The 239,207-nt window shown below is 40.3% G+C and overlaps 5 protein-coding genes, 1 long non-coding RNA gene and 1 other non-coding gene across 13 annotated transcripts; 5 read left to right on the forward strand and 2 right to left on the reverse strand.

The window, feature by feature from the left end:
- The first annotated feature begins 6,233 nt into the window (after positions 1 to 6,233).
- Positions 6,234 to 12,803, forward strand: GDF3 (growth differentiation factor 3). Its single transcript, XM_044226613.1, has 2 exons — positions 6,234 to 6,583; positions 11,907 to 12,803. Exons 1-2 carry the CDS (start codon positions 6,316 to 6,318, stop codon positions 12,734 to 12,736), a joined length of 1,098 nt encoding a protein of 365 aa, XP_044082548.1. The 5' UTR covers positions 6,234 to 6,315; the 3' UTR covers positions 12,737 to 12,803.
- A 10,087-nt stretch (positions 12,804 to 22,890) lies between these two features.
- APOBEC1 (apolipoprotein B mRNA editing enzyme catalytic subunit 1) lies at positions 22,891 to 31,541 on the forward strand. Its single transcript, XM_044226824.1, has 5 exons — positions 22,891 to 22,986; positions 28,039 to 28,066; positions 29,706 to 30,103; positions 30,498 to 30,616; positions 31,278 to 31,541. Exons 1-5 carry the CDS (start codon positions 22,971 to 22,973, stop codon positions 31,425 to 31,427), a joined length of 711 nt encoding a protein of 236 aa, XP_044082759.1. The 5' UTR covers positions 22,891 to 22,970; the 3' UTR covers positions 31,428 to 31,541.
- Positions 31,542 to 42,089: 10,548 nt separating this feature from the next.
- On the forward strand, positions 42,090 to 198,091 carry RIMKLB (ribosomal modification protein rimK like family member B). 5 transcript variants are annotated; one of them, XM_044227381.1, is made up of 6 exons: positions 42,090 to 42,264; positions 150,184 to 150,415; positions 180,986 to 181,216; positions 184,249 to 184,335; positions 186,317 to 186,520; positions 195,316 to 198,091. In XM_044227381.1, exons 2-6 carry the CDS (start codon positions 150,241 to 150,243, stop codon positions 195,777 to 195,779), a joined length of 1,161 nt encoding a protein of 386 aa, XP_044083316.1. In that variant the 5' UTR covers positions 42,090 to 42,264; positions 150,184 to 150,240; the 3' UTR covers positions 195,780 to 198,091. The 5 variants fall into 5 exon arrangements, with proteins under 5 accessions (XP_044083316.1, XP_044083317.1, XP_044083314.1 ...); XM_044227382.1 differs by lacking the exon at positions 42,090 to 42,264 and adding an exon at positions 55,936 to 56,052; XM_044227379.1 differs by lacking the exon at positions 42,090 to 42,264 and adding an exon at positions 115,485 to 115,620.
- AICDA (activation induced cytidine deaminase) lies at positions 64,853 to 80,966 on the reverse strand. 2 transcript variants are annotated; one of them, XM_044227385.1, is made up of 5 exons: positions 80,545 to 80,966; positions 67,472 to 67,619; positions 65,736 to 66,006; positions 65,395 to 65,510; positions 64,853 to 65,001 (listed from the first exon to the last, which is right to left on the reverse strand). In XM_044227385.1, the coding sequence occupies exons 1-5, from the start codon at positions 80,577 to 80,579 to the stop codon at positions 64,948 to 64,950; spliced, it is 624 nt and encodes a 207-aa protein (XP_044083320.1). In that variant the 5' UTR covers positions 80,580 to 80,966; the 3' UTR covers positions 64,853 to 64,947. The 2 variants fall into 2 exon arrangements, with proteins under 2 accessions (XP_044083320.1, XP_044083318.1); XM_044227383.1 differs by lacking the exon at positions 80,545 to 80,966 and adding an exon at positions 72,536 to 72,900.
- Positions 70,449 to 70,551, forward strand: LOC122892807. The gene has a single exon (XR_006381489.1). It is a non-coding gene; the product is annotated as a U6 spliceosomal RNA (small nuclear RNA).
- On the reverse strand, positions 93,895 to 108,274 carry MFAP5 (microfibril associated protein 5). 2 transcript variants are annotated; one of them, XM_044227387.1, is made up of 10 exons: positions 108,056 to 108,274; positions 107,469 to 107,528; positions 106,475 to 106,510; positions 101,911 to 101,955; positions 101,379 to 101,411; positions 100,741 to 100,776; positions 98,835 to 98,864; positions 98,032 to 98,119; positions 97,214 to 97,287; positions 93,895 to 95,802 (listed from the first exon to the last, which is right to left on the reverse strand). In XM_044227387.1, exons 2-10 carry the CDS (start codon positions 107,524 to 107,526, stop codon positions 95,690 to 95,692), a joined length of 513 nt encoding a protein of 170 aa, XP_044083322.1. In that variant the 5' UTR covers positions 107,527 to 107,528; positions 108,056 to 108,274; the 3' UTR covers positions 93,895 to 95,689. The 2 variants fall into 2 exon arrangements, with proteins under 2 accessions (XP_044083322.1, XP_044083323.1); XM_044227388.1 differs by lacking the exon at positions 100,741 to 100,776.
- Positions 198,092 to 199,924: 1,833 nt separating the features above from the next.
- LOC122891605 lies at positions 199,925 to 206,417 on the forward strand. The gene is made up of 3 exons (XR_006381298.1): positions 199,925 to 202,170; positions 202,615 to 202,774; positions 206,242 to 206,417. It is a non-coding gene; the product is annotated as an uncharacterized LOC122891605 (long non-coding RNA).
- The last annotated feature ends 32,790 nt before the right edge of the window (positions 206,418 to 239,207 follow it).

Below are 239,207 nucleotides of genomic sequence, written 5' to 3' on the forward strand. Positions count from 1 at the left end.
CCCAGCACCCTGGGATCATGACCTGAGTGAAAAGCAGATACTTAACCAACTGAGCCAACCGGGTTAGAATAATTTTCGAGACAATCAGTCAATATTTGTTCACTAAATGACAGAAGCATCCAAATCACTTTGTGCTTTGGTGGTTATAACTATGTTGTTGTAAGTAAGTTCTTCTGGTGGTAAAACTAATAAATATTTGGGTACCTTTGTGATTCAGTCACTTAAGCGTTTATTTGCCTTTGGCGCTGGTCATGATCCTGGGGTTCTGGGACAGAGCCCCATGTCCACCTCCTTGATCAGCGGGAAGCCTGCATCTGCTGGTCACTCTACCTACTTGTGTTTTCTCTCTCTGTCAAATAAATAAATAAAATCTTTAAATAATATAGCATTTATGTTTAAGTTTCTATAGCATTCATGTTTAAGTTTCTATGCTATTAAAACTTTTTTAAAGATTTTATTTTTTTATTTGACAGATAGATCACAAGTAGGCAGAGAGGCAGCAGAGAGAGAGAGGGAGTAGCAGGCTCCCCGCTGAGCAAAGAGCCCAATGTGGGGCTCCCAGGATCCTGAGATCATGACCTGAGCCGAGGGCAGAGGCTTAACCCACTGAGCCACCCAGGTGCCCCTGCCATTAAATACTTTTTACAACATTATTTACGGTTGAATAATACCTAGTTTATAGATGCTCTATAATATATTGACTATTATACAGTTAGGTTATTTTAAAATTTTCTTGATAATAAAAAATACTAAAATCAATAAATTTGTAATTTTTTGTCCACTCTTGTTAGTTAATTTACTCAACCAGTATTCATTAAGTGCCCGTGATTTGTCCCTACCCTTGTGTAGCTTTTATTCTAGTGGCTTAGAATGATAGTCCAGAATTGAAATTGCTGATAAGAAGACATGAGTATTTTTTAAAATTGTGGTAAAATGTACATAACACAAAATTTATAATCTTTATCAATCTTTTTTTAAGTTATTCATTTATTGGGGCACCTGAGTGGCTCAGTCATTAGCATCTGCCTTCGGGTCATGGTCCTGGGGTCCTGGGGTCCTGGGATCTATCTAGCCCTGCATCCTGAGCCCTGCTCAGCAGGAGACCTGCTTCTCCCTCTCCCACTCCCCCTGCTTGTGTTTCTGCTCTTGCTGTGTCTCTCTCTGTCAAATAAATAAAAATCTTTTAAAAAATGTTATTCATTTATTACTTTTTTAAAAAGATTTTACTTACTTACTTGAGAGAGACAGTGCAAGAGAGAGAGAGCACAAGTAGGAGGATCAGCAGAGAGAGGGAGATGCACACTCCTCGCTGAGCAGGGAGTCCCATGAGGGGCTCCATCCCAGCATCTTGGGACCATGACCTGAGCCAAAGGCAGACACTTAACTGACTGGGCCACCCAGATGTCCCCAACTTCTTAAAATTTAAGTTATTTCTACACTCCACAGGAGGCTGGAACTCAGGACCCCAAGGTCAAGTCGCACACTCCTCCCACTGAGTCCTCCTGGCACTCTGCTATTGTCTTTTCTCTTCTTGCCAATTGATAGACATTTCATTGCTTTAATCGGCTTGTTTTTTCTTTGTGAGGTTGAGTATATTTTATACCTATGATCACAATATTTCTGTTGGACTGATACCTTTAGTATTCTATTGATTAGAAAACCAAAGCCCAGAGAAACAATTTATCCAGGACTCCCCAGACAGTGAATAATAGAGCCGGGGTTTTAATCTAAGTGCTTAACTACAGAACCAATTCTATGCTATTTAGCCATATTGCCTCACTTTTGAATTTCTGATTTGGGCTGAAAATCCAGAATCACATGTTTTTGTAAAATCCTTAAAGACAACTGGATTCAATCTGGTGATTTTATAGGTAAAGGAAATGAGGCCCAGATAGGTTAACTTTCATGACGTCTCAGACCATTTAAATCTTCCTATTTAAAAAATTTCCATGCTTGGGTGTGTATCATAAACCAGACACTGAGTGAAAAGACCAGGATTACATGGTCATTGGAGGAGCTGTGATTACCTTAGATCTTCTAAAGATTTATTTATTTATTTATTTATTTGACAGACAGAGATCACAAGTAGGCAAAGAGGCAGGCAGAGAGAAAGGAGGAAGCAGGCTTCCCGCTGAACAGAGAGCCAGATTCGGGGACTCAATTCCAGGACCTTGGGATCATGACCTGAGCCACTGAGCCAGCCAGGTGCCCCAATTAAACTTCCCTTTAATAAACAAAAATGATAACAGTAGTTAATAAGAGCTAACTTTTTTCAAGTATGTCAAATGATATAACTAAAACAATTTAATAACAAGTTTGATATCTTTTTTTTTTAATGTCCTTTATTTAAGAGAAAACAACCACATATTGGGAGAGTACAGAGCTTCACAGCAAAGGGACACTGTTCCCAAGGGATCTGATGCACATTTTATAGAGCTTTAGAAGAGCCAACATGAGAACAGAGAGTGATGGGCTAGGTTGGGGATTTCCTTAGAAGGCTCGCAAGTCCTGTTGTCCAGGGAAAGGTGAGCTAGATAAAGGTGGATTGGAGGGTTGTGGTTGATGTATGTGAAATTTTCCCCATAGGTATTTCCATAAATGCAGGCTAACTTAGGTTTAGGTTTGTGACATGGGCCCCGGGCCATTCAGGTGGCCTCCATTTTGTGGGTCCTAATATACTAATGAGCTTCATCAAATGCTTCCATGGCTGAGGTCGTCCTGAACACTGGGCACACGTCACCCCATCAGATTTCCTCAGCACTGCAGCGAAGGATGTTTTATTCTTACTTTACAGTTGAGTGATTTGGTCATGATCACACAACTTGTAAGTCGTGGAACCTGATTTTAAACCAGTTTGTCTGAGTCCGACTCTTTAAAAAAAAAAAAGAAGATTTTACTTATCTATTTATTTATTTGAGAGAGAGAGCGAGAGAGCAGAACTTTGGGGAGGGGCAGAGGGAGAGGGAGAAGCAGGCTCCCCGCGGATCAGGGAGCCCCAGGTGGGGCTCGATCTTGGGACCCTGAGATCATGACTTGAGCCGAAGGCAGTTGCTTAACTGAATGAGCCACCCAGGCGCCCCTGATTCTGACACTAAGTGAGAAAAGTTGAATAAAGAAAAACAAAATGCAACCCACACTTACTGTTGAAAACAGTGGAAGATTATAGATGAATTTAATAGTGTTACCTTTTAGCTTTTTAGGAGGCAAGCAGGAGGAGGGAGACAGGAGAAATAGGAATGGAGGAAACTTGGCTCTCTAGAAGAATGAGACCTCTGGAAATAGCACCAGTCCGTTTTGTTCATTAATTTGTTGTACGGGTGTCTACTGGATGTCTACTGCCTGCCAGACACTTTCTTGGGCCACGGAGAGATACTGAAGAGGAAAATACACAGTGGAGATACTTAGATGGAAACACATGATCCCGATTCTGCAGTTTATCGTCTGGGAGCAATAGAGACAAAAGACACAGTGAAATGCAGTGTAGCAAGTGCTGTTATGGGTGCCACGCGAGGCTCCGTGGGAGAAAGAAGGAACCTTTTAAGCTAGGTTGGTGAGCCAAGAAGTTTTTGCAGTGGAAGTGAACTTTGAACTTGGTCTGTGTCAAGGCTCTCAGATGAAGTGAGCTTACAGGGGAAGACATGTAGGTCCGTATCATTACAGTATTAGCATTGCTGATGGCGGGTGGGAGGCAAGGAGTCAGGCTGGTGGTACTGATGTGGGAAAGAAAGGCAAAAGAAATATAACTTAAAATCTCCATACAGCTTGCAGCCCAGTGATAGGTACCTGAAATGTGCAGACCGTGACCTTCCTCAAGGAACTCGCGGCTGCCTAAGTGCCTTAATGCTGAAAAGTAACCTTGCCTTGGCAGCAGTCACTCCTCACGGTCCAGAAAGCCTTGCTTCCAGATTCCTTGGAGATTTGTGCTATACCTAACCATCACTAATTAAAAAGTACACAGTCACTCCTCACAATCTCACTGTAGCTCCTTCTGCCCACAGTCCTGTCCCATGAATAGGGGAAGGGTTAAGGTATAGGCAGGAGAGAGAGGAAACTCTGACTCCCCTTGCTGGGCCCTAAAACTACTCCTGGCAGATGGAGACGCTGAGACAGAGCGCAACAAGAGAACAGGCAATAAACCAAGACAGCACAAGACTCTCAACGCCACAAGCTTCCCAGTCAGTTCTCAGTAAAAGACTGTCACTAAAAGCCCTCAGTGGCAACTGGTCCCATTCGGGACCCCTCTCACCCTAGAGAGCTTTTCTTTCCTTTCTGTTCTCTCCCTCATTTAATAAACGTTCACTTCACTTTACCCTTTTGTGTCCGCAAGATTCATTCTTCCATTCAATCTTCAACTCCGGGAGACAAGATGCCTGCAATCCTGCAACAATATGGGTGCCAGACCAATACAGTCTTCAGACACCAAAGAAACAGGACGCCTGGGTGGGTCAATCGGTTAAACATCTGCCTTTGGTTCAGGTCATGATCCCAGGGTCCTGGAATCAAGCCCTGTGTTGGACTCCCAGTAAGCTAAGGAGACTGCTTCTCTTTCTGCCCTTCCCTGCTGCTCATGCTCTTTCTCAAATAAATAAATAAAATCTTTCAAAAAAGAAAAAAAAAAAAAACCAAGCTAAAGAGTCTTGACTTTATCCTGTAAATGATGGGAAACTATTATATATTAGGTACAACCTTTTGTTGTTCCTTTAGGGGAAACAAGGTCTTAGAATAGGTGGTATATTAAAAAAAAAAATAGGTGGTATAAAAAAATGTAAAATGAAAAAGTCCTTGTTCTCAAACAGCACGAAAATTAGTTTGGCAAGAAACCGCTAATTCTCCTATTGCATTTGGAAATCTTCTAGGAGTCTGGTAAAACCACAAAAATGCAAAACCAGAAATTGATATACACTGGGATGCCTGGGTGGCTCAGTCAGTTACGTGTCTGCTCAAGTCATGATCCCAGGGTCCTGGGATAGAGTCCCGCATCTGACTCCTTGCCCAATGGGGATTCTGCTTCTCCCTCTGTCCCTCCTCTCACTCATTCACTCTCTCTATGTCAAATAAATAAATTAAATCTTTTAAAAAAAAATTGAGGGGCGCCTGGGTGGCTCAGTGGGTTAAGCCGCTGCCTTCGGCTCAGGTCATGATCCCGGGGTCCTGGGATCGAGTCCCACATGGGGCTCTCTGCTCAGCGGGGGCCCTGCTTCCCTCTCTCTCTCTGCCTGCCTCTCTGTCTACTTGTGATCTCTGTCTGTCAAATAAACAAAATCTTTAAAAAAAAAAAAAATTGAAAAAAAGAAATTGATATATGCTGCCAAAAAGTTCTCAATAACCTCCAGGCTTTTTCACATTAGTTCCTTCAGCCTTGAATGGGGATTGTCTCACTGAAAAATGTCTACTTATTTCAACGTTGAAGCTTTCTCCTCTGGGAACACTTTGTGCTTACCATTTGGCAGGCATTGTACAGAACACTTTAAATACATCCTCTTATCAGATCCCTGTAACAAATTAAAAGGTCAGTTTTTCATTTCAGTTGAGAAAGCAAAAACTTCAGAAGGTTAAGTGACATGCCTGTTTTCGTATGACTAAAACGTAGTAGAATCATAACGAACCCAGTGAGTCTGATGTTTGACTTTAATCAGGAAGGGCAAAGTTAAGGGCGCCAGGATGGCTTAGTTGGAGAACATGCAACTCTTGGTCTTAGCGGTCGTGAGTTCAAGCCCCAGGTTGGGTGTAGAGATTACTTAAATAAATAAATCTTTAAATATAAAGGAAGGGCAAAGTTAGATGAATAACATTCAGTCCCTCTTTGAGCTGAAAACAGTGTTGATCGCATTCCTTGGGTGGAGTTTTCTCTTCCTGGCTTGGCTTCTCACATTGCTGTGGATACAGTCTAATAGAAATAAACCTATGTATTTGTCTAAATAGACTGTCAGTGACAAGACTTGGCATTTTTCATGACTGTTCTAGAACCTTTCTCAAAGCCTTGCACATAATAGATGCTTAATAAGCATTTGTTCCACGAATAATGCCTGTCTCCTTTCCACTCTGTCTATTGCAGACAAACCTCAGATTTTTGTGGCTAAGTCTATGCATTGATAATCTTCGTTTTGTGAACTTTTATGGGGGAAGAGTAGAGCAAGAGAAGAGAAAAAAATTCTCTGTCCTTTCCCATCCAATTACCTTTGAGGAGCTGGGAAGAGAGCAATTCACACTTGATTATCTTCCATCAGATAAATTAGCAGCACCTGAATTGCCAGGCAGTCAGGCGATTGAGCTCTCTCCAGCCCCACTGGCCAGCAGCGTCTCTGCTCCGAGGCCATGATTTCTTGCCTGACCATCTTGGCTCTCCGTGTCCTGGTAACTGTGTCTTTGGGCCAGACTTTCCAATTCCAAGAACATGTCTTTCTCCAATTGCTGGGCTTAGACAAAGTGCCCTCACCCCAGAAGTTCCAACCTGTGCCTTCTATCTTGAAGAGAATTTTCTGGGATGGAGAGGCAGCAGCAACCAATGGGGGCTCCCGAGATTTATGCTACCTAAAGGAGCTTGGTACGCGTGGGAACATACTCCGACAACTCCTGGATCAAGGTAAGGAAATGAGCGTGCATTCTAGAGAAAAGTCTGGCAGTTGATGGCATGAAGAAAGAAAAGAAGGGGAAGGTAACAATTACCGAGGGGTTTGTAGAAGGCCCAGTGCTGGTGTTTTACATATCTTATCTCATTTAATCCGACCACATCCCAAGATTCCAAAGGCAGGGATTCTTATTAGCTTTTTAACAATAAGGAAAGTCAGTCTTAGATGGGAAATTAACCTGTAAACTATTCCAGAGCTGTTCAAGACCATATAGCCAGCATGTGAGTAAAGTTAGGATTCAAAATAGGTTTTTTTCTGAATCAACACTTTTGTGCTACAGTTAAGGTGAAAGCAGTGAAGGTGGAATTACGGCTCAGGCTTCATTCTTCAGCCCACGGTTGGTTTATGCGCTGTGGTGCCTTTGGTATGGCAAGTGGGGCGGGGAACATTGTGAGTCCAGTTGGCCCCGGACATCAGGTTCCCATCTCCACACCTCGTCACTATTTTAGTTGGGTGGAAATGGCTCCTGATTTGTGAGTACAGAACAATGGTATACGCCATTGTCACACCCATTATATGATGATCTGAATAAATGCCGTTCAATAATTTGTCAAACTGATACCATCCACCTAAATTACGTAGGTCAGTTGTTAAAAGTGGATTCTCCAAATAGATAGGTAGATAGATAGACAGACAGACAGACAGGTGCTTCTCCTGTCCAGTTCCTGCCCCTCACTCTACCACCCAATTCTTATTCCAAGCCAGAGATGGGTGATGTAATCTGCATTTCTATATAGCTTCCCAGAAGTGGGGGTGGGGGCGTGGGGAATCACAAGAGGAATTGAGGGCCCTGATTGGTTAGTTTTACAGTATCTGGAGATAAAATTTGAATACTTATTTGTCTGGGAAGCATTTCTTTGATACCTGCTATGTGCTGGGAACTGGGTATGGCCATGGGAATATAGAAATTAAAGATAAAGTCTGCCCTTGAAGAGTCTATAAAAGGTTTATAGAAGGGAGATAGACCAACGTTAAGACTTCCATACTTTATGCTAAGTATTAGTATGTTAAAGACTCAAGACTTGGGAGTGGGGGTTCAGGGAAAATTCCTGGTGGAAGGTTAAAAGGTATGGGAAGCTCCTCTGAAAACAGCTAAGGATTCTTCCCTTCCTCCCCCATGGAAAAAACTTTGATTTTTGTGGTGACCATAATCCTATCAAATAATACAGGAAAAGGGTATATAGTCTCACCATCACCCCTCCCTAACCTTCCTCTAGAGAAAACCATCATTAATAGTTTATATGTATGTTCTTTCAGACTTTTCTTTTTTGCATATATTTATAATAGAAACTTGTATTTTTTAATAAATGGGTCATACTACATGTTACTCAGGTATTATGAATATCTCATATAAATCAGAACTAAAAGTCACAGCTATCTCATTTTAATGGCTGTACAATATGCCATTGTATAAACATGCTGTAATTTACATAACTGATGCTCTGTTGATGGGTATGAACATAATACAACAATACAATACAGCTTTACATCTGTTTTTGTTTTGTTTCGTGTGTGTGTGTGTGTGTGTGTTATGCTTTTTCTATTTCCCTAGGATAAATTCTTAGAAGGAGATTCTTAGATCAGAGAAGGCTCATTTATACTTCTTATATGTAAGTGTCTTCCAAAATTTATACCCCACCATGAATGTATAAGAATTCTCACTTTCTGGGGCACCTGGGTAGCTCAGTGGGTTAAAGCCTCTGCTTTCGGCTGGGGTCATGATCTCAGGGTCCTGGATTGAGTCCCGCATAGGGCTCTCTGCTCAGCAGGGAGCCTGCTTCCCCCTCTCTCTCTGCCTGCCTCTCTGCCTACTTGTGATCTGTCTGCCAAATAAATAAATAAAATCTTTAACAACAAATCTTTAACAACAATAAATAAAATCTTTAACAACAAAAAACTTTCCCACAGTTTGAAAGCAGTCCTTATAGAAATATTAAAGAAACGTGGAATGATAGCATAAATCACAAATCCTAGAGAAGAGCTCAGTGAATTTTCACAGAATAATCAGCGCCTAGAACCAGAAACAAAACAGAGCAACAACCCTCAGAGGAACCTTTGTGCCCCCTTCTGGTTAATCACTATTCCTCTGGAAGAGTAACTTTTATCCTGTAACATTACTTACCAGTTTTGCCTGTTTCTGAACTTCACATAAATGGAAATGTGAAATGTATCTTTTTTTCTGTCTGGCTTCTTTCACTCATCATTGTATTTGTGAGATTTATCCATAGTGTGTGTGATTGTAGCTCATTCTCACTGCTTACAGTATTTCATTCATTCTGTGAAGGTATTACAAGGTACTTACTTATCCCTGCTACGCTGGAAGGCCATTGAGTAACAATACTCTTTTAGCTTTTAAATTTTGTTATTCTGGTAGCAAAGCATGATCTCATTGTTTTGCTTTTTATTACTTTAATAAGGTGGAATGCATTTTATTTATTTATTTATTTTTAAAGATTTTATTTATTTATTTGACAGAGAGAAATCACAAGTAGACAGAGAGGCAGGCAGAGAGAGAGAGGGAAACAGGCTCCCTGCTGAGCAGAGAGCCCATTGCGGAACTTGATCCCAGGACCCTGAGATCATGACCTGAGCCAAAGGCAGCGGCTTAACCCACTGAGCCACCCAGGCAACCCTATTTATTTATTTTTAATGATTTTATTTATTCGACACGGAGAGAGATAGGAAGAGAGGGAATAGAAGCATAGGGAGTGGAGGGCTTCCTGCAGAGCAGGGAGTCCATGGTGGGGCTCCAGCCCAGGTTCTGGGATCATGACCTGAACTGAAGGCAGACACTTAACAACTGAGCCACCCAGGCACCCCTGGAATGCATTTTTAAATGGATAATGAACCCTTCTTTCATTCCTGCCTTGTTCCTTTCTTCCCTCCTTCTTTCTTTCTTCCTCTCCTCTCCCCTCTCCCCTCTCCTCTCCTCTCCTCTCCTCTCTCCCTTCTCCCCTCCTCTCCTCTCCTCTTTTCTTTTCTTTTTTCCTTCCAAACAATTGCCTGTTTATAAACGCTGGCCATTTTCTATTGAGGAGTCTTCTTTTCCTTAATGATTTATAAGCCCTCTTGGTCATTTTTAAAAGCTCTTTCTTTCTTTTTTTTTTTTTGTAAAAAAACTTTTTTTTCGTAAAAAATTTTTTTTTGGTAAAAGTTCTTTCTAATTATGAATTTAAACGCATGCATAGAAGGAAACTTATCAGTTTCCTTCATTGTTCTTTGTGGTTTTAATTTTGTTAATGACATCATTTTGAATATAGAAGTTCTTTTATCTTCATGCTCTCAAATCTTTCCATCCTTTCCATTCTGGCTTTCTGATTTTCCTTTATGCTTAAGGAATCTGATTTAGTGCTAGGAGGAGGAAAGAAGACTGGTAGGTTAGAATTCTAGCCTTGAACAGGAGAGGTCAACTTTTCAGGAAGTGGAGAAGGTAACTACTGTGAAGATATCTCTGCCCTTGACAGTTAGCCAGCCTGTAAGAAAGATGTTTCCATGGAATAGTGAGGGATAGAGAGTTGGAAAATAACAAAAGAATATGAAGAGCTAGAGACAGCAAATATAGACCTACCTTTCCAAAAGATGGTCAATGAAAAGAAAGAGAAAGATGATAAGGTAGGCTTGAAGAGAACTGTGTAATTTCAAATGCTTCTTTATTTTATTGTTTTTAAAAATGAGACTTGAGGGGCGCCTGGGTGGCTCAGCGCGTTAAAGTCTCTGCCTTCGGCCCAGGTCATGATCCCAGGACCCTGGGATCGAGCCCCGCATCGGGCTTTCTGCTCAGTGCAGAGCCTGCTTCTCTCTCTCTCTCTCTCTGCCTGCCTGTCTGCTACTTGTGTTCTCTGTCAAATAAATAAATAAATAAATAAAATATTTAAATAAATAAATAAAAATGAGACTTGAGAATGAAGAGACTTAAGAATGAAGGGGGAATGGTTAGAATATTAGGGTTTCTTGCTGGGGGCGGGGTTCTTTCTCTTTTGTGTTTTTTAATGTAATCTCCATGGATCCAATGTATGTGTTACTGACTGAGCCAGCCAGGCACTGCTGGAATGTTTGGGTTTCTGGTGTAACTTCTCCATAAGCTGAATGGCCTTAGAAAATCCTTACTTAGGGTTGGGGCACCTGGATTGTTCATTCGGTTGAGCATCTGACTCTTGATTTCCTCTCAGGTAATGATCTCAGAGTGGTGAGATGGAGCCTGCCTAAAATAAAATATTTAAGATTTCCAAGGAAATCAGGTCCCTGGGTGGCTCAGACGGTTAAGTGTCTGCTTTCAACTCAGGTCATGATCCCAGGGTCCTGAGATCAAGTACTGCATTGGGCTCCTGCTCAAGTGGGAGTCTGCTTCTCCCTTGCCCCTCCCTCTGCTGCTCCCTTTACCCCTCCCTCTGCTCAGGTTCTCTTTCTCTCTCTCTCTCTCTCTCAAATAAATAAATAAATAATCTTTTTAAAAATTCCAAGAAAATCAATTAAATTTTGAAATACTTTTATGAAAATATTTTATTTTTATTTATTTATTTATTTATTTTTATTTTTTTAAAGATTTTATTCATTTATTTGACAGACAGAGATCACAAGTAGGCAGAGAGGCTGGCAGAGAGAGAGGAGGAAGCAGGCTCCCCGCTGAGCAGAGAGCCGGACTCGGGGCTTGATCCCAGGACCCTGGGATCACGACCCGAGCCGAAGGCAGAGGCTTTAACCCACTGAGCCACCCAGGTGCCCCTTATGAAAATATTTTAAACCAAATGTGTGTACAGAAACATAAACTGATACATTTATTAAAACAATACATAATAATATCCAGGGAGGGGACTGTATTTATGATAAATTCAAAGCAGTGTGAGCATTAAAGTGATTTTAAGACATTCGCCAAAACTTAATCTATGAACATACCTATGATTTTTATTGGTAACAGTGTCATAGGCCCTGATAATATTATTGGGATTTGTTGCCTATATTCATAGCTAAAAGAAATGCTAAATCTCATTTAGAGTTCTGAGAAAATAAAGATGTCATTCTTTTTCTCATTCAAGTTCATGGACTTTCTAAATTCTATCCAGGACACCCTGGGGACCTGCAGATGTGAAGATAAGAACCTCTGGTCTTGAATGAAGAGGGAGAGAAACAAATCCTATGGGAGGGTTTGAGTATGACCGATAATTTTCCGCCCTGATTTTTCATATGTAGATATCATATAGCATTTGGCATTGATATCATATAGGTGCATATGAAGTGAAATATGTTTTGGTGACTCTCACCATCTCTGTTCCCATCTAGGTCTCTTTCTTTACTCAGAGAAACTTCCTCAAGCCTCCCCTTGCCTGCAGAAGCTGCTCTACTTTAACCTGTCTGCCGTTCAAGATACGGAGCAGCTAACGATGGCCCAGCTGGGCCTAGATTTGGGGCCCAACACTTACTATAAGCTGGGACCGGAACTGGAGTTGGCTCTGTCCCTGGTTCAGGAGCCTCACGTGGGGGGCCAGTCCATCCCCAAACCAGGGAAAAGGCTCGTATTACAGTCAGTCCCATGGCCTCAAGGAGTTGTGCGCTTCAACCTGCTGGACGTGGCGAAGGTTTGGAATAACAACCCCCGGGAGAACTTAGGTTTGTTGCTAGAGATACTGGTCAAGAGGACCAGAGACCTGGGGGTGAATTTTCAGCTTCAGGACACCTGTGCCAGACTGAGACAGTCCCTTCAGGCTTCCCTGCTGGTGGTGAGTCTCAACCCAGAGCATTGCCACCCTTCATCCCGAAGAAGGAGGGAAGCCATCCCTGCCCCTAAAGCTTCTTGCAAGAACCTCTGCCATCGTCACCAGCTGTTCATCAACTTCCGGGACTTAGGCTGGCACAAGTGGATTATTGCTCCCAAAGGGTTCATGGCCAACTATTGCCATGGAGACTGTCCTTTCTCCCTGACCACCTCCCTCAACAGTTCCAATTATGCTTTCATGCAAGCCCTGATGCATGCGGTTGACCCAGCGGTCCCCTGGGCTGTCTGTATCCCTACCAAGCTGTCCCCCATTTCCATGCTCTATCAGGACAACGATGACAATGTCATTTTACGACATTATGAAGACATGGTGGTTGACGAATGTGGATGTGGGTAGGCTGTGAGAAATAGAAGGGGTATTCTTAGAGTAAATCTTCCAATAAAACTAGTCATGTGCTGTATGACTTCTTGGGTCTGAAATACCAGTATATTTGTATTTACGGCTTATCTTCCTGGAAAATCCATCATGATTAATCATCTCCCTAATCTCACACACACATCATCCCTAATGATTTAACAGTCATGATGCACTTGACAGTCTATTAGACTTTAGATAGAAGAAGACTGATATTTATTGGTGGTCTCTTATGGGCAGGTATTATTCTATGTGTTACTTAGAAACATAATGTCAGGTTGTTTCTTGAGGTAGGCCTTATTTTTTGTACTTCATAGAGAAGGTAAATATCAAATTTCCCTAAAGTCATCAACTTTCTCTGGCAGCTCTCACAGGCTAACAATGGCCCTTAAAAATAAATTATTTTGGAGTGCCAGAGTGGCTCAGTCGTTAAGTGTCTGCCTTCATCTCAGGTCATGATCTCAGGGTCCTGGGATTGAGCCCCACATCAGGCTCCCTGCTCGGTGGGAAGCCTGCTCCTGCTTCTCCTTCTCCCACTCCCCCTGCTTCTGTTCTCTCTCTCACTGTCTCTCTCTCTCTGTGTCAAATAAATAAATAAAATCTTTAATAAATAAATAAATAAATAAGTTATGGGCACCTGTGTGGTTCAGTTGGTTAAGTAGCAGACTTTTGGTTTCAGCTCAGATCATGATCCCCAGTATCTGGGATCAAGCCCCAAGTCGGGCTCCACGCTAAATGGGGAGTCTACTTGAGGATTCTCTCCCTCTCTCTCAAATAAATGCTTCCCCCATTCACACACACTTTCTTAAATAAATAAGTAAATAAATCTTTAAAAACAATATAAAATAATATGAATAATAATATTAAAATAGTACCGGATACCTGCATTTCTTTCTAGTCTTTTATTGTTGTCATATATGATTTTTATAGCTGAGATCACATTGTTTATATAATTTTGTATCTCTCTGTACTCAATGTGACCATAGGAATTTTTTTTCAAATCACCAGTATCTACATAGTTCATTTAGTGGCTGTGTTATATATGATTATTTAGATACATATATTACTTAAGGGAGTGTTTATCATTGGGATTTATATTGTTTACAGTTTTCATGGTGAAATAGTATTATGACTTTTTGTTCATATGTCATTGTCGATATTTTGTCCCCACTTAGAATAATTTTAAACCTGGAATTAATGCCTCCATCAGAAAGGATGAATACCCAACTTTTGTAGCAATATGGACGGGACTGGAAGAGATTATGCTGAGTGAAAGAAGTCAAGCAGAGAGAGTCAATTATCATATGGTTTCACTTATTTGTGGAGCATAACAAATAGCATGGAGGACAAGGGGTGTTAGAGAGGAGAAGGGAGTTGAGGGAAATTGGAAGGGGAGGTGAACCATGAGAGACTATGGACTCTGAAAAACAATCTGAGGGGTTTGAAGTGGCGGGGGCGGGTGGGAGGTTGGGGTACCAGGTGGTGGGTATTATAGAGGGCACGGATTGCATGGAGCACTGGGTGTGGTGAAAAAATAATGAATACTGTCTTTCTGAAAATAAATAAATTGGAAAAAAAAACCTGGAATTACAGTCAAAGGTTTAAATTGACTCCTGGGGTAAAATGCAAAATTCACAGACTTCAAATACAAAACTCTAGACTTGGTTGGATACTTTGGATTGCACCAGGAAGTATGAGTTCACTCATTTCCCTGTTGGGAGAACTAAAGCGCAAGTTTGTCAATCACTGCTTTATTTACTCCCTTCTTTAATGCCTTTGTCACTATCTTCTGTCAACTTCACCACTCTCACCTGGATTACTGCCACAACTTTTAATTTTTGTTTTATTTTTAGGTTTTTAAAAAATGATGATCATTATAATTTAACTACATTACAAACACACATAAAGATGCCTATCTAACCCTCCCAGTCTCTTCCCATTCTCCTAATGAAACCACCATCCTGGGGTACATCCTGGGTAGCCTAGTTGGTTAAGTATCTGCCTTCGGCTCAGGTCATGATTCCAGCCAGGGTCCTGGGATCGAGCCCCGCATCAGGCTTTCTGCTCAGTAGGGAGTCTGCTTCCCTCTCTGTCCCTCTGCCCCTCTCCACTTCTCATTCTCTCTCAAATAAATACATTTTTTAAAATCCTAAGGGAAAAAAAAAAGAAACCACCATCCTGAAGTTGATGTCTTTCCCATTCCCATTCTGTAATTTTACTACATAGGTTTAGAACCAAAGATAATGTAAAGCATTGCTGCTTAAATATGTGAACTTTATAGAAGCAGTATTGGAGTATATTCTTCTACCACTTGTTTTTCCTCTTTTGTTTCAGAGATTCTTACAGGTTAATATAGTTAGGGATATAATCTATCCCCCCGCAACTGCCACCCAGGCACCCCCAACTGCTGAGGAGTAATCCATGACGTGTTTATTTCACAATAGATTAATCTGTTACTGAACACTGAAGGTATTCAAACAAACTGCAACCATCATTTGAATAGAATGGACACAATTTTTTTTTTTTTTCAATCTCCTCCTCTAGCCAGGACTTCAGTGTAGAACAGCAGTGAATGGGTAATTTATAAGGACAATGGAGATGAGGCTACAGAACTTGTAGCAACTCTGAATGCCTATCCTTGAGCACAAACAAAAGGACGTATAAAAAGCACTTTGTCAAATGCATCATTTGAACTGAAAACACTGTTCTGACTGATAGCAGGGGGAGATTGGCTTTAGATCTATCATTTAGAACAATTCAGTGAAACAATCACGATGTTGCAAACAATAACCACCTGCGTCAATATGTTTACAGAAGGACTTTCGAATTGTACTTGTTGAAGAAAGAGCTGAGCAATCAATGTGACAGAAGAAAGATAGGTGGTTGTTTTGGTAAATATAGCAATACTTTGGTGGGGGGCTAATGTGGTCCCAGCATTCCTGGTAGTGCATTCAGCCTTGAACAAGTGAGTCTGATTAGCATAAACAAAATACATAAAATTTCACCTGCAAATCAGTCATTAATATATGGGCTTACCATAAGATGCCAAGGGAAGAGGGTTAGCTAGCATAGTGTGTTTGATGGAAAAGTGCACATGGAAAACAAGTTAGCATAGAACATGTATTGGGAAATCAGAGGAAGGGAATTAGTTAAATGATCCAAATGGCAAGATCGATTAACCTCCAGGTCCAGATACTAGAGGAATTATAGTCATTTCAGATCATACCCTTCTATTAATATTCTTTAATTGGGCAACAACATGCTTGCTTGGATAATGGCTTTCTTATTTATAATATGACATGCTAAGCTTGCTTTATTGAGTAAATAAGCTGCTCATATTGATTGGAATGATCCCAATCATGCTGGACAAATATTACAAATCATCTTGTTCTGGCAACCCTTTCGGATCCCCTCCCTCTTCTGGAGCTTTGTACCATTTTTACTATCTATCACTCAATAAACCTTGCTTTTCTGCCAAAAACAAAAACAAAAACAAAATCATCCTGTGGTGCAGATTATTTCTGAACTAAATTATCTTTACAGTTTTATTTCATTGAACTGATCTTTATTTTTTATACACTATCATTTTAAAAATATACTTTATATATTTTTAAATATACTTTTAAAATATACTTTTTAAACATAAAATATACTTACTCAATTTTTATTTCAGCATAACAATAATTTATTTTATAGTATTATGGGAGAAATCTGGTTATTCAATCTTATCCTTGCTTGTGTTCTATGTAGATAGATATTTACAATAAGGACTACTTTTTGGTATAAAAGGTAATCTGATCCAAGTGTTTAGGAGATAATTTGGGATTTTAGAAGAGAGTTGCACAAAATCAAAATACATTCTTTAAATCATCTGTCATTAAAATATTAGAACAGAAATAGTAGTAATTAGGGGCACTCAGTCTAATAAAATAGTAGAGCCAGTAAATGGGTGGTTCAGTCAGTTAAGTGTCTGTCTTTGGCTCAGGTCATGATCTCTGGGTGCTGGGATTGAGCCCCGCATGGGGGCTTAGCTGCTTGACAAGGAGTTGGCTTCTCTCTTTCTCTCTCTCCTTCTGCTCTTCCTCACCACTCGTTTTCTCTCTCTAATAAATTAAAAAGTAAATCTTTAAAAAAATAAAATATAAAATATAATAAAAGAAACAATAGTAATTATAAAATGCCATTATTCCATGGTTAGTGGATTAACCAAAGTATTAGAGTAGTGAAAATATTAAAGAAATTGTAGACTAGAATGGGGGAAAAAATGGAGGTTTGAATAAAAAAGTACTCTTGAAAATTAAGAAAGAGTTGGTCTAGGTTATAGTAATTCTTGGTTATGGAGCACATAACTAAGTAGACTAAGTAGAGTCTTCTTTTTTTTTTTTTTTTTAAGGTTTTATTTATTTATTTGGCAGACAGATCACAAGTAGGCAGAAAGACAGGCAGAGAGAGAGGAGGAAGCAGGCTTCCCGCTGAGCAGAGAGCCCAGTGCGGGGCTCGATTCCAGGACTCTGGGATCATGACCTGAGCTGAAGGGAGAGGCTTTAACCCAGTGAGCCACCCAGGCACCCCTAAGTAGTCTTCTATCTAGCAGACAGTCCTCCGCATTTAAGGGAAAAATTTCAATCACTTTCAGGACTGCTGGAGTCCCCATTTCTCTGGGGTCTTTCCATTGGTTGGGCCTTCTTTATATGTAGGAAGAGTGAGCGCTGACTTCAGTGTGCCATTGTCCTCCGCTGGGAAGAGCAAAGGAGAATGGGCTATAGAAAACTAGAGTTCAGAGATGCCTGCCTGGCTCAGTTGGTTAAGCGTCTGCTTTCAACCCAGGTCAAGATCTCAGGATTCCTGGATCAAGTCCCACATTGGGCTCCCTGCTCAGCGGGGAGCCGGCTTCTTCCTCTGCCTGCCCCTCCCCCGCTCGCAAGTGTGCTCTCTCTCTCTCTCTGACGAACAGATGACTAAAATCTTAAAAAAAAAAATTTTAAATAAAGACTTTGCAGGGCCTGACTTGGCTTCTGCTTACCGAATACAACACCGACTTAGTGCTCCTTCTCTCCTGCCACCAGCCTATGAAGGATCTGTCTTCCTTTCCTGACCTTTCTCACCTCACACCTTGAGTTCTTTCTGCCTTACACCACGATTCCTGAGGCTGCATTGCTAAATTTACTTCTGAATTGAATGGAGTTGTTGCTGCTAGATTTCCTGAGTTTACTAAGGATTTTGATTTACGTTCTGTGCTTAATACATTTATATTATATTATATTATATTATATTATATATTTTAAAGATTTATTTATTTTGGAGCGGGAGGGGAATAGGGAAAGCCAGAATTTCAGACTCTCTGCTGAAAGCAGAGCCTGACACGGGGCTCCATCCCATGACCCTGAGATCGTACCTGACTCGACCGAGCCACCCAGGCACCCCTATATTATATATATATATATATATATTTTTTTTTTTTTTAAAGATTTTATTTATTTCTTTGACAGAGCGAGATCACAGGCAGGCAGAGAGGCAGGCAGAGAGAGAGGAGGAAGCAGGCTCCCCGCTGAGCAGAGAGCCCGATGCGGGCCTCGATCCCAGGACCCTGAGATCATGACCTGAGCCGAAGGCAGCGGCCTAACCCACTGAGCCACCCAGGCGCCCCCCTATATTATATTTTTAAAAGTTATTTAAAATTAATAAAAGGGTAGCCATTTCCTTCTTCTTCAGTTCTGTTGTTGTTGGCAGGTTGGTTCACTCCTGAGTTAATGAAGTTTTCTCCTGGGGGCCATTATGCCCAGGGCTAGAGAAGAGCATGCCATTTCTGACTTCATGGCTATGGGACACACATTACCTTCTTTCTCAGCTAGAACATTAAATATCTGATAAACTGATCTACAACTAGGTGTGTGCCCTGTAAGCAAAGTTATGTGTTCTGATTTGGGTGGGATAGCACAGAGTAGGACTTCTTATTCCAAAATATAAATAAATGGGATGCCTGGATGGCTCAATCAGTTAAGCATCTGCCGTCAACTTGGGTCATGATCCCAAGGTCCTAGATTAAGCCCCACATGGGGCTCCCTGCTCAGCAAGGAGTCTACTTCTCCCTCTCCCTCCTCCTGCTCCTTTCTCTCTCAAACAAATAAATAAAATCTTTAAAAAAATCATCATTTTTGATAAAGAAGATGTGGTCTATATATACTATGGAATATTATGCCTCCATCAGAAAGGATGAATACCCAACTTTTGTATCAACATGGACGGGACTGGAGGAGATTATGCTGAGTGAAATAAGTCAAGCAGAGAGAGTCAATTATCATATGGTTTCACTTATTTGTGGAGCATAAGGAATAAAACAGAGGACATGGGGATATTGAGAGGAGAAGGGAGTTGGGGGAAATTGAAGGAGGAGATGAACCATGAGAGACTGTGGGCTCTCAGAAACAAACTGAAGGTTTTGGAGGGGATGGGGGTGGGAGGTTTGGTGAGCCTGGTGATGGGTATTATGGAGGGCATATGGAGCACTGGGAGAAATTCTGGAACACTGAAAAGAAAATTTTAAAAAATTAAAATTAAAAAAATTTCATCATTTTAAAGTAAATTCAGTGGTTTTAATAACTATATTCACAAGTGTAAAACCATTACCACCATCTAACTCCAGAACATTTTTATTAACCCCTAAAATAAATCCCATTCCCATTAGCAGATAGTTCCCAAGTCCTTTCACCCCTTGCCCCCATCCTCTAAAAACCACTAATGTACTTTTTATCTCTATGGATTTGCCTCTTCTGGAAGTCTCATTCAAACAGACTCATTCAACTATGACCTTTTGTGACTGGGTTCTTTCACTGAGGATAATGTTTTCAAGCTTTATCTGTGTTGTAGCATGTATCACTACTTCTTTCCTTTTTATTTATTTATTTTTTTAAAAAAGATTTTTATTTATTTATTTGATAGACAGAGAGAGATCACAAGTAGGCAGAGAAGCAGGCAGAGAGAGAGGGGGAAGCAGGCTTCCCGCCGAGCAGAGAGCCCGATGTGGGGCTCGATCCCAGGACCCTGAGACCATGACCCGAGCCGAAGGCAGAGCCTTAAACCACTGAGCCACCCAGGCGCCCCTTTCCTTTTTATAGCTGAATAATATTTCACTGTATGGTTATCCCCCAACTTATTTATCCATTCATCAGTTGACGGACACTTGAATTGTTTCTACCTTTTAGCTAGTATGAGTTTTTTTTTTTTAAGGTTTAATTTTAATTTTATTTACTTACTTTTTTTTAGAGAGAGGGAGAGGGAGGGAGCACATATATAAGGGTTGGAGGAAGGGTAGAGGTTAAAGAGAGAAAGAGATTTTTTTTTTAAGATTTTATTTATTTATTTATTTGACAGAGAGAGAGAGAGAGATCTCAAGTAGGCAGAGAGGCAGGCAGAGAGAGAGGGAGAAGCAAGCTCCCCGCTGAGCAGGGAGCCTGGCGTGGGGCTTGATCCCAGGATCCTGGGACCATGACCTGAGCCAAAATCAGAGGCTTAATTCTCTGAGCCACCCAGGTGCCCCAAGAAAAAGAATATTAAGCAGGTTCTGTGCTGGGCTTGATCTCATGACACTGAGATCATGATCTGAACTGAAATCAAGAGTCAGATGCTTAACTGACCAAGCCACCCAATGCCCTTAAAAGATTTTATTTTTAAGTAAATTTCTACACCCAAGATGGGACTCCAACTCACAACCCTGAGGTCAAGAGTCACACACTCCATCAACTGAGCCAGCCCAGGGCCCTGGTTATTATGATTAATACTGCAATTCAAGTTCATGTACAAGTTTTTGTGTGGAGATATATTTTTAATTCTTTTGGAATTGTCAGATCATTTGGTTACTTTATGTTTAATATTTTGAGGGACTGTCAAGCTATTTTCCAGAGTGGCTGTACACACCATTTAACATTACTAACAGCAATTCACAAGAGTTCTAGTTTTTCCATATCTTCACCAATATTTGCTACTGTCGTGTTTTTTTATTAAAGCCATCCTAGAGGTTATGAAGTGGTATTTCCTTGTGTGTGTGTTTTAAGATTTTATTTATTTATTTGACACAGAGAGCACAAGTAGGCAGAGTGGCACAGAGAGGGAGAAGTAGGCTCCCTACCAAGAAGAGACCCCTACATGGGGCTCAATCCCTAAGCCCAAAGCAGACCCTTAACCAACTGAGCCACCCAGATGTTCCCTGAGTTTTCTTTTCTTCTTTCTTTTTTGGAATATTTATTTACTTATTTTAGAAAGAGAGAGACAGAGATAGCAAGTAGAGGAGAGGCAGAGGGAGAGGGAGAGAAGCAGACTCCGTGCTGAGCACAGAGCCCCTTTTGGACCTTAATCCCATGACTCTGAGATTATGACCTAAGCCAAAACCAAGAGTCAGAGGCTCAACATACTGAGCTACCTAAGGAGCCCCAGCTCTAAGTTTTCCAACACTTAGGGTACTCAAGGGTACAGAAATACCCTTGATGACAAGCACTCAATAAAAAAATCTAATAGGAACAAACTCAAATTACACTCCATCTTAACTATTGCATATGTGCCTTCCATGAGTGTGGTCATATTAGTTTCTTCTTGCTGCTGTAACAAATACCATGAACTTAGTGGTATTAAACAACATAAATTATCATATGGGCCTGGAGGTCAGAAATATGCAATAGGATCTCACTGGCTAAAATCAAGGTGTCATCAGGGTAACATTTCTTAAGGAGGCTCTAGGGAAAAATCCATTTACATGCCTTTCCATGTAGGCTGTCCTCATTCTCTATCCTGGCCCCTTCCAAACATATCTCTGCTTTCATAGTCACAGGGCTTTCTCTGACCCCGATTCTTTTGCATCATTCTTACAAGGTACTTTTGATAGGATAATAGGATAAGGGTACTCATGATAGGATAATCTTCTTACCCCAAGGTCCTTAACTTAATCACACCTGCAAAGTCTCATATGCCATTGTGAAGTACCACACTTACAGGTTCCAGATATAGGAGGCAGACATGGCGTGGAGGGGGCTGTTCTTCTACTTACCACAAATACAAATTTGAAACACCTGGCTTCTGAAGGGCCTTCATTTATGATGTGACACTTCTGTCTCTTCTTCAAAACTCTCACCTGCCACTTGGACAACTGCTTTGCCTACAGAAACTCTAGTTTGACTTTCATGATTAAGAACTGTCTTATATTTAGGGCTCAGGTACAGGGTTCATGGTTCTTGAGATTCCATTTCAGAAGCTCTAGATCTGAGATGCTAGAGGGAGGGAGACTTAGATCTTGAAAGTGACCTCAATTCTGGGAGTCTGTGCTGAAACACAGAGATGCCTGAGCCAGAGGTCAGGCAACAGGGGGACAATGGTAATCTGGAGCACAGTATTCACTTTCTTGAAGGATGAAAAAGCAGAAATGGACTTGGCCATACACTTAACCTTTGCTTCAAAAAGGAAGAGGGATCACCTAAGACTTGTACAATAATTACCCAACTCAGAGGCCAAAGTTCTTCTGATTTTGCATCTAACAGTGCCCTTCCCCATTCCAACAGGATTGGGCCAAAGAGCAAAATAGGAGGAAGTTGGAAATAAGTAAATAATAGCTAAAAAGCAGTCCACTGAAAGTCTTCAGTTTATACAAACAGGTTAATTCTTTCTCCCGTTTGTTCTTCCTTTGTGCTCTCTAATAAAAGAATGATGGGTCAGACTTAATTTAAGGAAAGGGAAAAGTTACTAAATTCAGATGTTATCAGGGAAGAACTTAGAAATTCAGGCGTGCCTGGGTGGCTCAGTTGGTTAAGTGTCTGCCTTTGGCTCTGATTATCCTAGGATTGAGCTCCGAGTGGGGCCCCCTGCTTGGAGAAAGCTTGCTTCTCCCTCTCCCTCTGCTGCTCCCCCTGTTTGGGGTCTCTCTCTCAAGTAAATAAAATCTTTATTAGCACCATGCCTCTAACCAGCTGAGCTAACTGGCCAATCCAATACATAAAATCTTTTAAAAAAAGGATTAATGATTTGAAGCATAAGTTTTCTTATCAACATATTGATGCAAATCCCCATATCTTGTACAATCTAGATACCCAGTAATTGGCTGAGACTCAGGACTGAGTCATCCTCTGCCCAAGCCAGGTAGCGGTGGTCACACCTACCATGTTCAGGCATGTTGTTGGTAAGAGCAATCAGCACGATATACAGTTCCAGGGGAAAAGTCCAGTGACAGAGCACCATGGCTTCTGACAAAGGTAAACTGGACCTGGGGCCCTGGCAAACTCCTTGTTCTTGAAAAAGGCAAAAATCTGTGTGTGTGTGTTTGTGTGTGTGTGTGTGTGTCCTGCCTGTGCTTGTGTCCTTAGGCATTTTTCAATTTTCCTATTAACTACTATATTGATATTATTCTTAAACAGGATTTATTATTGTTACTGATACTAACTATTCACATCCACAAATGATTTTGATCAAATGATACCAAACCAATGCTTATTTCACCATAATAAAAAATTAAGTAAAAAAAAATGCAACTGTTAATAGTTTAAAATAGCAACAAAAGTGAAAGCACAAGGGCGTGTTAATTGATAATTTAAGATTCAGTTACTTAACGTTGTAGAAATTCATGGGAGAGGGAAAAAACTTCAAGATGTGGAAGGAAATGATTTTCAGCTGACGTGGAATTTGAGCTGGATCTTGAAAGAGTAGAATTTGGATAGGCAAAGAGAAAGAGAGTTTTGGTTGACACAAAAATTTTGAGAGAATTTACAAATATAAATATATTTGGAACTATATAGAGAGTAAACGGAGTATAAATATATATGGAAATACATTTGGAAATACAAAGAGTAAACCGATTAGGCTCTAGGAGAGTCTGGGGAAACACTCTGCAGTGAGATTAGAAAGCAAAGCTGGAGGGGCACCTGGGTGGCACAGTTGGTCATGCAACCGACTCTTGGTTTTGCTCAGGTCACAATCTCAGGGTCTGGATCTCAAGGTCATGAGATGGCGCCCCACGGTGGGCTCTGGCTCAGTCAGGAGTCTGCTTGAGGATTCTCTCTCTGCTCCTCCCCACCACTCTCTCTCTCTCAAATAAATAAATAAACTTAAAATTTAAAAAAAAAAAAAAAAGGAAAGTAAACCTGGAATGATCCTGGAGTGATATTACAGAGGGCTTTGAATACTAGGCTAAGGAAATTGAAGTCGATTTTGGTCAGAGAAGATCTTTGGAGAATTTGTGAATCTCATAGTGATGACTAAAATAGTGCTTTCATTTTATTTTATTAGAGAGAGAGCAAGTGAGCAGGGGAAGGAGCAGAAGGAAAGAATATCCAAGCAGACTCTCACTGAGCACGGAGCCTGATGTGAGGCGTAATCTCACAAACCATGAGATCAGGGTTTGTGCTGAATCCAAGAGTCAGATGCTTAACCAACTAAGCCACCCAGGTGCCTGTTATTTTAATTTTTTTAGAGCAGGAGAGAGGCAGAGAGAGAAAGAGAATCTTAAGCAGGCTCCACACCCAGGGTGGCTCGACACCGGGCTTGATCTCACAACCCTGAGATTGTGACCTAAGCTGAAATCAAGAGTCAGATGCTTAACCAACTGAGCCACCCAGGTGTGCCTAAAATAGTGCTTTAGACATACTTAGCTGGCACTTGGTGGCTTTGTCACTGGTAGCAGAGAAGACTTGGAAGCAAAGAGATCAGTGAGGAGACTTTGCATAAATGTGGGCATGATGATAGGAGAGGATACACAAATCAGTCTTGGGTTTTAAGAAACAATATATATATTTTTTTCCATTATCCTTTTCCTCTACAAAAATTCTCTTCTGAGTGGCATGTTGGGGGAAAGACTAAAGGCATTATTTAGCTGAAGTATCCAAATAATTTTCCTAGACTTTCCTCTGAAGGTGGGGCATTTTACCCCCTCAGACTATCCCAATTCCTATAGCTCATTGTGCATCATTGCCTTGCATGAAAGGGGTAGATGCTAAGAATATATCTCACTTTCTCTGTAGTTCTCACTGCTGCTTCATCCACCATGAATTCGACCTTCTTCTATAGGTATGGCCTCTGTTTCTACAGGGTTCCCTCTGTGTGGACCTGCTGGTTCAAAGGCCCCAGTTTGGATTGTCTGAGAAGCACCCATTTCAAGGTGTTAGCCACCCTTTTCCTCCACCAGCTCAGTGTTTAAATTCCCTGTATATCCTCTTAAGGATAAGAGATTTATTCTTCAGGTCTCACTTAGGATAGTGTTTCTTGACTCCTGACTCTGTCCTTTTTTTTTTTTTTTAAGATTTTATTTATTTATTTGACAGAGAGAGAGAGAGAGAGATCACAAGTAAGCAGAGAGGCAGGCAGAGAGAGAGAGGGGAAGCAGGCTCCCTGCTAGGCAGAGAGCCCAACGTGGGGCTCAATCTCAGGACCCTGATATCATGACCTGAGCCAAAGGCAGACGTCAATCCATTGAGCCACCCAAGCACCCAGTCCTGTTTTGTTTTCTTTTTTAAACATCTGGCTAATTTTTTTTTTAAAGGTCCCATACTCCAGGGGTACCTGGGTGGCTCAGTTGGTTAAGTGACCAACTCTTGATTTTGGCTTAGGTCATGATCTCAGGGTGTCAACCACCACCCCCACCCCTCCAGCATTCCATGCTGGGCTTAAATCCTGTTAAAATCCTCTCTCTCCCTCTGCCCCTCCCCACTGCTCCTGCACATGCTTTCTCTCTCTCAAAAAAAGGTCCCACCCTCTAACTAGGATCATCTTCCATCTATAGGAAACTGCACCATGGATCTTCTCTGGACTATCCCTCTACCATCTAGTACAAATGCACAGACAGTTGCAGCCAGCACAAACATACACAGAGCTGGGGAGGAAAAATTTTCCTCTACCCTCATAGATTCTGTTTTTGGGTGCCTTCATATTTAAACTAACAAAAGACAGATTAGCGAAAGAAAAGACAAACATGCATACAAGAGTTCACAAAAATGTGATTCAAAGAGGTGTTTAGAGTTTGGGGCTTAAATACCACCTTAAGAGGAAAAGCAGAGATGCACAAGAGCACTTATAGAAAAAACAAATAAACTTTTAGGAAATCTAGATGGGCCCTTGGGAGACTAGCTGGACATATGCTTTTGTGACCATGTGTGTGGGTGTATCTTGAGTGCTAAGAGTCAGTCTCTCCTGGTTTGTTCCAGGGGATGGGACTTACGACAACTGATTTCTTTTGAGTTCTTTTGGAAGGCTCTGTTTGTAGGAAAATAAGAGATTTCAGGGGAAGACAGTCTATTTTTTTAATGTCTTCAGATCCAAATAATTTTTATGCCAGTGGCATACTCTGGACCCCTCAACTCTCTCTCTCTCTCTCTCTCTCTCTCTCACACACACACACACACACACACACACATACACACACACACAGCCTTGGGCAAAATTCCTCCCATTTTGGAGGAAGTGTCTTCCAAGTCTTGTGACTCTTCTTGGCTTAAAAACACCATCTCAGAGTGAAGGTCTGCCAGCAGGATAGGCTGAAGGTCCTGCCCGCATCGCTGCACAGCCACTTCACCCTCAGAGGTGGCAGTGACTTGTGCATCTCTCTGGCCCCCTGAGAAAGGGTATCATGTTAGGAGAGCCTTTTGCTCTGTGTCTTCTCTTTCTTGGAAAAGAGAGACTGGTAATGGAAACAATTGCATCTTTTGATTTATGACCCTTTTCTCCTGCTTCCCCAAATTTTAGATTTCAAATAACCAGGAAGCAAACCCTTAACAGGAATGCTTGTTTCCAAAATAAATGTCCACGTTTCTCCAAATAAAACAAATGACTTGCATTTCTGCCCTCAGAGCTTTAGAATTCTGTTCTGTGAATATTTTGAATTCAGGTCAAGCCAGTGTCCATTTCATCTTCAAAGCTCTGAGTCTTGAGAAGTATGGGCCTCTAAAATCTAGTACTTGTACTTGGATAGTCCTTACATGTGCTAATGGCTTCCCAGGACACTTCAAATAAAATCCGTGGCTTAGTATATAAACTCCATGAGCGTAAAGATAGAGATTTTTTTTTTTTTTGGTTCCCTGTTCCTGTATTTCAAAGAGTGCTTATCATTTAGTAAACCCCTCATTAACAGCTCTACCAGCTGAGCCAGCCAGACACCCCCGTGTTGTTGTTTTTATTTTTTTTTAATTTTTTTATTTATTTTTTAAGAGGTGGCTTTATTTATTTAATTAAAAAAATTTTAAAAGATTTTATTTATTTATTTATTTATTTGACAGACAGAGATCACAAGTAGGCAGAGAGGCAGGCAGAGAGAGAGTGGAGGAAGCAGGCTCCCTGTGGAGCAGAGAGCCCGATGTGGGGCTTGATTCCAGGACCCTGAGATCATGACCTGAGCCGAAGGCAGAGGCTTTAACCCACTGAGCCACCCAGGCGCCCCTGTGTTGTTGTTTCTAATTAAGGAACACCCAAACTATTTCCAAGAGAGACTGTACCAATTTACATTCCCATCAGCAATATATGAGAAATCCACTTTCTCTGCACAATGTTGTTATCTATCTATCTATCTATCTATCAATAGCTATCCTATAATGGATAGTAGTGAGATTCATTCAGGTATTTTCTCAACAAATATCTATTGCTAACCAACATGTTTCAGGCAGTGTGATAGGGTCTGGAATAAGATATACTAATCCATATCTCACATAATCTACAATCAGTGTTATTATAGACATATAAATAACAATCAAAATACAGCATGATTGGGGCACCTGGGTGGCTCAGTCTTCAAGTGTCTGCCTTTGGCTCGGGTCATGATCCCAGGGTCCTGGGATCAAGCCCCGCATCAGGCTCCCTGCTCAGTGGGGAGCCTGCTTCCCGCTCCCACCCCTCCACCTCCACTCGCTCGTATTCCCTCTCTCACTATCAACAAATCTATTTATTTAGATTTTATTTATTTCCATCAAATAAATAAATAAAATATTTAAAAAAATACAGCATGATGGCTATGATGAAGGAGATACAAGACGCTATGGAAACACAGAGAAATTACCATAGGAGCCTCTGAGGAATGACTTTCTCATTGCACTTAATCATTCTTGTAGGAGCCTTAAGGAGGATTACTTGGTTTGGGATTGCACAAACAGGTTTTGGCAAAGCCCTTAGAAACTTGCTTTTCTTAATGGTCCAATCCAGTTAATACAGGAGAGAATTTTTCACTTCATTTTCTGATATGGTTTGCAGGTTTGGAAGAACAGAGTATTTTTTTCTTAGCTAAATTTGTATGTGGGTGTTATCTGACATAATCATCTCTTGGTCAACAGGTCCTTCAGCAGGAGATGCCACCTTGAGGTAAGAATAAAACTATCAGAGTGAGCATTTAATACAAGAGCTATAGGACTATAGCTTTCCATATTTTTCCTTTCTTCTTTTATCATGCTCCTACTCTTTTCTTTTTGCCTTTTTTAAAAAGATTTATTTATCTACTTATTTATTTGACAGAGAGAATGATCACAAGTAGGCAGAGAGTCAGGCAGAGAGAGATAGGGAAGCAGGCTTTCCGCTGAGCAGAGAGCCCAATGTGGGGCTCGATCCCAGGACCCTGAGATCACGACCCGAGCCAAAAGCAGAGGCTTAACCCACCGAGTCACCCAGGTGCCACTCTTTTTACCTTTTCTAACTTCATTCTCTACCATCACTGCTTTCTGTATATTTGTTTGTATATCTTTTGGTTTTTGGTCAAGTAAATTACCTTCCAGCTTTGTTCCATTTTTGCCTTGCCTCTGTTTCTTCTCTGTTTAAATCACATGATTGTATAGCCATTAGTGAAAAGTCTGGAGAATTCATTTGTCACTTTGATTTCATCCTTTTGTTTTATACTATACGCCCATTTTTCAGATGTAGCATGATAGCAGAGGGAATATATTATCTCATGATGGGTGGAAGGACTGATCTATGTAATAAATAAATGTAATACTTTAGGGATGAGTGGAAATATTAGGGTGTAGTAAGCTGATGACTCAACAGTATTGCAAAGAAGAATCCTCAGCACAATCCTGAGTCTCCCCTGAGTTCCAGCTTTGACGCATGGAAAATATTAAATCTAAAGATGTCATTGGGAGGGGTGCCTGGCTGGCTCAGTCAGTAGAGCCTGTGACTCTTGATCTCAGTGTCGTAAGTTTGAGCCCCACGTTGGGTGTAGAGATTACTTAAAAATAAAATCTTAAAAAAATAAATGAATAAAGATGTTATTGGGACCAGTTTGAATTTTTTTCTTGTGAGTAATTAGTATACAGAATTTAATGTGGAAGAATCCTGAGGCTGACTCTTTCTCTTCTCAGACTTGGCAATAGACTCTTGTTGGCAATTTGAGGCTTCTACACCTAAAATCTAGTTAGAGTATATTGAGGCATGGTGAAGATTAACGATCAGGACCTGGCAACTCCATGATGAGATAGAAAGATTAGAAAATAAAGAGAAGCCTTTATTTCATTTTTTAATAAGTATTTTATTTATTTGATAGAGAGAAAGCAAGAGAGGGAACACAGCCAGAGGGAGTGGGAGAGGGAGAAACAGGCTTCCTGCCGAGCAGGATCAGGGAGCCGAATACAGGGCTCAGTCCCAGGACCGTGATCATGACCCCAGCCAAAGGCAGACGCTTAGCAACGGAGTCACCCAGGTGCCCCAAAGAGAAGCCTTTAAAAGAGAAACAAGGACACATTTACATCTGATTCAAAATTAGTTGATGACAGTATAGAGAGAATGGTAACCAAATAAGATGGGTTGGGAAAAATCTCTTCACTATGCTTGTGAGAGAAACTCTGATAATTAAAATGGACCTTCCTAGATAACTTGGAGAAATAGAATAGGAAACAAGGTTTCCTGAGATGTCATGTTATATATCTGCCTGACAGAAGAGGGGAGTAGGAAGTGATTTTCAAGGTCCCTCCAAAGATAGCGTGACAACATGCGAATGCTGCTTGTGTTTCAGGAGGAGAATTGAACCCTGGGAATTTGAAGTCTTCTTTGATCCCAGAGAACTCCGTAAAGAGGCCTGCCTGCTCTATGAAATCCAGTGGGGCACAAGCAGTAAGATGTGGCGAAACACGGGCAAAAATACTGCCAACCACGTGGAACTCAATTTTATAGAAAAATTTACTTCAGAAAGACGGTATTGCCCATCCACCCACTGTTCTATCACCTGGTTCCTGTCCTGGAGTCCGTGTTGGGAATGCTCCAAGGCTATTAGAGGATTTTTGAGTCAACGCCCTAGTGTCACTCTGGTTATTTATGTAACACGGCTCTTCTGGCACATGGATCCACAAAACCGGCAAGGACTCCGGGACCTCCTCAAAAGTGGTGTGACTGTCCGGGTCATGAGAGCCCCAGGTAAAAACAACAAAGAATCTCACGGTTTATGAGAGACCATGGTGCTGGTATGTTTCAAGGCCAGGATACTGGTTATCCCATTATTATTATTATTATTATTATTAATTATTATTATCTGAAAGTCTCAGAAGTGAAAGTCCAAAATCATGTAAGAAAGGACAGGGTCTGAACTTCATACGAAGGAAGTATCAAAAAGAGGACCCCTTTCTCCATTCCTGCCACTATGACCTCTCAGCCATCTTCATCTTTGTTCTTTTTTAGGGATTCTGGGGGAAAGTGGCCCTTCTCCAGTGCTAAAAAGGCTAATGGGTTTTCTAGACAGTATGTAAGTTGGGCTCCCTGAAGTAAATTTCTTCTGTATTTGTGGAATGAACCAAGATTTGTGTTTCCTCAGAGTATGATCATTGCTGGAAGAATTTTGTCAACTACCCACCTGGGAAAGAAGATCACTGGCCAAGATACCCCGAGCTGTGGATGAAGCTGTATGAGCTGGAACTCTACTGCATAATTCTAGTAAGTTACTCTAAGGGGCAGAGATTCTCATGCCAAAAGAAGCATCCTTCTTCAAACTCCTTTTCTGATGAATTGACATGTACTTTCCTCACCATCTTTTTGCCATTTATATTATATTTAACTACTTGATCCATCTGAAGAAAATGCGAGAACAAAACAATCCCTCTGTAGGAAGAAAGTGGGAGAAGGGAGTGGATAAACTGATCTAAGATATACGTAGATTCCACGTTAACTTGAAATTATTATCACTACACTCACGGACTCTGCAGAATTGCAGATATTCTCCTTTCCCATGTTGGTATGTGCCATCCTACTGAAGAAAGGGAGGTGTCCCATTTGTATTCTCTTCAAAGTTGTTCAGTAGTCTTCCGACTAATGTTTTAAAATGCTGTGGTAAGGGCATCTGGGTGGCTTAGTGGGTTAAGTGGCCAGCTCTTGATTTGGGCTCAGGTCATGATCTTGGGGTCCTGGGATCAAGCCCCGCATCAGGCTCCATGCTCAGCAAGGAGTCTGCTTGAGAATTCCTTCTCCCTCTGCCCCTCCCCCCTTCCTGCTCACACTTCTCTCTCTCAAATAAATAAATAAATCTTAAAATAAAATAAAATGTTTCCGGTAATAATAGTATGAAGAAAAATATTATTCTAACTTTTTTTTCTTCCAGAGTCTCCCTCCCTGTTTAAGGATTTCAAGAAGAAATCAAAAGCAGCTTACATTGTTCAGACTTACTCTTCAAAACTGCCATTACCAAATTATTCCACCCCATATCCTTTTAGATACAGGGTTGATCCAACTTCCTGTGATTTGGAGATGAACAGAGTGGTTCCTTGTGTACACTGTTTCTATAGCAGACACTGAAGACCCACGGAAGAGTGAGTGCCACCAAAATGTAGAAAATTTCAGTTTGTGTTTTTATACACCAACAACAAATGATCTGAAAAAATAAATTTTGAAAAATCTCGTTTGCAATTGTATTAAAAATAATAAAATACTTAGGAATAAATTTGACTAAGGAAGTGAAAAGTTTGTACACTGTGAAACCTAGGTTACTGATTAAAGACAAAGGAAAAAACATAAATAAATGAAAAGATATCTCATGTTCATGGGTTGATAGAATTAATAATGTTAAAATGTCCATACTACCCAAAGTGATCCATAAATTCAATGTAATCCCTAACAAGATTCTAATGACTTTTTACAGAAATATAAAAAATTTCTAAATTTCATATGAAACCACAAAAGACCCTGAAAACCCAAAATAATTCTGAGGAACAAGATCAAAGCTGGAGGCATCATACTTTGTAATTTCAAACTATATTCCAAAGCTTCGTAATCAAAACAGTATGGTACTGGCATCAAAAACGGACATATAGATCAATAAAACAGAATCCTGAGCCCAGAGGTAAACCTATGCATATATGGTCATCTGATATTGGCAAGGAAGCAAAGAATATTCAATGAGGAAAAGATAATCTCTTCAATAAATGGTGGTGGGAAAACCGATTTTGCACGCAAAAAAACAAAAAAAAAAAGAAAGAAAAGAAAAGAAATGCTAAAATATTTAAAAAGGAAAAAATGAAAGGGGACCCCTATCTTATACCACTCACAGAAATGATTTCAAAATGGGTTAAAGACTTAAACGCAAGACCTGAATCCATAAAATTTCTAGAAGGAAACATAGAGAAAAATCTCCTTGACATTAGTCTTGGTAATGATTTTATTGTTATGACACTAAAAGCACAAGCAACTGAAACAAAAATAGAAAAACGGGACTATATCAAATTAAAAAGTTTCTGCACAACAAAAGAAATAGCCAACAAAATGAAAAGGCAACCTATGGGATAGGAGAAAATATTTGCAAACTACACATCTGATAAGGGGCAAATATCCAAACTATATAAACTTATACAAGTGTAGAGCAAAAGAACTAAACAATCCAATTTTTAAATGGGCAAAGGACCTGAATAGACCTATTTCCAAAGAAGATATTCAAATGGCCAACACCTACATGAAGAGTTGTTTAACATTACTAATCATTAGGGAAATGCAAAACTATAATGAGATACCACCTCACACATCTTAGAATTTCTATCATCAAAAATGTAAGTGATAACAAATATTGGAGAGGTTGTAGAGAAAGGGAACAATTGTACACTGTTGGTGGGAATCTTCCTTTGGCTCAGGTCATGATCCCAGGGTCCTGGGATCGAACCCTACATTGGACTCCCTGCTCAAAAGAGAGTCTGCTGGGGCGCCTGGGTGGCTCAATAAGTTAAAACTTCTGCCTTCTGCTCAGGTCGTGATCCCAGGGTCCTGGGATCGAGCCCCGCACTGGGCTGTCTGCTTGGCGGGAAGTCTGCTTCCCTTCCTCTCTCTCTCTCTCTCTCTCTCTCTGCCTACTTGTGACCTCTCTCTCTGTGTCAAGTGGATAAATAAAATATTTAAAAAAAAAAAAAAAGAGAGAGAGAGAGAGCGTCTGCTTCTTCTCCTCCTGCACCTCCCCTTTGCTTGTGCTCTCTTAGTTGTTCTCTCTCACAGATAAATAAACAAACACTTCAAAAATATAAATAAAGTGATTCTAGCACATTTAAAAAATTAAAAATAAAATTACCAGAAGGGTTCCTGAGTGGCTCAGTTGGTGGTTAAACATCCAAAATCCTGATCTCAGGGTCATGAGTTCAAGCCCCATGCTGGGCATGGAGCATACTTTAAAAAAAAAAAAAAAAAAGACTACCATATGATTCAACAACGTTTTTTCTGGGTATATATCTGAGGGAAATTGAAATCAATATCTCAAGATATATGTACCCCTTGTTCATTGCAACATTTTTTATAATAGTCAAGACAAGTAAACAACCTTTGTGTTCATCAACAGGAATGAATAAAGAAGATGTGATATATATTATACACACAGACACACACACAGAAACACACGAATATTATATATCCATAGAAAAGGAGGAAATCCTGTTATTTGTGTCCACATGGATGAAACTTGAGAGCATTATGCTATTTGAAATAAAGACAAATATTATATGACCTCACTTATATGCAGATTCTAAAAAATCCAAACTTATAGAAACAAAGAGAAAATTAGTGGTTGCCCAGGAGCAGGAATGAAGGTAGTCAAAGGTTATAAACTTCCAGTTTTAAGAAGAATAACTTCTAGGATTGTAATGTACCACTTGGTGATTATATTTAACAATATTGTATTTTATCTTAAGATTTTATTCATTTATTTGAGAGAGAGAATGAGAGAGAGAGCGAGAGCACACATGAGCAGTGGCAAAAAGAGAGGGAGAAGCAGACTCCCCTGCTGAGCAGGGAGCCCAATGCAGGGCTCCATCCCAGGACTCCAGGATCATGACCTGACCTGAAGGCAGACGCTTAACTGACTGAGCCACCCAGATGCCCCAATAATGCTGTACTGTATACTTTAAGTTTACTAAGAGAGTGGATTTTAAACATTCTTAACACACACACACACACACACAAACACACACACGCACAATTGTAACTATGTGAGGTGATGAATGTGTTTATTCACCTTATTGTAGTAATCATTTTGCAGTATATATTATATCAAACTGTTATTTTGCACCCCTTAAACTTATACAATGTTATATGTTAGCTAATCTCAATAATGCTGCAGGGGAAAAAAAGAAATCTAAGAAGAATCTAGAAATTTTACCAAACAGTAGTATCATGGATTGTGTCATTACTGTCCTGTCGCCAATTATTCCAATACCTTGTGGGTTAGAACGACAATAAATATTTATTATGTCAACTTCATTAGGAATTCAGGAGCTTCTTATCAGGGTTTGTGACTCAGGGTCTCTAACTAGGTTTCATTCAAGCTGTCAGCCAGGGATGCAGTCATCTCCAGACTTGACTGAGGCTAGAGAATACGCTTTTAGGTGGCACATTCATGGCTGGAAAGTAGGTGCTAATGGTTGATGCAAAGTCTGTTTCTCCACAGGCTGCTTTAACGTCCTCAAGACATGGCAGCTGGCTGTCTACCGAGCAAGTGGTCTAAGAAAGATCAAGATAGATATTGCCATGTCTTTAATGACTCGGTCTTGGGATCACACACTATTTCTTCTGCAGTATTCTGTTGGTAACACCAGGCAGCCGTGATTCAGGGTGAGAGGGGACTACACAAAGACTTGAATCCCAGGAGAGGAGAATAATTGGAGGCCATCTTGGATTTTGCTGTGTGTTTAGGACAAATAATTTCATGGAACTAATTTTTAATATGCTAAAAGGAAACAAGGAACAAGTTTTTATTTATTTCTGACTCAGAATATCATAAGATTTAATAGTTTGTTAGGATTTATAGGATGATTTACTATGGTAAAGCATCTTAAACCTTGAGAAGCTACACACACAAAAAAGTATTGGGTTTTTTTTAAGATTTTATTTATTTATTTGACAGAGAAAGAGAGAGCACAAGCAGGAGGAGCAGCAGGTGAAGAGAGAGGGAGAAGAAGGCTTCTCGCTGAACAAGAAGTCCCATGTGGGGCTTGACCCAGAACACTGGGATCATGACCAGAGCCGAAGGCAGACACTTAACTAAGTAAGCCACTCAGGTGCCCCCAGAGGGTTATTTCTCGCTCACATTGCAGCCTAATGTAAACTGGGTGAGAATGTTGTTGCTCTGTGCATTTTTTCAGGGACCCAAATTCCTTCCTGGGGACTCCACCATCTTCTATGGCCTTCTGAATTCTCCACATTCTGCCAGCTCATGGGAGAGAGAGTACACACAAGAGAGGAGAGAGATGGAGACAGAAAGCATTAATTTGTGTGAAAGAGTGTTTTTTTTTTCTTTTATTTATTCTTTTATTTTATTTTTTTTAAGTAGGCTCCACACCCAGCATGGAACCCAGTGTGGGGCTTGAACTCATGACCCTGAGATCAAGTGCTGAGGTGAGATCCAGAGTCAGACACTGAACTGACTGAGCCATGCAGGTGCCCGGAAAGTATACTTAGAATCAAGGGCTGGAAATGGCAAACATCATCTCTGACCCAATTCCACTAATTAAAAATCAGTAATGTGGCCCCACCCAAACTCTAAGAAAGACAGAACAGATTCCAGGAAGAGAAGAAAATGGAGTTTGGTGAATATATAAAGTGCCTGCCCCATGAGGAAACTAAGAAACTGAAAGATTATGCAGTTTAGCCAGAGTCAGACAAGGAATGCCATGGAACTAAAAGTCAGTGTGCTTTTTAAAAAAAATTACTTAATTAAAAAAATCTGTTTGAGCATTCAGGATACGTCAGTAACCAATATCTCACCAATTTTTGTAATGGAGGCAGACTGGTTCGGTCACTTGCTTCACTTGCCTTCCTGGGTTGGCATGGGGATATACAGTGGTTTTGGGGGCTGAATAGGGGCTGAGAACTTATTAAAGATTGTATGCATTTTTAATTTTTTTTATTTTAAAAAAGATATATATATTTACTTAAGAGAGAAACAGAGAGAGAAAGTGTGTGTAAGCTCGGGAGAGGGGGAGAGAGAGAGAGGGAAAGAGAGAGACTCTACAGTGGACTCCCCTCTCAGCCCAGAGACCAATGTGGGCCTTGATCCCACGACCCTGAGATCATGACCTGAGCTGAAATCAAGAGTCAGATGCTTAACTAACCGAGCCACCCAGGAACCCTGACTATATGCATTTTTTAACTACTATGAAAGATATCATTTATTAATTGTTCTTATAAAAAGATATATATATATATTTAAAGATTTAATTTATTTATTTGACAGGGAAACAGATCACAAGTAGGCAGAGAGAGAGGGGGAAGCAGGTTCCCCGCTGAGCAGAGAGCCTGATGTGGGGCTCCATCCCAGAACCCTGAGATCATGACCTGAGCCGAAGGCAGAAGCTTAACCCAGTGAGCTACCTAGGTACCCCAAAAGATTTATATTTTTTAAAAAAAGATCTCTCGGGACAGCTGGGTGGCTCAGTCAGTTAAGCCACTGCCTTCGGCTCAGGTCATGATCCCAGGGTTCTGGGATCAAGTCCCACATAGGTCTCCTTGCTTGGCAGGGAGTCTGCTTCTCTCTCCACCTCTGTCTGCCATTCTGCCTGCTTGTGCACTCTCTCTCTCTCTCTCTGACAAACAAACAAACAAATAAATAAATAAATAAAATCTTGAAGAAAAAAAAAAGACCTCTCAAAGGTAAGAGACAGTTTCTCACATGAACTGATATATTTCCTTTTATTATACAAGAAGAATACTGAAAATTATTAATTTTTTAAAGTCTCATTTGTTTTGATTTTTAGGGAACTAAGAGCTAAGTTTTTCTTGTTGGTGGTGGTTTTCCTTTTTTTTTCTTTCTTTTTTTTAGAGGGGAAAAGGGAAAGGGAAAGAGAATCTCACGCAGGCTCCATGCCCAACATGGGGCTCAATCTCACAACCTTGAGATCATGACCTAAGTCAAAATCAAGAGTTGGATGCTTAGGCGCTGAGCCACTCAGGCGCCCTGAGAACTAAGTTTAAATGTATCTGTTTAATGTTAAATGTTGTTCTGTTACATATATATATATATGTGTGTGTGTGTGTGTGTATAACAGAATACACACACACACACACACACTTTTAAAGAGTTTATTTTTAAGTAATCTCTACACCCAATGTGGGGCTTGAATTTATAGCTCCAAGATAAAGAGTCACATGTTCTACTGACTGAGCCAGCTAGCCTTCCTGCCTTGTCTTACATATTAAACATTTTTCCACACCCTGAATCACTTACCTTTTGTCATTTTATTCTTGCTTTCAGTGTTTTTGCTAACTATGGGGTTCCTGGTCGGCTCAGCCGTTAAGAGTCTGACTTGTCTGGCACCTGGGTGGCTCAGTGGGTTAAAGCCTCTGCCTTCGGCTCAGGTCATGATCCCAGAGTCCTGGGATCAAGCCCCAAGTCAGGCTCTCTGCTCAGCGGGGAGCCTGCTTCCCCCCCTCTCTCTGCCTGCCTCTCTGCCTACTTGTGATCTCTGTCTGTCAAATAAATAAATAAAAATCTTAAAAAAAAAAAAAATAGAGTCTGACTCGTGATTTCAGCTCAGGTTATTTTTCAGAGTTGTGAGATCCAGCCCTGAGTTGGGGCTCCATGCTCAGCCTGGAGTCTGCTTAAGAGTCTTTCCCTCTGCAACCCTCATGTTGGGTGTAGAGATTACTTAAAAATAAAGTATTAAAAAAAAATAAGAGTTTTGCTAACTTGAATATTAAATTTATGATTTGGGAAGTTGGCATGGTTAAGTCATTAAAGTGTGAATGATGAGCAATATAAGAATTATGTGATAAAGTTATGGAACAATATAAAAAAGACCTAAAACTCTAAATAAATACATAACATATTAAATAAAAATATGCCTGTGATTACCAAAATTCTCGAAGAAAAATAAGTCTAGCTTGATCCTTGACTAATCTCTGAGGTCAATATAAATTTTTTCAATCTTGAAATTTCTGTCTTGCTCAAATACTCACTCGGATTCCTTTTTTTCTGACATTTTGCATCTGGGCTTTTTCATATCCACTACTCTCATGAGATTTATCCCTGTACTAGTCCTTCATCTCACAGTTCGACTTTATCCAAAAGCCACTGGACCTGCCTCACCCATCTTTTTATCCCCAGGGCCTAGGGGAGTGGTTAATAGAGGACCTTCCTGTCTTTAGTCATCATTTCATTAGGGAAAAAAAAAATCAATAATTCAAAACTATTAAAGTCAACATGAGAGGATACAAGGAACACCGTCTGTCTGTCAGAAAACCTGAAAATGTTCATAGCTCATCACTTAAACATTGTAAACTTGAATAAGTACATTAACTTATCTGGGCCTTAATTTACTCTATAAAATTTTGATGATCATGGCTTAAGGAAAAGGAAATGATTAAGATAATATGTAGCTTAAGGAAAGGGAAGACTGAAGTTGGAAATTTCTATTAGTATTAGTAGTGTTAGTATTAACTAATACTACTGTATTAGTTATCTATTGCTATATAACAAATTACCCCAAAACCTAGTGGCTTAGTCAAGACAAACTTTCTCTCAGTTTCTGTGGCAGGAATTTGGGAATTGATTAACCTGATGGTTCTTGCTTGGGATTTAGAATTTTTTTTTTTTAAGATTTTTATTTGTTTATTTAACAGAGATCACAAGTAGGCAGAGAGGCAGGCAGAGAGAGAGAGAGGAAGCAGGCTCCACGCTGAGCAGAGAGCCTGATGTGGGGCTTGATCCCAGGACCCTGAGATCATGACCTGAGCTGAAGGCAGAGGCTTTAACCCACTGAGCCACCCAGGAGCACCGGGGATTTAGAATTTGACCACAGCACTTTAGCACCTATAATAGACCTGCTATTCATCAAACTTTTTGCTAGTATTTTAAATCCTCAGGGCACCTGGGTGACTGAGTTGGTTAAACCTCCCAACTCTTTCTTTTTTTTCTTTTTTTAAAAAGATTTTATTTATTTGACAGACTGAGATCACAAGTGGACAGAGAGGCGGGGGATGGGGGGGTGGGGGAGGTAAGGTGTGGGGGTGGTTGGGGAGCAGGGTCCCCGCTGAGCGGGGCTTTATCCCAGGACCCTGGGATCATGACCTGAGCCGAAGGCAGAGGCTTGAACCCACTGAGCCACCCAGGTGCCCCAACTTCCAACTCTTTCTTAAGACAGTATTGATGTTGTCTGCTCAGAAAAGTTTAAAGCACAGAAGAAAGGAGAAAAAATTTTCCTGGGTGATAGTGAAGGGAGATCCCAGGATAACAGTAGACTCAGTAAGTAATTACATAGTTTGGGGCAAGAAGGCAAAGAGGTCCAGAAAGAACATATCTAAGACAAAAAGTGAACTTCCAGTTTTCCCACATTCTTGCCAACACTGGGTAATGGAAAAACAGCCCCTCTGGGAATTGTCTGTTTTTATCCTTTGCCCATTTATCTGTTAGTTTTGTCATCTCTCCTCCATTAATATTTGTAAACAAGCTTTGTACATTAGAGAAAACATCCATTTCTGTCATATGTATTTTTCCGTCTTTTGATGTTTTTGTTTTTCCCCTTTGGAGAAATGTTAAAATTTTCTGCAGTCAAATATATAAATCTCTAGTTTCTGTATCACGCTGATAAAGGTAATTTGTATATCTGGACTGTGATACTGTGAATTAAAATTTGAATTGCAATAAATATTTATTTGGTCTTCATCCATGTTTATAGCTCAGGGCTTTCTAAAATCCTTGGAATTTCCTAAGGGGCTGGAGGGATGAATGATAAAAGTGTCTTTTGTATGTTAATGAAGTAACTTTTGGAATGCCTTGGGTCACTTAACAAAGAGGGATGCTTGCCCAGGGAACTGACCAAGTGATTAAAGGGTTGGAACTTTCAGTTCCAAGTTCCAAGAGGGAGACGGGCTGGAGGTTAAACGGATCTTCAACGGCCAATGATTTAATCCATCATTGCGTAAGCACTGGAGACATCATTTTTTAAAAAAAGATTTTATTTTTTTGACAGTGAGAGAGAGACAGTAAGAGAGGAAACACAAGCAGGGGGAGTGTGAGAGGGAGAAGCAGAACTCCACTGAGCAGGGAGCCTGATGTGGGATCCCATCCCAGTACCCTGAGATCAGGACTTGAGCCCAAGGAGTTGCTTAATGATTGAGCCACCCAGGTGCCCCAAGGAGACATCGTTTTGTTGTTGTTGTTTTAAGATTTTATTTATTTATTTGATAAGAGGCAGGCAGCAAGAGGGGGGAAACAGGCTTCCTGCTGAGCAGGGAGCCTGATGCGGGCCTCATCCCAGGACCCTGAGACTATGACCCGAGCTGAAGGCAGAGGCCCAACCTACTGAGCCACCTACGTGCCCTGAGACATCGTTTTGTTTTTGTTTTTGTTTTTGTTTTCCTAAAGATTTTATTTATTTATTTGACAGACTGAGACCACAAGTAGGCAGAGAAGCAGGCGGGGGCGGGGGCAGACTCCCCACCGAGCAGAGAGCCCAACTCAGGCTCCATCCCAGGATCCCGGGATCATGATCCGAGCCAAAGGCAGAGGCTTTAACCCACTTAGCCACCAAGACGCCCCGAGACATCGTTTTTTGAAAAGCCAAAAGGACAGGGTTTGAAGAGCTTCAGGGATGGTGAACAGGTGGAGATTTGGGGACAGCATTGCACTTGGAGAAAGCGTGGAATCTCCCCTCATTTCCCCACACCTTGCTTATTGTACCTCTTCCATCTGGTTGTCTCTGAGTTACATCCTTTTATAAGAAGCTGGCACTCTAGTAAGTAAAATGTTTCTCTGAGTTCTGCGAGCCCCTCTAGCAAGTTAATCAAATCCTAGGAGAGGGTTGAGGGAGACCCTGATTTATAGCCAGCTGGTCAGGAGCACAGGTGACAGCCTGGACTTATGATTGGTATCCTTTTGCAGGGAGTTGTTGGAAACTCCCCGCTTGTAGCCGATCAGTCAATACAAAGGTAATCAACCTGCCATTGGGGTATGAAGTCAGGGATGGGGGGGGCATTGCACAACAATCTTGTGGGACTGAGCCTTCATTCTGTGTAAACTGATGCTATCTCCCAGTAGATAGTGTCAGAATCGAGTGGACACCAGTTGGTGTCCTGAGCTTTGGGGGTAACCTCCCTCCCATATTGGAATTGAGTCCAGAACCTCATTTAGGGACCCACAAAATGGTGGCCAGTCCACAGCACAAAACTAGTTGAAACCTAAGTCAGTCCGTACTTATGAGAAATGCTTCATGGTTAAATAAGCATCTCACTAATCACAACCCTTCTTCACATACACACACACACACACACACACACACACACACACACACTCGGCTTTAGCTCCCCTTACCCTAGAAAACAGGGTCTGCTAGCCTTATAAGGAAATCCCTACATCCTAGCGAATCATGCCAAGTTTCCAAGCTGAGGCTTCTAATGACTTATAATACTCAATTTTGGCCAAACATCCCTGGGGAAGAGCCCTCCATTGTTCGTGAAGCATTGGACTCCCCCAGTCCTTGGATGAATTTCCCTTGAGTGAAGAGTATCAGACTTGGTACTCAATTATTTTACTTTCTTTGACAATGTTTCTTAAGACTTTTACCTCTACCAGAGTATAAGTATATTTCTCTCATCTTCACCTCCTCCTACCCGAGGTGAGAAGAGAGAGTCCCCAGGAAAAGCTGAGTAGACTCACTATGCTCTGCAGTCATAAGGGCCCGTCTGGAATGGTGGTCTTCAATTTACAGTCTTTAATCTCCCTTTTGTGTGGCATTCTCCAGTCACACTGAGCTAAGGGGCAGGCATGGAGACGGCAGATGGGGTTTTAGCAGATGAAAGCAATAGAGTGAGGGGCAAAAAAGCTTCAGATGAGTCCGAGTTTGAGCTGAATAAGAAAGAAAATAAGGAAGAGGACTGGTAGGTTGGGCAAAGTCAGAAAAGTCAACCAGCTGGAAATCTTGATTAGATCATGAAACAGGTCTCGTGGGTGTATTTCAACAATGGAGCTTGAAGAATAGTTTGTTATGGTCAGAAACAGGATGGGTTAGCTATTCTGAAAGCCAAATGGCTACACTGGATAATATTGCTGAGGGTGTGACCAAGAAAGTCTGTGCTTGAGTTTGAGAAGGAAGGTAGAAAGGAGGAGGAGGTCAAGTAACTAAGAGGTAAGCCCCGTTATTATCTTGCTATTTTCTTGGTATTCTTAACAATTTTCAGAATTTTTCTTGGTGTTCTCACATGTTTCTTTTATTTTCATTTTTTTATTTTCCATGTTTCTTTTAGTAGATGAACTCTGGAATAATTTTGTGGAATTCTTAAGGGTTTGTTAGACTTTTCAGAATGTCATTAATGAGGCCGTAAATGCCCAGTAGAAAAGGCAACCTTTCCTCTCTTCTCCAATAATGTGGTACTGTCCTGTGTCCATTTCTTCCCAGCCACATTTCTTGAAATAATAGTGTATACACATTGTTTTATTTACTTATCTTTTGCTCTTCAACTCCTTTGGAAAACCTATGCTAAGGACAGATAGACTCTCTTCGATCTTTATCTTCCTTTACATATTTGCAGAGACTGGGTAAAATCAATTTTGGAAAATTAGCAGTGACTAAAACGGATCCCACCTTTGCTTTCATGGTGCTCAGATACTAGTTTTCTTTTATTGTAAAAACACACTTCTCAAAAGATCTCCTCCGTCTTCAAGGCTTCAACAACCATCTGTAATCGGAAGTGATAGTCATAATAGAGTAATAGTTGATATCACCCAAGCACCAACTAAGTCAGAACAGGGCTCCAGCCAATCAGACAACTAGTCTGGTTGCACTGTGTTTGTTGGCTGAGTATCGGCCCACCTACAATATATAAATATTATATGACAATATGATGTCTGAGAGTTAAGAGAACAAACTGGAATCTCCAGTTCTAACTCTTTTGCTTCCTGCTGTGTGATTTGGGACAAGTTACTTTACCTGTTTGCTCCAGTTTCATCCTCTAAATGAGGGATAGTAGAGTTCTTATAACGTAGGGTTGTTAGGAGAATCAAATGAGATGAACATGGAAAGCACATTTAGAACAGCCGGGAATACAATGAGCACTCAATAAATGAAAGCTGTTCTTATTCATTATTCTACAACTGTGTCTCTAATCCTGACTTTTGCCTCCCTGAGTTTCAAAGTTACAGATTAAGTGCCTTCCCCCCACCCTCAATGAGACCATGGGTGCTTGGGAAACCTATAGGTTCAGTATGATGAGTAGAAGCAGCCTTGTAAACAAATCAGGGAAACAAATTTTGTATGGCTTGATCACAAGCACTGGGTTGAAAAGTAATAAAAACAGCAGTTATGTGAGATACTCGTCGTGTATGGGGCACCTGGGTGGCTCAGTCAGTTAAGCGCCTGCTTTTGGCTCAGGTCATGATCCCGGGGTCCTAGGATCGAGTCCCTCCTCAGGCTTCTTGCTCAGCAGGGCACCTGCGGTTCCCTCAGCCTGCCACTCCCCCTGCTTGTGCACTGTGCTCTCTCTTTGACAAAAAAATAAATAAAATCTTAAAAAAACACAAAAAGGTACTCATCCTGTAGCAGGTACTGGTATAAATTGCTCATATATGTGGGCCCACTTAATCTCAGCAACTATCCCATCAAGTAAGTACTGTTCTTATTCTTACTTTATAATTAAGAAAACAAGCACAGAAGGGTCAAATGATTTGACCAAGGTCACATAGCTTCTAAGTTTTAAGTGATTCTGCCTCCACATTTTAAGGTCTTTGCACACCACTCTACTGCCTCACCAAAGAGGAAGCAGTTATTTGTGACAAAAAGAGCATTTCTTACAACTCTCTTTACATGTCACATCTATTTCCCTCCAGATTTTACAATTCTAAGATATCCCCCAGAGGAAGTAAGCTGTGGACCCTTGTTCTGCTAGTTAATACAACAGTATATCCTTTCTTGGTACCTGGGATCAGTGCCCTGATGGTGACTGACTTTTTGATCTCATATTTTTAAACATTTGATCCTTTTTTTAAAAGTTTTTATTTATTTATTTGATAGACAGAGATCACAAGCAGGCAGAGAGGCAGCCAGAGAGACCATGACCTGAGCCGAAAGCAGAGGCTTTAACCCACTGAGCCACCCAGGTGCCCCTAAACATTTGATCCTTTATCATGAAAGATATATTCTTCACTTTAATGTATAAAGTTAGTTTTCTGAGACAGAACCATTTCTGTCTGCTCAGACAGCCCTGCTCATTGGATAATTTTTTTAAAATAAGATTTTGTTATTTATTTGACAGAGACAGAGGGAGAAAGGGAACACAAGCAGGGGGAGTGGGAGAGGGAGAAGCATGCTTCCTGTGGAGTAGGGAGCCCAATGCGGGGCTCCAACCCTGAAATCTGGGATCATGACCTGAGCCGAAAACAGACACTTAATCGACTGAGCCACCCAAGCACCCCTCATCGCCTAAATATTAAAGAGGAAATGGACACTGTTGGAACAAATGCCAAAGCTGGAGTCAAAGGAACCAACAAACTTGAATTATATTATGAGTAACTACCTTCTTGTCCCAGAACTCAGAGCAAGTGAACACACAGATGTGTGTACCTGTGTACACAACGGTATAATAAATATTGACCTTCCCACAAAGAAGTAAAAAAGTTCATAATTTTTGCTCTATATAATGAGAAATCTGCTATTAATGTTTCTAGCATTGATGACAGATCCAGTATTTGCTAAGAACTGGCACCTTTGAAACTGCCAAGGCAGTGTCTCCCAAACTTAAATCATCAGACACAAATTACAAATTTTCAAATGAGAGTATACTGGGGGCCCCTTGGGGGCTCAGTCGGTTAAGGGTAGGCTCAGGTCATGGTCTCAGGGTCCTGGGATCGGGCCCCACATGGGGCTTCCTGCTCAGCGAGGAGTCCTTCTCCCTCTTTCTCTGCCCCTCTCTCTGGCTCATTCTCTCTCCCTCTCTCAAATAAATAAAATCTTGAAAAAAAAAAAAGAAGAAGAAGAAGAGTACATTGGATGATCTGGAATAACTGTTTTATAATAGAATTGTCAATGTCAAGAGAAGTCTAAAGGACAGCACCGGGTATTGTACCAAAGAAAGATTAATAGTATCTTGAATAAATTAAAATAATGGAACAGATGAGCCATCCTGATGCACAGGGTGGAATTCAGAGCTTACATTGCTATTGCCATATATGTGATTGCCAGAGTTGTTTTGTAGTATATACTTATGAAATCTCATTTTTGTGTGAACCCATGTGAAAACACTTCATTAAAATAGTGTCATAGTTAGGATTAAAAAAGTAAAAGTTTATACTCCCAAGTAGATGATTGCCCCAGGTTCCTTCTAATTTTTATCATTCTATCATTGACTGATTTTGTGTTTTTAAGACTCTAGTTCAACTTCACCAATCTTTATGAAGGCCTTTGCCAACTTCTGTAGCTCACTGGTTTCAGTATTCTTTATCCCTCCTGGCTTAATTTTGGGCTTGGATCTCATCTCTGATAAAGGGTACATGACATCCCTGTGGGATTTAAATCAGGAGGAAAAAGAAACCAGATTTCATGGACCATGACAGCTTTAAAACCCTAGGGGCAGGTTTTATTTGATTAACATTCAGAGGTGGTTATTTGTGCTGTGCACATTTCACGGTCCAAAGATTAGAACAGCTCGCTCTGCCTCAACCTAGCCAGGCTTTGTGCCTATCTCTCCAGTGGTGTGTGACTTCAGACAGGTTCTCTCCTGAGCAGCCCTCTTCCCGGCTAACCCGTGCAGATCCCGACAATCACATCTTTCCCTTGCCTCTCAGCCATGATGTGGGACCCCCCCTCCCAGCTGTATATGTGCTGCCGAAGCGAGCACCCCCCCCTCCCAGCTGTAACTAGCCCCAGGACGCTTCACGATCTCTTTTTGGCTCCCTGAAGCCCTCTTCTCATCTTGTAAATAAAGTGTGCCATCTGTGGCTGCCAGAATTCTGACCATTTTTATGAAATTAATAGGAAATGCATTCTTGCTTTTCCTAGGCTTGTAGGCACTGACAATATTTGGTGACTGTCTTTGTGAACCAGCATGTGGATGCATGTAGTAGTTTGCTGTTATGGCTTACGGGGCCAGGAATAAAGGAGACACCAGCCCCCAGCTTGGACACCTGTATGGAGTGGGACCTAAGTTCGCCTCTTGTATACCCAGCAGTGCAAGCAACCAGATTCTGTCTTTGGGTCACATGGTCTTCCTACTGCTCTAAGTGTTAGAGATGGCCCAGGACTCAGAGGAAGGCTGGCAGTTTCTCAAGCACCTGCTCTTTTTCACTCTTATGGGAGCTGGATACTGGTTTGTGAGCTAGAAGTTTCAACAAGGGTATATCTGAATCGAGAAAGGTTGTTGGGGGGCACCTGGGTGGCTCAGTAGATTAAGCCTCTGCCTTCGGCTTGGGTCATGATCTCAGGGTCTTGGGATTGAGCCCCACATTGGGCTCTCTGCTCAGCGGGGAGTCTGCTTCCTTCTCTCTCTCTCTGCCTGTTGTGCTCTCTCTGTGTCAAATAGATAAAATTTAAAAAAAAAAAGAGAGAGAAAGGTTGTTGGAAATGAGATACTAAAGGGTTTATTAACTCTATTACCATAGTAGCTTGAAAAGAAGGGGGCAGTCTTCCAGCTTGGACTGGAGGTAGGGAAGACATATTAAGAAGCAAACCAGTCAACTTCTGTAGCTTGGATTTTCTGTTAGTACTTTATCAAATATCTTATTTTTAAAATGATTTTACTTATTTATTTGACAGAAAGAAAGAGATCACAAGTAGGCAGAGAGGCAGGCCAGGGTTGGGGGGTGGGAAAGCAGGCTCCCTGCTGAGCAGAGAGCCCCATGCGGGGCAGGATCCCAGAACCCTGAGATCATGACCTGAATCAAAGGCAGAGGCTTAAACCACTGAGCCACCCAGGCACCCCACAACTTATCAAATATCCTAGAAAAGCTGGTGAATGTGTAAATCTTCTGGGCTAGGGATAGGGTAGAGAGGTTTGAGAAAGTTCCTAGGATAAGCCCATCGCTGCTGAAGAATGGTACACTCTTGATGGAGGGATAAATTCTGTGGGATTTCTGCAAAGGTAACGTGGGTGAGTAAATCCCATTCTCTCTCTCTCTCTCTCTTTTTTAAAATCCCATTCTCTTAGAGAGAAAGGGAAGAGACATTCTTCTGGGGTCTGACTAGTCATTAAGTAGAAGACTGTGCAGTGTTTTGTGCAATAGTTATCTATAATGAGAGCTGTACGAGGGATTATATAGTCAGGTAAGCAATTAAAGTAGAATAATCTAGAGTCTAAAATAATAAGGAAAATAACCCTATGTCTTTCTGAGCACCCAAATCCCTGAAAAGGGAAATGCTTGTATGGGTTTGTTAGCTGCATCCCAAATCACATTTCCATGGAGAATCAATGCTTCCTAAGAACATCCTTATACCACAATGTAATAAACTTCTCTGACTTCAGTAAAATTGTATATTACTTCAAGCCATTTGTTTCCCTACAAAGAAACAACATATATCCCCTGTACGATAAAGCATAATAAAACCATGCTGAAATATAGATTCTAGGCTGCCAACTTCCTTTATACCAGTCTTAAAGTTGATGCACAAACAAATTAAAAAGGTATTGCAGGGACACCTGGATAGCTCAGTCGGTTAAGCAGCTGCCTTCAGCTCAGATCATGATCTCGGGGTCCTGGGATCAAGCCCCACATTGGGCTCTCTGCTCAGTGGGGAGTCTGCTTCTCTTCTCTCTCTCTCTCTCTCTTTCTAATAAATAAATAAAATCTTTAAAAAAAAAGGAATTTTTAAAAAGTACTTTATTCCATATCCTAGAAACTTCTTCTAAAGAAATAATAAAACTATGTAGGGTTGGAAAAATATTCCATTCTTCTACATTTTTTGGCCTACATAATTACATTGACAGGGGTACCTCGGTGGCTCAGTGGGTTAAAGCCTCTGCCTTCTGCTCAGGTCATGATCTCAGGGTCCTGGGATTGAGCCCTACATCGGGCTCTCTGCTCAGCGAGAGCCTGCTTCCTCCTCCCCCCTCTCTCTGCCTGCCTCTCTGCCTACTTTTGATCTCTGTCTATCAAATAGATAAATAAAATATTTTTTAAAAATAAAATAAAATAATAATTACATTGACATAAGACAGATTAACAAGAAGAAAACACATTTAATTTTATATGTACTGCAGCCCCATAAAAATATGAGACTCAGAGAAGTGACCAAAGCAGGAAACTTTTAGACAAACACAAATTTGTGTGGAATTGGCAAAACAACAGAGTTTGAGCTTCAAAGAGCTAAATGGTGAAGAAGTAAAAGACTTGTTTGTACGAACTTCTCAGTCCAAAATTCACCGTCTCTGATGAGAAGGATGCCTTCCCCCACCCTGCTACGGGGAAGGTACCTTTCACATGGGATTATCACCTGCTTCCAGGAGGACAAGGAAGGGTAGGAGTGTCCTTCTTGCACAGCTGTTTCTCAAAAGGCTTTAATTCACAATAATCAATACGCCAAAGGAGCATATTTGGCGGTGGCATATTCTGTTCCCCTTCAACCAGAAAAGGTTAAACCTGAGAATGACAAGAACCTGCCGTCTATGTTTGATAAAACAAGAGACGTGGTGAGGGGTTGAAGGGAATACCCAGTACAGTGTGTGACCCGGGTGGGGCGGGAGGGCATTTCCGGGTTCAACCAGATACACTCATGGCCTTGGGGAAGAGGCACATGTAAGATACAATCATCAGTGATGGGTCAAGGAGATCACCAGGAGCTATTTTAAGAACTCTTTTAAGACCTGTAGTCCTGAGGCAGGCCTATGTTGGGGCACGCTTTGTATTCTTTTATGAGATTGTCAGTCAAGTGCAGCCACGTAAGAGGAGACCGAGACAATCAGGGAAAATGTACTCTATCCGTAGGTTCTAGAGAGAGGAGGCACAGTGTGTCAAACAGAGCCCCAGGGAAGACCATCAGAGTGGTCAAGAAGCAGAAGACTTGGAGGGAGTGGAAGGTCTAGGGCAGAGTTTCCATTGGAGTTTCCAGGGAGCGAGGCAAGGCAGGATAGGTCAACAGTTCGGGATTACCTAGTGTGGATAATTTGGTTGGGCTCTAACCTATAGAGATGGTCCCTCCTTGCCTAGTACCTGGCCTTGGGATGACTACGGAAGAGGAATTTTGCCTCCTGGGGCGATTGGGCCAACTAGGGGAGGTGTGGCTGTGGATTTGGTGTTTGCACATCAAGGACATGCTGGGTCCTTGGTCTCTCTAAGAACTGGCTAGACCCCAGGAGGGGCAGCAGCTTCCCAGCCGGAAGGTTATTTTTCATTTTTTAGTTTTAGTTTTAGGTGCTTTTTTGTTGTTGTTGTTGTTGTTGTTGTTTTTTAAGTAATCTCTAGGCTCAACATGTGGCTCAGACTCAGGACCTTGAGATCAAGAGTCACATGCTCCCACTGGGCCTGCCAGATGACCTTCTTAAGGTGTCAAGATATAATACAGAGAAAAAGTTTAAAAATATGTACAACAGGGCATCTGGGTGGTTCAGGTCAGTTAAGCGTCTGCCTTCAGCTCAGGGCTCAAGTCATGATCCCAGTGTTCTGGGATCAAGCCCCATGTTAGGCTGTCTGCTCGTCGGAGAGACTGCTTCTCCCTTCCCTCCACCTGCCATTCCCCCTGCTTGTGCTCTGTCTCTGTCTAAGTAAATAAAGAAATAAATAATCCTTTTTTTTTTTTTTTTTTAAAGAGTACCTTTAAAAAATACGCATGGGGCACCTGCGTGGCTCAGCTCAGTCATGATCCCAACATCCTGGGATTGAGCCCCACATGGGGCTCCCTGCCAGTGGGAAGCCTGCTTCTCCCCTCGCACTCCCCTCTGCTTGTGTTCCCTCTCTCACTCTCTCTCTCAAATACATAAATAAAATCTTTAAAAAAATCTATGTACAACACAGGGGACCCTACTATATATAAGTTCTTTATATGTAACATTAAATTTATTTGTGAGTTAAGAAACTATTGGCCAGTTGGCATATAATGTTTTGTTGCTATTTAATTAAACATTTATTTACTTTGCTTCTCAGGAGTTTGGCAATGGGTAAGCTGTATCTTAGAGGTGTTTGCTTCTAGGTCTCAAATAAATCGTTTTTAGATCTCTGAGAAGTTTGCAAGGTCTAGGGTTGCTCAGACTCCAGGCCATAACCGAGTTTACCAAATCTCCTGATGTCCTTTAATCTACCTTCACATTTTTTAGGAGGGATTGGTTGAGGTAATCTCAACTGTTGATGGATATGGTATCAGCCCTCCTCTCAGTAAGACCTGACAGATTCATCATTGACTAACGTATTTGCAGTCCTTGGCTTGCTGTGATGTCCGGCGTCACCTGCTCTGATCCACCACAGAAAAGATAACGCTGTCTGCTCTCCAGCACAGCAGGAGATACGTATTATTTGTGCCTTCCAGGCAAGAGAAGTTGTAGCCTGGTTGCAGGCAGTCTCGGTAGAATTAAGAATCTACTGATGAGGGGCGCCTGGTTGGCTCAGCCAGTTAAGCCTTTGCCTTTGGCTCAGTTCATGATCCCAGGATCCTGGGATTGAGCCCCACATTGGGCTCTCTGATCAGTGGGGAGTCTGCTTATCCCTCTCCGTCTGCCCCTCTTCTCTGCTTGTGCTCTCTCTGACTCACTCTCAAATAAATAGAGTATTTAAAAAACAAACAAAAATTCTCTCTCCCCCACTCCTTTTGCCCCTCCCCAGCCCACAAGCCCACTCTCTCTTTCAAAAAAAAAAAAAAATGAAGGGGAGCCTGGGTGGCTCAGTTGTTAAGGGTCTGTCTTTAGCTCAGGTCCTGATCCCAGGACTGAGTCCTGCATCGGGCTCCTTGCTCAGAGGGAAGCCTGCTTCACCCTCTCCCACTCTCCCTGCTTGTGTTCTCTCTCTCACTATCTCTATCAAGCAAATAAATAAAATCTTAAAAAAATGAAGATGCAGTCAATCAGAACAACATATGTATCAAGGGTCTATCGTGTTTCAGATAATCTTCTTCTAAGACAGCAGTGGGCATAAGAATACCAACCCTCTAACTCTCCCTCATACAGTCAAGCTTTATGAAAGAATGACTCTTCCTGGCCATCGTTTCCTCAACCCACCGCCTCCACCACTCCACTGAAGTCCCTGTGCTCCTCCACATCATTAAATCCAATCGGTACTTACTATCTTACTTGCCTCTAAATATTCCTTTCTGAAAACTCCCTACTGCTTTGCCTCCATAGATGCTGCTGCCTTGGTTTGCCTTTTTTTCCTCTGGATTTTTCTTCTGAGACTCATTTTTAGATTACTCTTTCCTTTTCTTCATCTTACATAGCTGTACTCCCCAGTTCTCTCTCATTTGTTTGCATTTTATTTGCTTTCTTCTTGGGGACTTCCTACACATGCATGGATTCATTTAAGAAAGTATAAAGCTGATAACTACCAAATTATTTTTTCCAACCCACATCTCTTATTTAAAACCATTTTCCTGCTTTAACATGTCTCAACATAAACCCGTTGTCCTCAAGAAATGACAGATGTTGGTGAGGATGTGAAGAAAGGGGAACCCTCTTACACTGTAGTTGGGAATGCAAATTGGTACAGTCACTCTGGAAAGCAGTATGGAGGTTCCTCAAAAAGTTAAAAATAGAGCTACCTCATGACCCAGCATTGCACTACTATGTATTTATCCAAAGGATACAAACATAGTGATCTGAAGGGGCACGTGCACCCCAATGTTTATAGCAGCAGCGTCCACAATAGCCAGACTATGGAAAGAGCCCAGATGTCCATTGACAGATGAGTGGATAAAGAAGATGTGATGTGTTCTCACACACACACACACATACACACACACACGTGCAGGAATATTACTTGGCCATCAAAAAGAATGAAATCTTGTCACTTGCAACAATGTTGATGGAATTAGAGGATAGTATGCTAAGCAAAATAAGTCAGTCAGAGAAAGACAAATGATTTCACTTGTATGTGGAATTTAAGAAACAAAACAGATGAACATGGGAAGGGAAGGGAAATAAAATAAGATGAAAATAGAGATGGAGAAAACCATAAGAGACTCTTAACTCTAGGAAACACGTGAGGGTTGCTAGAGGAAGGTGGATGGGCAGATGGGGGTAATTGGGTGATGGGTATTAAGGAGGGCACGTGATACAATGAGCGCTGTGTTGTATACAACTGATGAATCACTGAACTCTACCTTGGAAACTAATAATACACTTCGTTAACTAACTTGAATTTAAACAAAGAAGTTAAAAAAAAACCATAAACCCATTGTCTTCATCACCCTTTTCTTTTTTCTTCGTTTGTTTTCTTTCCTGGCGATGAGATCACCATCAAGTTGTTTTCTTTCTTTTTTTTTAAAGATTTTATTTATTTATTTGACAGAGAGAGAGATCACAAGTAGGCAGAGGGGGAGGGGGAAGCAGGCTCCCCGAAAAGCAGAGAGCCAGATGCTCCCACACCCATTGTATGTCCCTCTCCCTGGGCCTGTCTCCCCCGCTTGTGCATTCTCTTTCTCTCTCTCTCTCTCTCTGGAATAAATAAAATCTTAAAAAAAAAAACAAAAACAAAAAGACAGGTTTTCATGATCAGGCTTCTGCTTATACAGGAGATAGCTCTTCTCCAACCACCCCCTTCCTTCCACTACCTAAGTCACAGAAATGTCTACCTTCTGTGCTACTTTAAACCTCTCAGTGTTTATTTGGGTTTTTTTTTTTATGTTTTAAGATTTTATTTATTTGTCAGAGATAGAGACAGAGATAATGCTCAAGTAGGGGTAGTGACAGGTAGAGCAGGGAGCTCTGATGTGGGACTTGATCCTAGGATTATGACCTGAGCCGAAGGCAGATGCTTAACTCACTGAGCCACCCACGCATCCCTAAACCTCTCAATCTATGCCATTCTTTCTGCCAAGTATATCCTTACCACTTTTCTTTTCCTTTTTTTTTTTTTTAAGATTTTATTTATTTGATAGATAGATCACAAATATGCAGAGAGGCAGGCAGAGAGATGGGGAGAAGCAGGCTCCCTGCTGAGCAGAGAGCCTGATGCTGGGCTGGATCCCAGGACCCTGAGACCATGACCTGAGCCAAAGGCAGAGGCTTAACCCACTGAGCCACCCAGGCACCCCTCCTTACCACTTTTCACTCCTAATTTCTGTTAATGTAAGCAAGAGGACTGAGAGGAGGCTGAAGTGGAGCTTCGAAATGCTAGTAATGTTCTATTACTTTTTCTTTTTTTTTAAGAAACACTTTTTTTTTTCCCCCAAAGATTTTATTTATTTATTTGAGAGGGAGACAGTGAGAGAGACCATGAGAGGGGAGAAGGTCAGAGGGAAAAGCAGACTCCCCATGGAGCTGGGAGCCTGATGTGGTGAGAGACTTGATCCCTCCTGGGACTTCGGGATCATGACCTGAGCTGAAGGCAATTGCTTAACTAACTGAGCCATTCGGGTGCCCTCTATTTTTTGATCTTGGTGATTGTCATACAGTCTTGAAAATTCTCAAAGTGTCATTTGTGATTCATGCACTTCTCTCTATGTGCATAATATTTAAATATTTTAATACTAAAAAATTATTTAAAACAATATTAAGCTCCTGGGTATTCTGCTCTGGAAAGCCTTCTTTGGAACTTCAAGGCTAATTAAAACAACTTCCTCCACACGTATGTCTGTGTACTTATGACGAGTTGTGTGTAATTGTGGATTGTTAGCCTCTCTCTTTTCTAAGAGCTTTTTAAGGGGCACCTGGGTGGCTCAGATGGTTAAGGCCTCTGTGTTCGGCTCAGGTCATGATCTCAGGGTCCTGGGATTGAGCCCCGCATTAGGCTCTCTGCTCAGCGGGAAGCCTGCTTCCTCCTCTCTATCTCTACCTGCCTCTCTGCCTACCTGTGATCTGTCAAATAAATAAATAAAATCTTTAAAAAAAAAAAAGAGCTTTTTAAGGTGTTTCTCATTAACTTTGTAGCATGAGTACCCACCAAAGTGTTTGATAAAATGGTAGGTGCTCAAAAGATAGATGATACAGAAACAGAAGTCTCCTTTCCCTCTGCTTTGAAGGAAACATGGCCAGCTTGACTAGTCACTGTCATTGGAAAATGGAATTCGATTCCCGAGTTTTGAGATAGAGCTCTGATCCCACCAAAGTCAACAACTTTTACTGGAAGCTGAAGAGTTCAGCTAAAGTTGAGTGGAGACTCATGATGGAAATGTCAGGAATAGACACAGATGCAAAGCCTAGAACAACAGAGATAAGAATTGAGGTGATTCAATGACACTGAGTTTAGAGGACAAACAGTACAGACATAAGCCAAGGGGGTATTGACACACCTTCGACTTTGAGTTTAGAGTTTAGAATTGAAGTGCTGGTAGGTTCCTGCATGAGTCACACTGGCTTATGAGATCTGGGGATGGAGGGACAGGTGATTAGGGGAGGATGATAGCCACTAGGTAAGACCTAGGGGCTCAGATGCAATGTATTTCTCTCAGATAGAGCTGTCTTTGTCTAATTTGCTTTTAATTCACTCTGCCTTTGCAACATTCATGTCTAAGCACTCATCTCTTCAAAGTCCATAAACTGGTTCATGCCTCTCATTTCTAATTCCTACTGATGCCACCTTAGTAGGATCATGCTTTGAACAGCCCCAAAGATGGTTGAGGCAATTAAATTGTCCCTCTTTGGGGAATTCAAAAAAATTGCCAAATAGCCATAATGTTCACGAATAAAAAAATAGAGAGGACGGGAACATTCATGAGGGATTATATGCAAATTTAAGTATTATGGAAGAGAAACTTGGAGTAAGCTGAAGAAGTCAGCTAGAAGGGAGGGGAACAGGGACACCTGGCTGGCTCAGTCACTGGAGTGTGAATCCTGATCTTGGGGTTCTGAGTTCAAGCCCCACCTTGGGTGTAGAATTTAAAAAATATTCATTTAAAAAATAAAACCTTAAAAAAAAAAGAAAAAACAAGAGAGGTGAACAGAGGGAGCCCTTAGGAGAAAAAAAAAAGAGTCAAAGAGAGACAGAGGCCATGTGGTCCCTGATTCTCGAGAATCCTATCAGCTCCTAGTAAAACCATCTCACTTTTCCAGTTAGTTTACCTGTGGTTAGGAAAGAAATCTCCTTTTTATTTGTAAATTGAGCCGGTCTCAGCAACTAAAGGAGCTACATTAAAGAAAACTTCAGAGTCACAGGTACCTAAATTTTAATCTACTTTGGTAGCTGACCCTGGAATTATACCGTAGTGACCAAGTAAGGTAACATGTAAAACAGCCCCACGACAGGCCAAGGTCTGGACTCGAATACGGTGACTGTGGGGGAGCCTGAGTCACTCAGTCGGTTAAGCCTCTGTCTTTGGCTCAGGTCATGATCTCAGAGTCCTGGGGTTGAGCCCACATAGGGCTCCACGCTCAGTGGGGAGTCTGCTTCTCTCTCTCCCTCTGCTTCTTCCCCTGCTCATGGGTGCACCCTCTCTCTCTCTCTCAGATAAATAAATTTTTTAAAATCTTCTCTAAAAAAGAAAAGTGGTGATTCTGATATGTGTCTTTTTGTCTGTTTTTGTTCTTTACATAGACATACTGTGACATGTGTTTTTGAGTCTATTTGCCTTGATTTGCCTCGGCCCTGGTTATTCAATCAGAGCTAACCCAAGTCTTACTCTGGAGTAGTCTGTTGGTAAGACTTCAGTCCATAATCAGTTCACAGTAAGATTCCTAGATAATCTGGGTGGGCCTGATTGAATTAGTTTAAAGGATAGGAGAACAGAACCCGGGCTTCCACAGAGAAATTGCACCTGAGCACGAAAGCATTGGCTCCTGCCCTAAAGTTCCAGCCTGTTTTCCTCGTGGCCAGCACACGACTTCAGACTTGTTCTGCAAACGCCTACAATCATGTAAGCCAACCCTTGACTATGTATGTCCATTTCTCTTTCTCTTGGCGAATTCTGCCTAACAGATGCTTTCGTGATTGCTCAACCCTCAAAAAGTGTTTCATAAATTACTGCTAGGAGGAGGAGGAAAGCTTTTAGACATTTAAAGAAGGACCCATGCTTCTACTAGACTTATTTTCCTGGAATTTTCTCAATTTCTTAAAGTAGTAGAATATTCTATAGGTCAGTAAATAAACAGTGGTGAACGTGAAGTGATAAATAAAAGGTCTAAGTCCTAAGTTTCAAATGGTATTTTCTTTGTTTCAATTTGGATCTTCAAAGTTTACAGTTATACTCTTGTTGAAATTATATGGAGGGAAAAGTGAAAGTTACCTCTCTCCTGCCTTCTTCCTCCCATCCAGTTTTTCTCTCTGGATATAACCGCAGCTTATAGTTTGGATTTTATCTCTTCAGCATTTTTCCTGAACATACATCTATATGAATTTGTATATGTATATGTAAACGTTTTGTTTACATATATACATACTTATGAAAGCCTAAATGAGATCAGGCTATACCCAGTGTGTGTGTGTGTGTGTGTGTGTGTGTGTGTTATTATTTTTGCTGGGCTCGATCCCAGGACTCTGGAATCATGACCTGAGCCAAAGGCAGATGCTTAACCAACTGAGCCAGTTAGGCACCCCTATACAAAGTGTTTTTTTGTTTGTTTGTTTGTTTTATTTGACAGAGAGAGATTACAAGTAGGCAGAAAGGCAAGGGGTGGGGAGCAGGCTCCCTGCTGAGCAGAAAACCCTATGTGGGGTTCAACCCAGGACCCTGAGATCATGACCTGAGCTGAAGGCAGAGGCTTAACCCACTGAGCCATCCAGGTGCCTCTACAAAGTCTTTTAAAACAATTTTTCTTCATTTAGTAATATGTTTTGGATTTTTTTTATGTCTTTCTTTTTTACTGGCTGCTTGGAGTTTATTTTCTACTTGGTGCAAGGCACGTAATTACAGGATGTCAGGAAGGCTTGTGTGTGACTTGGTAGTAAGGAGTCGGGTTCTCTCAACTCCCTTTTTGGTGTTTTGCTGTTTTGATATAAAAGAACCTGCCAGCTTCTGCGGGCTTCAGCCTTGCCTAGTCTACTGGGAGGGAGGCCCCTTAGTACCTCCTGTAGCCTAGTGGCTGGTGGTGGCCTCTCAGGACTGGGGCTCGGTATTGGCTTTGTCAGGCTGGCAGCCACCAGGCTGCTTCCTCGTGGCTTCCAGAGCCACGTCGCAGGTGATTGAGTCGCTGGAGGCCTGGGAGAGTCAGCGATCTGGGGACTCCCAACACTATAGCCACAAACCGGAGAGTGGACTTCCGGAAAAAGCAGCTTGCCCACTAGGGACCCTGGTCGGTGTTAGGGAGATGGGGGTGGTGAGAGGTGGCTTCTCCCAGATGCCCTGCGCTTCCACAGGGGCAGTTACTGGAAGCAGAACCTCCACGGCTCTGGTAATAGTTATGGGAGGCCACGAGTGAGCCCCTGGAGGGGATGGATGGCAAGCTGTCACTTGTGCACTGCTGGAAATCTTGGGCGACCCCTTGAGGCCTCGGTGCAGGATCAGGGGTGGTGGGGACCAGGACCAGTGCTAGCACACAGCCCATTTGGAGAGGAGACCCCCGTGGGCCTCTCTACCATGGAGTCTCAGGAGGGTCCTCTGTCTTTTCTATATGCATTTATGTATCTTGACAGTATTTTTAAAAATATTTTATTTACTTATTAGAGAGAGAGAGAGAGAGTAGGAGTAGGTAGAGCAGCAGGCAGAGGGAGAGAGAGAAGCCAACTCTCCTCTAAGAAGGGATCCCAATGCGGGGCTGGATCCCAGAACCCTGGGATCATGACCTGAGCCGAAGGCAGCAGCTTACCTGACTGAACCACCCAGGAGCCCCATTGACAGTATTTTTTAAAGAATTTGTTTGTTTGTTTCATTCTTTCTTTTTTTAAAACGTAAGTGTGGGGAGGAGGAGAGAGAGACTTTTAAGCCCACTCCAGGCAGAGCTGAGGCTGGGAGGGGCTCAGTCTTATCACCCTGAGACCATGACCTGATCTGAAACCAAGAGTGGGACACCCAGCAGACTGAGCCACATAGGATGCCCCACAGCATTCTCCCCCCAACCTTTTAAAAATTTCCACAGTATTCTTTTTAAATTGCTGTAGGCCCTTATTAAGTATGGATGTTCTGTGTTTAACCATTCCACTATTGGCTTTGTTACTTGAAGTTTCTCCCTACTGCAGGGTTGTTTATGTACAGTATATCCTTGTATATGTAAGCTTGGGTTACATATATGACAGATTCTTCAAATTAGTTTCCTAGAAATGAAACTGTTAGGTTAAAGGTAATACATATTTAAAACATTAGTTTCTTCTCCCACCAAAAGGAAATAGGGTTGACTATTTCAACACAGTGGTGTCATCAGTGTTTTTCTTAAAATACTTTTTTTTAAAAAGATTTTATTTATTTATTTGACAGACAGAGATCACAAGTGGGCAGAGAGGCAGACAGAGAAAGAAGAGGAAGCAGGCTCCCCGCCGAGCAGAGAGCCCGATGTGGGGCTCGATCCCAGGACCCCAAGGCCATGACCTGGGCCGAAGGCAGAGGCTTAACCCACTGAGCCACCCAAGGGCCCCTCTTAAAATACTTTTAACAGAATTTATAAAGGTCACTTTTGAGCCATTCATTACTTATTCATAGAGATTTTTGGAAACATACTAAAGTATTTAACATTTCCCCCAAGGTGCAGGTAAAGTTCAACGCCCTCTATCAATGTTTTCTTGATTTAGTCAAACCACAGTTATCTCTTCCTTCTAGAAATCCAAAGCATCACATTAACACGTATTTGTCATTAAGTCATCTAGTGACTGGCAATTACTCAATGGCATTGTAGTTGCATTGTTTTTAACTTCCAAATGTTAGAAGGACTATTGCATTGTTTTTAACTTCCAAATGTTAGAAGGACTACAGAATTGTGGCCAAGGAGGTGCGTGGGTGGTTCAGTCGGCTAGGCGTCCAACTCGATTCTGGTTCAGGTCATGATCTTGGGGTTGTGAGAGCAAGCCCCACATCATGCTTGCCATTCAGTGGGGAGTCAGAGTTTCTCCCTTTCCCTCTGTCTCTCCCCGCCCCCCAATCAAATAAATAAAATCTTAAAAAAAAAAAAATTGTGGCCAAAACTATGGAAAGAATTCAGTCAGATTAGTGAGACTAGTTAAATCCAGACAAGTAGTGAAGGAAGTTAGCTGCAATATGGTGTAGGGGGGGTCAGATTCCATCTACCCAAATTGGGTAACTGCCATTTAGATGCTGAGAGTACTTGGGGAATCTGTTGACAAATCAACCCTATAAAGAGCCCATGGGTCCATGCCTCCTCTCTAACAGAATAAACCTAGAATTTTGTAGTTCTCAGATTCCGTGGCTGGTCTGGAATCTCAAACCCTGTAATGGATAAGCAACTATATTATTGTCTGGGATTTCCAGCCCATCTTTGATACTAGAGTCTGTCATCTCAAATAGATTAAATTCTTTGCAATCCTAAAAAAGTCTGGACTTGAATATATAGATAATAAAGCAGATGAAACCAATTATATTAATACCTTTGGTTTTAGCTGAGGATAATATGTGTATAAATGTGATTTAAAGAATCTTCACATATTAGATCTTAGCATTTTAAGCTGAAAAGTTTAAGAGAATTTGGTCAAGCCTGTAACGAGTATTGATTGAGATGTTTGGAATATTTAACAAAATTTGTTTTGACATGTTGTAGGGTATTTTTTGTTTGTTTGTTTGTTAGATTTGCTTATAAATCTGCCTACCCTGTCAAGCATTTAAGGTGGTTAAAGAATAGCCACATGAATATACATAACATAACTTAAAATAGTTAAAGTAGTGTAATCAAATTTGTGAATAGGATTTTTTTAAAGATTTTATTTATTTATTTGACACAGACAGAGAGATCACAAGTAGGCAGAGAAGCAGGCAGAGAGAGTGGGGGGAAGCAGGCTCCCCACTGAGCAGGGAGCCTGACTCAGGGCTTGATCCCAGGGCCCTGGGACCATGACCCAAGCCAAAGGCAGAGGCTTAACCCACTGAGCCACCCAGGTTAAGTTAAATTGCTGTTTTGGATTACTCTAACATTAAAAAGCAAGTGAAAGTGGTTGCTCTTATTTAATACAAAATTAGACTTATAAATCTTAAAATAATTTTGAAGTTTGAAACAAAGGCTTAAAAGTTCACTGCTTAAATTTGATCTTTAATAAATTGAAAAATTTAAAATCTAAAATACTATAAATAGCAGTTAATAACAAAAAGTACCCCAACCCCATTTAAAAACCTATGTAGTATTTTCTTGTACATGGATTGTCTTTCTGGCAGAATGTAAGCTTTTTGAACAAAGGTATATAGATACGTATGTAAATACATAATCTCCATTATGTTGGTCACAATGCTATGCATCTAATAGTTGATCAGTAAATATTAGGGAGAATGAATGATTAATTAGCAGATTCAGTATTTATTTCTCGTGAAATTTTCTTAAAACCAGCCATATCATCACCACCACAGGCCACTTCTTGTGGGGCATCCTGACTGAGAGGGGGCCACTGCGAAAGAATTCACCTGGGGCAGAACAAAAGAGAAGTTTATTGAATACATTGCAAGGGAGACTGTCTACCACAAAATGGTGGTGAGGTACCACAGTTACAGGGCAGAGTGAGAGGGTATGGAATGTATGGAACTTTCCCCTTTTGGTAACTGCCCGGTTGTAACTAGCCAATTGGTTAGTTAGGACCTACAGCGATTTCGAGGTGAGTGTCTTAATGAGCCTGTGTGTCACCAGGGAAGATGTTTGGGGGTTATAATCACCCAGGGTGGTCGCTGTGGGTCATTTTGCCTTGTTGCTGTTTCAGTTGCTCAAGCCTGTTGCCTCATAGTGGCCTCTGCACTTCTCAGTAAAATATAGTAAGAATTAGTAAATGTCATAACTATGACAATAGACTAAGAGATATCTGTAGTTCCAACTGAGATGTGTCAATGGCCTCCATTCAAAGACAATAATAAATAACACACCTTCTGCAGTTGAACAAGTAGGATTTATACTCTTGCAGTGAGGGAGAACCCACATTATGGGGAGTCGTGAGCATGAAGTGTCTCACTATGAGGGTGTTTCTCTTACAGAGACACTTCATGACTATGCATTTAATTTCAGAATTTGGGCTTTGGTTTGTTTGGGGGGAGGGGCTAAGAAAATGGGAATTTGTGTTAGATTAGATATGGTGAGGGAATTCGGTCAGTTGTGTAATTGGGTGTGTCACATCTTTGGGAGGACTGACTAGAATGTGGATAAAGCTGTAATTGGTAAAGAAGTAGCAGTCATTCCTTCCAGTCAAGAGAGGTGGTGTTTGTGGGGTGGTTCAGACAAACGAAGAAATGGTTTTGCTTTCTCATTTTATCAGTCTGAGTAATCTTGTCTGAGGTTAGTAGTCTATGAGATTGTTTATGTCCAGCAGGAGATTAATAATGGCCTGGCTAGAAGTATCAGGCCTGTTTTCAATGATCAGGCAATTTTTGTTGTTGCTTTTTCCCCCCTTTCTTAGGTACTAGTAGAGGAGTGAGAGAAAAGTAAGTGAATTCAAGAAGTATTTAGTATGCAAAGTGGATAGGACCGGAAATGGGGGCAGAAGGTGATGTGTCAAGGGTGATTTCTAGGTTTCTGCCCTGCAAACAGAAAGGGTTGCTGTGCTAATCACTAAGATAGTACCAGCTTTGTGTTATCTTCTAATTTAAAATTTACTAAAAATATGTGAAAAGTTTGTATTATCATACCCATGAAGAGATCGGAAATGAAGGCTGTAGAGAGGTTAATTATATCTTGCACACTGTTGTGGAGAAATAGAATTCAAATTCAGGGTTGCTTGACTCAAGTCATATTGACTTGTCTTAAAAATCAAGATAGGGGCGCCTGGGTGGCTCAGTGGGTTAAAGCCTCTGCCTTCGGCTCGGGTCATGATCCCAGGGTTCTGGGATCAAGCCCCGCATCAGGCTCTCTGCTCAGCAGGGAGCCTGCTTCCTTCTCTCTCTCTCTCTGCCTGCCTCTCTGCCTACTTGTGATTTCTGTCTGTCAAATAAATGAATAAAATCTTAAAAAAAAAAATCAAGATAAAATTCGCATAACATAAAATTTATATTTATAAATCCATTTATACATTCAGACACAGTTCTAAAATATACAAGTTTGTGGGTTTTAGTACATTCGGAATGTTTTGTAACCATCACCATTATTGAATTGTTGGCCATTTTCATTACCCCTAAAAGAAACTCCATATGCATTCATTCCCATGCCCTTTTCCCTCTTACCCCTTGCAACCACTAATCTTTTTGTCTCTGTGGGGTTACATATTCTGGAGATTTCATGAGTGGAATAAAAAAAATATATGGCATTTTGTGTCTGGCTTTCTTTCCATTGGCGCAATGTTTCCAAGATCTATCCACATTGTAGCGTGTCCCTACTTCATTCCTTTTTATGACTGAATAAAATACTGTTGTATGGATATCACACAATTATTTATCCACCCATCACTTGATGGACATTGAATGTTTCCTTTTTTTTTTTGCCTATTACGAATACTCCTGCTATAAATACTCATAGATGAGTTTTTATTTCAATGCATGCTTTTAATCTCTTGGATTTATAACTAGAAGTGGAATTGCTGGGTGATAACAGTAATTCTGTGGTTCAGCGTTTGAGGAACCGCCAAGCTGTTTTCCATAGTAGCCGCACAATTTTACATGTCCACCGTTTAATAATATGGATGGTTTCAGTTTCTCCATCCTTAGCAACATTGTAATGGTTTTTAATGTTGTTGATAGCCATGCTGTAGTAGCATGAATGGTATCTCACTGTGGCTTTGATTTGCATTTCCCTAAAGACTAAGGATGTTGAGTACCTTTCATGTGCTTATTAGCCATGCCTGTATCTTCTTTGGAGGAAGGTCTATTCAGGTCTTTTTGCCATTTTTAAATTAGTTTGTTTTTTGTATTGAGTTGTAAGAGTTCTTGGTATATTCTGTCTACTTAAGTCTTACCAGGGGGTGCCTGGGTGGCTCAGTTGTTAAGCTTCTGCTTTTAGGCTCAGGTCAAGATCCCAGGGTTCTGGGACAGAGCCCCAAGTCGGGTTCCCTGTGGGAAGCCTGCTTCTCCCTCTCCCACTCCGCTTGCTTGTGGTCCCTCTTTTACTGTGTCTGTCGCTGTCAAATAAATAAATAAAATCCTTAAAAAAAAAATAATTAAAAAAAGTCTTACCAGGTATATTATTTGCAAATATTTTCTCCCATTTTGCAAGTTTTCCTTTTGCTTCCTTGCCTGTCTTTTGATGCACAAAAGCTTTCAATTTTAAAGAAGTCCAATTTCTCTATTCCTTCTGTTGCTTGTGCTTTGGTGTCATTTAAGGGACTTGGCCATATCCAAGGTCATGAAGATTTCCACCTATGTTTTCTTCTAAAGTTTTATAATTTTAGTTCTTACATGAAGGTATTTGATAAATTTGAGTTAACTTTTGTATATGGTATATGGTAAGAGATCCAAATTCATTCTTTCACATATAGATATCAAGTTGTCCCAGCACAGTTTGTTGCAAAGGGTTATTCTTTCTCCTATTGATTGGTCCTGACACCCATTTGTATTTGTAAAACAACACAGTTGTGCATTCAACTTGTCTTGCAGATCTATTTATCTGCATTGCAAGGGTTGCTAGGTCATAATTGCTCAGTGATATAGTTATTTTGAATATTTTTCTCATAGTCAAGGAGAGTTGTTACAATGACATTCTCTGCCATGTTGCTTCCTATGTTTTGCAGGAAAAAACACTTTGTAATGAATGCTCTGTTATCCTTCGTTTCCAAATGTTATTCTCTTTTTACTACACTCTCCTACATAATGAGCATTTTTTGAGAGGAGCACTGGATACATACAAAAAGTCAGAAACGTTGGCCTGGTTGACTTTGTTCAAGAGACCCACTGAGAGGACAGGTTTTTCTCAACATTGAATGAAGCAACTCCTTTCCACGTGTTACCTAATTAAATGTGAAATTTGTGGTTGTGGTTTCTGACGTATGGACTTCTTTAGAAGGATCTATGTTTCCAGATGTGTTACTTGGTATAGGCTAACTTTTACAGTGTGTTCTTCACAGTCCTCATTCACTTTAAGATCTTTATTATAAAATAGCCTGAAGGCAATCATGCATATTTCATACCAAGAAAAAGAACTGTTCTATGTACAAACATAAAAACGTACCTGAGACAATGAAAACATACAGTACATGATTAGATATTAATGCCCTGGGAAGATGTTTGGGGGTTATAATCACCCAGATCCTTTCATTAGGAGGTTCTATATAGATCATGGACTGGTGTGAGTCTGTTCACTTGAAAGTGAACCCCAAAGGAAAAGAGTAGAAAAATATATCACCAATATCATTGAAAATTCTGTATGAATCAGATAATAAAGGATACATATTATAAACATTTGATCTTCTCACCATGCTTTTACAGGCTTACCTTTTGTTTCCTCCCTGCCAGAGTCAAAGAACATACTTTAGGTGCTCCCTGCAATTCTGTCATTTCCCAGTAGGGGACGTTATTGCATTAGAGGCTGCGCCCGTTGCAGCATTACCCAGGTGGGCCTGTGTTCCTTCTGTACTTTCAAGACGGGGTTTTGTTTTGTTTTGGTTTGTTTTTAACAAAGTCCTGTATATGAATCTTTTCTCTCTAAACTCTTAAGGAAATGAGAGTTGAAGAAAAACAGAATGCTTGCAAGATTGTCTTTTTACCCACTGTCTTCAGAGATGGTTCATCCTATGTGACATTTCTTGGAGGATGATATCAAAGTCCCAAAGTACGAAATGCATCTCGTAAGTCATCAACCTCATACAGGGGCTGTAAAGAAAGAAATGAACCGAGTGGATGCATTTGTAACATTGTGGAAGGAAGGAAGTTGGGGGGAGTAGGAAGAGAACAGGAAGGAATTGTACCAAAAGGAAAACAGAATCCTGAGGAGAGTCCAACAGAGAGACTTGTGGGTGATGAAAAGAGGGAAAGGGAAGGGCATCTCGGTAGAGGGCTCTGAATTGTGAAACAGAAGCGCAAACTCAAATGTAGGAGAACTAACTAAACATAAAGTAAGGTTTTCATCAGAGGAGAAATGGAGAGTGATACCCGCACACACATGCACAGGCAATGCAAAAAACATAAGAAAGGGAAATCTAAGGAGCTCCAGGAAAAGATGACTTCGGAGGGAGAAAGAAAACGAGAAGCGAAGAAGCCCCTTACCAACAGAATGCGTCGAAGCTGTCTGGATAGTCGGACGGAATTTTCGTGCAACCCCTCCCAGGCTTTGAAAGTTTTTTCACGATTTTCCACAAAAGTATTCCAGCAATAAAAATAATCTTTAAAAAAGGAGGGGAATGGGGCAGATAGTTCAGATCCCAAATGGAGAGGAAAGAAAGAAAACCCTGCCCCCCCCCCTTAGATCTCATTTCCCACAAAGTCGAGTGTCCATACCCTTAATTTTCTTCCTCCTATTCTAGTCAGTTTTTGGCTGAATCCCACCCCCCACCCCACCCCTCTGATTTTTCTCCTGAATTGCAGTCCCGGCCAGGTCCCCTTCGCACCTTTGAAGGTCATGATGGCGATCTGGACCCCCGCGCGGTGCAGCCGCCGCAGCCCCTCGGGCTCAGCCTTGCGGTCCTCGCAGAAGTAGAGGCGCGCGGTGAAGATCCTCAGGCTGAGGTTGGGGTACCCTCTCAGAAAGTCGGCCACGTGCCGGGCACAGTCGTAACAGGGGCTCCAGGAGGTGAACCAGGTGACGCGGTAGCACCGGCCAGGGTCCAGGTCCCAGTCGGAGATGTAGCGGAGGAAGAGCAGCTCCACGTGGCAGCCCGACTGCGGACAGAGCGGGGGACTTGAGTGAGTGACGTTTAGTGACCTTTCCTGCAGCACTGGCAGCTTAACGGCCACAAATTCATCTGCCTGCCACAGTCAGCTTTTTTAGGGTGTCTGCATTTGGGCCTTAGGGTTACAATAAGGCTGTGGGTTTTCTGTCGAACAGAAAAGCAGGAGGATGCGCTGGGTCGGCTGAAGTAGCATCACGGTACCCCAGAGTTCTGAGTTGTTTCTGTTGCTGTAACATTTAGGAAACACACCAGACCACTAGGGGGCGGTAGGAAGCGTGGTTGAGGACTGGAAGGGGTAGAGGCCAACAGGGGTGTTGAAAGAGAGGTCACAGGACTGCTGTGGGTTCAGAACAATGAAATAATGTGTTTGCTCATCGTATGATCCCTGTGATTGTAATAAGCTCACAGTAGTGAATAGCAAGTCGGCCTACTATGGCAGAGAAGTCATTAGTCCCAGATCTGAAGATCTAGGTTCCATTTCCTGGTGCCATCACTGAGGTGACTGGGACAACTCACCCAACTCTTGGATCTTTAAATCCTCACCAGTAAAATGGGCTTGTATCGATTGCGAGGATTAAATGAGAAGGAAATGAAGGGTCGGTAACTGCAAAGCCTTCTCTACTTAGATGTATCTCATCACCAAACAGGAAAGAGATTAGAATGTAAAACAATTGCAGTGAGATAATTTACGCAAGACAAATGGAGGCAAAGGAAATTGAATAGTAAAATAAACACTTAACAGTGAGACAGACAATGTCGGTCCACCTATGGATTATGGATTCTTCCCTGGGATCCCACCAAAATCAGATGTTGCTGCCTGTTTTGAGACAGGGAGTACTCATTGGCAGAAGTTTATGTAAGCCCATCTGGATATGGTGAAGTCACTTGAAAATGTAATTCTCTGATCTTCCAGATGCAATCTAGAGATTGATTGAATCAGTCAACCAATTGAGGCTTCCCCGAGTATTCTGGGTCTCACCATACTGAATGTACTCATCGGCCTGTGATATATGTGAGCAGGAGGGACTAGACATCATTTGGAAAACAGAATTGAGTCAGTATTTTTTGCTACTTTTTCCTTAACTTTCAAAAATTCTAAAAATTTGTTTTTTGTTTAAATTTAGCTTGAATGAGCTGATAATATTCTTCCAAATCAAAGTTTGGATTTCTTCCTTAATCTCAAAGGCAGTTAGGATGCTGAGGAAAGCGAAGGAACATTTGGGGGCAGTTACTCTTGGCATTGAAGCAAGGGGTGGCAGTAATGTGCTCAGCATGATCGGGGAGGACGTGAAGTTGCGTACTGTGGGGGCATACTTATTGGGGTTTCCTGGACAGAAAGAAGAAGATTTCTGAAATCTGGTGGAGACCTAACTGTGAAACTGGCTGAAAGTGGTGCTCTCTGTAGATGGTTCTAAAAGTGCCTGCACTCTGTCTTGGAAGCAGTTAACTGATACCTTGTTTCGAAGGTGACCGAAGTCCAGTGAAAAGGAGGTGGCGCTATCCCGCCGCTTCACCACGTAGCACAAGTAGGTCTCATGGCGACCCTTAGCCCAGCGGACATTCTTGAAATGGTAAAGAAATTTCCTCTGCTTCATCAGGAGGCTGTGGGTGAGGAGAGAGGAACTTTCAGGAGCACCACTCACTCTCCGCTCACTCCTGGCTTTCCTCCAGCTTTCTAAAAAATCTCGAATGATTTGAGCCACACCAGAGAAGATCCTCTTCCTTACCTTGCTGGATGCCTGAGATCTGCTGAACTTGGAACCCCTTATAAACCCCTCTTCATGCTTATATTTAAGACCAGTTGAGGGCGCCTAGGTGGCTCAGTTGGTTAAGTGTTTGCCTTCCGTTCAGGTCATGATCCCAGTATCCTGGGATCGAGTCCCACATCGGGTCTTTGTTCAGTCAGGAATCTGCTTCTCCTTCTGTCTTCCACTCCCCCTGCTTGTGCTCTCTCCTCTATGACAACTAAATACAATCTTAAAAAAAAATTGAGACGTAGCCAGAACCCCCCAGCTATGGACAGCTCCCATAGCAGTCTGTTACATGCTGACAACTTGGACTTAAAAATTTGTTCCTTGGTTCCATAATTTTTTCAAAGTTCCCCTCCAAACTCTACCTAAATGTCCAGTATGTACTTCAAACCCAGCATGGTCAAAACAGTAATTCCTAAACTGTCCTCTGTCCTGGCTATCCTGTCTCTTTACTTTTTCATCTCAAATAAAAGCTTAGGCTTAGGCTTATTTGAAAAGCTTGGGCTTATCTTTGATTCTTCTCCTCCATATTTAATGGTCTAAATTTATTTATTCAAACCTCAATTTTTTTTTAGTATTTTTATTTTCTAAACCTCCAAATATTTCTGGTTCATATCTGCATTATTCCCTTGGTTCACTGCTTCAGTCTAAGCCCTCAAACTTCTTTAGGTTTATCTCTTGTCCTGGCTTTCTAAGCTGGTCTGGTTCCCCCCAAGTCCCTCCAAAAGAACATTCTTTGTGTACTGTGCCAGAGTGATCTCACAAAGACCCAGGTGTGACCATGTCATTCCTATGCCGAAAAATCCCCAGTGGATCTCTTGTGCCTACAGGATAAATCCCAAACTCTAAGGTGGTATTTAGCCCAGTTTTTACATTTGATCATCAAATCGACATTTCTTGCTTCCTTTCCTGCTACTTTTCCCCTTCCTTTCCCTATCTTCAATTGCCTATGCAGCTGATCCCTTGGCACTAGTCTGATCCTGTGGTTTTTTTTTTCTTTCCAGTCACCTAGCTGATGCACTTCCTCTCAGTGAATGCTTTCCTACCTTTTTCATTGGACAAAACTTATATATCCTTCAAATCCAGTTCACAATTCAACTGCTCCTTCTCACCCTGCTATAGAAAAATTTCTAGGCAAAAAACTGAACACTGACAGCAACAAAAACCCCTCCTGTAGCTTCATTCTCCATTTACCTAGTTTATCCCTGTCAAAGCTCTCATCGTCTGTTACCAATTGATCACTGACATCTCTGTTTTCTCAATTGGATTTTCTGTGTTTTGAGGCAGAAAGTATCACTTTATGAGAAAAAAAGATAAAATAATTTTTTTAAAAAAATTTAATTTTAAAAATGTAATGATTTACAGTGTCTAATGATAATTCAATGTAGTGTCTAATGACAATTATGTTAAGATTTTTTCTAGTCTTTTTATAAGCATGTTTACACGATTTTGATTATACTGATCTCATGCAGTTTTGCATCCTGCTGCTTTTTTAACTCGGCAACATAATCCATTGCTTGTGTCACCCACATGTGGGGACTGGTTGCTCTAATTTCCTTATGCCTAGCAGTGTTTTGCATGTCGTAAGCACTAAATTGAATTGAATTTGTGGAAATACTCTCAGCAAGCCAAAGTTTCTTTGCTGCTTTGGACGTAACACAAGCTATACAATGTGGTTGATACCAAAGCACTAGTGATGTCTCTCTGGTTTTTGTCCCTGGTCTTTTCCAGAAATATATTTACCAAGTTGTGGAGATAATGTTGCCACCTAATGGCATTGAGCAGAAGTGCAGTAAACTCTTGAAAAAGTAGACCTAGGCGAGGATTTGAATACGGTTTGCTGGCAAGAGAATCGAAACTTTTTCGCCTTCATTTTTTTTTTTTAATACACTGAGGTATAATTTACATACTTCACCCATTTAAAATGTGCAGTTTTATGAGTCCTGGTGAATGTAAACACCCAAAAGTGGAACCACAATTGGGACACAGAACATTTCCAGGGGACCCCTCCCCCAAATTTGCTTATTTCACCTTTTCAGTCAGTTCCACCCCCCCACAACCACTAATCTTTCTGTAACTACATTACTCTCCACTTCCTAGAATTCCATATAAATCTTACATTATCTCTTCCTTGGTGTCCAGCTTCTGGCACCTAGCATAATGAATTTGAAATTCATTTGTTATGTTGCATGTATCAGTAATTTGATCCTTTTTACTGACAAGTAATATTCTATTGCATGGCCATAGCTCATTTACCCATCTGCCTGTAGATGGACATTTAGATTGTTTCCACTCTGGGGCTATTGTGAAGAAAGCTTCTACAAAACACGTACCAGTCTTTGGGGGAGGACAGACGTTGAGAATTAATTTTAAAGCAATACATGTGATAGACCGTGAAGTTAAAAGTTAAATACCCAAGTGTCAGCCTGATGAGTTAAGTAAGCAGGAACACACTTTTTATAGCTGTCTCAATTTAAATGTCGCGCTTCACACACAGGACGCTTACTGCAATACACTTTAAATCCTGAGGCAGAGAACTAGATTAATCACCAGTATACGCATTATACCAAACAATATGAAAATTGTTTAATCATATTGTTTTGGAATTCAGTTGGCAGGAATCTGACATGAATGCTAACAAAGATCTAGTAATCGTTGTCTTTATTTTAAAATGATAATGTTGCTTTTGGGCAGCACATGTGCTAAAATTGGAATGATACAGAGAAGATTCGCACAGCCCCTGTGAAAATCGCATGCAGATTCATGAAGAGTTCCATATTTTTTTACCAAGATCATGAGTTTTGATGGGGAAAACATGCCAAGTTCTCATATACCAAAAAATAAAATAAAATAATTGTATATTAATCATCATAGCACTTACCACCATTACTGTTACTGTCAGGACATAATTTGCATATAATCATTAGCATAAATTGAATACATCATAAGTGCTTAATCAGTACTGAAGTAAAAGGGGAAAAAAATCTCTTGGGGCTCGGTTTTAAACAGATTAAGCATCATTCCTCACTGATAAATTTCTTTAAACAGTTAATGTACCCTTCTGGGCTGTATGTCTGAGAAAAGGGTGGAGGGTACTGTGTCAGGCAAAGCAGGTGTTTTGGGGGCGTCTGCTGTTGGGAGAAAGCAAAGGTGTTCTGGGAATATAGGAAAGGACATGGCACAGCTAAGGGAATTCAGATGGCCTTTAGCTTTCCACTCACACAAAGATCCGTCGTTACTGTTTCTTTCAGAAGTGACCAGTCACAGTGAAGCAAATTGCCTACGACCTGTTAATTAACTTTCTTGGTCCCTCACTTTCCTTCAGCTGTAGCTAGGAGCCTGTTTCAAGGACCTTGCTCTCTTAGTTTCTCTTCTGGGTACAAAGGACTTTGTAGGGGCAGTTTTTCGAGCTCACAGTTTGACAGCTGCTCTAGACAGCTGTGCTCCCTGAGGCAGAACCTGCTGCATCCCCAGCAATGCAAACTGGAGACAAATGGGTTAAAAATAATCATGACCAAGTCCTCTCCTGTCCTGTGCCATCACTGATGCCCTCTGCAGATATCCTTTTCCCTAATGAAAATTACATATTTCCCTTTTACTCCTGTTGAATTTCGTCTTTTCTCCTTGTTGCCTTTGAATTCCAACTATTAGTTATCGCCTAGCATTTCATGTACAAATATTTTCACTGAACCCTTTACCTCTGACTTACACCTCAGATTAATTTTCGATCTCATTGCAAGCTGAGCAGACAGTTGACATTTTCGCCCTCAAGAAAATTTTCTGAAGAACATTAGTTTTCCATTAAAAATCTTAATTCTGGGGACACCTGGCTGACTCAGTCAGTGGAGCGTGCAACCCTTGATCTCGGGTTTGTGAGTTCAAGCCCCACGCTGGGTGTACCGATAGATTACATAAAAATACAATCTTTAAAAAAATTTAAAGAAATAAAAATCTTAATTCTGTAGTGTAAATTCTTTGTAAAAATTAAATTGAGGTAAAGTTTATGGATTAAGTATTCTCATATTTTTAGTAATCATAAAAGTAAGAATAAAATAAATTGTGGTAATAACTTGTCATAAACTGCATGTGAAAACATTGTGTAAATCTTATTAAATACATTTTAAGAAACAAGTTAAGCGGGGTCTGAAGAAATTGAAAGACTAGGTAGATAGTAAAAATGCCATTAACAGCCCAGTTAATTGGAACTATAACATTAAATAACTTGACTGATTTTTTTCTTCCCGGAATAGACATATACCATCATAGTGAATTACAAGCAATTTTTAATATTGGCACTAAAAAATAATTTCCTTACTATGTAGCTGAATTATTCAGTATGTAGCTAAATTATTCAATAAAATCTCCCCAGGAAGGTTTACAAAGTCCTTTTGCAGTTCAATATTTACAAAATTATTATTACAGTTTCTGCTACTGTTCTTAGTATACTGTATTCTTGTTATTACCTTTCCATGATTTGGATGTTTAAACAGTTGCTATGTTAATATTACCATAAACTAGTTCTAACTGCTGTATGTGGCCATATGTGGTGCATGACAGTTGAGTGTGGAAGAGAGACAGAACAGAGAATTACGCAGAGAGCAAGTAAGCTCTGAACAGATGAGACAGTACCTGAAAAAATAAATGCACATATTGACCAAGCAGTGAGTCAGATAGTGAGAGGAGAGAAAGGGATAGCTACCGATCTGAAAACTCAGATTTACTCTGAGAGAAAAGCCAGGGCAACCACCCATGAAGAGACTGCTTTACCTGTCCATAGTGGATTCCATAGTGTCTTTCTTAGTCTTAGGCATGGAAAGGCTTGCCTCAAGTCCTGCTGCTTCACTGACTCTGTCTGGTGAGGCATTGGCCCCACACATTCAAATCTGAGCTTATCCTCGTAGGCTCCTCCTCCCAGGCATCATCACTACCAGGTACCCAACAGCCTTCCTCCTGTTTGGGTCCAAAAATGGTAGGTGGGGCTGTCAGAGGCAGAGTCACGTGGGTCCATGATCGAGGGCTTCTCTGCTTAGTGTATAGGTTCCTATAGGGCTACAGCTCTAAAAATCCAGTATAGACTCCACAGGTCACAAAGATCAGGAGCTAGTAGCTGTAGACACTTCAGAAATTGTACACCTAGTGACAAATAGTATCTCTAATTCTTCTTTTTTTTTTTTTTGAGATTTTTTTGTCAAAAAGAGAGTACAAGTAGGTACAGTGGCAGGCAGAGGGAGAAACAGACTCCCTGCCCAGCAGAGAGCTCTATTCGGGACTCAATCCCAAGACTCTGGGATCATGACCTGAGCAGAAGGCAGGCACTTAACTGACTGAGCCACCCAAGCACCCTGCATCTTTAATTTTAAAAGCATAATAATAATAATGTTCATTTAAATGGCATCGTACACTCTGTTAGCTGGAAGTATCTATTCCCTTCCTTACGTGCACACTGTCTCTCAGTCCCAAAGACCAGCACTAAGAGCTCCTGCTTTGCAGCCAAGCAGGTAAAGTCAAATGAATTATATAGGACTTCGGAATAGAAATTTTGCCTCCTAAACTAATGATTTTTTTCTCTTTCTGATTACACTACAAGAATGACTAGAAGACTAGATGATTGATTGCACAAGAGTAATTTTTGTAAAAGCTGTCTTTTCCACGAAAGCCATATATTTTGAATTGAGAAGCAGCAGCCTCCCCAACCATTAAAAATGTTTATTTCATCAGACAGAACCAGCATCTAAATGACTGCATTAAACTTGGAACACAGGTTGGGCTTTTCGAATAAAAGGCTTTAAATTTCTGCCCTTACCCGATTTGGTCTATTAAAGATTTTGCTTCTCCCTCCTACTTCAGTCTGTATGCATTCTATTTCTTCACTCAGTAGAAACTTAAAACCTAACTACATGGTAGAAGCTGGGTGCTCGGGATGCAGTGGTGAGGGATGCATCGAAGATCTCAGCTCCCTTCTTGCCTCAAGGCTTTAAGTACCATCTGCACATTGATTCCCGAATATCTAGCTCCAGCTGGGACCACGTCCTTGCGCTCAGGACAGTTGCAAACTGCTTCTGCCTCAGCATCTCCATTTGAATATCTGATGGACATCTCGACCAAATTAAGCACCTGTGTTCTCTCCACACACTTGTTCCTTTTGCCATCTTTCCTATCTTGGTGGTAACATCATCCCTCCCATGGCTCAGACCAACCTGGCAGTCTTCCTTGATGGCTCTCTTCCTTTTAAGTCCAATCCATTAGCAAATCCTGTTAACTCTACTTGCAGAATAAATCCATATCTGACCACTTTTCAGCACCTCAGGTCCGAGCAACCTGGATCGCTACATTTAGCCTCCCAATTGGTCTTCCTGCTTCACTCTCCTTAAATTACAGTCTGTTCTCCACACAGGAGTCAGAGTAATCCTTTTGAAAGCTTTTTGTTGTTGTTGTTTTAAAGATTTTATTTATTTGAGAGAGGAGGGAGGGAGGGAGGAAGGGGCAGAGTGTTAGAAGGAAAGCAGACTTCCTACTGAGCAGGGAGCCAGATGTGGGACTTGATCCCAGAACCCCAGGAATGTGACCTGAGCCGAAGACAGATGCTCAATGGACTGAGCCACCTAGGCGTGCCATTGAAATCCTTTAGATCATGTCAGTCCTCTGTCAATACTCTCCAGATCTCCCCATTCTCTCAGTAATAGCCAACAGCCTTATATGATTCACAAGACCCTCTACCATCTGCCCCTGCTTTACCTCTAAATTTTACCTTGAGGGGCACCTGGCTGGCTCAGTTGGTAGAGCTTGCCATTCTTCATCTAGGGGTTATAAGTTTGAGCCCCACGTTGGATATAGAGATTACTTTAAAAACTAAAATCTTAAAAAAATTATCACCTAAGTCTAAAAAAACGATCAGGTAAGCCTAAACCATAGAAGTTTAGCCTTTCCAATTTGACCTACTCCTCCCTTCTTTACTCTATCAAATCCTGGACACTAAGGGAAATTTCTGAAGTGGGGTAAGGCATAGAACAGCTAGTACTTCTGAGTGCTTATTATGGTTAGACATTGTACTAAGCACGTTAAAGACAAAGTAAATGTATTTAGGAAACCTGTGGTGGGGACAAATCTCTTGCATGCTCCTGACTTGTGCTCCTGGTCACTGATTTGATGGATTGCAAATTCTACTTTGCTTCCCCGGTGGGTACCCAGACAAGGATGGCCTGATGCCAGTTCACGCTCAAGGACTCTCTAAGGTGGGCAGGGATTTAATGTGGGGAAGCCTCACTTCGCTTCACAAGGCTCTCTCTCACTCGCCTCCGACAAACCACACCAAATACGAAGTACAGCAGATATCAGTGAAGTGTTGGCGAAATCCAAAGGAGTAATACATGTGAAAGAAGTATTGAATTAATAGGCTAATTTTGGCTCTTTATAGTTTCGGAAAGAATTTCCAGAGAATTATGCTGTTCACAGGACTCTGCTCAAGACCCCATTCCTGCCCTCCAGGCTACTCCTTTCTGTCAAAAAGCCTTTTTTTCTCACTTCCACAGGGAAACTTGACCTTGGATTCTTCTGGATTATTCTCACCCCTGGATCCTTTTCCTGTGTAGACATTTATTTCTCCAAGTCTTTATTTCTGAAAAAGATTCTGAGGGCACCAGAAAGAGGATAGCCAGTTACCTTTGGCACTCTGAATTCCATGGAACGGATGGGAAAGGGGAGAAGGACACTTCACAGATTCCTCAGTGGAGACCAGAGGGGGGCAGGGCCACAGGCATTCTGATCCCTTTAAATTGTCTCCTCAGATAAGAGCTGGGCCTTTACCATATTTTCATCCTATTGTCCAGAAAATTGCATACCCACCCACACACATATACGCATCCTCCTAAAAGATAAATATTAATTTTAGAGATGGTAGTATCTCCAAATCCAAAAATTAGAAATTCCCCAGTGGCCCAAATGATATTGCTGCTGTACTTTTCATGATTATGCCAAGCTGTATTAGTTCCCTTTATGTATTCTCTCATCAAATTATTCCCCTTTATTCCAGCCAGAAATAAGAAAACTGGCTCATTGATGACCCACATGCCTCTTTGTTTGGTTTTGGTTTCACCTGTTTTCATTTTGCACAATTGTGATCATTTCTAAGTGTATAATTCAGTGGCATTAATTATATTCACAAGGCTGTGCCATCACCACTGTTTCCAAAATGTTCTCATCACCCCATAAAGAAACTTCATAACCACTAAGCAATAACTCACCATTCCCTCCTTGTACCTCCTGGTAATCTCTGATCTGCTTTATTTATTTATTTTTTAAAGATTTTATTTATTTTACTATTTATTTGACAGAGAGAGATCACAAATAGAGTGGCAGGCAGAGAGAGGGGGGAAGCAGGCTCCCTGCTGAGCAAAGAGCCCGAGGCAGGCCTCGATCCCAGGACCCTGAGATCATGACCTGAGCTGAAGGCAGAGGCTTTAACCCACTGAGCCACCCAGGCTCCCCTCTGATCTGCTTTATTAATTTGCTTTCTCTAGATAGTCCATATAAGTGAAAAACATACAATGCTTATCCATTTGCATTTGGTTTCTTTCACTTTGTATGTTTTCAAGATTCATGGTTTAGCATATATCAGAACTTCATACCTTTTTATGGTTTATACATTTATAATGTCCCATTGTATGTACATAGCACATTTTACTTATCCATGCATCTGGACACTTGGGATGTTTCCACCTTTTGTTATCCTGTGTAGTGTCCCAGTGAAGATATGCATATGGCATGAGACCTTATTTTCAAAGTAGAAGTGGATGGGGGCGCCTGGGTGGCTCAGTCCATTAAGCGTTTGCTTAAGGCTCAGATCATGATCCCCGGATCCTGGGATGGAGCCCCGCATCGGGCTCCTTGCTCAGTGGGGAGCCTACTTCTCCCTCTTCTTCTGCTGCTCCCCCTGCTTGTGCTTGTGTGTGCTCTCTCTCAAATAAATAAATAAAATCTTTTTTAAAGAAAGATTACAAGCAGTCAGAGAGGCAGGCAGAGAGAGAGAGGAGGAAGCAGGCACCCTGCTGAGCAGAGAGCCTGATGTGGGGCTCCATCCCAGGACCCTGGAATCATGACCTGAGCCGAAGGCAGAGGCTTTAACCCACTGAGCCACCCAGGTGCCCCTAAATAAATAAAATCTTTAAAAAGAAGATTTATCAAACTAGAAGTGGAGTCACCTTCTGAATAACATAGACATAGGAACACACACACATACATAAAAGTTCTGGAGGCACCTGTGTGGCTCAGTTGGTTGGGTTTCAGCACGGGTCGTGGTCCCAGGGTCCTGGGATCGAGCCCCGCATTGAGCCCTGCTCAGCAGGGAGTCTACTTCTCCATCTGCTCCTCCCACTCTCTCTCCCTCTCTCAAATAAAAAATAAAATCTTTAAAAATGTTCTGGCCGAGGGTTGCCTTGCTGGCTGAGTCGATACAGTGTGCACAACCCTTGAGTTCAGGATTGTGAGTTGGAGTACCATGCTGGGTGTAGACATTAGGAAAAAAATAAGATCTTAAGAAAATAATTCTGGCGGAAACTGTGATCACTTAAAAAGATCCAGAGGATCCTCACATAAGGGCCCTCCTTTCTGCTCAGCCTCTGGCTGGGGAGAGATTTTCATTCCACTTTTCACAAGCTCAGTCAATACCTGAGAAGTAGAAAAGCTACACATGACATCTGAACCCAAGTCAGCCATTCTTCCATACTGTCGATGCAATACTGTCAGGCTGGTAAGACCAGCCCAACAGAATCATGATCAGGTTGGCTGTATCAGCTCGGGAATCTTTATCAGAGCTACAGAGGATTTTCCTCCCTGTATTCCTATATCACTTAGAACTGGGCTTGGCTAGATATGTCAGGCAAACTCAGTGAATGAATTATGGAAGTTATACTTTCTCTCCCACGTAAAACATGTAGGTGCTGGTAGGGCATTTATTTATTTTCTTTTTTAAAGATTTTATTTATTTATTTAACAGAGAGAGATCACAAGTAGGCAGAGAGGCAGGCAGAGAGAGAGACGGGGGAAGCAGGCTCCCCGCTGAGCAGAGAGCCCCATGTAGGGCTTGATCCCAGGACCCTGGGATCATGACCTGAGCCAAAGGCAGAGGCTTTAACCCACTGAGCCACTCAGGCTCCCTCTGGCAGGGAATTTAATCTCAATCTAATTGAAACATGCATTTTGGAGCTCTTCATTTTGTCAACAGTATCTGTGGGTCACGATTTTGAGCCGGAATGTTTTTCTCATCTCTCAGTTCTATGATGGGGTGTGAGTCTCAGCCAGGCACCGCTGGGAAATGAAATGTTGCATATCGGGAACCATACAAAAATAGGGGGTGTGGGAGAGGATATAGGAAGGTGGCTATGGGGTTGCCTGGCTAAAGTCAGTCAGTTGGTGGAGCATATGACTCTTGATATCCAATCTGGGATATAAATTTGAGCCATGCATATTGTGTGGAGATTAAAGTAAAAGTGACTATGGGAAAAAAAAAAAAGATCACTATGGAGTCAGTTCCTCCAAACTGGTTTCTGGAGCAGAATTGTCTGTGAATACTTACTTGATTTGTAAAGTAGATTTGTTACGGTGTTGGAAAAATCTATGAACACAACGGAAGTACATTCTTGGATATCTCCTGCTTGAAAATCTCTTCAGTGTAGAGACTATGAAAAGATTTCCTCCAAAAGATGTAAAAGTTTTAAATGTTTATTACTTGAAAATGAAGGTTCTGGAGAGACAAAAATATGTTTTCATGTTCTGTTTGAAGGCGGTATTTGAAAAGCTCTTGTAAGTTACGAGCACGATACTTAATTGAACTGAAGTACGTTCAATTAATATTTATCGAAGGCCTACTATGAGAGATCATAAGGCTGAGCTTTGAAGGGGAACATGACACCCATTGTAGTTCTTCAAGGGGTTCGTAGTTTTGTTTAAACTTTCCAAAGTAGACAAAATACTTAAAGACAACACAAGAGAATTAAATATCAGTGAAAGACAGATCTAAAAATTACAGAATCAGGGACACCTGGATGACTTGGTTGGGTGTCCAGCTCTTGGTCAGCTCTGGTGGTCTCAGGGTCATGGGATCTGGCCCCATGTTTGCTTGGCATCCAGCGTGGAACCTTCTTGTCCCTCTCCCTCTGCTCCTCCCCACACTCTTTCTCAAATAAATAAATAATGAAAAATAAAAATTATAGAATCATAATACCTCAGAGTTGAGGAACCTTGGTGTATATCTGGCCCTATGCTTCTCAAAATGACATGCATATTTAGAGATACACTTAAATATGAGGTCATGACAGTATATTAGATCCTAACTACAGGATAAATATGTCATGCTATCCTGGAACATACAAGTTTTCCAGAGAGTAGGGAAACAGCATTTTTAAAAATTTTATTTATGGCCCCACTCAGGAAAGACTGCACTAAATACCTTTTGTATTTTTTTAAAAGATTTTATTAACTTATTTGATGGAGAGAGGGAGAGAACGAGAGCAGGAACACAAGCAGGAGGAGTGGGAGAGGGAAAGCAGGCTTCCCGCCAAGCAGGGATCCTGATGTGGGGCTCAATGCGGGGCTCGATTTGGGGCTGGATGTGGGGCTCGATTCCAGCACCCTGGGATCATGACCTGAGCCAAAGGCAGATGCTTAACGACTGAGCCTCCCAGGTGCCACTGTATTTTTTAAGCAAATAGCAAAGACGTAGATTACCAGCTTTACTTTTTTAAACCTAAGCTTAACATTACATATTTAAACAATTGTTAGAACTTACTAAGTTGCCAGTGGTCATAAACAACTAGAAAAAGATCCTCAATTTACATTAAATGAGAAATGTACTACCATTAACGCATTAATATCTCTCACTACTAAATACCGAAAGAAAAATATTTTTGTGGGAGATTCTTTCTGGCAATGTTAACTTCACAGCGTATGAAAAAATCCGGGCCACCTTGGATTACGTTTAATAAAAAAAAGCAAACATTATTTAAAGTAGAATATAATATGCACATTCATTTTCCTTACATGTATGGCTTTTCCCAGTATCCTGTCCCACCCTCATGTAAAAAGTAAAGGTTCTCAAAACATGAAAGATTTCAAAGATGATCCACCCTTGTATGTAGAGGAAGCCCACAACTGCCAGGCTCACAAATGTAGTTGCTAATAGAGCATAATGTAAATGTTAAGAATGAACATTCCAGGGAAATTTCAGCCTAACATGGGTTGTTTGGGATTATATCCTCAAATCGTCAGTATTTATTACTTTTTTTTTTCTTTTGAGATTTTATTTATTTATTTGAAAGGGGGAGAGAGAGCATGCTAGCACACAGAGGGAGAGGGAGAAGCAGACTCCCTGCTGAGCAGGGACCCTGACTTGGGACTCCATCCCAGGACCCCAAGACCATGACCTGAGCCAAAAGCAGGCGCTTAACCGACTGAGCCACCCAGGTGCCCCCATTTTACTCTTATGGGGGAAATTTGAGGAACAGCGGCTTTCTCCATAGAAAGCATGAATCCTGGGGTGCCTGGGTGACTCAGTGGGTTAAAGCCTCTGCCTTCGGCTCAGGTCATGGTCCCAGGGTCCTGGGATCTAGCCCCACGCCGGCCTCTCTGCTCACCGGGGAACCTGCTTCCTCCTCTCTCTCTGCCTGCCTCTCTGCCTACCTGTGATCTCTCTCTCTCTGTCAAATAAATAAATAAAATCTTTATTTAAAAAAAAATAAAAGAAATCATGAATCCTAAAGCATCCCAAACAGTTGTCTACTAACCTCTTGTATAATTGCAATAACCTGACATGCGTCATCCACTGAATGCCATGAGCTCAGGTGGCTGCTGATGTGAATGTGAAAGCATGGTACTTGGAGTATGTGGAGGACGCCTGGTCAAAACTTCAGTATCCTCTGTCCAGGTCACAGAAGCTCCATGAGCAAAGGCTGGGACTTCGTGGATGTGCTTCATTTGGTTTAGCAGCAATGAGTAGCTTCGTTTGGTTTGAGTGATGGCTCATAACAAAACAAGGATGACAGATAAAATTGAGATGTTATTCATATTTTATGTAAGCTTTTTAAAAAGTTTTATTTATTTGCAAGAGAGGGAGGCAGAGAGAGAACACTTACTTGTTGAGTGCCTGCACACAGGAGCAGAGGGAGGACAGAGGCAGAGGCAGAGGGAAAGGGAGAGGCAGAGGCAGAGGCAGACTGCTCATTGAGCAGGAGCCCTACGTGGGGCTCGATCCTTGGATCCTGGGATCATGACCCAAGCCGAAGACAGAAACTTAACCAACTGAGCCACCCAGGTGCCTCTCATGAAAGCTTCTTAAGAAAAGCTTCTTTTTTTTTTTTTTTTAAAAGATTTTATTTACTAATTTGACAGAGCGAGAGAGAGAGTGATCACAAGTAAACAGATAGGCAGGCAGAGAGAGGGGGAAGCAGGCTCCCCGCTGAGCAGAGAGTCCATCACAGGGCTTGATCCCAGGATTCTGAGATCATGACCCGAGCAGAAGGTAGAGACTTAATCCACTGAGCCACCCAGGTGCCCCTAAGAAAAGCTTTTGAACAAAGTTCTATACCTTGCACAATGGTTATAAATAAAAAGCTACTGAACAGGCATGATTTGCCCAGCATAAGAAAAAAATGTTCCCCCCAGAAGCTTCATTCCCTGTTTCCCTTTCTTTTAAAGGAAGGAAAATTCCATCTCTTATAATTACAATAACATTTTTCATTCCTGGGCATTTGGAGTTGGTGCAATTAAAAAGACCATTTTGTGAGGGGACATTTTGCTATTTTTAAAACTTATCTTCCTTACTAATTACCTTCTCCCCTCACCAACTTCTCTTGAAAAACCACAGGACAACCTGGTTAGTTTATTTTTAACAAAAACAACATGACTTGGAAATTATGCCTCTGGTGGCTGAGTGAAGTTTTGGACATCTGGACTTCACCACTGCTGATTTTCACCATGGGAAGCCCGAGGTGAGGTTTCACTCTGGCCAGCGTATGAGGCCAAAAGGCCCCCTGGGAATCCTCGAGGGCACACATTCCTGGGTCTGTGAGCCAAGATGCTCAGATAATGACTCCCCAGACCACTATTTTTGGACACCAGGTAGATTGTTCAATATGATACTTTCTTGTTTTTGAAAAAGCCCAAAATGGGATCCGTGTGGGTGAAATGTGGTTTTGGGAGTGCTCTAACTTCTGCATTTCCTGATTTTTGTTTTTCTCAGTTGGCTGCCAGACACATTACTGAATTTCTCTGGGGTATGAACAAGCTGAGGGACAGACCTTTAAACATATACAGGAATTACTCACTCAACTCCTGTGCAGCTGCCCAGGTCTCATTGAGGTTGCAAGAACAAACAAGTATTCATCAAAAGCCCAGGGATGGCCAAAGGGCTGAAGAAAAAGTTATTCTCGATGGGAAAAGTCACAAAAGAAGCTTCACTGATCATGCACATAATGAAAAACAGTCCAGAGCAGTGGGACGAGTTAGGTTTTGAAATGAAGCACGTTGAGTTCAGTTGTCGCTGCCACTTCCTAGCAGAGTGTTTGAGTGTGTCTGTTTCAGTTTCCCCACATGAAAAGTATGAAAAAAAATTAGTATTAAGAGCTATTCTTTATTATGCACATACCCTATGCCAGCTTCTGTGCCAAGCACATTGCATATATTAAGTACAAGAGGTGGGGACTATCATCTCCATTTTCAGACATGAACACTGAAGCTCAGATATGAAACAACTATCTTGCAGGATTCTTAAACATAATGTAAGCAAGGGACTCTACGTACTGCCTAGTGCATGGCAGATATTCTATAAAGAACTGGTTTTATAAAATATTTTATAGAACTGATCTATTTAGAAGGCCAGATATTTTAAAAATATCAATGGTAAGCGTCACGTTATGGGAGCGCATCGTTTTCTGATGAGTAATAAAATGGGAGTGAGGAGTTTTGCGGTTCTCACACTACAGTCTGAGTGAGTGTCTAAAATTGCAGATTCCAGGATTTAATCCCCAAAGAGTTTATTCAGCAAGTCTGGAATGTAGCCCAGGTTGTCTGCCTTTCTGACAAGTAGCCATTCATTCCAAAGCAGGTGGTCCATTTGGAACCTAATTTGTAAAATATTGGCCTAGTGGAGCTCAAGTCTCTCCAAGCTCTAAAAGTCTGTGTTTGTATGACTTCACTCTACAATTTTGTGTTTGTATGACTTCATACAGTTTTGAAAAATTGGCAAAGTGTTTGCTTCATGGCTCTTTAGCCAGTTGAAATGCCAGGGAAAATTAGAGACGCTCCAGATAGCATGGAGATCTTTTCTCTTTTTGTGGGAAGGTGCATTCCAAAGACCAAATCCCATGTTCTTTGTTTGCTCAGTGATGTAATACAAAGAATGATGATTCCAGTCTTGACAAAACAGCTCTGAACTGGATAAGGGACAGTTCCTGAAGAACGTATAGCATATTAAAAACAGTATGTTACCTATGAAATCGCCGTTCTCTCTCTTTCTCTCTAAATGGTCCTGAACAGTTGAAATCAAATCACCCTCTGCTCAGAGGAAGTCCTGGCACATTACTGGCAAATCCTTCCTCTGTTTTTATAGAGTCTGTGCTCATTATTGCTTTTCTTCTCAATAATTGTTCTGTCACTAATCATTAAATCAAACCCTCTTGGTTTTATTATATTCAGTATTCTTTCTTTTTTTTTTTAAATTTTATTTATTTATTTGATAGAAAGAAAGACAGTGAGAGAGGGAACACAAGCAGGGGGAGTGGGAGAGGGAGAAGCAGGCTTCCTGCTAAGCAGGGAGCCCGATGCTGTACTGGATCCCAGGACCCTGGGATCATGACCTCAGCCGAAGTGAGCCATCCAGGCGCCCCTATATTCAGTATTCTTGATGAGATTTGAGAAACAGCTACTTGATACCAGCAGTTCCAAATTGTGGTTGGCCTGGTTACTCCTCCCCCCAAACTCTCACATCTTTCCTCCTCCTCACCCGTACATTGGCTGAAAGTACCAACAAAGATTTCTTTCCTTTACCAAAGGGAGACTGGAAGAGCCAACTATATCAGAACAGTAGGAGAAAAACACTAACTTATCCAGTACACTCCGTGTTTTGGTTAATTTATTAATAATTTATTTTGGTTAATTTACTCTGCAGGGTCCTGTCTCCCACATATCCTGGGTACTTTAGATCCCCCTCCACAGGTTCCATAGAGGAGGTGTGGTTACAGCGTATGAAGAAGTGAAGTCAAAGTTCTCCCTGATGCGATAGTTACTGTGGATAGGCTCTATAGCTAGTTGTTTATGCTCCAAAGAAATAACCTATTTTTAAAAAAAAAATTTTTTATTTATTCATTTATTTATTTGTTTATTTATTTATGTATTTAAGAGAGAGAGAGAGTGAGAGAGAGAAAGAGAGTGCCTGCATGAAAGCAGGCAGAGGAGGGGCGCCTGGGTGGTTCAGTGGGTTAGGGCCTCTGCCTTCAGCTCGGGTCATGATCCCAGGGTCCTGGGATCGAGCCCCGCATCGGGCTCTCCACTTCTCGGGGAGCCTGCTTCCTCCTCTCTCTCTGCCTTCCTCTCTCTCTGCCTACTTGTGATCTCTGTCTGTCAAATAAATGAATAAAATCTTTAAAAAAAAAAAAAAGCAGGCAGAGGAGCCAAGGGGAGGGAGAGGGACAAGCTGATGGTGCTGAACTCGGAACCTGACGTGGGGCTTGAACTCTTGAACTTGGGACCCTAAGATCATGACCTGAGCCAAAACCAAGAGTTGGACACTTCATCAACTGAACCACCCAGGTGCCCCTTCATACGTATCATCGTAACAAACATGGTTATGGCAGGCACAAAAGATCAGAGTATACAATTCCATTTATATTAAATATCCAGAATAAGTGACACCCGAGAGGCAGAAAGCAGATTGGTGGTTTCCCAGGTGCTGGAGGGAGGAGGAATAGGGAGTAACTGCATAATGGATGTGGAATTTTCTTTTGGGGTGATAACGTTTTGGAAGTAGGGGGGATCCCGGTTGGCTGATTCAAAAGAACTTGAGAGTCTTGACCTTGGGTTCATGAGTTGGAGTCTCATGTAGGGTGTAGAGATGATTTAGATGAGTAAACTTAAAAAAAAAAAAGTTTGGGAAGTAGTAAGTACAATGTACATACTGAATATCGTTGAACTGTACTCATTAAGATAGTTTTATGTTAAGTGAATCTCAAAAATTCTTGATTAATTCAGACTTCAAGGACTGAACAGCCAGAAAAAGGAGGAGAGTGACTAGTAATGGGAATGGGAAGGAAGAACTCAAGTTATAAATGGCGGGGCGCTTGGGTGGCTCAGTGGGTTAAGCCTCTGCCTTCACCTCAGGTCATGATCTCAGGGTCCTGGGATCGAGCCCAGCATAGGGGCTCTCTGTTCAGCAGGGAGCCTGCTTCCCCCTCTACCTCTGCCTGCCTCTCTGCCTACCTGTGATTTCTTTCTCTGTCAAATAAACAAATAAAATCTTTTTTTTTTTTTAAGATTTGTTTTTAAAGATTTTTTTTTTTTTTGACAGACAGAGATCACAAGCAGGCATAGAGGCAGGCAGAGAGAGGAGGAAGCAGGCTCCCCACTGAGCAGAGAGCCTGATGCAGGGCTCAATCCCAGGACTCTGGGATCATGACCTGAGCCGAAGGCAGAGGCTTTAACCCACTGAGCCACCCAGGCGCCTCAACAAATAAAATCTTAAAAAACAGCAACATATAAATGGCAACTTCGCTTGACCAGCACTTAGGAAGTAGGTGCTCATGGGAACTGAAGGCTGTGGGTACAGCTGTACAAAATTAATGGCCTCTTTATTTCTGACCAGGAGAAGCATAATGAATTTATAGTATAAACTAAAGCACTGTTTTATCTCTAATCAAAAATCAAACCTGGAAAGAAAACAAGAAAATGTATGCCATTACAGGAAACCCAAGGTGTTTTCACAGCAGAAAGAAAGAAGCTGAGTAACAAAGAAGTGATTCTAATTAATCTCCTTGAGGGAAGGCACCACGTCCTCAACTTTGTATCCCCAGCACTGTCCCAAGCATAGATAGTCAAACACTGCTGGTGGTCTATCAGCTCCTGTTCTCACCATCTAACTCGGTTAATCTTACAAAGATCCTAAGCATTTGGTATCATTGAGTTATGTGAGGCATGGAAAGATTAGGATCATAATGGCAGAGTTAGGATTTGTACCCAGGTAGTTTAGCTCCAGAGTTTATGCTCTGAAACACTTGCTGTATTTCCTGAAGGAATCAAAGAAACAATAATTAAAAGACTAACTAGTCAGCAAACATATGGATTTTCTTTATCCTTCTGAGGAGAGGAAAATATATATGAACCTCTTTGGCATTTCCCATGCTCTTTCTTCCAGCCAGATCATAGCTCTCAATCACTGGGTGTCTGCAAAAAATTCTCGAGTAACCTAGTTCTTGGGTAGTCTATGGTGGCGTGTGAAGGCAAGCAACACCTGCTTTCAGCTTTAACTTTGAATATGGGAGTGCACACATATCCCTCACCAGGCAAAAAAGTGTTGGGCGCCCTGGGATAAACAAGGAAGCAAATAAGTAGGATTGTACCAGCTAGCTCTAGTCTCAAAGCCAACCTTCAGTCTCTCCTATAAAATTGCTGACCTTTAGCAAAAATGATTGTACACCTATCTTTGACAGTGGTGATGTCTGAAGTTAGCCTTTGAGGGTATGCTAATCATGTGGGAAAAATTCCTGTTTTTCCACCAAGAACGGACTAATAAAATTTGGTTGTCTTAAGAATATATATTTTTTTTAAGTATACTGGATTTTTTGTTCCAATTTTTGGAAAACTCTAGACTCCCTCAGAAACCTTTTGCAACTCATTTCCGAATTTTTTTTTAAAAAATTCTATTTATTTATTTGACAGACACAGAGAGAGAGGAAATACAAGCAAGGGGAGTAGGAGAGGGAGAAATAGGCTTCCTGCTCAGCAGGGAGACTAATGCAGGGCTCCATCCCATAATCCCGCCCCACAATCATGACCTGAGCCAAAGGCAGACACTTAAGACTGAGCCACCCATATGCCCCACTCATTTCTGACTTTAAACACCTTTGTCTTTGAATCTTCTTTCTGCAATGGAACGAACATTAACCTAACTCGTGAGTTCAGCCGTGTTTCCACCACGCTAAATTTTATGAAGTCATTAGCACCTCTCCACTTCTCAAAACCTTGCTCCCTGTCAGAAAAATAGGAGCCATAATCCCTTCAACCGCTCACCTCCTGGGGTTGCTCTCAGAATGAAATATGAGGCTCATAACAAACAAACAGCCTGATTAAAAAATTTGAAAGTTGGGGCGCCTGGGTGGCTCAGTGGGTTAAGCCGCTGCCTTAGGCTCAGGTCATGATCTCAGGGTCCTGGGACTGAGTCACGCATCAGTCTCTCTGCTTAGCAGGGAGCCTGCTTCCCTCTCTCTCTCTCTCTGCCTGCCTCTCCATCTACTTGTGATCTCTCTCTGTCAAATAAATAAATAAAATCTTAAAAAAAAAAAATTTGAAAGTTAAATTTAGTCTGGGCTAGTTGGAGTAGGAGGTGGTATCATGCAAATCGCCCTCCACCGCCACAAGGACCCCAAGAGCTAGGGCATCTGCCAAAGAATGGACAGGCTTACCGGGTTTCTGGGCAGATGAACCAATGACACCTTCCACCAATTTGTGCCTTCCACCAAGTTGTGCCAAAAAAGTTTGCATTTCCCCAACCAGCCGCCTTGGTCCCTTCCCTGGACCATTGGAAGATGAAGCTTCCTGGCAGAGAGGACAAAACAGCTGTGGTTGTAGGGACAGTAACAGGTGACCTTGCATGTCCCCAAGGTGCCAAACAGTATCTGCGTGCATTGCGCAGGCACGGCCACGCCCAGAGAGGCATCCCCAAGGGCAGAGGCCAAATCTTGACCTTAGACCAGCTGGCCATGGACTCTCCCAAGCGCTGTGGCGCTGGCCTGACCTGCGCTCCAGTCCTCGAAAGGGCCGAGAGGTGTATAGGCATTTGGACAAGGTCTCACGAAAAGGGCACACCCACACCAGACCCTAAGCGGGGTGACTGCGGGGGTGGGGGGGCGCTACAAAAACTAACCCCAGATTCTGCTCGCTCTCGCGTGCTCTCTCTCTCTTTTTTTAAGATTTACTTATTTATTTGATGGGGGGGGGACACAAGCGGGGAGTCGTAAAGGGATAAGCAGACTTCCCGCAGACCAGGGAGCCTGATGCGGGGCTCGTCCCAGGCTCCTGAGATCAAGACCTGAGCCAAAGGCAGCCACTTAACGACTGAGATACCCAGGCACCCCCAGATCCTGCTCTCTTATTAAGATTTTGAATGGTGGGGAAAAAAATTAAATTTAAATGAGAAACCTTAAATTAGAGAGAAACTAGTATTTGTGATATGGTACATCCTTTGCAGGTCTGCACACCTGTCTGCTCGGTGGCTAATCAGCAAGGGTCAGCTCATTTTGGTGCAAGGGAAGGAAGAGTAAACCTACTCCAGAACAGTTAGGGAGAAACCAATCCACTAAAGTAGAAAAAAATCTTTCTGTTTTATTAAATATATAATGTTGCAGGTGATAACCCTTTTGAATCTTCCTTGTTCTCAGAACAACTGAAATAGATGTGCTCCCATAAATTTACAGGTGAGCAGCTGTTTGCTTAGGAACACAATAGTGAGTGCTAGGTTAGGATTGGCCCTGAAAGAAACATGAATTCTTTTATATTAAAATGAACAGGATATGGGGCACCTGGGTGGCTCAGTGGCTCTGCCTTTGGCTCAGGTCATGGTCTCAGGGTCTTGGGATTGAGCCCCGCATTGGGCTCTCTGCTCCGTGGGGAGCCTGCTTCCCATTCTCCCTCTGCCTGCCTCTCTGCCTACTTGTGATCTCTCTTTCTCTGTCAAATAAATAAATAAAGCCTTAAAAAAAAATGAACAGGATGATGTAAATATGTATTTTATTATACCTAGAGCCGTGTTGATTTGAGTGTAGGTGCCCCATGCACAGATGATCTATTTGGCTGCAATGTGAAAGGAAAAATTATTACTGCCCTATGTCACTAGAACATGCTGTGATTCTTAGGAATTGTACCTACACGTACAGTTTATAATTTATGAATTATTTTACTTTCCTACTTATTATACTGTGCCTGATCTTTTCATCCTAGTTTCTGTGAGATAATGGTAACATAAGAGCGTAGTTTAACATTACCAAGTTATAGATTACCTTCCAGCAAAGTGGTTTCTCTGAATAACGAGTTGAGGAGCTCTCATTCATGATTTTATATGAACTTTTTCGAAGTACTTTTGTTTTCAAACCTGTTGATTTTGAGGTTAACATTGCACATTTTCATAAGCTTTTTATATTAATACTTTTTTGGGGCGCCTGGCTGGCTCAGTCAATGGAGCATGCCACTGTTATTCTCAGGGTTGTGAGTTTGAGTCCCGGGTTGGGTATAGAGATTACTTAAATAAATCAACTCTTGAAAAAAAACAAAACAAACAAACAAACAAACAAACAAAACCAACATTGTTTCCCTTTCTCCGAAAATCTCATACCTTTTGGAAATGGATGGATAGGTATATGAATGTAACTTTACACAAATGGAGGAAAACTTTTTCTGGGCAGTCCTTATTATCCTTCAATGTACCTCCTTGTGTTTGACCCTTGGGGACAGAACAACATGTTAAGAAACGACGTATAATGACACAGTTAATAACCTCAGTGCCCATCAATCCCTTAATATCACTCGGGTTATTTTCCATTTAACTGATAGCTTCTATTTGCTCAAAGTCCGTCTGTTCTTCTTTTTCTGGGTTAAGGGAAGAGGAGAATCTCACAAATATAAGAGATCATCCTGAATTCAATCCTTACGGGTTTTCGTGTAAATTTAATCATGTACTCCATAAAGCTACACAACATATGGTAGGTAAACCCACAGAGGAAAGGAAAAGGGAGAGGAAGGAGAAAATTAGCAGAGATAGAGAAAGGACCTGCAGGTCTTTTTCCCCGCATTAGGAAAAAACCCAGAACCTTCCTGAAAGTGATTGGACAAATTGAAAGAAAGAAAGAAAGAAAAAAAAAACAACCTTTATCGGCTGTGTAAAAAATAATTGAGGGTTTGAGGTGAAGCGAAGCTCATTTTGTCAACAGGAAACTATGGGCTCTGCACCTCTATTTATATAAACAGCATTTGCTTTTTCCATCTTAGGTTCTGCCCAGAAGTGGTTGTCTGACTGCTGCTTCTGGTTCTGCTTCATTGGTTTTTAGAAAAAAAAAAAAAAATGTGGCCACATGTTCCTTTCTCTACCACAGAGAACCTCAACAAGTCACTTTCCCTGATGTTTGGTTAGTGAAAACGGTAAATGATACAGGATTTCAATGTTGATTGTTGTATTTTTCAACCACATCTTTGCTTCCCTGTGGACCATCCTGCCTCCCTTCTGCTGTGATCCTGAAGTTTTTCCATTCTACCCTGCAAAGTTACAGGTCTCTCGGTACCTCTTCCCCTCGCTTTCCAAATTCCCTTTCCCCAAAAGAGCTAAGAATTCCCATCTTCTAAGCATCCTGGTCCCCTGCCCTGATGATGCCAACCTGCTGCTACTCTCCCATCTGCTAACTCCCTTTATCCAGCGCTCTTCTGTCTTCTTTTCTGTTTATTCTCAAATTTCTTTCTTGCCTGGGTTACAGCTGCCTCAGTACTGGAGGAAAGGTAACCTTAGAGGTTGCAAGTTGTTTGCACCTCTGACCGGGTGTCAGGTAGTTGGTTTGACACAAACACCCTGGGGCAGAGGAGGGAGGAGCTTGTGGCTAGCAACATCCACTTCTCGATGTCATCAAAAGCAAGGCCCAAAAGTCGGGAGACCAGCTGGGGTTTGCACCATCTGCCTGAGAGTCAAATGAATACTAAGAGAAAGTATGCATAGACCTATATTTAGAGTAGAGTGCACACTTGAATTTCCCGTTCAAGGAGAAAGGAGAATTTTCATAAGCATGCAGTGTGGAAAAAGTTAGACTCAGAGCAGAATCAGCTCAATTTTTAGAAGAGAAAACGAGAGTAAACCTCCCGGCTAGCAGACGAAGCTGTCATCTTTCAAAGTACCAGGAAGGGATTCTATTCCAAAAATTGCCCAAAGATACATTCTTTTTTTTTTTTTTTTAAAGATTTTATTTACTTATTTAAAAGAGAGTGAGCGAAAGAGAGCATGAGCAGGAGGAGGGTCATGGAGAATGGGAGAAGCAGACTCCCTGCTTCTGAATCCTACAACAATGAGATCTGTTTCTGGGCCAGGAGCCCAGAAACAAGGGGCTCTGATCCCAGACTCTAGGATCATGGCCAGAGCCAAAGGCGAGCCGAAGGTAGATGCTTACCAACTGAGCCACTGAGGCACTCCTGCCTAAAGATACTTTGACCAAATCCTTTAATTCTAAGATTAAAGATGCATTGTTTTGATTCAAATAATTATTTTTCATCAAAATATAAATTCCTCACTGAAGAGGGTTATCATTGGTGTTCACCAGAAAATGGATAATATTAACACCTAAAAGAGTAAAAGGTTTTCAAATCCTTTCATGGGAGGAACAAGGAATGAAAACTAGAACATCAGAAATGGGGTGAAGGTAAAAAACAGTGGGCAAGAATACAGAGGGAAAGGGGGCACCAGGGTGGCTTCGTTGGTTAAGTATCTGCCTTCTGTTCAGGTCATGATCCGGGGTCTGAGATTGAGCCTCATGTGGGGCTCCCCGCTTAGCAGGGTGTCTGCTTTTCCCTCTGACCCTCACATGTTCACACATACTCTCTCGTGCTCTCTCTTAAACAAATAAAATCTTTTTTTAAAAAGAGGGAAAGGAGGAGCCTGGGTGGCTCAGTGGGTTAAGCCTCTGCCTTCGGCTCAGATCATGATCTCAGGGTCCTGGGATTGAGCTCTGCATTGGACTCTCTGCTCAGTGGGGAGCCTGTTTCCCCCTCTCTCTCTGCCAGCCTCTCTGCCTACTTGTGATCTCTCTCTCTCTCTCTCTGTCAAATAAATAAATAAAAATATTAAAAAAAATAAAAAGATAGAAAGAACAGGAGTGGGGCTCCTGGTTGGCTCAGTCTGTTGACTGACTTACTCTTGGTTTCCGCACAGGTCGTGAGATGTATGCTGTCCCTTCACCCCAGCCTAGCCCCCTGTTGGGCTGCATGCCCCCCAGGGAGTTAGCTTGGGATTCTCTCCCTCTGCCCTTCCCTCCACTGCCTCGCCACCCTCTTTCTAAAATAAATAAAGCTGAAAAACAAAAACAAAAAAACCAGGACCAAATCAACCTCTTGAAACTGATCTGGAACTGTTCGCATGGGAAAGTTGTGGTGGAAAATAAGAATTTAGAAGCATAAGGAAAGAATGGGAAGCAAATTAGAAATGTTGGTTTACATATCAAGAATAAAAAAGGTAGAGAACCTAAGAACAACGAGAAATGGGAAAACACTGGAAAATGATCAAGTAGAAGAGAAGCGAGGGTAAATCATGAAGTTTTACCTAGCTAGACTGTTGGGTCCAAAGGGGTTAAAAAAGGAAAATAATTTTCTGATGAATTGAGGAATTTCCTGGAGGAGAGTAAATGTGGTGTGTTGGAGAACTGATGGCAAAATTGTGGAGTAAGGAAGGTTACAATAGAGAATAGTGGGATTGAGCAATGCTGGTGCTCCTTTTGCAAAGTGGGATAAAAGCATAAATTGGTGCAGGGGGCGGAGAAGCACCTGGGTGATGCAGTTGGTTAAGACTCCTCCTCTGTTTTTGGCCCTAGTCATGATCTCTGGGTTGTGAGAGGGAGCCCCTAGTCGGCCTCTTCACTCAGCACAGAGTCAGCTTGCGATTCTCTCTCCCTCTGCCCCTCCCTACTCTGCGTGCTCTCTCTCTAAAGTAAGTAAGTAAATAAATAAATAAATAAATAAACAAACAAACGTGGGGCACCTGAGTGGCTTCGTCTGTTGAGGATGGACTCTTGATTTCATTCAGGTTGTGATCTCAGTGTCGTAGGATCCAGCTCCGAGCTTAGCTTGTTCTTCTCCCTCTGCTGCCCCCACCCCGCCCCACTCACGCACTCTCTCTCCCTCTCAAATAAATGAATAAATCTTGAGAAATAAAAAATTGGTTTTTTTTAAGAGTTTTTTTTTTGTTTTTTAAAGATTTTATTTATTTGATAGAGAGAGACAAAACGAGAGAGGGAACCTAAGCTGGGGGAGTGGGAGAGGGAGAATCATGTTTCCCGCTGAGCAGGGAGCCTGGTGTGGGGCTCGAACCCAAGGACTTTGGGATCATGACCTGAGCCGAAAGCAGACACTTAATGACTGAGCCACCTAGGCGCCCCAGGAAAAATTTTTTAAAAATTAAAAAAGCAGGGTGCCTGGGTGCCTTCAGCTCAGGTCATGATCTCGGGATCCTGGGATCAAGCCCTGCATCGGGCTCTCCCCTGCTCTCCGCTCCCCCCCCCCACCCCGCCTGCCTATCTACCTACTTGTGATCTCTCTCTCTGTTAAATAAATAAATAAAATCTTTTTTTTTTTTTTTAAGATTTTTTATTTATTTATTTGACAGAGAGAGATCATAAGTAGGCAGACAGGCAGGCAGGCAGAGAGAGAGGAGGAAGCAGGCTCCCTGCTGAGCAGAGAGCCCGACGCGGGACTCGATCCCAGGACCCTGAGACCATGACCTGAGCCGAAGGCAGCGGCTTAACCCACTGAGCCACCCAGGCGCCCAAATCTTTTTTTTTAATTTTAAAAAATCACAAATTTGTGGAGCGCCTGGGTGGCTCAGTGGGTTAAGCATCTGCCTTCGGCTCAGGTCATGATCCTGGAGTCCCAGGATCAAGTCCAGCATTGGGCTCCCTGCTCAGCGGGGAGTCTGCTTCTCCCTCTGACCTCGCCCCTCTCATCCTCTCTCTCTCTCTCTCTCAAATAAATAAACATATAAAGAAATAAAATCTTTGAGACTGAAGCACTACCTATTGTGCTAACAAGGCACCTAAATAAATAAAATCTTTAAAAAAAGGCACAAATTCCTGTCATTCTAAACATACGAGAAAAAGAAACAAACAAATAAAAAAAACCACTCATCCAGAAAAGGAATAAAGAAAAATTTATTTTAAAATGTTTTATTTGCAATATACTCAATACTGGGATTGAGGTGCTTTGTGGTGGGAATGCCACCTCATTCAATATATGGTAGGAGGGTCATGTTCATGGTGAGATTCTTAAATGATTCTTGGAAATTCTGTGCCTGTTGAGATTTCTCATATACAGTGGGTATAATGAGTGAGATACTCATATACAGTGGGTATAATATCCACTTAATAAGTCTATTTATATATGAGGATATTTACTTTTAGAGGCTATAGAGCAGAGATTACATGCTTTGGGTCTTTTCCTAGCATTTCTCTTTAATCAGTTGTGCAAATCCCATTAAACTAAATTGTTTCTTAACAGCAAAATCTGATGCTCATTTACATAGTTTTCTTTCAAGAGGAAAAGAAGTCAACCCTACCAAGCAGAGAGGAATTCTGAGTGTGTAACTTGCCTCAAAGTGTCTTACTTCCATTGATTTTTGTGGGCTTCTTTGGAAGGTTATTAAGTTATTCAAATAGAAGCATCTATAGTATGTAATCAGTAACCTGTAACAGGATTTTTTTTTCTGTTGTGTTGTGGACTGCTATCTTAACATGAGATTTCTCCTCTTATAAGCAGACATGGAGGTTATGAATTAGACTGCATCTAGGCTTCAAGAAATACAAATAATGCACTTAAATCTTGAGAATCACAGAATGAAAAGATACCTTAGAATCAACATAAATCTAACCTTGTCGTGTTAAAGATGGGAAATTAAACCTAGTTTACTGGTTTACCAGGTTACTGCTAGAGCCAACATAAAAATATAGGTTGTGTGACTATTGTGTTTTACTCTTTCTTATAAACCATTTGTCAAACTTGGCCTGCCTATTAAAATTTAAGTCTGAATGCTCTTCTTAAGCACCAAATCAGGCTATTCCGGAGTCCATTTGCATGGTAATTTCTACAGATTTTGTCTAATGATGATGATGAAAGAAGTAGCGACAAATCAGGAAAACCCTGACCAAACTCAGAAATTATTTCACATTAAATTGTCTAATTTGAGAGGGTGGACTAACCCCCATATGACCAAAAACAAGTAAATGGGACTTTGTACCCCTGCCTGCCAGTTGGACAACTACATGAAAAAGTGAACAGGGAACCATGAGTCCCAGTTCCATACATAGCCTACTGCTCTCTCTTTATCCTTGGCCTCTGAAGGCAGCAGACCTCATCTTGGGTCTTTATGTATTGCCAGTAGGATCGTGTAGCTCTGCATTCTGGAGAATTCTCTAGGACTACAAAAATTACCATGACTCTTCTGAAAAAATCCAAGCAGGCAAATCCAGCAAAATAGTTAAAATAAGAGTAAAAAAGACTATGTAAATGAATGACATGTTAATCTAGGAAGCTCTTGAAAATGTTTTAAAAAAAAAAATGGAGTTCTAAGGCCAGCCAAAATGGACAGCAACAGCTTCTTCCTCCCTAAGATCTAGTTCAGACAGATCTAATGGTCAATATTAACCTAAAGTTTATTTTCCTTTGAAATTGTGTGTAGGATGTTTGTATATAAGCCACATGGTTATCATTAATCTACATCTATGATATTGAGAAACAGCAAAACCATGCAATAATACAGACTTTGTTACCAGTTAGGGAATGGAGGCAAAAGCTAGGCACTGCAAAGGGATTGGTTTAAGAAATACTAATGTCTATGGGTTAGCAGACAATGGTTGGACAAGAAGGAGTTCCCTCTTGTTAGGGCATTCTCTTCCTCCCACCCACACATTATTCTTTCCTCTTCCTTGGTGATCACAGACCGCTGGGTCTCTGCAAATTCACATTTTCACAGGGTGGAAGTCGGAAGTAGTGGGAGCGACGGAGACGTCTTGGGGGTAAACCAGCCATTTGACGGCAAAGTTCATCTAGAAGAGAAGCAGAGCATAATGGGTTGGGAATGCAAAAAAGGTTACAAGGGCTTCCGTGTTAAGAGATAGAGGACCATAGGGTGCTGTAGTGAAAGACTGAAGAGAACTAGATCTGGGCTACAACCCCAGGTGTGCAGCTTACTGTTATTTATTACTTACTAGAAAGTTCCTTAACTTTGTTGAACCACACTATCCCTTCCAGGATAATAAACATGAAATACCAGCCTCCACAGTGTAGTTGCGAGTATTAAAATGAAATAATATGTGCAAAGTACCTAGACCAGGTGGCAGGTAAATTTTAGTTTCCTCTGGATACCTAGCTCCCAGTTCTTATAATCATGGATTTATTAATAGCAAAAACCATGAGATTCAATCATTGACTATCTGTTTACTACGTGCAAATAGCTAATTTTAGTAAGTCCCCTGAGACATTTGAAAGTGCCTAGAGTCCAAAGTACTCATCCCTCAGTCTCAAGGTGCTTCCCTTGCAGGTGCTTGCACAAGGCCAATGGGGGCAAGTAGTAAGTTTCCTTCTGCGAAGTTAACTACAGCTCTTACTCAGAAGCTCAGTGCAGGATGGGCTGCTGAGTCAGAAGGGGCTGTGTCTGTGGTGCCTTCACCAACCACACTTGCCGTTCGGGGCTGGCCATAGGGAAGGTGAGAAGTATCTTTATTCCCACAATGCACGGTTTATAACCACACACTTTGGACCCTTGTAATCTTGTTTTTCTTTTTTAAAGTTGTTCTACCCTCATTTACTTCTAAATTTTCACAATAAGTAATTTCAATGGTTCTTGGAATTGGCAGACTGTTTAAAATGTTGCCAACTTCAAAATGTCCAATCTGGTTTTTTTTATTATTATTTACTTATAGGCTCTATACAAACATCAGTGTCTCCAAATTAGTAGATTTTTTTTTTAATACAAAGTTGTTCCTTTATGAACATGGCTGCCAATTCTTAATCTACTATTTGTAATGGCTGACTTGGTAAGTTTTTTTTTTTTTTTTTTGTAATCTCTATACCTAATGAGTGACTCAAACCCATGACCCCAAGATCAAGAGTTGCATGCTTTCCAGACTGAGCCAGCAAGCTGGCCCTGACTTGTGCTTTTCACCTTGAACCCCAGTGAGCTTCAAAGCAGCTAGGGCTTCAGAAAGCTCTATGTGTAGGAGAAGGTGGGGGTTACAACCTAGCTGGAAAGAGACCCAAGCACCGTTTTCTTACATATTAAGCATACTTCTTTACTTAGATTGCTTATTCAGCATAACTTGGCAAACCAGGGGTTGATGGGGGTTAAGGAGGTGGCCTAAAGCCCTCCTCAGAAGCCAGACCTTGGAACCATTAGGACCATGTTTCTACTCCTCTCTCATAACTGCCCCTCCCACTGACACCCAGCCATCATCTTACCTTTCATAACTTCGTGTTCTTTACAGACAAGACGAGAGCAGATCTCATTGTTGATGATGTACATACGTCGTAAACTGCCAGAGTCCCAGTAACATGATTAGGAAAGTGGATAGAAAAGAGTGTTGGGAGGGAGAACTAGCCTAGGCCAAGGTTGCCTGCTCAACTTCTGTATTCCCCACTCCCCCTAACTGTTCTCCTCCACTCTGGATTTCCTTAATTTTTCTGGACTGCTTTTTCTTCCCTCCCAGAGGAATGCAGGGGATGGAATGGTATTAATTATTCTTCTTAGTGAAACTTTTTTTTTTTCATTTTTTTTTCCAATTTATTTATTTTCAGAAAAACAGTATTCATTATTTTTTCACCACACCCAGTGCTCCATGCAAGCCGTGCCCTCTATAATACCCACCACCTGGTACCCCAACCTCCCACCCCCCCGCCACTTCAAACCCCTCAGACTGTTGCACACTCCCACCTAGAGTTAAGTTGAATACTCCTCCCTGCTATTGGATCTTTCGCTTCAGCCTTTTTCCGTGAGGTACTAGATTTCACTGTACCAGTACTTCTCTCATGACTATCTTTTCCCCAGCTCTCATCTCACTAGCCTTCTAGCATCTAGTCTCACTGGTCAGTCTGTTCTCCATATACCTCAGTTCAGATTTCGGGTTCTATCCGGCACCAGCGGGAATAGCTAAGGATCATGTTAAAAACTCCTTCTAGCTTCCAAAAAGTGAAATCCCAGAGTGGGTGTTCATTAAGCAGTTACGGACATGAAACCACTACCATTGATGACGCTTTCTACCTGTCCTGGGACCCCTTACCTTGTGAAACATAACTGATGAATGCATTGTTTAACTGGCCGATGCACAGAGTAGAGTCTCGTGCAGGCAAATTTTTCATCCCGGCAGTCTGAAGAAGTCCAGCAGAGAAAACAGGGATCCACAAAGGATTCAAGAGATGGAAGAAGGTAGACAGAATGGGGGAAAAAATACAAAGTGATCTCTACACAGGATTATTACAAGTTGGGGGAATGCCCTCCCTATTGACCAAAAGAGAATGGTAGAAAATTGGCTGAAATAAAATTTAGGTGCTTTCCTACCTGGAAGCAAAAGTAGATAAAATAATCTCAGGGTTCTTCTAGGAAAGTCTTTCTAGGGTTATCCAGGTGGCCATATGAAATATAAACTGAGATGCTTTTAACCCCATTCTAAAGAATCAGAATTCTTAGGGGGGCCACAGTTTCTGTTTTAGTAGTTTCCAATCCTAGATGCACATCAGAATCATCAGTACAGTAGAGAGAGCAACTTTGGCCATGGCAACCAGAGTTATACTGAGTCCTTGCTGTCACTTCCTAACTCATTAACCACCACAGAAAGTCCAAAGGCAGCTTAGGAAGAGGAATATTTCAGGACCATCCAACAATGGTCCCATCTTTTTCCCATGAGCTTGAGGATAAGACTTCATTTAAAAAAAAAAAAAAGTAGAAATGAAGGGCACTAAAAATACTCCTTGAGAAAGAACTGGAAGCAAGCTAGAAGGTATATCAAGTATCCTCCAAAGAGCAAGGAGGTATGAATCCCTGAGAAGAAAGCTGAAGAAAAAGATGTGCAAAAGACATTTATACCTGTTGTGGTATTTTTATCAGCAGGAGAAGCTGGAAGAGAGAAATTTTACTCAGTTATTACCAGTTCTAGAAGTCACTACTTCTGCAACTGTCATGTTACCTCACTTATAAATAAAAAACCAAAGGAGTTGATAGTGCTTTTAGCAACTTCTAACAGAAAACCCACAGTGGGCTGTACTGTTCCACAAAACTGGAAAGATTTAGAAGTTAGGATGGGAAATCTGATTTTGCCTTTCTCCTCTTCTAGAATTGAAAATGTATCTTTGTTTTGTTGACCAAAAGCACATTTAGTGGAGACACCAGGCAAGGATCCCTATGCCCAGAAGAGCTTCATCCTACAGCTAAGGAGAGAAAAGATTGTTACCCTGTAGAAGCTCTTACTCATAAAAGAAAATTTCTTCTCTGTAAATCAAATACATCATCGTGGGTTCTCAGATAAAAGTTATTCAGCAAAGAATAGCAAAGGTCACAGCCATAGCCAAACCTAATCTAAGGTCAAGTTAAATACAGGCCTAACTTGTAGAATGAATAATAGGAGTAAGATGAGTCTTGGGAAGACACTAACCATGGGATTTATGTGTCAAAATGCCATTGGAAGAGTTGCTGGTAGATAGAATACTATGGGGAGAATGCTACATGATCTCATCTATTCCCTGGTTTCAATGGCAGACTTACATGCTGAGAATTCTCAGACTTCTGCTTCCAGCCCAGATCTCTTCCAAGCTCCCAACCTATAAAGCCACCTGCCATTTTATGGAAGAGTTTGTCGATTTTTCAAAGATCCTTCAAATCTAACATGTCTTAAACTGTTCTACTTCCCCTTCACCAATCCAGCATGCTCTTCAGTGAATGGTCCCACCATCTACCCGACAGGACACTGGACATCATCTCAACAGTCCCCTATCATAGCTTACACTTAATTCTCCCTGCCTCCACCTCAGTGAGTTCAGGCCATCATCTTTTCTTGGGACTAGTGCAATAGCATCCTGGCTGGATTTCCAATTCACAAATCTGATGGGAACCTTTCTTTGTCTAAAACTATTCTGATGGGTATTTAGTTCCATCCTAAGCCTTTCTTGGATCGTGTTTCCTTCACCCCAGAGCTCTTCTCCCTAATTACTCGATTCACTTCCAGTTGTCATTCTAGAAGCCACTTAATCAGTGTGTCCTCCACAGAACCCTTTCCTAAGCCCCGGCACTGACTATACTCAAGGACTCTCTTAGTCTTCTATTCCTTCTGTTGCTTATCCTGATTATGGCATTTTGTGAAATTAAATAAAGTTACCCATTTGTTTATCTTGTGTAGTAGACAAAAAAAAAACCCAAGTAAAAGGAAATCAGTTTTGTTCATCTTTACATTCCTGATACTCAGTAGTAGGTTTGCAATAACTATTTCTTCAAAATCTAGTTTCTGTCTCCTTGTCCCACATCCTACCCCTTGTTTCTTGTAGGTTTTGCCCTAATTGTTTAAAAAAAAATGTTTCTTCAATGTGCCAAGCTCTATTTTGTGTTCAAATCTTGGAACATACTGTTCCTTCTTTGACTGCCTGGCTGGCTCCAGTTCTTCTTTCAAGAATCGGTTCAACCGTTACTTCGAGGAAGTTTCCCTTTAGCTTCCCCAACATTGACTGTTTATATATTTGTCTTGCCTTTACCCACCCAGGCTCGGAAACTCTGAGGAAAAGATCCCATAATGGTGTTTTGTACATCAAACGGCTAGCACAATCCCTGCATGTTAGGGGATCAAAAATGCCATTCATCTAAATTGAACTGTTGGAAGAATGTGCTCATTGAACTGTAGTCGCGTCTATTTCGGATCCTTCACCAGCTCTACTGCCTTCCAGAATGGGCTCTGGGGAAAGCCCAGAATGGCCCCAGTGGCCCTGGGATCCCCATCTGAACTCACCCAGGTCATCTGTGGAAGGCTCGATATCAGCCAGAACTGAAAAGGCACAAAACAGCAGGTGTGAGGAGGGCTTTGAACTGGCAAGGGGGAAGGCAGAGGAGAAAAAGGAAGAATGGAGGGGTGCCTGGGCGGCTCAGTCGGTTAAGTGTCTGACTCTTGGTTTCAGCTCAGGTCATGATCTCAGGGTCTTGAGATCAAACCGCAGCTTGGGCTCTGCACTGGGCCTGGAGCCTGCTTCGGATTTTCTCTCTGCCCCTCCCACCATAAAAAAAAAAAAAAAAAGATTGAGAAAAAGGGAGAACGGAGGTATTGGGGCAAAGTCAAGGCTGTGGCTGGGTTTGTGTGTTATATCCAAGGGATTAGGGTTAATTGAAGTAATTGTGAAATTTTTTGAAGAATATTTGGCCTACTGACGTTATAGTTTATTATACATGCCTTGTTTTAGGTATTCATCCACTTTGTTTCATCTTTTTAGAGGACTGGGGGGCTCCTTCCCGTTATCCCACTGTCACCGAACAAAACAACCCCAATCCCTCTATTCCTTTCTTAGACAAAAATACAGGACTAATTCAAAAGCTGGAATATATTGTGGATATTAACAAGACTCAAGCCATTTTAAAAGCAGTAGTAAGACTTACCTGTTTCATCTGTAGAGGGATCATTCACCAGATCTGCAAAGACACAGCACAGAAATAAAAACACACAGGCAGGGCACTTGGGTGGCTCAGTGGGTTAAGCCTCTCTCTGCCTTTAGCTCAGGTCATGATCTCAGGGTTCTGGGACTGAGACCCGCATGGGGCTCTCCGCTCATCAGTGAGCCTGCTTCCCCTCTCTCTCTGCCTGTCTCTCTGCCTACTTGTGATCTCTCTGTCTGTCAAATAAACAAATTTTTAAAAAATATATATATATTAAAAAACACAGGCAGAAAAAGTGGGAAAGAGAAGCAGAAAAAAGGGTTGATCTAAAAGGAGGCAAGAAAGATTGAAATGAAAGGATGTGGGCTCCTGGGCCATATCCTCACAGCATCAGTGGTATCTAAGACAGACACTTGGGTCTGCATGAGCTCAGAGTGCCCACTGACCTCTTTTCTATGCCTCATTTATCACTGTACAGATATCATCCTCAATCCTTCTGTTCCCAGGATGAAGACAAAGAAAAAGGGTAGCTTACTAGGATCTTCTGTGAATGTCTCTAGAGTCACTGGAGTCACATCATCTGAATAAAGAAAAAAAGCAGGAAACGTTTATTTTTAATTAAAGTAATTTTTGAAGATTTTATTTATTTGCGGGGCGCCTGGGTGGCTCAGTGGGTTAAGCCGCTGCCTTCAGCTCAGGTCATAATCTCAGGGTCCTGGAATGAGCCCCGCATCGGGCTCTATGCTCAGCAGGGAGCCTGCTTCCCCCCTTTTTCTGCCTGCCTCTCTGCCAACTTATGATCTCTCTCTGTCAAATAAATAAATAAAATATTTTAAAAAATGATTTCATTTATTTGAGATAGAGAAAAAAACCCATGAGCAGTGGGGAGGGGCAGAGGGAGAGGGAGAAGCAGACTTCTCACTGAGCAGGGAGCCTCTACTTAGGACTTGATCCCAGCACCCCGGGACCATGACCTGAGCTGAAGGCACATGCTTAACCAACTGAGCCACCCAGGGGCCCCCAGAAAGCACTTTCTGAGCATTCCCTGTCCCCCTCCCATTCTTGCACTCGCAGTAAGTGAAATCTGTCTAGCACAGTTGCCAATGCACAGTGAGTATCCCACAATTGTTTTTCGTTGTTTGTTTCTCCACCCAAGTCCTTTCCCCACAAACCAAACAAATGTCAGTTTCCCACTTCCATGAATATACACATACAGTCCTAGCCCAGAATGTCCTTTTCCCTTTGTCTCCTTTACCTACATGCCCATCAGATAATCCTCCACAGGCATCCCCTAAGTTTAGGAATAGAAGAATAACATATTTCATTGTTCTATCAGATAATAATGTAATAGCTAATTTGGGTTTACTAGGTGCCAGGCACTATTTTAAAAATCTGTTTTTACAGATGATAAAATTTGAGCACCCAACAAATAAATAATTTACCCAAGGTTATACAGCTTGTTGCAAGTACAACGGATTGATGATCTCTTTGCGATACTTATTTTAAGTGCAAATTGTCTTTACCAAAGACACTGATTCCGATAATTACAGGTTAGAAATAATTGGATATCAGTTTGCTGATATGTTTACATACAAGTATGCTCACCAAAGGCAATGTGGATGATTTTCTTTTATTTATTTATTTATTTATTTATTTGACAGACAGAGATCACAAGTAGGCAGAGAGGTAGTCAGGGAGAGGAGGAGGCAGGCTCCCTGCTGAGCAGAGAGCCCTATTCAGGGCTTGATCCCAGAACCCTGGGATCATGACCTGAGTCGAAGGCAGAGGCTTTAACCCACTGAGCCACCCGGGCACTCTGTGGATGATTTTCTGATGCTCAGAAGCAGTGAGGTGAGAGAAGAGAGGGTGTGTTTGTAGAGAATACCTTGCAGTTAATCATTGGAAAGTAAAGGCAGTAGGAAAAATAAAAAATAAATGGTCCAGGTCTTAAGGTGGAGTCTATTAGGATATGCTAAGAAAACTGTATCTGAAACTGTAAATAACAGCACTACCTAAAACAAATTCTCTCAACTTTATTATTTTTTAAAGGTTTTATTAATTTATTTGGCAGAGAAAGAGAGCACAAGTAGGCAGAGAGGCAGGCAGTGAGCCCAGGAGGGAAGCAGGCTCCCGGCTGAACAAAGAGCCCCACGACACAGGGCTCCATCCCAGGACCCTGAGATCATGACCTAAGCCGAAGGCAGAGGCCCAACCCCCTGAGCCACCCAGGTGCCCCAAATCGTCTCAACTTTAAAAAGCAAAATAACAATGCAATGTTAACACCTAATTATTTAAATATCCCATCTATAATTACTCTTTCTTGCAGATGACTTATCGTCATAATCTAGTTTGCCCACTAGGGGTCAGCAAATTGTTTGCTTTGACTTTTTTCCTTAGAACTTCAGCGTCTAAATGCTACGTTTTGTCTGGAGAAAATAGGGTTTTTATAAAGCATGCCAGAGCTATTGACCACTGTGGCAGAGGCAAAACTCAAATAATGCATTCTGAAGCAATTTCCCCGGCTGCTTACATCATCCTCTTTTTAAAAAAATTCCAGGTAGAAAGTCATCAGATCTGACAAAAGAGCCCTTTTATAGTTAACACTCAGCATTTGCTTTCGTATTTCAGATGAAATTTTGGTAAAAGAAATCAAAGTCTGTTCCAATCCCCCAGGACGTTTGAAAAACCACTAGTGCGAGTCCTTCCAAAAACCCTTAAGAGGGGAGTGGAGCCTTTCCAGGGTGTAGCTAAATGTCGCCAGTTCCCTTTCTATCTGCATTCCAGTCCAGTCACTCACAGATATGCAAGTGAACCGGTGGGTGAGCAGAGGGATTAAGAATGAGTCCTTGCCGTCACCTCAGAATTTCTGGATGGAGTACTGGTTTTTGGTGTATTCCTCAGATTATCCATCTTTCCCGTGAGCTACCACCGCATAAATGCTTATCTAGGATTCATGTTCTCTGAAAAGAAACCCTAAGTAGGCAATTTTTTAAAAGATTTTATTTATTTATTTGACAGAGGGAGACACAGGGAGAGCAGAAACACAAGCAGGGGGAGTGGGAGAGGGAGAAGCCGGCTTCCTGCCCAGCAGAGAGCCTGATGTGGGTTTCGATCCCAGAACCCTGGGATCATGACCTGAGCTGAAGGCAGACCCTTAACAACTGAGCCACCCAGGCGCCCCTTAAGTACGCAATTTTTAAAAAGATTTTATTTATTAGGGTCAGAAAGCATGGCTCAAGCGGCGGGGGCGGGGCGTGGGAGGGGGTAGCAGCAGGCAGAGGGAGAAGGAGGCTCCACTGTGGGGCAGAGAGTCCCATGCAGGCTCTATCCCAGGACCCCCGAATCATGACCTGAGCCAAAGGCAGACACTTAACTGACTGAGTCACCCAGTCAGTCACGCCTTAAATAAACATTTTATTTTATTTTATTTATTTTTAAATGCTTTATTTATTTGATGAGGAAAGAGAGAGCACAAGCAGGGGCAGCAGCAGCAGAAGGAGAGGGAGAAGCAGACTCCCCACTGAACAGAGAGGCCACATGGGCTCATCCCCAGGACCCTGGGCTCATGACCCTAGTCGAAGGCAGATGTTTAACCGATTGAGCCACTAGGCGTCCGTTAAGTAAGCATTTTTTTTAAAAAAAATTTATTTTATTTTATTTTATTTTTATTTTTTGACAGAAATCACAAGTAGGCAGAGAGGTAGCCCTAGAGAGAGGAAGAAGCAGGCTCCCCGCTGAGCAGAGAGCCAGATGTGGGCTCCATCCCAGGACCCCGGGATCATGACCCGAGTGGAAGGCAGAGGCTTTAACCTACCGAGCCACCCAGGTGCCCCTTAAGTAAGCATTTTAATCATATCATATTTCTTCTAGAAAAGCACCCCAAACTTGTAGACAAAGACTAGACTTTAACCAGCCCAGAGAATGAATGTAAAAGTTCTTTGCTAATGCCGAACTCTGAAGGCTCAGAAAATTTGGGATTCAGAATTCTTTACTTGCAACAGATTAAAAAAAAAAAAAAAGTTGTGTTTCTTTATTTTTATCTTCTGTACGAGGATGTACAGAAAGAAATTATATTGTGCAGTGCACAATGCACACATAGAAAATTGAAATGAGTTTAAAAAGATAATGCTTTACTCTCGAAATGTTCTTGCAATGTACCCCACTTTTATTTTAGTCTGTACTAATTCATTAAAAATTACCCATTGTGATCTGCTAATTTGATTTTATGGTCCATTAATGGGTTACATACTGCTGTGCTCTCAGGAGTTGGGAAAAGTAAGAGATAAATTGTAATAATGTTGAATGTCTGAAGGCAGAGTGGAGATGTTTGATTGGAGTTTCCATCATCAAGCTGTAGGAAGTGGCCACTTGGAAACGAAAACTTTTGGTTTCTGTCCATTAGTGCCAGAATTTCGCTATAGTACTGAGATGACTTTTTATTCTGTCTGCATGTTAGCTTCTCCGTTGCTACATGGATAGGAAAAAGCTGTTAAGATTAGTAGGGTTTTCTCAGTGAGATAAGAGTTGCATATAGGAGAGTAGAAACAAGAGATAGGTATAGAGAAGGATTTAGGCAAGGTATTTCAGTTGTTAAAAAGTAAGAAGGCTTGTGGCTCCTGGGTGGCTCAGTTGTTAAGCATCTCCCTTCAGCTCGGGTCATGATCCCAAATCCTGGGATTGAGTCCCATATCAGGCTTTCTGCTGGGTGGGAAGCCTGCTTCTCCTTCTCCCACTCCCCTTGCTTGTGTTTCCTCTCTTGCTGTGTCTCTTTCTGTCAAATAAATAAATAAAATCTTTAAAAAAAAATAAAGGTAAGGAACTTTTATGAACAGGATAACAGGGTTGTGGAAACTGGTGAGTTGAATCCGATTTTCCATACTTTGGCAAGGTGATTCTCTGTTATATTATAGATGCTTTAACTCTGACCATTCATCTGCATTATTCTTATATCCCCAGCAGATAGGCACATGACTGACTCAGCTGGAAGAGCATATTACTCTTGAATCACGGGGTCTTGAGTTCAAACCCACACTGAGGGTAGAAGTTTCTTAAATATATACTAAAAACACAGAAGAGTCCAGATCCAAAGGTTTACCTACCTCCTCGTTGACCACTGACTCCTAGTGGTGTCCAATCTGTACCAAAGGACAGAGAAGAGGGATAAATGACTCCAGCTCTACACCCCATAAAGCTTTTATAGGATGAATCAGAAAATGATGGGAAATGGTTGTACTTTATTTTTCTGCATTGTATTTCTGTACAGTTCAGTACAAAATTACTCAGACCATTAGTGCTGACATGGAAACCCTCAAGAAAAATACGTTCCTGAGAATAAAGCCCTGCTTTGCCAAGCCCTGACGTGGGATGTCCTCTTGCCCTCATTCTCTAGCAGGAGTCAGATCCTGTTCAGCAGTCGGGGCTAACAGCCTTTCTGAAGTGTCCTGTCCTAACCCCACAGCCATAGTACGAACTACACTATGAACAAGGCACAAAGTAATTTTCTGACAGTGTGGACCTGGCAGCATGAGAAAATAGAGCAGGATTTCTTCGAGGTGCCAAGATTCCTTTCCATGGCCACTCTTTCAGCTCTGTTCTGTGACATCTGTGATAACTTTTCTTTAGCGCATAGCTTGTGTGCACGTTTGTGTGCATGTGAATGCATGTGTGTGTGTGTGCCGGAGCTAGTGTGGGTAGGTGTGAGTGTATATATTCCCACTGTGCCCCTTCACGCACTGAATTTGGTCCCGTTTCTTATTAGCTGTTTCTTATTAGCTGTCTCCGTATGTTTGCAAACACATTGGCGTGTCAGCTTCTCTTTCCTCTGTTGACCGGTACATTGATGTCTTTTGGGGTTAATAAGCGTTTGTGTGGATCTTATATTCATAACTCTCCAGATACTTCCCAAGTCTGAGATCATCTCTGGTCTCATCCCAGCCCCTGCTTGTCAGACACAAATCTGTCCTTTTCTCGAATATTAGTTCTAGAACTCGGGAGCAAGAACACTGCTGCCCGTCCCCGTCACCATCCCACCCCATGCCTACAGCTCCACATTCCCCCCAGGAGCTGGAGAAAAGATTGAAGGGAGGGACTCACCAGAGGGGATGATGAGGGCAGTGAGGAACAGCAGCACCCTGGGTCCCAAGAGCAGCATATCTGACAGGGGTGTTGGGAGAGGAGAAGCTGTGATGTTCAGGACACATCAGCATCTGAGGCCCAGGCAAGGCTGCCTGGAGGGCCCCTGTCTTTTTGTCTGCCCAGGGCTTTCCCTGGTCCCCTGGGCGACTCCAGCCTTTTCTCTTTTCTTTCACCCAACATTTCTCCCTCAAATTCTCTCTTTGATCACTTACCATTACTCTCATTCTTACGCCTTTTTTTCTGCCAAGTCAGAGGAAACTATATATTCTCGATGGTGCATGGTTGCCCCCAGTCTGTGGCCACTTTCACCCCCAGTGTCTAATTTTTTGAAATCCGTGACTTTTAAATATCATCCACTTATCTTGGTGTCTCGTCTTGAATTCCAAGGATAAATGGGGTATTCGCTCAATCCAAGTCAGTGACATTCCCCACCATCCCACTCCGGCCTTTCAGTTTCAACACACACACACACACACCACACACACCACACACACACCCCGCACACCCTCTGTCTGTCTAGGGTTTTGTACAGTCAAACAACTCACTGTGTATTTTTCCTCTGCTCTGTCCACCAAGTCCTTTGGCTGCCGAATGGGCCTCTCTCCTTCTCACGCTGTTTCTACTTTGGCTGGAGACTAAGATGAACAGGGCCACTCCCTGGGAAGGACTTCAAATTTGGCCTACTCTGAAACAATGAGATGAGGGAGAGCAAGGGGGAGAGAGAGAGAGAGAGAGAGAGAGAGAAAGCCAGGCTAGAGGAGTGTGATGAGGCGGGAATGAGAAGGGGGCTGGGGCTTTGCAGTCACTCACACCCTCATTCCAAAGGTTATGACCACACCAGTGAGGGATGCTGCTGTTCCCTCGGAGGCCGGGCTTCTGCTGGCAAAAGCCTTTCTTCCATGAGCTTCTTTTCCCTCTTGCAACCTGGCCCCAGTCCCTAGTCCCCAGCCCCTTTCTGCCTTAAGTTCCTTTTCATCTTTGGATGGTCTGCCGTTCTTCTTCTTCTGCCCTCCTCTGTCCGTCCTCCGTGTTTGAATCTTCTCCATCCTCCTGTCTTGCTGTCTTCTTCAGCATTCATCTCTTCACCACCAAAAAATTCCTTTATATTCCTATATTTCTCTCTCTCTCTTTTTTCTCTTTCTTGACCCACACACATTCAAGAATGTGGTTCCCCCACCCCTGGGAATCCTATTTATTCCATATTCAAACACACACAGACACCACATGAGATTTGTCCAAGAGGAGGGTTGGCTGTTAGGAAAAGTTGAAAAATATAGTACCATCTGAATCCTTTTGAAGTGAGGAAGAGCTCTGTGAGAAGACATGTTCGTTTTCTTCTGTCTTCTGACTTTGTTTAGATTTATGCTCAGAATCCTGGTTTCTGGAATCTTCAGGAGAAAAGGCCATTAGAAGCCCAAAGAAAACTGGGAGCCAAGCTTACTTTTCTGGCCTTATTTTCCAACAGTACTTTCCCCCCCATCATGTCATAAGTAGATGACACTTTCTGTGATCCAGGAGTTTTAAAGACTTTGTATTTGTTCTTATTCATTGAGACCAAGGGTCTAGGCTGGTAAAAATGTCTCCACTTTGGAGGGAATAAATTTGAATTACAGAAATGCAAATCTGAGGGATTGTTGAGCTGCTGTGCATTCACTAGGGTGTAAGTTTCATTCCGTGTGAGCTCCTTGAGTCTACATTGTCTGTCTCCCTGAGGAGCTACATTAGAGGAGAATACAGGTAGACAGAGCAGATCATGTTTGTAGAGTATAGACTAGAAAAGGAAAAAAAAAAAAGTAAGAAAGAGAAGGAAGGGAGGAAAAGAGAGGAAGGATGGAAGCTAGTTAGTTGGGAGGAAGGGAGAGCAATGGACATAATCAGAAATAAGGAAATAGCACCCTTGGTTCCTCCAAAGGACAGATACATGCCCATCTCTGAGATATGTGGGTTCTGGTCAGCCTCTAGAACAGAGCTGAGTACCAGATTGAGCTCTTCCTCATCTGCCTGGCTGAGAACTTGCTCTTCGCCCATCTGCTCTGCAGTGAGAGTGCAGATCCTGGAAAAACAGATGTGATTCTAGTCTGATGAGAGGGAGAGAAAAGGCAGGGAGGTGGGGGTGGGGAAAGAAACAAAAAAAGCCAGATGTGAAGCAGAACTAAGGCTGGACATATAATAGCGAGCTTAGAGCAACAATCATGTTTTCCATGAAGCTCAGACAGATGGACAAACTGAACTCGGGCCAGTCATTTGGCAGGGAGAGCAATGACCTCAACGTGCTGGCCCAACTTGACACCATAGCATAGGAAAACCTCCCCAGGCAGTAGGAGGGGGTGCTCTCCTGGGGTCATAGGAGGGTGTCTGGATTTGGGGTAGTGAAAATGGAACAGAATGTTCATAGTATAAGGCACAGGGAGAGGGCAGGCAGGCAGCAGCGGCTTAGAAGGAAAGTAGAGGAAATCCAGTAAACACGGGGGGTGGCAAGTAGAGACCATCATCATCTGTTCATGCTGGGCTTACAGGCATTCAAGAACACAGTTCGTTTTGAAGTAGTCTGATGAATTTTTTTTTCTTCCTTGAGGTTGTGGTGGCCCCTTTCCTCTAGCATTGTTTCCCTTCTGTTTTCAGAGCCTAGGCTTAGAACCTCGGGTTTGGAGAAACTCAGAGTTCCTTTTCTCAAGGTGATTTGGTGAGCCTCTTTTCTATTCTGATATCAGATTATCATTGAAGTACACGGCGTCGCGATCGGCACCAATAGTCAAAAATGAGCACCAGCCATCCAGAGCCCCGAGGCTATAATTTTCTGAGGTTCTCACTGACACTGGGGAAGGACTTCTGGGGCAGCAGTCTGTGCCGCTATCCAACACAGGCTGATCTCTGGGGGTGGAGAGCAGGTTCTCCAGCAGCAGGAAGGTGCTTCAAGATACTGACCAGCAGGTGCAGAAGCCACTCCATGCTGGCAAGGAAACGTTTGGGTTACCTAGGAAAAATGTAGTTTTCCAAAAGGGTGTCCAGTTCATGGAAAATGGGTAAAGTGCAAGGAAACAGAAGGGAGGCAGACATGCAAGACAGCACAGCATGCTGACTCTCTTCTTCTGTTTATTGGTCTGTAAAGAATGCACCCATTAACTGAAGGCCTCTGGGCAAATGTACAGAAACGTTATTACTACCGTCCGCTCTAGCTAAATTAAATCCAGGGCCTAATGTGGGGGGAAAAAAATTCCCAAAAAAGGAAGTCAAGAAGGGAGGAGGATTATACGAGGTGGGAAAGGAGAAAAGGCAGAGAGCTGTGTGTGTAGAGGAATGAAGCAATAAACTAGTAACAGCCAAACTTGAAAAGATGGACTCAGTGTAGGAGTCAGACGCTAGCAAACATATGTCGTCAGACAACATCCCGCTTCTCAGGAGCCCAGACTAACTGTAACTCACTTCGTGCCTCTGTGCTTTGGACTTTGTGTTCCTTCCTTTCTGACACAAGTCTTCGCAGCTCCAGTAAATTAATGCTCATAGGTACATCAAAACCCAGGTTAGATGCTCTCTCTTCCCACAAATCTTTCCTGGTCTCTTCTGCTTCTGAAGAGTTTTTGTTTTGTTTTGGTTTTATTTTTGTTTTTTGTTTGCTTTTTAAGGATGTTACTTATTTGAGAGAGAGAAAGAGGGAGAACATGAGTGGCGGGGGAGGGGGTGTGGGGGGGAAGCTGCAGAAGGAGAAGAAGAAGCAGGCTCCCCACTGAACAGGGATCCCAGAGTGCGACTTGATCCCAGGACCCTTGGGATGGCAGATGCTCATCCAATTGAGTCACCCGGGTGCCCCGTTTCTGTTTTAAAGTATGCTCTGCACCCAGCATGGGCTTGAACCCCCCTCCCTGAGATCGAGAGTCACATGCTCTACTGACTGAGCCAGCCAGGTGCCCCTGCTTCCAAAGAGCTTATCATTCTCTCTATTGAGCTACCTCTTTATTTTTATAATCATGTCATCGACTCTGTTGTATTCTTTCATTTGCATGTTTCTATTCCCGATTAGACCACGTTCCTTGATTGCAGAGGCTAGGTCTTACTCATCTCTGGCTGATATTATGATTAGCGCTGAAAAGTCAAAATTTGGCCATTTGAATTGAGTTGAGATGATGACTTAAAATTGTAACTTGCGATTTCCACGTAGAGACTTCCAAAAACTGGGGTGCCTGAGTGGCATCTGTCTTCAGCTCAGGTTATGATCCCAGCGTCCTGGGATGGAGCTCCCTGCTCCCCTGGGAGTCTGCTTCTCCCTTTCCTTCTGCCCTGACCCCTGTTCATGCTCTCCCTTTCTCTCTCTCAAATAAACCTTTAAAAAAAAATTCAAAAACTGAGTCAAGTGTAAAGTAGAGGATAGAATTCTAGAGAAGAAAGCAGTTTGAGTATACACAAGGAGTAGAGCATGTAAAACAAATAGTCAATGTAGTGAAGTGATCTGAGGGGAATTAGAGCAAAAGGAAATAGCCCCAGAAATTGGGCAACAGTTAGTCTAGAAACAAAGGAATCTTGGCAGGAAGGCTGTAAAGTCAGTGCATGTGATACATGTGATTTATATCTCCAGTGATTAGTACTTGGGTCCCATCACTTTGGTTTGGGTGAGTCTGTTGACCCTGGTGGTCTTGCATCATACCCCCGCACTCTCTTGACGACACAAATGTAAAATGAGGAAAGATGCTCGATCCAGGTTCAGGATTCTGTTAAGTTTCCTGAAACCCACAACAACAAAATTTATAAATAACTGTGGCTATAAACAAGCAAAATAGGACAAATACTAGATATTCACACTGGGCAGGAAATCTCCATCTCCCCATTCTACCCATCAGAAAACAAGCAAAACAGAAAGTGTGTACTTTGCAGATACGGGGAAAGAAACGGGAACATTCAGGGTATAAAATAACAATAGCTCATAAGTTTGATAGATTTATATGATACATATTTATGTTTTTAGAGATTATATGTGCTAGGCAGCCCACAGGATCTACCCCCCACCCATGCCCCTGCCTTGGGATCTCTACCTCCTGTGCTTTATGCCCTTGAGTGTGGGCTGGATTTTGGGACCACTAACAAATGTGATGCCACAAAGGCATGGTGTGTACCTTCCCACATATTACAAAGACTGGCTTCTAGCATTAGTGCTCTCTTTTGATCTCTTGCTTGCTGTTGCTCTGAACAAAGCCAGCTGCCGTGCTGTGAGCTGCTCTATAGTAATGCTCATGCAAGAGAAGGCATGTGTCTTAGCCAGCAACAGTCATCCACCTCAGGACCACAAAAAGCCATGTGAATGAACTTGGAAGTAGATCTTCCCTCAGTTGGACCTTGAAGACTGCAGGTCCAGCCAACATCTCGGCCATAGCCTTGTGAAACCCTGAGCCAGAGGTACATGGCTAAGCTGCACTTGCATTCCTAATCAACATAAACTTGGGGAAAATAAATTAAATAACTGCTTTAAGCTGCTAAATAAATAAGGAATATGTCCTATCCTATAATCATAACCATTTCATTTATTATATAAATAAATAACATAGATTTCTAACTGTATATAGTATATAATAATGTCTTATAATATCGATACACTTATATGGAAGACAAAATTAGCTATTATTATGTGTTAGCTATTAATATAGACTAGTTAATAGTAATGACTAATGTTAATGGAACATTGACCATATGGAAGACACCATGTTAAAAATATGATTATGCTCCTTTTGAAATTAGCACATTTATAGGAAAGCATAGAGAAAAGAGAGATGAAAGAAAACAACAGGTAAGGGAGAGGGGAGAGAAGAGAAGGGAAATACACACACAGTAAGGCACAAGAAAAGGAGAAAGAAACAAGATGGGAGAGATAGAACTCATGTGGAAATCACAGAACGATCCTTTAATATCCACTATGAATTTATATAATTTAGCGGTACAATTTACTTGAAATGTATGCCATAAAAAAAGAACCAGGTTTGCCTGGGTGGCTCAGTGGGTTAAAGCTTCTGCCTCCGGCTCAGATCATGATCCCAGGGTCCTGGGATGGAGGCCTGCACTGCATCGGGCTTTCTGCTCAGCAGGAAGCCTGCTTCCCTTCGTCTCTCTCTGCCTGCCTCTCTGCCTACTTGTGATCTCTGTCTGTCAAATAAATAAATAAAATCTTAAAAAAAAAAAAAAAAGAATAAACAATTTTGAGGCACCTGCCTGGCTCAGGCTGATGCTTGATCTCCGGGTTGTGAGTTCAAGCCCTATGCTGAGTGTGTGTGTAGATTACTTTAAAATGTTAGGGGCTCCTGAGTGGCTCAGTCATTTAAGCCTCTGCCTTTGGATCAGGTCATGATCGCCTGCTCCTGGGATCTAGCCTATGTCAGGCTCCCTGCTCAGTGGGGGTCTGTCTCTCCCTCTCTTTCTTTCAAATAAATAAAATCGTAAGAAAAATTTTAAAAAAAGAATAAAATGTTGGGCGCCTGGGTGGCTCAGTGGGTTAAATCGCTGCCTTCTGCTCAGGTCATGATCTCAGGGTCCTGGGATCGAGTCCCGCATCGTGCTCTCTGCTCAGCAGGGAGCCTGCTTCCCTCTCTCTCTCTCTGCCTGCCTCTCTGCCTACTTGTGATCTCTGTCAAATAAATAAATAAAATCTTTAAAAAAAAAAAAAGAAGAATAAAATGTTAAAAAGAAATCCAAACAATTAGAAAATCTGTTTTGCAAGAAAGAACTAAAGGAATTTAAGTAATTTGCCTGGAGAAAAAAAAACCTGAAAAAAGGAACTTAAATTTTTAAATGTGCTATTGAAGATTTTTATAAATTTAAATGTACCTCTTCCACAAATAAAAGGACACTGTAAAAATAAAAAAGGAATTTATTTTGGTGTTTAGTTTATATATTGGAGTAAGTTCCTGCATAAATGACCATGAGTAACTAAAATAAACCTACTCACTTTGCTTGGGTAGTTCAGTCAGTGGATTTGTATTACTTTATTTATTTATTTATTTATTTATTTGAGAGAGAGAGTGCTCAAGCCTGAGCAGATGTGAGCAGGGAAGGAGCAGAGGGATAGAAGAGATTCCCAAGCCATCTCTGTCCTGAGCTTCACATGGGGCTCCATTGCACTGCCCTGAGATCATGACCTGAGCCCAACCAAGAGTTGGTGGCTTAACGGAGCCACCCAGGTGCTCCAAGTGTGAGACTCTTAATGTTGGGGTTGCAAGCTTGAGCCCCAATTTAGGTGTAGAGATTACTGAAACAAAACAAAACAAAAACTTTCATAAATAAATAATATATTTATTCAACAAACAGGTAAAACTTCTAAACTCCCGCCATTCTTTTATAGACATTTGAAATATAGTAGAAATAAAGTGGGCAATATTTTGCCATTATTTTGCTTACATTCCTTAAGGCAAGCTATGGTAATTCTTTCTTTGCAGATAGACTTCTTTAGTGACTTAACCTGGATCTATTTCTAGAAACAATGATGGACTGGATGGTCATTAAAGTTGGAACTCCTCATAAGTAGGCTCCATACCCAATGTGGGGCTTGAACTCACAACCCTGAGGTCCAGAGCAGCAGGCGCTATGACTGAGCTAGCCAGCTGGCCTGTAATTCTGGCAGAAGAGTGAAGGGGGCTCTTAGAGCTGTCTGGAAGATGGTGCTAGGCAGGAGTGCAGTACCACACATTCGAACACTGCATTCCGATTGGTTATCATGAACAGTTGGTATCTTTCCACTTGAAGATTTTTCTCCCCAGTTCCCTTAGTAGTGCTCTTTAACAAAACATGTATTCTTTTCCCTGAGTGGTGTGTGCTGCTTGCTGCCCACAGGAATCCACGACGCGGTCGCGGGCCATGGTTCTCCAGGCCGTGTTGACTCATTTGGGTTTCGACAGCATAGCCATGGGTTGAGAAACAAAGGACGAGGCAAAGGTCTCTCAAGGTTCAGCCTCAGAGGTTACCCAGCATCCCTCTCCCACGTTTTATTGGTCGAAACAAGTCTCCGGCGTCAGTTCCAATTTTGGGGGAGGAGCAACAGGCTCCCTCTTCCTGGGAGGAGTGGCAAAAAATGCGTAGCCATCTTCATTCTACCTCGGTGTTTCTGAGGTTGCAGCGAATCTTTTCAACAGCCTAGGTAAGTGCCTTAGGGGCGACATTTGTATTTTGCGCTTTCCTGGAGACCTCATTTACTTCTCTTCACAATGCAAAGGACAACTTCGCTCTCATTTTCTTGTTTTCTGCAGCACCAGGCACTGTTGATCCGTCCTCCTGGTTGAAATATCCCCTTCCCTGGGCATCTCTGACCCTTCATCCCTTTTTCTCTCTTTGCCTTGGCCAGTGTCCTTTCACATGACTTTTTCTTCTGTTCACGCTTAATGCTGCTAGTTGTCAAGGTGCTTGCCCGGGTCCTCCCTCGTAATAATACTTGATCTCTCAGTCACATTCACTCCCGTGTCTGTGTTTTCCATCTACAGACTTAGGCTCCCAGATCCACACCTCACTCTAACCCACGTCTGTCTCCTGAGTGCCACATCTGTGAGTCCAGCAGCACGTCTCTATTGGCATGACGGTCCCACAGGCACACTGAGTCAGTCAGACTTCCCCTGACAGGAGAGAAAGCTAAAGAGCAGAGCAGATTCTGGCTGAGCTTTCGGGAGGGACTACCAGGAGACTCTAGTGCCCCTCACAGCATCACAAGGGTACCTTCTAGACTGAGAGCTTACCACTCAGGCTCTAGAACCACCCTGGTCTGCCTCACTTATGTTGGTTTTGACCCCAAGTCTCCTAGTGCACATGGTTGCTGGAACTAAGGAACATCCTAGCTTCAGCTGTAGGAGAGTCTAGAGTGTGTGTTTTTTAGTTTTCTGCCGTGGAATGCAGGGAGGTACCCAAGAAGGAGGTTGAAATAAATGTTGACTAAGCTAAATCCTGATGACTTGGTGTCATCTTCTAACCCCTCACGGTCTCATCTCCATCCCGCCTTAGGACTGTGCTGCCGGTATCTGCCCAGCTACTCAATTGAAATATGGCAAGTCAAGCTCAGGCTCCCCATTGCTCTTTCCCCTCAACCCTGAGTCCTCCTCACACACCCCTGGTCATCAAAATTCTACGGATCTTACTTCGTTCATCTTTATGATCCGTCCATTCTGTCCATTCATTCCATCACCACTTGAGTTCAGCCCAACCATTGTTCCCAGTTCAAACATGTCTCCACTCTTGTTCCTAATAACACAAAGCACAAAGAGCCCTATTTCTAGCGCTGGTCAAATGAAGTCACTTTCTGGCTTAAAGACATCAAAGGTTCCTCATCCTTAGAGTATGGATGGAATTCTTAGTATGTATACAGGGCTATTTATATTTTTTATCTCTCAGGGTGCCTGGGTGTCTCAGCCTGTTAAGCATCTGCCTTCGGCTCAGGTCCTGAACTCTGGGGTCCTGGGACTGAGTCCCGAGCTCAGTGAGGCTACTCCCTGGGCCTCTGCCCTTTCCCGCTCCTGGCCCTCCCCCCCCCCCACTTGTGCCCTCTCTCACATTGCTCTCTCTCTCTCAAATAAATAAATAAAATGTATTTTTATCTCTCATCACCAGTGCTCCAGCCCACCCATTCCTTCGAGGATGTTTGCACCTTGCTTACTGCCTATACTGAATTACTTGCACTTTTTTTTTTTTTTAAGATTTTGTTTATTTATTTGACAGAGAGACACAGCAAGAGAGGAAACACAAGCAGAGGGAGTAGGAGCGGGAGAAGCCGGCTTCCCTTTGAGCAGGGAGCCCAATGGGGGGGGATCATGACCTGAGCAGGCAGACAGTTAACAACTGAGCCACCCAGGCGCCCGTACTTGCACTTCTGAAAAGCTGCAAGTTCTCTCTTCTAAGCCATTGTATATGCTACATTCTCTTTGCCACACCTCCACCATAGGTAATTTCCCACAATTTTTATGTTCACCTGGCTAATTGCTACTCATCCTTTTCACCTCAGCTTAGGTAATATCTCCTTCAGATTGCTTTCAAGAGTGTCTCCACTACAATGAGTGGCTCAGTGTGGACAGATTGTTTACTGTTGTATACCCAAAACTGAGCGTAGAGACTCATAATCGGTGCATCAGAAGTGGAGTGGAAAGGGGAGAGGCTGTAGTTCCTAAAACTGATCACAAGAGGGCAGCAAATAACTTCTTTAGGCCAGGCAGGCAGTTTTGCTGGTTTTGCTCACAAAGCATTTACTATTCCAACTGTCTATTGATATTCATGTATGATGACTCTTGAGCTATGCTTAATGAGATGGAAGATTTCTAATGACTCAGAACTGTACTTCATTTATATTCTGATTGGTTTCTCAATGCCAGCCACTTCACTAAGTACTGATAATTAAAAAAGATGAATCAGGGACACCTGGTTGGCTCAGTCCGTAGAGTATGTGACTCTTGATCTCAGGTTCATCAGTTGGAGCCCCATGTTGGGTGTAGACATTACTTAAAAAAAAAAAAAAAAGTTTTATCAGTCACAGTTCCTGCGTTCAAGGAATCAGTTTAGTGGGAAAGAGAAGTGATCCTGAACTTTAGTCCTTGACATACGAAGAACAAGTGACTTGATCCATTTTGATAATGGAGCAGTGAGAGGGCTTCCCTGGCTCCGTCCATTAAAGCATGTGACTTTTGATCACTACGGTTGTGGGTTCAAGTCTCCTTGGGCCTAGAGCTTACTTTAAAAAAAAAAAAAAAGGAAATAGCAGAATGGTTAGTTATTGGGTGCAGATAAGGCAGAATCTCTTAAATGACTGAAATGTTTGAAGAGCAAGATCACCATGAACACAGCTAATTCTACCCGAAGTTATTCTCGGATGCCTGGAGAAGCTTAATCCATCTTAAACCCACTGCTCTTCTTTCTTTCTGTAACAGACTTAAGCAGTATTATGTTTGCAACAAAAATTAAGTGAAAAGTACAGAAAATTCCTCTATACGCTTTGCTCCCCACGCTCACATCCTCACCCACTGTTAGAGCCGAGCATTTGTTAACAACTGATTAAGGAAGCAGAGGACAAAGCATAAATAGACACCCTGCAAACCGCTCCCGCCCCAAGTCCGGGTGGGATCTGTGTGACCTTCTTACAGGAATCTCCCAACAATCTAATGTTAATACCTTGCTAGAGGTGAAAACAGCCTTACCTTGTCCTCTTTAACATTATCCTATGGGTCATCTTCTTATGGGGAGTTCTTTTGGAACCACCCTTCTCCTTACCTCCCCCAACTCCCAAGTATCTAATCAGTCCCCGCTAAACCCTGGTGCAGCAGCTCCTGCCCACTCAAGGGTCCTGTCCCCCTGCTTTAGTAAAACCATCATTTTGCACCAAAGTTGTCTCAAGAATTTTTTCTTGGTCATCAGCTCTGGACCTCACCCCACCGAACCTCTCCTGTATTCTAAAACCGGATCACTGACTCTTCATCAACACATCGCTGTCACCCAAAGCCCAGAGTTTACCTTAAGGTTCATTTTTGCTGTTTTAAGTTCTGTGGTCGTGACACCACCATTAGAGTATCATAGTGGTTCACTGCCCTGAAAGTGCTCTGCCTAGTTTTTTTAAAAGTAAGCTTTATGCCCAACATGGAACTTGAACCCATAACCCTGAGATCATGAGAAGGCTGTGAGTTCTGTTTCTAAATAGTGGATTTTTGTTGTTGTTTTTGCATGTGGCGGTCCAGTTGTTCAGCATGATATGTTGGACTGTCTTTGATCCATTGTATAGCCTTTGCTCCTTTGCCAAAGATCAGCTGACTGTGTGGGTCTATTTCTGAGCCCTCTGTTCTGTTACTTTGATGTATTTGTCTCTTCCTTTGCCAATGCTACACTGTCTTGATTACCGTAGCTTTATACTAAGTTTTTTCAGATTTGTATATAAGTATTGGTTTTGTTGGGTGCTGGGACATCGTAAGTAATATATATTCAGTCGTAACTCCTCACATACAGTTCTTAAAGCTCTTGGCATCCATTCGTGTCTTTTTCTATGCTAATGAGGTGACTGGTGGTTGCCAGCTCAGGGCTCGAGGATGGAGAGCCTTGGGATGGGTGCTGGTTGCCAGGGGAACAAACCACGTGGTTAGAGGGCTGGAACTCTGAGTCCTACCTCCAGGGAAGCAGTAACTCCTCCTGGCCTGTGATGTAATGAAACCCATTTACCCCTTTGTAATGAAATCTCCATCAGCCGGATTTGAAGAGCTGCTGTTTGGGTGGACACTTCTGGGATAACATGGAAGTTCTTGAGGTGGTTTTGGAATGTAGGTGAGGTTCGGTGGGGTGAGGTCTGGAGCCCACAACCAAGAAGGAATTCTTGGGACGCCTTTGGTGCGGAATGGTGATTTATTAAAGCACGGGGACAGGACCCGTGGGTAGAAAGAGCTGCTGCCCCGGGGTCTTGAGGAGTGGAGTTGGGGGGAGTAAGGAAAGGGGAGGGTTCAAAAGAAATTTCATATGCTAAAGAGGATATACGTGCAAGATACCAGAGGCCTCACCATTATCAAATTAAGGTGGTTTTCCCCTCTAGGAAGGTGTTAACAATAAGATCAAGATCGATGGGAGATTCCTGGGAAAATGTCACACATGTCCCACCCGGCGGGGTGGGGGTTGCAGGGTATCTGCTTGTGCTCTGTATTCAGCCAGCCTTCCGCTCCCTCATCACTCTGTGCACTCATTCCTCCTACCTTATCTTACGCGACCTTATCATTGAGCTGCTCCTGAGTTGTAGTCATTGTAATAGGTAGGCAGTAAGGAAAGCACTTCCTTGATTTCTTGGAGCCGTTCTAGCAAATTATTGAAGTCCAGGACGGACTCCTGATTTCTAGTTGTTAGAAGTACTGGAGGCAGGACGTCAGTTGATAGATGGGAGTCGTCGGTGGGACTGAGCCCCTGACTTGTGGAATCTGACCTTAACTCCAGGTAGCTGGTGTCGAATTTAACCGTGGGATACCCACTTGGAGTTTGACAATTGATTAATGAGTTAAATAACCCTACACATTTGGCAGAACTTCTGTGAATAGAGAAGAAACAGCTTTTCTTTTCATATTCTTTGCTTCATATGCTCATTCTTTTCAGGTTATCATTAATATAAAATTTTTTAGATTTATTTGTTTATTTGAGAGCCCAAGAGCAGGGTGGGGGCAGAGGGAGAGAGAAAGGATCTCAAGCAGAAGAGCTGGGCAGGGAGCCTGTTTCCCTTCCTCTCTCTGCCTGCCTCTCTGCTACTTGTGATCTCTGTCAAATAAACAAAATCTTAAAAAAAAAAAAATTTTTTTTTACTCATTCATCTTTATCCTATCTTATTATTTTTTTCATCTTGGAACAATAACTTTATTTTAGGACAAAATTACTTTCTTTCCGCCTTTACCAAAACAGAACAAGCCCCTCCAACAACCGCTGCCCCGCGACCATGTCCTTCACATCTTTCTTTACCCTCTCAAAAAACTCGATCACATTCTACTTCCCTTACCTTCTTTTCATGCGGTCATTTCCTTCCACCCTTATTATTTCTAGTAGTTTTGAAAAAAACAAAAACAAGTTTTTGTTTTATAAATTGCCTGTTTTAGAAATCAATTTATAAATTGATTTATAATTTCGCCTGTTTTGTAAATCAATTTTGGCAATACCCTAGAGGGTAAAGAAAATTATATACAGAATATACATCAGTACAGATAACTTTTATTTCACTCCCATGGCTAAAGCTTTTTATTGATATTTGTGATCTTTTGGAGGCGACGGTGTAGTACTTTAGGGTCAAGGGAACTTACAAAGGACTGTATTTGAAAAATTCTTTTTGCTCCTTTTGTATCTTCAGCCTCCTCCTGCAAAGTTATGGATAACCCCTAGGTCTTTACATTTCAAAGACATGATAAGATTTACAGTTTGAAGGCAGGAGCAAAAGAATGTTAAATTTTTGCCCTAGGCATTTTGGGATGATTGCTACTTAAAAATTGCTTTTGTTTTGGGCATTGACAGCAAGGGGCATTTTATTCCTTTCCTTGTCAATCATCACAACACCCTCTTCATTCCATCCCTTTTCCAGGGAATTCTACCATTTAGCATCCTAATCAGGCTTTGTCACAAGCAGTCAGACCTTAATCTGCACACACACACACACACACACACACCCTGCTTTTGAAAATGACACACTGAGGTTTCCAGATTATTCCACTATTCCACTTTGTCAGCTAGGCTAGCCCTAAAGCTAGCAGAAGAGTGGAAACCTTCATGCCCTTCTCTTAGTTCTTTCTCCAGCTTTCTAATGCCAGCTTCAGTGTCTTGTTGGATATTGGTGGCTGGCTAGGCTGTCCACTGGAGAAGCCAGCCCATCACAGCGGTCATGTGTCCCCCTTTTCTGCAGTATACTCTACAGTTCATCAAATAAACACATCAAACCAGCCTGCGTTTTCAGGGTGGCCTTATTCTCATACAGTGATCTATAAGCATCAAACATAGAAGCCACCTCTCCCGATGACTTAGAAGTCAGTGCCACTGTGGGATCTCCCTTGTAGACACCTCTTTCCCAAGGCCCATTTTTTCGCTCTCCTGGGTGTCTCACCAGTTGTTGGGTTGCCCATTGGACCTATATGGAGTGGACAAGGAGAGACGGAAAGGCAGACTTTTCCAGATGAGTAAATGGCAGGATTCAGAAGCAAAAGATCTTACAAGGTTTGTCTTAGGGGGCCTCAGGATGAGTAGATCTGTGGACCTACCTGCCAAATCTTAAAAGTTGATATAGAGGCCGTACCTGGGTTTAGTCATGTCTGTAGTTCAGATAGCCTCAACACTGATGAAGTTCTAGAACATAGGTGAGGTTCGGTGAGATGAAGTCCGTAGCCGATGACAAAGAAAGAATTCTTGAGACATCTTTGGTGCAAAATGGTGGATGATTAAAGCACGGGATAAGACCCTTGGGCAGGAAGAGCTGCTGCCCTGGGGACGTGAGGAGTGGTCTATATATACTTGTAAGTTGGGGAAGGGGATTAGGGATGATATAAGTCTCTAAGGAATTTGGGAAGCAAGGTTTCTAGGGTCTTCAGGGGCTAGCTGTTTTCTGGGGAAAAAAGGTTATTCATTACCAGTAATAAAAACTTCTCTTTAGATGTTTATCAGTGGGCCTTATGCTTGGGGGTGATTGTTGACACTATCTTGGAGGTTTAGAGATAAAGTTTCCTAAGGAATTGTTCAAGTGACTTACAGGATCCTGGTTGGGAGTAGGGGGTCAGTCAGGCTAGGATTGTCCTTTGGCCTTAGCAAAGCCTCAAGGTGAGGGTAATTGAGTCCCTAGAGGAGAGTCACTCCACCTGTTTCAAGGGCTTGTCAGTAGGTAAGCAAATTTAATAATTTTCTTCTGCCTCTGCTTCCCATATCAACACCATGTTTCTGTCTGAAGGCTGTGTCCTTGGGGCAGCTTCTGGGAATTGGGAAGGCAAACAGAATGCACATTCCAAAGATGGGGTGAGGGAGAGGGCCCTCCAATTATCCAAGTCCACCTTGCAGTCAGCTGGGCGAGGTCATGTTCTCTTGATGACCTCTGCCAACACTGAGCTGGGCCCACTTCAATTCTGGCTTATTCCTGAAGCCAGTCTGGAAAAAGAAATGCTCAAATCAAGCTCATAACACAAAAGTTACAGAGCTAAGGTCAGAGAGGCATGAACCCCTAACGTCCAGACACAGGGAAAAAGCAGTGAACTTATCGGGCTCACTGGGTATTTACCTGGCTCACTGGGTTGCTCTTTGCCTTGGGAGTTATCAGGGAATCTCCTTGATAACCAGAACTATTAAAAATATAAACAGAGGCATATTAAAATTTTGAAATAATTTTTAATTATTTTAATTATTTATATTTATTATATTATTTTAATTTTTTAATTTTAAAAATAATTTTTAAAAAGATTTTATTTATTTGAAAGAGAGAAAGAACATGAGGGGAAGAGCAGAGGGAGAGGGAGAAGCCAACTCACCGCGGAACCAGGAGCCCAACGTGGTACTCGATCTCAGGACCCTGAGACCTTGACCACAGCAAAAGTTAACCGATTGCTTAACCGACTGAACCTCCCTGGTGCCCGTGAGAGAGACTTTTAGAGAAAAAAGGCAAAAGCAGGGAGATTAATTGCTTCATCATTTAGTTGATTTGGCCATTTGTGACTGGCTGTCCTTAGCTTTAAATTTTGTAACCTTGAGATATTTATAGGTTGATTATGGTTTCTTATGTAGAGCCTCAGTTTAATGGTCCCCTTGTTCATTAGTTAATTTAACATATTTCATGTAGATTTAGGAAGGGCTCTGTGGAAGAATTGAGAAGATCAGGGGTTATAAAACTTAAGTATGTCAAAATTATCCAGTGCATGTCAAAAACTCTTGAGCTCTTTTGGTGATTTCGTATGTTTGTGTTGAGGGTAGGAATCTACACTTTGCAACCACTTCCTCGTGGTCTTGCTAAATGCCTGCTTTTTTACTTTGTTCCAGTGTATCTCAGACTTGACCTGCCCTTGTGTCGAGATCCCCTGAGGATATGAGTGGTAGATAAGATAAGCCAAATGAATTTGAATTTCAGATAAACAGATAAATATTTAATATATCTCAAATACTGCAGTATTTGCAACAAATATCATCTGTTTTAACTGATACTTAAATGTACCTTCTCTCCAACCATCGTTAAATACTTTCACATTGGTTGTTTGAATCTTCCTTTTGTCAGATATATGTGATGGGTGTGTCTTTTAAGGGAATTTCAAAATATATAATCTCATCAGTAGTCTTTATCACTTTTTTTTTTTTAAATTTAAAGAGAGGGAGAGCGGGGGAGGGGTAAGGGGACAGAGGGAATCTAGAGCCAAAATCAAGAGTCAAATGCTTAACCAGCTAAGCCACCCCGGCGCCCCTCACCAATTCTTTTTAACTTTCTAATCTCTTCTACTTCTAGGGTTACCACAGTAACTTGCTGGGTAACAGAAAGTTTGAGAAGCTATTTTAACTAATCTGTCATAATTCTATCTCGGTTCTTTGTTTCTCCTTTTACTTTCACACCAGCTCCATTTTCTCTCTTCCTCAGCTCTCCCCTCTGACCTTCCTAAGTCTGGTTTTTTTGTTTTTTTTTTTTTTTGAAGATTTTATTTATTTATTTGACAGAGAGAAATCACAAGTAGATGGAGAGGCAGGCAGAGAGAGAGAGAGGGAAGCAGGCTTCCTGCTGAGCAGAGAGCCCGATGCGGGACTCGATCCCAGGACCCTGAGATCATGACCTGAGCCGAAGGCAGCGGCTTAACCCACTGACCCACCCAGGCGCCCCTCCTTCTTGCAGTTTCTACCAGGGCTTTCTCTTTTCCACTTCTTTCCCTCTTTTCTGTTTTCTTTCTTTTTCTTTCCTCCCTGCTTTCTCCATGTCGAAATGAGGCTCCGCTAGAATAAGTTAGGTCACTAGGACTCCGCCTACAGTGTTGTGTTCCAGAAGAAGATTCTGTTCCGACAGACCCTTGGGTGAAGCAAGTTCTCTGTCAGGAGAAAAGCGAGCTTCAAGAAACAATTCCTTTGCCCGAGGACCTGTTGGGAGGGTGATGGATGGCACTGCAGTTACGACTTCCAGAACTGCAGGAAAAGGAGGGGAGCCTCTGCCAGGCAGCAGGGGGGAGGTGGCTGGGAGAAAGAGCCAGTGAGGAAGAGCTTAGAAGAGAGGAGGAGGAGAATGTACTGGCTACGCCTGCTGCCTGCAAAGACCTTTCTGCAGATACTTTGTCTTTGTGAGCTGACTGCCGAGGCTCTGTGCATGCAGAATGTATGTGAATGCATGTGTTGCTGATTTCAGATCATGGGTCTGTGTGAACTGCTGAATGCAGGAAACGGGAATGTATTGTTGAAAGGATTTTGCAGTCAGAGTGCTTGTTTGTGGTTGTGTGGTATGTGTGACGGACTTTTTGCCAAATGCACTGTTCTGATTCCAGTTCTGAAAGTTTAGTGAAGTCTAGCCGACTAAGCCAAGACACAACAAAGTCCGAAGGAAATATGGGGGCAACATGAGCTGGAAATAAAGAGATCTGTTTCAACAAGAGAAAAAAAAGATTTGAAAAAGAGGGAATGAGAAAATAGAAGATCAAACAATAGACATTCCCTCCATAGGAATTTGAGAAGAGGAGGGAGAGAAAAGTAGCATTCTTCCTGATCTAGGCATTATATTTCCCTAGTTCTTCCTGCACCTTGGTGAGATGGTTCCTAGTTTTTATTTCTCTCAAGACAGGGTCTGTGTAAACATGAATATTACAGGTATATTTTGGTTATTCTGGGGGATGTTTTAAAACTTAACAGTTATCCAAACAGGAGCATTAATGGTTTTTAAAAAGAAAAAAGAGGGTTCATGTTGTTGTTGCTTTTAAATAGGAAAGCAGATGAACTTTATGGAATGTCATTCGGTTTTGATCAGAGACTTAATTGGGGGGTGCCTGGGTGGTTCATTCCTTAAGGGTCTGCCTTCAGCTCAGGTCATGATCCCAGAGTCCTGGGATCGAGTCTGAATCAGGCTCCCTGCTCAATGGGAAGCCTGCTTCTCCCTTTCCCACTCCCCCTGCTTGTGTTCCCTCTCTTGCTATGTCTCTCTCTGTCAAATAATAAATAAAATCTTTAAAAAAAGAGAGAGATTTAATTGAACAGGATTAGAGAATTACCTTTGTGGTGATTAAAATAATACGACGTGCATGACATTTCAAAAGCAGGGGTTGTGGAAACATGCCCTATCCCCACCCTCCAAAGATAGTTATTGTTACTAATACTACAATTATTGACAAAATTTAACAGGGACTAATGAAATATTTAACTTCGGCAAAAGAACTTGTAAATCTAGACAGATAAACACAGAGGCAGCATCACTTTGAACTTGGATGCAGGTTGGGGAGGAGGAGTTCCAGTTGGGAGCGTCCCAGTTTTGCTTTATTGCCGAAACACTAACTACATTTTTTTAGTTTCAAATCGTAATCATTACAGTGTCTTTCTCAGTTCTTTACTCACGTCATTTTTTTAAGGCTAGAAATTATTATAATTACATTTCCAATGCTACCTTTGCCCCATTAATTAATAAGGCTTTTGTTTCATTCAGCCATCTTTCCTCCTTCCCTTCCTACGGTTTTTTTTTTTTTTTTTTTTTTTTAAATCTGCCTCTCTCCTTTGTTATTTCCTCCTCTCAATCATGGTTCCCTGGATTTGATTAAAACTCTCTTTCACTTCTTTCCTCACCTGTCTCTCCTTTATCAAACTAATTATTTTTCAGGCTTGTCTTTCTCCTTGTTCCTTTCTCTGCTGTCTTTGTCTCCAGCAGAGGGGGTCTGATGGTGATAGGAGGTAGGGATGAGGCCTGGGCGAAGGCAGGCTGGGAGGGGGAGGAGGAAATGGTGCGTCTGCTGTTTTCTGCCATCGGCCTACGAAAGGCTGAAAGGCTGATTTAAGCTCTGCTCTGCAAAATTCCTCACCAGCCCGCTTAACAGCTCTCCCCCTCAAAGAGTCTCGCTACTTTTCCACCTTAAATTTTACCTCCCCTTCTCCAACCACATTTCTCAAATGACATCAGCTGTGACTACCAGGGACACTGACCTACTTTTAACCTCTGTTAGGCACCAAACCCTGGTTTCTCTGCTAACCTCCGAGTTTCTGATTTAACTACTTTTTGCCCTAGTGTGTCATTTGGTCCCTTTTTAAACCTCAGCACATTTCCTGGTCCCTCGTAAGGCAGTTGTTTATTTTTTAATCCTTGACCATTGAGAAAAAGCGTAATGATAAAGCTTTCATGACTTCAGCAAATTCATTTATGACTTAAATGGATTAGTACTTTTTTTTTTTTTTTAAAGATTTGTTTGACAGAGAGAAACACAGCTAGAGAGGGAACACAAGCAGGGGGAGTGGGAGAGGTAGAAGCAGGCTTCCGTCTGAGCAGGGAGCCTGATATGGGGCTTGATCCCAGGAATAGGACCTGAGCCAGAGGCAGACACTTAAGAACTAAACCACCCAGGCAATAACAGGTATTAGTAATTTTTGTTCAGTCTTTATAGGTATGCTTGGCTAATGGACTCTTAGATCCTTTGTGACAAATTCTGATACATGTATTTGCAACCATTCTCTATATGATACTGAAAACATAAGCCCAAACTGCAGGCATTGATACCTGAATAAAACTTTATATACACTTATCCCCCACTTAGCCACCGGAGATATGTTCTAAGACCCCCAGTGGGGCCCCGAAACCACAGATAGTATCGAGGCTTATGTTTTTTTCTATACATACACACCTGTGATGAAGTTTAATTTATAAATTGTGTATAGTATGAGATTAGCGATAAAATAATAAAAGAGAACAATTAAAATAATTTACTGTAAAAAAGTTACATGAATGTGGTTTCAAATATCTTGTGCCGAACTCCCCCTTCTTGTGATGCTGTGAGATGACACAATGCCTCTGTGATGAGATGAAGTGAGATGAATGACATTGTGACATTGAGTTAAGCTGCTGTTGAGGAGGATCATCTGCTTCCTGACCTTGGTTGACTGTGGGTAACTGAAACCACAGAATGCAAAACCACGGGTAAGGGGGGCTGCTGTACTAAGAAGGGGGGGACTGCAGAGAAAACCAGTTTTATAGTCTTTGGAGGGATTAGAAGAAATGGTTAAGAGTATGTAGTTTGATGCTTGGACTCTGTGAGTTTCGAAAAGTTATTTGGCCTCTCTGTTCCTCAGTTTGCTCACTTGTAAAAGAAAACACTGAAGTCCAGTAGCGTTATTACAAAGTTTAAAAGCTCTAAAAGCTTCCCTAAAAGCTCTGAGCATGTTCCATAATCTTTAGACATTTTAGGTTTATGAGTCTGGGTACAGATAACTATAAACTATACATGTTTCAAGTATTTTTCTGGTAATTTTCTCATTCCTATGTTTTCATTCGTTTCTTCACTAAGAAAGTCACTATTATAGATCCTCTGTTTTAGTCTAGGTTGTCTATTCTGGTTGTCCAGAAAAGTTCTGGGAAACAAGCAATTAAATTAATTCATTTAATTCTAAATGAATTAGAACCTGTGTATTAGAGATTTGTCTGGTAATTCCATTGTGTCATCCAACATGGATTTCTTTTTTTCTTTCTCTCTTTTTTGTCTCTTCTGACTTTATATTGTGCTGTTAGGATAAAAATTCCAGTTGCAAAGCACTGAGAGAGAGAAGAAAAATCAAAGAGTTTGGGAATTCAGGTTGAGTTGATGGAAATAAGGCTAACTAAAAGGAAGGAAGAGTTAGAACTAACTCAGGGGCACTTGGGTGGCTCAGTTGGTTAAGAGGCCACCTTCAGCTCTGGTCTTGATCTCAGGGTTCTAGGATCAAGTCCCACATCAGGCTCCCTGCTCAGTGGGGAGCCTGCTTCTCCCTCTTCTACTCCCCATTTTTGTTCGCCTTCTGTCAAATAAATGAATCTTAAAATAATATGAAAATAACTCAAAATAAAAAGAATAAAAGTTAAAAAAAATTACCTCAACAATCAGTCTGGGGTTTGAAAGCCAAGAAAACAGAAGTGATCTAAGAACAAAGTGAGAGGGGCACCTGGGTGATTCAGTTGGTTAGGCATCTGTTCAGTTCAGGTTCTGATTCTTAGGGTCATCGGATTGAACCCTACCTGCATAGGGGCTCCGTGCCCAGCAGGGGGCAGTGTGAGTGTCTGCTTGGGATTCTCTCTGTCCCTCTCCTCTGCCCTTCTTCCCTCTCTGAATAAATCTGATTATAAAATAAAATGAATCTGGACAGAATAGATACTGCTGTTTCTTTTTATTTAAATTCAGTTAATATAAAGTAGTATTGGTTTCTGAGGTAGAGGTCAGGGATTCATCTGTCTTATATAATACCCATTGCTCATTACATCACCTGTCCTCCTTAATGTCTACCCAGTTACTTCATCCCCCCACCCCTAAATTGCTCTGTTTCTTTGCACTGAGGAGAACAAATGAATTTATACATGAACAGGGCTTCACCGTCTAACTTTTTTAATGTGCAGAAGACAGCAAAGCTGACCGGAACAGTCATAGTGGTGCTAGATCAAGAGAATGCTTCTAGAATTCTTTTTTTTTTTTCCCCCCTGGGGAGTCGTGAGGATGTTTTTGTTTGGTTTTGGTTGGGATGTTTTTAAAGAGCGTCATATAGATACTTATATATATAAATTATTAGTGTGGGGGAGGGGCAAGGGGCATACATCGCAGAAGGGGCGCGCGCACAGGGACTGGGGACGGGCAGGGGCAGCACACGATGCAACGCAAAACAGCCACATCTAACAGATGAAATCATCACACCAACGGGGTGGGGGAGGGGCGGTGGCCACCGAGGGCTGGGCACGGGGGAGGAAGAAAGCAGGGGGACAGGAAAAAGGGACCTGGTCCAAGATACTGTGCACTGCTTCTAGAATTCTTATTCAATATGTAAATATTAATAATTTGTGGCACTGATAATGAGATAAATTGTGAAAGGTCCGCATAGCCCTTGTGTGATTTAAATAACAGTTTTTCAGGAGACACCTGGGTGGCTCAGTGGGTTAAAGCCTCTGTCTTTAGCTCGGGTCATGATCCCAGGAGGGTCATGGGATCGAACCCTGCATCAGGCTCTCTGCTCAGCGGGGAGCCTGCTTCCTCCTTTTTCTGCCTGCTTCTCTGCCTACTTGTGATCTCTGCTGTCAAATAAATAAATAAATAAAATCTTAAAAACAAACAAACAAAAAAACAGTCTTTCAGGATGCCTGGGTGCCTCAGTCAGTTAAGCTGCTGCCAGCTCAGGTCATGATCCCAGAGTCCTAGAATTGAGTCCCCTGTTGGGCTCTATGCTCAGCGGGGAGCCTGAGCTACCCAGGGATCCCTGGGTTTTATATATAAAACAGTATTTTATATTTTAAAATGTGTATTTTAAAAATATAAAATGTGTATAAAATAAAATGTGTATTTTAAAATATAAAATACTGTTTTATATATAAAACCCAGGGGTCCCTGGGTAGCTCAGTTGGTTAGGCCTCCAACACTTGATTTCAGCTCAGGTCCTCATCTGAGGGTTGTGAGATGGAGACCCACATCAGGCCCTGTGCTCAACACTAAGTTGGCTTGAGATACTCTCTCTCCCTTTGCCCTCCCCCTGCCCCTGCTCACATTCTCTAAAATTAATAAATCTTTTTTCTTTTTTTTTTTTATGCTATTAAGGGGCGCCTGGGTGGCTCAGTGGGTTAAGCCTCTGCCTTCAGTCCAGGTCATGATCTCAGGGTCCTGGGATGGAGCCCCACATGGGCATCTGCTCAGCAAGGAGCCTGCTTCTACCTCTCTCTCTGCCTGCCTCTCTGCTTCTTGTGATCTCTTTCTCTGTCAAATAAATAAATATTTTTTTAAAAATTCTATTTATTTGGGGCACCTGGGTGGCTCAGTGTTTAAGGGTCTGCCTTTGGCTTGGGTCGTGATCCCAGGGTTCTGGGACTGAGCCTCACATCGGGTGCCCTGCTTGGTGGGAAGCCTGCTTTCCCCTGTCCTACTCTTCCTGCTTTTGTTCCCTCTCTGTGTCTGTCTGTCTGTGTCTCTCTCTCTCTCTCTCTCTCTCTCTGTGAAATAAATAAATAAATGTTTTAAAAATGAAGTTACTTATTTGAGAGAGAGAGAGAGAGAGAGCGAGAACAAGCAGGGGAGGTGCAGAGGAAGAAGCAAGTGTCCCCGCCAAGCAGCGAGCCCCACCTGGGACTTGATCCCAGGGCTCCAGAATAATGACCTGAGCTGAAGGCAGACATTCCACCTAATGAGCCACCTAGGTGCCCCAAATAAAACCTTTAAAAAAAATAATCATCAGCATTTCTGTGGTTGAAGTGTCTACTAATTCATTTAAGGTTTCTGTTATTCTTCCCAGATTGATAAACTTTAAAAAAAAATTTTTTTGGATTAAAAAATTATTGGGGTGCCTGGGTGGTTCATTGGGTTAAAGCCTCTGCCTTCACCTCAGGTCATGATCTCAGGGTCCTGGGATCGAGCCCTACATCAGGCTTTTTGCTCAGCAGGGAACGTGCTTCCTGCTCTCTCTCTGCCTGCCTTGCTCTCTCTGCCTGCCTCTCTGCCTACTTGTGATCTTTCTCTGTTAAATAAATAAATACATAAATCTTTAAAAATTATTTAAATTCAGTGTAGTTAACGTATACTGTATTAGTTTCAAAGGTAGAATTTAGTGATTCATCAGTTGCACATAACACCCAGTACTCATTACATCATGTTCCTTCCTTAATGCCTAGGACCCAGTTACCACACCCCCCCACGCATGGACTACCCCGAACATGGGGCTTAAACTCAATCCCAAGATCAAGAGTCGCATGTTCTACCAAATGAGACAAACAGGCACTCCCGGATTGATAAACTTTTAAGATACTCCAGTGAAGAGGGAACAAGAGACTAGGAAATTACCACCAATGATTTAATCTCCTTGCCTCACTTTTCTCTGCAGAGGGGACTCACAATCTAAGCTTAACCTTACCAGGTTGTCTGAGGCTAAAATGAGTTAATAAATGTTGATGGCTTTAAATAACATTTTACAAATGGTTATTTTTCTCTTTAAGACATTAATCTCAAACTTTCATGTGTCTAAGAATTAATTTAGGATGCGAATTAAAAATACAGTCATGCTGATTCTGTTAAGTTTTGACTTTGTCTCAAAATGCAGATACCCAGGGCACCTGGGTAGCTCAGTTGGTTAAGCCACTGCTTAAGTGACTACCTTGGGCTCCGGTGGCGATCCTGGAGTCACAGGATCAAGTCCGGAATCTGGCTCCCTGCTCATCGGGGAGTCTGCTTCTCCCTCTGTTTCTCCTCTCTTTCTGTCTCACCTCTCTTTCTCTCAAGTAAATAAAATCTTTAAAAAAACATGTGGATACACAGGCTGAGTCAAAAGGTCAGAGGTGAGGGCCAAGGAATCTGCATTTTAAGCAAGCATTCCAGGTTATTCCTGTGTAATAGAGAAAAAGAAATATTCCTAACAACCAGATACAATTAAAAAAGGAGAGGGAAACCTACATTAGTCTTTTTAAGTCTTATCTTTCTTTACACCCTTTTCTTCTGATTGAGCAAATGTACGGTGTTCACTGCCTCCCCCGCCCCCATCCTCCTTTGTGTCTGGCACTGGCATTTTCTTAGCATAGTTAGACGCTCAGTTTAATGTGTAGAAATGGAGTGGCGGAAAAGGAGGAGGGATGTGGGTGGGGAAAGGCTAGATCAGTATTTAGCTATGCTAACTGTGAAGACTGTTGTTGTCGGGCTGGTTCTAGCCGGCTGGTTCAGGGAGAGGAAGCAGTGGGGAGAGCTAGATCCACGCAGCTGCTGCCACCATTCCTTATTTGCGAGTGTAGGTTCTGATGTGACACCCACTTTTCTCCACCAATAAGAATTTTACAGTAATCACTTAGCTAACGGCCTAAAGAACACTATTTGAGGTACTGAATACAATCCTGGATTCATTCCTGTTTACAATTCTCCTTCTTACTACTTTGAGGACTTTAATTTTGGTCAAATCCCAGCTTGTTTTCTTGTCTAAAGCCGGGAGGGAAAGATTTGCACCAGATGGTGTCTATGGGGGTACTTAAAGAGTTGTGTTTGATGTGCATTTTAGGTAATAATATATGAGTTCTCTTTTTCTGCCTGATGTAGAGATACACCAGTGCAACACAAGTCTGATCAGAGAGATGGAGTTGGTTGGACCCGGACAACTTTGTTAGGGGAGATTTTTTAGTTTTCATGAACTCGTTGAATTTTCTTTTTCTTTTTTAAAAAGATTTATTTATTTATTTGACAGGGAGAGAGGGAACACAAGGAGGGGGAGTAGAAGAGGGAGAAGCAGGCTTCCTGCTGAGGCAGGGAGCCCGATGCAGGGCTTGATTCCAGAACACGGAGATCATGACCTGAGCAGAAAGATGCTTAAGGACTGAGTCACCCGGGCGCCCATTCGTTGAATTTTATGTGCCTTCCACCCAGGAACTTTTAGAAGTGTCTCTTGGGGCACCAGGGTGGCTTAGTCAGTTCAGCATCTACCTTTTGCTGAGGTCATGATCTCAGGGTCCGGGAATCAAGCCCCGAGGTGGGCTTCCTGATCAGCGGGAGCCTGCTTCTTCTTTGGCTCCCCACTTGTGCTCTTTCTCTTGCACTCTCTCTCAATAGTCTTTATCTGCTTATTTTTAAAGATTTTATTTTTTTTTGAGACAGAGTGGGCACGTGGAGTAAGAGGGAAAATCAGACTTCCTGACAAGCAGGAAGCCCAGTACGAATTCCATCCCAGGACTGAAATCATGACCTGAGCTGAAAGCAGCCACTTAGCTGGCTGAGCCACCCAAGTTCCCCAAAGATTTTATTTTTAATCTCTACACCCAATGTGGGGCTCAAACTCAAAACCCCAAGATCAAGAATCATGTGTTTTACCACTGAGCCAGCCAGCCGCTCCAATAGCTAATATTTTGGGAGCACTTACTATGTACCGCGTTATGTTTGAGTTACTTCATCTTTATTTTGTTGATGAGATAGCTGAGGCTTATAGAGTTGAAACAGCAATCACATGCCACTAATAAAGCTGGGATTTCAAGTCAAATTTATCTGACTCTAGAGATGCTAGGCTAATTATGTCTTCTCAAGGGATTGAACTGGCTGAAGAATATTAATTTAATGGTTAAAAATGAGTGGTTAAGGGGCACCTGGGTGGCTCAGTGGGTTAAAGCCTCTGCCTTCAGCTCAGGTCATGATCTCAGGGTCCTGGGGGGTCAGGCTCTCTGCTCCACAGGGAGACTGCTTCCTCCTTTCTCTCTCTGCCTGCCTCTCTGTCTACTGGTGATCTCTGTCAAATAAATGGGTAAAATCTTTTAAAAAAATGAGTGGTTAAAAACCAAGATAAGCTACTTAAAATACTTTTTAAAGGAAGCCCATCATGGCGCTCAAACTCAGAACCCCAAGATAAAGAGTTACATGCTCTACCCACTGAGCCAGCCAGGTGCCCCAGAAGTACTTTCGAGCATACATTGCTACCCAAAGGAGATGTGAGTCTAAACATATCAACCATAAAAGTACAAAGATTACAACTGAGTCTAGGAAATCAAGCTTTTCTGGACCTTCCTTTTCATTATGGAAATACCAAAAATAATTGCTTTTCCCTCATTACTTCATACAAAAATATAAAGTATGAATTTGATTATCATTAATGTAAATATATAGTAACAGTTGGTTTAAAATGAGCCATATCCTAGGCTTTTTTTTCAGGGCATCTGGGTGGCTCAGTAGGTTAGGTGTCAGACTCTTGATTTTGTCTGGGGTCATGATCTCAGGGTCATGAGATTGAGCTCACATTGCTCTCCGTGGGGGAGTGGGCTTGAGGATTCTCTCTCTCCCGGTCCCCCCCCAACCCCCCGAGTGCCTGTGCACACACACTCTAAAATAGACAAAATCTTAAAAAAATAGAAAAACCCATTCTGTTTTTTGTTACTTTCTACTTTTAGTGGAGAGCAATGTTACATACATTATTAATTTCTTTGGATGTATCTGGCATCTAATGACAGTATGTTTATAGATAGCATTTTTTAAAAGGCAGATGGCCGGTGAATTAATAGTCTAATACTTCCTACCCACAGTTTCACCCTTCCTTTTCTGGGTGATGCATGGTTACCCCAAATTGGGTTTCTTAACGCTAAGAGTAATGGACAGGCTAGGTATTATTGATAATCTCCTGGGCCAGTCACGCAACCTTTTCCCTGTGTCAGTTTCTTCCTTTATCTTTTGCCAGATTCTCATTGTGTTAATATCTCTGTGATCGAGGTTTCCTTGATCACAAAATGCTTCTCTTTTGTCTTCAGATTGAATATACTTTGTTTCAGGAGATGAATATCAGGGTGGAAATAAATAGAAACATTTTAGCTCTGTAAACTTTTCTTCCTTTCTTCTGAAGGTAGTGTGTCCTGTAGCACATTTGTTCCTCTAAATGTGTCCTTTGTGAAAACTGTTCATTATCCTAGGTTCACTATCAGTGGCAAAACATAACAGCAGTAATCACTTACAGTAGCACTGTAATTTGTAATTTGTTCCAGGCCTTAAGTCTTACACACTTATTAGCTCCTTTACTCTTATACTAACTCAATGAAGTAACTACTTTTATAGTTTCTATAAATATTTTTTGAAGATTTTATTTATTTATTTGAGAGAGAGAGAGAGAGCATGAGAGGAGAGATGGTCAGAGGGAGCAGCAGACTCCCCATGGAGTTGGGAGCGCGAGGTGGGACTCGATCCTGGAACTCCCAGATCATGACCTGAGCTGAAGACAGTTGCTTAACCAACTGAGCCACCCAGGCGCCCTCTATGAAATATTTTTATAGAAAACTTGTGTAATCAGGTAGAGTAAGATACAGAGAAGTCAGAGTACTTTAGAAGAACACTTAAATCTAATCCAGTCCAGAAATTACCACCCTGGGTTATGTTGTATCTTTTAAAGGACTAAGTACTGAGTGAAATCAGCAAAAAACAGCAGACCATAAAGATTGGGAACCGAGTGCGGGAAAGAATTTGTTGGCTGAGGCTATTCAGAATGGAATGTGAGTTGGAAGAATGCAAACTGGTTAGGACATTATGGTATTTCATATCTGGGATCTTGGTGGTAATAAATGACTAAGGTTATTTAGAAATGCATTTGCCATGTAGAGTCGCACAGTCATCTGTTGCCTTTGTTTTCATTCTTCATGATCTAGAAAAATTAACAGTAGTATCATAGCTGAACATACATTCTTAGCTTCCTTTGGACTATAATTTTTATAGACATCTTGAGGATTTTCAAAATGCTCCTAAATATACTTCATTCTCACAGGAACCTTGAAATATACTCCTAGCTTTTCATAACAAAGGCTCGGAGGAAGTTAAGGGAACTGATTAGCAGGGGGTGGTGGGGGGGTTATACTGGTTTCCAAGTAGCAAAGCTGACTGTACCACACTACCCCGTCTAGATCTTTAAACCTGCTTAAAGTCCTGAGAATATATGGTGTATTGTAGTTTAAAATTTTGCCTCATAATGTACAGAGGCAATGTCTTTATTCCGTACAAGGATAAGGACCTTATAGGTATTGATCTTTGTTCCCAGTCTTTGCCTCTGGGAGGGGTAGACCACCGCTTGAGGGGACTCTAGGCGGGGGCACCGGAAAGGCTGCGCGGGTGGTGGGCTGGGCTGAGCTGGGCTGGGCGTGGACACGCAGACAGCACACTGTCCCCAAGAGGCTTGGTGGGCTGGCGTCAGGGTTCGCAGTGTGGATGAATGGGGCCCTAGGAGGACTGTGAGGGTGGGGAGGGTGTACAACGGAAGGAATCAATCTTGCGGTTTGGAGTTGGGAACAAACCTCGCCCCCCCACCCGTTTTCCTTCCTTAGTGAGGACGGTTTGGGGGCGGGTGGGGAAGGCGCGTCCTCGAAGCGCTCTCGCGCCCCCATTTCCCTCCCAGCGCGCGCCCTCCATCGCCCCTTCACCACCCGAGAGGCCGGCGATGGCTGCGAGTGGGGACCCGGAGCCGGGAGGGCGGGTCCCGACGCAGGTGTTGGATCCGCTAAGCTCGGCTCCGCGCGCTGGCCCGGCCCCTTGCCCCGCCGGCCACCGCCCCCCGCCCCCTGCCCTCCGCGCCGCCGCGCCTAGAGGGCGGGGCCGGGGCGCGCGAGGGTCCTCTGCACGCGGGCGAGCGGCGCGCGGCGCCTCGGTCTGGGGGAGCGCGGGGCGGTCTCCGCTGGCGTCGCGCGCGCTGTGTGTGAGCGGGGTCGCGCGCGCGCGCACTACAGGCGAGTGAGGGAGCGAGGGGGCGAGGGAGCGAGGGCGGCCGGGTGTGAGTGTGTGTGGGGGTGGGGGCGAGTGTGTGTGGGAGTGGGGGGTGAGGGAGAGACACACCGACCGCGAGGCTGTGAGAAAGTGGGCGAGTGTGCGAGGGCGCCCGGCCTGGCTGCGGGAGCCGCGGTGGTGGAGGAGAAAGGAGGCGGCTCCCGGCATCCCTCCCCCCTCCCCCCTCCTCTCGTTCTCGGACCTCCAGCCCGCCCGGCAGCCCGCGATTCCGTCGGAAGCCACCGCCCGGCTCCGCTGGCCGAGAGCGAGGGAGGAGCCGCCCGAGCCAGGTGAGCGGTGCGATCGCTTCTCTCCCCCGGTGTAGTGGCGTGAGGCGGAGGCGCGCCCGCCCCCGCCTCCCGCGCCCCTCCCCCCAGTGGGCCACTGCAGTCGGAGGAACTCGACGACGAGCCGGGGCTCGGCCGGGGCGGGGAGCGGAGCCGGGGCTCGGCCGGGGCGGGGAGCGGGGCCGGGGCGCGCTGGGCGCCGGAGATAGTGAAGGCCGGGGGTCGCTCGCAGCAGGAGGCGGGGGGAGCCCGGGCCGGTGGTGGTGCTGGGAGGGGGCTGAGGGGAGCCGTGTGCGTACGGGAGAACTGTTGTTGGAGAGAGGCAGCGGCCTCGGTCGTGAAGTGTGCTTCCTCGCTTGTTGAGGGGGTGTGGTAACCCTGGGAATGCTTGGTGGAGTAAAACACGTTGTGCCAACCTGTCCTCGAGAGTGTGGTAATCTCTCCTGTCGCTGCTTCCATCAGACATTCCTGTGGTGTGACCGAGGGAGGAGGATGTGTTCGTCCTGCACTTGAGCATGATTTGGATTCCCTGTTCTCCTCCTGGGGCATCAGATTTTAGAAAGTGTGAGAGTCATTCTTTCTCTTTTGACAGTCCTCTGAATAAGAGTGGGGTGACAAATAATTTGACCTGATTTTTTTTTCCCTTAAGCATTTGACCATGGTGCAAAGCTTGCCTCCCCAGCCCCTCCCTTTAAAAACCTCGGAATGGTTGGAGATAATAACTTCAGATTTGCCTTACTAATGTATCCTTATCTCTGGTTGCAGATTTGTAATCCCGGTATTTTATCCCAATTGTGGGTATGAATAGAGATGGGGCGTTAATTGTATTCAATGAGTGGGTTATTATGCTAACCGTGTTAAATTTAACTTTGATGTAAATTCTTTCAGCGTGCTGTTATTTTCCCATTAATTACATAAATTGTTCTCACATCTTTGGGGAGTTGGGTTAAATTCTAAATCTGTATGGAAAGTACGTGGGGCAGCCTAATATGGAAAATACTCCTTTTTTGTGGGCGCGATGTTTATTATATTTAACGAAGTTTGTAATTATTAACTGTAACCATTAGAATTTAAATGCTATGTAGATCGCATTTCTTTCACAGCGTTGGGTAGTTTAAAAATCTTATTTTTTGTTTCTTAAAAAATTCGTTGTCAAAATACTTTAAGATATGCATTTGGAATAAAACACACAAATTCCAGTCATGGAGGTTGAGCATTTATTTTCTAACTTTTAGAGTGACAGCTTCTAATTTTAAAAATTAACAATCATAAATTTCCTTTGTAATACTTACTGTGTGATATTTGGTTAGTGTGTCAAAGGGGAGAAGGCCTATTTTGTTTAGAGGCCTTCTTTACCTACCTTTAGAAGTAATCTTTTGTTTATTACTTTCTGTCTTGGTTAGTGCAGTTAATTTCCTTCTTTCCTATAATATATTCAGTTGTCAGTTTGGCAAGATGGCTGTTGATGTTTCTATCTTTCTCTCCTTTTTTTTCTCTCTTGTTTTCTCTTATCCCACTAGGTGCTGGAGCACTATCTTGTCAGGGAGGGGCCACTCTATGATTTTGAGAACAGAGAGTCCAGGAGGGGAAAGCAAATCCAGTCACATAGAATCCTCCACTCAGTGAAGATCCTTTCTTTCTATTTCCACCTATGCCCTTGCAGGGGGTAAAGAATTGTATGTATCTAACCTTTAGACTTGGGGCTACCAGCCAAATGCCACTTACCTTAGTTTCTGGTGGATATCTTCATTTTTTTTTTTTTTCCCATTTTCTTAGATTCCATATTGAATACAAAAGAGTCTGAAGGTGAGGGGAGAGTGACAGCAAATTTCCCTTTTTTTCTTTTCCTTCTCATTCAGTCCCCTTTTCCTCTCCAGAGGGAAATTACTAGAAGTGTTTTATAAATTGTCTACCCCTTCTTAGCCATGTTATGAAGAAACACTAAAGAGAACATTTTTTTTTTTTTTTTACCTGAGACCAATGAATGCCAACCAAGCTTCAAGCATTAGTGTGTTGGGGTACAGCATGAAACATGGCTTTTAAAAAAAACCTTTCCCAGTTCTTGCTTTCCTCAGTATGTATCCATCTGGGATTTGCTAATGGGTTAAGTCTCTAGACTGATTTCTCAACTTCTCCTTTCCCTATGAACTGAAAGAATAAGATGAACACTGGAATGGGTTGAGGAGGAGGGGAGAGAACAGAGCCAGTTCCACAGTTGGAGAAGTAGCTTTTGTCATCTTCCTTTGGGAAGCAGGCATAGAGTCCTAAACTAAGTGAAAGAGGGTGGGGGAAGAACTTCTGTACCCAGGAACAACATGTGAAGAGTGAGAGAAAACTAAACATAAAGCAAAGGAAGGAGTTTGTTGCTTACTACTGTCAACTGGTCTGGGGGTGTATTTTAGTGATGTGGATTTGTAGAGAGGGTTTATGACAGGTTAGTTTACAAAGAGTATTACAAAGAGCAAGTGGGGTTAAGTCATAAGCTTATGGGAAAAGAGCCTCGGGAAATTATAATCTAATTTTTAAAAAAATCTGGGAGGAGATTGTGATAAGGATATTTAGTTTTCTACTGTGGGATGTGCAGTTGTTTCAAGAGAGGTTGAATAGGAGAGATTAGGTACAGATGATGAGGAAATTGTCTTTCATTACTTGGGAATTTTTCTGCTTGTCATATTAAGGATAATATTAGTATATTAAATAATATAGCATATTAAATAGTATATTAGTATATTAAATAATAATATACTACCTCAAAATACCTGTACATAATGTATTTTAGATTCATGTACCATATGTATCTTTGTACATACTAGGTTTGCAGAAGAGAACAGTTTCTGGCTTAATGATAACTCATGCTGTGGTATTTTTTTTTAATGTTTTCTTTTCCAATTTTTTTTTCCTTTCAAAATTGGCTTAGAGGACAAAAGCCACAGAGCTAGCCAGCACTACTCCCTTAGAGTCTGGTATGCATGGAACCCATCTGCTTATATCTTTTTTACTCCTTTTACTAAAATTACAGGTTTTGTTTTTTTTTCCTCCTCTGACTTTAATTGTTAACAAAGCCAATTATTTAAGGATGAATTGTATAATGGCAGTGGAAAGTAGGATTAGGTTTGCGTTGTTTTTTATGAGAAACTGAAAAGATAAATTAGGAATTTTAAATTTTTTTTTAAAAGATTTTATTTATTTATTTGACAGAGATCACAAGTAGGCAGAGAGGCAGGCAGAGAGGGGCGGGGGGAAGCAGGCTCCCCGCGAGCAGAGAGCCCAATGAGGGGCTAGATCCCGGGACCCTGAGATCATGACCTGAGCCGAAGGCAGAGGCTTTAACCTACTGAGCCACCCAGGCGCCCCATAAATTATGAATTTTTTAAAAAGATTTATTTATTTGTGAGAAAGAAAGGGGGTAAGCAGAGGGAGAGACTCTTTAGGCAGGCTCCCTGCTGAGGGCAGAGCCCAGCATGGAGCTTGATCCCAAGGCCCATGAGATCATGACCTGAGCTGAAACCAAGAGTCACCAACTGAGCCATCCAGCCATCCTGATAAACTGTGAATTTTTGACAGCTGTGTTTAGATCTAATGGGTATATTTACTTGGTATTAAATATTGAAATAGCTTTTTTTGGCTGGGAGGATACTGCCTTACAATTCAAAAAACAAACTCCTTTAAAATAATTCCTAACCCCTAAGCCTGAACATTTGTCTGTCATACTTAAGGTTCTGTTACCTGCTGGGGATAATACAGAATAAAACGGAATCTGTCTTCATGGAGCTCACAATGTAATTTCATTGATCCTTGTTCTTTTCATCTGGCAGTCTGTTCTCCCAGCAGTGTTTGGAGGCGTTTACTAGATTCTCGTAAAATGTGTACCAATTTGTCAATTTTTGTCAATAGTTTTTATTACCTTTCTTTCAAAAGTGGCAGTACATCACCAAGTTGTGAAAAATTCTACAATTGTTGAATCACTGTATTGTATACCTGAAACTAATATAATATTTTATGTGAACTAACAGGAATTAAAATAAAACCTTAAAAAAAAATTCCAAATCTACCCCTTAATGTTTTTACTCTATTCAGCTCCTTACCACCCCCCACACTTGCTTTAACCCTTTCTCATACTAGCTCTTGGCTTCATGTTCTTAGGCATATAGAAATATGGTCTCCAAAAATAGAACATGGATTTGCTATATTAGATCACACCAGTTCTTTCTTACTGCTCTACTGTCCCACATTTGGCAGCATTTCAGACTTTGATAGTTTGTCGGAAAACTACATCTTGGAAATTCATGCAGGTTTGTCTAAATAGCAGGCTTCAAATATTTCCTGAGTTGTTATTTCCTGAGCTTATTCCTTTGACATATAGTTAGCCATATCTATAAAACCTTTGTTCAGTTTCACTATATTAATAGTTTCCTGACTCATTTTTTCAGTATATTGTCCAGCAAAAAAATTTGGAAGACCCAACATTTTTAACATGTTAAGCATGATGAAACTTTTTTTTTTTTTTTTTAAGATTTTGGGTTTTTAAGTAGTTTCTATTCCCAATTTGGGGATCTTAACTTACAACCCTGAGATCAGGAGTTGCATGCTCCACTGACTGAGCCAGCCAGGCGCCTATAAACATGATGAACTCTGAGGGAGCCACACTGTGCACTGCATCTCAGGAAGATTTTGTAGATTTTGTACGATGTTCCAGAGAGAGATAGGTTGATTTAACATTCTTGTATTAAGTGAAATCTTCAGAAAAAATTTTTTAAGTTTATTTATTTATTTGACAGACAGATTACAAGTAGGCAGAGAGGCAGGCTGCGGGGGTGGGAGGGAGCAGGCTCCCCACTGAGCAGAGAGCCCAGCATGGGGCTGGATCCCAGGACTCTGGGATCATGACCTGAGCTGAAAAGGCAGAGGCTTTAACCCACTGAGCCACCCAGGTGCCTTGAAATCATTAGAAATTTTATTTAAATTCCATTCAGAGAAAGCTTTTTTTCCCCCCCCAGAGGACACTTTTTTTAAGGAAGATTTTAAGTAATCTTTACACTCAACGTGGGGCGAGACCCCACAATCCAGAGATGCAGAGTGGCATGCTCCACCAACTGAGGTGGCCAGGTACCCCATGCAGAGGAAACTATTTTAAAAAGTGTAATTAGTTTTGTATATCACAGACTGCTTTGAGAAATTTAGTAATAAAGCTACAGGTAAATTAAGTAAAGGTGACATTTTTCTGATCTCTTAGGTGAATATGTGTAAAAATTTGCATGTTAATTTGCTTATGACATTTTTTTTCTTCTCTAGTTTTCTTTTTATTGTGGTTAAATACACAGCACGAAATTTACCATCTTAGTCATGTTTTAAGAATGCACATTAGTGGTATTAACTATATTCACATTCTTGTGCAATTGTCCACATATTCATTTCTAGAACTCTTCATACAAATAGTCGATTCCCCCAACATCCCAGCCCCTGGCAACCATCATTTTACTTTCTGTGAATTTGGCAGTTATATACTAGTGCATAATATCCTCCAGGTTCATCCATGTGTAGCATCCATTGGAATTTAATTCTTTTTTAAGGCATTGTACATATATTCTGTATTACTCATTCATCTTTTGATGAACACTTTGGTTGCTTCCACCTTTTAGTTATTGTAATGCTGTTGTGAACATGTGTGTACAGATACCTCTTTGAAAACTCTGCTTTCATTTCTCTTGGTTATATACCAAAAGTAGAATTACTGGATCATATGGTAGTTCTATTTTTAATTTTTTGAGGCACTGCCATACTGTTTTTCATGGCTGTCATACCATTTTACATTCCGACTGACAGTTTGCAAGGCTTCTAGTTTGTCCACATGCTCCCCAACATTTGTTTTCTGGTTTTTGATAGTAGCCATCCAGTGTGTGTGATTTTACTTACATGGTTTTGATTTGCATTTTCCTAATGATTATTGATGTTGAGCATCTTTTTTTGTGGACATTTTAATATCAGATAGTTTTTAACTCTATGAGGACTAGGATTATGTCTGTTTCATTTACCAGAATTTTTTTTTAAAAAAGACTTTATTTATTTATTTGACAGACAGAAATCACAAGTAGGCAGAGAGGCAGGCAGAGAGAGAGGAGAAGGAAGCAGGCTCCCTGCTGAGCAGAGAGCCCGATGCAGGGCTTGATCCCAGGACCCTGAGATCATGACCCAAGCTGAAGGCAGAGGCTTTAACCCACTGAGCCACCTAGGTGCCCCTACCAGAATATTTTTAGAGTACATAGTAGGCAATCAAGTATTAATTGAATATATTATTTAATCAAATACTTTGTTTATTTAGTACTTAGATTCTTAGGTGATCTGAGATTACAACTGATTTTTGACCTTGAACAATTTGCTTCTTTGGAGGAAGGGATACTTCTCCAGGGATGTTGTGAAAATAAATGTAAAAGTGAAATGGATCAAATGTAAGATGATCTTGTTAGTGTAACACAAACCCTCTTACAAACAGTACTGCTACATGCTGACATGCAGACTTTGATGTTAAGGGAATAATTTCCTAAAACTTTTGAGCAAGGTATGACGGTACTTAAAATAAAAAGTTCTGTGGCCTGTAATAATTCCCAAATATCACTGATATAAGCAAAAGAGGTAGTAGGTAGTCCAAGGTCATGGCATCCCACAGCTGTCCGGGATTCAAGTTCTAACAGGTAGCTGTGCTTTTCCTAGGGTTCACTCCTGTCCAGGTGGTTGTTAGAGCTAATAGTGGGCGAGGAGAGAAAGAAAGGGAGAGAGAGAGAGAGAAAGAGAAAGAAAGAAATAGAAGTTAAGTTTAAGGAATTGGTTAGTGTGATTGTGGCAAGTCTGAAATTCATGGGGCAAGCCAGTAGGTTGGAAATTCAGGGAGGGACTTCTGTTATAGTCTTAATGCATAGTTACTTCTTTGTGGAACTTGTTTTTGCTCTTTAGACCTTCATCTGGTTGGATGAGACCCACCTACAACATAGAGGGAATCTTCACTCAGTGTCAACTTATTACAGACTTTAATCATATTTACAAAATATCTTCATAGCAACATATAGACTAGCGCAAACAGTTGGGCATCATTGTCTAGCCACGCTGACACAGTTGAACTAACACAATGAAAAATCCAGGTGTTGAAGCAGGTATGTGAATAAAAATCAACTTTTTACTTGCTCAGCTGAGGGAATAGTCGGTGGCATTTAGTTAGGAATGTACACTAGGCAGATTGAAATAGGATCTCTCAAATTCAGTTGGAAACTGGTTGGAAAAAGATTTAGTAGGTCTATGATATATTCAAATTTCAATAATAATAGTTGAAACCTGGTGAGGATGACAGTTACAGAGAAAGGAGAGAAGGGTTCAGGAAGGAAGCCCTAGGGATTATGTATAGAAAAAGAACTGTCAGGAGAGAAGGGTCACGTAAAAGAAGACTGAAGGAGTGCCTAAACTCAATATATGCAAATTTGTTATTTTTCTCTGGAAGCCTGACATAACTCTTATATTCCCCATCCAAGACAGAAATGAAGTCATCAGAAGCACATCTGTAGTAATTGCCAAATGGAGTAAATTCTTATTTGTACGTTAGTATGTATATTTTCCTTATCTAACCTTTTTTTCATTCTAAGTTTTTTGATTCTGAGTTTATATGCTATGTCTTATCTGGAATAAATAATGTTCCTAGGAGTAAGAGGTGCCTCAATAGCTTCATGGTAGATTATAATTGTGCTTTTTTCCTAGCAGAATAAGTACCATTGGGAATGGGGTCTCATGAGAAAAATGAAAGAAGCACTTTATTTATGATTCCCATTTAATTAGCCCTGCCTAGACTATTGACAGATCACAGAGACTTTTATTTACATGTGTATCCAGAAGTTGCATGGGAGAACTATGTTTAATATAAATGTAAATTTTCTTTGTCACATGTCTCTTTGTTAAAAAAAAGAAACTGATTTAGCAGTTTATCAGTAGCATTTATTTGGTATCTGATATTTGTGCATTGTTTTTCTTAATATTGTGTGTGTGTGGGAGGAACCATTTTACTTTTACAAGGGACTCTACTGTCTTTTAAAGTAGTGAATATAATCTGAGGTTTTTTATTTTTGAGACTCAGGACTATCATTTTATTGGTGTACTTTTGGTTTCCTGGACTGTAGATTTACCATTATGCTTTTGACTTCTTAGCAGTTTTTTTTTCTCCTGGATGTTCATTAATGGGATAAATAGAAAAAGTAGATATGTTGGAGGAGATGCTGGCCTCCACCTGGCCCGCAGGAAGGTGGCCTCCCAGACCAGGAGGGCCATGGGAGTGGGCTGGAGGGGGGAATACAGAGCCTCTGCCTTTGTGGTTGGAGAGTCTTTACCTCTTGTTTTCCTGGCTATTCTTAGATGTGAATCCCAATAGAGCAGCCTGATAAGGACTGCTGGGTACCTTTCCAAATAGGAGTGGACCATTGGTTGGAGGAGAGAGTTGTGCTCTTTATTTCCCTGGCAATAAACTGGTCTTTGGAGATCACTGTAAAATTATAATGGATAAAAAATTGTGGGTGCCTGGGTGGCTCATTCGGTTAAGCTACTGCCTTCGGCTCAGGGCATGATCTCAGGGTCCTGGGGTCCAGCCCGGCTTTGGGCTCCCTGCTTAGCAGGAAGCCTGCTTCTCCCTCTCCCATTCCTCCTGTTTGTGTTCCTTTTGTTGCTGTTTCTCTCTGTCAAATAAATAAATAAAAATCTTGAAAAAAAAAAAAATCAAAACCATTTCCTTTAAAAAAAAAAAAATTGGACAGGTGTCACTTGAAGATGCCAGTACAAATGAAACCGTAAATAATAAGCAGGAGGTTGTTAAGTTGACTTGCCTTTTTCAGGCTGGGGACATCATCTTCTTGGTGGAGGTTGGAATACAGTGTGGCATACCTCTGATTCTTCACATGAAAAGCAAGACATAACAGAAGAATCTTTTGAAGCTGATAAAGAAAATGTATTCCATATGAAGAAGGCTAATCTCAGTGCAGGGCAAGGTCATGATCCCCAGATGCTGCCATTTTGCCTGCCACTAGGTGGATTTGAGGAACCGTAGTCATTGGCATTGATGTTGGACCTCTTCAAGACAGTGTCTATATATTTCATAAAGTCTTCTGCAGAGCATTTCTCCAGTTCCAGATCTGGGGGTGCAGGTATCCCCTGTGAAAGCTTTGCAGAGATCAGGCTGCTCCATTGGGAGAAATGAAAGGAGGGGCACCTGGGTGGTTCAGTCAGTCAAACATCTGTGTTTTGCTAAGTTCCTGATTCTTGAATCCTGGGATTGAGCCCTATATCAGGTTCTCTGCTCAGTGGGGAGTCGTCTTCTCCATCTCCTGCTGCCCCTCGCTGCTGCTCATGCTCTGTGCTCTCTCACTTTCTCTAATAAATGTTTTTTTTTAAAAAATGAAAAGAAATAGGGAGGCTAACCTGAACTTGCAGTTAGTTGATGGTGGCATACCAGTGCGGAAACACCCGAAGATTATGCGTGGGTGTAAGAGCTGCAGGATGAAGTCAAACATGATGCTCATGTACATCATCTGTTGGGAGTTGCTGCACAACGACATGAGATTACAGCCCAGGAGTGTTTTTTTGTCCAATTATAGAATCATTGAACATAACATATTGTGTTAATGTTGTGGCCTGGGCATTTTCCATGAGTTGACATACCAGTATTGGCCAACATTTCTACTTCCCAGTTGCCAGAGGCTTTAATATCCTATCCTGAGTTCTGTTGGGGGCCACAACTGCTTTACTCATTCAGTACAGTTTCATGCAGTGAAATTCAGTCATATCAGCGAACAGATGATGTTCAAGACTTCAGTGTCAGGGAAGGCACCAAGATGGCTTTGGAGTATTAAATGTCCTTGACAGGGTGGTCCAAAAACTACTTGGTCTAAATATCTTAAGGTCATTTTATAATGCCTCTCTCAAGGGAAACTGGGGAGGCATTAGGTACTCTGGTGCGACTTATGTGGAGCTTTTCCTTTGAGACTTTTCAGTGACCACATCTTCAGTTCATATCTAGACTAAGGCTCAAGAGGGCATGTTCTTTTTTAAAGAGGTCATGTTTTTGTCCACAGCTGAGGAACAATAACACAAGGGGTCAGAAGCCTCTAGGCACCAGTCATCCCCTTTGCTAATTTCTTGGGTCTTGGCCTGATGCATTGCCACATTTGAGAGCTCTCCCCTTGCTTTTCCACAGGTACAAGTCACACTCTTAAGTGTGTCTCCCATGTTATTTTATTCCTTCCCTGCTTTCCTGTGATTGATGCCTTGAGACCCTGGGTTGTGGGGCAAGTGTGAGTGTGGCAGGCATGGCAGGCTAAGGTTTGGGGTTGGGGCTGTGTGTATGTGTGGTGCTACATCTGGCTCATGATGTTCTGGTCTTACGGTGTACATCTATGGAACAGGCTCTTCTGACTGAGACCCTGGAGAGAATGTGAATGGTGCATGAGGAATCACTTTCAGTCGTGGTGCTGGAAGCCATCCGTATGGTCTTTCTCTAGTTCTTTTTTTTTTTAAAGATTTTATTTAATTTATTTGACAGAGATTACAAGTAGGCAGAGAGGCAGGCAGAGAGAGAGGAGGAAGCAGGCTCCTTGCTGAGTAGAGAGCCTGATGCGGGGCTTGATCCCAGAACCCTGGGATCATGACCTGAGCCGAAGGCACAGGCTTTAACCCATGAGCCACCCAGGCGCCCCCCTTTCTCTAGTTCTTACCCTCATTCTTTTTTCTGTGTTAGGTTTGCCATGTCATCTGGTGTGATACTAGGAATTTTTTTAAAGTAGGCTCTATGCCCCAGTGAGGCTAGAATTCAGGATCCTGGTATCAAGAGTTACATGCTGTACTTCTGAGCCAGCCAGGGGCCTCAGGAATTTTATTTTTGAAAAGTTTTGTTTGTTTGCTTGTTTGTTTGAAACCGCCTGTTAACATTTGTTAGTAAAATTTGAAAATTTTGGCTTTTTAGGGAAATTTTGAACTGTTGTCTTACTCGTGATACAAGCTTTTGCTCATGATGCAGATTCTGAGAAGCAGCACAATGTGGAAGAAAGTCCTTTTTTGTATTCTAGTAAACAGTCTGTTGAAAAAAGTTCTATTTAAAGGAAGCATAAAAACCTTGAGTAAGAGTATGCTATCCCCTGACTAAAATAAATTTTAGTGAATGGACCCCAGCATTTAATGTTTTTTTAAGTTGCTTTATTCTTGAACTATTTATTTATTTATTTTTAAGATTTTATTTATTTATTTGACAGACAGAGCGAGAGAGGGAACACAGCAGGGAGAGTGGGAGAAAGAGAACAGGCTTTCTGCAGAGCAGGAAGCCTGATGCAGGGCTGGGTCCCAGGATCCTGGGATCATGACCCGAGCAGAAGGCAGACCTTTAACGACTGAGCCACCCAGGCACCCCTTGCACTATTTATTTTGATTAAAGTTGCTATATAAATGATTTCAGTGTTGATACTTCTCTAGTAACACAGGTGTTACTAACTCATTATTTAAAACATTCCTATAAATATGTTTGTAATAAAATAAACAAATATGACAAAATAAGGGAAGAAAATTGCATAAAAATACAGATATATGAATATATAGAGAGTTAATTGTGTTGGGAAGGATCAGGATATACTGATGATTAGTCTCATTTATTTTATATCAAGGGATTTAATATATAATTAAATATAATATATAATATAGGGAATGACATTGAACATAATGTAGAAAATGGGACTTGTACTAAGTGATCTGCTGTAATTATAAAATGGCAGTGGTAGCTTCCCCAGTGGACGATGGAGAAATTTTGTTTCATGGGAAGTTGTGAGTTTCTATATTTCTAGTGGTATAAAAATTTTTTATTTGAATGAAAGGGAAAAGGCCTCATATTACATTATTCATTTTTTATTTGTATAGTTAATATATAATCACAGCATTTATTTGTGTGAAAGCCAAGAATCAGATTTCTTTTTTAACTTACATATAAATACTTTATATGTAATATAAATAATAAATATAATATAAATAATAGAAATTATATTTTATACATTAATAATATATATTATTTATTTTATACATATTAAATATATATAAGTTATAATATGATATAAATAATAATCAAATGTTTTATATATATATATATAAAAACATTATTTGATTACAGTCGCAGAGAGATTGCACAAGCAGGGGCAGAGAGAGAGGGAGAAGCAGGGAAGTAGGCTTCCCACTAAGCAGGGAGCCCAATGTAGGACTCCATCCCAGGACCCTGGATTGTGACCTGGGCCAAAGGCAGATGCTTAACCGACTGAGCCACCCAGAGACACACTGTTAATATATATTTTTAAGTAATCTCTTTGCCTGATGTGGGGCTCTAACTCAGACCACCAGAATCAAGAGTTGTGCACTCTACCAACTTGAGCCCAGTAGCCAGGTACCCCAAATAGATTTTTTTTAATATGAGGAAGTGAAACTTATTTTCATATGTACAGGGGAGCCCCACAAACATGAAATTCCTTAAGTAGAATTCTTCATTTACTCTGTGAATTTTGTCTTTCTGTATAGAAAGAATCGGCATTCAGGAGGAAATAATTCAAGAGAAGGAAGACCAAGCAGATCAAGATGTGTAGCTCTGTGGCAGCCAAGTTGTGGTTTTTGACAGATCGTCGAATCAGAGAAGACTATCCCCAAAAAGAGATTTTACGAGCATTAAAGGCCAAATGTTGTGAGGAGGAATTGGACTTTAGGGCCGTGGTGATGGATGAGGTGGTACTGACAATCGAGCAAGGAAACCTGGGTAAGTCTGTACTAAGTAGTTTAATGGAATTTTTCCTTAAAATGTTTTGAATCCACATTTTTTAGGAATAGTTTGGAGGAAGGAATTGTTACTAGCCTTATCATTATGAAGTATCATCTAATCTTAAAATCTAGCATTTTTTTTTTTAAGAGAGAGAGCACAAGCCTCTTAACCGACTGAGACACCCAATATTATGGCACCCCCAAATCTACTATATGTTATGGAAGAAATGGAAACAGTAGTACGTAATGAACCTCTTGCTTTATTATGTGGGAAACAGTTGGGAGAGAAATTAAAGATGATCTACTAATTTTTTTCCCATTATTGCTGCCTTCTAATTTTTAAAGACCTTGTTTATAAAGTGCTCATATGAGAATTTACCTCATGGGAGTCCTTTTAGTAAATTCATCAAATTCCACATGTGAGGGGCGCCTGGGTTGCTCAGTGGGTTAAAGCCTCTGCCTTCAGCTCAGGTAATCATCCCAGGGTCCTGGGGTCAAGCCCCGCATCCGGCTCTCTGCTCAGCAGGAAGCGTGCTTCCTCTCTCTCTCCCTCTGCCTGCTTCTCTCCCTACTTCTCTGCCTACTTGTGATCTCTGTCTCTCAAATAAATAAGTAAAATCTTAAAAAAATAATACTGTAAAAAAAAAATTCACATGTGACTCTTTCTTTTTTCTTCATAAAATATTTTTTACATATAATATAAAATACTAATAGAATTTTATTCTTTTTGCTGGTTAGAAATGTCCTAATGAGTCTATGGCCATACCACCCTGAACGCGCCCGATCTCGTCTGATCTCGGAAGCTAAGCAGGGTCGGGCCTGGTTAGTACTTGGATGGGAGAAATGTCCTAATGATTTGACTCAGTTGGTGAGAAGTCTGATATTTTTAGTATTTCATGTTTGATTTTGGGTTATAAGGGGAAGATATCTTAGAAATACAGAAATTCTTTAGAACTGACTTAGGAGTCTTTACATCTTTAGAAAGTTAAGACTTTCTTTTTTTGAGATTTTATTTATTTATTTGACAGAGAGATCACAAGTAGGCAGAAAGGCCGGCAGAGAGAGAGGAAGAAGCAGGCTGTCCGCTGAGCAGAGAGCCCAATGTGGGGCTCAATCTCAGGACCCTGAAACCATGACCTGAGCTGAAGGCAGAGGCTTAACCCACTGAGCCATCCAGGCGCCCAAGAGTTAGGACTTGTTATAGCTAAGTTGGTCATTTCTGTTAAGGAGCATTATATGGTGGCATATACATGGCATTTTTAATTAACTTTCAGAAAATACTTCATAGTTTACTGATAGTATTAGGGTATAAGACAAACACTTAAAATAGATTCTACATTACTCGCTTTGTGTCTAGAATCATAATGAGACCATGTATTTTAATTTTCTCATCAGTAAAGTGGAGAGAGATGGTTATTGTGAGAATATTATTCAGTATGTAAATCTGCTATGAGGGTAGTTTCATTCACACATTAGTTAATGGATCTAGAATCTTACCTGATTTTAAGTAGGTAGAATCTCTTAGCAGTTACTCTTTACTCTGCCCTCTTGACATTTAATTCATTCTCAGTACCTTTCAGCAGTTACTGTTTTATCAGCTGATCTTTAATATGTAAATTAATTTATATCAAAGACTTAATAGAAAAACAGAATGTTCCCCATTTTAGTATAAATGATCCTCATGCTAATTTAGGATCAAAAGTTATTGTTGCTGTAGAAATAACTTCTTTAGAACTGAACTTTTTCTAGATTATTTCACTTTAGTGTGTAAGTAGTTACTACCTTTACAGGAAAGATGCTCAGTATTTTATTTCAGTCAGGCTTTCTTTTTTTAATGTATACACCTAGGTCTAGCACTTAGTTATTCAGAGTCTAGAGATCTGGGATAGAGCCTGTTTCTTTCATTCTTTCATAAATATAATGAAAGTATTTATTATGTGCTAGTTAATTGGTATGGTGTGCAAAGTGAAACAGGCTAAGATTAACATTAATCAATTGATCATGCAAATAAGTGTAAAATTGTTATAACTTTGGTAAATTATAAATAGAGTGGATTTGCACCCCCTGCCCTGTACTGTACCTATGACAGATATTCCTGATCAAATAAATTAAAATACCGAATCTAAGCCTCCTGGGTGTCTCAGTTGGTTAAGCATCTGCATCTTAATTTCAGCTCAGGTCATGATCTCAGGTCCTGGGCTCCAGCCTCTTTGGATTCTGTGCCTAATGGGGAGTCTGCTTAAGATTCTGTCCCTCTGGGCGCCTGGGTGGCTCAGTGGGTTAAGCCGCTGCCTTTGGCTCAGGTCATGATCTCAGGGCCCTGGGATCGAGTCCCGCATCCGGCTCTCTGCTCTGCAGGGAGCCTGCTTCCTCCTCTCCCTCTCTCTGCCTGCCTGTCTGCCTGCTTGTGATCTCTGTCTGTCAAATAAATAATCTTTAAAAAAAAAAAAAATTCTCTCCCTCTGCCCCTGCCCCTGTTCATGAACATGTGCCTTCTTTCTCTCTCATATAAATACACATTTTATCTCTAGAATAAAAAAATAAAATTCAAAATCTGTCCCATGCTTTTAGAGTTCACAGCTTTTCAACATAAGTGCATGTACAGTTGTTGAGATTGGAGTCAGAAATTTGGATACTGTATTGTGTTAGGAGCCATGCTCTTGAAGTATGTGTGAGAAGAGGCTTAAAGGGCAGTGTGGTACATAGCTCACTAAACACCACTTCCACAGGGTTAGGGTATATGTTTCTGCGTTTTATTTATTTATTTTTTTAAAGACTTTATTTATTCATTTGACAGCACAAGCAAGGGGAGCAACAGGCAGAGGGAGAGGTGTTATTATGTTTTAAAGGTTGGAAAACCAAAGGCTGCATAACATGTATTGGCAAGAATATAGAGAAATTGGAGCCCTCCTACATTGCTAAGGGGAATATAAAATAATGTAGGCCCTTTGGGCAAAAGTTTGGCAGTTCCTCCAAAGGTTAAATGTAGAATTACCATAGAATCCATCCCACTCCTGCATATATACCTAAGAAGAATGACACATATGTTTGGGAATGGTTAAGATGGGTTGGTGTTACTTCTTCTTTAAATGTTTGGTAGAATTCACCAGTGAAAACGTTTGGTGCTATGTTTTTCCTTGTTTGGCGATTTTGGATTACTGGTTCAATATGTCTGTTCTGATTTTTTAAATTTTTTAATGATTCAGTCTTACTAGGTTGTATATTGGCAGGAATTTATCCATTTTTTCTTGGTTATCCAATTTGTTGGCATAATTTTTCATAGTTGTTTTTTATAAATCTCACTTATTTTGGTGACGTCCATTGTTAATATCTCCTTTCATTTCTAATTTTTGTTACTAAAGGCCTCTCTTTTTTCTTAGTCTAGCTAAAGGTTTGTCAATTTGTTGGTCTTTCCAAAAGTTAGTGTTGATTTTTTTTCTATTTCAGTGATGTTTGTTCTAATCTGTATTTTTCTTTTTCTGTTCATGGTGGGTTTAGTTCTTTTTCTGCTTGTTTATGGTGTAAGGTTAGGTTGTTGATTTGAGATTTTTCTTCTTAATGTACATTTTTAAAAAAGATTATTTATTTATTTGACAGAGAGAGAGAGAGAAATCACAAGTAGGCAGAAGTAGGTAGAGAGGCAGGCAGAGAGAGAGGGAGAAGCGGGCTCCCTACTGAGCAGAAAGCCTGATGACAGGCTTGATCCCAGGAACCTGGGATCATTACCTGAGCTGAAGGCAGAGACTTAACCCACTGAGCCACCCAGGCACCCTACTGTGCATTTTTTTTTTTAATGTGCATCTGTAGTGCTGTACACTTGCCTCTTTTTTTTTTAATATTTTTTATTTATTCATTTGACAGAGAGAGATCACAAGTAAGCAGAGAGGCAGGCAGAGAGAGAGGAAGGGAAGCAGGCTCCCTGCTGAGCAGAGAGCCCGATGCGGGACTCGATCCCAGGACCCTGAGATCATGACCTGAGCCGAAGGCAGTGGCTTAACCCACTGAGCCACCCAGGCGCCCGTACACTTGCCTCTTAACACTGATTTCACCTCATACCATAAGCTTTGGTGTGCTGTGTTTTGCTTTTGTTTTAAGATATTTTCTCATTTCCCTTGTGACTTCTTTTGTCTCATTTGTTTTAAGTGAGTGTTATTTTTAGGGGCTCCTGGGTAGCTTAGTTTGTTAAGTATCCAACTCTTGGTTTCAGCTGAGGTCCTGATTCTTAGGTTTATGAGATCAAGCACTGCATCGGGCTCAGCACGAGGCATGGAGCCTGCTTAAGATTCTCTTCCTCTCCATTCCCCTCAAAATAAAAGTGTGTTTCTTAATTTCCAGATATTTGTAAATAGTTTCCTTTTGTTAATTCATTTCTAGTTTCATTCCATTGAAACAAGAAAAGATATTGGTATGATACCAGTATTCTTAAATTTGTTAAGATTTATTTTGTGGCTTAAGATGTGATGTATCCTGAAGAAAATTCCATTTGCCCTTGAAGAATGAGAATTGTGTTGTTAGGAGTATTTTTTATATGTTAGGTCCATTTGATATGTAATGTTTCTTCCAGTTACTTTGTTTCCTTATTAAATTTTCTGTTTGTTGGCTCGATCCATTATTTTTTTTTTATTGTATTCTTTTTTTTTTTTTTTAAGATTTTATTTATTTATTTGTCAGAGAGAGCGCGAGCGAGAGCGAGCACAGGCAGACAGAGTCAGAGGGAGAAGCAGGCTCCCTGCAGAGCAAGGAGCCCGATGTGGGACTCGATCCCAGGATGCTGGGATCATGACCTGAGCTGAAGGCAGCTGCTTAACCAACTGAGCCACCCAGACGTCCCTGCTCAATCCATTATTAAAAGTGTAGAGTATTTGGATTTTTCACTTATTGTTAGTGTCCATTTCTCTCTTTGGTTTCTCACGGTTTGTTTCATACGTGGGGGTGCTGTATGGGTGCCTGTATATTTATAATTGTTATAAGTTCCTGGTGAATTGACTCATCATAATAATGATGATTATCTCTTGACAGGTTTTCTCTTACAGACTCTTTTGTCTCATAAGTAGGACCACTTCTCTCTTTTGGTAACCATTTGCATGGAGTATCTTTTCTTAGCCTTTCACTTTCAGCCTTTGAGTGTCCTTACATCTCAAGTGAGTCTCTTGTTGATAGCATATAGGTGGGCATTGTTTTTTTCTTTTTTAAGATTTTATTTATTTATTTGACAGAGAGGTAGGGAGTACAAATAGGCAGAGAAGCAGGCAGAGGGAGAAGGGAGAGGAAGAAGGAGACTTCCTGACAAGCGGGGAACTGGATGTGGCACTCAATCCCAGGGTCCCACAGGAAGATACTTAACCGATTGAGCCATCCAGGCCCCGCCCAGGCATTGTTTAAGTTCCCTCTATCTTTTGTTTGTTTTTGCTTTAAAGACAGATGTGGGGAGGGGCAGAGGGAAAGACTCTCTAGCCGACTGACTCCTCACTGAGTATAGAGAGGGACACAGGGTTCCATCTCACAACCTGTGAGACTACAACCTAAGCTGAAACTAAGAGATGAATGCTTAACTGACTGAGCCACCCAGGCACCTCTCTGATACTTACTTTTAATGTGATTACTGAAAAAGCAAGACATTTTATCATTTTCTATATGTCTTATACCTATTTTGTCTCTTTTCCTCTCTTGTTACCTTCCTTTGTGTCTTGTTAATTTGTTGTAGTGGCATGCTTTAGTTCCTTAATTATCTGTATGTATCTTCTGTAGGTGTTCATCATTATTGTGAAGATTATATAATAAATACATAGTATGGTTTTAATTTTAGGTGATAAATTTATTCATATATAAACTCTACCCCTATGAATTTCCCCTAATATTGTGTTAATAATGTCACGAATTATATCTTATATTTTGTATTCATTGACAGTTTTATAGGCATAGTTATTTTGTATGCTTTTAACTTTTTAAATTTTTAAAAATAAGCTCTAGGCTAATATGGGGCTTGAACTCAGGACCCCAAGATCAAGAGTTGCATGCTGTTCCTACTGAGCCAGCCAGGTGACCCTGTATGCTTTTAATTTCAAATGCTATACCAGTAATAACACTGATTTATGCACTACCATTAGAGTATTTTAGGATTCTTTATGTATTTATATATTTACCTTTACCCAAGAGCTTTTTTTTTTATACTTTTGTGTTGCCTTCTAGCATTCTTTATTTTTAAAGATTTTTTAAAAAGATTTTATTTTATTTTTAAAAATATTTTATTTATTTATTTGACAGAGAGAGAGAGATCACAAGTAGGCAGAGCAGCAGATGGGGTGGGGGGGGGGGAGTAGGCTCCCTGCTGAACAGAGAGCCCAATGCGGGGCTCTATCCCAGGACCCTGGGATCATGACCTGAGCCGAAGGCACAGGCTTAACCCACTGAGCCACCCAGGCGCCTCAAGTTAATTTTTTTTTAACTTTCATTCTTTTTCATTTCTGTTATGGACTTTCCATTTCAGTCTGTGATTACTCCTTGGTGTCTCTGTTGGGATTTTTGTTTGTTTTGTTTTGTATTTTGGGTCTATTGATTTTTGCATTTTTTTTAACCATGGTTTTCTTGATTTCCTTCTCATGTTTTAGTTCCTTTAGTATCTTTGAGACAGTTGTTTTACTTCATTTGAAAGTTATACTTACCTGTTTCTTTGAAAGGCTATACTTTCCCGTTTCTTTGTATGCCTTCTTAGTTTTTGTTGAATATTGTACATTTGAATCTAATAATGTAGTAACTCTGGAAATCAGACTCTCCTCCTTCCCCAGGGTTTTTGTTTACTGTTCTTTGTTTTCTTATTGTTATAGATGGTCTGTGTCCTGCAGATTAGCCTGGGTTGTAAATGGAACGTCTTCTCAGGACTTCCCTAAACCTTTCCTTGTTATGCATGGCCACTTTGTAATTTTTCCCATATATGCAGGGTTTTTTTTTAAATTTTTTATAAAAGATTTTATTTATTTATTTGACAGACAGAGATCACAAGTAGGCAGAGAGGCAGGCAGAGAGAGAGGAGGAAGCAGGCTCCCTGCTGAGCAGAGAGCCCGATGCGGGCCTCTATCCCAGGACCCTGGGATCATGACCCACGCCGAAGGCAGAGGCTTTAACCCACTGAGCCACCCAGGCGCCCCTAGCTTTATATTTTTATTAATTATAAAGTGACATAAACAGTACTGAAATATAAAGCAAAGACCATTGGATAGTTTTACCATCCATAAATTAGTGTTAAATACATACACATAAATGAATTGTAACAATACTGTTCGCTAAATTATTTTTTGCTTATCAGTGAGTGTCAGCTGTGTGCCAAGATAAGTATTGGACATACAGAGTTTAGCAAAATAGCCCTGTTCTAACTGCTTCATGCCCTCTTTAAGGTAAGTGGGAGACATGGACATTATAGAAAAGACAAATAATTACTCACTTAAGTGGCATAAAAGAAAAGTCAAGTGTGATACGGGAATAAAATGAGATCTATGGAATCAGTAATCAGATGGAACCAGTGGAACTGACTTTATTTTTAAGATTTTTTTTTAATTTGTAAGTAATCTTTATACCCATATCGGGGCATGAACCCACAACCCTGAGATCAAGAGTGGAATGCTCTACCAACTAAGCCAGGTTTCCCCAATGGAATCTAATTTAAATTTAAAAATTAGAAAAGGCCTCTCAAGGAAGTGAAACTAAAACCTAAAGATGGGTGTGCCTGGGTGTCTCAGTGGGTTAAGCCTCTGCCTTCGGCTCAGCTCATCGTCTCAGGGTCCTGGAATTGAGCCCCACATCAGACTCCCTGATCCTTGGAGAGCCTTCTTCTCCCTCTCCCACTCCCCCTGCTTGTGTTCTCTCTCTCCCTGTGTCTCTCTCTGTCATATAAATAAATAAAATCTTTAAAAAAGTCTTTAAAAATAATAAAACCTGAAAGATGAGTAGGCATTATCCAGAGTTACAGTGAGAGGGAGACTATATGTGTTGGTTTTAGGTAGTTCTGGAAGAGGAATTGCTGTTGCCAGACTGTCCTCCAGAAAATTTGTATTACTCTGTCCTTTTTCAGTATCCTTTTCATTGTGATTGTTTGCATTTTAATATTAGACAATAATGGCCCTGGTTGAATCACTTTTCTGCTTAATCTTTTAGGAACTTGGACTGTGATTCCAAACCCAGCTGGACAGTGAGATTTACAGTTGAGTATTTCCTTAAGTCAGAAAATAAGTTGAGTATCAAAGGAAAAACCTTTAATGTCTTCAGTCGTCAGGAATAAATATCTTTTCTTTTTTGAGCTCAGGTCCTCTACTCCCATTATCAAAATGGTTGGGAGCTTTGATTATGTTTAGTCTCCATGCTAAATTGGTCTGAATGTTTATTAATTCTCCAGTGGATACTTGAATCAAATTTTGTCTTCTCTAACAGCACCAAATGTGCCTATACCAGTCAGAAATCAGAGCAATTGCCTATCCCCTATCCCTTTCCAAAGTAGTTCAGGAAAGTGAAGCAGTTGGATTAGTTGTACTTTTAATGCTTTAAACTTTCTGATTTAGGGATCAATTTTCTTAGGCAAATGTCTTTTTTACATATATTGAATATTATAGATTAAGGTATGAATAGATAATGTATGTTCATATGAATAAAAGTTACAGTGATAATTTACAGAGAAGAAGTGAGATAAATTAAGAGATGTGATATTCTGGCAAGTAAAAAAGCAGGTTCTTAATTATAGATGCCATGTCAAAATAATTCCCTTGGTTATGATATAGGATGATATAGTGATGAAGATGTTGAGTATCCCTGGTCAGTGCCCCCAAACTATGTTCATTAAAGATAAGCAAAACTGTCTTACCAAATACTATTAAGTTGTATGGACTATATAAAATGTAGATAAAGTTGCTGGTTCTGTTCTTGGCCTGTGGTACATTCTTATTTGTTGGCCTTCAGTATCTATACCCCCCACCCCCACCCCGCTTTTGTAGAAACACCATATGGATTTTCTTTTGAGAAATTCCCTCTTCTATGTTGTACAGTCTTTTTTTTTTTTTTTAAGATTTTATTTATTTTACAGAGATCACAAGTAGGCAGAGAGGCACGCAGAGGGAGAGGGGGAAGCAGGCTCCCTGCTGAGCAGAGAGCGGGCTCGATCCCAGGACCCTGAGACCATGACCTGAGCTGAAGGCAGAGGCTTAACCCACTGAACCACCCATGCACCACTATGTTGTACAGTCTTGGTGGGACTGTAAGTCAATGGTGCCTCCTTGCCCCTTGATAGTCAAGCTAGGTAGTAGTTTGGAAGTCTTTGTCCCTCTCCACCCTCCTCCCCTGCCTTTTTTTTTTTTTTTTTTTAAGATTTTATTTATTTGTCTCAGAGAGAGTACAAATACGGTTGGCAAGCAGAGGGAGAAGTAGGCTCCCCGCTGAGCAAGAAGCTCCATGGGGGACTCCGTCCCAGGACCCTGGGATCATGACCTGAGCCAAAGGCAGATGCTTAAAGGACTGAGCCACCCAGATATCCCAACTTGTTTTAAGATTTTTTTTTTTTTTTTTAATTTTAGAGAAAGAGAGTGGAGCAGTGGGGGAGAGTAAGAGACTCTCAAGCAGACTCTGCAGCGATCTTGGAGCCCCATGTGGGGCTTGATCTCCCAACCCAGAGATCATGACCTCAGCCAAAATAAGAGTTGGGTGCTCAACCTACTGAGCCACCTAGTCACCCTCTTTTCCCTTGGAATTCGAGCAGTTTAACTAAAGGATAGATGGAGAATGTTTGAAATTTAATAATGTTGGTATGCACCTAGAGATTCTAGGTTCGTTCTTGGTCTTAGATTCCCAGAATGGCCCTTGTCTTTTTTCTGTGCTTGTTCCATCATCATTCTTTTTAATTCTAAACACAATCCTATGTCCAGCTATTAATTGTTTTTTCTTGCTCAACTTAACTAGAGATATTTTATTCCTTACAAATCAGATAACCTTAAACAATGCAGAAATTAATTCCAGAGAATGTACTGCAGATTGTAGACCTTCAGAGAATTGATTACTTGGCATAGATAGGATAGAAATCAAATTAGGATAATTCTGGAATGGTGATCTAATAACCTATGATACACAGTGTTAAAAATGGTGATTAAGTAGTTAACCTTTATTTATTTAGAACCATAGTTGTATTGAAGATAAAGCTTAGGGGGAATGATAGGTGTTGCCGCAGAAAACATTTTTAAGGAAGTATGAGGCATATGGGGGCACCTGGGTGGCTCAGTCAGTTAAGTGTCTGCCTTTGGCTCAGGTCATGATCCTAGGATTCTGGGATTAAGCCCTGCATTGGGCTTCTGCTCAGTGGCAAGCCTGCTGTGTTTCCCACTCCTCCTGCTTGTGTTTCCTCTCTTGCTGTCTCTCTTTCTCTGTCAAATAAAGAAATAAAACTTAAAAAAAAAAAAAGTATGAGGAATTTGGAAGTGGGAGACTAGAATGGCCTTTTGAAGGAATTGGAGGAACTTAAAGGAATAAATTAGTTCAAATATCTCAATTCTTTTTTTAAGGCAAATAATAAAATTCAAAGGCTTTTTAGTATCTGGGACTATAGGTCTAACTTAACCATTAGAGTATATTCCTGCTGAAAAGAGACTGCCACCTATCATGCTGCTTAGTGAATTAGCACAGCTAGAGTTGGAGGGAATTATGTGACATAAAGAGGTTGTGCTTTAGAACTAGCTAGATTTAATTGTCTTGGCTGATCTAGTTATTAAACCTTTGTCAGTTGGTCAGATTGGTTGTGTGGTTTCATTTATTTGCTGGAAAATTAAATCTGTTGGTAGGTTCTCTTTATAATAAGTAGAATAAAAATTTAAAGGCCTACTCTATAATATTGCACTCGGGATTACTTTAGCTGTATATAAGATTCCCTGGCATGGTATTTCACATGTAGTAAGTATACAGTAAATGATACTGTTATTAATTGGCAACAGGAAAACATGATAATCTTCTGTTTATGCAGAGTACTTTTTAAACATTATTTTTGATTTATTTTTTAAGTATGCTCTATATCCCTTATGGGACTTGAATTCACAACCCTCAGATCAAGAATTGCATGTTGTACTGACTGAGCCAGCCAGGTGCCCTGTACACACAGGTACTTGTGTGGTACTTGTGAAGTTGGATGATCTGATTTTTTTTTTTTTTTTTTAAAGATTTTATTTTATTTATTTGAGAGAGAGAGACAGTGAGAGAGAGCACGAGCGAGGAGAAGGTCAGAGAGCGAAGCAGACTCCCCATGGAGCTGGGAGCCTGATGTGGGACTCGATCCCGGGACTCCAGGATCACGCCCTGAGCTGAAGGCAGTCGTCCAACCAACTGCACCACCCAGGCGTCCCGGATGATCTGATTTTTGATGACTGTTCTGTGATAGGTACCCTAGTGACAAGTCACCAGAGAACTTAGAGTAGTAGTGAGTGTAGTTACTAAACTCAGGTAAAGAACAATAGTCTGAGGTCTTAGAATTCAAATTATAAAATTAAATTTCTTTTACAAACACTCACATAGCAATATACAAAGCCTGTTACAAATATCAACTCATTTGATCCTGGCCATAATCCCATGAGGTTGGTGTGATATTGGAATATATTCATATTTCCTCTCTTTTCCTGCATGTAAAGTGGTATATTATAAATACTCCTTCCTGTTTTTTTCCTCGTTTTGGTTCTCTAGGATTTTTTTTTTTTTTTTTTAAGATTTTGTGTATTTATTTGACAGAGAGAGAGAAAAAGCAAGGGGAGCAGCAGACTCTGCTGAGCAGAGATCCCAGCGTGGAGCTCAATCTCTGGTCCCTGGGATCATGACGTGAGCTGTAGGCAGATGATTAACCAATTGAGCCACCTGGGTGCCCCAGGTTCTCTAGAATATGTTAGGCAAATAATGCCTACAAATGATGACAGTGTTCTTCTGCCTGATCTTAAAAGGGAGTACTCTTGAGTTTATTCCAATAAATAAACCTGGCACTTACTATAAATTTTTTTTTGGCAAATAACCTTTACCAAGGAAGTTCCCTTTTCTTCCTAGTGACCAAAGAAGTGGTTAAAACTTTTTTTATTTTTTAAATTATTAATGATTTTATTTATTTGAGATAGAGAGATTGTGAATGGGGGAGGGCTAGAGGGAGAAGCAGTTTCCCCGCTTAGCAGTGAGCTCAGTACTGGGATCATGACTTGAGCCTAAGGTAGGCAGTTAAGTGACTGAGTCACCCAACTGCCTGAAGTGTTTCTCTTTAAACCACATACTCATCAGAACTTGTTAATGGTCATCTGTCGGTTCTAGCTATTTTAGTGGGTATGAAATAGTGTCTTTGTGGTTTTATATCCCAGCTTACTAATAAGGTTGAATATCTGGGGTGCCTTGGTGCCTCAGTTGTTAAGTACCTGCCTTCAGCTCAGGTTATGATCCCAGGGTCCTGGGTTCGAGTCCCACATTAGGCTCTCTGCTCAGTGGGAAGCTTGCTTCTCTCCCACTCCCTCTGCTTGTGTTTCTTCTCTTGCTGTGTCTCTCTGTCAAATAAATAAATGAAATCTTAAAAAAAAAAATAGTTGAATATCTCCTTTTTTTTTTTTAATTTAAAGTTTTCATTTATTTATTTGGGCGGGGGAAGGAGTGAGCAGAGGGAGAGAGAATCTTAAGGACACTCTGCACTGAGTCTGAGCCAGATGTAGGGCTCTATCTTATGATCCTGAGATCATGACCTGAGCTGAAACTAAGACAACCTTTAACAGAGTGTGCTACCCAGGCACTCCAAGGTTATCTTCTTATATATTCATTTGGGTATCCTCAGTTGTGAAGTGCTTGTTCAATCTCTTGTCCATTTTGCTGTTGGGTTGGTTGTCTGATTATTTTACTTTTCTAAATGCATCATTTGTAGCTTGCTTTTTACCTTCTTAATGATGTTTTGATAAAAAAAGAATTTAATGTATTTTAACTTCTCTTGTTTATGGTTGATTCTTTCCGTAACCTACATAAATTTTTTTTTTTCCTGTGTTGAGGTCACGAAGATAACCTCTGTGTTAGCTTTTAGACAGTTAACTAAAGGTTTTGTCATTTACATGTAGATTTATAATCCACCTAGAATTGATGTTTGTGTATGGTGATAGGTAATGATAAAGTTTCATTTTCTTTACATTTCAATGTTTGGTTGTCACAGCACTCTATAGTAAGGGAGACTGACCTTTCCCCCCGCTCTCCAGTGTTACTTTATAATAAATCAAGTATGTATACGTGGATGGATTTATTCTGCTCTTTTGCCTAATTTTGATTCTTTTCACCAGCATTGACAGAGGCTTAATCACGACAGTGTTAAGAATCCAGTAAAGCGAGTCTTCTATTTTTTTTCAAGATTATCTAGTTATTCATGTTCTTTTGCATTTTATATATATAAATTTTATTTTATATATAAATTTTATTTTATTTTTAAGATTTATTTATTTATTTGAGAGAGAGAGAGGATGAGCGGGGGGTGGGGGCAAAGGGAGAAAGACTCTCAAGGAGATTCCACACTAAGTCTAGAACCCAGTGTGGGGCTTGATCTCAGGACTCTGAGATCATGATCTGAGCAGAAACTGGGAGGCGGGCATTTAACCAACTGTACCAGCCAGGCACCCCGACTCATAAATTTTACAATCAGCTTGTCAAGTTTCACAGAAATACCATTTGAAATTTTGATTAGTTTTTTATTGAATTTGTAGATCAATTTGGGAAGAAATGACACATTCATACTATTGAACCTTCATTATGCAGATGTTTACATGTGCTCTTGGGCTCATTCTCTGTAATGTTTCTAATGATATTTTGTAATTTTATTCCCACATGTCTTGCACATCTTTTATTAGATGTAACTTTGTTCCTGTGAATTTGTTGTTATTATAAATGGTAACAGTAAAAATTTTTCGTTTCGGGGCACCTGGGTGGCTCAGTGGGTTAAAGCCTCTGCCTTCGGCTCAGGTCATGATCCCAGGGTCCTGGGATCAAGCCCCGAATCGGGTTCTCTGCTCAGCGGGGAGCCTGCTTCCTCCTTTCTCTCTGCCTGCTTCTCTGGCTACTTGTGATCTCCCTCTGTCCAATAAATAAATAAAATCTTTAAAAAAAGTTTTTTTGTTTCTACTTCATTGCTGGTTAAGTTTAATAATATACTGATAGGTAACTCATTTATGTCAGTAATTTATGATTATTTTGAATTGCTTGCTTTTAAAATTATATCATTTAAAAGTAATAACAGTTTTATATTTCATTTCCAATCCTTATATCTCACTTTCTTAACAGCATAGGGCAGGACCTTTGGGACATTGTTGGATTAAATACTCATAGTGACTATCTTAGTCTTAACGATCTCAGGGGAAAGCTTTCAACATTAAACCATTAAAAATGTTGTTGGCGGGGCACCTGGGTGGCTCAGTGGGTTAAAGCCTCTGCCTTCGGCTAAGGTCATGATCCCAGGGACCTGGGATCAAGCCCTGTATTGGGCTCTCTGCTCAGCAGGGAGCCTGCTTCTTCCTCTCTCTGCCTGTCTGTCTGCCTACTTGTGATCTCTGTCCGTCAAATAAATAAATAAAATCTTTTTAAAAAAAATGTTGGCTATAGGATTTTTAAGATATCCTTTATCAGATTAAGGAAGTTTTCTGTAAGTATGCTAAAAGAATTAAAAAAAAAATACTGGGGACGCCTGGGTGGCTCAGTTGGTTGGACGACTGCCTTCGGCTCAGGGCGTGATCCTGGAGTCCCGGGATCGAGTCCCACATCAGGCTCCCAGCTCCATGGGGAGTCTGCTTCGCTCTCTGACCTTCTCCTCGCTCATGCTCTCTCTCACTGTCTCTCTCTCAAATAAATAAATAAAATCTTTAAAAAAAAAAAAATACTGAATGCTTGTTGAATTTTATCAATGTCCATACATCTATTAAATGGTTATACATATTTTTGTATTACTGTAAATTATATGATTGGTTTTTTTAAGTTAAACCAAACTAAAAATTCTGGAATAAACCCAACTTGTGTATGATTATTATTATTATTGTGGTGGGTGTTTTTTTTTTTTTAAAGATTTTATTTATTTATTTGACAGAGACAGATCACAAGTAGGCAGAGAGGCAGGCAGAGAGAGAGGAGGAAGCAGGCTCCCTGCTGAGCAGAGAGCCCGATGCGGGACTCGATCCCAGGACCCTGAGATCATGACCTGAGCCGAAGGCAGCGGCTTAACCCACTGAGCCACCCAGGCGCCCTATTGTGGTGGGTTTAATTTGTTAATAGTTGTTGAAGAATTTTGCATTTATGTTCATAAATAAGATTGCCTTGTAACTTTCCTTTTGTGAACTAGTCATTGTCAGTTTCTGCTAAGTTGTGTTTGGCCTCACAAAAAGAGCTGGGGAGTGTTTTTTGTTCCAGAAGACAATATGGTAACACCTTTATTTTTTCCTTAAATGATGGAATTCACTTTCCAAAGGGGGGAAAAAAATTATTTATTTATTTATTTATATGACAGACAGAGGTCACAAGTAGGCAGAGAGGCAGGCAGAGACAGAGAGTGAAGTAGGCTCCCTGCTGAGGAGAGAGCCCACTGCAGGGCTCGATTCCAGGACGCTGGGATCATGACCTGAGCTGAAGGCAGAGGTTTTCCCACTGAGCCACCCAGGTGCCACTGGAATTAACTTTTGAAAGCTTTTGGGAAAAGTTTTAGTTAATGGGTAATTTGTTTTAGTGGTATATTTCTTCTTGCAGTTTAGGTAGATTGTATTTTTTTTTCTGGAAATTTTTGTACATTTTATCTAAGTTCTCAGATGTGTTATTTATAGAATCATTTCATTATCCTTTTAATGTCTACAGGATATACTGTGAAGCTCCCTTTTCATTCTCAACTTTGTGCCTTTTTTTTTTTTTTTAAAAAACTCTGTATCAGTCTTTTTTTTTTTTTTTAAAGATTTTATTTATTTATTTGACAGAACGAGATCACAAGCAGGCAGAGAGGCAGGCAGAGAGAGAGGAGGAAACAGGCTCCCTGCTGAGCAGAGAGCTCGATGCGGGCCTCGATCCCAGGACCCTGAGATCACGACCTGAGCCAAAGGCAGCGGCTCAACCCACTGAGCCACCCAGGCGCCCTAAAACTCTGTATCAGTGTTACCAGGGATTTAAACAAATGTATTTGTTTGGGGGGCAAACTTTTAGTTTGGTTGTCTTTTCTATTGATGTTGGCTTCCCATTCCATTAATTTCTGCTCTTAAATTTTGTTTCCTTGTTCTTTGGGTTTTTTAGATGTTAATGTGATTTGACTTCTCTTTAGTGTATTGAGTTTGCTAGTTTTTCTTTTTTTAATTTTATTTTATTTGTCAGAGAAAGAGTACAAGCAGGGAGGGAGTGTGACCGGCAGAGCATAGAGGGAGAAGCAGGCACCCTGCCTTCCCCCTGAGCAGAAAGCCCAAAGTGGAACTGGATTTCAGAACCCTGGGATCATGACCTGAGCCAGAGGCAGATGCTTAACTGACTGAGCCACCCAGGTGTCCCAAGTTCCCTAGTTTTTCTAAAGCAGTTTATAGAGACAGTTTTGTTTTATGCAGTGTAGCTTCAGGCTCAGACATGGGTTTCAGTCCCTTTTCTGCTTCTTGAAAACTGTGAGATAAGTTCAGATTTCAATAAATAATAATTGAGCTTTTCCTATATGCCATATAGTGCTGGGAGACATAGCTGTTAAAATAGTCAAGATTTCTACTCTTATGGAATTTACTTGTTACTTTCTCTAGCTCTCATTTTCCCCGGCTGCAAGAGGGAGTAGTGGATGACAGTGATGATTAAGTTTAGTGCCTGTTATGTGCCAGGTACTTTTTCACTAATGTTAACCACCTTAGTCCTCACAGCAACTCTGTAAAGGAACTATTTTTACTCTTCCCGTTTTACAGATGAGGAACTTGAGACACAGATAAGTAACTTTAGCCTGAGGTTGCACAGTGGATAAGTGGTGGAACTAGGTTCGAATCAGATGTGGGGTTTTTGTTATAGGCATGCCAGAGAGGACTTGGCAATAGATCTTTTTTTTTTTTTGCCTTTGCTATCCCCTCACCATTATTCCTTACTGGTTTTGGGTCTAAACGAAACGTTTGAGAGGAAAAACCCTAATCGCCTACATTCTCTGTAGTTTTCTTTGGAACATTCAGTATTCAGAGAGTTTGATATAGTTCCTTTTTTAATTAATTATTCCATAATCTTTCATTTATATTTATTTAAAATTACATAAATAGGGGCGCCTGGGTGGCTCAGTGGGTTAAAGCCTCTGCCTTCGGCCCAGGTCATGATCCCAGGATCCTGGGATCAAGCCCCGCATCGGGCTCTCTGCTTAGCAGGGAGCCTGCTCCTCCCCACCCCCTGTCCCTGCCTACCTTTCCGCCTACTTATGATATATGTCAAATAAATAAAATCTTAAAAAAATAAATAAAATTATATAAATATACTTGTATATTTGTGTTTATTATAGTTGCTTTCAGAAAGTTCTAGTTATCATTAGATGTATAAGCTGGTATTGATTGCCAAAAGTTGGTAGAACAGATTGATATATTTGTGTTCAACCCTGAACCACTGTTAGAAAGAAGTTTGCCCTTTCTAAAGTGGATGGAAGGGGCGTTGTCTACATCACAGGGAAGCTCTGCTGCCCACACACCCCCCTTTCTTCTATAGCAGTCTATTGCTGGAAGACTGCAGTAAATTTTCTTTTCTTTTTTAAGATTTTATTTATTTATTTGACAGAGACACAGCGAGAGAAGGAATACAAGCAGGAACAGTGGGAAAGGGAGGAAACCTGATGTGGGACTTGATCCCAGGACCCTGGGACCATGACCTGAACCGAAGGCAGATGCTTAATGACTGAGCCACCCAGGCGCCCCAAAGTTTTACGGCTTTTACAAGTCGTTTATAGTGACTTGAATTACACATTTACTTACCTTCTATATAGCCTTTCTTAACCATTTCAGGAAAGATACTGTTTTATGAGGGAACAAAATGTATTAATTAGATTAGATATCGTATTTCAACTTTTAATTTTTTTTAAAGATTTTATTTATTTATTTGACAGAGATCACATGTAGGCAGAGAGGCAGGCAAAAAGAGAGGAAGGGAAGAAGGCTCCCTGCTGAGCAGAAAGCCCAATGCCGGGTTTGATCCCAGGACCCTTGGATCATGACCTGAGCCGAAGGCAGAGGCTTTAACCCACTGAGCCACTCAGGCACCTCTAATTTTTTTTGTTAAAGATTTTATTTATTTACTTGACAGAGGGAGACACAGGAGGAGAAGGAACACAAGCGGGGGAGTGGGAAAGGGGGAAACAGGCAGGGAGCTGGGAGCAGGGAGCCCAATGTGGGACTTGATCCCAGGACCCTGGGATCATGACTTGAGCTGAAGACAGACACTTAATGACTGAGCCACCCAGGCACCCAGCTTTTAATTTTTAAATCATATTAGGATAGTAGAGGTAAACTTCATAAAGCTTTCATGCTAAGTTAGCAAAATAGAAGTATATCTTGTTTCTAATAGTGAGTTCTTGTGTGTCAAATATTTTAAAAATTAAATCAGTTTGATTGGGATTAGGGACAAAAGGGAACAAAGAAACAAGTTCCCAGGTTTTATTGCTATTAACAGTCACCATTTGTGCTATCAACCTACCCTCCCCGGCAATGTAAACTCAGAATAATTTATAGCCATAACAATTATTAAGCACTTACTATATGCCAGTCATTTATTAAGTACTTTACATACATGCATCATTCCCCCCACCCCCCAACCGTCGTCCTCTTTAAAAACTCTCAAGTAGGGCTAGGATTTTATCCCCAGACTCCGATTATATTAAACTGGGTTTTCAGCAAATGTTTCTGAACAGATGAAAGAAGGACTATATAAATGGAAGAGTCCCTTAAAGCTATTTTGTCTTTTTGTTTATCAGTTTCAGGAAGTATTTCTCCTAAGATAATTATCTTTGTGGAAATGCTGAAGAGAATGTACTCAAACCTGCAGAGTTTGAATGTCAGCATCTATAAAATTTAAGGAGATGAATAATTTTATTTTTTTTAAGAGATAGATTATTTTAGTTAGTACCATCACATTTCTGTTAATTGGTGTCTTAGCTCTTTCTGCCAGTTTTTAGTATAGAGTTGGTTATATTGACCTCAGATTCTTTATTTGTTAAAGATACTTGGAAAAGAAACTACCAGTCACAACCTTCAATAAAGGTGCTTTTATAAAATGGACAGTGATAATTTGATTGCTTGTTTACCTGCTTTTGGTTTCCCTCTTCCTTAAAACTTTTCTTCATTTTATTTAAGTCAGAAAAAACCCCACCAAGTAGTACACCCACTTTCTGTCTTTTTTTAAAGATTTCATTTATTTGACACACAGCAAGAGGGACTACAAGCAGGGGGAGTGCGAAAGGGAGAAGCAGGCTTCCTGCTGAGCAAGGAGCCTGTTGCTGGGCTGGATCCCAGGACTCTGGATCGTGACCGGAGCCGAAGGCAGACGCTTAACTACTGAGCCACCCAGGTGCCCACTTTCTCTTAAAACACATGACTGTTAGCTGCAGTGCGGCAGTGCACAGGGATGATGAGGTAGACTATTAACAGTAGTCTACCTTTTGTTTCTTTCTCTGCCACTGGTGAGGGATCTGGAAAGGAATTTTCATCATTCCCAAAAGGACTTACCTTTGAGGAAAATAATTTTGTCTCTACCTGGGATTATTAGCTAAGACTGAGAAACAAATTGTAGGGCAAAAGGATTGCTGAGAAGGGTTAAAGAAGGATATTTTGATAGGAAACACAAAATACATACTGTTAGGAAGCAAGTAAGCAAATAGGAAAGACATCATAGATATTCTTTGTCGAATGGATTCTTAGTATTTCAGTTTTTGGTGTTTGATAATTAGTAGCTATTTGAATTCTTACCCAATTTTAATAAAGACTTTCCAGTGTTTTATATAATTCTTCAGAATTATCTGTCCTTTTGTACTATAAATTCCCATTATCCAATTGTGCTCTTTGAAATTTAGGTAATTTTCTTACTTCATTTTGACAGTTTGGAACCTGGTCAGGGAAACCAGTAATTTAAAAAAAAAAAAATTAAGAGGACATTTCTCATGTGTTAGATATATGTGAAGACAGATATGCAATTTGTATTTAATGGTAGGCATTAATTCTGTGTGACCAATTGGAAAATGGGTTTTAATGTCTTGAGTATCATAAAATGTTCTTAATTATTATTATTATTGTTTTTTGGTGATATGACTCTTTGAGATTTTAAAATGAGGGAAATACCACTTTTTGGTGGTAAATTTTCAGTAGTTTTGTCAGGTAAGTAATGGAACAGTTTCCTGGAGTGTTGACCCAAACAATTAAATTTTTTATGTGAATTTAGCTGGGAATATGGAGCTCAAACTTGTTAATCTCTTATACTGTAAACTTACTTTTCTAACTAGAACTCACAGACTGAGAAACATTTCACGTCCTAGATTTGGTTGTGATTACCTTTAGCAAGCTATTCTAGCTATTAGTTACTTTTCCGTTCTCACTCCTTCCAAGATGAGCTAATAGTAATTTTACTGCACTAATAACATTTTGAACATAAATGGCAAGGAAAGTAGGATAGTGGTGGAACAGTAAATGAACTTTCAGTATTGGTGAAAGGATGAGAAACTATTAACAAATAAGAGAGGAAAGCTGTGCAACAAACCCTGGAGATTTTTTTTTAAATTTGATTTATTTATTGGACAGAGAGATCGATCGATCACAAGTAGGCAGAGAGGCAGGCAGGGAGGGGGAAACAGGCTCCCTGCTGAGCAGAGAGCCTGATGCGGGGGGCTCAATCCCAGGACCTTGAGACCATGACCTGAACCAAAGGCAGAGGTTGAATCCACTGAGCCACCCAGGTGCCCTGACCCTGGAGATTTTTAAATAGGAATGACCAGTATCAGTTTTCTCTAGATGAATTTGATATGATGTCTTGGTTTTGGCCCCCACTTAACCCCCACCTTGTATTTAAAATTTTTTTTTTTTTTTTAAAGATTTTATTTATTTTATTTGGCAGGCAGAGATCACAAGTAGGCAGAGAGGTAGAGGCAGGCAGAGAGAGAGAAGGAAGCAGGCTCCCCGCCGAGCAGAGAGCCCGATGCGGGGCTCAATTCCAGGACCCTGGGATGATGACCCGAGCCGAAGGCAGAGGCTTTAACCCACTGAGCCACCCAGGCGTCCCTGTATTTAAAGTTTTAAGTGAATAGAGAAGTTGAAAGAAAAGAATTACGGGCAGCTATGTTCTCGATGCCTAGATGGAGTGTTCAGTAGTAACCTTTTGTTCTTTATGTCTCTTTCTCCTAATATGTATAAATATTATATACATTAAACACAGCTTTTTGAGAGAGTTATTAGCCTTTTACAATAAGGAGCTGTTTTCAAGTCCCCCCTAAATGCTTTATTATCTGTAACTAAAAAAGTAAGGACACTGTCATGTATACTTTAATACCATTAGCATACCTTAAGAAATGAGTAACTCTTTAATGGCATCTGATACTTTATTTATTTATTTTTTTAAAAAAGATTTTATTTATTTATTTGACAGACAGTGATCACAAGTAGGCAGAGAGGCAGGCAGAGAGAGAGGAGGAAGCAGGCTCCCCGCCGAGCAGAGAGCCTGATGCGGGGCTCGATCCCAGGAACCCGGGATCATGACCTGAGCTGAAGGCAGAGGCCCTAACCCACTGAGCCACCCAGGCACCCCTGGCATCTGATACTTTAGAGTTGGATATTTATAGCTGAATCTAAAATATCTTTCAGGTACTCTTTTTAGATCAGGCTCTGTAAGGGTCTGTGCAAAGGTATTTGGATGTAATGTCTTAGTCTTTCTAACTCTAGAATAGTTTTTCCATTTTTTTCTTCAGTGACATCAAATTTTTCAAGTAATCAGAACATTTATCTTTAATGTCTCATACTCTGGGTTTGTCTGATAGTTTCCTTGTGGTATCTGCCTTCTGAAGTTGCCTGTGAATTGGCGTGATTACATACAGGTTATGCATTTTGAGCAAAAAATTACTGACAGGGTGATGGTAGGTACTTCATAGTGCATTCAACCAGGAGGCACAAAATGGCTGTTTGTCACTGATAGTGATGCTGAGTTTGGTCCCTGAGTAAGTAATGTCTGTGTGGTCTATTACAAAAACCTATTTTTACTTTTTGCCTAGCAAATCTCTGATATTTTAGCACTATACAAATATCCCATCGATCTTTTCTTAATGCTTTTAACACCTTTGATCTTTGCCTGATTCACTTGCTGCATGGGGGTTTCAAATTTTGTTACTCTATGTTAATGGCATTCATCTCCAAAAAAGAGCTTTTCCTAGTAAACTGTAGTTCCTGCAGAAATGGTGGGATAAATGTAATTTTTCCTTAACTACTTGTTTTTAGAATAAGGAATTATGTAGTAGTCCCTTAAGTGATAGCAAATGAGGCCCTTTTTTTGGTCCTTCTCTATAATTATTATGAACTCATGAACTTTTTTTTTTTTAAATTCAGAATGTTATTAGTTGGGGTGTCTGGGTGGCTCAGTGGGTTAAAGCTTCTGTCTTCAGCTCGGGTCATGATCCCAGGGTCCTGGGATCGAGCCCCACATCGGGCTCTCTACTCAGCATGGAGCCTGCTTCCTCCTCTCTCTCTGCCTGCCTCTCTGCCTACTTATTATCTGTCTGTCAAATAAATAAAATCTTTAAAAAAATGTTATTAGTTAATTGACCTTTTTGATGGTCATATCATCTGAAATTTGGCTAATTTTGAACCCCTCCAAACTGTCACCTGTGTTTTAGGGACACATCTCCCTTAGTCTTTGAGTGCTTCCTGATCTCTGACATAAGAGATTGTGTGGGTTTTTAATTGTGTCTTCACTTAAAACTTCCAGTTAAAATTCTGACAGTTTTCTTTTCTTTTTGAAGATAAAATATTCAGAGCCACAATAAATAAATAAAATTCTTAAAATTCTGTAAGCTCTAAGTATCTCAGAAATCCTTAAGAATCCTCTGGAACATTAGAAGATGGAAAAAAGGGGTGCCTGGGTGGCTCAGTGGGTTAAATAAAGCCTTTGCCTTCGGCTCAGGTCATGGTCCCAGGGTCCTGGGATTGAGCCCCACAATCAGGCTCTCTGCTCAGTGGGGATGCTGCCTCCCCCCCACCTGCCTTTCTGCCTACTTGTAAGCTCTGTCAAATAAATAAATAAAATTTAAAAAAAAAAAAAAGAAGATGGAAAAAAAAAAAGGTCAGTCAGAAAACCAATTTCTTGTTTCCTGAGCACAAAAACACTAGTGCCCCCCTCCCCACCAAAAAAAACTGCTATTACTTACTCTTATTGGTATAGCCAAATTCTACTCTCAGAAAGGACAGGTATACATTAGAGCTACATAAGAGATTCTCCACTTAATTTTTGGCAAGGAGATTGTTAATATCCCAAAGGAATCATTCAGCTTGGAAAATAATCAGCCCATAACACCTTTTCACAAAAACAGTAGGCTTTTAATATGTAATAGATTTTGAAAAAAAAATTTTTTTTCATCATAAGTGTACTTTTTACTATCACCTTTTTCCCTGTCCCTTGCCTGCCCACCCTTCTGGTAACCATCAATTTGTTATCCATAGTTGAGAGTCTCTTTGTCTCTTTTTTTCCTTTGCTCATTTGTTTTGTTTCTTAAATTCCACATATGAGTGAGATCATATGATATTTCTTTCTCTGACTGACTTAACTTCATTTAGCATAATACTCTCTGGTTCCATCCATGTCATTGTGAATGGCAGGATTTCGTTCTTTTTTATGGCTGAATAATAACTCATTTTATATATATGCCACATCTTCTGTAGCCATTCATCTGTCAGTGGACATTGGGGCTGCTTTCATAGTAGCTATTATAAATAGTGCTCCAGTAAACAGAGGGGTGCATGTATCCCTTTGAATTACTGTTGTTGAATTTTTTTGTAGATCCCCTATCTATATAATTCTGGATCATAGGGTACTTCCATTTTTACCTTTTGAGGAACCTCCATATTGTTTCCCACAGCAGTTACACCAATTTGCACTCCCACCAACAGTGCAAGAGTGTTCTTTTTCCTCAAAATCTATGCCAACACTTTTTTCTACTTTTTTTTTTTAAGTAGGCCCCATCCCCAGCATAGAGCCCACTGTAGGGCTTGACCTCATGACCCTGAGATCAAGACCTAATCTGAGATCAGGAGTTGGGTACTTAACTGACTGAGCCACCCTGGTGCCCTTACATAATAAATTTTTAATCTCAAAAATAGAGGAATAACCCCCCCACACACATTGCTTTTCTAAGGTTCACTTATTATGGGCTGTTAATGCTTGATCATGCACTTAATCTAAAAGGTAAACTCTGAAATATTTGTACTGAAATGTTCATCCCAGTCCAAAATAAAATTAGATGAACAGTTTCACAAGGTGAGGTTTAAGATAAGTAAAAAAGGTAATATATTTCTGAGAAAGTGGAGTCAAATTGAGTGGTATCACATTCATCTGCACTACCTGTTATATAATGAGTGTAGTAGAACTATGGGGAAAATTCTACACATTTACATGAATGTATGTACTGAATAACAGGGATCTTATATTTCAGTTTTATAAGCTCTACATCAAAGATAATGGTAGCTTTTGCTAATAGTGCCCAAGAGATGAGTAACATTTAAGGCAGAGTTGTGAGAGAAGTTGCTTTGCCTTTTTGGGCTCACATTGATTTGTACCTGCCCTTCTTTCTAGCCTTGGTTCACCTTCCACTTGTCTAAAATAATGAAATGTTTGTTTCTGATATAAGAGATGATGAATTTCTATTCATCAGTAATACCCCATAGTGTAGTATGCAGATCTGCATTTTGGGTAAAGTACTCCCATACTCCCAAGTTTTGGTGGCAACAGATAGGTGGTTTCTGTTGGTGGTGTTGACTAAGCGAGGGGTATCTCCATTGCTTTCTTTAACTTTTATGTGTATTTTGAGAGAGAGAGAATGCACAAGGGAAGGGGAGAGAGAGTCCTAAGCAGATTTTGTGCTAGGCCTGACTTGGGGCTCGATCTCTTGACCCAGAGATCACAACCTGAACTGAAACCAAGTTGGCTGCTTAAGCAATTGTGCCAGCCAGGTGCCCTGAATTTACCACATTTCTTAAAAGTGCAGTTTAGGGAAATGCGATGAAAATATAATGATGGTTGAATTTTTCTCTTGGCAATTGACAGTATCTTTTTCTGATCACTCAAACTTCTTACCATTCAACCTTCCTATTTCTTTTGTTTTATTTAATGAATTTGATCATTCTCTCCTGATTATACTGACCTTTCTCATTTTTCACAGTATTACTTAAAAGTAGATTTTCCTAGGGGCACCTGGGTGGCTTAGTGGTGAAGCATCTGCCTTCAGCTCAGGTCATGATCCCAGGGTCCTGGGATCAAACCCTACATCGGGCTCCTTGCTGTGTGGGAATCCTGCTTCTCCCTCTCCCAGTCTAACTGCTTGTGTTCTCTCTGGCTGTCTCTCTCCCTTTCAAATAAAATCTTTCCTTTTCTTTTCTTTTTTTTTTTTTTTAAGATTTTCCTAGTTTTTTGGCTGATTTTTCCCCCTTAGGTTTTCAGTTCTTTTTCCTGACTTTTATTGAATCTACCAAATCTTGGTCTTAGGTTTCTTCATTCCCCCCCCACCACCCCTTTTCAGCCTGTATATCCATTTCTTTAGCTATTATGTTGTGGGCAAATTCCAGTAAACAGACAAATAAGTAAGTATGCTCACATGTATACATACTCCACATTACCAATATGAATTATGTACACATACATATGTATAGTTTTAACACACACTTCTGCCTACAGAATAGTTCTACTTTGATGTCCTCATGTTATCACCAAAATCTTTTATATCTGAATTCAGCATCTTCTGCCCTAAAATAGCTTTTCTTTTTTAAATTTCTCATTCTTCATGTCCTAGTTTAAAAACTTGTAACTCCCAGTCTGGTCATTAAGTTTCTTCTGACTTAAAAAAAATGCTTTTTACATTTGCCTTTTGATGCAAGTCACTGAGAAAACCTAAGAAATGAAGAAGTGAAGGGGTGCCTGGGTGGCTCAGTCAGTTAAGCCTCTCTCTCTGTTAAGCCTCTGACTCTTGATTTCTGCTCAGGTCGTGATTTTGAGATCATGACACTATGTCTCAAATAAATAAAAAACTTTTTTTTTTTTTTTTTTTAATGAGAAAGTGTGGAATTGCAGAAAACTGTGGTGCCAATCTCAAGATACTTGTAGCAGTACTATGAACAGTTTCAAGAATCCCTGAAGACACTGACAAAACCTCACATCTCCTGATGACCACCTACCTATGGTGCAGCTGACCCTGGAGGATAATGACTTCTACTTCTCTTTGACCTTTAAATTTTTGTGTAATTCTCTATTGGTGGTAGATTTTCAGAATTGAACCCTGCTGGTAAGGAAGTGTGCGAAATGCTTCTAGATCCTGCCATATTGAGAAGGATTAAAAGGTAGGATAGGGGTGCCTGGGTGGCTCAGTCATTAAGCATCTGCCTTTGGCTCAGGTCATGAGATCCCAGGGTCCTGGGATGGAGCCCGGAATCAGGCTCTCTTCTCAGCGGGAAGTCTACTTCTCCCTCTCTCACTCCACCAGCTTGTGTTCCTTCTCTTACTGTGTCTCTGTCTGTTAAATGGGTAAATAGAATTTTTTTAAAAGTGGGGGGCGGATAGTGTGATGTATCAGCAGGCAGTATGCAGCGCATACCCTCAGTTCCTTTAGAACAAATATAAATTCTTTAGCTTAGAATTTTGTATCCAGCAATTCCAGATCTGAGTAGTTACCTGAATGAAACAAAATCACTGTCTTGAAGATTTATTTGCATGCCCCGTGTTCAGTGCCTTATTATTTATGATAGGTAAAACAGGAATAACCTAAGTGTTCATTGACAGATGAATGAATAAAGAAAATGTGATATATATGTACATATATTTGAATATTATTCAGCCATTAAAAAGAATGAAATTCTGCCACTTGTGACAATATAGAGGACCTTGCAGGTATTATACTAAGAGAAATAAGTCACACAGGGAAAGGCAGATGCTGTACAATCTTACATGTGGAATAAAAAAGAAGCTGAACTCATATGTACAGATCATAGATACAGAAAACAGTTTGGTTGTTGTCAGTGGTGGGTAGTGGGATGGGGGAAATTGGAAATGATGATCAAATGGTACAGACTTCCAAGTGATAAGTAAATCTTAGGGATATAGTGTTCAACTTGGTGACTGTGACTAACAATACAGTAATGTATATTTCTTTTTTAAAGAGAGCATGGGTGGGGAGGTGCAGAAGGGAAGGGAGGGGCGCCTGGGTGGCTCAGTGGGTTAAAGCCTCTGCCTTCGGCTCAGGTCATGATCCCAAGGTCCTGGGATCAAGCCCCGCATCAGGCTCTCTGCTCAGCATGGAGCCTGCTTCCTCCTCTATCTGCCTGCCTCTCTGCCTACTTGTGATCTCTGTCTCTCATATAAATAAATAAAATCTTTAAAAAAAAAAAAAAAAAAAAAGAAGGGAAGGGAGAGAGAGAGAATCTTAAGCAGACTCCACACCCACTGTAGACCCTGACACAGGACTCAGTCTCACAACCCTGGGGTTAAGACCTGAGCTGAAATTAAGAGTTGGTCGCTCAACTGACTAAGTCATGCAGAGACTCCTATATTGTATATTTTAATGTTGCCAAGAGAGTAGATCTGATCACAGAAAATTTGTAATTGTGAGGTGATAGATGTTAAGTAAATTTATTGCAGTTTTCATTTCCCAATGTATTTCATATAGTAAATCATTCTTTTGTACACCTAAAACTAATACAGTATTATGTGGCAGTGATACCTTAATAAAAACCTGTGGCTTTTCATGTTTGACACCTTAAATGACCAGCCTTATCTTTTACATTCGGTCAGTAAAAATTGTAGTTGTTTGTTGTTGTCTTTTAAAAATATTTATTTATTTATTTATTTATTTGACAGTCAGAGATCACAAGTAGGCAGAGAAGCAGGCAGAGAGATGGGGGAGAAGCAGGCTTCCTGCTGAGCCCAATGGAGGGCTCGATCCCAGAACCTTGAGATCATGACCTGAGCCAAAGACAGAGGCTTTAACCCACTGAGCCACCCAGGTGCTCCTGTAAAAATTGTAGTTGAACCACCTGTTTTTCTTACTGATCTTTTACTCTGTGACTTCTAGCTCCCGTAATGTGAAGTTTTCTTCCTCTTTTCTTTAAACACACACATACCTAAGTCTTATGCCCTAACTCAGGTGTTAACCTACTTTTCTCTCCTATATCAGAACTTCCACAACTTCCACATTTAAAAGTGTCTCTCCCACTAGAGTGAATTCTTCTAAGAATAAGGACCTTACCTGCCTTATTTGCCAGTCTATTTCTAATCTTTACAAGATAATCTGACACATAGTAATTGCTTAATAGTAAGTGAATGAGTAAGATATTGGTTGTATGGTTTATCTCCGAAAGGACAGAATTCCAGTTAATTCACTAAAAAGAGAAGGAAATAAAACTTTAAATGTACTGACAGAGAAAGAGGTCTCTGATATCATTTTGAGTGATGAGAGAGAGTAAAATATCTTAAATATTTTTCTATACTTAGCAGTGGGAAAAATATATACCACTATTAACACTGAATACCGGGGCACCGGGGTGGCTCAGTGGGTTAAAGCCTCTGCCTTCGGTTCAGGCCATGATCCCAGGGCCCCAGGGTCCTGGGATCAAGCCTCGCATTGGGCTCTCTGCTCAGCGGGGAGGCTGTTTCCCCCTCTCTGTCTCTGCCAGCCTCTTTGCCTACTTGTGATCTCTGTCTATCAAATAAATAAAATCTTGGAAAAACAAAACACTGAGTACCTAGGATGTTGATTGGGAGCTAAATACATTATATATTTTTTGTATTTGAATGTTTTAAAACAAGCATACTATTTTTTAATGCAAACAGGTTTTTTTTTAAGACTTTATAATTTTTTTTTTAAGATTTTATTTTTTTATTTGACAGACAGAGATCACAGGTAGGCAGAGAGGCAGGCAGAGAGAGAGGAGGAAGCAGGCTTCCCGACGAGCAGAGAGCCCAATGCGAGGCTTGATCCCAGGACCCTGGGGCCCTGGGATCATGGCCTGAACCGAAGGCAGAGGCTTTAACCCACTGAGCCACCCAGGCACCGCAAGACTTTATAATTTTTAAGTAATCTTATACCCAACTTGGGGCTTAGACTTACAACCTGGAGATCAAGGGTTACATGCAGTCCCAAGGAGCCTCCTGGGCTCCCAGGTTTTGGATTTTTTTTTTTTTTAAAGAATACATTTTAACAGGTGTTGAATAAAATGCAACACCTAGGCATAAATTCATAACAGAAACCATAAAAGAATGCAGCTTCCTTTTTTTTTTTGCTTTATCTAAAATGAACACATAAAATTAGTAAGAGTTAATTTAATGTTAGCATACAGTGTTGCATTAATTTCAGGTGTACAGTGTAGTGCTTCAATTCCATACATCGATTTGCCTTTTTTTAATATATTTTCTTAAGATTTTATTTATTTATTTGACAGAGATCACAAGTAGGCAGAGAGGCAGGCAGAGAGAGAGGGGGGAAGCAGGCTCCCTGCCAAGCAGAGAGCCCGATGCTGGGCTCTATCCCAGGACCCCGAGATCATGACCCAAGCCAAAGGCAGAGGCTTAATCCACTTAGGCACCCCCTTTTTAAGTATTTATAAGTAATTTCTAGTCGCAGCATTGGGGCTGGAACCTACAACCCTGAGATCGAGTCACAGGCTGTACCAACTGAGCCAGCCAGGTGTCCCAAGATTTGCTTTTTTTTTTTTTTTTTTTAAACATTCAAGTGCCAGTTTTCACTTCTTCTTCTTCTTCTTCTTTTTTTTTTTTTAAGATTTTATTTATTTATTTATTTGACAGGGAGAGATCACAGGTAGGCAGAGAGGTAGGCAGAGGGTGGAGAGAAGCAGGCTTCCCACTGTGCAGAGAGCCCAGTGCAGCGCTTGATCCCAGGATCCTGAGATCATGACCTGAGCTGAAGGCAGAGGCTTAACCTGCTGAGCCACCCAGGCGCCCCCCCCATTTTTTTTTAATTCAGCATATATATCTGGACTTTTTTTGTCTCTGAACATAGAGATTATGATGGTCTTTTTAGTTTTATTAAGTAAGCTCTACACTTGATGTGGGGCCTTGAATGCATGATTCTGAGATCAAGAGTCCCAGGCTCTACCACCTGAGCCAGCCAGGTGCCCCATGACTTTTTTTTTAAAGGCTTTTTGGTGTTTCATTTTATTGACACATACTAATTTAATCACTGCAGGAATTTTTCTCAAGTTTTCTTTTTTCTTGTAAAGAATATAAGGAATAGACGTCTTGTTCCAGTGAAATCTTAACAAAATTATACTTTTAGTTTTGTGACCCAAACTCTTAAATATTTTGGTATATTCCCTTTTAATAATCTTGGCTTCATTCCTATGTATTTCAGGTCTTCGGATCAACGGAGAATTAATAACTGCCTATCCCCAAGTGGTGGTAGTGAGAGTACCAACCCCTTGGGTGCAAAGTGATAGTGACATAACTGTTTTGCGCCATTTAGAGAAGATGGGATGTCGGTTGATGAACCGACCTCAAGCCATCCTGAACTGTGTTAATAAATTTTGGACTTTTCAAGAGTTGGCTGGCCATGGTGTTCCTCTGCCAGATACTTTCTCTTATGGTAAGTGTGCTAATAAGAATTTATAGCCCAAGTTTTACACCACTTATAGTTCCGAAAGCTGTACTAAATTAATAAGGTTATGTGATATAAGGAAATTGTGAACATGAAGGAATTTCTTACAGAAATAGCTTTCAGTCTTAACAAACTGGGCCCAAGAATTATATATTCTGCGTTAAGATTTAATTCCATGATATTGTAGAGTGGATTTAGTAAACTGTTTGTAAAGGGCCAAATAGCAAATATTTTGCACTTTCTGGGCTGTAAGTTCTCTCTTGTGACCCTCAGTAATGCTGTTGTAGTGTGAAAGCTGTGTTCCAGTAAAACTTCATTATAAAAAAAAGACACTAGACCAAATCTGTCTTAAAGGCCTTAGTTTGCCAATGCCATGGTAAAAGATAATACAATTTGGTGACATCTCTGTTTAATGTCTGATTATATTTATCAGCATTTTCGTGATAATTCTTCAAAAATTGTTTTCTTTTAAGAAAATGACAGTATTCTAGGTATACTTGAAAACCAGTGCTCCAAAACTGTCTATGGTAAAGGTAAAGGGTCTTTTTTTTTTTTTTTTTTCAGACCAACATGCTGTGTTTCAGTACTTCTTTTTTTTTAAAGCTTTTGTTTATTTATTTGACAGAGAGAGACACAGTGAGAGAGGGAACACGAGCAGGGGGAATGGGAGTGGAAGAGGGAGAAGCAGGCTTCCCCGCTGAGCAGGGAGCCCAATGTGGGGCTTGATCCCAGGACCCTGGTATCATGATCTGAGCCGAAGGCAGCCGCTTAACAACTGAGCCATCCAGGTGCCCCTTTGGTTCAATACTCTTATGAAATATGATAAAAATGACTGAGCAATGCAAGATGGCTATACAGGCTTCCAGTGCTACTCTTTTCATATTTATCTGGTCATATATCAGTAGCGGAGAAGTTACCAGCAGGCACAGGTTACCAGACAACACTTTTGAGTACACTGCCATAAATAATACTATGTTAGTATATTTCCTATCTGTCCATTTCTTTTGTTTGGAAAGGATCAGACTTGCTATAAATTATAACAATTTTCCATAAAGACAATTCTTCAAATAAATGTTCAGTAGTGTTCTTGGAGAGTTAATGAGGCCTCTTTAAAAAAAAAAAAAAAGATTTATTTATGAGTGAGAGAACACGCACGTGTGGGGAGGAGCCGTTGGAAAGGGATGTGCAAATTCTGCACTGAGTTTGGAGCCCGACACAGGGCTCAGTCTCATGACCCTGAGATCGTGACCTGAGCCAAAATTTAGAGTTAGACATTTAACTGAGTGAGTCACTCAGGGACCCCAACTTAAATATTTTACAGAAAGGAGCTCCCCAGGTCTGTATGGCATGTGTGGATATAGTTGATGATTTTAGCAATTGCACAAGAAGAGACAATATGAATAGTTTGAGAATTCTGTCAGATGCTTTTGGGATTTAGCTTATATTAGGGGTCTATACTTTGGATTTCAGGAAAGTGGAAAGGAGAAAAGGGTTAAACAAATTAACAAATGTTACTTATACTCTAATGTTGAAGGTTTAAAATTAGGGGACAGAATCATCTTAATGTCTCTAAGCTGCAAATGTATGATATTGCAGTTGATTAATAAACCTTTTCTGGGTTAAATTCTTTTATATCACCATGCTGAGTTTTTACAGCTGTAGTTCATTTTTGCTCTAATCTTGTTACTGTATCATTTGTTTTTAGGCAATAAAAACAGTAAAGGATAAAACTTAACTCATGGGTACTGGGTGGCTCAGTGTAGAAAGAACTCTGATTAATGGAGATAAGAAAAATTAATTTGTATGTTTCATGAGAGGGAGAGAACACAGGTAGCATCAACCTTGGATAAGTCTTGTAAACATACTTAGTCTTCTGTTTCTTAATCTAAACTGGGCAATGAGTACACTGAAGAACTTGGTGCTTCTGTTATCTTGTGTAGTGGAAGAATAAGGGATAAAAATATAAAATACTGTATAGAATTAGGTAACTGAGTGGAAAGATAATTAATATTTTAAGTTTGATATTAGAATATTTATAGTTTAAGATAGCTTTCATCTTTTTTTTTTAAATAAGTGTGATTTTTTTTAAGGATTTTATTTATTTATTTGACAGATCACAAATAGGCAGAGAGGCAGAGGGAGAGGGAAGCAGGCTCCCCACTGAGCAGAGAGCCTGATGCAGGGCTTGATCCCAGAACCCTGAGATCATGACCTGAACCGAAGGCAGAGGTTTAACCCACTGAGCCACCCACGCGCCCTCTTTCATCCAATTTAAAAGGGGTTATTTTAAACTAGTATTTAACTGTTCTTACAGCTTTTTTTTTCTTTTTTAATATCTATTTATTTGTTTATTTGACAGAGAGAGAGGGATCACAAGTAGGCAGAGGCAGGCAGAGAGAGTGGGGGAAGCAGGCTCCCCGCCAAGCAGAGAGCTGGACGCGGGGCTCGATCCCAGGACCCTGAGATCACAACCTGAGGCAAAGGCAGAGGCTTTAACCCACTGAGCCACCCAGGCACCCCTCCTTACAGCTTTTTAAAGTAGGCTTCATGATGTGCATGGGGCTTAAATTCAGAACTGTGAGATCATGAGGTCAAGACCTGACCCGAGATCGAGAGTTGGATGTTTAACTGCCTGAGCCACCCAGGCAGTTTTAACTTTTCTTTTCTTTTTTTTTTTTTTTTTTTTAAGATTTTGTTCATTTATTAGCGTGTGAGAGAGAACGAGAGTGAGTAGTTGGGAGAGGGAGGAGCAGACTCCCAACTGAGCAGGGAGCCTGATGCAGGGCTCAATCCCAGGATCCCAGCATCATGTCCTGAACTGAAGGCAGATGCTCAACTGACTGAGCCACCCAGGTGCCCTAGGCACCTGTCAACTTTTAATAACTTTCTTTAAGAAAAGCAAAATTTAGCCATCAGGTTCTTAATCTTCTACCTTCTCTGTGTTGCTTACTTTAGTATAGATAAAACTTACCACAAAACACCTGCGTTACTGTTCTTAATTTCTTTTTTGTTCAAACCAGGCGGTCATGAAAATTTTGCTAAAATGATTGATGAAGCAGAAGTACTGGAGTTTCCAATGGTAGTGAAGAATACACGAGGTCATAGAGGTGTGTATGAATTGTTCTATGGTACATCATTTTGAAATTACTCTTGAGAATTAATAATGAGGTTGGTTATACAAAACAAAACAAATTTTTCTTAATCTGATCAATGCTATTATTATTTTCTTTGTATTTCCTCATGGTTATTGACTAGACAGTCTTACCAGTTGAAATATATAGCTTTTGAAGGACTTTGGGAGAATAAAAGGAAATTGTTGGTGCATGGTACTTCAGGCTTCTGGAAGTCTGTTTTGACTAGAAGCGATTTCTATTCATTTAGTGGTTGTCCTGTAGATTTTAAGGTGCATATTTAATTTAGACCAACTTTCAAATTATATCTTTATCTTCCTCTTTAATAATGCAAGGACCTTAGATCACTAATTCCAGTGACCCCTGTCCCAATTTATATAGCTTGAAAACTTAAGTATATAAAGTAAAGCTATGAAGCTATAGAAGAAAGTATATAAAGATATCTTAATGACTTCAAGTAAGGATTTACTTTTTTTTTTTTTTTTTAATTTATTTGACAGAGAGAGATCAAGTAGCAGAGAGGCAGGCAGAGAGAGAGGGAAGCAGGCTCCCCGCCGAGCAGAGAGCCTGATGCGGGACTCAATCGCAGAGCCCTGAGACCAAGGATTTCCTTTTTTTTAAGATTTTTATTTATTTGACAGACAGAGAGCACAAGTAGGCAGAGAGAGAGGAGGAGGAAGGCTCCCCGCTGAGCAGAGAACCCGATGTGGGGCTTGATCCCATGACCCTGAGATCATGACCTGAGCTGAAGGCAGAAGCTTTAACCCACTGAGCCACCCAGGCGCCCCCAGAGTAAGGATTTCTTAAGGCATAAAATTTTCATGAATCCAAGTACTTCATAAAGCTTAATGCCTTGACAGTATGGCAGCCAAGAAGTCTTAGGGCTCCACAGAGGGGCTCCAGTGAACACAGAAGCTGCATGATCTCTTATGAATTAGCCTCAGAAGTCATACAGAAAAGGTTCTGCTGTGTTCCGTTGTTTGAAGCAATCACAGTCCCTCTTTGATTCAAAGGGAAAGGACAAAGATTCCCCCCTCTTCTTGGTGGGAAGAATGTCAAAGGATTCATACCCCCCCCTTTTTTTTTTTAAAGGATTTTATTTATTTATTTATTTATTTATTTATTTGAGAGAGAGAGAACGCGCGCGCAATCTTAAGCAGGTGCTGGGACAGAGGAAGAGAGGGAGCGTAATGCAGGACTGGATCCTAGGATTCTAGCCTCATGATCTGTGTTGAAGATAGATACTTAACTGACTTAGCCACACAAGTGCCCCACACCCATGTTTGAAAAAACAGCCACTTGTGGGCACCTGGGTGGCTCAATGGGTTAAGCCTCTGTCTTCGGCTCAGGTCATGATCTCAGGGTCCTGGGATCGAGTTCTGCATCAGGCTCTCTGTTCAGCAGGGAGCCTACTTCTCCTCTCTGCCTCTCTGCCTACTTGTGAGCTCTCTCTCTGTCAAATAAATAAATGAAATCTTTAAAAAGAAAAAAAGCCAGCCACTTGTTTTAGCACCAGAATTGACAAATACAGTAATGGAATTGACTAGTGAATTCAGAAATAAAACTAGGTATGTAGTAACATACTGCTATTTTTTTCTATGCAAATGTTATATATATTGTATAATAATATATGACTCATTTTTACTCAGAGGGCAATGCTATGCTAATAAATTAGGCTGGCATTATTGGCTGACCTGGAGGAATATAAATATTAGACCCCTGCTTTATGACATATACCAAAATAAACTCTAGATTACTGTAGGAATTAAGGTAGTGGTAGGAGAGAATTAACTTTATACACATTTTTGCATTGTTTCACTCATTACCATAACTGTTACTTAGGTTAAAAGATAATCGATTCCGAAAGAGCAGGTTGAGACTCAAGAAGGTGCAGGTGGTGCACATCAACTGTGAGCAGTTTCACTTACATATATTTTTTATTCTTTTTCAACCACAGGCAAAGCGGTTTTCTTGGCTCGAGATAAGCACCATTTGGCTGATCTAAGCCATCTTATTCGCCATGAAGCTCCATACCTGTTCCAGAAGTATGTTAAGGAGTCTCATGGACGGGATGTGCGTGTCATTGTTGTGGGAGGCCGTGTGGTTGGCACCATGTTACGTTGTTCAACAGATGGAAGGATGCAAAGCAACTGCTCACTAGGTAAAAACAACACAGGTGTCTTTCTCGTATATATAATACTATAGCTTCTCCAATGAGTATTCATATGTAACTACAGGTAACTTAAGGTAAACAAGATAAACTTAAGTTTAAAAACATTAACTTTCACTTGTAACTATGATCAGTAGTTATAATTATATTATTATATGAATATAATAAATGTACTTTTGAGTTGTTTTCTAATAATAAAATTGGTTTTCTCTGAAACATAAATTTGCTTTTTACCCATGCTCAATTTGTAACCCAGTTCACACTTGTATGAAATGTCTGACCAGAGTTAAAGATTCCATCTGGTGATAATATTTAATTTGCATGTAATTGTAGTTCACTCAGGCTGGGTCCTAACCTGTTTTACCCATTGGTCAAAAGAAGATTACTGCTTTTGATTTACTACTGTGTATTTTCTTGATCTCTTATTGTTAAAGTACCTTAGAACTTAGTCTGGGTGTTTTTCCTGTGTATTTCATTTCCTTAGTCATCTGACTTGGGTCGTGACATTAAATACTATCTGTGTTGTTATTTTCAAATTTATATCTCCATCTTGGGCTTTCTTTCTGAACTCCAAGTACATAAAAATAGCTGCCTGTTCAGTTATCTACCAGTAGTTATATAACACAATCCTCTCCAAAAGTGTACTCCCCATATAACTCCCCCCCCCAGTGTATTTCATCCCCAGTTTTCTCCTTATCATTTAACAACTCTGTCTCTCCAATTTACACCAAAATCCTTAGTCTTCAAGTCTTATACCACAAATCAAAACTCTCAGATTTCAGTTTCTTTATTTCTACTCTCAAAGTGTATCCAAATCTGACAATTTCTCATTATTTCTGCCGTTAATATTGTCTTACCATACTTGGATTACTTGTAGTAGCCCCTAATTGGTTGTTTTGCTTCCATCCTTACTCTCTTACAGTCTAACACTGCAGTGATGTGATAGATCTTTTTAAAATACATCTCAAGCCAGGCTTTGTTTAAAATCCTCCAGTGGTTCCTTGTTTCATTCAAAGTACAGTAGTCTATAGTGGTCTTACAGTAGATTAACAATCCCTGCATGATTTGACCCCTAGTTATTGCTGAGATCTACAGCTACAGCAGTAAATCTCCAAAACATAATGTTGAGTCAAGAAATGAAAGTCTTAGAAGAGAATACCTATAGTATTCCATTTATATAAAATTTAAATATATGTAGAATCAGTCAAAGTTTGCTTGGAATAGAAATTTATATAGTCAAGTGTAAAGAAAAACAATATTGACAAGTGTGAAATTCAGCATAGTGCCATGGAATAGGAGCACAGGAAATTTGAAAGGTAATCGTGATATAAAGCCTCTTTTGTACTCTTGAAAAAATAATTTCTGCCTCCTGGCATTAGTTCTTCATATCCCATTTTCCGTCCCATCATATTATGCTTATTAGCAGCTACAGAGCTGAATGACATCTTTTCATTTCTGGGACATCTTTACCTTCTTAGTTTTCTACCGTGAAATTTAATTAACAATTTTTATCCCTTAAGCAAAGAAATAACAAAGGTAAGTTAATTATATATTAAGTAATACTTTTAAAATTTTGAAGTAACTGAGAATTACAGAAAAGTATGAAGGATAATATAAAGGATTTGTTTGTACCCATTAACCAGCTTGCAAAATAAGTTGTTGATTTAGTTCTCTGTTGACTCCCTTTCCTGCTCATTTCTTCCTCTCCCCAAGTTCTGAACTTACTGTTTCTCTTTCCCTTAAAAGTACTTTCAGTTCTTCTGTCTTCCTAAACAAGATATTATTTCATATGTTATAAAACCTTATATAAATGATTTATAATGATATATATATATTTCAAAGATTGTATTCATTTATTTATATGATAGAGCATGAAAGGGGAGAAGGCAGAAAGAGAAGCAGACTCCCCGATGAGCACGGAGTCCGATGCGGGAACCTGATCCTGGGACTCTGACCCTAGGACTCCAGAATCATGACTGAGCTGAAGGCAGTTGAACCAACTGAACCACCCAGGCGCTTCCCGCCCCCTTACCATTATTTTTGAGATTCATCTATTCAACATTTAGCAGTAGTTGACTGATTTTGCCTGCTGCGTAATTTTACCTTTTGACTGCTTCCAATTTAGGCCTTTTATAAGCAGTATTGCTATGAAAATTTTTTTTTATCTTTAGATATAGGCCCAAGAGTGTTTCTAGGTTAACTCATTCACTCAAAAGTGGGATTTCTGTATCCTAGTGAGTTATACAACTTCACCTTTACTAGATATTACCAAATGAGTGTCCAAAGTCATTATATGTTTTTTATAGTGCCACCTTTTTGCCAACTTGGGATATTGATAGACTTTAAACATTTTGTCAGCCTGGTGTGATGGTATATTCTGTTATTTTAATTTGTACTCCTGACCCTATCCAGCTATCTTTTCTGAATTGCCTATTGAGGTCTTTTACCTCCTTTATTATTGGAATTTTTTTTTGTTCTTTTAATAAGACTTGGAAAAGAGTCCTTTATGTACTTCAGATCCTTCATCATTTACATGAATTGTAAATGCAGTTTTTCATCCCAGCTTATGATATCTCATCTTTTTTTTTCTTCGAAAGAGTTTATTTATTTTAGAGAGAGAGGGGAGTCCAGAGAGAGCAGCAGATTCCCCGCCCAGCAGGGAGCCCAACCATCCTAGGACTCGAGGTCTTGACCTGAGCTGAAAGCAGCTGCTTAACCGATTAGGCCCCCCCCTTAGGCACTCCTCATCTTTTTTGGCTTATATATTTTAGTGAACAGAAATTCACAGTTTCGTATCAAGCGTATTCATGGTTTTCTTTACATTATTTTTTATTAAAGAAATTCTTTTTCACCACATGGTTGTATTCTGTTCTTATTATAGTTCTCTAAAATTTTTTGAAGTTTAGCTTCCATGCTTAGGTTGTTAAGCAACCAGAAATTGATTTTGTTCTTCAGTGTAAGGTAGAGATTCCCATTTTCTTTTTTCCAAATGAGTAACACCTGGTTTTCCCAACACTATTTTTTGAATGGCTTGTTCATTACTGATTTATAATGCCATCTTTCTTCTGTTTCAGGGTCCTATGGTCTGTTATATACTCTTCATTCCCTGTATGATTAGCAATGTGAATTCCTCTACCATTATGCCTACTATCTGGTAGAGCAAAAGTACCTCTGCCTTATTCTCTGAAATTGAATGCCCTCATTATTCTGTCCTCAGGGAGGCCTTTTTTTTTTTTTTTAATAATCCTGATATTTATTTTTCCATCTTTATTGAGATATAATTGACATATAACACTGTATAGTTTGAAATGTACAACATAGTGATTTTATATATGTATGTATTGCAAAATGATTATCACAATAAGATTAGTTATCACATCCATTACTTCATTTATTACTGGTGTGTGTGTGTGTGTGTGTGTGAACTTTAAAAAAAAAACTACTCTCAGGACGTGTGGCTCGCTCATTCGGTTAAGTGTCTGATTCTTGATTTTTGGCTCAGGTCAGTATCTCAGGGTTTTGAGATCAAACTCCGTGTTGTGGGGCTCTGTGCTTGGCAGGAAGTCTCCTTCTCTCACTGTCTTTGAAATAAATAAGATAAATCTTTTAAAAAAATCTACTTTTAGCAATTTTCAAATACATAATATAGTATTTTTTTTAATATAGTATTGTTAACAGTAGCTATCAATTCTGTACATTATATCCCCAGAAGTTATTTATTTTATAACTGGAAGCTTGTACCCATTGACCACCTTCACCCATTTCCCTTGCCTTCCCCCTAGCCCCATTCTGGTAACCACCAATCTGTTACGTGTTTCTGTGATCTTGTTTGTTTGTTTAATTCCACATATAATCATACAGTATTTGTCTTTCTCTGTTTGACTTTTTCACTTAGTATAATGCCCTCAATATTTATCCATGCTACAAAAGGTAGGATTTCTTTTTTTTTTCTTTAATGGCTAAAAAAATATTCTTCTGTGTGTGTGTGTGTGTGTGTGTATCTCATATATTTTTTAAAAGGTTCTATTTATTTGACAGAGAGAGAGATCACAGGTAGGGAGGCTGGTAGGGAGAGAGGGGGAAGCAGGTTCCCTGCTGTGCAGAGAGCCTGATGAGGGGCTCGATCCCAGGATCCTGAGATCATGACCTGAGCTGAAGGCAGAGGCTTAACCACTGAGCTACCCAGGTGTCCCCATATCTCACATTTTAAAAATATTTGTCATTGCAGTGTAGTGGACATACTAGTTTCAGGTGTACAACACAGTGATTTGATAATTCTGTAAATTACTTGGTGTTCACCACAATAAGCATAGTAATCACTATATAACATTATTACACTGTTACTGACTATATTCTTCATCTATACCTTTATCTCCATGACCTATTTATTCATTTATTTATTTTTTATTTATTCATTTATTTTTTTATAAAGATGTGCACATGTTTGCATGGGTGGGCGGGTGAAGAAGAAGGGAGGAAAGAAGAGATCCTGGGGGCAGGGCTCAATCTCATGAACCCGAAATCTCCTGAGCTGAAACCAGTTAGGTGCTTAAGGACTGTGCCTCCCAGGCGCCTCCATGACCTCTTTGTTTTATAATTGGAAGTATGTACCTCTTAATCCCCTTCACCTATATTACCCAGCCCCCACCCTCTCCCCTTTGGCAGCACGTTGTTCAGAGGCCTTTTTTATATGAATATTCTCTTACATTCAATATTTACAGTAAAAGTAACTATACCTCTCAGGTTCTGGTACTGTAGTAAGTTCTTAATGACTATTAACTTCTTTAGGTATTGCTAGGTATTGTTAGTATTCCCATTTTATTTCAGAGATGAGGAAGGCCCAGATTAAGTAACTTGCTTGAGATAACAGATCTAATAATCGTGCAGCCAGAATGCAAATGTACTATTTGACTCCAGAGTTGTGCTCTTAATAACTCTTTGAATATGTTGATTTCCAAAATTGAAAAAATTACATGGATTACAGATACCATTTAGATTTCCGAGTAAATGACATGAATTTAGCTTTTTTTTTTTAAACTGTTAAGCTGTGTACGTCTGTACTCTTCTTAATGTTTATTAACTATAATATGATCTCAGTTATGTGAAATTATGTAGACACATCTGATGGATAGTTAACTAAGTGTTAGATAATTATGGTTAGTACTGGAAATGAGCTTTCAAGCTATTTTTGCAAAGACTTTTGGTTTTTTCCATAATGAATAGGTTTTGGTTGACTTTAAAACATTTTAGTTTTATACACAGAAATAATTTATAAAATTATTTGAATATCATCCTTTCATCCTCCCCCCTAATTTTCCTTACCTCTTCTACTCCTTTCACCTACTGTATACATCTGTCCCCTTATTGATTTGCACTTATTTTCAGTTTTTTGCCACTGTGAGCATTTACTTTAAATACATATCTTTGTGAATAATGCTTTTACATACTGGTACTTTTGTGTTGAGGAGTCTCAAGATTAGTATTGCTGGATCAAAATATTTTAATTGTTTGAGATGTAGCCAGATTAATTTACCAGAAGGCGAGAAGTGTATTTCTATATCTAACATATTAAAATACCCTTTTTTCCTCTCCCCCTCATAAGAACTCTTACTTTTTTTTATCCTAAGTTTTTGCCCATTTAATGGGAGTTAAATGCTATCTCACTATTATTTTAATTATTTTAAGATTTATTTTTTATTTTTTATTCATTTATTTGATAGAGAGACAGAGATCACAGGCAGGCAGAGAGGCGGGCAGAGAGAGGAGGAAGCAGGCTCTGAGCAGAGAGCTCAATGTGGGGCTTGATCCCAGGACCCTGAGATCATGACCTGAGCTGAAGGCAGAGGCTTAACCCACTGAGCCACCCAGGCATAGGTTATTTTAATTTTATTTCCCTGTTAATGATGGGCATATTTTTCATAGCTTCTTAGTAATTTATATGTACTTCTATATGAATTGCTTTTTATCATATCTGTCATCTCTTTTTGTTTAACATTTCCAGTAACCACTAAATGCCTGCTATAGAGCCCTCCTCCTCCTCTAATCTCAGTTGAACAATCCAAAATGCCACATTTCAGTTCTTAAATTCTCCCCCTTTTGAGAACCACTGCTTGAGTACCTCTAGAACAGTGTTAAGTAATGATTTTAAGTATCTAAGTTTCTCATTTTCATTGAGATTGTTTAATGTTTTGCTATTCAGAGTATTTAAGTAGCTTCATTCTCCTGGAGTTTTTTAGTAGGAATGACTGTCTAATTTTATCCTATGCCTTTTGGAATCCTTGTATTGATAAAATCATTAGTGTGTTTTCCACCTTTAATTTCTTGATTTGTAATGGATTATGTTGATAAATTTTAAATTTAAAACAGTTTTTGAACTATTCTTGCATTTCTAGAATAAACCTTTAAATAGGTATTAGCATGTTTTAAAATTGGGATTCCTTTAGTATTTTTTTTTTTAAAGATTTATTTATTTATTTGACAGACAGAAATCACAAGGAGGCAGAGAGGCAGGCAGAGAGAGAGAGGAGGAAGCAGGCTCCCTGCTGAGCAGAGAGCCCGATGTAGGGCTCGATCCCAGGACCCTGGGATCATGACTCGAGCTGAAGGCAGAGGCTTTAACCCACTGAGCCACCCAGGCGCCCCTCCTTTAGTATTTTACGAAAATATTTACATCTGTTTTAATAATTGAAGATTGGTCTGTAATGTTACTTTTTAAAATGTCTTGATCACTTTTGGTATCAAGGTTATATAACATTGGTTTTAGTCAGTGTATTGGGGGAATTTTCAGTCTTTTCCTAGGGCATTCTACAGGTAAAGTTGACATCAGATTAAAGGATAGCTAAAGACAACTCCACTTTGAACCCATCAGGTCCTGATTCTTTTTGTAGAAGTAGCTCTTCTATCACCTTTCTGGTCTCTTCTGTAATAGGGGTTGGCCTGTTTATAATAAAGTTTGCTTCTTCTTGGATCAGTATTGGTGATTTCTCATTTGCTTAGAAATCAGCCATTTTTTTAGGTTTCATTCTCAATTTCATGAGATGATTGCTTATGTTTACTTGAATCTCTTGTCTGCAATTCCGTCTTTGATACCATTCATAATTTTGTCAGAGTAGCATTTGGATTTTTTTTCTCCTTTCTATTTTTTCTATTCTAGTCATTCAATCTTTTATTAAAACTCTCTTTTTAGTTTCTTTTTCTAAGAGTACTTAATTTCTTCTTTCTAATTTCAAAATAAAAATTTTGCTATGAAGTGTTTTTACAGATGGTATTTGTTTTTCTTTAATTTAGGGGATCAGTGTTCCAATTTCTAAGTCCTTAACCTTTTGGTTACTTAAGTCATTAATTTCTAATTTTTAATCTTGCGTTATTGTCAGAGAATGTTGCCTGTAAAAAGTGTTTTATAATGTGTTGGGGCATCTCAGTTCCATCGGCTGAGCATCGGATTCTTGATTATGCTCGGTCTCAGGGTTGTAGTCTCAGGGTTGTAAGATCCCTCGCTGAGCTGAGCATGGGAACTCCACAGGATTCTTTCTCTCCCTTTCCATCTGTCTCAACCCCCCACTCACAAGCTTTCTTTTTCTCTTTAAAAAAAAAAAAAAAGAGTTAAGGTTTTGTTTGTTTTGGGCAAAAACATGATTGATTGTTGTCAATATTTGATAAAGGAAAAATGGGTATATGGATATATACTATAAGGCTCTTAAGTGAAGTTTGTTTTTGCCTTTGTCCCTTATCTCTTTCCCCATCCCTTTAGTTTTCAAAAGTTTTTTCATTTTGGTACAGGATATAGATAAACTTTGTCTTTTTTTTTTTTTTTTTTTTAAGATTTTATTTATTTATTTGATAGAGATCACAAGTAGAGAGGCAGGCAGCGAGGAAGAAGCAGGCTCCCGACTGAGCAGAGAGCCTGATGCGGGACCCTGAGACCATGGCCTGCTCAGCAAAGGCTTTAACCCACTGAACCACCTAGGCGCCCTGATAAACTTTGTCTTTTATACTGTGGGAAATTTCAGTTTGTTTTAGTGTAATTGCCAATATAATTCATTTTATTCTTCAGTTCTATTTCATGTTCTCTGGTTTGTAACCTACCATTAATTCATTTCCAACCCTGATTCCACCCCAGATTGGTCAATCTGGATGCTCATCCGTGGTTTTACATTCCATTAATGGTTAACTTCTCTTTCCCTATGCTTAAATCAGACACGTATTTCTTCCTGTTATTTGAGAAGTAATAGTTTTTCCCTGATACTCTCCGTTTTCTGCTCTCCTCAGTCTTCATAAAAATATAAATTCTTTAAAATACCTTTGCCTCAATTTGTATTGTTTCAAATAAAATAGGTTTCTGTGAAAGTTTAATGCCATCTTCAGAATAGCATATTGAAAAAGAAGGGCGCCGGGGTGGCTCAGTGGGTTAAAGCCTTTGCCTTCAGCTCAGGTCATGACTAAGGGTCCTGGAATCGAGGCCCGCATCGGGCTCTCTGCTCAGCGGGGAGCCTGCTTCCTCCTCTATCTCTGCCTGCCTCTCTGCCTACTTGTGATCTCTGTCTGTCAAATAAATAAATAAAAATCTTTTTAAAAAATAATAAGAAAAAGTACTAAATTATTTCTTTGATTGAATTGGACAGGGATTCTCTAATGAGGGAAACTTGGGCTTAGGAAGTCACAGTGGTACAGTAAAATGTCATTTGTTGTCACTACTGATTTAAAAGACAATTAACATTAGAGGCAAGCTTTAGTTTTACTCCAGAAATTTATCATTTTGGTAACTTACCTTGTTTCTTTTTTGCCAGGTGGTGTGGGGATGATGTGCTCCTTGAGTGAACAGGGGAAGCAGCTAGCTATCCAGGTGTCTAATATCCTGGGGATGGATGTGTGTGGCATTGACCTATTGATGAAAGATGACGGCTCCTTCTGTGTCTGCGAGGCCAATGCAAATGTAGGTTTCATCGCCTTTGATAAGGCTTGTAATCTAGATGTAGCTGGTATCATAGCGGACTATGCCGCCTCCCTCCTGCCCTCTGGCCGGCTCACCCGGCGTATGTCCCTGCTCTCCGTGGTGTCCACGGCCAGTGAGACTAGTGAGCCGGAGCTGGGTCCCCCAGCCAGCACTGCTGTCGACAACATGAGCGCAAGTTCCAGCTCTGTTGACAGCGACCCTGAAAGCACCGAGCGAGAGCTGCTCACCAAGCTCCCAGGGGGCCTGTTCAACATGAACCAGCTGATAGCCAATGAGATCAAACTCCTGGTGGAGTGACTCCACCGGTAAAAAATTACCAACAACTCCCTTGTAAAACTCACATTCTTTTTCATCTTTTTTCTTTCTTTCTTTCTTTCTTTTTTTTTAACCAACTTGCAATGCTGTTCATGGAAGGTACTCAGGAAGATGAGAGAAAATTGAGTAGAGTTAGTCAGGAGAGAAGCAAGGGGAGCTAGATTAGACCTCTGCTATTAAAATGTTATGATACCACAGATAGAATGGCAGAAGAGGTGAGACACAGAGAAGTGTCAGGCTTTTATACTTACCCTTTAAAATTACTCAATGTGTGTGCTCTCACATGAAGGCCACGAAGAACAGTTTTTTTCACGGCCCCTCGCTTTTGCTTTTGTACAATTGCACAGATTTTGGCATAGCGTAACTTCACATTACGTTGCAAAGATTTGTAATGAGAGAGGAAAAGATCTACCTAAATTATAGGAATTTTTTACAAATCTGAAAATTCTGCCTCTACCATATTAACTAGCAAGTTTATGTTCATAGTTTATGAAGTCTTGAGGCGCTCTTTTACGGGAATTTTATTCTTTCTGTTTTTTGGTTTTCCTTTAATTTGGGTGGGAGAGCAACATTGATATAATCCAATAAAGGTTTCTTAATGACAGAATTGGCATTTTCGTATGATGAAAGGGAAATGAACAGTATTGCAATGTGTGGTACACAAAATGACATTTATTCCAATGTAGATAAAATTACACTAGTTTAAAATATGTGCGTTGACTTGTATTTGTTAGTGTTTTAACCTTTTTTAAAAGATATGCTCTGTTAATGTTGCAGTTTTTTTTTAATACATGCTAGTCTAACATTCCCTGATCTATGCCTGCATCTTTAACAATGGCCAAAGTGAAGAAAGTGCTACCTTTTTTGTTAACAAGACACTGACTTGAAACATGTGCATTTAAAGCCTTTTCCTTTTTCCTTTTTTTCTTTTGGTGGTTGGGCATTTAAAGTATAAGGACAAGGAAAAATATTTTTGGGGGGGCAGATTAAGGGCCTATAAGTTCTTAAGTATAAAGCTGAAGTGATTTTATAATACCAGCATTATATATTTGCATTTTTCACATTTTAGGAGGGAGTATATATATATATATGTGTGTGTGTGTGTGTGCACGCATGCATGTGTATGTGTTTTGCTTTTTGTTTACACCAACCAGTCAAAAAAGGATAGATTCTAGAAAATGGAGCATGATGGGGAAACACAGTTTTTACTTTAAATATCAGATAACTTGTTTTAATAACTACACTGGGTTAGAGGTACTCACTAAAGACATAAAGAGACTAGATGCTTCTTAGGCCTTTTTATGTATATGTATGTTGTTTGGTTTTTTCTTTGGTTCTAGACTGTTCAGTGTATGATTTCTTTAAGGCTACATGCTTTTCTATGCTTCTGGCTGTGCATTTTCTCCTATTATACATAGGTTTTAGGGTGGGGTGGATTGGACATTTTTGTTTGGGGACTTATTTTGCAGTATTAAGTCTCTTATAGCCCAACTCTGAAGCCTTCAGTACTGTCCACTTTTTATATTCCTTTAATATCTGAATTTATAAAAGCCCCAAATGGCATATAACACGAGCCTTTAAAACATGGGTAAATCTGTTTGAATAATGGGTTTGGAAGCTGTGTTAAGAAATGGAGATGCTCCAGAGCTCAACGTAATTTTTTTTAAACAGCAAGTTCCATCTTACTGCAATCCTCTGAAGCTTTTACCCGAGTCCTTTCTTGCCTCTCCAGTGCTTTTTTCCTTCAGATGGACCTTAAACATAATTTCTCGGACACTACTAGAGAGACTTCGAGGCAATAATAAAGATCAGTATTAACCAGCTCTAACAGAGGTTTGATCATGCTTGTACAGTTTTGCCCCCATTTTAAAAAGGAATGTAATAAAATTTGTTTTTTTTTTCCATAGAATTAAATAATATTAAAGTTGAGTGAAAGGTTGATTGTTGGCAAATAGAATAGTACCTCTAATCTGTGCAGTGTCTCATTTCACCTCAAAAAGATGATAATAAGAAGATTTTCTAATTTATTTTAATATATTCTAATCGCATATATAAGAGTTTGACTTGCATAGGGTTATTTTGGGCCTTACGTATGTTTATAAGTACCTCTGACTCATTAACAGAAAGAAGTACTTGGTACTTCTTTCACTGAATGACCATAGGAGGATGCATATTTGGGATAGAGAAATAAATGAGGGAGAAAGAAGTGCTTAATTAATTCATTTATATGATCGTGTAGAGAGCATCTGGTTGTCACATAAATTATGATACATTAAATACCTACATATATCACATGTATATAGATTTGCAAATTTTAAAACATTAATAGAACACCCTCTCTACTTGATGAAAAGCTCAGGGGTTTGTGTTGGGTGGGATAAGGTATCAGGAAAAATGTAGATAGCCTTTAAAACTATTTTACCACACTAACCATATACGATTATCAGATTATTTCACCTTTAGTTTTATTCACTACTGATCCATGTTTTGTGCATTCACACTATATTAAAACATAGCTTTACCAACCTACTTCTGGATTTGTACACACACGTTAGAATAAAGAGGTTAGGAATGATCATCTTAGAGTTTAAAAACGTGAATATCTTCTTGAACTCCCTCAAATTAAGGTAAAGAATATGAACAAATCATTCTGGAAGAACCCAGATGAAACACCTCAGATATTTAAGTGAAAGTTAAATATATTTTCATATTGTTTAATAATTTGTATAATCTTCATTGCTATTATGAGAGGTAAAAATGTATTTATCAATTATGTGTAATTCTTATGCCCAAATCTGAATTATTGTAAAATTGTGTATTGTTAAAATTGTAATTCTTAATTGTATTTTAAAAATAATTCTGATACTGTTTTTATGTTACCTATGATGAAAACTGGACTACATACACGCGCGCACACACACACACGCACGATCTATTCATTTAAAATTTTTAATAGTTTTTTTCTTTTTTTGGTGCCTAATAATTGATTGATCATTTCTGCTGGCTTTTGCTCCACTGAACTTTGAAATCTTTCTGTATATGCTATCAATAAGAAAATATGCTGGAACGTTAGAAAAAAATCACCAAGAGACTTGTTTTCATCAAGCACTTTATCAGACTTTTAAGAAGGTATTGAAGGCATTGAAAGAATTGACTTCTCAAAATCATCTCTTCTTTTTCTCAAGAAGAAAACAGTGGAAAAACAAATTCTCTTCATTCAGTGAATCCCCAGTTTGGGGTCTGGGGAGCGTAGAGACATTGTGAAATCAAATCTTGTGTTACATTTTTCTCCTGGCTCACTCTTTTTGAGAAGGTTTATGGGCTATATGGCTGGTGAGACACGATCCCCTCCTAAGAAAATGTAGGTGCTCAGACAGGTAACCTCTGCTGCTACTGTTTTTATTTGTTTGTTTGTTTGTTTAATTTCTTTTAAAATTTGTTTTTGTTGTACTAGGATATTTTTAAATGTAATATATTGCAGGATTTATAACCAGGTTCACTGCTTTCTTTCTTTTTTTTCTTTTCCCCCTTTTAAAAAAAAAAAAAAAAAAAAACACCAAAGTTTCATTTAAGATACATTTAGGCGCCTTTGAAGCTTGGATTTTGGAATGTTTCAGTAGTGGCCAGAAATCTGCTGTTGGAATCTTCTAGTCTTCCAGGTTTAATTTGAAATGTTTTTAGTTTTGTTTTGGATTTTTGTGTGGTATTTTATTTCCTTTATATCAGTGCCCTTTTGCCATGCTGTTTTGGGGTGGCTGCCTAACTCTAGTGAAAATTCTTTCTATATTAACGGAAGTTTGGTGTTTTAAATTCCTTAATGTTTTGCATTTTTAAAAATTGTTTTTAAAGAAATATTCTAACTGCTTGCACTGTTACTGTTCTTTGCCAGCCTTTTCAGGAGCCAAAAAAACAAAAACAAACAAACAAAAAAATACCCAGAGAAAAAACTTTCCTTCTTCCCCCTTCCTGATGATGAGTGAGAAGTATTGAGAACTTTCGGGGTCAGTGCCCTTCTAAACTCCCCTTCCCCCAATAATGCAGCTGTATAATGAATGGTAAATGCAGCGGTTTGGATTCAGGCACAGCCCCAGCCTGTTTGCAGGTAATTTGATTCTCCTTTCTTTCCATCGCAAGGCTAACTTTACTTTCTTTTTAAAGTTTTTTCTTTCTTTATGTACTTTAAAGGCAACCATGGATTTGTAAAAACTCTCGTATAGAAAGTAATGCCTAAGTATATCTAACAAATAATTTGATTAAAGAAGAACTTTTGGGGGTAAAGTTTGAATTGGTTGGGATGAACTCAGGACTTCGGGGATTTACTTTAGCCATTTAGATAACTCCATTCCTTGCTTATATGTCTATAATTAAGTATTTCAGAGTGTGACTTTTGGCTTTGTTTTGTTTTGGGTTTGTTTGTTTCTTCCATTGTGCTACTCTGGCTTAAGCTTTTTCAGGGGTTGGTGTTCGGAATACACAGTGAGCTCACAGTATAAAGACATCAATTAGGAGTTGACAGGTATGGAAAACTAGAGTTTTGAAAAGGTAAAATTAGGCTCTAGGTTATATATATGGTAAAAACTCACCATAGTGTTGAGTTGATCTTAGTGCTTCTCTTTCTGTGACATCATTATGAAAGTGAAAAGGAATGATGAGACAAAGATAATAGAAAGCATTTCAGTTATTTTAGGAACAGTGTGATCTCAGGAACTAATCATTTTAGTATTTCTAAGACACTAGTTCTAACAAAGAGGTAGATATGAACAGTTTCAGGTTATCATAATGGTTCAAATTTTTAAAAATTACAGGTTCAAACAGATTGGAGGGCATTTCTGAAGCACAAATCATTAAGTGCATTAACCAAGGCTATAAAATATAAAACAAAGTTAGTGGCAGGAATAGCAATACAACTTGTCCATTTTAATACAGCCTTTCTGTTACTTAATGTAGTATACCTTTCTCTGTCTACACCAGTCCCTTGCCCTTTCCTCTTTTCTCCTCCTGTGTTTCCCGAAGTTTTAGTTCTAATATGAGTTGTTGCCATTGGGAAGATAATCTTTTTTTTTTTCTTTCCTGTTAGGTAGAACTTTAGTGACAGTGATCAGGACCTTTTCAGGATAGACTTCTGCACAATTTTATTCTGTGACTTTAGATATCCTATCTGAAGAGGTTTTAAGTTCACTAGTTAGCTAATAGGATATCATGGCTTGTTATGCATTTTACAGCTGAAGGCATAAAATGAATCATTAACCTGTTTTTTGCTTCAATTCACTCATATAAGATAGGGCCATCTCTCCCCTAAATATCCTAAGACAAAAATATGTATGGGTTGAAGTAAAATTTACTAACAGAGGAATCCCAACTACCTCCTGGAGGAATTTATGATATATACTAAAAAGGGCTTGTACCAGAGAACCTTGTTCTCTTACTAAGAATGGCAAGCATTAGAATGTGTGGACTATGGTGATTGTGTGGGACTTGGAGAATTTAACAGTCTCCATTCAGCTTCCCATGAAAGTCACGGACTTGTTAAGAACGGTCTTGCTTTCAGATTTCATCATATTCAAACTTATTAGCTGGGCCTTATATAGTGTATATACCTGGCTGCTACTGTGGGGTTTGGGAACATGAGGGGTGGGGTGAATTGTTGTTGTTTTAGGTTTCAGTCAGACAGACATCACTGTGCCCCAGTTCCCAGAAGCACAGCAGGCCTCTAGGAGCATCCGTGGGAACGGCGCAGTCCTGACATCACCAACTCTCCTGCTCAGGCTCATCCCATATACAGAGGTCAAAGGGTGGGGTTTGAGATCGGGGGAAGGAATGAGAAAGTAGAAACAATGTAACTGCAGTGCCACTGTTGACTAGCCTTTGGTGCTTATGTCAGTGTTTGTTTTATTTTTTATGTTGGCAGAACTATTTTGGGGTAAAGGTAGTAGGGGGGTGGAACAAAAACAAGCCATTATTATTATTCATTAGTGGATACTGTTCTTTAATAGCTAATAAAGAATAACCTTGAAACCTAAACCTTCAGTGACAAAGGGAATGGGAATAGAAATTAATCTCAGGACTTGAACAAACAGAAAACATTTTATGTTGTGTTAGTTTCCAGTTCTACAATTGCTATTACATTTGTCCCTCTGTCTCCCTTTTTCACCCTGATTTTTTTTGTGTATATATACAGTTTGAGGAAATGTGTATTTGTGATCAGTCCTTTTAAAAGGACTCAGTGACTTAATCTTGCAAAAGATATACCCAATGCTTATATGGGCATACAAATGCTACCCTATTTTAAATATAGGTGGCGTATGTGTTCGTGTTTTAATGTATTCAGAGCCATTGAGCAATAAGCAGTCCAGAACATTGAAAACTCATGCAGGTAAAGCACCTAATGCCTTTAGTTTCTAGAATTACTATTAAAAATTCCTTTATTGCTGCATCTTCCACAATTCTTTAATAGTCTCTGAACTTAAAATTTACAGGAGTTGTGGACTCTCATTAAAATTTTAAGTTGCTCACTTATACATAAGGTTGTAGGGATAGGTGAAAAAGGAAAGTATAACAGAATAAATGGTTCCTTGAAATGGCAACTGCTGAGTGTCTACATCTTTCCTCTTAAAAATTCCCAGCTTAGCATGAATATTGATCATACATTGTTTAATTTTTTGTGATTGGGATTTTTGTTGTTTTGACTTGGGTAGGGAGGTCTTGGGCAATCAGTGAGGAAGCTCATACACATGTGAAAATATGAAATGTTAAAGGATTTTTTCCATTTAATCTGAATAGTAAGCAAGAACTTTTTCTATATACCCTTCTGCTGCAGCAGAGAGATAAACTGGTAGGTGGCAGCAGAAGAAGGAATTCTTCAGATTGACGGCTACTGAAAGAATCTACATAGAAGAGATAGAGCATAACATACCAGTAAAGGAAAGGGGGCAAAAAATGGAAGCAGGACTAAAATGTTTGGATTTTGACTCTAAATGGTAAGTTATTTTCTACTAAGAATGTGTTAATCAGTCTACTAGTATATAAGGCATTGTGGTATGAAATCATAAATGGCTTTATAGATCCTTGCCTTAGGATGAATTTGGCCTAACGAAGGTACTATCATTTTTTTATTTTGGGGGGGAGGAAAAACAAAACAAAAAACTAGCACTATGTAAAATTAGGGATCTTTCCCCAGTATATTGATATATATGAACGTTTCCAGCTTTATTGAGGTATAATTGACAAGCGTAAGATATATAAAGTATACAACATAATGATTTGATAGATGTATGCATTGTAAGAGTATCCCCCTCCCAATCAAGTTATTCTTTCACATCTAACATGTGAATCTCAATGATGGGAAAAATTACGCCTCTCACAATAAGTCAGGTTTTTAAAAATCTGCCAGATAAATGACATATATTGTTTAACCATTTTGTAGAAAATAAACTGTCTCCTTTTTATTAGCAACACTGGGGAGATAGCAACAAAAGTAGGTAATTTGGAAAACTTATGGGGTGAAAATAATTTTTTCTTTAACTAGTTGTGTCTTATCTATCTAGTCCCATTTCCTTGTCATTGTGTCTGCTCATCCATTCTACTCTGTTCACCTTTCTTCATTGCTTTTCTGTCTCTGTGCTTATTTTCTTCCATTTTCTTTTTTTGTTGTTTAAGATTTTATTGATTTATTCGACAGATCACAAGTAGGCAGAGAGGCAGGCAAAGAGAGTGGAGGAAGCGGGCTCCCCACTGAGCAGAGAGCCCGATGTGGGGCTTGATCCCAGAACCCTGGGATCATGACCTGAGCCTAAAGCAGAGGCTTAACTCACTGAGCCACCCAGGCGTCCCTCTTGCATTTTCTTCATTTGTGTTTTTTCTTCCCTATCTGTGTATCTCTTGCTCCTCTTGGTTGCCCTGTATGCTTCTTTCATTCATTTCCTCAGAAGTTAACTTCCCCAGTGTTGCCATTTTTCATCTCTGCCTCACTTTTTTTCTGTATGTGTGTGTCCTCCCCTTCTCATTTGCGTTCTCCGTGTTTGTATCTTTCAGGGTAAACAGCTTTATTTTTCTTTGCATCAACAACTACCTTAAGACACTTTAATCAGAGTATCAACATTGTAATTACCTATTTTAGAATTTGGAGAGGCTACATAGAAGAAATAGGGATTTTTTTTTTTTTTTGAAGATTTTATTTATTTGACAGACAAAGATTACAAGTAGGCAGAGAGGCAGGCAGAAAGAGAGGAGGAAGCAGGCTCCCTGCTGAGCAGAGAGCCCAGTGCGGGGCTCCATCCCAGGACCCTGGAATCATAACCTGAGCCGAAGGCAGAGGCTTTAACCCACTGAGCCACCCAGGTGCCCTGAAATGGGGATTTTTAAAGTCCCTGGAAAGATTAAATTTCAGAATTGAAATTTATAGTAAGATGCAGATCCATTTACTCATTCAGCTGCAAGTTTATTTTAACTATAGTATCTATTGTTGCTGTAAACAAGCTGTTTTAAGATCAATTGGACAGAAAGAAAAGTCCTGTGGTTCTTAATTTCATCTAGACTTAAGTTCAAATTGATTCTGATTTTTTTCAAGTTTCTAAAGAAATCAGGAAAGCAGTTACTAATTTATAGATGTTTACTAGAGAATAAATCTTTTTACTGAGATATAATCGACATATAAGTTTTATATGTACAACACAATGATTTAATATTTATATATATTGGGACATGATCACCATAGTAAGTCTAGGTAACATGCATCACTATATATAATTACAGAATTCCTTTTTTCTTGTGATGAGGACTTTAAAATCTCAGCAACTTTGAAATATGCAGAATGGCATTATGACTTAGGTATTTTATAACTGGAGAGAAAATAAACCTTTAGTCTTTCAGATAAAAGTAATTGAAACAATATCTTTTTTTCTAGGATATACATGTAAACATTTAGAAGTGTTAATTAGCCTTATTAAAGTAGTATATAAATAATTGTTTTCAAGTTTTATAGATGGTAAAAACAGGGTATCCAGAAGAGAAATTATTATTTAAAGAAAAGGAGTCCTGTTTCCTGTTAACATATGTAATAACAGATTGAACTACCGCATACAAGTGCCTGTGATTGAAGTTTAGAGTTTTTAAGCTGGAAAGCTTAGAGGCTGTATATTACAATCTTGAATATGCTGGTAAGGAACCTAAGGTTCACAGAAGTTAGTAACTTTCCCAAGATTATGGAACCACAACAAGGGCCCAAGTCTCCTACCTGCTAATAAAGTGCTCATTGCATTATATATCATGCATTTTTCTAAATCTGTTGTAGTATCTGAAGAAGTGAAATGCTCTGTGATGAGAGCTGTGCTATACCAATAAAAAGTTACCACTGTTTGTGCTTGTGGTTATCTCCTATGGTGGGGAATCTATTCAAATGAAGGTTATTAAGGCAAGCTATGGGTGACCATTTTAGGTGGCTTATATGTAAAATTAATGAGCACATCATTTGTAAGGTTTGGTAATGAAAAGTCATCCCTTGTTAAGGTAAGACACAAAGAACCTTCAGGTTCTTTGCAGTTTCAGGTTAAGGAGAAGAGGAATGGATTCCTTAGATCACTATACCATGGATGAATAGTAACATGAAGCTAGAATAACTGGTACCATTGTCTAAATATGTAGTATTCTCTCCTTTAAAAAAAAAAAGGTATAAAAGGAACTTATCTTCTATTAAGAAATATTTATGGAACACAAAACTATGCACCCTAAGTTAATACGGTTGGAATTTCTAAATCTTTTTGGACAGTTTTTTTTCTATTACAAATTTTCATATAGAGTTCATATAGAGATGTCAGTGCTTTAGAATTGAAAGAAGATGACCAGCTTGAATTTTAATCTGAAACAAAATTTAATTGTTTATTGTATAACTTACTGAAAATGTAAAAGTAGGGAGGCCTAACTGGCTCAGTCCATAGAGCATGTGAATCTTGATGTCAGAGTTGTGAGTTCAAGCTGCACATTGGGCATGGAGCCTACTTAAAATTTAAAAAAAAAAAAAAAAAAGTTAGAGGTGTTCTACTATAATTTTGTGTTTTATTTTGTGTGAAGTTTTGCAAGAATTATATTTGCCTCAAGGTTTTCCTCTTGGTATAGTTTTTCTGACTAAAATCACAGTTGTCTATATTAATAGGATTGTTAAGGGATAATATTGCTAATACATCTTTATATGTCAGAAAAACAGACCATACCTTAGTATACTTAGTATATCTTTTCCAGATGAGATCACAAAGGCAAATGTGGTAATCACAAAAAAAAAAAAAAAAAAAAAAAAAAAACCAGTTGTAAATTTTTTTGGTAGTCTAGACAGTTTGTAATATTTTATTGTCACATTAGTTAATTTTCAATTTTTTTTTTCTTTTTTCTCATCTTAATTATAAAGACTGTTTAAATCTGATTTAAGTGAGCTGTATGTGTTTTTCCCCTCTAGGTTCTTTTGAAGTAACCAGTGATCCTTTTTGCTTATTACTTCATTCACAGAATGGACGAAGATAGATTTGACTGTGTTTTTTGAAATGGAGTATAGAAATACCCAGAACAAGAAAGCTGTAGCGCTAACCTGTTTGATCGATGTGTTTTCTAAAATAAAAACACCAGAACTGGGAATGAAATAGTATGGAGTGTGATTTGTTCTTTTGGCAGTTATTCCTGCCCACTCCATCTTCTATGAATTCACTTCAGTCCATATGGCTAGACTTGAAGTCTAGCTCCACATGTGTCATTCTCTTTATCCTTTCATTTTCTTTACTTTGAAAACTCCTTTGGTTCTTGACATACTGATTTTTCTGTGATATATTTGGAAATGATTACTTTCTCCTTTTAGTACATAGGCACTAAAATATGTATCATTTTACATGTAAATGTGTGCTACATGGATTTACTCCTACCTCTTTCCATTCCCACTTTATCTGTCCATGCCAAACAATTGTTTCTGTGTTTTTTTTAATTTCTGAAGAAGTGCAACTTTCTTCTTTTTCACTCTGACAGCTCCCTGACATACACTCATCACAGTATCACTCACTATGTTTTAATCATCTTTAGCTAGAGTCTATAGAAGATCTGATAACATATGTGTGTATACAGAGGCAGCCCTAATACTTAAGACAAAAAATACTGATATTGTTTGTAGTCAGATATTGATACAAATTCTAATTCCATTATTTACTGGTTACATGGACTCAGGACAAATCACCCTCTTCAAGCTGTAAGGGAGTGTTTGTAAAATTGGAATAGTTGTACCCACTTTACTAGATTAAAGTGTAAGTATAGCTTTGCTATAATACATGTATAGTGCTTAGCACATAGTTGAATAATAAATACTGATCTTTAATTCTGTAAATTTTGGTTATTGATATCTTATTCAAGAGCTGCTGAATCTTTTCATCTCAGAATTAAAGTCCATAAGATTTTCTTTCTTAATTACTTCTTGGTTTTCCTATGTAAGCTCCTTTCATAAGATTTTGTGGTTGGAACACTGTGTGTACGCATGTATGTGTGTATACACATTTGTGGCATTTCTCCTAGACTGATTATTCCTTATCTCTACACTTCATTGACTGACTAAGGAATTTTATATAAGAAAACTTTTATTTCATATTGTCTTCAGTTATTCCCTGCCAGCTCAAAACAATAACTTTTTCTTAATCAGGAGAATTAAACAAGTGAGGAGTACGCATACCACACACCATAAGGAGTAATTTTAGGATAGTGTGACTTGTTTCCCTAAAAATGATTTAATGTCTTACCAGAGTTGTACTAAATCAAATGGTGGAGAAGCCATAATAAAGGGCAAAAACGGTAAAAGAAGGGTTAGAATCATACATAGGATTAGGTCTTATACGTTTGCTTAGAGGTGTAACAAAATTGGCAAAGAGTGGAATAAGAAAATTACAGGGACACCTGTATGACTTGGTTGGGCAGCCAACTCTTAATTTTTGGCTCAGGTTGTGCTCTCAGGATCGTGAGATTGAGCCCTGCTTGCATGCTCGCTCTCTCTTGTGCTCACAATAAATCTTAATTGCACAAGAGAAGCAGTATGTTCTTTTTTTTTAAGATTTTACTTTCTTACTTGACAGAGAGCGATTACAAGTAGGCAGAGCAGCAGGCAGAGAGAGGGGGAAGCAGACTCCCTGCCGAGCAGAGAGCCTGATGTAGGGCTCGATCCCAGGACCCCAAGACCATGACTTGAGCCGAAGGCAGAGACTTTAACCCACTGAGCCACCTAGGCAACTGAGGCAGTATGTTCTGATTTTGAGCTATCTCACGATGTAGATCAGTACTGTGACACTAAAATGCAATCCATTAAAGCCAGCCCAGTAAGAAATTCTCTCGATGGTCTAAGCTGATTCAATCATAAAATTTAAATTTTCTTGGGGCACCTGGGTGGCTCAGTGGGTTAAAGCCTCTGCCTTCAGCTCAGTCATGATCTCAGGGTCCTGGGATCAAGCCCCACATCGAGCTCTTTGCTCGGCGGGTGGTGAGCCTGCTTCCTCCTCTCTTTCTCTGCCTGCCTCTGCCTACTTGTAATCTCCTAACTGTCAAATAAATAAATAAAATCTTTAAAAACAAATTTAAATTTTCTCAGTGATCTACAACCGCCTATAAAATAACCCTTCAAAAATATTTTTTAAAATCTTTTTTTTTTTTTAAAGATTTTATTTATTTATTTGACAGAGATCACAAGTAGGCAGAGAGAGGAGGAAGCAGGCTACCTGCTGAGCAGAGAGCCCAATGCGGGACTCGATCCCAGGACCCTGGGATGATGACCTGAGCTGAAGGCAGAGGCTTTAACCCGCTGAGCCACCGAGGCGCCCCAATATTTTTTAAAAAATCTTAACTCAGGAACACCTGGGTAGCTCAATCAGTTAAGTGTCGAATTTGGCTCAGATCATGACCTCAGGGTTGTGGAGTCAAGCCCTCTGTTGGGCTCTGTGCTGGAGTCTGCTTGAGATTTCCCTCTCCTTTTGCCCCTTTCCTCTCTCTGATGTGGTTTCCCACTGTCTCTCTAGAATAAATAACAATATATTTTTATTATTTTAAAGATCTTATTTGTCAGAGAGTACACAAGCAGGGAGAGCTGCAGGCAGAGGGAGAAACAGGCCTCCTGTTGAGCAAGGAGACTGATGAACTTGATCCTAGGACCTTGGGATCATAATCTGAGCCAAAGGCAGACACTTAATCAACTGAGCAATGCAAACATCCCAAATAAATACAGTCTTTAAAAAATAAAAGTTTATTGTTTAAAGCATACATGCTAGTGTCACTTTGGATCCTCCAAATATGCTAGAGGTGTTCTGAAGAAGATGGCAGTGAAAGGTATGAGGGAGAAGGAGTAGTAGCCAGGAAAGAGCATTTGACACCTATGACAGAAGAAAATTGAATGGAATGAGCATCAGACCTAAACTGTTCTGAGAAAGCCTCTGCCAGCCTGAAAGAAGAATGTTAGAGCAGATTACCCATTATGGTAGTTCAGCATTGGGCAGAAATGGCCTGGCTAGTATGCTAGGAGCAGCCTGAGGAGAAATCAGCCTCCATACAAATGCTGTGACAGATCAGGAGCTGAAACTGGAGGCTGCTTGCATCAAGTCACCCCCCCCCAGCTTTATTGAGATATAATTGAAATATAACATTGTATCAATTTAAGGTATTTAACAATGATTTGCTATGTGTATATATTGCAGGATTATTACTATGATAAGTTTAGTTAACACCCATCACCACAGTTAAAAATATTTTTTCTTATGAGATTTTTAAAGATCTTAGAAACTTTAAAATATACAGTACAGCATTATGTACATGATATCCCCAGAACTCATTTATCTTACCACTGGAGGTTTGTACCTTTTGGCCACCTTCACCTATCCTCCCTCTCCCCTCTGCAAATCGACCTAACCAACCACAAATCTGGTGGGTTTTTTTTCCTATGAGTTTTTGTTTTTTTAGTTCCACATAGATGATTAGAGTATTTATCTTTGTCAGATTTTTATTTCACTTAGCATAATGCCCCCAATTCCATCCATGTTGTCACAGATGGCAAGATTTCCTTTTCTATAGCTGAATAATATCCCATTGCATCTAGTCGCATTGAGATACCTCATTTTTTGAATTTTTAAAAAATATATTATTTGTTTATTTGACAGAGATCACAAGTAGGCAGAGAGGCAGGCAGGGTGGGGCAGGGGGGGAAGCAGGCTCCCTGCCGAGCAGAGAGCCCTATCCCAGGACTCTGAGATGACCCGAGCCAAAGGCAGAGGCTCAACCCACTGAGCCACCCAGGTACCCCGAGATACCACATTTATTTTTATCCATTCATTCACTGATGGACACTTTAAGTTGTTCCCATAGCTGTTACAAAGCTGTAGTGAACATGTAGTTGCAGATAGAGGATCATATAGTAGTTCTATTTTTAATTTTCAGAGGGGCCTCCATAATGATTTTCCTGGTGGCTGTACCAATTTGCATTCCCACCCACAGTGTATGAGCTTTTCCTTTTCTCCACATCCTTGGCATATTTCTCATCTTTTTTTTTTTTTTTTAAAGATTTTATTTATTTATTTATTTGACAGAGCGAAATCACAAGTAGGCAGAGAGGCAGGCAGAGAGGGAGAGGAGGAAGCAGGCTCCCTGCCAAGCAGAGCGCCCGATGAGGGACTCAATCCCAGGACCCTGAGATCATGGCCTGAGCCAAAAGCAGAGGCTTAACCCACTGAGCCACCCAGGCGTCCTCTCATCTTTTTGATAGTAGACATTCTACTAGGTGTGAAGTGATAGCTCATTGTGGTTTTGATTTGCATTTTACTGATGATTAGCAATGTTGCAATTTCTCATGTGCCTTTTGGCCTTTTGTAGCTTGTGTTTGGAAAAATTTCTGTTCAGGTCCTCTCCATTTTTATTAACCACTTATCAGATACATAATTTGTACATATTTTCTGCCATTCCATAGGTTGTCTTTTTGTGGGTTCCTTCAGTCTGTAGAAGCTTTTTAGTTTGATGTAGTCCCTTTGGTTTTGTTTGCCTTTGTTTTTGGTGTCAAGTCCAAAATAAATTATTGCCAAGAGCACTGTCAAGGAGCTTACTCTCTGTTTTCTTCTAGGAGCTTCATGGTTTCAACTCTCACGTGTTCTTCCTTCTTTTTTCTTTATTTCTTTCTTTCTTTTTTTTTTTTGAGTTAATTCTTGTATGGACTTTACAGTAAGGGTTCAGTTTCATTTTCTTTGCATGTGGCTGTCCAGTTTTCCAGCACCATTTATTATAGTATGCTTTCCCCATTGTATATTGTTAGCTGCATTTTAAATTAATTGAACATATATGTTTGGATTTATTTCTATGCCCTGTAATATTTTTTTAAGATTTTGTTTATTTATTAGACAGGGACACAGCGAAAGAGGGAACACAAGCAGAGGGAGTAGGAGAGGGAGAAGTAGGCTTCCCACCAAGTAGAGAGCCTTGTGGGGCTCTATCCCAGGACCCTGGGATCATGACCTGAGCCGAAGGCAGATGATTGACACTGAGCCACCCAGGCGCCCCTAGGCTCTGTATTCTTTTCCATTGATTTATTTGTCTGTTTTTATGCTGATGTCATAATTTTGATTACTATAGCTTTATAATGCAATTTGAAGTCAGGAAGTATGATGTCTCTAGGTATGTGATTTGCATCAGATTTTCTTGAAGAGATCTGAGTGGACACCTCTGTGGCAACCACATTCCACCCCTTATGCTGCACAGATCGCCTCCACATACTTTTGATGGAACAGCTCCTTTACAGTTCCATGAGTCTCTTACCTGAAAGCTATATTGTATCTTTTCCCACCACTGACACATACAGTACCATAGATCTGGCAGATCATGTGGCCCAGTTCACAGGGGTACTTGGATCACATCCTGAATCTTCTATAGATCCCTTTCCTGATCCAGGCCCTACTCACACTTACGTCTTTTATATCATCCAATATGTGGGTTGGAATATTTCTAGGTGGAATGTGTTATCTCCAGAATCCAGAGAGAGCCATCAGCTATTGTGCTTGCTTCCTTGTAGCAGGTGATGCAAATGTAGCAAGCTTTTACTTTGTAGGGGATATTCCAGCATGCCCTTTACCCCTGGGTCTTCTAAAAACTTCGTAAGAATGGCAGACCCTCAAATCTTTTATTATAGAGTTTATCTCCTACCCTCTGAAACATGTATCTCCACCAGGTGTTCAGTGTGGCAAGCTAACTTTTGCTTATCTTGTCCAATCAGCAGGATGTTATTGATGTGATGTTCTGTGGAATGTCCATATGACAGATCATTTAAATTATATCATCAAAGATGCAATGGTTAACATATCTCTGGAGCAAAACTAAGTGAATATTTTCCATTCCATGTAAATGCAACTATTTCTGGTCCTCTTCTGTTCAAGATAAAAAGAAATTTTTTTATTCACCGGATCAATGATTGTATATTAGGTACCTGAGATCTAATACCCCTGCTATGTGCACTCATTGGCAAGAAGTAAGCCAGGAAGACAGTGACCTTAAATGCTTAGGTGGATCCAAAAAAGGAGCAGCTGGAAACTGGCCAGCTAATTACATTTTTTCTCAGCAAGTTTTAGGAGATGTCTGACTGGCAAACCTTAGTATCAGTGGCTGTCACAGCACTCATGGCAAACAATTAGGACTCAAGAAGAAAATAAACCAGAAAGATTCACCAGTATGCTTCTTCCACCTCCTGACCTTACTCCCTGGAGGAAATCACTGTTTTAATACTTTCTTGCATATCCTTCCAGAATTTCTAAATCATTAATAGTATGTCTTTTTTTTTTTTCTTAAACCCTGTGGGTTCATGATACAGACAGTGTCCCATAACTTCACAACATTTCTTTGAATATCTTGCCATACAAATATGTACACTGCTACCTCGGTTTTTTAAACAGCTACATAAAATTCTATTTGCTTTTGCCATAATTTATTTCCTTGGCTTAGTTACATGAAATACTCCAGTATTCTTTAAATGAAGTTTCCCTTTAAAAAATTTTTTCTATTATATGCTACCAAAGAATTCTGATACAAGAAAAGAGAATGAGAAAAATAAACTTCGACAAATGTTCTTAGGATAACGATTGAGCTGAAGAGGTTAAAACAAAAACTGGCTTAATTCCATAATCCAGAAGGCTTACAATGATCTGAGTGACACTAGGTCTAATGGAGGATAGCTGGACCATAATAGGGATAGGTAGAATTAAAGAATTGCCAAGTCTAATTAACATTTAGGAACTATACACTGCCAGCAGGAATAGTAAAATCATTTCTACCAATTCAATAAAATCAATTTGAGTATTTAAGCACACACAGGGAATATATTCAAAATCCATATTTGGCCTAATTAAGGTAGGGGATCATAATGAATGCAAGAAGAAAAAGGCTGCCAACCAATTCAATGTTTCCAAAACACTTTTTATAGTCTTCAATTTTATTTCTGTATACATTCCCATCTCTAAATCTACAGGAAAAATCCATTTGAGCAAAAACATGCCATTAGACAGAAACATTTTATATTTTTTTGTGCAAGTCATAAACATTTTATAAATTCATCTTATAAGCAGAGGAATTAGCATAGTTCCAGACCACTTTATGTAAGGCATCTATGCCAAAAAGCCTGAAGTATTATATAGTGGGCCTAGTCTGGGTTGAACAGACCTGACTTGATTACATAAATACATTATCCCTAAGGGTATATGGCTTTTCTAGTATGTGGAGTTTTTAAAAAAATATTTTATAAGAGAGAGCTCAAGCAGGGTGAAGCGCAGAAGGAGAAGCAGACTCTTGACTGAGCAGGGAGCCTGATGTGGTGCTCAATCCCAGGACTCTGGGATCATGACCCAAGCCAAAGGCAGAGCATCCAGGTGCCCCCAGTTCATGGAGTTTGCAATGAAGTAAGATAGATCAAGTCTATTTGCCCAATAGTGTCTAATAACCCTAAGCTAATCATTTGACAAGTTACCACCGCGCATAGTGAGCAAATAAGTTAAAACAGACTCTAAATCTCAGCGGCTCCACTTACTAGATCTAAGATTGTGGGTAAGTTAAACTCTCTACACCATTTTTTTTAATCTGCAAAAGATCAGTGGTAAGTTTTTTCTTTATTTGGGAGTAATCCTAGTAGCATTTGGTACATAATTGCTATTAAATGGCTCTCCTAGAATTTCTCCCCTTTGCATTGAACAATCATAACAAATATGGGATAATCTGTCTCCCACTAGCCAAAATTCTGCTGGGGTATGGAGAAAAGAAAAGAGTACTTATGAACAATTGAAAACATTTGCATAATATCAATAGTAAAAAAGCAACCCACAAAATGTAAGAATGTTTGCAAATCACCTATCTGATAGAATAATAACCAGAATATATAGAGAACTCCTAAAAATCAACAATAGAGAAAACCAAATTTAAAAATGGACAAAGGATTTGAATAGACTTTCCTCCAAAGAAGCTGTACAAATGGCCAATAAGCACATGAAAAAGATGTTCAACTTCCCTGATCAGCAAAGTCCAAATCAAAGCACAATGTGTTACCAACTTACTAGGATAACTAATAACAAGTGTTGACAAGCTAGGTCAGCCCCTCAGAGTTTCCCACAACAATAAAAGGGAAGGGGCAGTTTTCTTTACCAGAAACACAGAAGAGGTGAAGGAAATGAAAATGGATGAGGAATATTAATGTAAAGACTTCTGGGTGGCTCAGTCGATTGAGCATCTGACTTCTGATTTCAGCTCAGGGCATAATCTCAGCCTTGTGCCATTGAGCTCCACGTGGGGCTCCACACTCTGGAGTCCACTTAAGATTCTCTCCCTCTGCCCCTTCTGCCTCTCCCCATGCACTCTCTCTAAATAAATAAATCTTAAAAAAAAAAAAAAGACAACAGTGTCTTAATGGAGACAATATTTGAAAGGTTAAGGTAAAGATTTGGAGAAATTGAGTAACCTTCTAATGATCACATAGTAACCCAAGTTACAGAAAACACGCCTTTTGTTAACTTTTAGTCACTGCTGTCAGAGTAGAGATTTCAAGCATTTTTGGTCTATTTTATGATGATCTGGTAGAGGGAAATTAGTTGGAATAGCTCTGGAGACTCAGGAAGAAAGAAGGATGAAATATCTTCCACCAAGTATTGCAGTGGTCGGAATTCTAAAACAGCCTCCAAGATTCCAGTCTGTCAGTGTACATGCCCTATATATTTCCCTCTCCTTGAATGGAATCTTTGAATATGTTGGGATATTATTCCTGTGATTAGGCTATGTTTTGCTGTTATAATTTAGGCCTCTAATCAGTTAACTTTTAAGTTGTTAATCAAAATGATGGTCTTTAGTGGGCCCTACCTAATCAGGTGAGCCTATTAAAAGAAGATTTGGAATACAGGGACAGGAGAAGTCAGATTTGGAGCAGTGGAGACTCTTGTTGGCCTTGAAGAGACAAGCTGCCATATGGAAAGGTCCAGATGGCAAGGAGCAGTGAGCGACCCCTGAGAGTCAAGCCTAAACACCAACAACCAGTAAACTTGGAAAAGGAACCTGAGCCTCAGATGAAATGGCAGCTTAGGTAAGATCTGAGTAGACTTGTGCCCAGATTCCTGACCATGAAAACTAAGATAAATATGTGCTGTTTCAAACCATAAAAATTTATCATAGTTTGTTACACAGCAATGGAAACCTAACACAAGTATCTTTAAGGTAAAAATATTTATACAAAATACTAAGTGTATTAAACATTTTTATATATGTGTATTATACATTATATAAATATACTTTATACTATAAAATATAGTCTATAGACTCTGGCAGATTCATGCTGCCTTTTCTGATGTTGGGGTAACATAGTTTATAGGTTCACAGGCATAGGAGTCTAGTATATTGAATGATCTAGGGCAATAGCATTATGTAATGGAAAGACTATTGAATTGAGAGACAGGAAATAATATTTTGTTCTGGCAGTCACTGAGTAGCCCTACATAAATCACTTAATTTGGGGAGGGGCGTTTCAGTTCCCTCATCTGGAAAAGGAAGAAATTAGGCTTGTTGGTGATGATAGTTGTACAACAATGTGAATGTACTTAATGCCACTGAACTGTACAGTTAAAAATAGTTAAAAGGGTAAATTTTTAAAAACTAAATCTTTGGAAGACAATTCTATCATTAGTTTATAAGATGCTCATTTTACCACATCTCTATCAACATTAAAAATCCTGAATTTATTTTTCTTCTGATGATGTTTTTTAAAAAGGATGGTGATAGGGATGCCTGGGTGGCTCAGTGGGTTAAAGCCTCTGCTTTTGGCTCGGGTCATGATTCCAGGGTCCTGGGATCAAGTCCCGTGTTGGGCTCTCTGCTCAGCAGGGAGCCCGCTTCCCTTCCTTTCTCTCTGCCTGCCTCTCTGCCTGCTTGTGATCTCTGTCTGTCAAATAAATAAATAAAATATTTTTTTTTAAAAAAGGATGGTGATATTACATAGTCTTCAGTGTAATTCTAATAGGAATATTAGACATTTTTGCCCTTTGAAATTATGTTTTTGAGGCATTTCAAGCTAAACTTAATGATTCTCTTTCCACAGTTTCCCATCTCAGCCCAATATCTAGATTCAATTCTGGTCTTTGGTAAAACACATTAAATATCTCTTGTTCAGCAATAACACTTGGCATCAAATAACCTTGTTATTGACAAGACTCATTTTGATACTCTATTACATTTTTGGTAATTGTATTTGTTTTGTTCCTATGGCTGACTGCCTATTTTTGTAACTTTCCTAATATCCTAAGTGCTCCGACTTTCATTCAACAAATAGTTTAAATGTCTACTATGTACTGTGCACAATTTTAGCCACTTAGGTTAAAACAGGGGAAAAAAAAAGTCTTGCCTTTATTTACTTTTTAGTACAGCAGGGGAAACAGTAAGTCATAAATGTGATTAAGCTGAAAGTGTTCCTGGAATGTTTGAGGAACAGCAATATGGATGAACAGAGAGAGTAGGTAATGAAGGACCCAGTTAAACTGGAATTAAGATAACTGAGAGGTATTGTTTAAATTTGAGGGAAATTGAAAGACATTGCACACATTCATTTCTTTAGATTTTTTTAAAAAGACTTTATTCACTTATTTGAGAGAGAAAAGAACATGAGATGGGGGAGGGTCAGAGAGAGAAACAGACTCTGCTGAGCAGGGAGCCCAATGCAGGGCTTCATTCTGGGACTCCAGGATCATGACCTGAGCCAAAGGCAGACACTTACCCACCTGAGCCACCCAGGTGCTCCTGTACTGCACACTTTTTTTTTTTTTAAAACATATAATGTATTACTTATTTCAGAGGTATGGGTCTGTGAATCATCAGTCTTACACAATTCACAGAGCTCACCAAGCACATACTCTCCCCAGTGTCCATCATCCAGCCACCCCATCCCTCCTACCCCCCCTCCACTTCAGCAACCCTCAGTTTGTTTCCTGATATTAAGAATCTCTTATGGTTTGTCTCCTTCTCTGGTTTCATCTTGTTTCATTTTTTCCTTTCTTCCCCCATGATCCTCTGCCTTGTTTCTCAGATTCCACATAGTGAAATCATATGATAATTATCTTTCTCTGACTTAATTACTTGGCTTAGCGTTATACCCTCCAGTTCCATCCACATCATTACAAATGGCAAAATTTCATTTTTAATGGCTGCATAATATTCCAGTGTGTGCATGTGTGCGCACGCGTGTGCATGTGTGTGTGTGTATCTCACAATTTCTTTATCCATTCACCTGTTAATGGACATCCGGGCTTTTTCCATAGTTTGGCTATTGTGGACATTGTTGCTATGAACATTGGGGTGCATGTGCCCCTTCGGATCACTACATTTGTATCTTTGGGGTAAATACCCAGTATGCACTGCACACTTTTTAACAGAAAAGTAATATGATCTAATTTATATTGTTAAAGACTTAAAAAAAATAAAGACCTACTTTAACTACTTTGTGGATAATAGACTCTGGACAGTCATAGGTAGAAAGATAGGCAAGAGGACTTCTAATTCTTGCTAAGATGGGGCTAACAGAGACTGAATTTACCCTGTCATCTGAAACAATTAGAAAACAGGAATATATATATATATATATATATATATATATATATATATGACATCAGTAGAAGATGAATTCTTAGGGAAAAGAACCAAGATGAGCCCCACAATTGCCAGCATACTACATGGGGAGTTTCTTCATCACAGTGCAGGAGAAGACAATCTAACCAGGGCCTAGTGGTCTTACTGAGTTGAAGGAATGGAGCTGAGAATTAGAGAGCCAGCACACCTAGAATTCCCAGAGCAGAGTACAGAGGTTGCAGAGGATCTCCCTGAGTTTTTGGATGAGTATTGTTCAGCACATGTGTATGAAGAAACTACCCAAGGACAGGAAAAGAACCACCTGGAATCACTAGTGACAACAGTTCCTGGGGCTCACGAGAGGTTTAGAATAATTAGTATTCCCACCAGCCAGAGTGGAAAAACTAAGTAGATTATGGGAGAAAAAGTAGAGAACTCAGAAGGGTATTGCTTCAGGAGTGGGAAAAAATTGTTCTAGAGTAAAGGCTGCTCCATCACACCTAACAAACTTAAAAGAAAGCCTCAATCACAGTTGGGGCAAACAATAGATTAGCCAAAAGTCATTAAAGGGAAAAGGTGAGGAATGAGATGAATGAGGTGATGAATGAGATGGGCTTGAATACTCCAACATATTGCTGGGATCTAAGAGCCTACATGGGACTGCGCACATGCTCAGGAAAGACCTGAGGTCCAAAGCTCTTATTTCTGACTGGCCTAGTGAGTACACACAAGCAGGAAATAAAGGCTAAGATAAAGTTGTAAACTGCATAGGTAAATGTAGAAGATGTGCTTCAACATGCATAAAGACCCCTCAGCAGAGACAGAGATTTACTCTTTTTAAGCATGTAGGAAATTTCTCTCCAGTTATTAGGTGACCATTGAGCTGGGGAGGGGTGTCAGTGGCGTGTGCACACACACACATATACAGACTAAATAGAACCAGTCCAGAAAGTTACTGAACAAAAACAGTAACTACAACAAGTACCAACAACAACAAACCCTGGGAAGGTGAAAGAATCTGATTTCCAGAGTTGCTTAATTATATTGTTTGAAATACCTCATTTTCTTTTTCTTTCTCTCTCTCTCTCTCTTTTTTTTAAATATTATTTATTTGTGAGAGAGAGTGTGTGAGTGCACAGTCAGGGAAGGTGGCATGTAGAAGAAGAAGCAGTCTCCCTGCTGAGCAAGGAACCCAATGTGGGGCTCCATCCCAGGACCCTGAGATTATGACCTGAGCTAAAGACTGACATGTAAAAGACTGAGCCACCCAGTTGTCCAGGAAGTGCCCTATTTTCAACCAAAAATGAGGACATATGCAAAGAAACAAGAAAGTATGGTCCATACATAGAAGGAAAGAAAACATTCTATAGAAACTCTACCTGAGGAAGAACAAATGATTTACTAGACCAAGACTTTAAACTACCTATTTGAAATATGTGCAAAGAATTAAGAGAAAATTATAAAGAACTAAAATAATGTTTGAGAAGAATGTCTCATCAAATTGAGAATCCCAATAAAAAAAGTATTTTTAAAAAGATTTTAGGGGCGCCTAGGTGGCTCAGTGGGTTAAGCCTCTGCCTACGGCTCAGGTCATTATCTCTGGGTCCTGGGATCGAGCCCCTCATTGGGCTCTCTGCTTGGCAGGGAGCCTGATCCCCGCCTTCCTGCCTGCCTCTCGGCCTACTCGTGATCTCTCTGTCAAATAAATAAATAAAATCTTGAAAAAAGAAAAAGCACATTAAAAAAAAAAAAGATTTTATTTATTTGAGAAAAAGAGCATGCATGCTTGAGCATGAGCTTGGGGGAGGGGCAGAGGGACAGGTAGAAGCAAACTCCTAACTGAGCAGGGAGCCCCACATGGGGCTCCATCCCACAACACTGATATCACAACATGAGCCAAAGGAAGATGTTTAACTGACTGAGCCACACAGTTACCCCAAAAGATAAAAAGTATTCAGAAGATCCAGATAAAATTTCTGGAGTTGAAATATAATATATCTGAAACAAAATAAGCACTAAAGGAACTCTGAGGAGGAATAATAAAGAATCAGCAAACTTGAGGATAGGCAGTTAAGATTATACAAAATAAAATGGGTGTGATGTGTGTATATATGTATATATGTGCATATATACACACACTCAGTTTTTGCAAACTATTGAAATTAAATTTATTAATCTGAGTTAGAGTGCGATCAGTTAAAATGCTAATCCACAAAGCAACCACTAAGAAAATAAATAAGAAAACAATAAGGAAATTAAAACGATACTGTAGAAATACCCATTTAATGGAAAAGAATGCAGTAATGGAAGAACTGAGGAACGAAAAAAATACAGGAGGCAAAATGGGAGACATATATACTCCTTTATCCTTTATTACATTAAATGTAAGCAGATTAAATTCTCAAACACCAGAAATTGGCATATGGCTATATAAAAAGAAAAAAGGATTGTGATCCAATTTTGTTGTCATTTGACAACAAACGAAATGTCATTTCTTTGAAATGTCATTTCAAAGAAAAAGTAAGTTCACATTAAAAGGATGGTAAAAGATATGCCATGAAAGAGTAACCAAAAGAAAACTAGAGTACTGTACTAATATCAGATAATATGGATTTTAAGACAAAAATTGTTATGAGGGGAAAAAGGAAATAATGACAAAGGTTAGTCTACCAAGAAGAAATAACAATTATACAATTATATGTGCACTTAATAACAGAAATCCAAAAACCATGGAACAAAATAATCGACAAAATTGAAGATAGAAAAAATACCCACCTTTGATAATGGATAGAACGAGGCAGAAGAGCAAAAAGTAAATAGAAGACTTGAATAGCAGTATAAACCAGTTACACCTGATAGACATCTGTGGAATACTTCAGTACCCAATAGCAACAAAAGACATACTTTTTTCTCTAACACAATCAAAACATTTTGCAGGGTAGAACATACGCTATGCCATAAAAAAGCCTCAATAAATTTAAAAGGATTGAGTTTATACAAGTTATATTCTCTAACCACAAAGGAAGAAATTACAGACCAATAAAAGAAAGAAATTAGGAGAATTCACAGCTATGTGGAAATTAAACAACATCTAAGTAATCAATGGGCCAAAGAAGAAATCACAAGAAAACTGGAAGATAATTTGGGGTGAATAAAAATAAAGACAATATACAGAAACTTATGGAATACAATGAAAGCAATGGTTAGAAGCAAATGTTTACTGTAAATACCTACATAAAAAATGAAGAAAAAATGCAAATTATTTACCTGAACTTCCACCTGGAGAACTAAGAAGAGAAGAGCAAAGTAAATCCCCAACAGGTGAAAGGAAGGAAATAATAAATTCTAGAATAGAAATTAATGAAATAGGGAATACAAAAACAATCAAGAAAATTAAAACAAGACAGAACAATGTTGGTTCTTTAAAATAAACAACAAAATTGGTGGCGCCGGGGTGGCTCAGTGGGTTAAAGCCTCTGCCTTCAGCTCAGGTCCTGATCCTGGGGTCCTGGGATCAAGCCCCGCATCGGGTTCTCTACTCAACAGGGAGCCTGCTTCCTCCCCTCTCTCTCTGCCTACTTGTGATCTCTGTCAAATCAATCAATAAAATCTTAAGATTTTATTGATTGATTTGACAGACAGAGATGACAAGCAGGCAGAGAGGCAGGTAGAGAGAGAGGGGGGAAGCAGGCTCCCTGCTGAGCAGAGAGCCTGATGTGGGGCTCAATCCCAGGACCCCGAGATCATGACCTGAGCTGAAGGCAGAGGCTTAACCTCATTATTAAAATTATGAATGAAATAGGGAACATTACTTTTGACTTGATTGAGATTAAAAAATATTAGAGATACTATGAACAACTGTATGTCAACAAATTAGATAATCTGGAAAAAAAGATAAATTTCTAGAAAAATAACTATCAAAACTGACTCAAGGTAATACAGAAAATCTGAAATAGATATATAAAAATAAAGACTAATAAAAAAATTTTTAAAGATTATTTATTCATTTGAGAGAGAAGGAGAGAGCTAGAGCATGAGCAGGGAGGAGGGGCAGGGGAAAAGGGAGAAGTGGGCTTCCTGCTCCAGCAGATTTCCTGCCAAGCAGGGAGCCATACTGGGGGCTTCATCCCAGGACCCCAAGATCATGACCTGAGCTGAAGGCAGACGCTTAACTGACTGAGCCACCCCGGAGCCCCTAGTAATAAAAATTTCTTAACAAAGATAAACCTTGGCAAGGGAACTTACTGAAAAATCCTACCAAATGTTTAAAGAACTAACACCAATTTTTCAATGGACTCTTAAAATAAAAGAGTAAGGAATATTACTCAGCTGAGTATGTGAAGTCAGTATTACCATGATACCAAAACTTGACAAAAACATCACAGATCAATCAAGAAAACTACAGATCAATATCTCTTATGAATATAGATGAAAAAATCCTCACCAAATACTAGCAAAATGAATGCAGCTTTGTATAAAAAGGATTATACGCTATGGCCAAGTGAGATTTATTTTAGAAATGCAAAGTTAATTTACCATCCCGAATTCAATTTAAGAATATATCATATTAATAGAATAAAGTCAAAACCACATGAATATCTCAACATGAGTTACAGAAAAAGTATTTGACAAAATCCAGTACCTTACATGATAAATAAATTAGGACTAGAAGGAAACTTCTTTGACTGGATAAAGGACATCTGGCAAGGTTGAATCAATTCAAAAATCAATTAGTATAATCCATCACACCCTTTATATCAAAATATAATATCATTAGGTGCAGAAATGGCATTTGGCAAAATCCAACCCCATTCTTGATTAAAATTTTTAAAAGCATGGGGCACCTGAGTGGCTCATTGGGTTAAAGTTTCTGCCTTTGGCTCAGGTCATGATCCCAGGGTCCTGGGATTGAGCCCCGCATCATCGCATCGACGGGCTCTCTGCTCAGCCGGAAGCCTGCCTCCTCCTCTCTCTCTCTGCCTACTTGTGATCTCTGTCAAATAAACAAAATCTTTTTAAAAAAAATTTTTAAAGCAAAAAAATAAAATAAAAACAGAAACCCTCCAAACAAGCTAGAAAGAGAGTTTCAAAGTTTCTCAACTTGACAAAGAACATCTACACAAAAAACTCATAGCTAACATCACACTTAACAGTAAGACATTATATGTTTTCCTCCTACACCAGGAACAGGGAAAGTATATACTCTCTTACGTTGCAGGTAACAATAGTTCATTTATTTTTATTACTGAGCGGACTTCATGTATACTGTCAAGTACTCCCTCTTCTATTTTCTGGAAAAGCTGGTGTAGAATTGCTATCTTCCTTCTCTAAATATTTGTAGAATTCACTAGGGAATGCACATGAGCCTAGATTTTTCTTTGTGGGAGGGTTTTTAAATACAAACTTGTTTTCTTTAATGTATATTGGACTAATTACATTATCCATTTTTTCTTGAAAGAGCTTTGTAGTTTGTATCTTCAAAAAATTTCTTTATTTAGCTAAGTTGTCAAATGTGTTGTCATAACATCATTTATAATATTTCCTCTATATTTTTAAAAAATACTTTATTTATTTGAGAGAGAGTGAGAGAGAGCATGAGAGGAGGGAAGGTCAGAGGGGAAGCAGATTCCCAGCTGAGCAGGAAGTCCAATATGGGACCTGATCCTAGGACTCTGGGATCATGACCTGAGCTGAAGACAGAACGCACTGAACCACCCAGGCACCGTCCTCATTATCTTTTTGATGTCACTAGAATGTTTGTAGTATTTTGTAGTTGCCTCATTAGTTAACTTGGCCCAATCTTAAAGCTCCCCAACTGGCAGGGAAGCAAACATACTTAATCAAAATCTCTACTTAGAAAGTTTTCTGGGGCGCCTGAGTGGCTCAGTGGGTTAGGCCTCTGCCTTCGGCTGGGGTCATGATCTCAGGGTCTTGGGATAGAGGCCTGTATAGGGCTCTCTGCTCAGCGGGGAGGCTGCTCCCCCCACCTTCCGCCTGCCTCTCTGCCTAATTGTGATCTCTCTCTCTGTGAAATAAATGTTTAAAAAAAAAATCGTTTAAAAAAAAAAGTGACCAGGGGTGCCTGGGTGGTTCAGTGGGTTAAAGCCTCTGCCTTCGGCTCAGGTCATGATCCCAGATACTGGGATCGAGCCCCGCATCGGGCTCTCTGCATGGCCGGAAGCCTGCTTCCTCCTCTCTCTCTGCCTTCCTCTCTGCCTACTTGTGATCTCTGTCAAATAAATAAATAAATAAAATCTGGGGAAAAAAAAAAGTGACCATTTCTTCTTAAAAACAAAAACAAAAAGAAAAAAGAAAAAAGGTTTTCTCAGAAGACAGTTTAAAATTCTTAAATTGTCCGTCAATTACTTCTTAGGAGAATGGGTGCATTTGAAAGACTGGCCAATCATTGAGGATTAAGAGATGTAGGAGATATATAAAAAGATTGAATAAAAGTTATGAAATGAGGGACACCTGGCTGCCTCTGTCCATGGAGCATGTGACACTTTATCTCAGGACTGTGAATTCAAGCCCTATATTGAGTGTAGAGATTACTTAAAAAAAAAAAAAAAAAAAAAGTCAGTGAAATGAATAGAATCTGAATAAGTCACTTAGGTCATCCTTCTGTCATGAGTTAAGTTCATGTTTGAACAACCTGAGCAAATGACGTTTATTTATTTACTTATTTATAGATTTAATTTATTTATTTGACAGAGATTTTAGCGTAGTTTCTCTTCTTTTCTTTCTTTCTTCTCTTTTATTTTTTTTTTTTTAAGATTTTTATTTATTTGACAGACAGAGATCACAAGCAGCCAGAGAGGCAGGCAGAGAGAGGAGGAAGCAGTCTCCTTCCTGAGAGAGCTCAATGCGGGGCTCCATCCGAGGATCCCGGGACCAGGACCTGAGCCAAAGGCAGAGGGTCCAACCCACTGAGCCACCCAGGTGCACCTTTAGCGTAGTTTCTTAAAACTTCTTTCACAGAGATTCTGTTACCTCCCTTTAGCCTTCTAGCCCAAAGATAACAATCTCTCCGAAAGGATGCTTCCTAATGTCAGTGCTCATGTGACTGTCAATTTCTGCTCATGCCTTTTAAAATAATTGCTTTGTCCTATTCTAATACCCTTTTTCCCTTGGATGGGTCCCTTGTACTCTGATTCCACCTACTGGTTGGAGCGTGAAATAACAATGGGTTTCACCAACAATCCACTTCCTTTTACTTCTGTGAATATAGAATTTGTCATTAATGGAAATAGGCATCTCTTTTAGGAACTTGGTGACATTCTTTGGATTTTAAACATCTTAATCTTAATCTTTAATCTTATACCTTCAAATTAAAAAAAATTTAAAAAATTTTTTTGAAAATTAAAAAAAAAATTAAAAATCGCCAAATCTGCCCCAAAGACCTTTACAAAGTCAGAGGCTGTAGAAGGCATTTTTAGAAGGATGCTCTTGGAATTTTTATAGAATCCTACTATGCCTATTTGTTAGACAAGTTTCTGAAGATAAGTCTCTACTATTAACTTTTCATTTATTGGAGAAGTGGAATAAATTCAAGATAAGTTCCATGCAAACGTCTAATTGATGTTTGACAATAGGTCAACGCTAAATTTATAATTAGAACTTTTTTTCTTAGTGGTTGCCCTAAGGATTACCATGAGTATCTTAGTTATAACAATCTAATTTAGATTAATGCCAAGTTAATTTTGAGAGTATATAAAATTCTGTTTTTAATGTAGCCTGCCCCCTACCATGCTGTTATTCTTAGAAATCGTATCTTTAAACATATATACCCAACAACTTATATTTGTAATTATTGTATTATGCAATTGTCTTTTAAATTAGACAGGGAAGGAAAGCATTACAAACAAGTAGTACATTTATACTCTATTTTTACACTTATCTACATAGTTTCCCTTACTGGTGCTCTTCATTTTATTCATGAGGCATTAAGGGATGCCTGACTGGGTCAGTTGGTAGAGCATGTGACTCTTGATCTTGGGATTGTGAGTTCAAGCCCCATGTTGGATGTAGAGCTTATTTAAAAAAACAAACACCAGGCGGCACCTGGGTGGCTCAGTGGGTTAAAGCCTCCACCTTTGGCTTGGGTCATGATCTGAGGAGGGTCCTGGGATGGAGCCCCATATCCTGCTCTCTGCTCAGCGGGGAGCCTGCTTCTTCCTCTCTCTCTGCCTGCCTCTCTGCCTACTTGTGATCTCTGTCTGTCAAATAAATAAATAAAATCTTAAAACAAACAAACAAAAAACAACCACACACAAGGGAGAGCTAAGAGCCTACTCAGCTTATGATCCCAGGGTCTTGGGATCCAGTTCCACATCAGGCTGCTTGCTCAGCTCCTGCTTCTCCTTCTGCCTGCTCCTCTCCCTGCTTTGCTTGCTCCTTCTCTTTCTCTGACAAATAAATTTTTTTAAAAAATGAGGATTCAAGTTACTGTCTAAAGTCCTTTTACTTCTGCCTGAATGATTCCCTATAGGATTTCTTGTAAGGCATTTCTGTTACTAAGGAAATCTTGAAGTTTTTGTTTATCCAAGAATGACTTAATTTCTCCATTTTGGAAGATATTTTTGCTGGATCTAGAATTCTTGAATGACAGTTTTTTTTTCCTTTCAGTAATTTAAATGTATTATCCCTTTTGATCTCCATGATTTCTTTTTTGTTTTCAAAGATTTTTTTAAAGTATCTTTATACTCAACGAGGGGCTCAAACCTATAACGCTGAGATCAAGAATTGCTCACTCTAGGGACTGAGCCTGCCAGGCGCTTCTGATCTCTGTGTTTTCTGAGCAATCAGCTATTAATCTTATGGGAGATTTCTTATTCATGATGAGTTGTTCTCTCTTACTACTTTCAAGACTCCTTCTCTTTTCATAGTTTGTAATGCATCTGGGTGTTGATCTCTTTCAGTTTATTAACTTGGAGTTCATTGCACTTAGTTGTGTAGATTAATGTTTTTTTAATCAAATTTGGGGAATTTTTGGCAATTATTTCTTCAAATACTATTTTCTGCTCCTTTCCCTCTCACCACTTCAGTTACGAGTATATTGGCATGCTTGATGGTCTCCAAGTCTCTAAGGCTCTGTTTATTTTCCTTCATTCTTTTTCTGTTCCTAATGCTGGATAATCTCAATTGACATATTTTTAAATTTACTGATTTATTTTTTTCTCACTGCCTGCTCAAATTTGATGTTGAGCCCCTCTAGTGAATTTTTCATTTAAGTTATTTTATTTTTCAACCCCAGAATTCCTATTTGATTCCATTTTATTTTAATAAAGATGTTATTTATTTATTTATTTGCAGGTAAGAGAGAGAGAGAGAACAGAAGTGGGAGGGCGGCAGAGGGAGACGGAGAAGCAGACCCCCCGCTGAGCTGGGAGCCTGATGCAGGGCTCTATCTCAGGAGCCCAAGATCATGACCTGAGCTGAAGGCAGACACTTAACTGACTGAGCCACCCAGGTGCCCCTCTATTTGGTTCCATTTAAAATGGCTATCTCTTGGAGTTCCTTTTTGGCTCAGTTGGTTAAATGTCTGCCTTCAGCTCAGGTTCTGGTCCTGGAGTTCTGAAATCGAGTCCTGTATGAGGCTCCTTGCTCAGCAGGGAACCTGCTTCTCCCTCTGCCTCTGCCCCCTGCTTGTGCTCTGTCTCATATAAATAGATAAATAAATAAATCCTTTTAAATAAATAAATAATAAAATAAAATTGCTGTCTCTTTATTAATAGTCTCTATTTAGTAAAACATTGTTCTCATACTTTTTTGCTTTTTTAGACATTGTTTTCTTTAGTTATTTAAACCTAATTAAAATAACTAATTTAAAGTCTTTGTCTAGTAAGTTCAGGGACTTTGGGGATTATTTCTGCTGAGTTTTGTTTTTTTTTTCCCTGTGTATAGGTCAAACTTTTTTGCTTCTAATAATTTTTTGTTGAAAACTGAACATTTCAAGGGCACCTGGATGGCTCAGTGGGTTAAGCCTCTGCCTTTGACTCAGGTCATGATCTCAGCATCCTGAGATCGAGCCTTGCATAGGACTCTCTGCTCAGCGGGGAGCCTGCTTCTCCCTCTCTCTCTGCCTGCCTCTCTGCCTATTTGTGATCTCCCTCTGTCAAATAAATAAATAAAATCTTAAAAAAAAACAGCATTTAAAATAATAAAATGTGGCATCTCTAGAAATCAGATTCTTCTGCCTCCTCTGGATTTATTATTGTTACTCCTTTTTTATAGTTGTTCTTTGTTTGTCCAGTGACTTCTGAACTAATTCCATAAAATTTTCAACATCCCTATGAATATCTCATTCCTCAGCATTTCTTTTTAAGCATTTTGGTTAGTCTATTATTTATGCCATCATCTTAGGCAGCTATAATGTTAAAACATTCAACAAAAACTCCTCTATTTCCCTGAGGTATTTAGCAGTGGGCAAGTTTGTGTGAGATTGGATAAAGAAAGGACTTTCCAGTAGTCTTCCAGGGACCCACTGGCAGACAGGTCAAATAATGACATTTTGGGGGGAATGAGATTCTTTCCATATCCCCCGCCCCCATTATTAGAAGTATAGGCAGCTTGCTTTCTTTCTTTCTTTCTTTCTTTCTCCCTTTCTTTCTTCTTGTTAAAGGTTTTATTTATTTATTTGACATATCGAGAGAGAGAGAGAGAGAGAGAGAGAGATCACAATTAGGCAGAGAGGCAGGCAGAGAGAGAGAGAGGTGGAAGCAGGCTCCCCACCCAGCAGAGAGCCTGATGCGGAGCTCAATCCCAGGACCCTGAGTCCATGACCTGAGCCAAAGGCAGAGGCTTAACCCAGTGAGCCACCCAGGCACCCCGAGGCTGTTATTTTTCAAGGTTACTATGGAACTGGAAAGTTGGGGGTGGGACTAAGGAAAGGAGATGCCATAAAGCTCACTGCTCTTACCAAGATTCAGCTGTTTTTCTTAAATAAATGTTCTCTGCACTGCTGCAAAGCTTTGGTTGATTTCCAGGATCCTAAAATTGATACTGACAATTTTGCTATGATTTTTTGTTGTTGTTGCTTTTAAAAATCCTTACTGCATGAGTTTTGCTGAAATCACCCCAATTAGACCTTTTTGCTCTCATTTAAAAAAGTAATTCAGGGGGACCTGAGTGGTTCAGTTGGTTAAGCATTTGACTCTTGATTGCGGCTCAGGTCATGATCTCAGGGTCATGAGATCCAAGCCCAGCATGGAGCCTGCTTAAGATTCTCTCTCTTTGGGGGAGGAGTCAAGATGGCGGAGAAGTAGCAGGCTGAGACTACTTCAGCTAGCAGGAGATCAGCTAGATAGCTTATCTAAAGAGTGCAAACACCTGCAAATCCATCTGCAGATTGAAGAGAAGAAGAACAGCAATTCTAGAAACAGAAAAACAACCACTTTCTGAAAGGAAAAAAAAAAAAGATTCTCTCTCTTTCCCTCTCCCCTTGCCCCTTCCCCCTCTCTAAAAGATGAGTTAGTAATTTTTAAAATAAGAGTTCATTCATATTTATTAAATGCCTGCCATAGAAGACACTGCTGTAAGTGGACTGAGGCTATAGCATCATGATTCAGTTGCTGTCTGAGTTTGGGTGTGGTTGGGTGGCAACTTCTTTTGCCCTGATGCATTCATATTTGAACTTTGATACCCCGTATAGTTTACTCAAATGGATTTGAAGAAGAAATAGTCAAACCTATAATTAGTAGAGAAGGGTGGGGAGGACACAGAGGCAAGCAAGGAGTGGTCCTAACTTTAACTGGATCATCCCTTCCTTTTCCCCAAATTATAACTTGATCTGCTTAGCTCCTGACTCTCCAGCAGTCAAGTCTCAAGTCCATAGTCCTGGAGTGGGATGGACAGGCCCCTGTCTTCTGGCCTCTCCTGGAATGAGAACAGAAAGCTGGTTTGCTGAGAATACCATACCCTGTAGGACAGTAGTCAAGGTATCTTATAAGAGATTACTGACTAAGGTGTGCCAGTAGCTTTTTGGAGAACAAAGTATTCAAAGAGAATGTTAGCAGGTGAAAGACCAAAGATTATTTGTGAAAAAGTAGAAATAATCTGGACTTGAAAAAATAACACCAGGGAGTAGAATAGTATGGACAAAATATAAGATAGGTAGATAGATATTATACACACACACACACACACACACACACACACATATTTTTAAAGATTTTATTCATTTTTTTGAAGACAGCAAGAGAGATAACGGAGGGAGGAGACTCGCCACTGAGCAGAGAGCCTGATTCGGGCTTCAATCCCATGACCACAAGATCATGACCTGAGCCAAAGGCAGATGCTTAACCAACACCAACTGGTGTCCACATAAAATATATTTTTAAAGGGATCAAGAAAGCTGGAATAATATAAATAAAGAAGAATTCCAAGCACACAAGAACAATTTTTTTTTTCCTTAGCTGTATTAATGAGTGCTTATCACTAGTAAGCTTTTGGTATAGATGAATTGGAAATTTATGAGTATCCCTGAATAATTATTATATACATTATATAACTAAATATATTTAACCTAGCTATGCCTAAGATAATATGTAGCATAAGGTAGTAAACTGTTAGGATAAGATGATAACAATAGGATAATATATAATTTATATAATTGTTATTCCAGAAACACCTTTATTATTTACAATAAAGTTCCCCCCTTCTAGGTGATATATTATAATGTTTATTCAAACTAAAACCCTCAAGTCAGGCTTCTGATATCCATGACAAAACTAAGTAGGCTAAGTCTTTACAGAATAACTATTCACATGGCTGTTTCCTCTGTATGTGTTTGTGATGTGCCAGCAATGGGATTTTATGCAGTTTTGGAAATTATTAAACCCTAGACATTTTCCCCCACCAAATTCCAGGCCGGTTATCAAACTGATATCTGCATTAGATAGATTTTTTTTAAAGATTTTATTTATTCATTTATTTGAGAGAGAGAGAGAGAAAGCACAAGCGGTGAGGAGGGGAAGAGGGAGGGGAGCCCAATGTGGGTCTTGATCCCAGGACCCCAGGGTCATGACCTGAGCTGAAGGCAGACAGCACAAACTGAGCCACCCAGATGCCCCCATTAAATAGATTTTTAAATGGATCAGAAGAGATAAAAATATTTGACTGAAAGGGTAGTAAAAAGAAGTAAGCAACTAATGGAAGGTCAGCTAGCCTCCCACAGAGGAGGGGTTGGTATTACTGGGTGATTCTCCTTATACAGAAAGCAGAAACAGGGTGATGGGACAGAGAGATGGGACAGAAACAGAGAGACCAGACCTGCCAAAATCAAGCTTGTATCATGTTCTTATCGACTGCCAATATTACGGGCAAACCACATTCTTGGGGGCCTTCGGGAGTTCATGCTCTGGAGCTTATTTCAAAAGCAGTTTGATTCAAATTTAGAGCTGACGCTGAAAGGCTTCCTGATTCTAACTCAAAGTATTTATTAGTTAGATCATTAAGTATAATGGATAGGAAATTATTTGGACTAAAGTAGTGTAAATATAATACTTAACTAGTGAAGCATGCTTGAAATTTCTCCCCTGCGACCAGCTTTATTGAGATATAATCCACAAATAACATTGTGTTAGTGTAAGGCATACAATGTGATGATTTGATATGTGTATGTCACATCCATCTTCTTGAAAATGGCAAGGACAGTCGTCCAACCACCATGGCTCAGTTGGTTGGACGACTGCCTTCAGCTCAGGTCATGATCCTGGAGTCTGGGGATCGAGTCCTGATTCTGGCTCCCAGCTCCATGGGGAGTCTGCTTCTCTCTCTGACCTTCTCTTTGCTCATGCTCTCTCTCTCTCAAATAAATAAATAAAATCTTAAAAAAAAAAAGAAGAAGAAAATGGCAAGATCTCATCCTTTCTTTATGGCTATGTGTGTATATGTGTACGTATACACATACCACATCTTTTTATCCATTCATTTGTCTATAAGTGACTTCTTAGCTTGCTTCCATATCTTAGCTACCATAAATAATGCTTCAATAAACATAGAGGTGCATATATTTTCTTGAATTAGTGCTTTGTTTTCTTTGGGTAAATAGCCAATAGTAGGATTACTGGATCATATGGTAGTTCTATTTTTAACTTTTTGAGGAACTTCATACTGCTTTCCACCAGGGCTCTACCAATTTACATTCCTATCAACAGTGTGGGAGGTTTCCCTTTTCTTTACATCCTTACCAACACTTACTATTTCTTGTGTTTTTGATTGTAGCCATTCGGCAGGTGTGAGATACATCATTGTGCTTTTGATTTGCATTTCCCTGATGACTAGTGATGTTGAGCAAAATTTCAGGTACCTGTTGGTCTTTTGTATGTCTTCTTTGGAAAAATGTCTATTTTAGATCTTTGTGCATTTTATTTTTTTTAAAAGATTTTATTTATTTATTTGACAGAGAGAGAGAGCACAAACAGGGGGAGGAGAGGGAGAAGAAGAGTCCCTACTGAGCAGGGAGCCTGATGCAGGACTTGATCCCAGGTCTCCAGGATCATGACCTGAGCTGAAGACAGACACTTAACATACTTAATCATCCAGGTGCCTCTCTTCTAGCCCATTTAAAACTGGATTATTTGCCTTTTTAAATTTTTATTTTTTTTTAACTTTTATTTAGTTATTTGACAGAGAGAGAGAGAGCGCACAAGCTGGCAGAGTAGCAGGCAGAGGGAAAGGGAGAAGCAGGCTCCCTGCTGAGCAAAGAGCCCGATTCGGGGCTCGATCCTAGGATCCTAGGATCCTAGGATCATGACCTGAGCTGAAGGCAGTTGCTTAATCAACTGAGCTACCCAGGCACCCCTATTTGCTTTTTTTTTTTTTTTTTTTTTAACTATCGAGTTGTACAAGTTCCTTATGTATTTTGGATGTCAACTCTTTATCAGATAGATGGTTTGCAAATATTTTCTCTCATTCCATACATTGCTTTTTCATTTTGTTGATAATTTCTTTTGCTGTGCAGAAACTTTTTCATGTAATGTACTTGCTTATTTTTGTTTTTGTTGCTTGTGCTTTGAGTGTCATATCCAAAAGTCATTGCTGGGGTGCCTGGGTGGCTCTTAAGCAGCCATCTCTTGATTTTGGCCCAGGTCATGATCTCAGGGTCGTGAGATCAAGCCCTGTGTCAGGCTCCACGTTCATTAGGGAGTCTGCTTGAGATTTTCTTCCTCTCCCTCTGCCCTTTCCCCCTGCTTGTGCTACTTCTCTCTCAAGTAAATAAGTAAAATATCTTTTTATAAATAAAGTATTTTTTTAAAATATTTATTTATTTTAGAGAGGGAGAGGGAGAAGCAGACCCTCTATTGAGCAGGAACCCCCCCCCCCCGCCCAATGTGGGGCTCAATCCTAAGACCCTGAGATTGTGAGCTGAGCTGAAGGCAGACACTTCACCAACTGAGCCACCCAGGGGCCCCTAAAGTAAACAAATCTTAAAAAAAAAAAAAAAATCATTGCCAAGACCAGCATCAAGTAGCTTTTTTCTTATGTTTTCTTCTAATAATTTTATCATTTCAGCTCTTACATTTATTTAAGTCCTTAATCCATTTTAAGTTAATTTTTTGAGATAGGGATCTCTGGCTATGGCTTTATACTCTTCTCTCATTTGGGACAAATTTCTCTGTTTTCTTATCTTGTCTAAGTCTCTGTGCCTGTTTCTGTATGCTCAGAAAGTCAGTTACATCTCCTGTTCTTGAGGGTAATGGCTTAATGAAAAAGAGGTCCTGTAGTGCCTGCAGTGTAGCATACCCTTTTTCCCCAGGGACTGGTGCTTCTGGAAATCTCTCTAACGTGTGCAGTATGTGCTCTGCTGATGTGTCCTGGCTCCTTTATTCTTCAGGCTGGTTGTCTGCAGAGGCTGTCTTTACCTGTTTTGGTCAGTGTTTGGTCCCTGGCCAGAAGGTGGCTTGTTTTAACTAGGTGTGCTCTAGTCTGCTTGCGAAGTGAGACCTGTTGCTGCTGCCATAGACACTGAGGCCTTGCAAAACTCCGTGGTTTGGAGATGTGGTGTTGTCAGGGGTTGGACCCCGTCTTCTAGGGGAGGGGGCCATTGTGCTGGGACTGAGGGGGCAGTATGTGACTGGAAAGGGCAGTTCTTCAGAGTGTAGGGAACAGGGCTTGGTGTAAGCTTTCTTATTCTCAAAATTGCTTTGGCTATTTGGGGACTTTTGTAGTTTCATATGAATTTCAATGTTTATTTTTCTATTTCTGTGAGGAAAAAAACACATTGGAATTTTGATTGGGATTGCATTGAGTCTATAGATGACTTTGGATAGTATGGACATTTTAACCATATTAGTTCTTCTCACCCATAACCTTGAGATATCTTTCTACTTCTTTGTGTCTTATAGTTTCCACATGTACAGCTCTCTCACCTCTTCAGATAAATTTATTCCTAAGTATTTTATTGATCTTAATGCTATTGTAAGTGGGAATTTATTTTTTTTTAAGATTTTTTAAAAATTTACTGGACATACAGAGAGATCACAAGTAGGCAGAGAGGCAGGCAGAGAGAAAGGGGGAAGCAGGCTCCCTGCTGAGGGGCTTGATCCCAGAACCCTAGGTTCATGACCTGAACCAAAGGCAGAGGCTTTAACCCACTGAGCCACCCAGATGCCCTTCAAATGGGATTTTTAAAAGCTTCTTTTTCAGATAGTTTGTGTTTGAAGTGTCTATATAGCAAGACTGGTGCCATCACCAGTTAAAAGCTACCTGACACTCTTCATAGTCACTTCAGGGAGAGACAGATAGAAAGGAAAGGGGTAATATAGGATAGAAATATATATTAAAAGGCAAGTAATAAAAAAATTTTTAAATAAAAAATAATAAATACAAGTAGTTATTAATAACAGAAAATGGAATATAATTTAGGGTATTTCAAAATTTCATGTTCCTCCAAATTGGTATTCATTTTTATATTAACTTTCTGTAGACTATGAATATAGAGTATAATAACATTGATTATTGAAGATTTATTTGATGTAGACTAAAATTGAAATTAGACATACTGGTTTTCCCTTTATCTGTATCAACCAGAACCTTCAGAGGCAACCACAAAGTGTTCTGTACCTAAAAAAGAGAGCACCTGGGTGGCTCAGTGGGTTAAAGCCTCTGCCTTCGGCTCAGGTCATGGTCCCAGGGTCCTGGGATCAAGCCCCACATCAGCAAGGAACCTGCTTCTTCCTCTCTCTGCCTGCCTCTCTGCCTACTTATAATCTCTGTCTGTGAAATAAATAAATAAAATATTTTTTAAAAATTAGAAAAAAAAAGAGAACTTTGCTGTATACGTGTGTGTGTGTTTGTTGTGGGAATGAGAGAAACACATAGGAATTATTTTAAACTGTAGATGCAAGTTTTCTAGTATATTTCTAACAAGACTCTGATGGATATTTATGGACAATCTAATCATGATCTCACCAGCACTTATCAGTGTTGACTGACGGACTGAAAGCTTCCTGGGTGCCAGGTACTATATTAAACGTGGAGATAAAACAGTTAGCAAAATAGAGTTCCTGTCCTCAGGAGTTATATAGTCTATGCCTATCAGAGATGTTTCCAAATGAATGTAGATGTGAATCTTATATCCCGGGCCTTCAGATGCTAATTAACTATTTCACAGTGTGGATTAAATTTAACATTCACTGTTTTACTTACATGTTACTATTTATATGGGTATATATTAAATAAAATTACAGAAAATAAAACACAGAGGCAGCCCCTCATATTTTCTGAACAACTCTCTTTTCCCATCAAGGGAGAGTTCATGTGGATTCATTCCACAGAGAGCTCATGAGTGTTGGCATCTTATTTCTTCTACCCCATACAGTTACCATTTTCACTTTATTCCAGGTAGCAGAGCACCAAACTACATTGCTAATGATAAGTTCAGAGAAGTTCTGGGAAAAATTGACTGCACAAGAAGGAGAACAACGAGGGAAAGGTAGACAGTTTCATGACCTTTTTCTATTGGACATTGGTGTGGGAAGTGCAGAGGAGAGTTGGCATTCTGAACCTTTATGATCAGAACTTTGCTCTTAACTCCAGGCAGTCTTTCTGAGTAACTAGCATTATAGCAACTATTCTCAAAATATGTTCCCTGGCCCAGGAACATCAGCATGATCTGAGAACTTGTTCAAAATGCAAATTCTCAGGCCCCACTTTAGACCAAGGAGTAAAAAACTCTGGGACAGGGGCCCAACAAAAGGTATTTCAACAAATATTTTGTCATGTCTCTCTTATTAATAAATCAATTGAGACGAAAGATAGATTCTTTGGGACGCCTGGCTGCCTCAATTTGGTAGAGTGTGTGACTCTTAATCTCAGTGTTGTGAGTTCAAGCCCCACCTTGGGTGTGGAGCCTACTTAAAAAAAAAAAAATGATGAATCCTTCTTCCTAGTGTGGAAAGTAAGCTACAAGAAAGAACAATTAATTAATGGTGCTACTAATCATAAAATCATACCCAACAGAAGCTTCAAACAGAAAGGGAACATTGAAAGAGTGTGGAGAGTCAGAACAGAAGAAATGAATTTGGAGATAATTGAGAGATGGATAAGATGTGGGATAATCTTTGCCCTTTGCTCCTTATTTATGCATTCATCCTGAGTAACTAGGCTAGAGGAAGGATTAGGATAAGCTCTGCCTCTCACAGAATAGGCTGGGAAAGAGGAACTAAGTAAAGAGTGACAAGACAAGATGACTAGTGCTGTGGTCAAACTCACTAGGAACCCAAGTTTTGGGACATAGGAAAAAGAGAAAGTTCTCTCTGGAGCAGTGAAGAATATGAGGTAAGGTAGAAATGTCTTATGGAAGTGTCAGCTAAATTTGGAAGGATGATGAGAGATTCTCCAGGTAGAGAAGGAGAAAAGGCAATCTGGACAAAGGGAATGACATGGACAAAAGCTACACGTATGAAGTCGTTTCCTGTCTGCTTTGCGGTGTCTCTCTGTGCCTTCTGCTGATCATGTGAAACCCTCAGTGTAGCCAAACAAAAGAAAAACATTTCTCTACAGATCTTTCTCTCTCTTTCTAAGATTTTATTTATTTATTTGACAAAAAGAGAGCAGGAGAGCACAGATAGGGGGAATAGCAGAGGAAGAGGGAGAAGCAGGCTCCCTACTGAGCAGGGACACTCCCCCCCCCACCCCCCCCACCCCCCACCCCCCCCCACCCCCGCCAAATCCAGTGCTCTATTCCAGGACCCTGGGATCATGACCTGAGAAGAAGACAGTCGCTTAACCAACTGAGCCACCCAGATGCCCCCAGATCTTCCTCTTTTTAATGAAAGTTGCAAGTTTTTAAATTTAAGAAATACTGAAACACAAATTTACTTTTATTATTTTTTCACAACCTGCAGATCTTTTATTATTATTATTTAAAAAAATTTGAAGATAGTTTATTTATTTATTTATTTTTAAGTAGGCTCTGTGCCCAACATGGGACTCAAACTCATGACCCCAAGATCAAGAGTCACATGCTCCACCGACTGAGCCAGCCAGCTGCCTTTATTTTAATTTTCAATGACGGTAAAAAATATATAAAGTAAAATTTACCCTCTTAATCAATTTTAAGTGTATAGTTCAGGACTGTTAACCGCATTCACATTGCTGTGTAGCAAGTCTGCAAATCTTGCTTATATCATTCTTCAAATTGCTGATTGCCGGAAAGTTGCTAACTCTGAGAAAGCCTGTTCCACCATTGTCTTTAATAATACTAAAGCTAACATTTGGGGTGCCTGGGTCGCTCAGTCAGTTAAGTGTCTGCCTTCGGCTCAGGTCATGACCCCAGAGTCCCGGGATCAAGTCTCGCATTGGGCTCCCTGGTTGGCAGGGAGTCTGCTTCTCCCTCTGCCCCTCCCCCACTCATTCTCTCTCTCTCTCTCTCTCTCAAATAAATAAATAAAATCTTTAAAAAATGAAGCTAATATTTATAAGAAGCTAAGTATGTGTCAGGCACTCTTCTATACACTTCCATGCATCACATTATTTGATTCTTACACCAACTTTGTAAGATAAGTGGTATTATTGTTCCTATTTTATAGATGAGGAAACCAAAGCAGAGAGAGGTTAATACCTTGTCATGAGTCACACAGCTAACCAATGGCACTCAGTATACAGATTCTTTGCATCATTGTCTTTCTTCTGCAAGACTGGTGTGTTCTGGTTGCTATGGCAGCAAGTAGCTGTTTTAAATCTTCCTTTGCAGTGAAGTTAACATCCTAGAAATTCAAACTAAATACATTTGCTATAACTAAGCACCCTTTTCTAGCTCAGGCAATACTATTTTTTCATTCCATAACTAATACATTACTAGATGTACAGATAGTCCCCATGGCTGGAACCTTGCCTATACCCATTCTAGCTTCTCTTTTAGATCCACAGAATTGGAAAATATTCAATAGGATCCCAAAGTTAACCAATCTTATCTGCTAGAATCAAAGGGCCAGGATAAAAGAAGATTAATGGCTGAAGAGAATTAAGGTGGCTTTATTGGGTTTATTGTAAAGCTGAGAGAAACAGACATGAGTAGTGGTGGGCCCTGAAGAAGTTACAAAGGGAAGAGGAGAAAATTTTCATCAGAAAATCAAAATAGAAGAGAAGAAAAAGGTGCCAAAGAGATTATGCAAAGCATGTTCCTCAGTATTTCTTTTCTCATTTTTCATTCCCTTTGTCTTGACATGTAAAAAAATGCCTCATTCCTATGATGTAACTCCGAATGAACTGTTTTTTTTTTCTTTATGCAGTCTTTTATCTTTTAAAGTGATTAAAAATGGATTTGAATGTCTTTTGTATTTATTTTGTTTGATACCATTTCCAGAAATCCTCATTTATTTGTGCAGTTTCTGTCTGGCACCCTGAGAGAAGTTAGCTAACTTTCTATAAATGATCAGATAGTAGGTAATGAGGCTTTGCATGGCAAATGGTCTCTTGTAATCCCTCAAGTCTACCAGGATAGTGGAAAAGCAAATGACTGTTACTGTGCTCCAATAAAACTTTATTTACAAAACCTGTGAGAGGCTGGATTTAACAGGCTCTCAGTTTATATAGTGCAGGCTATAGTTTGTCGCCTTCTGTCATATCTGCCTCCTTAAAAACTCCCTTTAATATTGCTTGTAGCACAGATCTGGCAATGCATTCTCTCAGCTTTGGCTTCTCTGAAAAAGTCTTTTTTCCCCCTTCATTATTGAAAGATATTTTTGTTGGCTACAGAATGCTGACTTTTGGGGTTTTTTTCCTTCATTATTTGGAAAACGTCAATCCATTGTCTTCTGGTTAACATTGTTTCTCATGGGAAATTTGGTATAC

The sequence above is a fragment of the Neovison vison genome, chromosome 12, assembly GCF_020171115.1.
Source record: "Neovison vison isolate M4711 chromosome 12, ASM_NN_V1, whole genome shotgun sequence".
NCBI classification, from domain to species: Eukaryota; Metazoa; Chordata; class Mammalia; order Carnivora; family Mustelidae; genus Neogale; species Neogale vison.

Coding starts and splice junctions, on each gene's coding strand:
- MFAP5 (XM_044227387.1), bottom strand. CDS start 107,526: ATGCTGCTCTTGGGACCCAGGGTGCTGCTGTTCCTCACTGCCCTCATC. Junction 100,777..101,378: donor TCCCTCTACAGATGAAACAG/GTAAGTCTTACT, acceptor GTGCCTTTTCAG/TTCTGGCTGATATCGAGCCT. Junction 97,288..98,031: donor CATCAGTTATGTTTCACAAG/GTAAGGGGTCCC, acceptor GGACTCTGGCAG/TTTACGACGTATGTACATCA.
- APOBEC1 (XM_044226824.1), top strand. Junction 28,067..29,705: donor GCAGGAGATGCCACCTTGAG/GTAAGAATAAAA, acceptor CTTGTGTTTCAG/GAGGAGAATTGAACCCTGGG. Junction 30,104..30,497: donor CCGGGTCATGAGAGCCCCAG/GTAAAAACAACA, acceptor GTGTTTCCTCAG/AGTATGATCATTGCTGGAAG.
- RIMKLB (XM_044227381.1), top strand. CDS start 150,241: ATGTGTAGCTCTGTGGCAGCCAAGTTGTGGTTTTTGACAGATCGTCGA. Junction 181,217..184,248: donor GCCAGATACTTTCTCTTATG/GTAAGTGTGCTA, acceptor TGTTCAAACCAG/GCGGTCATGAAAATTTTGCT. Junction 186,521..195,315: donor GCAAAGCAACTGCTCACTAG/GTAAAAACAACA, acceptor CTTTTTTGCCAG/GTGGTGTGGGGATGATGTGC.
- AICDA (XM_044227383.1), bottom strand. CDS start 72,645: ATGTGTGGGGCCAATGCCTCACCAGACAGAGTCAGTGAAGCAGCAGGA. Junction 67,620..72,535: donor ATGGAATCCACTATGGACAG/GTAAAGCAGTCT, acceptor CCTCACCCACAG/CCTCCTGATGAAGCAGAGGA. Junction 65,511..65,735: donor CGCCATCATGACCTTCAAAG/GTGCGAAGGGGA, acceptor CCTTTTTTAAAG/ATTATTTTTATTGCTGGAAT.
- GDF3 (XM_044226613.1), top strand. CDS start 6,316: ATGATTTCTTGCCTGACCATCTTGGCTCTCCGTGTCCTGGTAACTGTG. Junction 6,584..11,906: donor CCGACAACTCCTGGATCAAG/GTAAGGAAATGA, acceptor GTTCCCATCTAG/GTCTCTTTCTTTACTCAGAG.